At 42.6% G+C, this 288,358-nt stretch overlaps 3 protein-coding genes and 1 long non-coding RNA gene across 6 annotated transcripts; 1 reads left to right on the forward strand and 3 right to left on the reverse strand.

The window, feature by feature from the left end:
* The first annotated feature begins 5,109 nt into the window (after positions 1–5,109).
* ADAMTS18 (ADAM metallopeptidase with thrombospondin type 1 motif 18) lies at positions 5,110–157,926 on the forward strand. Its single transcript, XM_081217380.1, has 21 exons — positions 5,110–5,652; positions 73,939–74,221; positions 76,411–76,604; positions 76,870–76,953; positions 78,492–78,651; positions 82,560–82,665; positions 86,248–86,385; positions 88,411–88,564; positions 93,568–93,663; positions 97,664–97,812; positions 104,578–104,750; positions 108,789–108,919; positions 109,733–109,856; positions 110,591–110,835; positions 129,931–130,072; positions 132,719–132,845; positions 136,303–136,507; positions 138,866–139,051; positions 144,896–145,108; positions 150,711–150,858; positions 157,794–157,926. The coding sequence occupies exons 1-21, from the start codon at positions 5,221–5,223 to the stop codon at positions 157,907–157,909; spliced, it is 3,606 nt and encodes a 1,201-aa protein (XP_081073506.1). The 5' UTR covers positions 5,110–5,220; the 3' UTR covers positions 157,910–157,926.
* Positions 146,261–150,801, reverse strand: LOC308606466. The gene is made up of 3 exons (XR_014013831.1): positions 150,722–150,801; positions 149,902–149,968; positions 146,261–146,610 (listed from the first exon to the last, which is right to left on the reverse strand). It is a non-coding gene; the product is annotated as an uncharacterized lncRNA (long non-coding RNA).
* An 82,225-nt stretch (positions 157,927–240,151) lies between the features above and the next one.
* Positions 240,152–245,637, reverse strand: SYCE1L (synaptonemal complex central element protein 1 like; the record flags this gene model as incomplete). Its single annotated transcript, XM_081215993.1, has 11 exons — positions 240,152–240,285; positions 240,473–240,551; positions 240,765–240,852; positions 240,939–241,008; positions 241,860–241,923; positions 242,166–242,249; positions 243,432–243,486; positions 243,758–243,805; positions 244,380–244,454; positions 244,646–244,705; positions 245,454–245,637. The coding sequence occupies 11 exons, from the start codon at positions 245,635–245,637 to the stop codon at positions 240,214–240,216; spliced, it is 879 nt and encodes a 292-aa protein (XP_081072119.1). The 3' UTR covers positions 240,152–240,213.
* A 5,453-nt stretch (positions 245,638–251,090) lies between these two features.
* On the reverse strand, positions 251,091–261,448 carry MON1B (MON1 homolog B, secretory trafficking associated). Of its 3 annotated transcripts, XM_081215463.1 has the most exons (7): positions 260,699–260,889; positions 260,325–260,482; positions 258,141–258,461; positions 256,783–257,602; positions 256,274–256,421; positions 255,214–255,276; positions 253,042–253,127 (listed from the first exon to the last, which is right to left on the reverse strand). In XM_081215463.1, exons 2-6 carry the CDS (start codon positions 260,470–260,472, stop codon positions 255,235–255,237), a joined length of 1,479 nt encoding a protein of 492 aa, XP_081071589.1. In that variant the 5' UTR covers positions 260,473–260,482; positions 260,699–260,889; the 3' UTR covers positions 253,042–253,127; positions 255,214–255,234. The 3 variants fall into 3 exon arrangements, with proteins under 3 accessions (XP_081071588.1, XP_081071587.1, XP_081071589.1); XM_081215462.1 differs by lacking the exons at positions 255,214–255,276; positions 260,699–260,889 and adding an exon at positions 260,896–261,448 and having other exon boundaries at positions 251,091–253,127; XM_081215461.1 differs by lacking the exon at positions 255,214–255,276 and having other exon boundaries at positions 251,091–253,127.
* Positions 261,449–288,358: the final 26,910 nt, after the last annotated feature.

Below are 288,358 nucleotides of genomic sequence, written 5' to 3' on the forward strand. Positions count from 1 at the left end.
TGACTTCATGCAAAGGTGTCTCACTGGAGAGATGCAGATCAGGGACATGGTTTCATTGGGCCAGTGTGGGCACACCATGTACCCCTCCAGCTTCCTTTAGAAGCATAAAGCACTGAAGTTACCTGTGTCAGAATCACCCGCAGCTGCTTGCTACAAACGCATATTTGGGCCCATCACCAAATCTACTGAATCAGAATGTCCATGGCTGGTGGCCCAGGCATCTGTATTTTAAGCCGGCACCCTGGGTGATTTTGATGCACATTCAAGTGTGACATAAGATGGATAAGTAAAAGAAATTCCGGGTATCATCTGTTCTTATTTTTAAAGCCCACTTATAAAGGGCTCAGAAGAACATTCACTTAATCCTTGGGATATCCTTTTGCTATGTTGTGCTTAACTCCTGTTTTACAGATTATAAAATGGAGGCCACAAGAGCTTAAACAGATTACGTCACGAAACCCATGTGATTTGTTTAACCTAGATTTTCTCACTGTGAGGCCTTTCCAAACAGAAGCTGTGCCACCTTCTCTACTTTTCTAGCCCCAGCTTTAGATCTTCACTGATGCATCCAGTGAAACAGACTCTTCACACACACACACACACACCTTAAATCTAAGTTTCTTACATGCTTCACCCACAGCCTACAAGGTCCTGTTGACCTGGCCATCTGCTATTTGTCTCTCCCTCTGGCCTGTAGGCCTTCCATCATGGCAGGTACGTTTCCTACTTCAAGACCTTCGCTTACACTGTGCTGTGTCTCCGGACATGCAAGACCTCACTCCTTTCTTTCTTTATAAAACTGACCCACTCTCTTTGGTCCTTTTTGAAATGTCAGCTCCTAACAGACATCTTACAGTTACACACCCACTCTTAGATCCCCTCCAATTAAATTAGATTCTGCTGTTATTCTTTCTAATTTAGGACCCCATTCTTTTCCTGTAGAGTATTTGTGATCATTTTGGTTCTGGTATTGTCGAGTTATCCCTTGAGGGTCTTTTCCATTAGCCTGTGAGGAGAATATATTTTGTTCATCGCTGCAAACAGTGGGGATCAAAAGATCAAATAAATGTGGTGTGTAAATCAGCAGGCACACAGCAGAGGGGATGCGCATTCATGGTGACGGCAGCAGTGTTATGTTACGGCTCATTTCTGCAGGTTGCGGGGTCTGGGGCAGGATTCAGTCTTGAGGAGTTGGAAACGCGGTCACTTGAAGAGGTGAGGCCACCGCCGGCCAGCCTGGGTTTTCACACGCTGCAGCCGGTGGCAAGGCTCTTGCTTCCAGCCCTCCAGGCCGCCTGAGATTTGCGAGTTACCGGGATTACTTTTTGGGTAGCGAGGTACTCTGGAGCCCAGCCCAGCCCAGCCCAGTTTCCTCAACCTTATCAAGGGGTTAATAAGGCCCACCTTTGCAAGGAGAGGGTCCGAGGTGAGCGAGATAAAGCAGAGGAGGACAGCTGGAGGTACTGAGAGCGCTAAATACCTGGGCTGTCTCGCCAGGAGACTTGTAAAACAGAAGTCTGCACCGGCAGCGAGAGAAGCCGCGCCACTCACCTGAGCTGCCGCCTTGCTCGGCTCATCCCTCCGTGCGCTTCAGTGACGTTTTCCCAGCCTGGCCCAGGGCGCTCCCCTCCCTCCCTCGGCGGTCGCTCCCTCCCTCCCCCTTCCTCTCCCCCAGCCTCCCCTCCCCGTGCGCCCCCTCCCTCGGAGCGGGAGCGGGGAATCCCACGCCCTTGCACCAGCCCGGGGGCTCGGACGGGCCCGGGAGCCGCTGGTCGCCAATCACCGTGCGGTGGAGAGGCGGGCGCTCGGCTCCGGCGCGCTGGGGGAGCCAGCTGGCTCTGCTGGCCCCGGGAGCCTCAGACTCTCACACCCGACACAGAAAGACGCACGGACGGGAGGGCAGGCGCGAACAGAGTCCGCCGGCCGTCTGCGCTCGGAGGCGCGCGCCAGCCCTGGCCCGGGGCTCCCCCGTGCCGCCTCCGGGAGCCGCAGGCGGCGCTGTGCAGACCGGCGCCGGCGGGAGGGAGGGCGCGCGGGCGGCCGGAGCTGGGGAGGCCCGGCGCGCCCGGCCCGCGATGTGAGCGGCGGCGGCTCCCACCTGGCGCCGCACCTGGAGCGCCGCGCTCCGGGGCGGCGGGGAGGATGTGCGCCGCCCGCAGCCGCCGCGCCCGCACCTGACCATGGAGTGCGCCCTCCTGCTCGCGTGCGCCCTCCCCGCCGCCCGCTCGGGCCCGCCGTGGGGGCCGGCGGGACGGGGGCGCGTGGCTAAGGCAGGTGCCCGGCGGGGAGGCGTCGATGGCGGGTGGCCGGGGACCCCAGCCCCGCCGCGCCCCTCACGCACGGTGTCACCTTTTCTCTTGCAGGCGCTCCAGCTCTGCTGCCTTTGCTGTGCGTCGGTCGCCGCAGCCTTAGCCAGTGACAGCCGAGGCGGCGGCGGCAGCGGATTAAACCACGGTTCGTATTCGCCCCCCCCGCCCCCCCACAGGAGAGCCTCTCTAGGCACTTTGTCCCTTCCTTCCCCCCAAAGAGAGAAAGGGCAGACGAGGCCACCCCTCCCCCCCACGTGGCAGGTGTGCGCGCGTCCTGGAAGCGGTTCCTGTTTGGAGAGGGGGATGTGGCCCGGACTCTGAACTTATCGGAAGAATCAGTGCCTCAAGCTGCAAGTCACATAAATGAGAAAACAATACTTTCCCTCGTTCACAAACGGCTGGTTTAAAAAAAAAAATTCCGTGCTGCGGTGAGAAATTAGAAAGTGAGTGGATATTGACCAGGTAGCTGATATCAAAGGGCACCTTCCTCATCTGCTTCCTCTTCCGGGAAAGGACATGCCTCCTTCTTCCCCCATCTTCCCTCCCCCCACTTCACTCCTGTCCCCTTTCTCCCTTTCCTTCCTTCTTTCTCCCTTTTCTCTTCCCTCGTATCATTGATTCCCAAAGATGACTTTTAGAGAGAGGAAAGCAGGTAGCCTCTGGCAGGGGGGGGGCGCGGGGGGGGTTGCTTTATCTCCTTTGAAGTTCCCTCGCTTCAGACTTCCAGAACACTCTTTACTTCTGTCATTTATTAACTTCTCCCTGGCACCTGGAAGGAAAATCCTTGTTCCATTGTTCCCATCAGCTCCTGGAGAACAGCTGATTCCTGATCCAAGGTTTCTATAGCAAGACCTTGATGTCTAGCTGGGGTTTTATCATTTTTTAGTCTTGCGGGGTTATCTCCTCTCAGGGGACCAGGGATCATACTGGGGAGAGGGGGGATGGCAGAGTCATGGAGAAAGGCTGTGCCGCCAGGGAGTGGGTGAGTGAGGGGACAGGGGAGAGCCAGGAATTTGCCCTTGAGACATTCACCTTTTGTCCAACCAGAAAAGCTGGCTGCAGTTTCTAAAACAACCCCTCATTGTTTCATCAGGGCCAAATGGCTGGAGGTCCCCTTCACTCCAGCTACCACCTGTAAGGACCTCATCTTTAGGTAGCCCCTGAGCCGATTCATCAGATCACTCACTACAGGGGCTCTGACGGCCCCTCTTCCCATCAGGGACTGAATATTACCATCAGCTGCTCGTTCATTCTCCCCTTGGAAACAAACTAGTAGCAGGTGTCTGGGTGGGGGGCTTTGCAGGCTGATTCTGCAGACCGCTGGCTGGTTAAGGCTTCTGCGTGTTCTCCCAGCTAAGAGCAGGCAGAGTTTCAGATGGCTTTGGTCAAGGAGGTAAGAATCAGCTTATAGAGACTGTGTCTGAGCACATGTCAGGGATGTTTTTCACAATTAGGTTTTAATATGGGCGAGGGAGAAGGTGGTTTGTCCCTAGGAAAAAGCTGTATTTAATCAAAAGCCACATACCAGGAAAACAGCATAGTAGCAATTTTTAAGAGAAGAGAAATCATGTATATCCTGCTCAGTTTTTTTAAGGTTCAGAGAAAAACATTTTTTTCAATTGCTTTTTAATATGCATGTCAATTAGATAGTATTTCTAGTTAAAGGAGTGAAGAAGAAAATGGGGAGGACGGCAAGAACATTGTAAGAATGAATTTCTCAAGCAATGTGAGTAACAGATGGTTCGTACACAGAACATAGTTGAAAATTATTGTCATATTGGGATTTTTTTTTCTAATGTAGGACCAATTAGAGTATCACTCGTTGATCCCTGCTAGCTACAGGGCTTCTGTTCATTCCTTAGCTTTTTTCTTTCTTTTCTCTTCTTGTTTTTTTTTTCTTTTTCCTTTTTTCCGGTTGTTGACTATTTTGGGAAAAGGGAAATTCCTCTTGCTTTTCCTCCAGTAACCAAGGACCCAAGTGACTCAAACATGCCTCTTGGTTACTCAGAATCTTTCTAAACACGGTCCAAATTAGTTTCCCGTTCTGTGCCTAGAAAGTTGAAATACAGAGCGTTTTTTAATGGGCAGAGGGCATATTCCAAATCATCTTGTGGGATGATACTTTTCAGTTTCAATGTCGTGTGATAGAAAACAGTTTGCTGGCCTCGTTTTTTTCAAGCAGCAAATTGTTTAACTTCTCTTCTCTGGGACAAGCAGTAATTAGCGCTGCTCTAGGGAGCAACAGTGAAGGTATTTTTAAACACGTCTTTCCAGGTGTCCCCTGATCTGACACGCCCCCACCAACATGTCTGAGCAATTTTCAGCAACGGACTGTAGTGGGAAGTTCTGACAATTTCGAGGCATTTTTATGTATCCACTCTATTTTACGCTTACAATTAAATGGAATTGTCCCAGGGAAAGCTCCTTTGTAAAACGTTGAGTGATACAAGTGCTGGAGTTTTATTATCACATATAATTAATATGGGAAACATAAAACTACAGTTACTTGTTAATTACCTGAGACTTCATCTCAAGTTACTCAGTGCTGTGAGTTACATTTGAAATTTAAACTCTGTCCCCCCCACCCCAGTGCTCCCAATGTAGTTTAAACACAAAGGTATCATCTTGGAAAAAAGTGTTCCTTTCTTGGCTTTGTGGTTTTTATAGTTATTAATACTGTCTCCCCCAAATCAACTTTTATGTATGGATGACGCTATGACTAATACATAAAAAGTCCACCTCTCTCTGCAGACCATGAGAGTTGTGGCATTTTCCATGAAACATTCTTGACGTTCAACAAGACGGTGCTTGACTCTTAGTTTCTGTAGGAATTGCTGTGGCAGAGCTAATTGTCAAGATCACAGAATTCTCCTTGTCATGAGCTGCTCTGAATTATATGTAGTTGAGGTGCATGGCAACAGAACAAGTATCTTTCAGCTGTGTGTTGCTCTTTGCCAGCCTTTTGGAAAGGGACCCTCGGGCACTGTGGGCTGTGGGTGCTGACGGCGAAACCTTTCCCATTGCAGATTACGTCTTTGTCACGCCGGTAGAAGTGGACTCGGGCGGGTCCTATGTTTCACACGACATCGTGCACAGCGGCAGGAGAAAGCGGTCGGCGCAGAGTGCCAGCAGCTCCCTGCATTACCGACTTTCAGCATTTGGACAGGAGCTACACTTAGAACTTAAGCCCTCGGCGATCTTGAGCAGTCACTTTATCGTCCAGGTACTTGGAAAAGATGGTGCTTCAGAGACTCGGGAACCCGTGGTGCCAAGATGTTTCTATCAGGGATTTATCAGAAACGACAGCTTGTCCTCCGTCGCTGTGTCTACATGTGCCGGCTTGGTAAGCACCCCCTGCTCCCTCTTGCCTGTGTTTTGTGTAACTGGAATGAACAGATGTCTGCAATCCTAAGTACTCTTGCAGCCAGCTCCACACATTCACACTGTCAGCTTTGATACGTATAATATTCTCAATTGAATTAATCTAATCTGCTCCCAGAAAAAGAAAATCTATCGAAAAGAACTTTAATTACCATTTAGAACGTTCTTTTGATGTTTAATGGTCTGGGCCTCTTCATTTTCCATGTTTGAGATGATCCCCCAAGGAAATTAATTTGATGGATGCCATTCGCTTTGGAAAGTCTTGAGAGACCAGGCTTTATATAAATCTAACAAGCTGCGTGCCTCTACAGTGCTTTGAAACAGGGAAAACTGTGTTTAATGCAAAAGTGCATTCACTGCCCTGGGAAGCCCAACCTTCCCTGTGGAAGGGAGGCCTCTTGTTTTCTTTCAACTAATCTGTTCATGTTGTCCTGCTCGCATAAGGCGTCCTTTTTGAGTGTGTTGTGGTGTGTTCAGGGGCTGGTGGGATTAAGTGTGGCATCCGGGAAGGCAGGACACTTAACGCTTGTCCCAAATGTTTTTATTTCCTCTTGTGTAATCCTCAACTCTTGGGCTCGAGACCAAGAATATTGGTATAAATGATGCTTGTCTCAGGATTCAGTCATCTGTGAGACAATAAATGGTGATCTGGGTTGATTTCATCTTGTGTTGCAATTGAGAAGTGTCTGTAATGACAGAAGAGTTTGTGTGTGTTGAGACACACCATGGTCATGCTATGGTGTGGCTAGAAGAAGGAAAATGTGAGAAAGCCCAGCTGAGGATGTAGTTAGTGTAAAGTACATGATACATCATGACTGAGCAAGAGGGAGGGGCTTAGGTGCTGGTGAATGAAGACTCCCATGTTCTTGGCTAGCTGAAACTTTATTATTTAACTTTTTTGTTTTCATATTGTGACTTGACACGTCGTTAAAATCTTTTATCACAACCAGAGTTACGATATTTTTTCGTATGGTCTTTAAACTATAGAGCGAAGCAAAGATTTAACAATTCCCGGCTAAGCTGGATCTGTTTAAATGAACAATATGGCTTACTAGTGACCTATATATTCTAAGATAGTTACACACACCTAGGCAGCCCGCACACACGTGAATATATCTTGTTTTTGTTGTTTGGTTGGTTTGGTTGTCATAAGTCTCCTGCTCGTTTGGGAGCATCCTCCTCTTTTCCCTCTCTTCTGTCTATTCCAGTATCCTTATGTCTTCAGAAGGAGGTTAGGCCCTCCATCACAGTGGCTTAAACTATCCCATTCCAGATAACCCAGTGGTTAAGAGTAGTCTGTCTGGGCTTCCCTGGTGACGCATTGGTTGAGAGTCCGCCTGCCGATGCAGGGGACACGCGTTCGTGCCTTGGTCCGGGAGGATCCCACATGCCGCGGAGCGGCTGGGCCCGTGAGCCATGGCCGCTGAGCCTGCGCGTCCGGAGCCTGTGCTGCGCGATGGGAGAGGCCACAACAGTGAGAGGCCCGCGTACCGCAAAAAAAAAAAAAAAAGTAGTCTGTCCAAGTTCATCTTTCATACCAGCCCTTACCAGTAGGACCTTGGGCAAGTTATGAATCTCTCTGTGTCGTAGTGTCTCTCTCTCTACAATGGGAATAACAAGGGGGTTTACAGCACCGTGGGGATAAAGTGACTTCTTACATGGAAAGTGCTACAGCAGCTCTTGGAAGGAGCTTATCTCCCCGTGGTTAATGCGCTCAATATTCCACTTTCTGTGAGTGATAGGAAATCTGACCAATTATCCCATATTCATAGATGTTAGGTTGTTTCTCCTAAGAAGGAGATTCACTTTTGAACAGGGAATGACCACTTAACACATAGAATGAGGCAAGTTAAAAAGTTCCATCTTTGGGCTGAAGGTGAAAGAAGTCATTGGCAACCACATCTGCCCGTGTATAAGGCCGATATAATTTTTTTTCTTTGCATACCAATCTGATTTTTGTTTGTTTTTATCTTTTTAATTCAATTTTTATTTTATATTGGACTGTAGTTGATTTACAATGTTGTGTTAGTTTCAGGGGTACAGCAAAGTGACTGAGTTATACATATACATATATGCATTCTTTTTCAGATTCTTTTCCCATATAGGTTATTACTGAATATTGAGTAAAGTTCCCTGTGCTATACAGTAGGTCCTTGTTGATTACCTATTTTATATATAGCAGTGTGTATATGTTAACCCCAAACTCCTAATTTATCCCTCCCTCCCACCTTTCCACTTTGGTAACCATAAGTTTGTTTTCAAAGTCTGTGAGTCTGTTTCTTTTTTGTAAATAAGTTCATTTGTATCCTTTTTTTTAGATTCCACATATAAGCAAAATCATATATTTGTCTTTCTCTGTCTGACTTACTTCACTTAGCATGATCATCTCTAGGGCCATCCATGTTGCTGCAAAGGGCATTTCATTCTTTTTTAATAAGGCTGTTATAAATTGAAATCATGAAACTCACAATCTGTTCCTACTTTTCAACAAGCCAGCCACATATACTTAATTAACTTTAGTTCTGTAGGCCTCAGTTTCCTCTCCTGAGCCATGTGAAACTATTTCTAAGACCACGGCCATCTCCAGGCATCTGACTCCAATTATCCAATTGTTTGGGCCCATGGGGCATGGGGTAGGGAGAGGATCAAGCTTATCCCCCTTGCATTACCCACCTCCCCAAGTCCCTGCCGAACAACAGCAAAATACAGACACAGCCATCCTCAATCAAACAATAGGAAAAGTAAAACAAGAGGACAAAATCACGAATGAGAAGCTGAGACACTGCTCTGTATTAATGTCTGTAACTTCTACTGAAGTATAATGTATATACAGAAAAGTGCAAAAATGTATATACAGAAAAATGCAAAAATCGTGGAGTACAGCCTAATGAATTTTTACAAAGTTCACATCGCTGTAACCAACAACCAGATCAAACAGGACATTACCAGTGTCCCAGAAGACCCCTACCGCACATCCCCTTCCAGTCACTGTCCACCAGAAGTAACCACTATCCTAATTTGTAACATAGCTTAAGTTCGCCTATTTAAAATTTTTTTACCTAAGAGAGGGTCATACAATAAATCCTCTGTATGAATATTCTACATTGTTTCCATCTAATTGTTGGTGGCATTTAAATTGTTTCCAGTTTGGGGCTGTTAGGAGGAGTAATACTAAACATTCTCATCTATGTCTTTTGGTCAGCTTATGGACACATTCTGTTGGAAACATACCAAAGACTGAAGTTGCTGGGTCATAGGTTAATATATATGTTCTCCCTAAAGCAAAATAGCGGTCAGTGTGGTCAGTGTTCGTTTGTTGGTTTTGCAGCTAGCCCTTACACAGGCAGCATTCACCCTAAGCAGGGAGAGTGGCACCACCCAGTGCCTTCCCCAGGAACTGCACTTACCACTATTTTCCTAGGTTCTGCCAAACAGCTTTTCAGAGCGGTTGCACTCATTTACACGGCCATCAGCAGTGTATAAGAGTTCCAGTTGCTCCACATTCTCATCAACACTTGCTGTTGTCTGTCTTTTCCATTTTTGCCACTCCCATTGATGATGTGAAGCAATATCACACAATAGGTTTAGTTTGCATTGTTCTGATGGTTAATGAAGTTGAGTATCCTTTCTTATGCCTGCTGGCCACTTATATACCCTCTTTTGTGATATCATATATGGACAAGAAGTATTATACGGGTTTTCCCTGTTATCTGAACGTAGAGTGTTCCTATGAAATCTTTTGTAAGCCAAAATTACAAAAGCAAAGAAGCAATTACCTTAGGACACATCTTGGCAATGAATGCACAAAATAAATTGACATAAAGCACAAGTGCTCACATAGTTCAGAGCTACAGTGGCTTGATGCAGAGATTCTTAGTGCAGTTCCTGGGGAAGGAGCTGGGTGGTGCCACTCTCCCTGCTGAGGGTGAGGCTGCCTGTATAAGGGTTAGGTGCAGAACCAGCAAACAAACACTGACCACACTGATCGCTATTTTGCTTTGGGTTTTTTTTTTTTCCCATAAAAACGAAAATCCTCTTTGTATTTCTTTTGGTTAGCAAAAAACAGGTGCTAATTGGGTTTTTCGTAAAAGCAAAGTGACACAAAGCAAACTTGTGAAAGTGGAGGACTCCTGTAAATGTTTTCAGCCCAAATTGTGGTGCTTTTTCCTTTCTTTGTGAATAGAAACAAGACTTCTGAGCAAAAACACCTTTGCCAACTTAGCATCTTTGATATCATGGCTTTGCATCTCTAACAGTGCGTTGACCTGCATATGAAACACTATTGAATAGCAATAGTGAACCCTGGGAAATCACTTGAGGCTCCACATTGAGGAATCACTTCTCTAGGCCCATTGAGAGATGGGGATGGAGGGAAATAATCACTCCAGGAGGAAGAATTTTTCCTTCTAGCTACCCAGAACCCATGAACACTGCTCACCTTCTTTGGTCAAACAGGGGGTTCCTAAAGTGAATTAGCAAGTGCTGTAATGCATTCAGATTAGTGTATGATTCAAGGGTTCAGGAGATGGGCAGGTCTCTAACATGCTTGGTGGATGGGCAGGTCTCTTACACGCTTATCAAAGTTCACAAGCCAGAAGAGATAAACGACTCTTCTTCCACGAATACAGAAACTGACATGAGGTGAAGGAAACTGAGATGAATCTTCTTCCACCTGAAGTGTCTGCATTGGTGTTTCACCAAGAGGGCGTCTGGCAACTGGCGTCAGAGTGACTTTCAAGGTTCTAGCAATTTCCTAGTGTGCATCAGTGTGTATTAAAAAAATGATAAGTCCCCTTTAGATAATAGAGTACTGACAGGAAAGCTAACCATTATCTTGACTTGCTAGGGAAACCCCAAGAGCAAGTGAGAAAGGGTGGAGGGGTTCTAATAGTGAAATATATTTGCATACATACATATTCCAGTTAGAATTTCTCCAGCAGGGAATTTAATAACTCAGAATTAAACTGTACTCAAAATAGTCTCTTAAAATGTACCCCCCCACACACTATGGGTCTCATTTTATTCAGGAGTTAAGTAGGCAGTTATTTACTTGGAATAATCCATCAAACAGGAGTTGCAAACTTCCATGAGTGAATCCTGGCTACTGTTATATCTGGAGGGGGTGTTTTTTAAAATTTTTATTGGAGTACAGTTGCTTTACAATGTTATGTTAGCTTCTACTGCACAGCAAGATGAATCAGCCATACTTACACATATATCCCATCCCTTTTGGATTTCCCTCCAATTTAGGACACCACAGTGCATTAAGTAGAGTTCCCTGTGCTATACTGTATGTTCCCATCAGTTGTCTATTTTATACATAGTATCAATAGTGTATATGTGTCAATCCCAATCTCCCAATTCCACACCTCTTCTTTCCCCCTTGGTATCTGTATGTTTGTTCTCTACGTCTGTGTCTCTATTTCTGCTTGGCAAATAAGGTCATCTATAAGATTTTTCTAGGTTCCACATATATACTAATATACATTTGTTTTTCTCTTTCTGACTTACTTCACTCTGTATGACAGTCTCTAGATCCATCCACGTCTCTACACATGACCCAATTTCATTCCTTTTTATGGCCGAGTAATATTCCATCGTATATATGCACCACATCTTCTTTATCCATTCCTCTGTTGATGGACATTTAGGTTGCCTCCATGCCCTGGATATTGTAAATAGTGCTGCTATGAACATTGGGGTTGCATGTGTCTTTTTGAATTATGGTTTCCTCTGGGTATATGCCCAGTAGTGGGATTGCTGGGTCGTATGGTAGTTCTATTTTTAGTTTTTTAAGGAACCTCCATACTGTTCTCCATAGTGGCTGTATCAATGTACATTCCCACCAACAGTGTAGGAGGGTTCCCTTTTCTCCACACCCTCTCCAGCATTTATTGTTTGTAGATTTTTTGAAGATGGCCATGCTGACCAGTGTGAGGTGATACCTCATTGTAGTTTTGATGTGCATTTCTCTAATGATTAGTGATGCTGAGCATCTTTTCATGTGCTTCTTGGCCATCTGTATGTCTTCTCTGGAGAAATGTTGTTTAGATCTTCTGCCCATTTTTGGATTGGGTTGTTTGCTTTTTTGATATTGAGCTGCATGAGCTGCTTGTATATTTTGGAGATTAACCCTCTGTCAGTTGCTTTGTTTGCAAATATTTTCTCCCATTCTGAGGGTTGTCTTTTCATCTTGCTTATGGTATCCTTTGCTGTGCAAAAGCTTTTAAGTTTTTAAAATTTTGAATGCCTTTCAACAGTAACAAGCTCTCTCCAGCTCACCACTGCCCCCTGTGTCTGGCTGCCTTACATACACCCTGTGAAGGTTATCTAGGTTTGCAGAACTTTGTCCCAGAGTCTCAGGGTTGCAGATGAGCCCAATCTAATCACTGTCTGCCATGCACGTTCTTTTGACCATATCCAGCTTCTCCTTGACCACCATGTTGATGAAACTGTCATTACATCCAGGAAGCCTATGCCATTGTCAGGAGACCCTTCATCTTGATGTTGAACTACATTCAACCTGCCTTCTTATGACTTTCACCTGTATTTCTTAATTTCGTTTTCTGGGATGCTAGGACAAACCTGTGTCTTTCTTCCTACATAGGAGATCTCAAAGACCCTTTTGCCCCCAATTTTTCTACCTCGGCATTCCTTTTTCAGGAAGACGGTAATTTTCAGAGTGTGGTCAGCTGGATTAGCTTAACTTGAGGTGTTGAAAATGTCAATGTCTTTACATACAACAGAAGGTCAGGGAGGCTGGGCCCAGGAGTATGTATTTTTAATTCTCCAAGTGATTCTAATACATATTAACATTAGAGAACCATTGGATTAAGACATTGGACATATAGGCAAGTTTTTTTCTTAATTGCTGTTGGTTTGACAGACTGAGCCCATTTCTGCAACTTAGTAGAAATGTCACATTTGGAGAACTGACCGGAAAGATACACTGAATGACTCTGTCATTCAACTATTGATGGGCTTCTGTTATATCAGGCAGTGTTCAGGGCACAGGGTGGAAAAAGCTGCAAGCAAGGTGGATGCTGTATTCTGTGTCACTGGATTTCATTCTAAGGAAGAAATGGAGTGGTGATATTAGACCCAGAAATGCTATTTTATTTTGAACCAGGCTGTGATTCAGCAGAGCCCTGGAACAAAGGGTTCATGGAGTATGGTTTTAGGTTAGGATGTTAACAACTCAGAAATGTCCTACGTTAAAGACATTTGCTTAACTCTGTTTAAAAAGTTTCCCTAACTTATTTGACTGTGGAAACTTTTTTTTCAAGGAACCTCTCTTCATAGTCTGGTAGTGACAAGAAAATCACCAAAGCACTAATTCCCAAAAGAGGTACTATAATATTATATATTGATTTCTAACTAAGAGGTATTCCAGCCATAAAAGGGTTTTATGACCCTATAAGTGGTATCATGGTCATATATTCCAATAAAATTCGGGCAACTCTTATTAAGCAAATGTCTTTGCTCTAATACATTTCTCACCTTTTAATGTGCTAATGTGCATTGTGAAGCTCCAAGAGGCGGAATTTTGATACTAATTTGACTACTTCCCCATCCCGTCTTTTAAGCCATGCTTCCATCCACAACTTGCCCAGGGTTCCATGGTTCACCATGAAAGAACAATTCTTAGGTCTGAGATTATTTGTACTTTATTGGTACCCGATGAATCCAGTTACCGCGTACGTCTTCCAGTTGGGAAAATGCACCTCTTGCTTAAATTCTGGACACTCAGCTCCAATGTGAAGATCAAGCCAAGAGGCATGCAAAAATGCCACCCGTATAGCATTTCTGCCCAGATCTGTGATACGTGGGTACTTTACCTCTGATTAATCACTTCAGCAGGGGGCCCAGCTGGCGGGAGTGGTAGAAAGCTGTGCTGTTCCTTTGGCATCTTCTGTCCAGACTCTGATTAGGATCCAGCCTCAGCATCACATCAGGGGCTCAGAGTGGAATACGTATCACGAAATCCCTCCAGCCTTGACTGCCAATGCACTGTCCAATTTTGTCACTTGGTTTTCCTTCCTTTGCTTTTGCTTTGTCTGCAACAATTAAACCATAAGTGGTGTTTCTCTTCCATGGCTGGCTGCCCTAATGTCCCCATTGTCTCTTTCTTAGTGGTGGCCTTTTTGGACTATGACGGCAGGGACCCCTTCTCCGGAGAGCCTAGGTCCCTGAAAGGAGCTTTGGAAGCAGTTGGTTTCAATAGGCAGTAGGGGAACACTTTGATCTCCTTTTTTTTCAGAAGTATTTTATGACTCAGAAAGCTCAGCCATTGAGTTGTCTGTTGCTGGTCGCCGGCTGCCCGGTAGTCTTTAGAAAGATTTCCATTCATAAAAGGGCTGAAGTTAAATGACCTTAGTCCAGACAGGGCAGAATGAAAGCAGGCTCTTCTGCTTTGTGGGGCCTCGTTAACCAGCAGAGGTTTGCTGCGTGACACACACCCCCTTGGAACTTTTTGGTCACTTGAGAGGATCACGTGAGGTTAAGGATTAGACTGGGTTCTATTTACAAGTTTTTGGACACAGGCTGACCCAAATCAGAGATGTTTTCTTAGGTTATGCCTTGTTTCATCAAGGGTAAAAAGATTTTTTTTTCCTCTTTCCTGTATGCTCCTTTCAGACAGGATGTGTGAAGATGATTATTTGCTCATAACAACACTTTTAGCAAAATGCCAGTCTTTTTCTTAAAAAAATTGCCAAAGTGTTCTGATGATGGGATTTATGATGTACACTAAAGTGGAAATGCCTTTGAACTTAGCTTTCAGTCTCCAATCCTAAGTTTTGTTTTTAATCATGAAAGACTCTTTTTAAAAACAATTACAAAGAAAAATCTAAAATATCAAGATTCATCATTTTGGCAACTGTGTGTAAAGTATCTTGTGAGTTTTATAGATATTTTGACTGTGTCGTGTTTCCTGAGTACCAGTGTCTCTCTAGAAAAATTCAGTTCTCTGAAGACTAGGAAGCGTGTTGTATATTGAACTCGTTCTTTGTGTTATTTTGATATTTAAAACAAATGTAAAGTTCTTTCATCCTAATAAAGCATATCTAGGTTTCATTGAACAAAAAGCAAACAAAAAAACCCACCAAGGTTCTTGCCAGGGGGCGGGACCCCAAGGCTGATTTGAAGGGTGCTCTCATGGGAGGGTGAAAGGCTGTTCCTTCCTCCCCATGCTCTCTGCCTGTTAGAGGATGGCCACTGAAGCATCCGTCTCCCCAAGGGCCACAATTGTGAGTCTTGGGCTCTGCGCCTCAGTTTCCTCATCTGTAAAGAGATGAGAAATGGGCAGTGGTAACTCGCTCTCTCAGGATTGTGACGAGCTGTGAATGAACTCTATCCTCAATTATTCTTTTCATTGTTGTTTGTTTTTGTATTGAGTTATAGTTGGTATACAATATTATAAAGTTACAGATGTTCAATATAGTGATCCACGATTTTTAAGGGTCATACTCCGTTTATAATTATTATAAAATATTGGCTATATTCCCCATATTATACAATATATCCTTGTAGCTTATTTTATATGTAATAGTTTGTACCTCTTACTCTCCTACCCTTATATTGCCCCTCCTCCTTTTCTCTCCCCACTGGTAACCACTAGTTTGTTCTCTATATCTGTGCGAGTTTACTTCGTTTCGTTATATTCACTAGTTTGTTGTAGTTTTGAGATTCCCTGTGTAAGTGATACCATACAGTATTTGTCCTTCTCTGTCTGACTGACTTCACTTAGCATAATACCCTCCAAGTCCATCCATGTTGCTGCAAATGGCACAATTTCATTCTTTTTCAGTAGTATTCCATTGTGTGTGTGTGTGTGTGGAGATACACACACACACATCTTCTTTATCCATTCATCTGTTGATGTACATTTAGGTTGCTTCCGTGTCTTGGCAATTGTAAATCATGCTGCTATGAGCACTGGGGGTGCATGTATCTTTTTGCATTACTGTTGTTGCTTTCAGATATAGACCCAGGAGTGGAATTGCTGTGTCATATGGTAGTTCCTTGATTATTCTTGACTTTGGTCTCTGAGAGGGTCTAGGAAGGAAATGGTAATTGAAGCTCCTGCCCTGGAGCCTTTTCAAGCTCGTCAGAACAGGAAATGAGCCCTTGGATGTTGGCAATCATCCTGGTGAGAGTCCTGGGGGTTTTGTGGGGGAAGGTAACTACTACTTGATCAACTATGAAGACATAAAATGAGAGGAAGATAAAGAATCAAAGAGGAAGGAGCAAAGAAATCGATAAAGATGGGGATCAAGGCACATAAGATAAAGCAGGGCAGTGTAATGGCTTTGAACTCAGACTCTGAAACCCCAACTGTGGCCTTTACTGTGTGACCCAGGTCAAATTATTTACCCTCTCTGGGCTTAATTTCTTCCCTGGCCAGATGAAGATAATGGTAGTTCCTCCCTCAGGTTTATGGATGCTTAATTGAAACAAAAATGGTCCGTGAACAATGCTAAAAAACAGTGCCTGGCACATAGTAATAATACTGATAGTGTGGTAACATATCAAGTAGTAATTGGTATTATTGTAGCAGAATTGGCTAATGCCAATCCACCTTACTACCCACAGACAGTAAAGTTTTAGTCTAGATATTAATAAGTTTATATTGATTGAGCATGTATTGAATTATTAAAACTGGCACTGTGGAGAGGAAGATTCAGCTAAGACACAGATGAGGCCTTAATGGTATTTAACCACCAGTCGGCATATTGCTATTCAAGGTCTAATGTAGCAATTTTTTTTTCCCATGCGCTTGAAAAAGACTTGGGCACTTTGGAGGGGAAAAAAACTACATATATTTAGGCTCCGCCTCTGAACATTCAGTAGGTACTATGTAGAGCCTGTGTGTCCACTTGAATAAAGGAAAGAAAAGCTTCGCAGAGGGTTCCGGGGGCACTGGGGACTGTGAATCGTTGTCCTAAAGAAGTCTGCAAAGAACCTTCTCCGGGGAGATAGAAGACTAGTGGAACATGCTTTTGGAGAATTGTTTTTGCTTTTGGAATGCATCACACCTTGTAAGTGTGGTCATCGATGCTCTGACTGGCATTAGGCAGTGTGTGTACTAAGGGGGGCAGGTAGGGGTGGCTAATGTGAATCCAAATGTACAGATGGTTCTTGTTTCTATATTATAGGACTTCTCAGTGACAAGTATTAGAACAACTCCACCTTGAACTTGGTTAAGCATAAGAAAATATATTTTTTGGCCCTGGGATAAACTTTCTTCACTCTCTCTCTCTGTCTCTCCCCCTCCCCCTCCGCCTCCCCTCCCTCCCTCCCCTCCCCCTCCCCTCCCCCTCCCCTCCCCCTCCCTCTCCTCCCACCCCCTTCCTCCTCGTTCCTTCTTCCCCTCCCCCACCTTGTACTAGATGACTAGCTTTCAGCAAGGCTGGACCCAAGCCACCCAATGACATAATCACTGCCCCCTTTCTATCAGTCTTTCAGCTCTTTTTGCTCTTCCATCTTGCCCTCCTGCGTGCAGGACCACCCGAATTCCAGACGTGATTCAGACGTTTCACTGGGTGCCTGGTACCTCGTGTGACTTACGGAGCAGTAACTCCGCAGTTGTAACCTATATCCTGCGTGAGAACAAGTGGGTGGGGCTCTGGGCTGCATTTGCTCTCCCACCTGTCAGTAAGCCTCAGAGGGCCACAGTCAAACCATCTGTGTGTCCAAACAAGACTAAATCGTATTTTGGTTTCTGTATTGGCATGTGAATTAACGCACAGAAGGAGGTCTGGGATCATGCACCGCAAGCCAAGAGCTCCACAGTTACCTCTCAGTTTGAAGCTCTTTTTGAAACCAGAGTTGATTCTTTCTGTTGTGTGTGTGCCCTTAGAATGTACATAAATGTGTTAGCCAGTACTCTTTCTGAAGCACTTTTTTTTGGTGGAAAAGAAGTGCTTAAAAATAATGTGTATCTTGGAGTTCCTTATCACGACATAAGCATCTGTCTTATTATTTTAACTGCTGTATATGTAATCATTCCCTTCAGATTAATATATTTGTTTCCAGTTTTTTTTTTTTTTTTTTTTTGCTGTTGCTGAAAGAGCATGCATATATATGGGTCTTCTTTGTGTGTGTGGCAGGGGGTGTTATTTTTTTAACATCTTTATTGGAGTATAATTGCTTTACAATGTCGTGTTAGTTTCTGCTGTACAACAGAGTGAATCAGCTGTATGTATACATATATCCCCATATCCCCTCCCTCTTGAGCCTCCCTCCCACCCTCCCTTTCCCACCCCTCTAGGTCATCACAAAGTATTGAGCTGATCTCCCTGTATATGCATCTTCTTAGTTGCATGCAATTCTGTATTTTATGAGAGAGACAGACAGAAAGACCTACTTTGTGAAAAGCTGAGATGCCAAACACATATGGGATATAAGCTATGGCCGGAGATTGACTTGCTGATACTGACATTATCCACCCAATATCACTATCACCTTGGTTGTGTAACATGCAAAGTTACTGAGAACTCACTTCATTCTTTGTTTTCCATGAGCCTAAGACAGTGGCTTAGAAAACCAGTTCTCTCCAGTGGAGCATGTGTGCTGGTAAAATTGCATGGTTTCCCACCATCAACAATAAACAATTTAAGAGAAAACAGTACTGATTAATTCCTGAAGTCCAAGTATAAACAGGCCTAATGTTAACAGTGCACATGAAGGCTCTCATGACCCAAAATATTTGCCTGGGTTTCCTGCACATCTCTGTCCACAAACCCAGGAGTTCCTCCTCAGTTAGATCAAGTTATTCCCATGGAAGCGCGTTCCCACGGTTTTTTCTATCCAGTTACGGGGCCCCGTACACTCAAATACCATAATACAAGTCTGGTGAGAGTGTTCTGTCTGGACTGCATGCTCACCTCTCCTGAAGGGATGCCTTTGATGTATGGAAGGATTTCATGTTCAGCTGAATTCTTTTGATTGCTTATTCATGCCACTGAGCTTTGAAATATCTTATCTGCCCTTATTACCACCGCAAGTCAAGGGGGCATGCTTTCTAATATAAATTATAAAGTGCACATCACTAATTTACTAGAAGCCAGCTATGTGCACACCCTTCTTTAGAACCGGCACTTGAAAGGGATTGAGATAAGCTAGTCAAAGGAGATTATCTCTCTCATTATTTACTGAGTTCTCCCACAGCAGAGTGCTGTTCGAGTGTCTGTGGGTCCATTCTGTGACTTTACAATTCCTCAACTCCCTTTCATATTTTACTTTGTCACTTCGAGGAGGCGAATGAAGAGTTACCCCATATGAATTTCTCTGTCGATAAATAATGAACACAATTTTTATTTCTACCTTGATGGTCGAGTTGAGGTCTGTTATAGGCAGCACAGAGATGTGGCTGAAAGAAAACATTACTGAAATGCGTTCTCCCTCTTTAAATATGCTAATGTATTTTCCTAAGGCTTAGTCTTATCTCAGGGTTTGACAGTCATTGTTTTCCTGTAAAAGGCACTGAAGTAAGATGAATTCCAGTCCCTTTAAAAGGTTCCTTTTGTGCAGAAAGCACATGCTAATTTCTGTTTAATATTATATATTTAGCACTGTCATTTATGATAAAATAATATCTAGATCAGTGAGTCTCAGCATATAGAGCTTTAAAAAAATGTAGATGCCCAGAGCCTACCCCAGGCCAATGAAAGCAGAATAGCTGAGGAGGAGGCCCAGGTATGTGTGTTTTTAAAAGACTCCCCAGTTGATTCTAGTGTGCAGTCACGTTTGAGGACCGCTGCTCTAGATAAATGTCCTCGGGGGCTTTAGAGTTGCTGACACCTTAGAAATGCCTTGTGCAGCAATTTAAGAAGGCAGGGTGGTACGTTAAAATGCATGGGATTTCAGAAGTTCATCTCTTTCACTTAAGAGTTACATGATCTTGGTGAAATTATTCTTTTTAAAGACATTTTATTTTTAATTAATTAATTTATTTTTGGCTGCGTTGGCTCTTTCTTGCTGCTCGTGGGCTTTTCTCTAGTTGCAGCGAGCGGGGACTACTCTTTATTGTGGTGCGCCGGCTTCTCATCGTGGTGGCTTCTCTTATTGTGGAGCACAGGCTCTCAGTGTGCGGGCTTCAGTAGTTGTGGCATGTAGGCTCAGTAGTTGTGGCACATGGGCTTAGTTGCTCCGTGGCATGTGGGATCTTCCCGGACCAGGGCTCAAACCCATGTCCCCTGCATTGGCGGGCAGATTCTTAACCGCTTCACCACCAGGGAAGTCCAGACATTTTATTTTGAAATAGTTTTAGACTCACAAACAGTTGCAAAGATAATATAGAGAGTTCCCATGTATCCTTCACCCAGCTTTGGGACATTATCAAATTATCTGAGAATCTAGTTTCCCTGACTGTAAAGCAGAGATAAAATAATAATAATAATAAAAAAAACCCTTCAAAGTGAAACCGTACACCTAAGGTTGGGACTTGAACCCAGCCAAAACCGACACTGGGACTTGAACCCACTGTCTTTTCATTGAGATCACACACCTGGTCTCAGGACTTAATGAAGCTCCCGTTCTTTCTCTAATTGCAGAAAGGATTCAGTGAGAAAAAGTCATGGGTAAGAAGTGGATTTATTTAGAGAGATACACTTTCCATAGACAGAATGTTGTCCCTCTCAAAAGGCGAGAACGGCCCTGGGAGAAACACACTCCACAGACAGAGTGTGAGCCATCTGAGAAGGCGAGAGTCCCCGAAATATGGATTGGTTAGTTTTTATGGGCTGGGTACTTTCATAGGCTAATGAGTGGGAGGATTATTCCAACTATCTTGAAGAAGAGGCAGAGATTTCCAGGAATTGGGCCACGCCCACTTTCTGGCCTTTTATGGTCAGCCTCGGAACTGTCATGGCGCCTGTGGGTGTGACCTTTAGCATATGCTAATGTATTACAATGAGCACATAATGAGGCTCAACTGGAAGTCGAAACTTCTGCCATCTTGAGCCTAGCTGGTTCTAACCAGTTTATGTTGTATCCTCAAGGGCTATGTCATGCTTTTAGAGGTTGTGCCCCGCCCCCTTCCCTCCTGTTTCAAAAGGGTTACCATGAGAATTAAATGAGATAATGATAACATATAAAAATTGTGGGAGTAGAATTCTAAATTGTCCCCCAAGCTTCCCAGCCCCTGGTATATGCACACCTTCTCCGAGTGATTCGATCAACTGCTAATTTAGGTGCTGCTGGGAAAGGATTTTGCAGATGTAACGAAGGCTTCAAATCACTTGACCTTAAGACAGGAAGATTATCCAGGTAGGTTTGACCTATTCTGTGATCACACAGAATCAGGAAAGGCAGAGAGGTTCGTAGCTAGGGGGATTTGACAGGTGAAAAATTCTCCATTGCTGGCTTTGGAGGTGGAGGGGGCCACGTGGCAAGGAATGCAGGTGGCCTCTAGCTGATGGCCAGCAAGGAAATGGGGCCTTGGTCCTGTAACTAGAAGGGACTGAACTGTGCCAACCATCTGAATGAACTTGAAAGTGGATTCTTTCCCAGAGAAAGGAATGCAGCCTGGCTCAGGCAGAAACCCTGAGCAGAGAAGCTAGTCACACTGTGCCCAGACTTCTGACTTGCAGAACTGTGAGCTAATAAATAGGGGTTATTTTTAAGCTGCTAACTATGTGGTAATTTGTTCTGTAGCAATAAAAAACAAATGCAGAAAACGTCTAGAGTGCTTACTCTGTAGCTGGCTCAAGCACACGGTCCCTTCCCTTTGCAGAGTCACGGTCATCTGAGGTCATCCATCGGCCCCTGACGCTGCCTCGTGGGGCAAGTAGGACAGTAGGTCCAAGGAGAAGCAGCAAGCCTGCTTCGATTTCACTGTTTACAACTGCGTAGGAAATTGGGATCTGTAGCCCGCGGTTTCTCAGGGCACCATGGACACCACTGAGGCGGGGGGAGGGGAGTTTGCTGTGCATGGTAGGATTCTTAGCAGCACCCCAGGCCTCTCCCCACTGGATGCCGGTAACACCCCCTGGCTGTGTCCAAAAATGTTTGCCGACATGGCCAGGTGTTCCCTGGGGACATCATTGTCCCCAGCTGAGAACAACTGATACAACACAATCACAAACTGGCCTCTTTAATAGAATGCATTTACGTAAGTTTATTCTTTTTCAGTGTATAGTTGTTGATCTCAGTGCCATTAAGAATAATGATTTTAGGTACTTCACCTGCTTTTGAGGAATTTAGCCCAGGAGATCGAGACGAACGGTGTCTGGGGGCTGGCAGGTGGATTGGGCGGCAGCAGGAGAACCGTCTGGAAGTATATAGACAGATGTGTATTGGCGTTTGAATTTCACAGTATGCCAACCCAGCCTGCTGAAAATAACTGGGTCTCTGAAGGCACGGGGATATATTTATAAGAAAACGGACTCTTGTATTCTTACGCGGGAGGGAGTCTGACCATGTGGATGTAGGTTAGAAATGTGGATTCCATTTCTGGATTTGCAGCTGAGCTTAGAAAAGAGTTAAATATCCTGTGTGTTCTCTTGATCTAGAGGACTGGGGTCAGTGGGCAGTTCTGGGGATGGAGGGAGAATGTCCTGTATGTTTTGTGATTGTGTGTTCAACCCTAGGAGCCTTGTAAAGGTGTATTAGATTTTTGTATCTACTGCATGGAGTTGGGCAATTTATTATACCTTAACTTCTTAGTACTTGGAGAGGCGAGGTACCTGGAGGTGTTTGGAGAGGTAGGAGCTCTGTTTTGATTGGAGTGCTAGGTAAGAAACCTAATTCCTATGACCTCATAGTCATAGACTCACCAGCTGACCTGATCATTGCATCTATTTCTGTCATCCCTTCTTTGAATAGACCCTTCATCTAAGAGTGAGGAGTACATTGGTCCTATGTAATTTGCAACATTCTTTAAATTACTCAACCTCTTTATGAATATACCAGGGAAGCAAAGTCAAGGTCCCTTTGGGGCTTGTATTCTTAGTTCTCAGTAACGAATTGCTGACATTTCTTCTTTCTTTTCTCTCTATTCCTTCCTCTTTCCCACCCATCTACTCATCTTCTAACCCAAAACATTTATTCCCAGCTTACTATGTGCCTCAGTCCTATCACAGACTATGGAAATACAAAAATGATAATATGGTTCTTAAATTTTAGGATATTCCAATGTGAGAGTGGGGAGTATTGTTGACAGGAATATAAACACATAAGGACAGTGTAACAAAATTAATATAATTGCTAAGGTGTGTTTAAAGAACCATGAGAGCACAGATAAAGTGATGAGACTAATTCTTAATTCGATGGGCAGGCAATTTAAATGATCCCATTAGCCCATGAGGATATATAAATACCAGGTGATCTTATGCACATGACTGTGTAAACTTCATTGCTCACAGGTCAGTTCAGTACCCGATTCCAGCCACTTCTTATCACCTTCCCTGTCACCACTGTGATCGAAGCCACTCTAATCTGGATTCCCACCGCAGCTTCCAATCTGATGATTCTCTTACGTTGTGTCCCTATGAGGTGTTTTTCTCAAGTAGCCACATGATTTCACCTTCCTCTTCTCCACCAGCTAATGGCTTTCCATTACCCATAGTATATAATCCAGATTTCTTACCATGGTCTACAAGGCCCTGTGTGATCTGGCTCCTTTGGCCTGAAGTCCTATATCTTCTCCCATCGTAAACTCCACTCCAGCCCTTCTGATATCTGGGGAAGGAGCAAAGTGCAGTCACAGGAGTGGGGGCCTTTGAACATCCCCAGAGCCCCCCACTCCTGTGATTGCACTTTGCTCTTCCCCCAGATATTCACCTGGTTTCTTCTGACACTTCTTGGCACTTCAGTTCTCTGTGCAAATGTCATCATTGCAGAAAGTTCCCCCCTGACACCTGGTTACTCTCCCTCCCCTGATCTTACTTTATTTTTATTCCTACTCTTTACACATACTACCTGACTGACTTGTTTATTACCTTGCATATGCTGCCTTACGCTCTTAAATATCTGCTCCTTGAAGACTGGAGCTTTGTCTCTGCTGTTCCACAGCTGTGTCTCCAGTGGCTAGAATAATCCCTGGCCACTAGTAGACACTGGATAAACATTTGTTATGTGAATATATGTAATTAATATGCTGGTAATTTAGAAACAGATACATCATTTCTATGTTTGGCATACATCAGGAATTGGATATTTCTTATGCACGCATGCATTCATTGGAAAAACTCATCAGTTGTGTAGCTTTTATATGCAGGTTAGATAATGGAGACTGAGAGAGAGCAGTGGCCACCTATAATTTTCTGTCTGCCCAGCATCTGTTTCCCCAGTCTTCTGGTAAAAACATTGAAGTTTTCCTTGAGGACCTACCTTCCTTACCTGTGCCTTGGAATTGGGTGGAGGTGACTTGTTTTCCATAGTGACCAGTCAGAACATCAGCTATCCTTGACTTCAGTGATTGGTTCAGGGGTGAACATGTAACAGGATCAGAGCCAATAAAATCAATTCTGGGACACCTGGGGGAAGAAGATGGGGTGGAATGTAAGTCCAGAGTTGCAGCCATCTTGTCACCTGATAGTAAAATCATCACAGCCTTGATGTCCAGTTATGCCTGAAATTAAAGTGTGTTGGCCTTTTCATTTGTATGAACCATAAACCCTCACCCCATTTTTTGGATTAATCTAGTTTAACTTTTTTCCCTTTGAAATGAAAGTCCTAACTGTGGTAGGGATGAACAAGTTCTGCACACTTTCTATGAAGAGCTCCTAGACTCCCAGAGAAAATAAGCTTAAGGCAGCCAGGCATTCAGCATGGAGTAGCCGACAGGTAAATGCAATGGGCAGCTTGCCTACGCATTTCATTATCAGCATTTCTTGGGTGTGATGCCCACTGCACAGAGTCTGACTGCCTCTAGAATTGTCAGTATTTGTTCTTTACGGTGCATCTTGGATGCATCGTCTAGCTTGTTGATTCACTATTTTATCTGTCAGTTGTCTTTTTACCACACACCTCTCTGTGTCCACCAACCATGACTGCACAAGGGTTTCAAACAGCCAGTACAAGTGAGCACGTTGTATACCTGTCAGTGAGCAGTTGGAGGGAGATGTAGCCTCCATGGTTGGCTTAGAGGATGACTTCACACTCTGAAACCACTTTTCATTGATTTCTTGGGACGATGACATGTGGAACGTTGTTGTAAAGCAGGAATGCTTATTGATGCATTACGTGGTTCAGCGTTCATACGCCGTTCATTTGTGTCTTGGAAGATGTTTATTTTAATCAATCTAACTTTAGTCTGCAGGATTTTTTTTTTTGAAATGATGATAACAGAAGTGGTTTTGTTGATCCCATGAATTCTTCTATTTCTTTTTTATGATGCATAGAATTCCATCTCCTCTTTGCTCTGGCACAGTGCTGTTCGATAGAATATAATGCGAGCCAATGTGTGTAATTTCAAATTTTCTAGTAGTCATGTTAAAAAGAAAGTTAAAAAAATGGGTGAGATTTGTGTTGGTATTCTATTTGATTTAATCCAGTATATCAAAAATGTTATTTCAAAATATAATCAATACCAAAATTATTAATGAGATATTTTACACACAAGTCCTCAAAATCCAATGTGCATTTTACAATTACTGTGCATTCATTTCAGACCAGCTACATTTCAAGAGCCTGGTAACAGCTACTGTATTGGACCGGATAGGTCTATTCATCTCCTATCTTGAAGTTTCCTAACATGGACAGCAAAAGCAAACAGGCAGGAAAGATTCCCTTTTCATTGACTAGTTGGCTAAAATTCCAAACAGTATTTGTAGAACAGCTCCAGTTTTTATTTAGATACTCTCTGGTGTGGACATGTCGATAACTTTGACTCAGAGACGCCTCACCATTACGTAGTTACGTAGAGAATTGTGCAATCTGATGGCGACAATCAGATTTAAAGTACAGATGCTGAATTAAATATTTCTCTTGAAGATAAGTGAAAGATACTATGTTTTGAAAATTTTCAGAATATACACATGTATTTTCTTCTAATTATACTTGGTCCAAACCTGCTAGTTTAATTAACGTTTGCTCTTTTTTGAATGGAAACCTCTTTATTTCTTCTCATCTTTCTAGTTTGTTTTCATTATAACTTTCTTAGCTATACTAACTAACATATTTAGAAGCCAAAGTAAAATTGGCTTTAAAAGATTCATGGTCAGGACATTAAAAGTTAGTGTTACATTTCTTATTAGGTTCCCCCTCTTACAGAGGGTTCCGTGGCACATCCAGATCAGTGACGATTCAAAAACCCATTGTATCTGATTTAGAATCATATTTAATGTATCATAAAATGTAGTTACCCCATTGTATTTCTGCTCCAGTGGATATCTGAGCCCATTTCTGGCGGCATGACTCCCTGAAGCCAGCGGCTCCCACAGAGAGGTGGGAGCTGTCAGCAGAGGGAAGGGTTTATGCAGGCCCTGGCCCAGCAGTGGCTTCTCCAGCTGCAGAGTTCAAGCTGCCTGACCCTGGTACTGAGGGTCTAGCCCTTGCTGAGTCCTGCCTGCCTTAGGCCAGAAAAGTAATTAATATATACTATGTTAATACATTTAATATATATAATATATTTAATATATAGTATATTTAATACATATAATATATTTAATATGTATTATAACATTGTGTGTATGTATGTTTATATATGTACATGGGTATGTGTGTATGTATATATATGGAATTGACCCTTGCATTATTATATATATGTAAGGAATTGGCTGATGCATTATTATATATAACTAAGGGACTGACTCATGCAGTATTGTATATATGTAAGGAATTGACTCATGCATGATAAGGGCTCGGAAGTCAAGATTTGGCAGTTAGGCAGCTGAGACCTCAGGGAGCCCATGGGGTGAATTCCAGACTGAGTCTGAAAGCAGAAAACTGATGTCCAGCTCAAAGACAGGCAGGGAGAGAGAGCAGGCCCTCCCTTGCTCAGCCTGCAAGAATTGACTGAGGCCTACCCACACTGGGAAGGGCCTTCTGCTTTCCTCAGTCTCCTATAACTCACACCTTCATGTCCTCTAGAAGCACCCTGGCAAACCCACCCAGAATCACATTTCACCAGCTGTCTGGGACCCCGTGGCCGAAGTTGGCACAGAAAATTCACCATCACGGGGTCTCTTCACTGTCCTTTGGCAAAGTTGACTTTACACCCCTTCTTCTCATAACATACACAAGCTGTGCTTTTACTCTTAGTAATGTGATGATTTCAGTAACGGCCGTCTCCTGGGCTAGATGGCAAGTGTCCCTGAGAGTGTGAACTCTGCCTTAAAAATCTGCTTTCTCGTCATTGTATCTCAAGGATCTGTTACAGTGCCCGGCACTCACTCTTTCTTCAAATATATATATTCAAGTATAAACATATACAAATGTTTTTCTGCATTCATGATAGAGTAATATAATCAAATAATATTTTAAGTATTAAAAATATATCCAGGGGCTTCCCTGGTGGCACAGTGGTTAAGAATCCACCTGCCAATGCAGGGAACACGGGTTCGAGCTCTGGTCCGGAAAGATCACACATGCCGCAGAGCAGCTAAGCCCATGTGCCACAACTACCGAGCAGGCACTCTGGAGCCTGCTAGCTACAACTGCTGAGACCTCGTGCCACAGCTACTGAAGCCCACGTGCCTAGAGCCCGTGCTCCGCAGCAAGAGAAGCCACCGCAATGAGAAGCCCACACACCGCAAGGAAGAGTAGCCCCCACTCGCCACAACTAGAGAAATCCCGCGTGCAGCAACGAAGACCCAATGCAGCCAAAAATAAATAAATAAAATTAATTAATATAAAAAATATATATATATCCAAATGACTTCACTCACTTATCAAATATGTATTGAGTGCCAACCAGGTCCACCCAGGAGGTGTTCAGGAAGCAGTATAGCCTCGCGGTCCTAAAAGGGGACATTAGTATTAGACTGATTGTAGTGTGAATCTGAGGACACCACATGTGAGCTGAGCAACCTTAGCTCCACTGTGCTTCTCATTTTCCTAATTAACAACCTGTGGAGAAGGTCACCTATTTCTTAACGGTTGTGTTGTCTTACCTTCTTCATGCAGAACACATCTCAGGATGCACTGGAGAGGGCAGGCATCTATCTCCTAATCGTTGAATGTGTAATTTTTGAGTGCCCCCTGTCTGCCAGGATACATTCTGGGTACTGGAGATAGAGCAGTGACTAGAGAGAAGTCCCTGCCTTCATGGGACAGTAAACAAACGAGTGAACACATCGTATGTCAGAAGGTCAAAGTGCTATAGAGTGGGTAAGGCAGGTGGGGAACGCTGGCAGGATGGAAGGCTGGAGAAGGAGGCGTTTGTTCTTCCCTATCGGGTGGTCAAGAAAGGTCTCACTGATGAACTGAAAACTGCACGGAGACCCAAGGATGTGAAGGAGCCAGTGGTGACCGTGCTGGAGAAGAGAACCCCATGAGAAGAGGCGGTGAGTGCACGTGCCTTGGGGTGAATGGGAATAGGTGGTGTGTTTCAGGAGCCCCCGATACTCAGCGGACATCTTCCATCACCATAAATCATTGCTACCACACTCTTCTCTCCTGCTCACCACCTAAAATGGGTAGGCAGTGGGTATTTATGCCTCAGTGACACTTTGCAGGAAAATAGGGGTTTCAGCTGGAATAAGAGGGCCAATTTGAAGTGAGGGTCTTCTAGAAGTTCTAGGTAAACAGGGAGTGTCTGAAAGGCCAGAATATTCTCTTGCTGGCCACACTCTGAGGTATGAGGGCAATAAGGAAGGTTTTGGAAAGGTTGACTATGCTGGACACATCCTGTTGCCATATTAACTGGGAGGAAGAGGATGCTCTCAGCTTCCTGTACTCAGTCCTGGGTTTGGTTCTAGCTAATTCCTGAAGACAAGCCTCCAGTGTTTGAGTTGCTCTTCCAACTTGCTAATGTGCGGTTTTTTTCTTCACCCTCTAAATAGGGGTTAAAGTAAGGGGAAAGGTCATTGGCCACCTGCTGAGATGGTCTGGGAGCCCAGAGACTTGTTTCTAGGCTCAGGACTCTTATTACCTACTCTATGACCTTGTGCAAATCATTTCCCTTCTCTGAGCCTGGCTTTCCTCACCTCAAACTGGAGAGATGAGATTAGAGAAGCATTTCTCAAACTTCAGTTTACTTGCATAGGCATTATTTGCTGTACTTGTTAGGAATTGAAATTTCTAGGCCCTACTTCAGATCTGTTAGAATCTCTGAGACTGGGGTCCTTGGCGTCTGCACTTTCAATAATTCTCATGCTCACCACATTTTGAGAATCGGTGAAATGAAAAAATGATACCCTGGGGCTGGAATATACAGCATGTTTGACTGTAGTTAATAATATAGGGCTTCCCTGATGGCACAGTGGTTGAGAGTCTGCCTGCCGATGCAGGGCACACAGGTTCGTGTCCTGGTCCAGGAAGATCCCACATGCCACTGAGTGGCTGGGCCCGTGAGCCATGGCCGCTGAGCCTGCGCGTCCGGAGCCAGTGCTCCACAACGGGAGAGGCTGTAGCAGTGAGAGGCCCGCGTACCGCAAAAAAAAAAAAAGAAAGAAAAATATATATATATATATATTTATATATATATATATTTTTATATATATCATATGTATGAATGTTGCTAAGAGTAAATCTTAAAAGATCTCATCACAAAAGAAAAAATGTAACTGTGTGCGGTGATGGAGGTTAACTAGATTTATTGTGGTGATGATTTTGCAATATATACATAAATCATGTCGTATACCTGAAACTAATATAATGTTATACGTCACGTTTCAGTTTAGAAAAATGTTGCCTGGCTCACACATTTGGGAAAAAATTCTAATTCCTTAGAGGAAATATCTTTTTCACACTTGGGGTTGGGATCAATCAGTGGGTCATGAATCAATTTAGTTATTATGATGAACGTTAGTAAGAGGAAATATTACAGAGGAGTGTAAACATAGGGTAGAGTAGACAATACTAGATTAAATGGTGTCTAGGAAGGGTAGTTTATGACATTTTGCAGTGTGGGTGTGTATGTGTGCATTCACTGAGTCAGGTTATAAAATGTGTGGGTGTGTATGCTAATTTTTTAGATATGATGTTTAGTCAAAATGGTTTAAAAGACACTGTTATAGAGCATCCATATTTAATGGCTGTGATGTGGTCTGTGTCATTGTCCCTCAGGAAAGTGGTATTGTGTGAGCCACTAAGGTCCAACCCAGACAAACACTGAGAGTTGTGCTATGGTGAAATTAACAGGAACTATGGAGTCATTGAACAAATGTCTTTTCTAGCACTGATAGGTCTTAAAGATTACGTACAGCTCTATACACTTATGCCATTTTTCCACCTTCACTCCCAAAGTGCAAGTAAGATTTCCATTAGGTCGTTGAACAGAAGTGGAGCATTCTTCCTCTCCTGGTAGCAAATGCTTGCCTTTCTTAGCCCAGCTTTTAGCTGAGCTCAGATTCAAGACAAGGCTTGTTTGACCAAGTAAGACCCGTCGGTGCGCTTTGCCGTAAATGCCATAAACGTGTTGATTTAAGGGTTTCAGTGTATACTGTAGGTCATCAAGCCCCAAACAGAGCACACAGCTTTTGATCTGAGGATTCAGTTCTCCATTGTAAATCTGTCAGCCTCGGCTGTTGAGTCAGCTACTGAGGGCAGAATGTCTGTGGGGCTATTTATCCTGTCATATCAGCTTAGGTGAACAGTTTTTTGTTACTCTCTGTGGAATAAGCCAGTCCCCGTTAACTGTTCCTTGTGACTCCAGCATAGCTCTTATCTCCACTTTCTGCTGTTGCCTGTGTCAGTAGGACAGGGCTTCAGGCGATGTAGCTTTAGTCTCGAGTTTTTGCCTAAATGTTGCCATTCAATTTACAAGGTGATTCTGAAATCCTGCATACCACTTCTCTCCTTTAGAGGACGTTTCTATTTCTGCTTTACAAAAAAATCGAAATAGCGTAACTTAGACGCACGAATAATGAATATGTAGTTCACTTAAATTTTGTGAAGTGGCCGCGCATGTAACTGCCTACTAGATGGAATTAGAGGATCACCAGCATCCCCGAAGCCCCTCTTATGTGTCCCTTCATTACGTAATTGCCTCACTGTTTAAAAACAATCGTTATCATGACTTCTATGACAGAAGATTCCTTTTGTGTGTTTTTGAACTTTGTTTAAACAGTCTACGGAATGTTCTTATTTGACTAGGTTACTTTGTTCAGCCACGTATTGTGATAGCCACCCATCTTGTTGTACACAGGTGTAGTTGATTCACTTTCATTGCTCAAAGTATGCCATTACATTAATTGCCACACTTTATTCTATTGTTGATGGACATTTGGGTTGTTTCTGGCTTTGGGCTATACAAATAAGGCCGCTGTCAGTATTTTTTTGCAGGTCTTATTGTTCAAAGATGTAGCCATTTCTGCTGGGTATCTAGAAATGGAATCTCTGGGTCATAAAGCGTGTGCAAATTCAGTTTCACTAGAAGCTGTCCATTTCTGAAGTGGGTTTACCAATTGACATTCCTGTAAGCTGTATATGAGTTTCACTTGTTCCTCATCTTTGCCAGCACTTGGTGTTTGTTTGCTTGTTTGTTTTTTCCCCTTTTTTCATTTTAACAAAGCTGGAGTGTGTGGAGTATATCATACTGTGATTTTGCATTTCCCTGATGACTGAAGAGTTTATGGACCTGTGGATAACTTCTTTTATCCAGTGTCTCAGTTGGGATTTTTTTTTTTTGTGCCATTTTTCAATTGGTTTATCTGGAGATGAGATCTCTTTTGGATAAATGTATTTTCTTCCACCCTCTGGCACATCTTTTTACCCCATTAATAGTTTCTTTTGATAAATAACATTCTTAATTTTAATGTCTCCCAATTGAGCAGTCTTTGGCATCCTCTGTTAAAACCCTTTCCTATATCCGAGATCATAAAGATGTTTTCCAATGTAAAATTCTAGAAGCTTTATTTACCTTCACACTTAGTCTATACTTGGAATTTATTTTTATGAATGGAATGAGGGGTGGGACAAGATACCTCTTCCCCCAATTGGATATCCAGCTGATATAGCACCATTCATTTCAAAGATGATTGTTTTAAGAGTACTGCACTGCAGTGGTATCTTTCTTGTGAATCACGTGAAAGCATATGTGTTGTTCTGTTTCTGATTTCTCCATTTTATTCTATTTTTTAAGTCTTTCTTCAATACCACACTTTATTAGTTACTGTAGCTTTCTAACCTGTCTTGATATCTAGTAGTGTAAGTCCTACATCTTTGTACTTCAAGATTGGCTTGGCTATGTTGGATTGTCTGCGTTTTTGTATGCAGTTTAGGATCAGTTTGCCAATTCCCATTAGAATGCTGCTGGGATATTTACTTGGATTACTTTGAGTTTATAGGTTAATCTTTACAGTATTACTTTTCAGTGCATAAATATGGTATATCTCATTTGTTTAACTCTTCAAGTTCTTTCAGTAATGGTTTGTAATTTTCATTATAGAGGTCTTGTGTTGTTAGATTATTTTTCTTGACCAATGTTTTCAATGCTGCTTGAAATGAAATATTTGTACTTATTTCATTTTCTAAGCTTTTGCTACTGATAAGTAGAGTGAAATTGATTTTTGCGTATAGAGTTTTATCTAGAAATCCTTCACGTCTCAATTTGAGAAATTTACTTATAAATCTTTTGATTTCTCTATATAAAACCGTGTCTTTGAGTGACAGTTTCTCCCAATCTTTTTGAATTTACTATTATTATTATCATCATTATTTTATTATTATTTTGCCTCTTGCAAAGTCAAGGACCTTATGTACGATGAAGTATAGAAGTGATAATATTAAACATCTTTGTTTCAGTCCTGATATTGGGGGGCAATATTTTTACTCTTTCACCATTTAGCATGATGTTAGCTGTAGATTTCTTTGTTGATATACTTCATCAGATTGATAATGTTCCCTTTATTTGTAGTTTGCTAATAAATTTTATTTAAAACATTTTTAGCATCTGTTGAGATCATATGATTCTTCTACTTTTTTCAGTAAATATTGATATATTGATTTTTTTCAAATGTTAAGCCAACCTTGCCTTCCTGGAATAAACTTTACTTGGCCATGATGTACTATCACTTTCAATCATTGCTGAATGTGATCTGAAAACATTTGTTTAGGTTTTCCCATGGATGTTTGTGAGAAAAATTAGCCTGTAATTTTATTTTCTTATTACATCCTTGTCAGGTTTGGGTAACGAAGTTAGGCTGGTTTCATAAAATGAATTGAAAAAAATTTTTTTCCTACTGCTTTCCTTGGGTTTAATTTGCTGTTCCTTTCTCTTTTTTTAGTGTGGAGTCTTAGATCATTGCTTTTCAACCTTTTTCCTTTTCTAATATATGCCTTTAAAACTCAACATTTCCACATAAGCACTACTTTAGCTATGTATAACAAATTTTAATATGTTAAATCTTTATTGTCATTTATTAAAAATATTTTATAATTTCCCTTTGGATATCTTTTTCAATCAAGGATTATTTTGAAGTTAATTGATTAATTTGAAGACATTTGGAGGCATTCCAGTTCTTTTTGTTTTTGATTTCTGGTTTAGTTTCACAGCGATTTTAGAATATCCATCCACTTTTCCACTCTGAAATTTATTGAGTCTTGCATTATGGTCTGGGATGTGGCCATTTTTAGGTTCAAGATAAATGTTCCATATGTACTTGGAAGGAATGTGAACCTACTCATTGTGTGTACAGTGTTTTATGCATCAATTTTGTCAAGTATATTAACTGTGCTAGTCAGATCATTTTTGCCATTACTGATTTTTCTGGCTTCTTGACCTTTCAACTTTTGAGGGATGTACATTAATTTAAGTCTCTCAATATGATTGTGAAGGTATCTATTTTTTTGTTAGTTTCATAAAATTAGCTTTATCTATTTTGAATTTCTGGTATGAGCTAATACAGATTTAAAATTTTTATCTCTTCCTGGTCAATTAAACCCTTTTAAGGTATGAAATGTCTCTTTTTATCTATAGTAATGCTTCTTGCCTTAAAGTCTACTTTGATTAGTACAGCAACAGTTGTATTTTGTTTGATGTTTTTGTGGTCTTTGTTCCATCCATTCACTTTCTACTTTTTTGCCCTTAGTTTTAAGGTGAGATATTAACCGATTAATTAATTTTTTAAAATTAATTAATTTATTTTTGGCTGAGTTGGGTCTTCATTGCTGCACGCAGGCTTTCTCTAGTTGTGGTGAGCAGGGGCTACTCTTCGTTGTGGTGTGCGGGCTTCTCATTGCGGTGGCTTCTCTTGTTGCAGAGCACGGGCTCCAGACCTGCGGGCTGCAGTAGTTGCAGCACGCAGGCTCAGTAGTTGTGACACATGGGCTTAGTTGCTCTGTGGCATGTGGGATCTTCCCGGACCAGGGATCGAACCCGTGTCCCTTGCATTGGCAGGTGGATTCTCAACCACTGGGCCACAAGGGAAGCTCCTGATTAATTAATTTTTAATTGAAGTAAAATTGACTTACAATATTATATTGGTTTCAGATATATAATATAGTGATTTGATATTTTTATACATTACAAAATGATCACCATGATAAGTGTAGTTACCATATGTCACCATACTGTTAATATATTATTGGCTATATTCTCTATGCTGTACATTTCATCCTGCATGATATTTATTTTATAACTGGAAGTTTGTATCTCTTAATCTAAGATGAGTCATTTATAAACAGCGCATAGTGAAGTTTTTAAAATCCATTCTGACGTTCTTTGCATTTTAAATGGAGTATTTTGTTCATATATTCCTAATATAATTACCTGTATATTTGGTATTAAATTTACTAGCTATTTGTTTTCATATTGTCCCACATTCTCTGCTTTGTTTTTTCTCCTTTCTTGCCTTATTTTGGATTAATCATTATTATTATTATTTTTTTTTGCTGTACGCGGGCCTCTCACTGTTGTGGCCGCCTCCCCCATTGCGGACGCACAGGCCCAGCGGCCATGGCTCACGGGCCCAGCCTCTCCGCGGCATGTGGGATCTTCCCAGACCGGGGCACGAACCCGTATCCCCTGCATCGGCAGGCGGACTCTCAACCACTGCGCCACCAGGGAAGCCCTAATCATTATTTTTATCTCTACTGTTCTATTTTCCCTCTTTCAGCTTATTATATGTGAATTATTTTTTAATTTTTATAACGATTATCCTAAAGATTTCGACATCTATCTTTGTTTTGTTAGAGCCTAACATAAATGAATACCTTTACTACTTCTGTTATATTATAGTAAACTTAGAACACTTGAAATCCATCTGCCCTCAGCTAGGTTATTATTGTCAAGTATTTTAACTTTATATATACTTTAAATTCAACAAGATATTATCACTATTGCTTATACCATTAATATTCACTTAGATTTACCCACATTTACCCATTTCACTTTGTAATTCATTCTCTCTTTTATTTCCATTCTTCCATCTTGGAATGAATATGTGTGTGTGTGTGCATTTGTGTTGTAAGTGTGTGTATTCATTCATCTATGTCGTGCTGAAGAAATCTCATTAATATTTATTTTAGTATACATCTGATGGTGACAAATAATTCTCTCAGTGTTCATTTGACTGGAAATGATTTTTGATTTTTCTGTCTCCAGTGGGTTTAGAATTCCAGGTTGGCCTTTATTTTCCTTCAGCTCTTTAGAGATGTTAATCCATTATCTCCTGGCTTCCATTGTTTCTGTCAAGGCAACTACTGTCATTCTTACTCTTGCTTTTCTTAAGGTAATATATAGCTTAAATTTTTTTTATTCTGCTTTTAAAATATTTTTTTACACCTTTGGTTTGCAGCAGTATTACTATGATGCGCCCAGATATCTTTTTCTTTTTTATTTCAACTTCTTGTTCCTTATAATGCTTCTTGGATATGTGGCTTGAAGTCATTTTCAGTTCTGGAAAGTTCTTGATCATTATCTTTTCACATGTTTTATGTTATGTTGTCTCACCTCCTCTTCTGAGACTCCAACTGCATATGTATTACACATAGATTTTCATAAAATATACCATACCATGTATATTAAATATTTTCTACTTACCTGTTTTCCAAAATGTTAATCCTCAGCTGTATCTGAATCTTTTAAAAATCCATCTGAGTTCTTAATTTGAATTATAACTTCTAAAATTTGATTTTTAAAATAAATTTTGGTTTTCTAGTGAAATTTTCTCACTTGCTACTTATTATTATTATTTTTTGAACATGTTCACCACCACAGTTACTTTAATGTCTGTGGCTAATAACACCAATATTTGCATCACTTGTGGATCTTTTTCTAGGTTCTGGGGTTCCCCCACACGCCCCCACATCCTGCTTCTTGTTATGCCTTATAATTTTAATTAAATGGTGAATGTTATGTATGGAAAAAATGTAGAGATGCTAGTTCAGCCTTCAGCTTCTTGACACAGTTAGGTGAGGGTATATCCGTTTAATTCAAACAACAGTTTTGAGGCTGAACTGCAGTCTTTTTAAAGTCAACTCTACTTCCAGTATTCCCCTGTACCTAGCATGTTCACCTCCAGGTGTCTCAACTGAAGACTGAGAGATGTTTACCAGTTTTCTTCTTCCACGATGATTAATGAGCTCAATCTTCTCAATCTCTTACCAAGGCCTTAGTTTAACTCCCTCAAACTTTGAGTTGTCACTTTCTGTTTGGCTTCTCTGAATCATCACCATGTATGAGTTAGCAAATTCCGCAAAGAGAAAAGCATTTCAGACTATTGTGTTCACTTCTTTGTGCTCTTCTCTATGGAATGTTGGCACTTCAAGTCCTAGATATTTTGATAGACCCAAACACAAGTTTCAGTCCTCCTAGTTTCTTGACTCAGCAGAAAATTAGGCTGAGGTTTCTGTTTCTTACCATCTGCTTTAAATTAGTCTTTTTAGCCTCTTCATTGGATGTCTTGAGGGGAAAATAATGTAGAACGCACAGATCACTTAACAGCCTTTTCCTTCCCTTTGGGTTCTTTACCCTTTTGGTCCTGGGTACCTTTATAGTTATTTAAAATCCTACAATAGATTTTGGGGGAAGGTAGACATCTTATAAAGCTTATCTACTTGTTCTTAATGGAAAGGACAGTGTACTACAAGATAATCTCAATTTATGTCTTCATTGTTTTACTATTGAATTATTGAGGGCACTGTAGAAAAGAGAGAAAAGTAAAATTTGAGAATGATGAGAACAGCCAACGTACACTCCTATTGTACACCTATTTGGTGGCTGGCTTTATGGGGAACTGAGGGACAAAGAAACCACACAGGTATTGAAAAGAGGAGTAATTATTTTGCATGTAACGCTACTTTTTAAATGAAGAGTTATACTTAAGGTAGTGGAACATTTCATTTCCTTATCAGCATTCCTTCTGTACATAGCTAGTAATTTTTAAAGTGTTTTTCTTGGTCCAGGGTCTGAGATTTTAAGCACTATACTGTACTATATTTCAATGTATAATAATGGTTTTTCCTTATTTTTAATATGTTCTAAGTGCTTTACTTAATTATTCATTTAAGTCTTATAATAACTGTGTTACAGAGATTTCATTATTATCGCCATTTTACAGGAGAAGAAATGAAGTATTAGGTGTTAGGAACTGAATGTTTGTGTCTCCCTCCATTCCCAAATTCAGATGGTGAAGCCCTAACTCCCTAAGTGATTGTGTTTGGAGATAGGAAGTAATAAAGGTTAAATGAAGTCATAAGAGTAGGGCCCTAATCTGATTGAAACGGTGCCCTTATACAAAGAGGAAGAGACACCAGAGCTCTTTCTCTACCATGCCGAGGACAAGGCAAAAAGGTGATTGTCTGCAAGCCAGGAAGAGCGCTCTCACCAGGACCTGAATTGGCTGACACCTTGATCTCAGACTTCCAGCCTCCAAAACTGTGAAAAGATTAATTTCTGTTGCTGAAGCAACCCAGTCTGTTATTTTGTTATGGCAGCCTTAGCTGACTAATGTAAGAGGTTAATCACTTAAAGCCTCTCATGTGTTGAGGCAGAGGAATAATTTTTGTAGGAGTAATACTGTTTTCTTGTTAATAACACACTGGATGAGTTAATTTCCTAAGCAGTATACTTGAACATTAAGTGGAGTTGAAACCTGATTATAGCCTGTCTGCTCGGTTGAGAGCATTAAAATGTATCTGTTCTGTTGATGATTGAAATCAGGGCTGCACTGGACGATGGATTGGACATTGCAAGATGTTCTCCCACATGGGTTGGAGAGGTGCTGAAGATATTGAAAAGAATTCCATTGTTTCAGTTTGATTTTCATTCAGGATTGAAAAGTTTTGGATGCATTTTTCCAAGAGCTGCTTGTCTGGACATGAATTTCGGTCCACTTAGCTGTCAACACACCACTGGGGTGCCCAGATTTTCTCTCCCACTCCCGGCACAGGGGTGGCCAAATGCTGCTTCAAGACAAAGTCTTAAACTAAGTCTCTCTTTTGCATTCTCCTTGTCTGGATTTCAATGTCACTTTTAGTCAGAGCTGATCTGCCCAAAATCAGTTGGAATTTTTTCCTCACCAGTGGCTCAGACAATTAACAGCACTGCTAAAAAACATATTTCTGGAGGCTCTGGCCTTGCCTTTCATTAAGATTTTGTTCAAACATCCTTTTCATCAAGAAATCTCTGATGCTCCCACACTGAGTTAAGGACTCAAGCTTTGTGCTTTTGGGGCTTACCTTGGTCATCATGCTGCATGGCAATTACCTGTTTACTTAGCCGTCTCCCTGACAGGTAACTCTTTAAGGAAAAAGACCAGATTAAAATCTTTGCAGTCTTAGAACCTGGCATAGAATCAGTCACATTAGATGCAAAGGATCACAGAGTGAACTGGGTAAGAAATACATAGAAAAGTAGATGGACAGAATGACCTGAATTGAGCTCTGAGAGTTTATAGCTTTTCATTATACAAACAGAACACACAGAAAACCCCAGCATTATTAGCTGCCCCATCTCCATGTATTTGAGAGTCAAATCATGATGACTGTTGTTTCCCAAATTGAATTTTTTTTTTAGAGTGAGTGAGTATTTTTTTTATTTTTATTTTTTTAACAACTTTATTGCAATATAATAGCTTTACAATGGTGTGTTAGTTTCTGCTTTATAACCAAGTGAATCAGTTATACCTATACATATATCCCCATATCTCTTCCCTCTTGCATCTCCCTCCCTCCCCACCCAAATTGAATTTTAAACGATAGTTAGCCTTGGAGTTTACTGTAAATTTTCTATGGTTTTGTTTCTTCTCTTCTCATAATTATGTTGCTGTTATTGGTTCAGTTATTAACTTAGAAGCCCTGGATCCATATAATATAGTCGGACAGAATTGAGGTTCACCCTCAAAATCCATTTTCTCTCAAACGTAAGTTTTTCGTGGCCCTGAGACCTTCTCCTCCCAACCTCTGTTCTTGTCCCTCTGAGAAGCACCTCCTTCTCCCTGGTCACAGGCATCCATTGTCTCATGGAGCTTTATGATGGTTGTAGTAGGAATGCAGAGCTCAGTTCAAGCTCTTGATTCCTTCCTTCATAGCCCTTTGCCCTTCTACTTCCTTCTCCTCGTCCTGCAAGGAGACCGTCTTAGAGGCCAAGACTTTCAAGTCACAAGAACCAGCATCTGAAGCATTTTCAGAGGTTGTACCCTGAAGAAACCTTGCTCCACATCTAACTCCAGTTCTCCTTCAGACCTCTCTTCCAAGTCACACTCTTAGGAAAGCCCTCTTTCCAAACTAGATTCGTTCAAGTCCCTTTGTTTTACTTCTTTACACCTCCCTGTCTCTTCCTTCCACAATTGTGATCTCCATTTGTAATTAGTATACTCTTCATCGTGTGAGTCTTTGGTTATTGTTTCTCTCTTCTGCCAGACCTCAAGGACTGTGAGGCAGGACTGCGTTTTGCTCATGTTATCTGGCACATACAAGTACCCCACATATATATTTTGAATGCAACAATTACTCCGTGTCCTGTAATAGATAATAAACTGGCTGGGATGTGAAGATCGTTTAGACATTGTTCAGAGGACGTGCTCAGATGGCAAAAGGCTGTATTCCAGGCAAAGGGATCCAGATATCCAGAAGCAAAAGGACTTCTAGCCATATTGGTCCCCAAGACCTCCTAACCCCCTTTCCCAGCCTCATATATCATATGCAGTGTGGTGTAGTGGGTTGAAAGCATAGGTTCTGAACCTAGACAATCTTAAGTTCAAATCTCGTCTCTGCTACTTAGGATTGTGACATTGGAAAAATGGCTTGAATCTTCATTTCTTTATATCCTGCCTCCAAATACGGATAAAATATTCCTTCTGTCTAGATATCATTATGTGGATTAAATGATGTGACTCAAAGAAAGCATACTCAATAAATGCTTGCTAGGGCTCTTCTGGTGGCACAGTGGTTGAGAGTCTGCCTGCCGATGCATGGGACACGGGTTCTTGCCCCGGTCCGGGAGGGTCCCACATGCCACGGAGCGGCTGGGCCCGTGAGCCATGGCCCCTGAGCCTGCGCGTCCAGAGCCTGCGCTCCGCAACGGGAGAGGCCACAACAGTGAGAGGCCTGCATACCGCAAAAAAATAATAATAATAATAAAATAAATAAATAAATGCTTGCTTTATTATTCCCAGTAATATCAAATCTTAGCCCAGGGATAAAGTCTCTCCAGACTTGTGTTTACTGTACACCTCTTAATGGTATCAACACCTCTTAATGATAAATTCCTCTACTTTCCTCTCTTTATCTATGTGATTTTGGCCAAGGTACTCAGCCTCTTGGTGCATCATTTGTCTTAACTATAAAGTTGACATTATTATTATCAATCTCATAGTTGTATTGAGCATGAAATTGAGTTAATGCATGTAGAGAGGTTTAAACAGTGCTTGACACATAGTAAGCAGTTAAGATATTAGCTTCCTTTGTTATAACTTATAGTAATTATTAATAACATATCACCATGTGACTTTTGTCCAGTGATTGCTTCATGTGTATTTGATAGAGATTGTGTTTTTATGGCATTGTGGGGCATTTTCCATGAGGAAGCCAGATGCAGAGGTAAAGAATTCAGGGCATTCAACCATGGCTGGAGCTCTTGGTCTTGGGCCAGGCATTTCTTAAAACTGCAGAGAGTTAGGATAATTTTGTAAGAATAAGAACTGGAAAGTTAAAGCTTTGTTTTTTGGGGGGCCAGCAGTGCTAATCCAGCCTTCCTTTCTTTGTTTCATAAAAATGTATTTTCTATCTAGTCTTTAGACTAATGATCCATGTTGATCAAATGCAGATTCATATATCAAGGGGATGAGAAGGCACAAAAACATTCTTCCACTTAAGGTTGATTTTTAAAGTTGTTTACATTCTGCTTAAAGCTGGGACTTAAAACTTACTCTCAGAGTTTAAAGCCCATCAGGAACCGCAGCCAGCACTCAAAAGTGGGCTCCGTTCTCTGCTTCCCATGCTCGGACGCACCAGGTTGCACTCGGGGTTGTGGGAGCCTGGAAGAGCCCCCTCTGTGCTAGAATCTCTCTTTAGAAAGGTGCTCGCAGGACTATCAGGGTAATGAACCCTGCTATCCCCTGCAGCTGCCTTCAGGAAGAGGACAAGAGTGATCAGAGGTGGAGGGGCAGATATCTCCCAGTAGAATAGCCCTCTCTTTGGGTGGGAAGCAAGTGTTGGGTCATATTTTGTGCTGTAACAGGAAACTTAGGAAATTGAATATTTCATTAAATAACTAAAGTTCTTTTCTACCTGTGTTTTTCCAACTGTTCTAGAAGGATACAGAGCTTGTGAATTCTAGTGTCTGATGAGGACAATATAACACAGTGATTAAGGGTCTGGAACCAGAACAGGTGCAAACCCCAGTTCCACCATTTGGTGGCAAATGACTTAAATGCTCTGTGCCTCAGTTTCCACAACTCTAAAGCAGAGTCAGGGACCTCCCTGGCAGTCCAGTTGTTAAGACGCCACGCTCCCAACGCAGGGGGCACAGGTTCGATCCCTAGTCAGGGAACTAGGATCCTGCGTGCCACGCGGCGCAGCCAGGAAAAGAAACAAAAAAAAAACTAGAGCAGAGTCAGTAATATCACCTACTTCAAAGGACTGATGAATTCATTTAAGTAAAACTCTGGTAATGGCACCTAGAACATAGTAAACATATTAGCTCTGATTATCTTGCATTATTCTGCCTTGACTCTGTCTTAATTTGGTCTCTTTTAAAGCAGAACCTGAGGCAAGGATTTGGGTGCAGGTAGTTTATGTGGTGGGTGATCCCAGGAACCAGAAGTGAGACAGAAGGGAGAAGGCAGTAAGGAAGGAAAAACGATAGTATTAGGGTGCTTTCTAGAGGATTCTTCTGGGGATACAGTGAGCTCCATTCAGCCAAGATATCTTGAGAAGCACAGGAATGCTTCCAGGAATTCTCCCTGGAGGATGACGTTTATTGAGTCCCATCCCCCATTAGTTGAGGGTTACCCTGATGGTCTTAACTCAGTCTCTCCTCAACGCTGGGCTGGAGGATGAGTGGACTTCGGCATTGAAGAAAGCTACGGGGCAGACATGCAAAGATACACAGTGGTTTGAGGTGGGATGTGGCCAACTGGATGTAAACCTGAGCTCACTCTGAACTGTCCATTGCAGTGGGGCTGAAATCAGAGGGGGCTCAAGGGGATGTGATGTGAGGCCCCAGAGGGGTCTTCTATGAGGTCCTGAATCAGAGGGCGAGTTTCTCCATTGTGTGGTGTCAGAAATTCCATTTTCAATTTTAGTAGCTTACTTGAGAGATCTGACTACAGGCATTGATTCACTGTAACCAGTGCCACTGTACACTTCTTAGTACCAGAAAATCTTTCTGTTTATTGTAAAGAGATATATACCTGGCCAGGTATTTGTATAAGCCACTGTTTTCTTAGAAGTAGGCCGCTATAAATTTTTAGATTGTAGATAGCAAAGTTATCTGTAATTATATATGTGACAGAATTACTTAGGATGATTACAGTTGTTGTAGTAATTATTAGTAGTAGTAATAGTAGTAGTAGTAGTAATTAAGTCATGGTTGAATGCTGAATAGTAACTATAGACACGTATTATGTATTGAGTGCTTGGTATCACCCAGGCACTATGCTCTGTATCTGGCAGTATTAACCTACTTGCAGCCCAAGACAACTCTAGGAAATGTATAGGCACAGACTTGTGGTTGCCAAGCGGGGAGGAGGAGTGGGGGAGGGATGGTTTGGGAGTTTGGGGTCAGCAGAGGCAAACTATTATACGTAGAATGGATGAACAACAAGGTCCTACTGTAGAGCACAGGGAACTATATTCAATATCCTGTGACAAACCATAATGGAAAAGAATGTGAAAAAGAATATATATATGGATAACTGAGTCACTTTGTTGTACAGAAGAAATTAACACAACATTGTAGATCAACTATACTTCAATAAAATTTTTTTAAAAAACTTGTGACCAAAGCTATTACATCCTCTTCGTTGCTAAAGCTGGCACATTCCTCTCAGCCCTTAGATTATCCAGCCTTTCCAAAAGGTTTGGCAATTTTGGCCATGGCTTTCTGGAAACCCTCCATTGCCTTGGATTATGTGACTATGGACTCAATATGTGCCAATACACGTTGCTTTTTAAGATACATTATTCCAAATCTAATACTATTATTTCCACCAGTAAAGAAGAAAAAAATAGCTTTCAAATCTGTTTGGGACACGGGAAACATGTTTTAGACATAGTTTTAAGGCATTGATTAGATCTTGGTTTCTCAGCCTCTGCATGATTGATATTTTGTGCCGTGGAGGGTAGAGAGCTGTCCTGTGCATCACAGGATGTTTAGCTGTATCCCTGGCCATCCCCCTAGATACTAGTAACACCCCCTCCCCCTGGGTTTCCTGGTATTGATTTGACTGCTTCTTCCTAGTTTCTTACCCTTATCATTGTTTATATCAGGTGTCCCAAATTTCACATCCTGGGCCCAGGCAGGATAAGCAAGTATATAAAGCATTATCAGTGCACCAATGCATGGAGGGGAGGGCACAGGGGACCTGTGGCAAAGAGGGGCTGGGCCTCAGCTAAAGAGGGAGCTACTTGTCACCTCCAGGTTCTCAGGAATGTGGCCCAGTGTTGCCAGCTTCCTTAAGTTTCCCAGACAAGCCATGCATCTGGATAGTGTGTGAAATCTTCCCGTGTTTAATGCGGCCAACTTATTCTGTGTTATCAGTGTGTAGCCACCTCTGCCTTCAATATCAGAATTTCCTGGGGATTTAAAAAAAATAGGCTCTGTTGTGACTTCCCTGGTGGTCCAGTGGTGAGGACTCCACATTTCCACTGCGGGGGACACGGGTTCAATCCCTGGTTGGGGAACTAAGATCCCACATGCCATGCAGCATGGCCAAAAATAATGATAATAATCTCTGTTTTCTTCTCATGCTCTGTATAGTGGCAAACTTACCCAGTTTCTTGGAGTCAATTTACATATACATATATATATTTTTTTCTTTTTTGATGCAGACCATTTTTTAAAGTCTTTACTGAATTTGCCACAATATTGCTTCTGTTTTATGTTTTGGTTTTTTGGTTGCGAGGGCTGTGGGATCTTAGCTCCCTGACCAGGGATCGAACCCTCAGCCCCTGCATTGGAAGCTGAAATCTTAACCACTGGACCGCCAGAGAAGTCCCTCTTGGAGTCAATTAACATCAATAAACTAATGACTGCAAATTCTACAAGGTCTGTATGCCTAGCCAAGATGATTCCATTCAGCTTGTCAAACAAAAGGGCGCTCTTCGGAATGGAGTTAATTGTGCATTTCTGTGAATGTATTAGCTGCTGGGTGATGGTGTGGATGAAAATGATGACGGAGAAGAAGATTAATATGATGTATTAATATTCTAGCCACAGCATTTGATAAGTCTGACATCCTCTTATATTTGTACTTAGGAATATTAGGGAAATGAGGATCCTGCCCTCCTTCATATATATATATATATATATATATATATATATATATATGAAGTTACATATATACACTTATATAGGAATAGATAAAAGTTCCTTCTTTCCACATGGTTGATTTTTCTTCTTTCCCATGTCCAAAACAGATTTGAAAATGACTTTTTCATCTTTACTGGTGGAAATAGTAGCATTAGACTTGGTATAATGTGAGTACCCTGAACAGCAACGTAGATTGGCACAGGCTTAGCAGACAAAGCTGGGGTATCCTTTAATATGAAACTCTCTGAACACAATCATGTTTTTGGAATTCACCTGGTCTCTGACTTTGGTTTACAAAAGGAACCAATCCCCGTTTCTGACACGCTTTCTCGGAATCCAGACTTGCCCTGTGTGCTGGAATTTAGAACCTGCTCTTTGCAGGTTTTCTCTTGACCTGTTGCCTTACCTTCAACATTCGTTTCTCCATTAAGATCTTTACCTTTGAATAGTTCCTGCGGTTTTGGTCGAAAATGATTTTTCAACCTTGTGATTCTGATAACAACTTCCTTCAAAAATTACACTAATCATGTGAAACTGGTCCATAACCCATATGGCATCTGGAAATAGTTATTTTTAAATGACTTTTTGCTGAAGTATAGTCATAGTTTTGTAGAGAGGCGGTGATCTGTTTTTAATTTGCAGCAGTTTGAAACCATATTGATACTTTTTTATTTTTCTGCTGATATTTCAAATTTCCCTTTACGGCAAACACAGTAAGTCGATTAACCTCTTGGCTTCCCTTGCTGTCAAGTGGCAAAGCTTTATTTACCCAATGGGGATGTCTGGAGATTAAAAATTCTTTGATTCTGTGTAAAACTTGGATGGAACGTGTTGGAGAGTTCTAAATTGTTATGGTTTAGTGCTCGAGCTTGGTAGTCCAATGGCTAGTGAAAAGCCTGGCTTCCCCTATCAGCTGGGTGGCCCTGGGCAAGTCGCTAAACTTTTTCTGAGGCTCGGTTTTCTCATCTACAAAATATTAATGGTATTTTTCCCACCCGACAGTGCTGTTAGAAGAACTAAATGAGACTAAGCACCTTGGCACCCTGCCCAGCTTGTAGTGATAAGTGCTTCATACACATTAGAAAGAACTACTACTGGGCCTGGTACCTGTAGTTGCAGTGGTAGGAATAATAATTCTGTCCATCACATTTCTCTAGAGTGGATCTAAACATACCTAAAGGCTTTCCCAATTCTGATTTCTCCAGCGTCCTATTGGTTCATTCCATCCTTTCATTAATTTTATTAACTCCTACTCGCTGTCAGGGCCTTTAGGAGATGCTAGAGATGGAATGATTGCCTTTTAAAAGGTAGCTTCCTGCCCTTGTGGACTGCATAGCTTATAACCTTGTCAGAGTGTCTATGTCCATTCAAGAATCCTAGAGCCATGCAATTGCAACTTTGGTAAGTGCTTCAAAAGAAAGGTGCCTGATGCAGTGAAGGAATGCTTGACTCAAAGGGGTTAAGAGGAGGCATGTGCCTATGACTTTCTGCTCATTGAGAGCCCAGACCCACCCAAGTGGGAGGACCATGGGTTTGTAACTTATGTGCAGGTGGTCATGTTATCTTACAGCTTGGCTGCCCACCCAAGTGTGAGGAGGACTGAGTTGTTTCACCTGTGGAGCTTATAAAAGCACAGATGCTAAAGGACCATCCCAGATTTGATGAATCCCAGTTTATCATGGTGTGGCCTGTGCAGTGATATTTATCCCAAGCTCTCCAGATGATTCCAAGGCATATTGCCTTAGAGCATCAGCTTTCTAAAGGCAGTGACTACATTTTTGTGTGTTTGGACCCTTAAGCCACAGATCTCTATTATATTACCAATTCCCAAAAGACAAGATTGGTTTTCAGTGAAAAGAGAAGAATAAGAAATATATATGCATTATTTTAAGTGTGTGTGTGTGTGTGTATCTGTGTGTACCTATTCTTTGTCACCCATTGGTGATAAAGTGTCCTAATTTTTATTTTATGAAATGATGTTGCTATAAGATGGTAGTTTGGGGAATAAAGGCAGAAATTACATGTAAATATTAATCAGCTACAGTTTCTATTTCCAGTCCAAGAATTCCCAAAGTCTAACAACTCCTTGCTTTTCATGCTACGTATTTTCTTGAAAATTTCCTTGTAAATCATACTTTGGGTGGAAACATTTTTTCAGCAGAAGAATTTTTATTTTTTAATGAAGTGTAATTGACATATAGCATGTTAGTTTCAGGTGTACAACATAATGATTTGTTATTAGTAGCTATTGTAAAACGTTCACCATGTAAGTCTAATTAACATCTATCCCCACACATAGTTAACAAATGTTTTTCTTGTGATGAAGACTTTTAAGATTTACTCTTATCAACTTTCAAATGCAATGTAGCGTTATTGACTATAGTTGCCATGCTGTAGGTTACATCCCCATGATTTATCTATTTTATAACTAGAATTTGTACCTTTTGACCCCTTCATCCATTTCGCCCACCCCCTGCCAACCATCAATCTGTTCTCTGTATTTATGAGCTTGGTTGTTTTTGTTTTTTCTTCCAGATTCCACATATAAGTGAGATTATATTTGTCTCCCTCTGTCTTATTTCACTTAGCATAATGTCCTCAAGGTCCATCCATGTTGTTGCAAATGGCAGGATCTCATTCTTTTTTATGGCTGAGTAGTATTCCAGTGTGTGTGTGTGTGTGCGTGCGTGTGTGCGCGCGCGTGCATTTCTTACATCTTCTTTATTCATCTGTCAGTGAACATTTAGGTTGCTTCTATATCTTGGCTATTGTAAATAATGCTGTAATGAACACAGGGGTGTGTGTATCTTTTCAAATTAGTGTTTTTATTTTCTTCGGATAAATACTCAGAAGTGGAAATGCTGGATCATCTGGCATTTCTATTTTTAATTTTTTGAGGAGCCTCCATACCATTTTCCATAGTGGCTGCACCAATTTATATTCCCACCAACAGTGCACAAGGGTTCCCTTTTCTCCACATCCTCGCCAAAATTTGTTATTTTTCATCTTGATAATAACGGGATGTTATTTTATTCTTATTCATAAGGTAAATCAAATGCAGTTTATCTTAATCTCCAGCAGATCATTTTTCCTCCTCCTTTCTGTTTATTAAGGTATTTAAAAATTTTGATCAGTTCTTTTGACACAAATTTCTAATGCCTATGTTACATTTGCTTTCTCCTAAAACTTTCTTCTTGAAATAACACTAATGACTAACATTTTTGTCTGTACCAGGTATTGAACAAATATCAAATTCTCATATCAGCCCCCAAATAAAGCTATTATTTTCTCATTTTTTAGATGAGACCACTTAAACTCAGAGAGATTAAACAGCCTCTTAGCTAGTGAAAAATGTCACTTAGCTAGTGACCGGGACTTAAAACTAGGTTTAAATAACTCCTTGCCTATTCTATGATGGTGGGCTGTCTCCACATACAAAGCAATGAATAGTCTGTAAACAAACACTTAAATTCATAGGGCCCTATATGTGAAGTGAAAAAGCTCTCAGAAGTGAGATCAGTTTCCTTCCCACCCACACTCCACCCAAATGACTGCTAAAGTTGTATTTTTAATGTACAGTGATATCAAGTTTAATGGATACTGGGGGATAAATCTTTATACAAAGCTTTATACAAAGCTGATGGACTTGAAAAAACAAAATCATGTCAATCTTGTGAAACCCTGTTAATTTGAATCAAATATCTTGGCAACAGTAATCCCACTGCGCTACGTGCAGGGTTCATAGCCAGAACCAAATGCAGTGATGCAAACCTGGCCTAAATGAATCCGACTAGACGGATATGTCTCCATGTGTGGCTTACATTTGCCAGAGATACTTGAAGAAAGAATGGATCTGGAGTGAGAGTCATATGAGAAGCCACTGGACCATAACAGGCTGGGCTCATGGAGGGTTTAGTTAGGCTGCTTTATATCGTAGCTTAGGGTTTAGACAACTGTCCACTGGGCTATGCATGATCTCAGTACGAGCTGCCTGGCCCCTGCTGGCTCAGACCTACCCCGTTCTTCGTTTTGAATGGACTGCACTTCCCCAAGCAGCCTTTCATTTTGAGACCCCTGCATTAAGCCCGTGGAGACTGTGCTGAACCAGGTGACTGGCTTGAAAGTGTGCACATTGGGTTCTAAGCACAGCTTGGCTTCTCTCTAACCTCACAAGCCACACCCTCCTCTGGACATCCGTTTTCACCTCCATGGTGACCAGACGGTGACTAGGACCGCTTTCAGTTTTAAAGTTAAATAGTATCCTTAAAAGTACAGCTGACTTTTGATGAAGTTGTGATCAGCACATTACTCCTTTTCTGGTACCCACTGATTTCTTACTGTGGGTCCTTTTCCTTCTTTAATGACTGCCTTTCCCTGCTCTTTTAGGTACATTCAGCTCTCCATACTGTCTGAAAATTCCCCCTGCCAGCCCACTCATCAATCAGCATAGAAAAAGATTTGATAGTTACCATTTATGCTTTCTAATTTAATGCCTCATTAAACTTAATCATAAGTGAAATACACCATTCCTATTACATCTTTTAGCACTTAATGATATTTTGCACAAGGATCTGCCATCTAGGATGTAAATTCCATAAAGACGGAGGCACTCGTTCATGGAACAAATATTTTTCATGCCAGGAGCTGGCTAGGCACTGGGAATACAGCAGTGAGTCAGTAGAAGTGCCTGCCCTACTGGAGCCTAAACTCAGTGGGAGGAAATGGACCCCAAGCAAACACATTTATAATTATCAGAAGGTAAAATGTTAGGAAGGAAAGTAAAGGCAGAGGATGGGCATGGGGAGGGGTGGGGTGGGAAGTTCATACAGGGTGGTCAGGGAAGGTCTTGCTGAAATTGACGTGAGCAGGAAGGAAACGAGGGTGCGAGCCAAGTTGGGGAGAGTGTTTTTGGCAAAATAAACAGGACTAACAAAGGCCCTACACAGGAACATTATACTTGGTGTATTTCAGGATCAGCTGTCAGGCCAGTATAGCAGGTGCTCAGTTAGTGAAGGACAAGCATTACAAAATAAAGTCAAAGAAGAATGGGTGAGTTCAGATCATGAAAATCATGAAATTAACATGACACCGCCCGGGTAGGCCATGATGACCACTTTGACTTTTGCTCTGAGCTGGACAGGAGCCGCCCAAGAGTTTTGAGCAGAGAAGGGAAATGATAACCCTTGACCTGGATTATCTCCTTTCCCATAACATTACCAGTTGTGCCCAGCATGTAGTATGTGCTCAGCAATTTGATTAAATGATTCTCATTAGTTTTGTTCAATTTCCTGTACCATGACTGGGTATCCTCCATATGGAAGGGACTGCTTTTCTGGTACTGAAGTTTCCGTGAACATAGGTAGTCAATGGAATTATTTTCTTAGTTAATAGCAGTGTGAATTACATTTTTCAAAGCCAAGGCACATTGTCCAATTCACCAAGCCACCTTCTCCCCCCTTGGCTGGCCCTTGCTTGAAGAAAACAATACCTTTTCTTTCCGTTCAACTTGAAACCAAATACAGTTGTCATAGTTTTTGTTACTGTTTTCAGATGTTATCGTTCGCATTAATTCTAACCCCAGCAGATTATAGGTTGTTCATAAGGCTCTTTGCAGGTATTAAAAGGGAAATCGGTAGAATCTTCACTGATGCCCCCTCTTCCCCCTTCCCCTGGTTGTGGGTATTGATACTTTATCAGGAACACCCAAAGAAGGACTTGTTATTTGATGTGCCTAGGTCCCAGCTTGTTTGCAGCAAGCCTTTTCTAGTTTTCTCTAAGATGGAGGAAACATAAAGGGTTGGTTTCTAATCCTGCCACTTTTCTCTTCCAAATGCACGTATGCAGTGGCATTTAATTTATGCATATAGGTAGATAGAGATTCCTGTCTTTAGAAGTAGCCTGACATCTTTTAGGTTAAAAAGGAAAGCAAAATATAAGTGCGTGGGATCATGGACCATCTACTGGATAATGTTGATGTAAGGATGGCAGTGTAGTGTGTCCAGTACAACTTTCTGCGCTGTCCAAGGTGGTAGCCGCTACTGCATGTGGTTAGTGAGCACTTAAAATGCGGCTGGTGTGACTGAGGAACTGCACTTCTGTTTCATGTTAATGAATTAAATAGTTACATGTGGCTCGTGGCTCCTGTATTGAGCAGAATAGATTTGGTGGGTTGTAGGAGTTGTCTACAGGAAGTCAGCAGGGCGGGGTGACTCTTTAAAAATTGAGACCAAAGGTTCTTTTTACCTTTGATCTACCCAGTTGCCTGCAAAAGAGATCCGAGTACCTTCCTTAACTACCCATTCCCAATTATTAAACCCTTGTAAGTCTACATTCTTTTTTTTTTTTTAAACTTGCCTGCGCTTTTCCGTCTTTACCACCATGACTTAATTTCCGTTGCCATTTTCTCTTGCAAAACCCCAGGCAGTAGCCTCTGCTGGATTTCTTAATCTCAATTCTTAACTTCGTTTTGATCCATCCTCCACATTGCAAGCACATTAACTCTCCTCAGGATTAAATCCCCAATTAATCTTCATGTTTTGAAGGATAAAGCTCACAGTCCTTAGCTTTAATGAGCTGAATGGCTTTTTCTCTTCACAAGTTGTAAAATTCTGGCCATTTCTGTGTCAGCTGAATGTAAGTTTTCCTAAGGATGTTATTTTTATTTGGAATCACGTGTGGGTACACATTATCTTTTTCGTATTTGGGGACTTTAAAACATCTGCCACTTTCCACTTCCAAAACCATATGCGTGCCAGTGCACAGGACCATTCTGTGCTTGATGTATCCAGTAGCTGCAGGCAACGGAGCCTCTCTCTCTTTCTTTCACCTTTGCTCCCTCCCCTGGCTATCCTCCTCTGCCCCCTACCACCACCTTGTTCACCTGGCCTCCCTCAAGATTAAAGACTAAGCTTAGATAGCCCTTCTTCTAAGAAGCCTTTCTAAGAATTTGTTGGGTGTCCTTCCAGTGGTCTCCCAAGCTCCTTGGGATGATGGGGGCGGAGCAGAAGGAGACTGTCTTGGGATGTCTGTTTAGCTGCTGGTCTCCTGGTCAGTATCAGAGCACCTGAGGCAGGGGCCGGAACTGTTTCGTTGCTTATCTCCAGGGCCTAAGTTAGCATCTAGCCCACTGTAAATACTCAATATTTGTTGAATGAATTCATCTGACAGTCACATGCTGTCATGTGGGGAGTTTTCCAGACCCCAGCCTCCCCCGCCCCACACCCCATAAAAGTAACAAACAAAAGAAAACCCAACTCCTCATGTAGACTGGAATCCTATATACATTTTGTGGAGCTAGCTAATACAATGTTTGGGATACTTTCGTTTTTACTTATTATTGAATCACATCCTGGGTTCTCCAGGTAATGACTACTTAGGTGACTGCCGACAGTGTCATTAGTGGCTGCTACAAAAGCATCGTTTGGACACTATTCATCCAATCAACGAATACTTACACATAATCTGCCATGTGCCAGACACTTTCTTTTATTGAAGTGTAGTTGCTGTACCATATTATATGTTACAGGTGTGTAATACAGTGATGTGTAACTTTTAAAGGTTATACTCCATTTATAGTTATTGTAAAATATTGGCTATATTCCCTGTGTTATACCATATATCCTTGTAGCTTATTTTTTACCTAATAGTTTGTAGCTCTTACACCCCTACCCCTATCTTGCCCCTCCCTACTTCCCTCTCCCCACTGGTAACCACTAGTTTTTCTCTATATCTTTGAGTCTGCTTCTTTGTTATATTCACTCGTTTGTTGTATTTCTTAGATTCCCCATGTAAGTGATAGCATGCAGTATTTGTCTTTCTCTGTCTGACTTAGCATAATGTCCTCCAAGTCTATCCATGTTGCTGCAAATGGCAAAATTTCATTCTTCTTTATGGCCGTGTAGCAGTCCATGGTATATATGTACCACATCTTCTTGATCCATTCATCTGTTGATGGACGCTTAGGTTGCTTTCATACATCAGACACTAGTCTTGATGCTGGTAAGCTTAAGGATGAAAAACGGGCCAAAAACATACAAGGTCCCTCCTCTCTGCTACCCCACATGCTAGAAGGAAAGATAAACAGCCAGTCTGTCGGGAAACACGATACTTTTAGGCAGTGAAGTAGCAACTGAAGTAGGCCAGCCAGGCACTCACTGTGTGTCAGTCACTATTCTAATATTATACTAGAATATTAATATATTATTAATGCTAATGTTAATATTAATTACCTATAATAATTATTAATGATTAATATCTTTGCTCAGAGAAAGTCTATATCCGTCATTTGTCCTCAGGAGACTGAGGCACAAGCAGTCAAACAGCTCAGCCTACGTCACAGGTCTTACAAGTAGTGGAGCCAGAACTGAAACCCAGACTTTTGGTTCTGGTCTGTGGCACAACCGCAACGCTGCCTGCAGTGAGGACATACGAGGGGTGTTTTTGATTAGATGGTCAGGAAGAACTTCCTGAGAAGGCGAATCCAGAGTTTCAGAGAGCAGGGCTTACAGCATTCCTAGTGGGGAAAGCCCGGAATAGGTCTGGCACATTGAGAGAACCACAGAAAGACCCGGCTGCTTTAATACTTCTTTAGAGGGGAGTGTGGGAGGTTGGTGGGGGCGGGCGAGTGTAGTGGTGAGAGAGAAAGTCAGAAAGAATATAAGAGCAGGGCTTCCCTGGTGGCGCAGTGGTTGAGAATCCGCCTGCCAGTGCAGGGGACACGGGTTCGAGCCCTGGTCCGGCAAGATCCCACATGCCGCAGAGCAACTAAGCCCGTGCGCCACAACTACTGAGCCTGTGCTCTAGAGCCCGCGAGCCACAACTAGTGAGCCTGCGTGCCACAACTACTGAAGCCTGCACGTCACAACTACTGAGCCTGCGCTCTTGAGCCTGCGAGCCACAACTAGTGAGCCCACATGCCACAACTACTGAAACCTATGTGCCAAGCCTATGTGCCCCAACTACTGAAGCCCACATGCCACAACTACTGAAGCCCACATGACTAGAGCCCATGCTCCACAACAAGAGAAGCCACCACAATGAGAAGCCTGGGCACCACAATGAAGCGTAGCGCCCACTTGCCGCAACTAGAGAAAGCCGGCGCGCAGCAACGAAGACCCAGCACAGCCAAAAATAAAACAAATAAGATAAATAAATTAAAAAAAAAAAAGAATATAAGAGCAGGCGCCATCTTTCTCACTCAAGCTCTGTAGATGAGTCCACAGCACCCAAGTGAAGGCAGCAGCCATCAGGTAAATAAAGAAACTGCTGGAGAGCAAAGTTATAATGCTACTCATAGTCTTGGTTGTTGATAGATCAATGGAAAGATGTTAGCTGTAATCTCAGTTCACGTTATCTTAGCTATGGTTGGAGAATCAAATAAAACTTTTTTTGGCAGACGTTAAAGAACTCAGCATCCTGCTACTGATTTTCTCAGCGTGATCATGGTAAACCACTGATATGCAGTCTGTAATCTCTGATTAAAGGAGAGTTGTGACAGCAGGAGTAGTTCACTGTAAACTGCTTTACATGAAAATAAAAGACTGGGTTGTGGAGTAAATTGCAGTGTGTGAAGCATGAGCAGTGAGTTACGATAGAGCCGTCTTCGTGCCTACACTCTTAAACAGTGCATTTTGAGATAGCTTCCAAGAACCTAGTTACCTGGTTGGTTGGTTGGTTTTAATTTTATTGAAGTGTAGTTGATTTACAATGTTGTATTCATTTTTGCTGTACAGCAAAGTGACTCAGTTATGCATATATATATACAGTCTTTTTCATATTCTTTTCCACTGGTTTATTACAGGATGTTGAATATAGTTTCCCATGCTATACAGTAGGACCTTGTTTGTTTATCCATTCTATATATAATAGTTTGCATCTCCTAATCTAGTTATCCGTTTTTATCCGTAATCTGGAAGCCTGTACATACTTGGTTTATTGAAATGCAGCTTATCTTAGTTCAAGAGTGGCCTAAGCCATCTGACATTCTGAATAACTTTGTAAACTGATCCATGGCCCATGACAGACTAATCTGTAACTACTAGCATTAGATGGAAGTGACCCAACATGTGGTAAGAAAACCTCTTCCTGTCTTCCTGCTACTCTGTGCTTGTAACAGGAAGGGAACTTGCATGGAGGTTGCATAAGCCAAGGAAATCTGTGAGAGTGTGAGGAAAAACTTGGAAATCATGGCGTACGCGCAGGTAATCCCTCAGTTATATGTTAATGAGTTAACAAAATATGCGTTTGCCTTACATCCTATGTCATTTTTGTCTTTCTGAAGCTGAATCTGGATGGAGGGTATTCACTTCCTTGAAGGCAAACAGTCCTTTGCTATTTTTGCCCCCAGGCTCCCTCCTCCACGCCCAGCATCTGTTTAGAGTAGAAATTTGGATGCTACAGAAGGCAAGTTTGGTTCACAGAGCAGAAATGTTTACCCAACTGCAGGCTTCTGTAGTTTGTTTCCTGCACGAAGGTACCGAGTATTTGCAAACACACAGACCTCACAGGGTAAATAAACTAGGCTTCTCTTCCAGCCTTCTAAGAAAGCTGTGTTTATCTACCTGCCTCATGAATGTCTGTCACCAAGCAGTGTGCTTTCCAGGGGTTTCCTAATGTCATCCCAAGCAATGCTGAAAATTAGAATTCTCTTATTGTCATTTTACGGACGAGGAAGCTCAGACTAAGGTAGGTCATGCAAGGTTGCAAAGATTTTATGTGTTGGGTGAGAACTTGAATCTAAGTCCAGACTCAGAATCCCAGCTCTTTTTCTTTTTGCTCAGTATAGACTCTTTATAATCAGGTATATTCCTCAGTTATTAGGTTTTTGTGCGACAGGTTTTGGGAGTTAGCCTTGTCCTAGGTGATCTGGCAGGGTGTGAAAGAAGGATAAAGAACTGCCTTGGAAAATAAGACGTGACTCTTATACAAGCCACGCATCACATGCAGGTTGAATTAGGGCAGAGGTCACAAAGGCAGATGTCCGCAAGAACCAGACTAGTAGTGTCGTGAGGGACATGGGACAGTGGGGAGTGGTGAGGACTGTGATAAACTGGAAAGTATCCTATATCCTTGCGGGGCAGCCACTCCTTAGCAGGTGCCCAATACACATTAGAATTTCTGACTTCCTTGAATAATTGGATGAAATGACAATATTGGGTTCAAATTCCTACATGGGAGAAAACGTTAACACAGAGTTGAACAGCAAAGCCTACTGAGGAGGAGTTATGTCAACAGGATGGTGGAGTAGAAGTTTCCAGTGCTTGTCCCCTCATAGAACATCCATCCATGCATGGAAATATCTTCACAAAAGTGAACCTAGATGAATTAAAGACTTAAAAATAAGACCAGAAACTGTAAAACTACTAGAAGAGAATACAGGTAAAATGCTTCTTGACGTTGGCCTGGGCCATGAATTTTTGTATGTGACCCCAGAAGTGCAGGCAGAAAAGGCAAAAACGGACAAATGAGTGGTTGAGAGTCTGTCTGCCGATGCAGGGGACACGGGTTCGTGCCCCGGTCCGGGAAGATCCCACATGCCGCAGAGCAGCTGGGCCCATGAGCCATGGCCGCTGAGCCTGCATGTCTGGAGCCTGTGCTCTGCAACGGGAGAGGCCACAACAGTGAGAGGCCTGCGTACCACAAAAAAAAAAAAAAAAAAAAAAAAAAAAAAAAAACGGACAAATGAAATTGCAACAAATTAAAAAGCTTCTGTACGGCCAAGGAAACAATGGAAAAAGTGAAGAGACAATTCACAGAATGAAAGAAAATATCTGTACAACGTACATCTGATAATTGGTTAATATCCAAAATAGGTAAGGAACTCACCTCAATAGCAAGAAAACAAATATCCTGATGAAAAAATGGGCAAAGGACCTGAATAGACATTTCTCAAAAGAAGACATACAAATGGCCAACAGGGCTATGAAAAAAATGCTCAACATCACCAATCAAGGAAATGCAACTCAAAACAACAATGAGGTACCACCTCACACCTGTTAGGATGGATATTATCAAAAAGACGAGAGTTAACAAGTGTTGGCAAGGATGTGGAGAAAAAGAACACTGTGGATGGGAATGTGCCATCACTAAGGAAAACAATATGGAATTCTTTCAAAAAACAAAACAGAGCTACCATATGATCCAGTAATTCCACTTCTGGGTAGATATCTGAAGGAAATGAAAACGAGGATCTCAAAGAGATGTCTACACTCCCATGTTTATTGCAGCAGTGTTCACAATAGCCAAGATGTGGGATCAACTGAAGTGCCCATCACGGGATGAGTGGATAAAGAAAATACACACACACACGTGCGCATGCAATGGAATATTACTCCGCCATAAAAAGGAAGGAAATCCCGTCATTTGCAACCACATAGATAAACCTGGAGGACACTATGCTAAATGAAATAAGCCAGACACAGAAGGACAAACACCGTATGATGTCACTTATATGTGGAATCTAAAAAAGTCACACGCATAGAATTGGAGAACAGAACGGTGGTTGCCAGGGACAGGAGGGGAAATGCAAAGATCTTGGTCACAGGGTACTCAGGCAAGATGAATAAGTTCTGGGGACCTAATGTACAGCATGGTGACTATAGTTAATAATACTGGATTGTAAACTTAACATTTGCTAAGAGAGTAAATCTTAAGTGTTCTCAGCACATACACAAAATATATGGGAACTCTGTGACATGATGGGTATGTTAGCTAGCTTGACTTTGGTAATCATCTCACAGTGTATTTGTATATCAAAACATCGTGTTGTACATCTTAAAGATATACAATTTTTATTTGTCAATTATACCTCAGTAAAGCCGGGGGAAAAGAATCCTGCTGAGGGCCAGGTTGGGCCTGGAGGCATCAGTTTGTAGTCTCTGTTCTAGAAGATTGGTCTTCACACCCTAGGCGTTCAGACTCTAGAAGGGCTGAGTTGAGTACACGTGTCTTCATCTTTAAGCTGGGTGTTCAGCTGGGTTGAAGATTGGACCTCAGGGCTCTAAAAGGGGTCTGCTATTAGGCGACACAAACAATGAATAACGTTCCTTGCTATGTGTGTACCACGCTCTCAAGCGAGTTTGCTATCCTGTGAGGAAATTGTATTTGGCATCACAGTAGGTTACCTGCGTGTCATACCAACTGATAAAAAGAATAGAGTGTCAGATGTGGAAGGGCCCTTAAATCATCAAGTCCAATGTCTTCATTAAGTATACGAGAAACTAAACCATCTGCTGCTTGTCAGTTGTGAGACGTTGGGTACCTCCTTTGTTCTCCCTTGATCCCATTTCCTTTCTCTGTAAAATCAGGGGGATGAAATACACAATTGCTAACACCCCATAATCCTGTGATTGTTTTCCTTGGTTTTACCTTAAGGCAGGGGGTGAGGAGGGAAAGGAGAAGATAAATAACTGAGGAAAATTGGGACCAGGCGTTTCCAATATGGTGTCTCTGGCTCCCACACCCCACCCCTGGGAAAACTTGGGAAGTCCAGTCAATCATCCCGCCTCTGTGTGGCTGCCCAATGGGATGCCACCACGTGGCGGACGTCATCACGTCACTAACAGCTGGTTACTGGCATGGCTTCCAGCTCCAGCTGTCTTTTTAACAAATGAATGTTGTCAGTTCCAAGGGAGGTGGGGAAAGGTGGGGTGGAGAGTTTGACATAAACCATCACCACTACAGAAACAAGTAAAAACATGTGTCTTCCTGATGCTGTGCCTCAGCAGACAGCCGCCTTGAGAATGGAGGAGCATCACTTATTCCAGAAACGGTTGCTCCACTATCTTGTAAATACAGCAGACACTATTTATACAGCTCCAGCTGAATCATAAGACTCATGTCAGGTCTTCGTTGTAGGGAAATCACTATGTTCAGCAAACATGTATGAAGCACCCACTACATAAATACTCTCCAAACTCAGAAACCAAAGAAATTTGGATAGTGAGAATTTAAATAGCAAGTCATACCAATAATGTATTAATTATTTTCAGATAGTGAGCAGTTAGGATTTTGATAGCCAGGGATACTAACCTTATATGAAGTATTCATCTTAATTGACACAGAGTTTAGGTGTCACTACTTGAATACCTCTAGCTAATAATATTTAGGCTCTTTTAAAAAAGAAACCTGAAGCCACAGATGTTGCATAGTAAGAACTGACAAACTAGATGTCAGTTAATATATGCTCATTATGTAATTTTCTTTTCTTCTCTAAATTTTTGGCGTATTTCCCAATAATGCCGGGCAGAATACAAAGTGTCTAATCAGTTTATCTGTCACCGTTAACAGGAGGCAGAGGGTCCCAGCAGCTTGGGTCCAACCAGTTTTCTATTCCATAGATCGACTCTTAGGGCTTTTCCCTTCAAAACCTTCAGTTGTCCCTCACTGAACAAGAGTTAGACTATTATCCTCAAGAGGTGGTGTGCCCTGACTTTGCACTCCCACAGCATTTTGTGTATTCCCTCATTCATTGCAGGATGGTGGAGAAGCCTACTCCAGAGGCAGGCAAATCAGATGAATCAGGAAAAAGGTACAGTATGTCTGATTAGTTGGTTATATGTTTGTCTCCTGTTGTAGAAGCATCCTTAAGTGCAGGCTCCCGTGTCCTTTTGTCTCCCTTTGTACCGAGCATGTTTCCTTGTTCCTAGCTCATTAATTGATTCCACAAATATTTACAGAGCATCTACCATGTGCCTAAACGCCGACCGTATGAAAATGAGCAAGAGAGAGACAAGCCCTAGGCTTTAGGGAGCTAACAGGAGTAACAGACAGTAAACACATAAGCAAACAGCTTACACAATGGACCATCAAGTAGGGATAAGGGCTGTACAGGAAAATAAAGCTGATTGAGATGGAGAGTGACGAGGTCTGCTTTATTTTTATAGGATGGTTCAAAGAGGTCGCCTTTGGGCAGAAATCTAAATGAAGTGAAGTAGTTGGGAAAAAGAACGTTCTAGACACACAAAACAGCAATCACCAAGTTCCTTGCATGGGTTGGCTGTCCTGTTAATGGAACAGCAATGGAGCCAACGTACCTGGAGTTCAGTAAAAGAGGGTAGAAGATGGATCCACATCTCTTGTTCTGGCACTTATCTTGTGATAATACAGCATGAATGTGACCTGTTCAAAGTGATGCTTTAGAAAAGTAATTTCGAAGCAGAAGAGGGTGGGGACTGCCAACAGAGAGATGAGATAGGAGGTCACTGCTTTATTCTCCACCTGGGGTGACACAGGACTAAGCTGGAGTGAGAACACAGAAGGACAGAGTCTGGAGCTCAGAGGTCCCTCGTACATCGATGTTGTCAGCACTGCGAATTGCATAGTTCTGCGTTCTGTAGGACACGGTTTGAAGAAGATGGGATAGTGAGATTGGGAGCCCAAATTTAGATTCTGAAATTGACATTAAAAAACGCAACTTGGATATTAGTTCTGAACATCTCCTCCCAGACATTTAGCACACCCCGTCCACCGTCTTCCAGAGGATGCTGACATGACATGTGACGGAGGAGGACTGTTATTAGCAGACACAGCACCAAAGCCTCCAATGATCTGGGGGAAAGGCGGGCTGCATGGGCCCATGGGAAGTTTGTGGCACATCTGGTTTCTATTAAATGCAGACATGCTAGCTGTCTCTCCTTGGTCACTCACAATTAACCAACAGCCGATACAGCCGTCACGTGTTTTCCAAATGACATCTTTCCTTAAGCTCCCTTTGAAATGATCTGATTCTTGAGAGAGAGCTGGAGCAGAGGATCATGTGACCCAAAGCTGTCAGATGGCTCCTACCTTCGTCTTCCCTAGATGAGAAAATCTTCATGACCGCACTGCTTGTAAGGGTCATGTAGCTTTGACGTCTGTCTTTCTTGTTGATTGTCAAGGTATAGCTAGCTGTCTGAGGGGCTGGGAAGATAGGCTTTCTCTTCCTTATTGCTCTGTGTAGATCTCTCCCAAAGACGTACGAGTTGCCTATGACGTCCAGGGTGTGACATAGCTGTTGCAAAGCCAAAGAGCCCAACACTGCTCGGAAAGTACTTACAGGGCACTAGAAGAGAGCAAACCAGAGCATTGCAGGGTGTAATTAGAGCTAGATCAGGCCTGTTCAGCACCCTCTCTTTGGGGTGAAAATGGAGAGGAGAAGCCAAAAGGATGAGTCTCTGATTTTAGTGCCACTTGCCTCCAGCTTCCAGCCTCCATTTCTGGAAGGTCTGAGTTTGTGGCTATCTCTCTGTGTCCTTCAGGTCCCTCTGGAATGGAAGTAAAAGGTCATTGACAGGAAGTTAGGACCTAGGTCAAGCGTGCCTGGAAGTGTTGTGTTCTTAAGAGTCAGTTGTTTGTGCTGCTACCCTACTCCCTGCAGAAACTTATATCCTTTCTGGAATCTTTCTTTTCCTTTTTTATCTAGCTTTACTGAGGTATAATTGACAAATAGAAATGTAAGCATCCACTGAAAAAAAATTGCACAACCTAAAAGTTGAGAATTATGTTTTATTTGGTGGACAAAACTGAGGATTTAAGCCCGGGACACAGCATCTCAGATCGCTCTGAGATTGTCCCAAAGAGGTCACGGAGGAGCCTGGGTATATAGGAGTTTTTGCAACAAAGACCAGGTAGACGGAACATCGGAAGATGACTATTAATTAAAGAAAACCAGACATCTTGAGTTAAGGAATTTAGCGCTTCTCTATGTATGGGAAGATGCAAGTGTCTGGGCTCCTTGAAATCTTCCCTTTGATGTGCACCTCGGCTCTCTGGGGCTAGCATCCTGTGCTTTTTCATCAAGTCTCCTCAGGGGGTATCACTGGGGGTGGCTACAGTGGCTGACTGCTTGATGGCGGGGGTCCTGTTTCCATCCTGAGTTTCCTCAGGGCTCACCATGGGGTTGGCTGTCACGTGATGGCTGGATGGCTTGCAGCATCCTTTGTTTACTGATAGGGCAGGCAACATTTTTCATTCACATAAGATATTTAAAACGTGCAGTGTCATGACTTGTATATACACTCAAAGGATTCCCCTCATTGAATTAATACATTCATCACTGCACATATTTACCTGTGTGTGTGTGTGTGTGAACATCTAAGTTCTGCCCTCCTAGCAAATATCAATGACAGTGTTTCTGGAACTTTTCTTGACTCCTAGTAGGATGTGTGTTTAAGAGTGAGGGAAGGCTGTGGACTCAGACAGCCCTGGAACACCGAGAGGTAAATACAAGTACCCATCAAATAGAACTGCTCTAGGGGCCAGATGAGATTTTGCAGGTAGAATGCTTTGCACAGAGTCTGGTACATAGGAAATCATGAACTGTTCCTCCAGATGGAGCAGTAAAGGAAGGTGGAGAGAGAAGGAGAGAGACTCCCCAGCACCTACAGATCATGATTAAACCACTTGGATTAATTTATAAATGTGGAACCATAGATTGTGACTGCTTATACAAACTGAGTGCATTTTTGAGCATTTAATGTTTTTGAAATTACTACTAAAATTTATACAGCTAGGCCAGGGTAAATATGTCAACCATTTTGATATTAATACATCGTTTAAAAAAGTTTCTTAGAGGTATTTGCCCTTCTGAGAATGGGCACAGGGATGGAGTTGGACAGAATTGGCATACACCCCTCATCCCCATGTTGAGTTGTGAACCACTGTATTCTGGTCTCATGAGATTTGGACTGTCGAAGTCATTAAGTGTTTATTTCACTAGGTTGTTAATTTGCCAAATAAAAAAGTTTCATCAGATTTGGTTACTGTAAGTGAGAGAAAAAGATAATTTATTTTGAGCCTACTGGAGTATTTGAAGAAGTAGCCAATCCCTGGCTAGGAAAGAAAAAAAAAAACAGGCATTTCTAAGAGCTCCTGCAGCAAGATTTTTGGACCTTTTTTCAAATCCATGATTATCAGTGTGATTCAGAAAGCCACAGGGACTGAGAGTGCATGGAGGCTCTACCTGCCTGGCTGAGGTCAGGGGTCACCTGGGTAAATCATCTTTGCCCAGTGATGCAGCTGCGTGTACCACAGGCATAGTGCTCAGGGAGCATCTCTTGAATGGCTTGGACTGATCTGCTCAGGTGTTCACTGGGAGGAGGTGGGCCCTTACCTGTCCCATCTGAACAGATGGCCAGTTTGTAACGTGAGAACACTCGTCCACAGTTATGGTGCATTCTACCCTATACTCCAGAATGTCTGCTTTGCTTTTTTTTCTTTTTTCTCCCAGCAGCAACCATCCATCTAGTCTTTAAGGCTGATCAAAAGCATCCTTTTCTCCATGACGTTGTCTCTTTTCAAGGAGGGCAGGTGGGTAAGAGGTTGGGTTTTCCGAAGGCACTAAGCATAGACTTAATTTAACTAAAGAACATTGTGGAGGAGAAGTTGATGGGCACAGAAAGCATCATGCAGCGGAACAGTCCGTGATTTAATTTCCCATCTCTCTTTCCCATCTCCATCAAGACCACCCACCAAATCAAAACTAAAACCTAGAATTCCAGCAATTCTCCAAGGTAGAAAAATTCATGATTTCACCTCTGTCTTTAAATACCTTCAGTTATGTTTGCAAGAATTTCATTAATATGTCTCTTTTCAGGTCTTAAAGCCTTGTTCAGTCCTTTCACTGTTTTTCTCAATAACAGAACACTGATGCCACTTCCCAGAATCTCAGGTCCAATTGAAGGGGGAAATTTTAATGCACCTGTTAGAACAGGGCCCGGCTTCTCTGCTCTGTTCCCGCAAATAATCAAATATAATAATTATAACAACAGTAAACACATTTGGAGTGTTTTCTTGCCAAGAGCTGTTCTCAGCACTTTAAAAGTATTAACTCACTTAATTCTCTAAAAACCCGATAAGGGAAGTGCTATTATTATTGTCGTTTTACAAATCAGGGACTTGAAAAATGAGAGGTTTGTTCTTGAGAGGTATGTAAACTTCCTCAGGAGATGAGAGAAAAGCTGAAAGGGGCACTTAACCATCACAGGATTGAAAATACATTGTGGCTCTTATTAGCTTCATACCCCCTCCTCTCTCACCAGGCTGTGAGGAATTTGGGGATATTGATGGTATCTGATAAAATTTTTATGGACTGGGCTTTACAGTTTTTTTTTTGTTTTTTTTTTACTTCTTTATTGGAGTATAATTGCTTTACAATGGTGTGTTAGTTTCTGCTTTATAACAAAGTGAATCAGTTATGCATATACATATGTTCCCATATCCCTTCCCTCTTGCGTCTCCCTCCCTCCCACCCTCCCTATCCCACCCCTCCAGGCGGTCACAAAGCACCAAGCTGATCTCCCTGTGCTATGCGGCTGCTTCCCACTATCTACCTTATGTTTGGTAGTGTATATATGTCTATGCCACTCTCTCACTTTGTCACAGCTTACCCTTCCCCCTCCCCATATCCTCAAGTCCATTCTCTAGTAGGTCTGTGTCTTTATTCCTGTCTTACCCCTAGGTTCTTCATGACATTTTTTTCCTTAAATTCCATATATATGTGTTAACATACGGTATTTGTCTTTGTCTTTCTGACTTATTTCACTCTGTATGACAGACTCTAGGTCCATCCACCTCATTACAAATAGCTCAATTTCATTTCTTTTTATGGCTGAGTAATATTCCATTGTATATATGTGCCATATCTTCTTTATCCATTCATCCGATGTTGGACACTTAGGTTGTTTCCATGTCCTGGCTATTGTAAATAGAGCTGCAATGAACATTTTGGTACATGACTCTTTTTGAATTATGGTTTTCTCAGGGTATATGGCCAGTAGTGGGATTGCTGGGTCATATGGTAGTTCTATTTGTAGTTTTTTAAGGAACCTCCATACTGTTCTCCATAGTGACTGTACCAATTCACATTCCCACCAGCAGTTCAAGAGGGTTCCCTTTTCTCCACACCCTCTCCAGCATTTATTGTTTGTACAGTATTTTGAAGAAAGATTACCATGTATATGACTCTGGAAAACATAAATTCCCTTCTAAGTCGTATTTGTAGAGTGAGTCCCATTGATGTTCATATTAACATCAATGAATGGATGAGAAATGCTAGATTTTTGTTGACATACATATTTTTGGTTTTTTTCTCCCAGCATATGAGATTTTTTTTCCCCTTTGACGGTAATAGGGAATCCTGAACACACATTCTTTTTTCAAAGTGTGTGTCCACGTATAAGGGCCTGTTGTCTGTTGTTCCAGCTCTGCATGTGTAGATGCATATGGCAAAAAAATTCTATTTCAGTTTCTTAGGATTACATACTTTATAGAGAACTGAGGATGTTTTCAGGGTCCACATGCTCTTGGCAAAATTTTATCAGATTTTGTCTCTTCTCTGATCATGGGGCTGGAAATGGTTCCACATGTTTTTCACCTGGAACCTGTTTTGTTTGTTTGCTTTTTAATATACTCTCAAGTCCCTAATTTTCTTTTAAGAGTCATTATGGCTCTATTTTTTATGTTAGCATTTACTGAGCAATGCACAGCTAAGCACAGTACCTGATAAATATTCATTTATTTAACCAATGAGAAACCCCCAAAGTAGGGATACTTTTATTTCCATTTCACAGATGGGAAAAAGAAGGGGAATAAAAGCAAACAGAAGTTCAGAATGCTTAAGCCCAGCTGCCAAGCAGCAGAGCTTAAATTTTACCTCTAAACTCTTCCATTTTTATATTGAGTGCTTCCCTTAATGCATTGTCCTTGTACCATTCCATTTTACCTTGATAATATTTGTTACTTCTTCACAAAATCCTAAAATATTCTATTGCCGATGGTTTTCCTCAATTAAAGTCTTTCTCAGACTTTTCCTTACTTCCTGGTCTTTCATTTCTCTGATGCTTTCTTTTTCTCCTTCCCGAACCCCTGGACGGTGGAATTTTGTTTCATACTGGTGACATTTCTTAAGCTTTTCACTTATTCTGAACTGAGATTTCTCCTTTGGAGTGTCCTCATATATATTGGACAACAAATCACTTATTATTTAGTACTATTATTTAGACAAAAGAGTGGGGTTTTGTTTTGTTTTTTTAAGAATGGGATGTCCTCACCTCTCCCGCCCCACTGGGAGTTAAAGTAGTTGTTTATTTTTTTTCCTGCCAGTTTTATTGAGATATAATTGACATACAGAACTGCCTAAGTTTAAAGTATAAACCATAATGGTTCGACTTAATACGTCATGAAATGATTACCACAGTAAGTTTAGTGAACATCTGTCATCTCATATAGATACAAAATTAAAGAAATAGAAAAAGATTTTTCCTTTGTGATGAGAACTCTTCAGATTTACTCTCAACAATTTTCATATATAACATACAGCAGTGTTAATTATATTTATATGTTGTACATTACATCCCTGGTACCTATCTATCTTCTAACTGGAAGTTTGTACCTTTTGACTGCCTTCATCCAATTATTCCACCCCCCAACCCCTTGCCTCTGGTGACCACTCATTGGATCTCTTTCTTTATGAATTTGTTTTTGAAGTAAAATGGACCTACAACACTATGTTAGTTCCTGGGGCACAACAGCGATTCAGTATTTCTATACATTTCAAAATGATCACAGTAAGACTAGTTATCATCCCTCACCATACAAGGGTATTACATAATTACTGACTATATATTCCCCAGACTGTACTTTTCATACCCACAAGTCATTTATTTAGTAACTGGAAGAAGTCTGTGCCTCTTAATAGCCCTCACATAGTTCTCTCCCTCTGCACTTGGCAACCACCTGTCCTCTGTATTTGTGACTCTGTTTCTCTTTTATTATGTTTGTTCATTTGTTTTTCAGATTTCACATATAAGTGAGACCATACAGTGTTTGTCTCTCTCTAGCTGACTTATCTCATTTAGCATAATACCCTCTAGGTCTATTCATGTTGTTGTAAAAGAAAGTGATGTCTTCAATGAAGTCACAGTATTTTTATGTTGCTGTAGTTGGAGATACGTTAAAAATTTTTAAAGTGAAAAATAATTTGATTATTGATAACCATAAATATATGTCTTTGCCATTACTTCTCCAGCCAGCCTCATGGGGGCTACTTTGTTGTTCTGTCAGTTAGTCCTTTCTAAAAATAGAAATAGATTAATGATACTGCCTGTGGAGTTCTTTTTTAATTATTATTTCATTTGAAGTTCTGCTTCATTTTTTTTTTTTTTAAGCCCTGCCTTCCCTGGCTCTTAGCCTCATTCTCCCATCTTCAAAGGCAACAATGTTGCATCTCTCTGTGCCTTTACTCAGTAGTCAGGACTTCCTCTGACCACAGCCAAGAAATGTTCTCTCTGATTTTTTAAAATTTATTTATTTATTTATTTATTTATTTATTTAGGTCTGTGATGGGTCTTCGTTTCTGTGCGAGGGCTTTCTCTAGTTGTGGCAAGCGGGGGCCACTCTTCATTGCAGTGTGCAGGCCTCTCACTATTGCGGCCTCTCTTGTTGCGGAGCACAGGCTCCAGACGCGCAGGCTCAGTAGTTGTGGCTCACGGGCTTAGTTGCTCCGCGGCATGTGGGATCTTCCCAGACCAGGGCTCGAACCTGTGTCCCCTACATTAGCAGGCAGATTCTCAAGCACTGCACCACCAGGGAAGCCCCTGTTTCATTTTTAACAAACCTCATTAACCCATTAAGTCTTTGGTTTTTGATTATTTAATGTGTTTAAGTGTTGGGATACAAGTCACGTAACACACAGACCCGGCCTTCAGGGAGCTTGTCTTGTCCTAATTTTCACTGATCTTTAAGGCTGTTCACTCCTAACTTTTTAAAAAAAATTTTGCCTTCATTCCAGCACTTAATTCATCAACTGTTTCTAGAATCTGCAGTCTCCATTTTTCTGTTAAATCTAAAGCCTTTGGTAGAGTTCAAATATGACCTATAGGGAGGGAGTTTTAAATGGAAATTGAGGGAAATTTCTTGAAGTCTGATTTGTACCTGACCTGAGTCCTTTGAGAAAAATTTAGGCCATTGAAATCTAAAGTAGGAAACAACTGCTAACAAATAAAACATATTCTCTTACAGTATCTCCTTTTTAAAAGTATAAAATGGAAAAAATCTGACCAAGAGTCAATAATATATTCAGATCAGATTTTATCCACTGAATTTTTAAACTTAGCAGCTGAACTACAGGACTGAATTTCTAGGTATTCAAATTGGAAGAGATTGAACCATATTGATTGGAAGAGATTGAACCATATTGATGGAAAAGATTGAACACGTGGGAACAATATTCAGTCCAGAAGGGGAGCTGGGAGCAGCTGTCAGCTTAATGCACCCACATCTCCATGGACCTGGGGCCTTTCCTGTCCTTCTAGCCTAGGGGACGCCTAAGGATGTCCTCATGCTGCAGCCTCTGCTGAGTGGACCTCTAGGTCTCCACCAGCCTCCTCTGCCTGGCCAGCTTCTCCTGTCCTCAGTTCTGAGCTGTCCACCTCATAGTTCTTTCTAGGTTCCCCCTGCATGAACCAGGAAAGGGCTTCTGGGCTCTGTGAAAATACCTGTCCTCAAAAAAACTTCCGAAAACAAACTTATGGTTACCGAAGGGGAAAGGGGGTGGGGGAGGGATAAATTAGGAGTTTGGGATTAGCAGATACACACTACTATATATAAAATAGATAAACAACAAGGTCCTACTATATAGCCCAGGGAACTATATTTAATATGCTATAATAAACCATAATAGAAAAGAACATGGTAAGAATATGTATGTACATATATATGAATATGTGTGTGTGTATATATATATATAACTGAATCACTTTGCTGTATACCTGAAGCACTGTAAATCAACTATATTTCAATTTAAAAAAATTTTTTCCTAAAAACCTTCCAAAATCAGTCTCCCCTCTCCCCTCACTCTTTCTGTTATTTTCTCTCCTAGAACCCTGCTTCTTTTCCTTCATACTTGACACAAAGGAATATTTCCTACCCAGTTGTGATCATTACTTGTTTCATCCCTGCTTCTCCCATTTAGTTGGAAGCCCATGGGACCACAGATCCATCTTGTCTTCCAAGCCACATTTTGTCAGAATGTCACCTGTGTTGTCACTCAAAATGCTTCATACATTCTACAGTTAAACAGATGGCTCCTTTTAGAGGTACTGGGTTTATATTTTTAAACTATAAAATGTATTTTTGGTTAGACTCCACTGTTCTCCATCAAACCAAACCCCCCAAAAGAATATTTTTCTTCCTTAATATCCAGCCCTGTAAAATGCTGGTTTTGCTAAAGAATTATTCTGAAGTTTTGTCCTTGTTGTCCTAAACTGGAATATAGAGGGTTGTTTGGGCCCCGTGTGTTGTCCCAATATAAGATGCCAATTTTTTTTTTTATCGCTCTCTTAATGCAGAAGTTGTCACTCTGCATTTGAGTTGCCTACAGTTCTCCAGAAATAACGAGAACAGAGAAAGCTTCTAAACCGGTTAGTCCAGTTAAGGCAGTTGAGTGGCTTAAGCCTTTGATATGAGTTTAACCAAGTTAGGAAGTTAGCGAGACTGCAGAGCTTTCATGGATAATTCCCTATCCCCCCCCCCCCTTTAACTGTTCACTCTGTCTGCTGGGGATTGTAAATGGGGTCTTTTGTCTTCCCGCAGCTTGGCGAGGTGAGGGCACTGGGAGGCCGGGCTTAGATGTGAGGGCCCTGATCAGGGAAGGGGGGCCTGAATCCTACCTGGGCTCCCAGCAGAGAGTCGCTCACAGGGTGGCTGTGAGGTTTAACTAAGGTATTACAGGGAGGGCTCCTGCCTTCACACACTGTTACCCCAAAACTGGATTCGCCTCTTGGTGGGTGTCCAGCCAATAGACACAACCAAGCGAAGGGGGTATCACTACTTTCAGCAAGTGAGGAGAGCACTGGGGGTCCTTCCCAAAGCAGCCATCTCCCTGAACAGCACAATTGGGGAAGCTTGAAGCTCAGGGTACATGCGTATTCATGAAGGGGCTTGACAGAGAAGAACTCAGCACAGAATTGGGGGCCAAGGTCGACAGAGTGCAAGCCTTAGTTGATTGAAGTCAGGCAGGTCAACGTCATCCTTCCATCCTCCACCTGACTTGAGGTCTTAGTTCCTGCAGAACTCAAAGACAAAACTTACGTATATCCCTTGAGGAGGGTCTAGGACTCTGCTTTATCACTGCACTGTTATTTGACTGCCTTTCCTCTGTTTCTGCATTCCTTTGTTCCCTTAAGATCATTGGCTACTGAAACCTGTTCAAGGGCAAGCATGGGGGCCAGGCTTAGATCACAAAATGGCTTCGGCCAAAATGGCTTCTCTTACGTCAAGAAAGCCATGCCTGGTTCTCTTTCTCCAGGGACCCCATAACCGATCTGCTTCCAAAATCTGTAATATAGAAAGAGTTCAAGGTTTTTATGAATTTGAACATGTCGCCTCCCAGTTCTGGTTTCCCTGCCTGGAAAGGGAGGAGAGTGCTGGCATGCCCACCCTCAGCATCCCCTCCACTCTGAGATTCTTCAGTTCACTTATTCCACAAATGTATGTAGGATAATAGCCAATTATTTATTGGTTGGTGATGTGTGGCATACACCAGGGATGCCAGCGTACAACTGGACGTTTAAACTGGACATCAGAGGTGGTGGGAAGTTTGCATTTTCTTTGTTTCCTTCACTGAAGTAGGACACACAGCAAATAAACTGTGGCCTGAAATACGGGAAGTAGAGAGGGTAGTTTTCAACAGCACCCTGAGTCCTGTCTCTCTGGGAAGATGGTATTGAATCTAAGACAAAGCAAAGAGCATCAGAAGGCCAAGCAAGTGAGTCTGTGGAGGAAGAAGATGGCAGGGAAAAAGAAAAGTGTGTGCGAACTCGGTTAAGAGTTTGTAGGCAAGGAATAAAGACACAGACGTAGAGAATGGACTTGAGGACACGGGGAGGGGGAAGGGGAAGCTGGGACGAAGTGAGAGAGTGGCATGAACATACATACACTACCAAATGTAAAATAGATAGCTAGTGGGAAGCAGTCGCATAGCACAGGGAGATCAGCTGGGTGCTTTGTGACCACCTAGAGGGGTGGGATGGGGGGGTGGGAGGGAGACGCAAGAGGGAGGAGATATGGGGATATATGCATATGTATAGCTGATTCACTTTGTTAAACAGCAGAAACTAACCCACCGTTGTAAAGCAATTATACTCCAATAAAGATGTTAAGGAAAAAAAAAATGTGTAGGCAAGGAAAGGAATTTTCCCTTTACCCTTTTAGGTTCTTGGCTGAGACCACGCCCCCAACTGTAATAAAGGAGAGATTAACCGGAGAAAACAAATAGATGTTTAATAACAAGTATACCTCCTGTGTGCATGGGAGATGCCCAGGCAAGCTGAATAACTCCCCCATAAGGCCCAAGCCATCCCCCGCCCCCTTAAATACCATCTCCAGCTAAAGACAATAGAAAGGTTGGGGTAGGGGGTGACAGTTATGGGAGCCTATCAGGCAAAGCCCAGTAAACAAGGGTGTGGCTGTTACGCAGATTTAAGGCAGAAACTTCTCAGTTGATGAGAATTTCTAGAGTTTTAGTCAACCTCTCCTTCCTGGTAAAAGAGGGAGGCCCCCGACACCTGGACTTTTCCCTTATAAAAGTAAACGATCTGGGGCTTCCCTGGTGGCGCAGTGGTTAAGAATCCGTCTGCCAATGCAGGGGACACGGGTTTGATCCCTGTTCCCGGAATATCACACATGCCGCGGAGCAGCTAAGCCCGTGCGCCACAGCTGCTGAGCCTGTGTGCCACAAGTACTGAAGCCTGTGCGCCTAGAGCCCGTGCTCCGCAACAAAAGAAGCCACCGCAGCGAGAAGCCCGCGCACCACAGCCAAGAGTAGCCCCCGCTCGCCGCAACTAGAGGAAGCCTGCGCACAGCAACAAAGACCCAACGCAGCCAAAGAAAAAGAGAAAGTCAAAGACGTGTCCTATTCAGGATGGTATGAAGGAGAGGGGACAGACACAGCTGCCAGGCTCCAAAGGAAGCAGGTGGTGGAGAGATTCGTGGGCCAGGAAAAGGGATTCCGATTTGAGATGAATACCAGGGCGCGTGAAGTGAGTTGATTCATGTTGGCCGAGGACACTGGCCAATGTCAGGAGACCATATTGGAGAAGATGGGGGATTTGGAAGATTCAATAGAAAGTGTCCAAATGAAGGATGAAAGTATCTGCCAGCCTGGCACTGGGCTGGTGGGGGGGACGGGCTGCTCTGAGATACAGCCTAAGGTGTGGTGGGTGGGCAGGATTTCTGGGATCGTGAGATTTTACTTCTTTAAAGTTTTGTTGCCAGTTGATTCTCCCATCCTCTCTATGACAGCAGGAAGGTGAACTGCTTCATAACTTTGTATCTCTTTGTGCCAGTGCCTAGAACAGGGCTGTGAATTAGATGCTCAGTGTGTTTGCTGAACGAAGGAAAGCATCATGCTGGTGCTGCAGACCATAAGACAGTCTTTGTTTTTTTGTTTGTTTGTTTTGTTTTGTTTTGGCTTGGTTTTGGGGGGGTTTTTTTGGCCACACCACGAGGCATGCAGGGTCTTAGTTCCCCGAACAGGGATTGAACCCGCGACCCCTGCAGTAGAAGCGCGACGTCTTAACTACTGGACCGCCAGAGAAGTCCTCATAAGACAGTCTTTAAGAAGGCAGCCGACTTCTGAAGTGGAAGGAAAATCAGGACCGTATCACACATTCTGGGACTCCTTTTAGGAGTGAGAAACTGAATCATGACAGAGGGTTAAAATAAGGTCTGGGGACAGCCCCTCTGATGCCACCCATCCACCCCACACACGCCTCTGTGTTCCCTTGGTAACCTGCCCTCACCCTGTCACCCCCTTACATCCTTGAATATTTATGTGTCTGGCTCCCCAGTAAACTGCATGCTGTGTGTGCGTATTTCCTGCACAGGTATGTGCTCGCAGTTACCTGAATGCCTGGCACCTCGCTGGTGCTCAGTGAATGTGGGTTGATTCACTCACTCATTATTGTCAGTCATCCAAACTGCTGGGATTGAGAGTGTTTAAAGGGCTTCTGCAATGGTTATTTTATCTCCCCTTGAAAGGCGGTCAGGGCAGGAAGAATTCTCCCCATTTTGCACATGAAGAAGGTGGGACCTGAAGCACTGGGTCACAAACTCTGTACTTTGGTGTAATCCTTGGAGCAGTTAAAAGAATTTGTGAGACATGAGTCACAAGAGATTCGGTTTTTAATGGTATGGGATTCTGTCTGGGAGTGAGTGACACGTGTGTGTGTGTGTGTGTGTGTGTGTGTGTGTGTATTTAGATCAGCAGGCATTTCCTATGTTCAGCAAAGTTTAAGAATTGCTGGCCTGTGTCAGTGCTTTGTAAACGTTAACGGGCAGATACATCACCCGGGATCTACGTAAAATGTAGATTCTGAGTCCGCAGGTCTGGGGAGAGACCTAAGAGTCTGCATTTCTAACCAGACCCCCCCACCTCCTGCTGAGGCTGGAGCTGCGGGTCCACAGACTACACTTTCCATAGCAGCGCCTGGAGATGAGGGAAATTCTGAGCCAGATGCAGAGAAGAGAGAGCGCGAAGCATGCAGGGAAAAAGGCAGGGGTGTACTGTGGCCGAAATATCAGGTACAAAGATAGACGTATTGTGCCGTGAACTTGAAAGTGACGTCGTGATCGGATGGGCTCGCCCCAGTCCCCTCTTTCTTCTCAATTTAGCAGATATGTCTCTTCGTGATGGTACAACCCATTGGATTCCCCAGACCTCTACTTGGAGATAAGTGATAATCACTCACTTTGCAATCCGTGCTACTTCTTTTGTCGAGCGCTTATGAAATCAAGATGGAATGTCTTTGTTTTTACTGTCTACACTGTAAGCTCTTTCAGGGTGGGGCTGTTTTTCAATTCATCACTCTGTCCTGTGTTTACCACAGTGTCTGCCAGGTCCTAGATGTGGAGACTCCCAGGATGTCACATGGCTTAGCCCTTGAGTCCCAGACATCAAGACTGGCAGCCTAGAATTGTAATTAACAGTACTGCCCCAGCAGGTGGAGAATTCTGGGTGCCAGTACTAGCTTTCCTACTTACTACCTTAACCAAAGTTTTCTCATCTGTAAAATGGGGGTAATAACAGTTGCCACTGCTCATGGTGCAGATAAAACGACATGATACACACCAAGCATTTAGCACAGTACCTGCACATGGGAAGAAGCTGATAAACAGTTGCTGAAAATCAACACATCAAGAAAGGGATGCGTGGTATCCTTAATGTGTTCTTTGTGTTTGGCTTTTTAGTCAGGTCTCATAAGGACACGAAAAAATGAATTCCTCATCTCGCCATTACCTCAGCTCCTGGCCCAGGAACACAACTACAGCTCCCCTGCAGGCCACCATCCTCACGTGCTATACAAAAGGACGGCCGAGGAGAAGGTCCAGCGTTGCCATGGCTACCTGAGCTCCAGCGGGAACTCTGCTGGTCACCCCCCAAGTCGCACTCCCCACACATCCTGGAGTCCAGAAAGAAAACATCACCATGGAAGGTTGCAAAAGCAGCATTTTTGTGGACGACGCAAGAAATGTATGTAAGGAAACTTTTTCTTGTTCTGTTCCTCTCTGGGCCCTCGACAGGTTTCCCCAAGTGCCATTGGGTGTGCTGACTTTGCAGGTTAAAATTGGGCTACACTAAGCCCCCACTGAAATTAATCTTGGAGATGAACCAGAAATCATCCCTGTCAGACAAAAACTGGGTGATCATGTTTTCTAAGTTAAACTGGAAAGATTTATGTTCCTCTTTTAACATCTTTTACTTTTTAGTCGAAGGTCCCAATATTATTTTAGTTTCTGTACCCGTGAGAAAAGGACCCAGTCTTCCAAATGATGAAGGAAATCAGAGGTGAATTCCCAGGTGCGGTTGGGTGTTCCTTTTGAGGATTTGAGAGAAAGACTTCCCAGTTAACAAGATTACTGGCACCTGATTGGAGGTGGCGATGAAACACAAGGACCCTTGGACTTGGTTTGTGACCCGGGCCCAACCGTCTGCATTTTTCAGACCAGCAGTGTCCAATAGAAATATAACACCTGCCCCAAATGTAATTTTACATTTTTTAAATGCCACATTAAAAAATGTTTAAATGGATAATTAATATTAATAATATATTTAACACAATATATACAAAATATCTCAACATGTCATCAATATAACCAATGAAAACAAATTAAAATGAAGTATTTTATATTCTTTTTTCATATTAAGTTATGGAAATCTATTTATTTAACACTTCGAGAACAATTTCAAATCAGACAATAAATTCTCACCAGAAATACTTAATCTGTATCTCGATTTCATAAAATTTAAAGTTCAAGTTTAAAAGTAGACTTACATAGTCAGACTGTTCCAAATATGCTTAAGGTTTTCAATAGCTGAAACAAATATTACTTTTTAAGTGTAAAATAAAATTCATAAAAATGAAATAAAATTAAAAATTTGGTTCCTTCAGTGGCACCAGCCCCATTTCAAAGTCTCAGGAGCCATGAGCAGCACGTGACTAGCCAGTTGGACAGAGCAGCCAGGTGATATCCATGGAGAAGAGGAAGTGGTATCCCTGCCATGCTGATCGGGAGCAAAATGCAAGACACTTTCTACCATTTTAATTGGTTTTGGGGATTTGGGTGTAACTGAAATATCCTTTTTAAAGAACATCTGTTTGGCATGAATTTATAATAGTAGTGGTATTAATTAATGATAGTAATGATATTTATAGTGGCAATGATGTCTTTGATATGAGATGCAAAAGCTAATCTTTAGAGCAGCCTTATGGTTGGATATTATACTCTTTTCATTGATGAGGAAATTGAAACTCAGAGTCATTTATCAAAATGGCCTACTTGAGGTTTTAAATCTAACTCTCAATGATTTGATTTTTTAATTTCTCTCTGGAGAACATTGACTTCACTATAATGACTATACCAGTTGTTAAAGTATTAAAATATATCTCTATTAGTAGTACATACTGTCCTGAGCTTTTCAAATGCGTTTTCCTTCCCAGCAACCCTTGGATCTGTCACAGTCCATTAACTAAAGGGGTCGTGCTTAATTCAACAGGTACTTCCAGGTCTCTGCTCAGAGACTGTGGCCAATATCCATGCCTGCACCTTATCTATTACAAAGTATTAATTTTAAATATCACTTCTGACTATGCTGTCTCCCCAGCAACTAAATTAATATCAGATCAAAGAGCTCTTATTGACCACTTATTTTGTGCTACATCAAAGTTTGTGTTGATGAAACAAGAACATGGGCAGTGTTCTACAGGATACATATTTCTAAATTTTATTTAGAAAATAATATACAAAGTGTGATAATGAATTCAGAAGCAAAGGATAATGTCTTGTTTCTGCAGTTTCTTAGCAATAAAATAAAATGAGCATTTCCTTCCCACAATACTGATTTTTCTTGACCCGCTCTTCCAACTAGAATTGTAGCTTGTTTTCTTTGACTCTTTAGAAGAACATTTTTGAGTTACTGAATCCATTTGTCTGTCCATCCATCCATCCCTCCATCCCTCCATCCAACCTTCTTTTGAAAGAATCTCTCTTGACCATAAATTAGGTCCATAGCCCCAGAACAGGTACCAGTGGCATCATTTATCAGGAGACGAGTGAAGTGTTGGTTACATGGTCTCTCTCCTCCCCTTGTTTAGATTTCTGTCTGTCTCCCCTGGATGATCTCTGCTGATAGCCCTCCAAATGCTCTTATGTTCCTTGTAGATGCCCCTAAGCCTCCCACAGAGGATACCTATCTCATGTTTGATGAATACGGGAGCGCAGGGCGGCCCAGAAGATCAGCTGGAAAGTCACAAAAAGGCCTAAATGTGGAAACCCTTGTGGTAGCAGATAAGAAAATGGTGGAAAAGCATGGCAAGGCCAATGTCACCACGTACATTCTCACAGTCATGAACATGGTAAGGGAGACTGTCAGGACCCCAACCCCCTGTCTCTCTAAGATAGCTAAAAATCATGGAATTCCCTCGCGTGGGTTGAATAGCAGGTGTAGCCACATGATTTTATTGAAAAAAATTAAATTTGGAGGGAATTGGCTTCATACATACATGTATTTGGTAAAATCAAAACATACATGCTTATATGTATGTCTGATCTCCCCTGGCAGTTTTGGAAATTTTCAAATTTTGTTTCTTTTACTTGTTTGATTTCAATTTGTTCCAACAGGTTTCCAGCCTCTTTAAAGATGGGACCATTGGAAGTGATATAAACATTGTTGTAGTCAGCCTCATTCTTCTGGAACAAGAACCTGTAAGTGCCAAACTTCATTTACTTCGTCATTCATCCTGCCATTCAGGATACGCTTATTGAACACCTACTGTGTGCCAACCCATGTCATTGTCATTAGAAATTCAAATTTGAAAATTTCAAATTACCCTCAAGGAAAGTACAATCTAATAGGGTTGTGCATTTAAATACTAAAACATCACAAAATAATGATTTATATATAAACATACAAAATATATATGCAATATATATTTTTCAATATACAGTGATATCCAATATGATTAAATGTGCATATATAATATGAATACAAAAGTAAAATATAGATACTATGTTATATAAATATTATGGAAGCTTCACAAGGAAAGTGCATTTGGTAAGAGATTTAAAAGTGAGCTGGATTTTGCAAGTTGGAGATGCTGGGTAGGTACAAAGGGTATTTGAAAATACACTGAAAATAAGTCATCTGAAAATTCTGGTGGTAAACCTACAGTCTCCCAAAACCAACCACCTTAGGTACTACAGAAACTAAACAAGGAATATTTAACTGCCCTTGACTTGCTTACAGTGAGGTGCAAGACAGAACATATAATAAAGTGTTAAGTTGCATGGCACCTACTGCTTTGTAGTGTTTTGATGTTGAAACTGTATTTTCTGAGGTGGGGATTACCAATACAACTATTTTTAAGTCCCCTGAGGCTTTTCCTCTCCATCTGTAACTCCAGTAATGAATGGACAAAGCAGAGAGTCAGAGACCAGACAAAAAATGAACCTAACTGCCCAGGTCTATAGCGCTACAGAGGTTAACAACGTATCCAATTATTCTTAGAATTTTGGAAGGGCAGAAAAGGTGTGTGTTGTTTGGGAGACCCTTCTGTCTAACTTACTACTCACACTTTGCTCAAGGACTCAAAGTCAGCAACGTCCTAATTCACTGATAATTAAAGATTTTGCCTAAAACCCCTCAATTCGACCCAAGTCAGTAGTTCTGAGAAAACATTTTGATTAAAATTATTTGAAGACTAGGTCCTTTCTTACTCTTTAGGATATTGTGGCTAATTGTTTCTTCATCCATTCATTGAGCTTTCATTTTTATCGATTGATGGATTGTAACCTATGATGTGCCGAGCCCTTGGCTGGAAATTTTGACATAGGGGTAAATAAGCTATGGTCAGTACCGTCCTCATGCTTTGTTGAAGAAGCCATGGAGCTTTATCCCCATTAATTAATCATTATGTTCTAAAAGTAATAACAGTTCTATAAAGACGGTACCAGCATGAGATGAACAAAGGTGTTTCTAACTGATGCCAGTTTATTTGTTGTAGAAACACAGTTGGTCATAAAGCACACTACTGAAACTCTGTAGTAACTATCAATACTGTGAGCATTTACCCAAAATATTTTTAGTTTTTTTTTTTTAACACCAGCCTTAGCTCAAATGTTTTCCACTGCTGACCCTTCCCCCAGAAACAAGGTGCTTCTGTGTTTGCCTGTACCAGTGGAATGATGCAACATTCTCATCTCTGTGACAAGTTCACACTTTAATTTGTATGGGTTTCCCATAGGGAGGATTATTGATCAACCATCATGCAGACCAGTCTCTGAATAGTTTTTGTCAGTGGCAGTCTGCCCTCATTGGAAAGAATGGCAAGAGGCATGACCACGCCATCCTACTCACGGGATTTGATATCTGTTCCTGGAAGAACGAACCATGTGATACTCTAGGTATGATATGAGCAAATGCTTCATGCTCACCCATGTTAGCTAAAAATACAGTCTGGAAACTTTCTATTGAGTGGGTGGCCCTTAGGATCCTTAATAAGGAGACTTAATCTGCAAATTGTGGAGTATCTTCATTGTACCCACTGCCTAATATTGTTCTTTTTAACTGAACTCAGTGTGGAATGGGGACCCCTTTACTTTATTCCTGTTGTGTTTTTCTTTATTAAACCTTTTGATGATCCTTCAGGCATGAGATAAATTGTCATTTAACTACACACATTGTAGGTTATTCCATAAGCATCTTGACTGCAGAACTGGATAGCTGAAAAGAACTTGACTGGTCTCCATGGCATTCAACTATGCCCCTAGATAGCACGCTTCTTTTAGAAAGTTACTTGAACTTTGCAGGACTCAGCTCTTCCATATTTGTACAAGACAGTGAATAAGGACTCTATCTTTCACATCTATATTATATTTTCTAGTATAGTCTGTTACACACAGTAGGAATTCAACAATTTTTTAAAATGAATTGATGCTCATCTAGATCGGGGTGGGCAAATGTTTTCTGCAAAGGGCAAGACAGTAAATATGTTAGGCTTTGCGTGTGTCATACAAGCTCTGTTGAAACTACTCACTTCAGCTCTATTAGTAAAAAAGACAGTATGTAAACAAGTGAGCATGGCTGCGTTCCAATAAAACTTCCTTTACTGAAACAGGCAGTGGGAGCCATATTTTTCAGACACAACTGATAGTCCAGATGGATGGTAAAAATGTGGGGGTACTGAGAAAAGTTTACATGATTTACTCCCATTTTTTCCTCAAAATATATTTTTCCTTGAAGTGCTTTATAATCATTCATAATATATTAAAGATAAAAGTAGATTAGACTTTTATGGGCTTCCCTGGTGGCACAGTGGTTAAGAATCCACCTGCCAACACAAGGGACACGGGTTCGAACCCTGGTCCGGGAAGATCCCACATGCCGCGGAGCAATGAGGCCCATGCGCCACAACTACTGAGCCTGTGCTCTAGAGCCCATGAGCCACGACAACTGAGGCAGGGAGCCACAACTACTGAAGCCCGAGTGCCTAGAACCCATGCTCCACAACAAGAGAAGCCACTGCAATGAGAAGCCCGCGCACCACAACAAAGAGTAGCCTTCACTCGCCACAACTAGAGAAAGCCTGCGCACAGTAACGAAGACCCAATGCAGTCAAAAATAAACTCAAAATGGATTAAAGACCTAAATGTAAGGCCAGGCACTATCAAACTCTTAGAGGAAAACATAGGCAGAACACTTTATGACATAAATCACAGCAAGATCCTTTTGGACCCACCTCCTAGAGAAATGGAAATAAAAACAAAGATAAACAAATGGGACCTAATGAAACTTAAAAGCTTCTGCACAGCAAAGGAAACCATAAACAAGACAAAAAGACAACCCTCAGAATGGGAGAAAATATTTGCAAATGAAGCAACTGACAAAGGATTAATCTCCAAAATTTACAAGCAGCTCATGCAGCTCAATATCAAAAAAACAAACAACCCAATCCAAAAATGGGCAGAAGACCTAAATAGACATTTCTCCAAAGAAGATATACAGATTACCAACAAACACATGAAAGAATGTTCAACATCATTAATCATTAGAGAAATGCAAATCAAAACTACAATGAGATATCATCTCACGCCAGTCAGAATGGCCATCATCAAAAAATCTACAAACAATAAATGCTGGAGAGGGTGTGGAGAGAAGGGAACCCTCTTGTACTGTTGGTGGGCATGTGAATTGATACAGCCACTATGGAGAACAGTATGGAGGTTCCTTAAAAAACTACAAATAGAACTACCATACGACCCAGCAATCCCACTACTGGGCATATACCCTGAGAAAACCAGAATTCAAAGAGTTGTGTACCAAAATGTTCATTGCAGCTCTATTTACAATAGCCAGGACATGGAAGCAACCTAAATGTCCATCGACAGATGAATGGATAAAGAAGATGTGGCACATATATACAATGGAATATTACTCAGCCACAAAAAGAAACGAAATTGAGTTATTTGTAGTGAGGTGGATGGACCTAGAATCTGTCATACAGAGTGAAGTAAGTCAGAAAGAGAAAGACAAATACCGTATGCTAACACATATATATGGAATCTAAGAAAAAAAAAAAAAGGTCATCATGAAGAACCTAGGGGTAAGACAGGAATAAAGACACAGACCTACTAGAGAATGGACTTGAGGATATGGGGAGGGGGAAGGGTAAGCTGTGACAAAGTGAGAGAGTGACATGGACATATATACACTACCAAATGTAAAATAGATAGCTAGTGGGAAGCAGCCGCATAGCACAGGGAGATCATCTCGGTGGTTTGTGACCACCTAGAGGGGCGGGATAGGGAGGGTGGGAGGGAGGGAGGGAAGAGATATGGGAACATATGTATATGTATAACTGATTCACTTTGTTATAAAGCAGAAACTAACACACCATTGTAAAGCAATTATACTACAATAAAGATGTTAAAAAAATTCTCTGTAATGCCTGTATTATATCCTATAAAATAAGTTTATTTTAATAGTTCACCATTAATCACAGTCTTCAAAACACGATGCATGACTGAGAATCAACCGTTTGGGGTATTGTTCCATAGGTTGGGTTTTTATGATGGGGGTGGTATACATTCAGTCATATTCTGAGCTTGGAATTTGCAAAGTGACATTTGATAGCCCAGTGCATTGTTGCTATTTTGAAGAGGGATTCTGAGAAGAAGTAGTTTTATTAGTCAGAGACCAAAATATACGGAAAGGCTTGGAGAAACAAGTACAGTTATGTTAGGACATAACCCTAACAACTGGTCTATAAGTCACGTATTTAAGGCAGCATGTCCTAATGCAAAGAACATGGGTGTTGACTTTGAATATGTCTGCACTTAAATCCTGAGTCTAGAATTTATGACTGTGAGATCTTGCGCAAATTAATTCACCTTTCTGAGCCTCAGTTTCTAATATATAATTATACACACGTAGATGTATACGAGGCATATAGGACAGTGTATGGTATTTAACTGCCATTTATTTAGCGTTGATGATGATGGTGCCATCCACGATGTTTGCCTCTACATTAGGTTTACCAGATGACCTCACTTACATCATGGCAGCAAGGTGGATGCAGTCAATTCACAAGCATATATTTCATACTCCTGGGTACATATCCTTGTTCTACTAGTTATGAAGACCCACACTTGGGAAGAAAGACATTCAACACTATAATGTAGTTCAAGATAAACTCGAGAACAGGCTGGAATGATTTTATAACTGCTCTTGGAAGGAGGTAGTTTTGGGGAAGAGGAACATTTATCACATTATAATGAATAGGAGAAAAATAAAGTTAATCTGCTAACACTCTTTAGGCCTTTCCATGTTACCTGCTTTAGAAAAAAATGAGGATACGTCTCTTAGAAAATATACCTTGTTTTCTCTTAGAAAATACACCTTGAGCTTTGATGCTAATACTACCGTTAAGTGACTATTTTACATTGGTTTAGCTATCATTTTAGCAATTGTTCTGACCCAAATAATGAGCTTAGATCAGGCATATAAATATCCTGTGACTTGCTATCCTTCCTATATATAAAATGGGAACTACAATACTCATACTGCCTTCATACAGTTGTTAGGAGGGTCAGTTGATGACAATATCTTTTAAAAGCAAGAGAGTATTAAGTCCTACTCTTATCTATTTAGAGAGGGCAGAGAGGCGTATACCTTTAGTGTTTTTCTACCAAAAAAAGAAAATACATTAATCCTTTGAACTAAAACTGTGCAGAACATTTTGAGGGCATCAGAAATGATCAGGTATCTGTGTGTGTTCCTTTTGAATTTGGGTTTGAAATTGCTCTTTCAACAGGGTTTGCCCCCATCAGTGGCATGTGCAGTAAGTACCGAAGTTGTACCATCAATGAGGACACGGGACTTGGCCTGGCCTTCACCATCGCTCACGAGTCAGGGCACAAGTAAGCGACCCCTTGATATACCACTTTCTATGAAAACCAGTTGGGTGATTCATTGACATTCCTCTAATGATTATTATTGAACTGGGTAGAATAAATAGGATAAATCTTGTATAAAGCTTAGAATAGTACTTGACTAGAAGAAGGGCTCAATCAAAGGCCAGTCATTGTTGAGGCTTTTGTTAAAGAACATTTGATAGCTACTCAGTGTTACATTGTGTGCATAAATGGACTGCGAGTTATCTAATGGATCCTCTGGTCATTTAGGCATGTGTTTATTTTCTTCCAAGTTTTGCGGCAGTAAAGCTACTTTTAGTTCATTATACTACAGAAATAATCATGGGGACATGTCAATTCCTAGAATGTAATGACATGTTAATTGTTTAAAAACTTTTGTGTATGCTGTATGTGTATGCTGGATATTCTTTTCCTCGGTGTCATTGCATGTCCTTAATATTCTTTTAATTTAATTCTTTTGTGAGAATAGGGTTAGAAAGGAGGAATAAGAAATCTAAGAGTAATGAGATGAATGTATTTTATGAAGCATATAACCTGGTAAACATACAGTTCTACAGAGAATTTTCAAACATTATTTAAGCAGTAGCATCTATATTGGAATAAGCACACTGCTTCACAAAATGACTGTTTCAGAGGGTGTATGAGTTTAGGAGTGTATGTGTGTGTGTCTTGTATTCAGCATTTATATTGAATGCTCATTTTCAGAGCATTAGTTAATTTCTGACTTAAAAATAAAAGCAAACATGATCTATTTCGCAACTATAATTTATATTTTGGTATTTTGGTATTAGTGTGTCTTGTGAGCTATTTATTATCTTCAGAAAATTTGAATCTTGACCATTACTGTTATCCAACAGTCACCCAGCATTTTATATCTATGCACAACTGCTTTCATAGCAAGATATGAATGAACCAATTTTATTGGAACAGTGGTGCAAAAATGCCCATTAGGCACAAGGTCCCTTTGATAAGTGCAGAAAATAAAATATCTAAATTTGTTTCACCAGCATGAGGTCCACATGAACCAGTCTCTCACCTTTAAAAAAGTATTGGCCTTTAGGGACTTCCCTGGTGGCACAGTGGTTGGTAATCCACCTGCCAATGCAGGGGACACGGGTTCGATCCCTGGTCCGGGAAGATCCCACGTGCCGCGGAGCAACTAAGCCCGTGTGTCACAACTACTGAGCTTGCGCTCTAGAGTCCGCGAGCCACAACTACTGAACCCACGTGCCACAACTACCGAAACCCACGCACCTAGAGCCCATGCTCCACAACAAGAGAAGCCCGCACACCACAACAAAGAGTAGCACTCGCTCGCCACGACTAGAGAAAGCCTGCGCACAGTAACGAAGACCCAATGCAGTCAAAAATAAATGAATTAAAAATAAATAAATTTTTAAAAAAACGTATTGGCCTTTAAAAAATGTAATCATCTTTGGTCGTGAGTTAAAGTTACCAAAATCAAAATCCAACACGTTAGTAAGGAAAACCAAAGACATTCTCCAGGTGGGGTGAGGAGAGTCCAGAGGTAGGAGGAAGAACAGATATAGTGGAAAGTACATAGTCAAATTCTAAGTAACCTGGCCTAACAGACTTAAATTGTGAAACAGACAATTCATGAGATTTTGACAAGGCTTTTGACATGTGCTAAAGAAAACGCATGTTATCTTCTAAAAGGGTGTTCAATCAAAGTAAATTAGAAAATTAAGAAATTTCAAGTTCAAAATTCAATTCAAACTTGGTTTTCTTTTGTCTGTAAAACTACAGTGAAATGCTGATTTAAAGACCTTCTCCTCTTAGAGTAATGGCTTTGATCTCTCCCCATCTTATCCCCATCTCTGTGATTCTTACCCTTTCCTGTGGTGCTTTACATGTAAATTTCCTTCTGCTTTTAACTTTCACAAATATATTTAGAAAGAGTGTCTCCCAAACAAACCCCCTTAGTTTCCTGGTTAGGTACAACGATGAACTGAACTGGGCAAAGTGGAGGATGGGAAAATGCTTTCCCCGAGTGTGTTTTGAGGTTAATTAATACCTATGTGTGAATCCGTCACCTCTAAAGCCCTGGGGTACTCACTGATAGGACCACAGTATACCGCCATCTTGCCATTCCTTGCCTGATAAATTGGGAGGAATGATGGGAAAATAGCTAGTTTGCAGACATGGGTCACAATAGGATCATATCTATGGTTATAATATGGTTGTTTATTTGGAATAGGCTACCTTCGAAGGATGGCTATATGGATAAATTATTATATCAAAGTAGCATGCTTATTTCCACAGAAATCCTACCTGCCTCTTAAAAAATATGTTCTTAAGAGACACATTTTACTCCTCTAAATAATTAGGCTAAGAACAATCTAAATCAATGATAAATTGGTATCCCTCCATTCTCTACCTCCAGAGAAAAGTCAGAAAAAGCTTTTTTGGGTACTGAATTTTTTGGAGTTGACCTAAGAAGCTTATTTCCCCATCCTCTTCCAGTTTAATATGGCCTGAAGTAAGCTCTGTCTTTGTGGTGTGTGTATTCTATGTGCATATAAACTTTAATGTCACATTTATGCTACCAGTTAGGAGATTTGGGAGTCATTGAGGTGTAATGTATATGATTTCTAGGTAAACCACCTAAAATTATTTTTACTCTGTTATTGCTAGAACCTTCTTTGGTGAAATAGGCCAAATTAAAGTCTTCTCAAAAAATGCATTCAAAAGAAGTCCATCATGCACCTTCAGTAGATGGATTCAACAATTAATTTTCAAAGCTGTTTATGACTGTAGGTAGGGGAATTTAATTATATAAAGAGTCTGTGATTTCAGCAATAAAGTGATCATCATTAGAAGTTTATATGTCACACTAATGCATGAAGAGTCAATAAACAAATATAATCAGGGCTTCCCTGGTGGCGCAGTGGTTGAGAGCCCGCCTGCCGATGCAGGGGACGCGGGTTCGTGCCCCAGTCCGGGAGGGTCCTGCATGCCGCGGAGCGGCTGGGCCCGTGAGCCATGGCCGCTGAGCCTGCGCGTCCGGGGCCTGTGCTCCGCAACGGGAGAGGCCACAGCAGTGAGAGGCCCGCGTACCGCAAAAAAAAAAAATATATATATATATATATAGATAGATATAGATATAGATATAGATGTATATATATAATCAGCTTCTGTCTGTACTTAACTCCTACTCATTCTGAAATTTCTTACCACAGTTCCATACGGGTGACAAGAAAAATATTTTTGCTGTTTGGAATAAAAGAATTTGACTGTCTCATCATTTTAGTTTAACTTGGAAATCTTGACCAAAAGTTTCTTGCCCTTAAAATCTGTAGCACGTATATCCTTCTTTGATTTTGTGGCCAAGATATAATATTAAAAAGCCCTTAGCATTCTTTAGAATTTTCTACATGAATTTTACAACAATAGATAGTACCTCGTTTTGTCTTTCCCTTTTCTTACAATGTCTATGACTGTCCCTCACTTGGGTTCCCTGATTCTCAATACATCTTTTTCTTCCTCTGCTTATAGTTTGGGAAATGGGTTCCCAGAAGGCTTTCTGTTTTCTTCTTTCTGTTTTAGTTTCGGCATGGTTCACGATGGGGAAGGCAACCCCTGCAGGAAAGCGGAAGGCAACATCATGTCTCCCACGCTGACCGGAAACAATGGGGTGTTCTCATGGTCCTCGTGCAGCCGGCAGTATCTGAAGAAATTCCTCAGGTAAGACAGGCCAGAGCCAGGGGCGTTCCCAGGTTTGGAGTAGTGACCGTGAACGGTGCTCAACAGACATGAAAACAAATACTTGGTGGATTGATGACGATGATATTGTCATGATTATTGTTGAAGAAATACAGTGAAGGTCTAATATTGTGCTAAATGCTCCTCATATATTGCCCCATTCAATCCTCACATCATCCTATTATTATCCTCATTCTAGAGTTGAGGAAACTGAGTCTTAGGGAGGTTAATTGTGCTTAAGGGTCTATAGCTGGTAAGTTGTCAACATAAGACTCACACTTAGGTCTGTTATGACTCCATGGTCTGTGCTTAGAACTCTCTCTCCTCTATGATGTCCAGAGGTTGCTGGATGTATTGCCTTTTTACTGTAACTAATTATTTTAATCTAATCAACTCAGTCATAAGAGTATTAAAAGCACTAAAATGGTGTGCTTGTGTTACACTGAATGGAGCCTTGTGTTGATTGGCTCTTTTGTTTGAAATGGCCATGAGCTAGCTCTGTCCAAGAGACATCCAAAGGGCATGATGATAACTCTGTAAAGTCCCTTCAATAACTCAAAACTCCTAGATTTCATTAGTAAAATGGGAGTTAGGAAGGTAGCACTATTTGATTCATAGTAAATGATGAACACAAACTTGAAACTCTTCGACATTTCCTTTGATTTCCTTAAATATATTTGACCATTTTACAACACTAGAGTTGTGGTTAAACATACATGTATTGTATCATTTTATATGTATGTAGATATAGCTTGTTAATCTAGGTTGACTCGCAAGAACACTCAGGTTCTTATCGCATCTCCCTTTGACCAGATATTAGGGAAACTAACCAAGTTTCTTTGAGAATTATTATTCCCCTGGTGCTTTTTTGTTTGAACCTGTGCCAGTGCATATTATTTGCAGATGTTTACAGAATTAGCCATACACACAGGCAAGGCTGATTCAGTGGAAGGGTGTCTAACCAAATGATGCCCCAAAGGATAGTAAAAAATTGACATGCCTCTCGCTATGTGACTTTCTCACATAGAAGATTTTCTAATTCATTTTAAATTTATGATCCGGGGCCTGAAGTTATCTCTTCTATTTCATGTGAGAATGGAATCAGTAAATATTATAAATCAAGGTCAATTTAGTATAGATTGAACTTCCATCATTTTTATGATGTAGTTAAATGCTTTTTTGTGTATAATAATAATAACAGCAACAGAAGCTAACTTTGAATGCTTCCTACACTGTGGTGAGCATGTTACATTGTCTCGCTTGATGTGTTAACAACTCTTATCGAAGTCAAATTATGTCAGTAATGAGATGTATAAGAGTTGATCTTGATTGCATGGTTGACTAGGACCCCCATCTGTCTGACTCCAAAATCACACGTAACCACCGTACTGTTTTACCTCTCAGTGACATCCTAGTTTAATTACTTAAGTAAGTGGAGATAAGGTGCTTTCTATGAAAATCCATCCCATTAAGACTGATTTTTTTTTCTCAATGCATCCTTTGTCCTGATTCCCTGATTTGTTTCAAAATCTTTTTCGTTTTTTGCTCATAAAGATTGAGGTAAAATACATCTTTGACCACTGCCCCATTGTCTGTAAAAAATACAGCGTGACTTTCAACTCTGTGAAGACAAGTAACTGTCTCTAACTAGTTTATTTTGTAACTTCAATACTCACCACAGAGTAGGCACTCAGACAAATTTGTCGAATATTGTTGAATGAGACTATTGGGGAAAGTTTTCAAATATACTGACTTCTCCCATCTCCTAGTAGGTCAAGCCTCACAAGTTGGATGGCTATAACTTCCAGTACCATGTGCAACACTTTGCAGTTGTGTAAATTTCATCTTCTTAGACGGGACAGGAATCACTCTTTTAACTTTAAGCATGTACCTATTTCTTTGCCATGTTACATTTTTCTTCACATGAATGCATTCAGAGGTATGGTGTTTTGTGTGGCCAGATCACAGATAGACATGGTAACTAATAAGGACGTGTTATCACTGCAGTACACCTCAGGCTGGGTGTCTGGTGGATGAGCCCAAACAAACAGGACAGTATAAATATCCGGACCAACTACCAGGACAGATTTATGATGCTGACACACAGTGCAAGTGGCAATTTGGAGCAAAAGCCAAGTTATGCAGCCTTGGTTTTGTGAAGGTATGTTTGCTTGTGATTTCAAACTTACATTAAGATTCTATCGTGTGTCTGTGTATCTACCAGAAGTATAAACATTTGGTTTGCTAAGGCCAAGGGTTAGAGTCTGGGTTATCTCTAAAATGTCATCTGTTTGGCGTGATAATTAAGTGGCAATTTTACTGTCAGTGAATTATCCAGGCTTATCCCCTATAGACCGTGCCTGGTTTAAATACCATCTGACTGCGTCCTTGAAAGAAAATTCCTCCTCTGTAGACAAAGATTTTATCACAAGTAGTAAATCTAGATACAGTAGCTTTTACCTACTGCTCGTAACTGTTTTTGTTATCATTCTTTCATATTCCCTTTTAATGTAATTCATATAAGATCATCACCACCTCAGAAGACATACATATGTCTTTTACAGTAATATGAACATGATCATTGGTAGCTAACTTTTTTGTATGTGTCTTGAGTAATCGTAACACTTTTTTTGTATGTATGTTGAGTAATCTTTTGTTTTTTTGAGAATCAAGGTGTATCTTGAGTAATCTTAACACAATTTTTGTGTCATCTTTCATTCAGGAAAGACTTACATGTTTTGTAAATAAGTTGATTTGAATCATTTCTTTTAGATTCTCTGCATATAAGCGATATCATATGATATTTGTCTTTCTCTGTCTGACTTACTTCACTTAGTATGATAGTCTCCAGATCCATTCATGTTGCCACAAATGGCATTATTTCATTCTTTATTATGGCTGAATAATATTCCATTGTGTATATATAGCACATCTTCTTTATCCATTCATCTTTGCTCTACACCTGAAAGTAACACAACATTGTTAATCAACTATACTCCAATATAAAATTAAAAGTGAAAAAAAAAGAAAGACTTACCTTTCTGTGAAAAAGATATATGGGAAAACGCAAAAGTCCAGGACGTAGAAATGGGAGAAGCATGGTTCCAGCTGGTTGACAACTACATCACTGACCATCTCAACATCCCTAAAAAGTAGAATCATTTTTAAGTTGGTTAATTCCTAGTATCCAAAGAGAAACGTGGACATTCTAGGTATCTGGATACATGGAAATTTTGGAGATTTATAGCTCCTCTTCCCCTCTCTATTCCTATTCCTTCTCCTCCTCCTTTCTTCTCCCTCCTCCTTTTTCTCCACCACCATCACCACTACCATTACCACCCTCGTCAGCAACCCCACTGCCATCGCGATCACCATGACTACTGTCCTCCGTCACCACCATCCACCATCACCCCCAGCAATTGCTAAGTGAGCCTCTGCTCACATAAGGCATTCCACTTAGAGACTTAGTTTACTTTTCCTCAATCTTCACAAAAGCCTTTTGAAGTGAGAATTATCACCCACTTTTTAAGTGGAGCTCAGAGAATGTATTCCATTTGCCCAGAGCCACAAAAAAAAAGCTTCCTTGGTGGAAGCTAAACAAATTGCATCACCCACATGGATGTTAAGCTTCCTCCTCTTCATTTGTTAACACCAGTGTTTCCTAAACGTCAGCATTAACATTCAGTCCTTAACAATTACCTTTATTAGTTGTGCCATATCTCTGTATTATTTTTCACTTGTTGCTTTTCTATGAATCAACTCATTTAAAAAAAAATAAAAGTCCAGTCCTAAGAAATAATAACCACCAAATCGCCAGTTTGATATAGGATTGCATATTTTTCTAGTGCAATTTAAATGCATAACCATTAGGAAAGTTTATGCATACACTATCCACATTTTTTGGTGTATCCTCCATGGTATGTGGATCTTAATTTGGCAAACGCCTAGTGAGCTGGAGAAGGCTGAACACGGGACAGATTTGGGGGGACAGCTGGGGAATTTTGTTTTGGACATATTAAGTTTGAGATGCTTGATAGAGTTTGATATGCAAGGACCATTACCATTTTGAGTATGTCACGCTTCCCCAGAAGGGGCATCCAATCTTCAGAATACAGCAGGAGAAGGTAGCCAACCAGGGACAGAACAGAACAACATACGGCATTGAGACTCTTTCCTTAAAGAGTCACATCCCGGCAACATGAGACCTTTGGAGTCTCCGTGGTTATTCTCCTTTCCCTTAAATTATGACTTAAGTCTAGGGAATTATATAGATAAGGAAAAGTTAGATGAATAGGCTGGGGAAAAAAGAGGGAAGGATAAGCCAAAAAGTGCAAACTCTCCTTTCTGTTTACTTTGAAAGGAAGCCTTCTCAGAGGGCTCTCGGGTCGTCAGAGCATGTCGTTGGCTCTAATTACGTTTGACTTCTGTACTTCACCGCAGAAGAAATAACATGTTCATACAGCCTGTCGTATTTCACTCTGGAATCCCTGTGCTTTTGTGTTTTGCTTTATTTTCCTGGTCTTCTCCAGCTGCCCCCTTTCCTTAGCCCTGTGGCTTGGCGTTGGCTGTGGAATGAGGGGGTCTCCTTTGCTTTGGTCCACCCTGGGGTCATTTTGGCGGCTGCCGCATAGGCTCCGGGTGTGGGTTATGGCTTTCCCCTGGCTGTAAGAGGGAAAACAATTTAATTCTGAAAGCCTTTCGAACTGCGGCTTTGTTTCAATGGTTACCTCCCTTACCTCCATTTTGATGTAGATTGTCCTTTTCCCGGCTTAACTTGTCCCCCCATGACCCAATAGGGGAGCACACGGAGATAATGAACCTCATTCATTTTGTTGGAAGGCTGCCTTAGGCTTTCTACTAATGTCAGTAGCAGTTCCATTTCCATGGGAAATGTTTCCATATTGTGTCTTCTGAGCTGTATTGAGCTTTGGATATAGTATGTGTGGTGCCTCTCTGGGGCCGCTGCTGGTGGTGGTGTTTCCAAGCAGTGTCCTAGAGGTCCTTCCCTTCTCTTTTTGGGAGAAGAATTTTACGGTCCGTAAGACCAGGCTCACTGCCTGTATCTCTCGTTTCCTTGTGTTTTCTTTTCTCAGTCCCGTGGAACACTTTTTTTGTGAAATATTTCTAAGTATGTTCTTGCCATATTTTCTAACCATGAAATGGCTATTAACTGGAATGCTTGGAGAATCAGGTGCCTGCCTGGTTCATTGGATTTTCAGGAGTACAACACGTGACCACGTGTTGTACACGTGTTTTGTATCCTCGCTCATCGCTACTGTTTTCCCCAAAATAGATGTGTTCACTTTCTACCTTAGTCAATAGAATGTGGTGAACAAACTGGAATGACTTTGGCGATTCATGATTTTGACATTCCATTAATGATGTCATTCTGAAAAGCAACTCCACCTTTTGAGCTGGAAGAAATCTGGTTCAGTCCCCTTCCTTTATTTTTTTATTTCTTTTATTTTTGGCTGCGTTGGGTCTTCATTGCTGTGCCCAGGCTTTCTCTAGTTGTGGCGAGCGGGGACTATTCTTCTTTGAGGTGCGCAGGTTTCTCATTGCGGTGGCTTCTCTTGTTGCGGAGCACGGGCCCTAGGCGCGTGGGCTCAGTAGTTGTGGCATGGGGGCTCAGTAGTTGTGACTTGCGGGCTGTAGAGCACAGGCTCAGTAGTTGTGGCGCACAGGCTTAGTTGCTCCGCAGCATGTGGCATCTTCCTAGAGCAGGGTTCGGGCAGGCAGATTCTCAACCACTGTGCCACCAAGGAAGTACCCCCCCTCCTTTATAGATAGGCAGCCAAGGCCTGGAGAAGTTGAGAGCTTTCTAGCATCCATTGATGGCACATCCAGGTCCAGAGCAATGGTCAAGGATCCAGACTCTGAAATCAGGACAGTTTGAGTCCTGCCTTTGCCACTTACCAGCTGGGAGACTTTACAGCTTGAAACTGTCAGCATCTTGCTCAGTTTCCTCATCTCAATGAGTTTATAAGAGGAATTACTGTTCACCACTAAATGGTGTTAACGACAGTATTTATTTCCTATGCCTGCTGTAATAAATTTCCACAAACGTAGTGACTTAAAACAACTCAGATTTATTTTCTTGCAGTTCTGGAGGTAGACATCTGAAATGCATCACACTGGGCTAAAATCAAGTGTTGGTGAGGTCGTGTTCCTTCTGGAAGCTCTAGAAGAGAGGCCATTCTCTTGCCTTCTCCAGCTTCCCAAAGTGGCTGGCGTTCTTGGGTCACGGCCTCTTCCTCCATCTTCAAAATCAGCAACACCTCCCTGAGTCCTCCCCCTGCTGCCATCTCTCTGGTTCTCTTCTGTCTTCCTCTTCCCTGTTTAAGGACCCTTGTGATTACCTTGGGCCCATCTGGAAAATCTAAGCACTTCCCCATCTCAAGGTCAACGGATTAGCAACATTAATTTTATCTATATCTTTAATTCTCCTTTGCTGTATAACCTAATATAGTCACAGGTTCCAAGAATTAGGCCATGGTTGTTTTGGGGGCCATCATTCTGCCTACTACAATCCAGCATGAGAGTTAAATTATTTCATAGGCCTAGTGTAAGAATTAAATTGTCCAAATGCTTGAAAATTATTATAAAGGTGAAGAAGGAATGATGATGATCATTTACACCATTTATCCTTGAGAACAACCCTGTTGAGGCATGTGCTAATTTTATCACTTATTCACAGGTGAGAAAACTGCAGTTTAAAGGGCTTCTATAGCATGCCCATAGGTCCTGCAACCGGGAAATGCAGGACAAGGATTTGAATCAGACATGCATTATTCCAGTCTTGGTCTGTTCTGCTTAAATGATGATGATGATGATGGTGATGGTGATGGTGGTGATGATGATGGTAGTGATGATGGTTAGAAACCAGATCTCTTAGTTAAAAGGCAAATAGTCTCCAAATTAACTATTGTTACCTCCCAGTCATTACTAAACACACATGACTATATGGGTAGTGTAGAAATTTCCTGCTTACATATTTGCTAGGACATATTACTGGTTACCTTGCTACTACTAACTTCACTTGACTCTACTTTCTGGATAATGTCCCATTTTGGCCACCTGAAAATAGAATGTTTTATACAACAGGTTTGAATATTTTTGTTTTTATTGTATCATCACCCTTGCCATCTCTTTCTTTACTTTCAGGACATTTGCAAATCACTTTGGTGCCACCGAGTGGGCCACAGGTGTGAGACCAAGTTCATGCCTGCTGCGGAAGGGACCGTTTGTGGCTTGAGTATGGTAAACTGCATACTTGTTAGTTTTTAGTTCTAGAGACTCAGTACAGTGTAGAACCCAAACTATTTGTACTGTGACATCAGACTGGAATGCTTTGGCTTCATCTGTTTTCTGACTTTGCTTTCAATTAACCAGCATTCTTTAGCAGCTATTCTAAAACTCAATGCGAATATAACCAAGTTGGCTCCATCTTTTCAGAAGGTTTCTTTCCTTTTGCCTTTGTTTTCCATTTTTAGATGGAGGCTTGGGTTCAAATGTTTCTAGTTCAACGAGCTGGAGCGTTTCATTGTTTACTGTTTGCTTTTTAAACTTGATTCAGTGTAGACAAGCCTTGGGAAGCAGATCTTTCCTTTAGTAGCAAAGGAAGGACTGTGCCTCCATACAAAGCCTGTGTGATGCACCTCACAGGACCAATCACTGAGCTACTGACATGCCCGATAGCAGCATCCTGTCCCTTATAGCAACGTATCTTGCAGGGCAAGCTGCATCTCCATCTAGGTTGTACAGAAAGTCTTTTCGCTTGCAATATCTTCAACCCTAAGAACCATTTCTATTATGGAAGATTATGGGAGATTTCTGTGCTTTGAAGGAAGGACTCTCATATATGAGTTTCTATTTTTCTTCCCCTTTCCCAGTAGAGTCTGGAGGGAAAGATACACTTGAGGTCCCAGTAAAATGATCCAGATTTGAAGCATAACTTTGAAATACCATGACAGAGAAGCTGTGAACAATGAGAGAGCTGGAGATATTGCAGGTTTTTCGGTCTCTGCCATTGGCTCTCTTGAGACAGCCAAGCCTGTAGAAAAGAATTGGCCACTTAAATTGAATTCAATTCCATCATAATTTCTTGACCACTAGATATCGGTGAAATATCTACAGAGATAAATAAAACTCCATTTTATCTCTTCAAACATTTACAGTCCAGTGGGGGAACCTGCACAGAAGCCAATAACTTTGGTTCTTTTTAAACACATCTTCTTGAAGTGCGTAGCTGCTATCGAAGCTCAAGTGAATAAGAAGTGAATCCTGCTTGGAAATAGGGGTGCAATTAAAATAAACTACGATGACTGGGTGCCCCAAGATGGCTGTTGGAATTTGAATTTGAAGTTCTTCAGTTGGGTGAAAGAGAGACTTTTTCAAAGAGACCAGCAATAAAGACAAAGACACAGACACACGAAATAAATGAATATTCAGAAGATGCTCTCTGATATTTGTTAAGGCATTTCTTCAATACCTCTAAAAAGATTTTATTTTTTAACTCTTTATTTTAAAGAAGATAAACATTAAAAAAATTGAAGCATCATATGCGATTTTTAATCAGATGTTCTGGTCTTAGGAAATCTCAGTAAGGATTCTCAATGAAAATGTGCAGAAGGGTGTTTTAGCTGTGGTGATACAAAACAATGAATTAATTGAATATGTAAGTACTGCTCACATCATTTTTATTTTTGGAGTGTCAAAGTTTCAAACTTGCAACTTGAGTATTAGTGGGCATTCTTTCATTAAGAAAGCAACAGCATTAAACATGAGAGGGATGTACGAGAAAAGATTTATATAGTGAATGAGGAAAGTAAGTGATAAATGGCATAGATCAAAGGTCTGTTATGTAAATACACCCAGGATCTAGTTCGACAGGGGCTAAACTGCTTCTGGATTAGACTTAAGTTAATATAGCATGAGATTAATCAAGCCAGAAATTAGAAAATAGATGTCCCTAGACCACTGCCCCCATCTCACTATTTTGAAACACCAGACTATGGTTATATAATAAACTGCGGAAAAGCCCTTACCTGTAAGGTCACCCTCAGTTGAGAGCATTCTGGTAACTTCCACCCAGCTTCACTCCAGTATAATTACACTGCGCTCATAGATATGGTTCTTGGAGTCTTCTTTCCCTAGGGGATGTAATTGGCTATTCATTAAACTGTAAACTCCATGAGGCCAGGGCCATGTCTTGTAGAGTAGCAGTCACCCTATGTTTTGTTTCTTTCATTGTAACTGAAACCCACCTGAATCCTCCCTGCCCCCTTCTCGCTGGTCCTTCAGTGGTATTTGTGCCACGAATACTGGGAAACATGTGAGGATATGAAAGTCTCATACTTCTATCTAGGTTATGTGTACGAGGAAAGAAAGGTTTGTGCTTGCTGTCTATTATAAAAGGTATTTGCCCAAGTCATGGCCATTTAATTTGAAATTAGAAGCAGTGATAGAGGTATATATGAATAGATCCATATAACTATATATGTATATATCTTACATATTACGTTTTATATGTAATAAACATGCAGATCGTGCATGTATGTTTGTATATTCCTATGTATTCCTGATTTCTCTACTGATTAAAAACGCCAGAGGAGACAAATCTCTGAGCAGCTTAACTTGATACTAGGATGAATGCTGAAATAAAAGAAAGGCAAATTAATTGAAGGATTGGAACAGATTTCAAAATCATATTTCTAAAAAATAAAAAAAATTCGACTTAAGATGCATTGGTCAGTCATTTGCCTCCGAGGTGAGTAGTAAATATGTCCTTAGGCTACTGAGTTTAAATCCGGTCTCAGCTAGTTGTGTAGCTAGTTGGGTAGTTTGAGCAAGTTAGTATTTCTTTGCTAAATTTCTCTCACTCAGAAAATAGTTATTAACTGTGACGTGCTTTGTGAAGGTTATTTTAGATACTGCATATGAAGTTTTCCCTCATCTTGCCCCCAGCACCATTGTGCACACAGAGAAGCAACTTAATAAAGTGTAGCTGCTGTTGTTGTTATTATTGGCTCTTGTTGTTATTTTGTCCCAGCCACTGAGCTCAGCGCCTGAGAGACGCAGCCATTCTTGGTGGGGAAGATTCAGGTTCGTGCTTATGGTTGACAAAATCCTCAAATGACCCATTGCTTCCCCCGTCAAAGTTCTCAACAACATTATATGATTTCATGCAAACTCTGAAGTAGCAATTAATCCAGGGAAAAGAAAAATGGAAAACAGAAGAATTCATCAGCACATGGCAAGAAACTGAAGGAAGGAAGCCATCTCTTGACCTAGTCAAAGCGCACTAGCAACCAAGCCTCACAACAAACCGCCACGAAGCCAAGTGTATCACGGGGGAAAAGTGGAGATTTGAACGTGAAACCAACTCCCCGTAATTCTGTAACCGATCCCCACTCCTCGGCAGAACCTGGCACGATCCAAACCCCAACCCTTTGGATCTAATTGCAGAGGCTTTTAGGCAAGTGTGCAATTATGCTCTAAGTCATGCAGAACTTGCTCGTAATAAAAGCGCCGCAGGGGGAAAAAGGAAAGCACTCCCAGCGGTGAGTGCAACCCCAGAGGACAGAGGTGACCCACAGAACTGGACTGGATGACAAAGAAAAACTCAAATGGAAAGGTCAGCACAGAAAACAGCTCTCGGACTGAGCAGATCACCAGCACATGAGAGACCCAGAGCTGATTCAGAAAAGACACTCAGTTCAAAGTCATCAGAGGGTCTGACACAGGGACCTTTCATACAGAAGGGCAAAGGTGTCATCTAAAAGCACAATTTGTGTAGCCTGAAAGCTACTCGGTTTCAACAGAAATGCTCTATAGGGATGATTTGAAATAAAAACGTATGCATACTTATATCTGTCTTTCGGATGTGATAATCATGATAAATTCTGTGTTCATATCTGAAAAACTGATTCTCCTGGAAGAAAAAATGAGCCCAAGGGTTCTCTGAGCCCCATTGTTTCCAAATATCAAGGGAGGCTCGCCTTCGTGTCTGCGCTGCCTCCGTAGGCGGTAGGGTAGATCCTTATCTGAACATGTCACCTGGCCAGCTCACAAAGCCTGTCCTGTCATACTCAGCCTTTTGGTGACAAATGCCCCTTCTCCCTAGATGTCAGCCTTTCAAAATGCACGTGGCGAAGGCAGGGTACCAGTGTGTATGCACAGCTAGCGAAAGGGATGCTATCAAGGCATCTCTGCGTGCTTTCCCCAGGTGGTCTCTGAAAGTCACACATTCTTTTCACAGTGGTGTCGGCAAGGCCAGTGTGTCAAGTTTGGGGAACACGGGCCTCGGCCCATCCACGGCCAGTGGTCCACCTGGTCGAAGTGGTCAGAGTGTTCCCGAACGTGTGGTGGAGGCGTGAAGTATCAGGAGAGACACTGCAATAACCCCAAGTAAGGCTCTGACACAAAGTCAGTATTTGTAAGGCATGAACCTTCAGCCTGTTACATATTGCATCTTTGTCTGTCTTGTTTATACCTGTTTTTAAGTGTAGTTTTCTTCCATCTGCTTAATAGCAATCAATGAATGAGGGTTTTACTGCTTATATATAAAGGGTGTATGCACTGGGGGAGGTATGACGGGCAGAAACCTCAAAACAGCAAAGGAGTTATTCTCTGTGTGACTCTGCTATCAGGGACTCCAGTAATGGTGTGAATTACTTTCTGCATCTAAATTAGAGCTGCATGCGTGGGGTGTTGTAGAACAGAGAAGCTTGGCTGGTAGACGTGTGTGTGTGTGTGTGTGTGTGTGTGTGTGTGTGTGTGTGTGTGTGTGTGTGTGTGTGTGTGTGTGTGTGTGTGTGTGTGTGTGTGTGTGTGTGTGTGTGTGTGTGTTTGCAAACTGATGAACTGGAGAAAGTTTGCTGATTTTTGCCTTACAGGAATGTACATCAGCATGTGTTGACAGATCAGCCTGACTTTTCAAGAGAAACCAGAAATCCGAAAAACTGTTGTGTGAAACTTCCCAATTTTTAAAATATTGACAACAAATTCAATTTTCTTTAGAAAAATAAAATGCTGGGAGGACTAATCCAAACATCCCTGGGTTGAGATTGGCTTGTGGGCACCATCTGATCTGGTGGTCCTGGGAGTCTGAGCTGCCCTCTGTGCTCTGTGAAATGAAGGTGGTTTTAGGTTCCTTTTATCTGCTCTAATCTGCATGTGAAACAAGTGTGAGATGCACAGTTCCTGACTGGAGTGGTGATGTCCAAAGAGCTCAGAACTTGGGGATGGAACGATACGACTCCACATCCTGGGTCTCTCACTTGTGGCTTTGGGAAGGTCGCTTGAACTTGGAGGTTGGGTTATGTATAAAATGCAGATGACAGCGCCCACCTCACATGGTTTGGGGGAATTAGAGATTGTGTCTGTAGAATTCCCAGCACACTGGGGAGCATCCATTGGGCATTTGGCAAAAGGTTCTGGGGTCCGTGTGGTTTTCATCATCCTCATCCTAAACTCGCCAGGAACATGGGTAACAGAGGGTCAGTCCTCAGAAACAGCGGGCAGAGGCCTTCCTGATGAAATTGGACTTTGGAGAAGGCTATGGGGATGAGAAGAAACTGATGGGACCCTGAAAAACTAGTGGATTTAATTTTACCACACGATTCGGTTGGTGGCATAGCATGGAGGTTGAGAACAGAGACTCTCAAGCCCAGGAACCTAAGTGAGCCTCCTGGTCCACCCCTTCCTTGCTAGGCGGCCTTGGACGGCTAACTCTCCCTGCTCTGGGTCCCTCATTTGTAAAAAAGGGATAATGATGGGACCTACCTCAACTGAGCTGGTACCTGTAAAGGGCTTTTCAAATTGCCTGGCACATGGCAAGCATTGCATAAATGTTTGGTGGATTGCAAACTTTTTTTTTTTAAGATGTTGAGGGTAGGAGTTTATTAATTAATTTATTTATTTTTGCTGTGTTGGGTCTTCGTTTCTGTGCGAGGGCTTTCTCTAGTTGTGGCAAGCGGGGGCCACTCTTCATCGCGGTGCGCGGGCCTCTCACTATCGCAGCCTCTCTTTTTGCGGAACACAGGCTCCAGACGCGCAGGCTCAGTAGTTGTGGCTCACGGGCCTAGCTGCTCCGCGGCATGTGGGATCTTCCCAGACCAGGGCTCGAACCCGTGTCCCCTACATTAGCAGGCAGATTCTCAACCACTGCGCCACCAGGGAAGCCCTGGTGGATTGCAAATTTAAATAAATAATGAAATTAGAGCAAAAGGAAATTTTTGAAAAGACAAATTGTACTTCATCTGAGCCGGGTCAAGAGGCCAGTTTGTTCCAAAATGTAAGGGAGGGTTTGGAGATGCTTTGACCATGGTTTGTTAGGTGCTTGCAATATCTCAGGCTGATCTAGGATCGCTCAGCTTTGGCACTCTTAACATTTTAGGCTGAAAATTTTTTGTTTGGGGGGTTTGTCCTGTATGTGGCAGGGCGTTTAGTAGCAATCCTGACCTCTACCCACTTGATGCCAGTAGGATGAGTCCCCCTGCCCCCAACCTCCAAGTTATGGCAATGAAAGTATCTCCAGACTTGGCCAAGCATCCTGTAGGGGGCAAAGTCGTTCCCAGTTGAGATGCTCTGCGCCTATGAGACCCAATAACTAGGTCTCGTGGTAGGGAGGCTTGTGATCCGTTTGCAGTTTATACCAGATTATTAAAAACACCCTCCTCATACTTTGAATGTAGCCCGTGTCTTGGATAGAATTGTTAAAATCATTGTATTACTTTTCATTTTTGCAGCATATTTCATGGATCTGGTTCTCATACATCGCAACATTTTACAATCTCGCTACTTTCCCAAGAAAGAAAGAGATTACCTAATTTAATAACTCTGCTGGTGAAGTGTATGAATGACGCCCCTGAGATTTAAATTAAAACCTCTCGTATCTGTGGGATTGAGAACACTCATTATAATAGGGCATTGTTCGTGGAAATAGCATACGGTAACTTTAGAGATGCCTATAAAAGAATTAATCACTGGAGTAGTTCCACTTGGTGCAGTTTTATCATTTTAAACAAGATTAAGGCTAATCAGGATTCTGTTTAATTATGCACGAAGTCACAAAACAAGTAAATGATTGGCTGCTTCGAGACAATTGAATCAGTTCTCCGCTCTTATTTCACATTGTTGTCGTAAAGCTGTTTTTTTCTCCCTCTTTCAAGTTACTTATTTCTCGCTTGCTTCAGTTTAAACACTTGGTCTGTTCAGATCAGCCTAACCATTTCATTTTTTCCCATGAAAAGCAATGTGAGCATTTCATTGCACAGTAATGATGGTTTTCTCAGAACATCGTTTGTTTCATAAAAAATGAATCATGTCTGGTTGGGTCATGGATTTATCCAACTTTTCAGCTTCAAAAGAATTGAAAGGTTATCTGGTTCTGGAATGGCGAGTACCTGGCACCTATGGTCCGTCTTCTTTGTCCCATGTCTGTGACAGACCTTTTTAATTGATCAAAGCCCCCTCTTTTCTGCTGTTCCCCACTGTGCCTCAGGAGCCTTCTCAAAAGACTTCTCCAGGCGTTTGCTCCCAATCAGGTTAGAACAGATACGTGAGTTGAAGCCTGTTGTTTCATCTGGTGATTCTGCAAATGGGTAGCCAGGGGAGACAGAGGGGCCCATTCAGAGGAGCAGCTCTTGCTCGGGTCACCGAGCTGGACATGGTAGAGTCAGACCAAGATCCCACTGTCTTCATCCTTACAGCGAACATTTTTTCTGGGTCCCTGGAAGAGGGCCTCGTGAGATGCCTATACACTCTGTTCGAGAAAATTAATAGTGAAAATTCAAATAGTAAAATGCAAATAGTGATAAGTAAATGTGCTAAGGCATTCTAGAACTCTCCTAAAACATGAGTCAACTTGAGAAAGAATATCATACCACTAGAGTTACAGTGCCAGGATAATCATTGAATCATATCTCTGGCCCATTTTTCAACCAGTAAATTCCGGGCTGAGCTGATTATCAGAATCACCAAGTGTGCTTTAAAAAACACTGACTTCGGGCTTCCCTGGTGGCGCAGTGGTTGAGAGTCCGCCTGCCGATGCAGGGGACACGGGTTCGTGCCCCGGTCTGGGAAGATCCCACATGCCGCGGAGCAGCTGGGCCCGTGAGCCATGGCTGTTGAGCCTGTGCGTCCGGAGCCTGTGCTCCGCAACGGGAGAGGCCACAACAGTGAGAGGCCCATGTAACGCAAAAAAAAAAAAAAAAAAAAAAAAAAAAAAAAAAACACTGACTTCTTGATATTCCTCATCATGTATTTTTATTGAGAAAGCCTTCAGAGGGCCCAGGAATATTATTTATGTATATGTATCTGTGTGTGTATGTAAATCACGTATATGTAAATATATGTATGTATAAATATATATGTGTGTATATGTGTATACGTATGTGATATATATATATATATATATATATATTTTTTTTTTTTTTTAAACAGAGCTTCCCAACCGATATTAATGATCAGCCAGTCAGCCAACAATAACCATTTGTAGTCAGGACTTGGTAAATTATGCAGAAGCAAATATGGGTATACTTTATAGTAGCTTAATACAAAGAAAAAATCAGGTGCCTAGATATTTGTTTTCTGTTGTTTTTTTTTAATGATAGCTCATTGTACGAAGGGACATCATGGTAGAATTTTCTGTTAATTTATCTTAATACTCATGTTCAAAGCTGCAGAAAAAAATGTATCTGTAATTGAGGATTTGATGGCAAAGTCCAAATTTTTTCCAGTCATTAAAAGTAGAAAGCACTGTAAAATAGGTACAATTTATTTGTGCTAGCTAGGCTGTGGACTCTGCCCTAAATTCTTTACCAACATTCTCTCAGATGATCATCACAGCTGTCCTCATTTTACAGATTAGGTGGTTAACGAAAATTGCCTAAAGTTAAGCTGGGCAAGAGCAGAGACTGTTTCAGTTCAGGTCTGCTTCACTGTCCAAGGCCAGTTCCCTAACCACTGGACACCACTGTCTCCCTCTTGGTCTTCTCATGCCCCACCCCTCTAGCCTAACTCAGTTAAATACATGCCGGGCAGAGCAGGACCAGCAGCCAGGAGAGCCCAAAGGGATGAGGTTGAGCTCTGTTCTGTCTCTTTCTAGACATGTGACCTTCACTGAGCACATTTTGGTAGCTCTATTAGCTGTTTCTCACTTCATCTATAAAATGAGGGGATGGCTATATGAGTTTTGAGGTCTTTCCCATGTTACAGTTTCTGAGTTGAAGAAGCCACACATGGTCCTCTTTCACTTTATTGAATCTGAGTAGTCTAAACGAAGCTTAAACTCTCCGACAAGAAAGGCTTACACTGAGAAAATTTTAATTATGACTTATAAAGATGACCAGGAAAGAGTAAGGCTCTCTTATGGCACTTTAAGGTTTTCCTAAATGCTTTTCAGATAATGATTTAAGAAGTCTTCAGGGATTTAATCTAGCACAATGACTGCTGAATGTTTTAGTAGTTGTTCCAGAATGTTTTGAAATAGCTTAAAAATCTCATTCTGGCGCTGTGACACTTCCCGTTTCTGTTGAATCCATTTTAGCATAGGAGAATTTGATAAAATATGCTGAAGCAAATCCAGGGGTGTTTTATAGCATTCTTGTGCTTCCTAAAGAGACAAGGAATTTTAATCACAGAAATTTATTAACTTGGAGCCTTCTTTCATGTTACATGTTTGCCTTGAGCTTTTGTACGAGGTGATCCATAGTTGGGATTTAGCCTTAGGAGAAAACTACAAAAATGGAAATGAAAAGAAGCAATTGCTTTGTGCCAGGAGTAAGCTGGGTAAGATGTCACTGGTAACTTTCAGCGTGGTTGACGTTTTATTTTGCTTTCTGGTTTTTGCAGTCTGCGTAGCAAGATCTTAAAGAGCTTGCATTAGATCATAATTATTTATGTTCTAATGGGATTCCCTACTCTGGAAATCCATTTCCCATTGTGCTTGGCAGGAAAGGAGCAGGCCACCTGCAACGTTAAAAAGCGATTATGCAGGGCTTCCCTGGTGGCGCAGTGGTTGAGAGTCCGCCTGCCGATGCAGGGGACACGGGTTCGTGCCCCGGTCCGGGAAGATCCCACATGCCGCAGAGCCATGGCCGCTGAGCCTGCGCGTCCGGAGCCTGTGCTCTGCAAGGGGAGAGGCCACAACAGTGAGAGGCCCGCCTACCGCAAAAAAAAAAAAAAAGCGATTATGCAGATGAAAACAAGGACATGTTTTGCCCCCAGAGTTTAGAATCAATTAGAATAAAGCACACGTGAGTCTGACGGTCATCAAACTCTCAGCTCAGTGACTGACAAAGCTGGATTGGAAAGTATGGCACGTAATATCCTCAGTGTCCTGACTGACCTTCTACGTCAGGGGTCCCCAGCCCCCGGGCTGCGGACTGGTACCGGTCCACAGCCTGTTAGGAATCGGGCCGCACAGCAGGAGCTGAGTGGCGGGCGAGGGAGTGAAGCTTCATCTGCCGCTCCCCGTGGCTCGCATTGCCTCCTGAACCATTCCCTGCCGTCCGCCCCCCACCCCGGTTCCTGGAAGAATTGTCTTCCACAAAACTGGTGCCAAAAAGGTTGGGGACCACTGTTCTACATCACAGCAGGTGCATGGCAAGTTGTAGGAAGATTACGGGAGTGGTCAGAGATGGGAGACAAGCTGGGGAGGAGTTGGGTCTGCGTTGAAAGAGCTTTGATGCCAACATGTGGGGCGTGTGTGTTTGCATGTGTAGCACACAAGCACACATCTACATTAACAAGAACATTTAGGTGTGTTTACAGATTTCCCTAACGCATGAGGTGATAGGATGAGTGTCAAGAATATGCCTCCATCAGTCTTTATGGAAATCGCCAGAATGTAAAAATTGGCTCAGAGGTGGCAAGTAAGTTTGGTCTAACATGGCAATTGATGAGCAGTGGTAGTGGCTACCCAAGGGCTCTGTTGAGAAAAGAAAGCAAAGAAAAAGAAAAATCCTTGATTGATTAGTTACGTCTGCCATGGGTATAAGAAGGGTTGGGACATAAGGGTAGTAGACTACGTATTTCCATTTGTGTAATGGACCGTATGCACTGCGTACACTGTGACCATGATCATCTTGATTGTCCCTCCTTATATTACTGCCTGTGACTAATAGCCTTTTGGTTGCTAGTATTAAAGATCTTGAATTTTCTTTTTAGGCCTCAGTATGGTGGCAAGTTCTGTCATGGCTCTAGCCGCATATATCAGCTGTGCAATATTAACCCTTGTAATGAAAATAGCTTGGATTTTCGAGCCCAGCAGTGTGCAGAATATAACAGCAAACCTTTCCGTGGATGGTTCTACCAGTGGAAACCCTATACGAAAGTGGAAGGTAATTTGGTCTCTACGAACCTCAAACAAATATGTCTCTATGTGAACAGTAACGTGAATGAACAACACAGAAGAAATTGCTGCCTGTGTAAAAAAGTTTCCATGTTTACCTTTCATTCCCCAGACCCGTCCTGGCCCAGTTTTTCATTCACTGCTTTAGGTTTTGTTTATTTTTCCACACTTTTTTTTTTCCACAAGACACCCCTTTCCTCCCACATGTATAAGTCGAAGAGTTCATGTGTTTGGAATGTACTTACGTTTCTAAACTTACCTTTGACATTTCAGCAATTAAGTCTCCCAGGGATGTTAATTGAAATTGGTATGAATTGTCCAGACCAAAAACTCATGAAACCATATATGCCCCATAGAGACACCATACTCGGTACCTGAGGTGGTAGATGATTACAAGCATGGAAAGGCCTATTTGCAGAGTGTACACACACACACGCATCATGAATAAAAAATGTCTCTATATTAAGTTCTTCGTACTTATTATACCTTAAAGTAATGGCTTGTATTTGATCTTTTATGTTGATTTGATTTGATTTGGGCTCAGCATCAAAATTTATTTTAGACCATCTGTACAAAGTACAAGTACCAAATTTAACATACTTTGTGTTACCTGTGCAGAATAAGCTGTCACCATTCTGGTTGTTTCCTTTTCATTTTTTTCCATTCACTTGCTTTATCAAAACTCATCCACTCTTCCTTTGGAAAAGGGATTAACGTGAATCCCAATTGTACATATGCAGAATGGGGAGAGACCAAATTTAATGGTAATTCATGGGAAATAAGATGGAGGGCTGCTTCTGTGCGAAAGCTCAGAATGAACCTATATAATCAGTGACCAAAAAGAAGCTAATGTAATCAGAGACATCGTTATAACAAGTAACATCTCCAAATCAAAGGGGATGGTACTACAGCTTTGCTCAACACCAGCCCAGCCGTTGCAGGAGTGTGAATCTAGTTCTGGGTCCAAAAGCTGCTTGTCTAAAAGCACAAATTGGGACTGACATTAAAATTCTGAAATCTGTGTCTTAGGAGAAAGCAGTGAGGGACTGACAGATGTTGACTGTAGGAGAGAAACTAGTTACCTTCAAAAATTCAAAGAGGGATTGAACAGAGGGAGATTTCAATTTATTGGAAATTGCTTCTGAAAACAGAATTAATTCACCTGCTCAGAAATTCCTATGGTTCCTATGGCCGTGTCCTCAGAGAGACCTTCCTTCCTGTCATTTTCTGAATCCTTTGCCCTGCTTTATTCTTCATTGCTCTTGGTGCGAGAATTGATACTGTATTGGCATTTATTCATTATCTTTCTCCCCACAAGAATTATTAGGTTCCCCAGGGTTGAAGCCTTTGTCCGCTTTGAGTATGCTTGTATCTCTCTCATCTAAGAACAGCGCTTGGAACATATTTATAACTTCTGGAACAAATGAATAAATAAATATCAACTGTCCTTAATGGAAGCGTGTCCCATCCTGAGCAGTGAATGCTCTATCACTAGAGACATTCTATCAGGAACTAAGAAATTACCTAGGAAGGGTGCCATGCAGCAGGTTCCCATGGACACTTAGGATAGCTGCAGTTTCTGTCAGTTCTGACACTTGAAGACTTATTTTCTCTTGGCTGTATTCGCCCCTAATTCCATGTTTCTCATCTATGGTTCTTTCTCCAAGACTCTCTTGTCCTTCCTTTGCTTTGTCTTCTTGGATAATCCTTGGTCTTTCCCACGTCTTCCTTTAAATATAGTGTGCACAGAATCTGTGGTTATCATCCTTTAGATAAGTTGTGGGTTGAATACATAAAGAGAAAGTGAAGCAGCTAAACTTTGTGACTTATAAAATGGTTTTTGATTTCACATGTCTTTCACTCATATTATTGCAGTTTTTACCAGGTAGGGAGCCCGGCATTTCATTCATTCACTCAACAGATGATGACTGAGTACTTACTGCCTGGGAGACACTCTGCTAGATACAGAGGCGAGTACATTGAATAAAACAGAGACCCCAGGAACTTCCCTGGCGGTCCAGTGGTTTAGACTCTGCGCTTCCACTGCAGGGGGCATGGGTTCTATCCCTGGTCAGGGAACTAAGATCCCACATGCCGCTTGGCCAAAAAATAACAATAAAGAATAAAAAACAGACACCCCAGCCTTAGGGTCGCACATCCTAGAGTGGGAGACAGAAAAGTTAAGGCCTTCTAATCCTTCCCTCTTCTCCTTTTGATACTTATTTAAAATCGAAAAGACTGACCATGATTTGAAGGTCTGTGCCATTCATGCAGTTTGGGAAAAATCAGGGGAAGAATTTATTCATAAACGTAGACAGTCTTTGTCTTCCAGTGATGAGTTTCCTTCTTGTTTCTGTTTTTTTGTTTTTGTTTGCTTGTTTTTTTTTTTTTTTTTTGCGGTAACGGGCCTCTCACTGTTGTGGCCTCTCCCGTTGCGGAGCACACGCTCCGGACGCACAGGCTCAGCAGCCATGGCTCACGGGCCCAGCCGCTCCGCGGCATGTGGGATCCTCCCGGACCGGGGCACAAACCCGTGTCCCTGCATCGGCAGGCAGACTCTCAACCACTGTGCCACCAGGGAAGCCCCTTGTTTCTTTTTTTTTAATTGAAGTATAGTTGATTTACAATGTTGTGTTAGTTTCAGGTGTACAGGAAAGTGATTCAGTTGTGTGTGTGTGTGTGTGTGTGTATACATATATATATTCTTTTTCAGACTCTTTTCCATTACAGGTTATTACAGGATATTGAGTATAGTTCTCTGTGCTATGGAGTAGGACCTTGTTGTTTATCTGTTTATATATAGTAGTGTGTATCTGTTAATCCCAAACTCTTAATTTACCACCCGCCCCAGCTTCTTTGTTTCTTTCTAATAGACTAGTTCCTAAACTTTCCCAGGAACCTGTCCTGGAAAAACTGAACTTTCTAGAACTTGTTAATTCCTGGGAATGAGGGAGAAAAAAGAGGGTAACATGTCTTCCAGCTCCCTAATCTCACATGCACAGGGTAGGGGGCGTGAGATAAAACTTCTATTAGAAAGAATTCCTAGGTGAGAAAAAAAATGCAATCCATCCACATGGCTGCATATTTGGACCATAATAATTTCACTGCCTTCATATTTTTGACTTTGTCTTTTATTGAGAGGTTTTATGAAGCAGAACCGTTTGCAGGCTGTTTACACATTTGTTGTAAAACTGTTATCAGGGATATCACAGAGTCGCACATCAGGTCTCATGGGAGAAACGTCATCTGGAATTCCTGGCCAAAAAAGAACTCTTTCTATTGGAGAAATAAGCACAATAACTCCTCTCTGAAAACAAGTGCTCTATAGAAATAATACTTCTTTGTTTTTGCCTGTGATACCAGAAACTTCTCAGGGACTTAATGATCAATAAAAATTACATTTTTTTAGCCTTAATGTTTAGTTTGTTTGCTTCCTCCTCCTTTTAATGATATGCTTCTTTTCTATATGTTTTATAAACATTATTGACCATATGCCTTTTTTCCAAAGTGCCTAGAATTTTCCCTCTTAACAGACTGAATAAAAATGTAAAATAATCCGTGTCCTAAATCACAGTCAGCAGACTATGACCTGTGGGCCAAATCTGGCCCGTTTTTTAAAAATAACATTTTACTGGGACACAGCAATAGTCCTTCATTTACATATTGTTAATGGCTGACCTCAGGGCCTATAAAGCCTTAAATATCTACTGTCCAAGGAGGGTAGTGACACAACCCACCAATCACGTGTATTATGGCTCTTACTCAGGATTAGAAAAATAAAATTCTCATGTATCAATGTTAAAGAAGACTTTATATGGATTACTAAAAGGGATTTATATTTTTAAAAGCCACACACATCTGCCCTCGGGCACACCCTTGCACACACACCCTGCCAGAAAACTGTGTAACATCTTCCGTCTTGATCATAATAGCTTTCTAATTAAATTTAACTCATCTTTTCGGTACTCGTGTGATTTTCCTATGATTTCCTCTTGACCATGACCTCTTTTGATCTCTTTGCTTCTAGAGGAAGACCGATGTAAGCTGTACTGCAAGGCTGAGAACTTTGAATTCTTTTTTGCCATGTCCAGCAAGGTGAAAGACGGAACTCCTTGCTCCCCACACAAAAATGATGTTTGCATTGATGGGATGTGTGAAGTAAGAGAACATTTCTGCTTCGGGGTGTATGGTCACGCTTGTGTTGCCTCCTACCAAATGCATAGCATGAGAAGTGTTCCAAGAGATTCTTGGGTCTGGATAAAAGCAGGTGGTGTAGCAGAAGAGGGTAACATTTTCAAGTTGGATGTGAGTTTTATCTCCAAATTCCCTCTTAATTTCTGCGTGACCCCCGTCCAGTGTTTTGAGTTTCCTTTTCACCCTTTCCACCTGTGGAGATGATGATATATCCTACTTTACACAGTAGTTGTAAAAATTCAATTAGAATGTAAATAATAGTAGTAGTAGACTTTTCTTTCGTGTTCACTCAGTATTTTCACTATGTGATTAGAGCCTCATAAGTGTGTTTGGAAATAGCACTTCTGTTTATTTCAGATTAGTTTTTCTTTTTCTTCCGGTATCCACTTTCTCTTTTGTCTTAATTTGATTGTGAGCTCTGTGATCTTTTAAGGGTTGTGTGTGTGTTCGTGGTGGGGAAGGGGGTGGGGTCCCAGCATTTTTATGTTTCACTGGTAGAGCTGGCCTGAATAAATTCCCCTCCCATTAGGAGCAATGGTGACGTTTCATTCCAGTTTTACAGATGTCTGTAAGTTATGGAACTTACCTAATCTTACATCCAGTCATGACAGAGGAAGGATTTGAATGCCTAGTCAAACTTGAGACTTTGCTTTTAACCATAAAGCTGCCTTACCTTCCTAATGTTCAGTAAATATGGAAAACCATGTACCTCTTGGTTATTCTAAGCTACTGGCTTCTCTAATCTTTGACTTTTCTCCCTTTTTTTTTTGGTTACAGCCGGTGGGATGCGATCATGAACTTGGCTCTAAAGCAGTTTCAGATGCCTGTGGTGTTTGCAAAGGTGACAATTCAACTTGCAAGTTTTATAAAGGCCTGTACCTCAACCAGCACAAAGCGAATGGTAAGTGATGCTGCAAAATCAGTGCTGTCGTTGGTGGGGACACACCCTCTGCTGCTGAACAAACTTAAGTCACGCTAAGTACGCTTGAGCCTTTTACGAACTCACCTGACACACAGTAGATGATGGCTTTTGATGCTTATGCCAGAGCAAGGGAGGATTGGTGGGTTTTTCGTGTGAGCAGTTTCATCAATACATACATCCCAGAGGGGTGTTCAACAAATGCCTTTCTGCTTAGCAATTTCAATATTCTGACCAGGCTGCCCTATGCCTCACGTGCATTTGTTAAACAAAGAATGTATTATGGAACTTAGATGGTCCACACTTACAATGTTAGATGAATGTTTGAAGCAATTCACTCACTATCTTGAGTAGAATTGAACTCTGAGCCCTGTCTTCTGCACACCACTGTTGAGAATAGGTGGCTCCCAGTTTTTTCCAGGTAGATTAAAAATAAAAAGCATCCTTGAGTTGTGTGGCCTTTGTGGTTCTGGAAAAGCGAAGAGTGTTTTCCGTCCGCACACGTGTGCTTGGGAAAAGTCCGTCCATTTTCTCTCTCTGGTGTTCCTACCGCTTGGAAGATGAAATAACTGACTGTTTTCACTTTCATAAGAGTAGAAATGAATGTCAGCTGATGATCAAACACCCCACTCTGTAAAAGTGGCCACTACCTGTCTCTGAGCCCATCTCCAATGCACGATGTGGATGTCAGAGATATTCTGTTCTTTTCCACTTAGAATATTATCCGGTTGTCACCATCCCACGGGGCGCCCGCAGCATCGAGGTCCAGGAGCTTCAGATGTCCTCCAGTTACCTCGCCGTCCGAAGCCTCAGTCACAAGTATTACCTCACGGGGGGCTGGAGCATCGACTGGCCAGGGGAGTTCGCCTTCGCGGGGACGGTGTTTGAGTACCAGCGCACCTTCAACCACCCGGAACGCCTGTCGGCGCTGGGACCCACCAATGAGACCCTGGTCTTTGAAGTAAGTAAAGCCCCTTCTCTTTATTCAGTTCTCAGTGCCTGTTGCGGAATTTATAGTGATGACCCCGATTTGAGCTAGCTTAAAAAAATCCTAGTTCAAATTTGTTTCCTAATAGGCTAAATCTCAAAGTGCAAAGGGGAAGAGACAGCAACTCCATGTGGGGGAAGAGGGCAGGGATCCAATGGGTCCCGGAGGGAATGTGTTGATGTTCACATGCAGATGCCAACCTTTCACGGGTACACTTGGCTGTTCTGACTGCTGAGGAATATACAAGGAATCGTCTTTACATGATTCCACTTTGTCTGTGTCTGCTGTTGGGATCATCCATTGTGGCTGTTCATCACACAGATCCACTGGCCTAGGAGGCAGAGTGGTGTAACAGAAAGCACACTTGCTTGATGTCAAGAAAGTTTTAGTCATAGCACACCACCGTACTTTTGTAAGCTATCATTTCTTTAGAGGTGAGAAAAGAAAAAAAATAAGTGGGTAATGATGTGGATAATAAAAACAGCCACCATGTCTGCAAATGACTCTGTAACGCAATTATCATTTGCGTTACATTATCATTTGGGTACATTTTCTTTGGTCCTCGTCACATCTCTGGGTTTGCTTTTTCCAGTTTGTAAAATGGGGCGGATCGTGCGCTTTCAGAGGCACGTGATTTGCTTGAGGTTGTGTAGAAGTCGTGGCCACCATGTACTGAGGACTCATATGACCAGGCACTCCTGTTAGTCACGTGGAGTTTCAATTTCTCACTTGCAATATTGGGATAGAAAACCTACCTTCAGTGACTTGCCAGAAAAATAAGCAATGAAGTGTGAAGAAATGTTAAAAGATTTGCCTAACTCACATAGCTAGGAAAAAAGCAGAGTTGGAGTCCAAATCTTTTCCATCTACAAGTATGATATCTACTCTCAGTCCAGTCATACTGCTATGCTCTTCTGGAATCAAGGAAATATAAGCTTAATTCAACTATTATTATTATTGTTATTATTTAAGGTACTAGTCTTAAACATTTAATAAGGAAGATGAATAAAAAAAGATAGTTTAAAAGTATGACTACATATAACGTTTTTCCCCCTTGAAGGGACCTATTTTATTTTATTTTAATTTTTGCTATGAAATACATTTTTTTTTTTTTTTTGGCTATGTTGGGTCTTCGTTGCTGCATGCGGGCTTTCTCTATTTGCAGCGAGCAGGGGCTACTCTTCATTGTGCTGTGCGGGCTTCTCATTGTGGTGGCTTCTCTTGTTGTGGAGCACGGGCTCTAGGTGTATGGGCTTCAGTAGTTGCAGCACACGGGCTCAGTAGTTGTGGCACGCAGGCCCTAGAGTGCACAGGCTTCCGTAGTTGCGTTGTGCGGGCTCTAGGGTGCGTGGGCTTCAGTAGTTGTGTTGCGTGGGCTCAGTAGCTGTGGCTTGTGGGCTCTAGAGCTCAGGCTCAGTAGTTGTGGCGCACGGGCTTAGTTGCTCCACCACATGTGGGATCTTCCCCGACCAGGGATAGAGCCCGTGTCCCTTGCATTGGCAGGCGGATTCTTAACCACTGCGTTTTTTTTTTTTCAAATTTTTATTTTATATTAGAGTATATTTGATTAACGATGTTGTGTTAGTTTCAGGTGTACAGCAAAATGATTCGGTTATACATATACATGTATCTATTCTTTTTCAAATTCTTTTCCCATTTAGGTTAATACAGAGTATTGAGCAGAGTTCCCTGTGCTATACAGTAGGTCTTTGTTGGTTATCTATTTTAAATATAAGTGTGTACATGTCAATCCCAAACTACCAATCTATCTCTTCCCCCCACCCTTCCTCCTGGCAACCATAAGTTCATTCTCTAAGACTGTGAGTCTATTTCTGTTTTGTAAATAAGTTCATTTGCATCTTTTTTTTTTAGATTCTCCATATAAGCGATATCAGATGATATTTGTTTTTGTCTGTCTGACTTACTCCACTTAGTATGATAATCTCTAGGTCCATCCATGTTGCTGCAAATGGCATTATTTCATTCTTTTTAATGGCTGAGTAATATTCCGTTGTATATAGACTAAACATAACTTTGGATTCTAGGTTAGATATTGTACCTATCGTAAGGTTAAGAGTACAGACTTGTAATTAGCTATGTAACTTGGACAAGTATCTTCACCTCTGTGCCACTTAATGTCCACATTTGTAAAAATGGGCAAACAATATCAGCTAACTGTCAGTGCTAGCATAAGAAGAATTTAAGATAACTTCAGTGCTTACAGAGTGCTTGGCACATAATGTTTCTAACTGTTACCAAACTTCTGCCTTCTGAGCATATAACAGATATATTTTTTAAAAACCTAAACCTCAGACCATGATGAGCAAACTGGCAACCACAGGGCAAATTCCAGCTCCCAGATCTTCATAATTTTTAAAAAATGGATCAGAGGTTTAATATCAGGTGATTTCTTATAAAAATATAGATTTTGACATCTTTTACAAAAAAGGAACTTCTGGTCCCAGTAGATATTTGAGTTTGCAACCCTGGCCCTAGGCCTTGACCATGAGTTAATTTCCCATTATCTTGTGAACTTGAGATACTAGGTCCTGTCATCTCTGTGTGATAGAAGGTCCCGCAAAGATTTCACAATTGAGAGCAGCTGTCTTTAGGAAATATTCTTCCAACCCTCTGAGGTCTTTTTTTTTTATATATTGGAGTATAGTTGATTTACAATGTTGTGTTAGTTTCAGGTGTACAGCAAAGTGATTCAATTATACATATACATGTATCTATTCTTTTTCAGATTGTTTACCCATATAGGTTATTACAGAGTACTGAGTAGAGTTCCTTGTGCTATACAGTAGGTCCTTGTTGGTTATCTACTTTATATATAGTAGTGTGTGTGTGTGTTAATCCCAAGCTCCTAATTTGTGTGTGTGTGTGTTTACATATTTATTTTTTTAACATCTTTATTGGAGTATAATTTCTTGACAATGGTGTGTTAGTTTCTGCTTTATAACAAAGTGAATCAGCTATACATATACATATATCCCCATATCTCCCCCCTCTTGCGTCTCCCTCTCACCCTCCCTATCCCACCCCTCAAGGTGGACACAAAACACCACCAAGCTCCTAATTTATCCCTCCCTGCCACATTTCCCCTTTGGTAACCGTAAGTTTGTTTTCTAAATCTGCATGATTGTTTTATAAATAAGTTCATTTGTATAATTTTTTAAAAATTAGATTCCCCATATGAGTGATATCATATGATATTTGTCTTTCTCTGTCTGACTTACTTCACGTAGTATGATAATCTCTAGGTCCATCCATGTTGCTGCAAATAGCATTATTTCATTCATTTTTATGGCTGAATAGTATTCCATTGTATATATGTACCACATCTTCTTTATCCATTCCTCTGTTGATGGACATTTAGGTTGCTTCCATGTCTTGGCTGTTGTAAATAGTGCTGCAATGAATATTGGGGGTCCATGTGTCTTTTCGAACCATGGTTTTCTCTGGATAAATGTCCAGGAGTGGGATTGCTGGATCATATGGTAGTTGTATTTTTAGTTTTTTAAGGAACCTCCATACTGTTCTCCATAGTGGCTGCACCAATTTACATTCCCACCAACAGTGTAGGAGGGTTCCCTGTTCTCCACAGCCTCTCCAGCATTTATTGTTTGTAGACTTTTCGATGATGGCCATTCTGACCAGTGCGAGCTGATACCTCATTGTAGTTTTGATTTGCATTTCTCCCATAATTCGTGATGTTGAGCATCTTTTCAGCCATCTGTATGTCTTCTCTGGAGAAATGTCTATTTAGATCATCTGCCCATTTTTTGATTGGGTTGTTTCTTTTATTTCAGAAGATGAGATTAGGAACAGCAAATCAAATTGGACTATTGTTAGGGTAGTTTGGAGCTCAACAATGAATCAAGGCCCTAAAATCACCCTGTAATTACACCTAAGGCATAGGAATTGAACTTGCTGGTTAAAGATTTTGAGACTTTTTATTCAGTCCTAATTTTTTAGGTGGATATGTTTATTTCTTTTCTATCAAGCATTTGAGCAGCAAACATCTCTTCCATTTCTTTAGAAAAGGTATATTTTCTTTAGAGAGGTATATTTAGCTTGCAAGTGTTTAGTTTTAGAGCAACATGGTTTCATTAGTTTTGCCACGAGGCCTTTGATCCATCTCTAAGCAGATGTATACAAACCAAGTTCTGTGGCTAGAAAATTACCAAATTGGAAGGTGGGTGTCTCTCAGGGCTTCTGCCCCGGGCAACCAGAACTAAGTCCAAATGATTCCTCATAAGAAATATGTGTTTTACTACTTGATAACAAGCAGCCATTTTTTGTTGTTGCTGTTTCTCTGTCCAGTTTTCTTCATAATCACAAAGCCATTCCAGTAGGTTTTCACAGTTCTGTTTGTAATTTAAGGTTTGCTGTTAAACATACCTTACCTGCGGGAAAACCACAGCAAAGAATGAGACAAGAAGTGATGGAAAGTGCAAAGCAGGATCACAGAGTTCCTTCTGACTTTCATCTTTAGAACCTGAATGTCCCCTGTCATTGTCTGTGTTGATCAAATTGACCAGATAATGGCCACATTGTCACCGAACGCTGTGCCAGCCTGAAGCTGAGAATTTTTATTTGGGCTTTGCTTAATTGAAGCATAACTCTTATCTCACTCATCTCCATTATTTAGTGCTGATTAAAACTACATCTTTGGACTGTTGACCAGGTCCAAACATTTTCCTGATGATTAGGAGCTATTTTTGAGAAATGGAAGGGTGGCCTCAATTGGTGATGGAGCTCTGCAAAATCGGTCAGGTTCGTCATCAATTTTCTTACAAGTACAGGGAATTCTCAGGCGGTCCAGTGGTTAGGACTCCTCTTTCTCTCTGCCGAGGGCCTGGGTTCAATCCCTGGTCGGGGAACTAAGATCCCACAAGCGTGGGGCACGGCCAGAAAACAAACAAAAACAGCTGTATTGTCCTTGCAAATACAGACAGCTCCTCGGGAGAAAAAAACAAACACATAAACAATCAAAATGTAAGGATAAATTGTTGGAGAGATCTAGTAAAATTATAAAAACATAAAGTCTTCCCCAGGTTCAACTGGATATGTACGGTTTTATAAAATAATTTTCCCTACTATATAAATAGGGTAAAAACTATAATAAGATCTCTATAAATACAAAATTGTAGTTTCACCACAATGCAGTAAGGTCACATTTGCTTAGCTATTGTTTTTACAAAGTCTTACTTTATGTATACATTCTACTTACAGATTCCATGAAAGCTTCAATTGATGTCCTAAGAATGTGACTTGTCTGAAAATATTCCAGAGGGAAACATGTATGATTAATTGGTCATGCCTTGCTTGTATTTTTTAAAGGAGTTATGGTTTCATTCAAAACTTGCAACTATTTTAGGAGATTTTTAAAAATCCAATCCAGTAACCTCGTATTATGTCTATTTTATCTTTTCAAAGAATTTGGGCTAATGGCTTTAATATTTAAATTGTACTTTATTGCTCTCAGGAGAACATCATCAAATTTCAGGTTGGTTTTTAACGCATGCTCATGCCTTTCCAAAATCAAGAGAACACAGTGACTTTAAAAACTGAAAATCACAATAAGCGATAAATTACATTTTCCAAAACTAGGCTATATATCAACATCCAAGTAATCCATGGCCTTCTTCTTTAAAGGAAGTTAAATAAAGTTCATATGCCTTTCCATGCAACTATGAATTGAACCAAAATGAATACTTTTGGAGCCAAAAATATGTTCAGTCCAATACGAAATGTTGAATGTTTTTCACAATCCTGTGGGATGATAAAAGTGGGAACCTACCAACATGGAAAGTGCTGTTCTATCCACAGAAAGTATAAGTCTGTGAAAGAAAGCACTTTCTCTCTTGGCCGCTTAAAATGACTGCACGTTCACTGAGCTCGTATTATCGTGTAAAGTTCAGCAGAAGGGTGTGTTTGTCAGAACACATGAGGATGGCAGTGTAAGGATAATGTCCCTTTTTATATCTCATTCACTTATTTTAATCAGATCCTCCCAATATCTTAGCTAAGTCTTATCTTCAACTACTTTGGCATGTGTTGATTTAGGTAGCTACCTTCAAAGCAGTATTCCTCTGTTTATTTTCTCTTGACGTCTGATAAAAGAAAACTGGACTTTGGTTGAGTGCCCATTTGTGCCCAGCCCTATATAGACATTGGAGATGCACCAATGGTTAAGACATAAATCACGTCACCAAATCATTATAGTCTCAGGTCTTTAAGAAATGTAAAGAGCGAGTTTTGATAGGTTGATCCCATTCTTTTTGGAAGCAACGTGGGTTTGAACAGGGAACATCTCTATAAATAGTTGGTGATACAGGTCACTCAGATACTACTCTGTCACTTTGCATGAGTCACTTAAACTATCTGAGGCCCAGTCTTCTCATTTGGGAAATGATTTCCCCAGACTAAACTAATATCTCCTACCTTGTCCTGTGACACTGTCTTGAAGCACTTCTAAGCACCTGAAACCCTATATTGCTGAAAGAAGACTTAACTCCTCTTTGTAGATTCCACAATTGGCATAGTATCTGGAACATCATGGTCACTCAAAAACAAAAATTTACTGAATGAATGACATCCAATGATAAAATTCATTCATTCATTTAAAGAGTAGAAGGACTTCCCTGGTGGCACAGTGGATAAGACTCCGCGTTCACAATGTAGGGGGCCCAGGTTTGATCCCTGGTCAGGGAACTAGATCCCATGTGCATGCCACAACTAAGAGTTTGCGTGCCACAGCTAAGGAGCCCACAAGCCACAACTGAGGAGCCCACCTCCTGCAACTAAGACCTGGTGCAACCAAATAAATAAATAAATAAATATTAAAAATAAAATAAATAAATAGTAGAATCTTCTTTCCAAGTTGAAAAATCATACATGGAGACAATAAATGAAGTGCAAGGAGACTTTCTCTGACCAAAGTCAAGCGTGACAGGGCCCGGAGGCCAGCCTCTCCTCCCCATATCTGCCTTTCTGTCCCAAACCACAGTCGTCATCTGAAGTTCTCTGAAAGGCTTAGACTTCTGCGGTACACATTTTAAAAACCACTGGATTTCGTCATCTCTTAGGACTAGTCCTAGAATTGTCCAGTTGAAAGTTAAGTACAGTAAAGGGCATTTACATATTGAAATTTGATCTCCTCAGTTGCATTTGAGGAATCGATCTGCTTTCTAAAAGGCTTGCCTTTCCCAAAGTGAATAATTTACACAATAAGAACTTGCTGACCAGTTAGCTCACAGTTGACTTACCTTAATCTGGGAGAACAGCAACGTGCCCTCCCAGGGTGGTGGGCTTAACAGATCTTTTCACTTATTTCTGGGTGTTTTCTAGTGCAAGGCAGGGGTAATGCAGTCCTGGGACAGACAGACTGCTGTCAGTTAACCTCAAGAAATAAGTGCATGGCCTGACACAAAAGTGTCTTCTGCTTCTGGTTATTTTTAATGTCAAAACTTCACAGAATGTCTTCATAGGGAAGCTCAGTTTAAATGGGAAACAGATTTTCACTTTTATCACCAAGTCATGTGCCTGCCCGATTTTCAAATACAGTCTCTGTTACAAACCTTCATTCTTCTCGGAACCCGGATTCTACATGGTCCAACATTAGCAACAGGTGGATGTCAATTTAGACTGAGCTGGCCCCTTAATTTCCTCAGTGGCCAAGAGGAAATTCCTAAGGGTAATCAAGGATTTATATGATTGTCTGAGGTCTTAAATTTTTAGGCATTATTTAAGTCCATCAATCAACTTTTTATTTTGAAGTACAGACATACATATACATGTAAATGACTTGGAGAAATGGAGCTAATGTTCATGACCCTGTATCATATTTCTGCATTGCCCAGGGGAAAATGACTCACACACGTGCACACCCCAGCACAAAAAGAAATCAATATTGATTTGGCAACCATATACTTTCTGAGATCACTACAGACACAGTTATTATAAACTAGATAATTTCCACATCTTTCTTTATTTCAGCTTATCCACTACAACATGAGTCTGGCATAGAGTCTAAGGAATTTCTCATTGAACTAGTGCACTCATTAGTCATCTGAAAGATTTAAAAGTCAGCTTATATTTCAATAGTCTTCAGGATACTATGCGTAGACCTACCGTATTTATTTTACTGGGTTTGGGAACACAAGAAAAACTAAATCTTCTGCACATAGCTAAATTTGTGTGTGTGTGCACGTGTGTGTGTGTGTGTGTGTCTTGTACAAGGCATTAAATTTTGAAGTGGTAGAAATGTGAAAACTGAAGTTCAGAGTTGAAATTTACACATGCCTTCGTTGAAAAATAATCATTTAATCTGAAGTAGACGTCTATATGCTGGGCGTTTTGAGTATGGCTGAAAATTTAATGTTTTTCTGTCTTGAGATTGAGCTATAGGTAACGTAAGGTCACTGGTTCTGTCGTTTGTATAACTGCAATGCCAAAGGCCCTTTTAAGATATACTTTTAGGGAGCCTTGGCAGTGAGGATGAAAAACACAAAAATTCTCTTTTTTTTTCATGACTAGTGAAGGTGTCCACTTAGAGATGATACATTCTTTAGAAGTGACTGAAGATCAGCTTTTTTGCTAGCTGATGCACCCTCTCACACTCTCTCTCTCCCTCCCCCCTTCTCCCCACCTCCCCCTTCCCCCTCTCGTGTCCCTCCCCCCTTTTCTTCTTCCTCTCCTTTATTCTCTTTCTCTGTCTCTCTCTGTCTCTGTTTCTCTATCTGTCTCTCTCTCACACACAACAGTGAATGAGTCATATTCTCCATCAAACTGTCATGCAGTTGGAGGGTAGGTGAGGAAATTCATCATGAGTGTTTCATTTATAAAGTAACTTCATCTCCGTCTGATAAACAGTGGGTCAGGACGACATGATAACACAGGTTGCTAGTCTAGGACCGAAATATGATCCCCTGTGTTTTTACAGCATTCCTTTTTTTTTTAAAAAAAAAGTCTTAAAAATGAAAGCCCTCCTTTATGTTAAGGAGTTTTTTTCTCTCTCTGTTAAGAGGCAAAAGGGGATGTTTAACTCTTTGAAAACGCTTTCCCAGTTAATCGTGTACCAGGAGAGAGTCCTGCAGCTGACAAATACAGCAGCCTTTGTAATGACAGTAAGTGAGAAATAGGTTAACCACAGGCCAGTTTCAAGGCAGAAAAAGACATCTAAAGAAAATTACTATAATAAACAACTTCCTCCGCTCTTTGGCAAAAGGAGATGATGGGGTGGCGGGGGACCAGGTGGACAGGCCCATTGATCACTAAGTTGACAGCGGGCAAGCATCACTGACAGAGACTTACCTTCTCAGCCAGCTCCTTCCTCGTGACCCTGCTGTCTGCATCCCCCGCCCCCCGCAAGGGGAAGGGGCTGAAATGAGTAAAGATGTGCCTCACAATAAAATCAGTGTAAGGGAAAGGAGATTATCCAAGGAGCGGGGATGGAGTGAAGACACAGAACCCAGAAGAGGCAAAGAAGTAATGGAGAATAAATTCAGAACAGATGGTAGGAAACTCCAGACTCCAGAGGACGATGCAGATGTGCTTTCATGATGCCACATCATTTGTCTAGAGATTGCCATTTGCTATTTGAAGTGCAGGCCTCCAGTTAATTCATGGCAAATACTTCTGTGACAAGTCGGAGAACACTATTTCTCTTCACTAAACTCTGAGGAATGTTGATGAGTTGAATTAGAACTGTAGTCGGGGTTCAATGTGTCAGCCCACACCTTTGAAGCTGCCTCACAGATGTACTTCCAAGGCCCCGATCGGGGTCTTTGTGTTGCTGTGTCTTGTCAAATCCAACTCACTCACACCTAATAGCAGTGGTGATACCTGGTCATGTTTTTTCAGGCTTTGAAGCAAACACGAAGGCAAGGACAACTGGCTGATTTTTTCACATCACGAGGCTTCCAAAAAATCACAGGATTATACAAAAACAGGCATTCACACTACAAAACTATCCCTCCACTGACTTAGCCAACACGTAACGTACGGTGAAATTCATCATTTATCGGAAGGGGTCAATCTATAAAGTAGGTTGTATTTCAGCGCTTAAAACAATGGTGAAATCCAACAGTTCTATAAATGCAGGGGAAAATGGATTGAGGAGATTAAACATCATGTATCCTTAAGTCAGATATTAGCGTGTTCAAGAAACATTTTCAGGTTGGAACCCGATAGCACGATGTAAATGTTATAGCGTGCTCTTGGATCCCGGTGAGAACGTCTTTTCAACAGTTCATCCAGTTTTTAGAACTTTAAATTAGAATCCTAGATGTGACATTTCAGAGCTGGAGATGCAGTGTCCCAAGAGTTAAGATGTCCAGTTTGGGAGTCAGACAGTATCAGAGACGTGAGTTCCCAGTGTTGCTACTTACTAGCTACGTGGCCTTGTGTATTGGTGCATTCATCTACAGTACTAAGATATTAACAGCACTGTGCCTTCCTCCTAGTATTGTTATCAGCTTTTTTTTTTTTCAATATTTATTTATTTGGTTGCCTCAGGTCTTCGTTGGGGCAGGCGGGCTCCCTAGTTGCGGCTCGCCGGCTCCTTAGTTGCGGCATGCATGTGGGACCTAGTTCCTGGACTAGGGATCAAACCCGGGCCCCCTGCTTTGGCAGTGCAGAGTCTTATCCACTGTGCCACCAGGGAAGTCCCGAGTTTTATTATCAGCTTTAAATGAGATAATGCTTGTACAGTGCTTTGCCTGGCATAACACACTAAGTATTGCTGCTGTTATTTTTTTAAAGCGATCAAGTACATTACTGAAGACAAGAAACAAGCTTCCAAGCATGCACTAAATAAAAAGTCGGTCTTCAGAACCTATGCATAACTCTCTAGTTTCCATGGGAGAATTAGGACAACTTCCTTAAAAGGAAAAATGGGCCTTAAGTAATGAAACAAAAATGAAGCTGATTGAAGGCATTTATAGTTTGCACATTAAAAATTAAAAGTGGGAGTGACAGAAAGCAAGCTGTTTACCCAGGATTGTTCAATGTGTCCTTTGTTTTGACTTCGTGCGCCCCAAGCGGAACCTGCATCCCCCTTTCTTCAGAGGGCAGTTGGTAGAGTCCAGCCCCCCCGTCTGTGGTTTTCCAACTTAAGAAGCTGTAAATTTTATAGCTCCGCACCCTGCGGTCAGAGCTGCTGAGTGCTGTGTCTGAAGTCAGGTGGTTGGTGTGTTAAAGGTAGACACTGAACAGTTCTACTGAGGACCTGGAAGCATTTAAGGAGGTTGCTTGCCAACTGTAAGTTAGAGACCCAGTGCCAGTTGGCTGCAAAATCCTCTGGACTAAGTCCAGTTAAGTAGACTGAATTGCTGGCAGTCTTTCCAAACTTGTGCGTTTCACAGCTGGGCTATACAGTCCGACGCGCAGCATGGGGCGTTATTGTGATGTTGTGCTACGATGGGGGGTGGGGGAGGGTTGTGGCATCCATGTGACCTGGAGGGCCTTTGTGTTCTCCACTAGTGCTGAAAAAAGTTATTGACTGCGCTTGACAGGGTCACTGAAAATATTTCTAAATAGATGTGAGTGATGGGAATTAGCATTTTCAGATGATGTATTGTTTCAGATGTGTTCGTTCCTCGGCATCCACAGAGGCAGTTAGAATCTTAGCTGTGCGGTTATCACACATCGTCCCACGGTCCTGCTGCTTCTGAGCTTCGGGTGGGTCACACTGTCTGTGGTCAAGGTGACGGTCATGGTCACACTGAGGTACTTAGGTGTAGCCAAGCCTGCCAAATGAGTGGGTGTCATCTCCACTTAGAGGAGTGGGCAAAGTCTTTGTTAGACGACAGGACCCTTTAGAATTTGGAACATTTTTAATTGTGTCTCAAAACTGATGCAGGTGAGAAAACCTCAGCCTTAAGGTTGGGCAGAGGTGGCTTCATGGACGTGGAACCCGCAAAGTCACAGGGGACCTTGGACCCAGAAGTGCCTTATGTTTGGTTTACTGTTCTGTTGTCACCAGCTTGAAATCCTTAATCTTTTTTTTTTTTTTTTTTGTGGTACGTGGGCCTCTCTCTCTTGTGGCCTCTCCCGTTGCGGAGCACAGGCTCCGGACGTGCAGGCTCAGCGGCCATGGCTCACGGGCCCAGCCGCTCTGTGACATGTGGGATCCTCCCAGACTGGGGCACGAACCCGTGTCCCCTGCATCGGCAGGCGGACTCTCAACCACTGCACCACCAGGGAAGCCCCTTAATCATTTTTTTTAAACGAGGGGCCTTGCATTTCCATTTTCCTCTGGGCCTCGCAAATTATGTAGCCATTCCTGAGGGTGGGATTGACTTTTTTTTTTTTTTTTAAACAAAGTCCAGCCTTTCTTCAGAATGGGGTAAAGAAGGGACGTAGAGATTCTTTCAGCCAGACAATCAGTCTATTTCCAAAGGATTGGCTATTGCAAGCATCAGACAGTAAAAGATAAGACAACTGCTGTGTATTCCATTCTTGGTTACTTTGTTCCTCATACAGGAATAGAAAAAGGGCAGAGAATGCCTAAATTATCATAGAGAAGCAAATAATGTAATTGGCAAATACTCATCTTTTATGTATTTGATCTTGGTGTCTATTTGTTTAAATAATTACTTTCTTTAAGAAGGCTTTATGAGCTGATGTTAAAGTAAATTCTAAAGTCAGCTTTCTGCTGGTTTATACAAATATTGTCCTTCAGCCTACGTGATTACACATAGAACTCTCCTGTGACCTTACAGATACACAGACATTATAGTGAAGCCGTGAGTCATTTGATTTCTTTTAAAGTTGAGAGTCTTATTCATTTGTGCATTCAATGAATGCATTAATATGTCCAACAAAAAAATATAAACAATATGTCCTGTAGGCCATTGGCTATAGAACTATACTAGTAATATGACAATAACCAGCTACGACATATGTTATGAGTTAGTCATTTAAAGTTGCATAATTTTGTGCACATTTACAGTAAATCGTGGGAGTTATTTCTCTTCTTGACGTGGCTGCATAAGTAAGCTTCTTTTATTACCTTGATAGTATGAAATGGAGTAGTTGCCTTCTTGCTATTAACTACTTTTAGCTCAGACGTTTTACTTTTCAGAGGATCTTTACATATTTTTGCTTCACCTAAGGGAAGGAATGTGGGAAACTCAACATAAAAGTTTGCCCTTGGGCTTCCCTGGTGGCGCAGTGGTTGAGAGTCCATGTGCCGATGCAGGGGACACGGGTTCGTGCCCCGGTCCGGGAAGATCCCACATGCCGCAGAGCGGCTGGGCCCGTGAGCCATGGCCGCTGAGCCTGCGCGTCCGGAGCCTGTGCTCCGCAATGGGAGAGGCCACAACAGTGAGAGGCCCATGTACCGCAAAAAAAAAAAAAAAAAAAAAAAGTTTGTCCTTTTGTGGGGAATAGAAATCCTCAAAGAACACAAATTCTTTTGTGGCTTCTTGGTGGGAATCATCACCAAAATACTTCATTAATTAAGTAACAGCTACACAGTTTCCTTAGGTAGTCACATGATCCCCTTCCCCCAAGTTCACAGTAACATTTGATTTCCCTTGGCAGGTTATATGGCACTTTGTTTTTAACCTCTTAAGTAACCATATTATTTTTAAGTGTGGATGTGTCCATCTCCTCCGCTAGAGACTATGGCTTCTCCTCATCCCTAGAGAGCCATGATCGTAGACATCCAAAGAGATGATGGCGGTTTAGACCAAGGAAGCAGCAGTAGCCATAGATAAAGTGAGACGTGGTCAGATTTGAGTAATATTGGAAGTAAAGATAACACCATTTCTTGGTCGATTAGGTGTGGGGTGTGAGGAAAAGAGAGGGGATCAACTTTCTATTTTAGCCTGAACAATTAGGAGTATTGGGTTGCCATTTTGTGAGGCTGGGAAGAACAGCCTTTCAGAGAACAGGGAGGAAAATCCCGAGTTCATTGTTAGACTTTGTTATACCTTTTAAACATTCAAGTAGAGATGCTCAATAGACAGTTACCTATGTGAACGTGGAGGTCAGAGGATGGGCTTCATTTCCAGCTGTCCCATAGGGTAGCCACTGCTCACATGTGGTTCTTTAAGTTTAGATTTCAATTAAATTAAACATAACGTTTTATCCTTCAATCACAATGTATACTAGTGCTCAAGAGCCACATGTGGCTTGTGGCTGCCATATGGAACAACACAGGTTTAGAGTATAATACTTGTCATCATTGCAGAAAGTTCTACTGGAAAGCGCTGGTATAGAGTTACGAATTTGGGAGTGGTCAACCTGTAGATTGCACTTAAACTACAGGACTGGGTGAGATCACCTAGAGGGGTGAGTATAGACAAACAAGAGGTCGAGAGGTTGGCAGTCAATTTGACACTGAATCATCAGGAAATAAGCATTCAGCAAAAGAAACTAGGAATGAAGGTTGGTCGGTAAGTAAGGGAGGAAAAGAGCTGAAATGATGGGTTTCTAATGGCGAAAACAGGAGGAAGTGATCAGCTATGTCCAGTGCTTGTGATTGGCTGAGTAAGACAAAGCCGTTGACTGTTGGAAATGACAAGGTGCCCTTGAAAGAGAGGTTTCAGTGATGTGGTGGGGGAGGGAAGCCTGAGAAAGAGGGACCATGGGAGAATGAGGAATATGTGGAGATCCAAAGTCAAGATAACTCTTAGAGGGATTTTTGCTATAAAGGGAAACAGTGAATGTGAGCCGGAAGTGTATGTAGAGATGAGATCATTTTTTTTCCTCTTGAGATGAGGGATATAATAGCATGTTCATGTGCTTCTCGAATGATCCAATAGACAGGGACATTTCAATAAGGTTCAAGAGAGAGGGGACGACACTAGCAGTGATGCCCTCAAGTAGGTGAGGGAAGACGGGATCCAGGGCAATAGTGGACAACCCGGCTGAGCATCCTGGGAGGAGCCAGGACAGGACAGCCTGGGTAACAGAAGGCGAGGAGGAATGTGTGGGTCCAGATGCAGAAACACATTCGATGGGAGAGATTGCCTACGTTCTCTTCTTGACGGTAGCATCCATGATATTTTATGGATTGCTTTACTGGAAGCCTAGGGAAACTTGACATCTTGGTTGTTTTTGTTTGTTTAATAGTGATGACACTTTGACCTTCACAGTCCTTTTTTTTCCTCCCTCTCTTTTTTTTTTTTTTTTTTTTTTTTTGCGGTACGTGGGCCTCTCACTGCTGTGGCCTCCCCCGTTGCGGAGCACAGGCTCCGGACACACAGGCTCAGCGGCCATGGCTCACAGGCCCAGCCGCTCCGCAGCACGCGGGATCCTCCCAGACCGGGGCACGAACCCGTGTCCCCTGCATCGGCAGGCGGACTCTCAACCACTGCGCCACCAGGGAAGCCCTCTCCCTCTCTTAAATGCATCCTGCTATTCACAGCAACATCTTAAAATTTTTACAGTGAAACCACATGCCAGGTATGGCCTAGGTTCTAGAATCTGTCTAAAAGGTAAAAGTAGAATATATTTCAAATGCTCATTGAAAATGTGCTAAACCACCTTCAATCACCAGAACGTAAGTCCTTGACATTCAAAAGGCAAGAACTAAAGTTATTTTTTATTTTCTTTGCATTTCCACTGGGGATCCCTCTCCCCTGCGGGAGTGGAAGTCAGGATCTAGTCTGAATGTGGGGTGGGGTGGTACTAGGAAGCAGAGCCAAGTGAGTGGATTTCTGTCTCTATCACGCTTGCCCTTGAACTTGTCTATCTTCTGTGCATGCGTGATGCAACTCCATTGTATTGTAATATCATCCTGATCTTGAGCCTTAGCTCACTATAACTCTGATACATTTCACCTGTATTTTACTGCCATGCTTGCACACGTGGTGTGCTGCGTTATTTTCTTCCCTATAAGATCTCTGCATTACTACTGCGTAAAGAAAATAGCAACCAAAAGTGTTACATTTGAGATATCACTTTAAGTCAAGGAGAAATTGAGTTGAAATATCCATGAGCATCAGTATTACCTTCTGAATGTGAAATTCCTCTCAAAATTCTAGCTTGATTGTGAACAAAGCTCTAAAGTGTCTCTGTTCACATAATATCACATGAAGACATTAACAAAAACACTGCAAAACATCTCAAATAAGGAAAGCATTCTATTTATTCAGAATATATGAAATGTTATAACATAACTGAACACATGATTCCAAGAACAGTTTGTATCACTTAGCTGCAAAAATAAAAGCAAAGACTAGAAAGATCCTCGGAATTCAAAGACTCCTAAGACCTTGGTTTTTTTTTTTTTTTTTTTTTTTTTTTTTTTTTCTTTTTTTTTTGCGGTATGCGGGCCTCTCACTGTTGTGGCCTCTCCCGTTGCGGAGCACAGGCTCCGGACGCGCAGGCCCAGCGGCCATGGCTCACGGGCCCAGCCGCTCCGCAGCATATGGGATCCTCCCGGACCAGGGCACGAACCCGTATCCCCTGCATCGGCAGGCGGACTCTCAACCACTGCGCCACCAGGGAGGCCCCAAGACCTTGGTTTTGAGAAGGTTTTCATTGGTGACTAATGAGAATTAGGCATTTGTTGATTTTAATGGTACAACCTGTTGTGTTTTGTTTGCTTTTTGTTTTGGATGGGGGTAAGGGAAACAAAGACCCATCTATTAACAATTTGGTTGTTTCTGGGAGCCACCGGGATTTGTTTTGTTGGATGACAAATGGTGACTACACCATGGAATCTTCAGAGCAAGCCATAATACTTCTGGAGACATTTAAGCTAATAGCAGAGTGGGAACCATTTTGTAGTATCCTAAGGAGCGGTCTGGTGTAAGGAGGTCCTTGAACTAATGCCACCCACCCAACTTTAATTGAGGTGGGATCCCACCAGACAGAGACAGAGACAGGAGTTCCTTTTTTTTTTTTTTTTTTCTTTTGCGGTACGTGGGCCTCTCACTGTTGTGGCCTCTCCCGCTGCGGAGCACAGGCTGCAGACGCGCAGGCTCAGCGGCCATGGCTCACAGGCCCAGCCGCTCCGAGGCATGTGGAAACCTTCTGGACCGGGGCACGAACCCGCATCCCCTGCATCGGCAGGTGGACTCCCAACCACTGCGCCACCAGGGAAGCCCAGGAGTTCCTATTTTTAACTGGAAACCTGCTTTGCTTCTTGGCCATGAATGCCCAGTTCTGGTGGTAACACACGTTTTTCACAAGACACGGGTTGGGAGAAAACCAGCTGTTTGTATTCATGCTTTGAGCTTGAAAGAAAAAACAAAGAGAAGTAGTTAAGAAAAGAGAGGATCAGGGCTTCCCTGGTGGCGCAGTGGTTGAGAGTCCACCTGCCGATGCAGGGGACACAGGTTCGTGCCCCGGTCCAGGAAGATCCCACATGCTGCGGAGCGGCTGGGCCCTTGAGCCATGGCCAATGGGCCTGTGCTTCCGGAGCCTGTGCTCCGCAATGGGAGAGGCCACAACAGTGAGAGGCCTGTGTATCGCAAAAAAAAAAAAAAAAAAAAAAAAAAGGGCTTCCCTGGTGGCGCAGTGGTTGAGAGTCCGCCTGCCGATGCAGGGGACACGGGTTCGTGCCCCAGTCCGGGAAGATCCCACATGCCGCGGAGCGGCTGGGCCCGTGAGCCATGGCTGCTGAGCCTGCGCGTCCGGAGCCTGTGCTTCGCAACGGGAGAGACCACAACAATGAGAGGCCCACATACCGCAAAAAAAAAAAAAAAAAAACGAAAAGAGAGGATCAGAAAGGGAGGCAAATAATGTGTTTGCCTACACCAAAAACCAGGTGATATCCAGACATAGAAAACAAACTTATGGTTACCAAAGGGGAAAGGGGTGGGGGGGAGGGATAAATCAGGAGCTTGGGATGAACAGATACACACGACCATATATAACATAGATGAACAACGAGGCCCTACTGTAGAGCACAGGGCACTCTATTCAGTATCTTGTAATAACCTATAATGGAAAAGAATCTGAAAAAGAATATATATACATAACACACATATGCACGCACACACACATATATACACACACACACATATACCAGAATCACTTTGCTACACCTGAAAGTAACACAACATTGTAAATCAACTATACTCCAAGAAAAAAAATTAAAAGGTGATATCTTACAGTCTTTAGGCACATTTTGCTGGAGGGCCTAAATTCTATTTTCATCTCATTCACCGGTCACCTGTGTGATCTTGCACAAGTTCATTCTTCTCAGTTTTTCTTTTTTTTTTGATGAAAAAATAGACACCTGCATTATAGAGTTGTTAGAGGACTCTTGAAATAATGCATAGAAAAAGCCCGGCAGAGTGACTGACACCTGGGAAGTGCCAGTAAATGACGGCTCTTATTTTAGTAGTCAGACCTGATAATATCAGATTTATCCCAAGCCCTTGCCCTTTTGAGGTCAAATCCATTCCAGTATATATATTACCAACCACGACGTCTGATCATATTTCTTTTTGTCGTATGTGCTCATCCTGGTACACAGTTAACAGACACCTTACTCTTTGGGCAAATTCTCTTTGGAAATCCTATTGGGAATCTGCCTGGATTCTAAGGTTGATGATAGGGATTCTAAGGGGGGTATTCTAAGGTTTTCTGAGTGCTTTCCTTGTGTCTAGCACCTACTGGCATCCAGGAGAGGGATTGTAAGTTGTGGGCCAGGATAAATCATAAAAATCTGTATACGCTGATTCAATTTCAACCGTTATCTGTGGAGCACCAGTATGTGTTAGTATCATGCTAGGCTTTCAAGTTTAAAGTGAAGGTTGAGACCTCATAGTATAACCTCTCCTTCAACGTAAGGTAAAAATCTATTTTCTTGCCTTATTCATTGGATATGCCTAGAACTGAGGGTTGTGGGCTTATAGCAAATGTCCTGTTTCCCTACTGTCTTTCTAAATCACAGTTCTGATGCTCTAGAGGTACACATTTTAAAGTGTCATGGGCAAACTTTAAATCAACATAAAACATACTTGGGAACAATGATGTGAACCAGCTTTGAGGTCAAAATGGCATGCAAATATCTCTAAAATGTTCAGTGAGATTTCTGGAATTCCGGGGTCTGACCTGTATCTTGATCTCTGATTTGTATCTTACACTGTCCAGATTCTGATGCAAGGCAAAAATCCGGGGATATCTTGGAAGTATGCACTTCCCCAGGTCGTGAATGGAACTCAGCCAGCCTCAGAAAGACACAGCCACACCTGGAGCACAGTGCAGTCAGATTGCTCCTTCTCCTGTGGTGGAGGTAGTTGATTTCCTCACCGTCTTCCATGTCTCTCCTCAAACAGGGTCTTTCACTGGTTTGCAGGGTAGAAACAGAGACATAGATGTAGAGCACAGACATGGACACCAAGGGGGCAATAGTGGCGGGTAGGGGGTCGGTGGTGGGATGAATTGGGAGATTGGGATTGACATATATACACTAATATGTGTAAAATAGATAACTAATAAGAACCTGCCGTATAAAAAAATTAAATTCAGAAATTCAAAAAAACATTACAGCAACAGAAAAAAGAATGAAATTATGTTCTTCTGCTTCAAAGTCATCCATGGCTCCTCTCTGCACCTGGATGAAACCCACACTCCTCGTTGTGGCTCACTGGACCCCGCATGGTCTGGCCCCCGCCTGCCACCTCAGTTTCCCTTTGTAGAACCCCGCCACCTGCCCTGTTTTCAAAAAAACAAAAAACAAAAAAAAAACAGGTTCTTTCACTCCAGATGTCTTTCCATTGTATGGTTTAAATAAGCAACAAAAGAACTATCTTTATGAGAACTGTCACTGTAAGAAAAAAAATATATATATATTATTTGTACTCTTCGGGGATTTTCCTACATAGAAAGGAACCCACTCACACAAATCTCAAGTCAGCCACAACCAGGACTCAAAAGTTACGCATCTGAAACTTACAAGGGAGGGAAATATAAAATATGTGTCCATTTCTTGTAAGGATTGAGTCATTGATGGATTTTGCAGCTCACAGCTTCGTGTCTTTCTGTCCTGACTTTTCTGTTGTTGTCAGCCTCCCAGTGGGACTCAGAGAAGGTAGGGGCAAGACAGTGAAAACACACGCAAGGCAGACTTAAGACAGCGATCTGACCCGTGGAAGCAGTGGCATTCCGCAGGGAAATGGATTAAATCCGAGAAATAGCCCTTGTAAGGAAGGGAAGAACAGCCATCCTCTCAGTGCGTAGACGGGATGCATTTTATTTAGGTCCCAAATATCACATATTGGCTGGTAAGTCAATCTGTGTCACACCTGCCCTTTGGGAAGAAGAATGAGTCCATAAATGAGTCCATGAAACCAAAGCATGAAGGTTGGTCCCTTACTTCCTCATGCTCAGAGCACCTGGTGACAGCGGGTCTCCCCACTGTGTCCATCCCACTGAGCCAAATGGGGCATCTTGGGACCAGAGACAGAGCAGAAATACAGAAAGGGAAGAAATTCTGTCTTCAGCTGCCCACGCTAGGTAACAAAATATGAGGAAATACTTCTTTTTAAAAATATATATGAAATAATTAAAAGGGAATATATTTTTCATTAATACACATTTTAAAAGCCATATGCTATAAAGAAAATAATCTCCCATAATCTTTTAATCAGCAATAGGCAATGTTAATACTTTGGTCTATATCGTATTCTTTTTCTTAAGCAAACATAAAAACAGATGTGTTTCACATACTCAAGACACATGCCACACATGTATCATTTTATGTTCTTTTTGTTCTTTTTTTAATGGAACAGAAACCATAATCTTTATGCTGTTTTTCACGTAGTCTTTGAGCATGAGCAGTTGTTCATGGATCAAATGCTCTTTGAGATCATTTGCAATAAGTTCCTGGTATTCCAGAGAGAGCACAGGTTCCTTGGGAAAGAGAGAGATTCAATCCATTTTCCATTTACAGGGAATAAATACAACCAAGGGGAGGATACTGGACAAGTGCATTATGGGATTCTCCTTTGCCTTGAGTTAGCAACACCTTCGTGTGACTCACAGACCATAACAAGTCGGAAGTCTAAGAGAAGACAAGTCCAAATGAATACATTCTCCAGAAGCAGACTCTTAACTTTAGGGAGTCCCAATATTTTGATCAGTTCCTCCTGAAAGTAAACCCCCTTCAACCTAATCATTCTAGCGGGAGTGACTTTCCACTGTTGCTCAGATTCCATTTTAAGGAAAAGTCCATGTGAATAAAGACAATGGAAAGAAGAGACAGCGTTCCTATGTGGGGAGCTGACAAATACAGTTAATCACACACAAAATAAAGTGTATCTTGATGAGAGGCCCTGAAATGAATATTGAAAACAAGGCAGTGGGATGAACAGACAGAAACAAAAAACCAGAGTCCTTGCGGACAAGTATGAACACATATTTCAGTGAGTTCAACTTTTTGTTTATATATGCACATACTCTCAGGCAAGTGTAGAAGATGCTTCATAAAAAAGCAAAATCTTAGAGTTTCCACACATAATTCCCCCAGGATTTTTCTTTGCACAACATTTTCCATTAGATATGTGCAGTGTGAGTTAAAGCTTGTGGGATACTTCCCTCAAACAGATATTGCCCTGTTTTCAAAATTGTTTTCAGTTTCAAAATATTGCCCTGCCTTTATTACTATATCGTTCTAGAATCCATGGCAGTCCTGAAAACTAAGATGCTACATGTTAAAAAGTATTAAAATATGAAAACTATTATCTTAGGGGCGGCGTGGCATGAGGGTGGAATTCACATGAGTTGTAGATTTTATCAGAAGGAAGTGTTTTCATACAATATTTAGGTTCTGTATCTTCAGTAAAATATCAGAACCCTGGTAAACCCGAAGCTAAACTTGGAAACTAAGTGGAATTGGTTATCTGCAGTTTTCACTTTGTAACTTCTGATGTCTTATTAGGTTACATAAGTGTCAAGGCCATTTGCTTACGGGATCAAAACACTCAAGTCAATTCCTCATTCTGCAATGCAAGAGCCAAGCCAGCAACTGAACCCAAAATGTGCAATGCCTTCTCCTGCCCTGCCTAGTAAGTCATCTGGAAATGTCTTTCTGGTTGCATCTGTACTTGTGTGCCTTTATTGTTGATAGGAGATGGTTGAAGCCACTGTCGATGCCTCTGATCAAAAGTGATTCAAAGATAGATAGAATACCCCCCGCCGCACCCCCCCCCAAAAAAAGGCAATATAAGAAAGGAGACAAGAGTTGCAGTTAAAATATATAACTTGAAAAACACAGATTTGCTTCAGACACTCAGACTCTGGCTATGCCAACATAACCTTGGGGTAAAAAAAGGCATAAAGGCATCTTTTTTCAACCGTTTCATAGAGACCCCTCTTCTCTGAACTAAAACAGATATTTAAATAACACAGAATCCTACGTTAGTTAAATTTCTATGTGGTTGTATGCTTAACTTTTATAGAGTCATCCAAGAATTTAAAAATCATATTACTCTGCAACCCATGAAAGCCCAAATGCAAATTACACAGTAGCAAGACACAAAGTTAAAAGGAAGGGTGTAGGGCCCAAGTGGTAACCCCATTTTTGATGAAGAGTCACGGTGGGGAGCTCAGTGGGTTTGCTTTTGGATGGACTTTAGCCACACTACTATTTGAACGCTAATTTTAACTAATGTTCCCGGCCAAATGGAGTCTCTTCTTGTTTGATTTAGCTTCTGCCAAATGTATTTATATAGAGTTGACAGGGTTTCTTCTACAGCACTGTTGTGTTCCCTGCTGTTTCCGATCATCTTAATAAGTAGTGTTTGCTTTGTGGTGATGCGATTATATTGCACAATCTTTTTATATACATACCTTTTTTTTTTCCTTGTAAATAGTGTATTTGTCATAATCGTTTGGGGCTTCAGCTCCCCACCAATCCCCTAGGCCCAATTGTCAACTCAGTTTTTCCCTTAGAGTTTGGAACCAGCTGTATCCTGAACACAAAAAGGAGAAAGACATGTGGGGGACTTCCATGGAATTTTCTCCCTTGCTAAGAAATGTCTGGCTCTAAAAATATCCCGTGGCTCTAGGACGTGATAACCAGACAGTGTTACCGATCCTTGTGAAATAATCTCTCCCTTAGGTGGGGTGTGTGTGCGCACGCGCATGTGTGTGCGCACATGTGTGTGGACGTTTAGGTGCTTGTAGGGATTGTCAGTACTCTTGAATGGCAAGCTAATATTTTCTTATTTTAAGCCTCCTTTCCATCATTGTTTATCTCCACCAAGAAAAGAAAGGAACCCCATTCGTATGTACATCCATGAAAAGGGAGAGAGAGCGTTGGTCATGCTTAACTCCCAGAACTTTCCTGATGGCTCCACGTAGAAATGATATTCGGTGCAGTAACAAGTTTGCTGGCTCTTTAAAAGTAGAACAGCCCCTGCAGTGACTCTACAGAGTTGGAGTGAAATGGGCAGTATCTTTTGCTTCTTTTCCCTTTTATGCCACCCTATTTTTTTTGGGGGGGGGGTGCCTCGCAGTGAGAGGCATGCAGGATCTTAGTTCCCTGACCGGGGATCAAACCTGCGAAGTCTTAACCACTGGACTTCCACGGAATTCCCTGCAACCCTATTATTTATCTCAGTATTTCCTGTTGAATAATGGGACCTTTTAGGGACTATTCTTCCACAGAGATATACTAGAAATAAGGCCTTAGACTATTAGAGTTCTAAGGACAAAGGAGTTCATCTGATCTAACTCCATTATTTTCCCATGTAATGACCATGTTATGTGCCCTACGGTACGCCAGGTCCTCAGCTGAGGGCTGGAAGATGGAGATGAATAGCTTTTAGTTCCTGCCAGCAATGAACCCACCACCGAATGGAAGAGGTGGATGTGTAAACAGATAATTGAGATGCAGTGAGATATGTGCTATAAAAATGATAAATATAAAAAAGCAGTAAGAGGACTTCCCTGGTGGTCCAGCGGTTAGGACTCTGCGCAAGGCATGAGACACGGCCAAAAAAAAGGCAATAAGGGAGAAAATGGAAAGCGGAGGAATCAGGTCTGTGAGGTCGGCGTTGATTAAAACTAATAATTTCATGATAATATATATCTTTTCTTTGCATCTTACTGTAAGATAAAATGATTATACACATATAAGGAATTCTTTTATTTGGTATCATCTCTCTTTAACTAAGATAACATGGAGTATGCAATGTTTTAGAATACTTAGAATCGTAGAACTCATGTACTAAATTCTTTGGACTAACAGAAAGGTCTTTAACCTCACACCTCAGGCTTGTGGGGGGCAGGGGAAACCAGAGCCAAAATCATAGGACTAGGAAGATGCAGAAATGCAGAGGTGTTACAAAAACACATTTGGTCTCAGTGATGTTTTTATGCTTTCAAATGATACTTAGAATATTTGTAAACCTAGAGCAGTTTTAGACATTGACGCTTTGAAACGTATCATGATCCTATCTGGTGGATCTTTTTTTTTTTTTTTTTTTTTTGCGGTACGCGGGTGTCTCACTGCCGTGGCCTCTCCCGTTGCGGAGCACAGGCTCCGGACGCGCAGGCCCAGCGGCCATGGCTCACGGGCCCAGCCGCTCCGCGGCATGTGGGATCCTCCCGGACCGGGGCACGAACCCGCGTCCCCTGCATCGGCAGGCGGACTCTCACCACTGCGCCACCAGGGAAGCCCTGGTGGATCTTTTTAATGCTAGGCCTTCAAATCAGAGAATTTCAGTTAATCACAGGCAGTTGTTGACAAGGATTCTTGGTTACAGTTGATCATTCTTCAGTGTACACCAAGTCTCAAACAGCTGTGAAAAACAAAAAAGTGACCTGGCAATCTTTAAATAAAGAACTCGAGATTATATCTCTAACCCATCAGTAAAGTTTAAGGCTAACCAGAAAAAGTAGTTGGAGGAACCACCTACTTAGAAATATTCTTTGTAAGACCCTCTCTGAATGCACCCCTCTCTTTCAGATGCTCGCACGCACACACGCACACACACACACACACACACACCCCTCTCTCTCCCCATCACTGACCCCTTGTTTCATTGGTCTCATTATTGTACTTTTATTAACTTCTTTGTAGCAATTATCAGAAAGTATCTTCTTTGTTTGTTCACATAGCCACCTCTTCCATAGGCTTCTTAATGGGAAAAGCATTACTTCATTCATTTTTTCCAACCCTAATGCCTAGGAGATCCCATGGCACAGGGTTTAAGATCCCAATTGGCTGAATGAATGAATCGCTCACATTTCCAAATGGCACCTGTTTCTTTGCCTGCAGAGGACAGGAACGTATTTTTCCCTAGAATTATGTGGTGATTAAATGTGATTCCCTACAAATGGACCACGTTCACATAGGCTTGAAAATCTATAAAAGCAGAATCAGTATGAATTGGCCATATTGGTTCTACAGTTGACCTGAGGCTTTCATCAGGTGGTTAATCTTTCACAGTAACTGCTTTGGAATTGATGATCCATAGTCTTAGCTTCACCAGAAGTAATTTTGTCTTTCACTGAAAGCTGGAAGCCAGGCGAATGGAGCGTGTGCAGCAGGTCATGTGCGGGGGGCCAGCAGAGCCGGAAGGTCCAGTGTGTCCAGAAGAAGCCCTTCCAAAAGGAGGAAGCGGTAGTGCATTCTCTCTGCCCAGTGAGCACACCCACTCAGGTTCAAGTCTGCAACAGTCATGCCTGCCCTCCAGAATGGAGCCCTGGGCCCTGGTCTCAGGTAAGTGGGAAAGGCTTGGAGTCATTGGTCTCGTTCCCCATGGAAAAGGAAGGTGACAAAAATATGGGTGGTATCCTTTTTCCCCTAAGAGTGTCTCAGCTGTTGATACCTTTGTGGGAATCACACGGACTTAATGTGAAATGGGGCATTTTAATTAGCATTTGGAGTGATGCTTATGCAGCCGGAAGTGAGACCCCCCCCCCACCCTGTACCACAGCTTAGAATACTTCAAAGTCTAATCTCCTAAAAAATTAGAATATGGAGGCCATTTAGGCCAGACTAGTGAGTGTTGGAGGATTGGCAGATGAAACTGGCTACTGAATTCTCCAAAGCAAAAGGAAAATAGCAAGAACTAGGCATAGAAAGGGTATTTAACTCTTGCTTCAAGGGCGAGAGGTGCGGTTATTAGACTGCAGAGAGGAGTTGGGCGTGAAGTTGGCTCTTGCCATGAACTCCCAATGAAAGGTACAAACTCATGAAGTTGGAAGAGCCCTAGAACTGCCTGACATTCACAACTCAGAGGGTCTCAGCTGGAGGCAGTTTGCCCCCCAGGGGAATTTGGCCGTGGAGACATTTTGATCGTCACAGCTCTGGAGGATGGTGCTACTGGCATCTGGCTGGTAGAGGGAAACACCCTACAATGCACAGGGCATTGTAAAAAATGTCTGCCCCCCCCCAAATTATCTGGTCCAAAATGTGCCAAGAACCCTGGTACACAGCATCCTTGCAGGTAAGAGCCCAGCCTCTGCCAAACCATGGATGGCAAGCCAGTTTTAGGGATTAATGCAAAGAAAATGCAGAGGTTTCATCACCTGAACTATGAAGCCAGGTAGGAGCCCCTGACCACATTTCTACCGAGTTTCTGCATAGGGTGCGTTACATCCTGGAGAGTATTGATTTCGGATGAAGTTTAGCCTTGCACCCTCACACCCCCTTTTATTTGACAACTAAAACCAAATATGTCCTTTTGAGAACTTAATACGAAAGGGGTCCTTCAGAACTGTGATAGCAACCGGTTCTTCCATTAGAGACCATGGCTCTGGAAACCATTTGGGAAGCAATTTATGCTGGAAAAAAATCGCGATAAATAAGAATTCTATTGAATAAGAATTTAACTACTTGGATGTTATGAACATGAATGAGAGATGTTTAGGGGTGCAGAGCCCTGGTCTGATATCAGACGAATTTGCCCATCTCCACAACTTGGCAGACGGTCGATTCATCTTGGTCAAGGTACCTGAGCTCTGTGACTCTCAGACACCTCCTTTGTAAAATGGGATAATAGCAATTATCTCATGGGCTGGTTAGAGGGTCATGTGATATAGGCCCTGGTATACACTGAGGTATATCATCATGCACAGAAGGCATTAAATAAATGTTCTCTGCTGCGGTTTGCAGAGAGATGATTATTATGATATCATCCTGTCTCCATCTCCCTTAGAAATATGAAGAATGAGAATTCCCATTGGTCCCCTGAGCAGGCTTGGAACGGTGCCCCAGATGTTTGCAAACTCACAAAGAGTCAAGACAAATGGGACCACATCTCGTGCGGCCCTTCTGAGAGGCGAACAAGAAGACTGTAAAGGCCAGGGAGGGGACACGTCCCTTGAGGGCACACCCCAGCCTGGGGCCAAAGTCTTCTAAGTGATCTTGGCAACTTTTGAACTACAAATCTGAAATCCAGGAGATTATTTGCCGCCTTACATATTTCACAGTTCTTGTGAAGGTCAGGACAGTACGAGTAGAAGAGTATGGGCCCACCGTGCATAGTTACTCCCAAATACTTGATGAGTGTTGACTTAATTTTTCCCCAAGAGTTAGCACAATGCCCCGCCCAGAAACAGCAGATGTTAGGGGCAAGAATTGGACACTCCCACCCCATTTTTATAAATGTCATGGTCTGTTGCCGTCCCTATTGTACATATTATACTTTGCTATTATCCTCCTTGTGCAAAGCACCGACAGTCCTCTCTCACCAATGCCCAGACTGACTGCCTCGTGCCAGAGAGAGATACAGTTACATCAATGAGTAGGCCCTGTACCATTTTCCAAATTGTTGTCATGTGTGCTGTGCACAGAGTCCCTCCCTTCTCCATTAAGAATAAACCTTGTCTTCAGACCTGGGGCAACACAGCAACCCCTGGGCATTCAGAATGTTGAAAGGGAACACTAATCTGTACTTAGAGGCTCTGGATGGAGGAAAGATTTATTCTGCTGGCTGCAAGGGATTTGATTGGGCATTTGGTTCTAGTGCTTAAAAATTGCTTTGTAAACCCTTCATTAATGCATTCACCTGGAATTCACCTGGAAGACAGTCTTTTGAGACTAGCATGTACATGCCTTTTTTTAAATCTCAAGTGTTCTAAGACCTGTGGACGAGGGGTGAGGAAACGTGAAGTCCTGTGTAAAAGTTCTGCCACAGTGGAGGACGTCCCTGAGAGCTTGTGTGCCAGCAGCCCGAGACCAGAATCGCAGGAGGGCTGCGTCCTAGGACGATGTCCCAAGAACAGTCGGCTCCAGTGGGTCGTCTCTTCGTGGAGTGAGGTATGAGTTTAGATGTAGTTCTGCGTTTTATTGGGAATGCTCAGCTCATCCCCCAGCATCCAAACACTCAATGCTCCTTTCTGTTCCATACATGTATACCAAGTGGCTGCTTATTATTCATTCTTCCCTGCTGATTTCTTCCTCACATATTAAAAAAGCACGCATCACACTGATTGGGCAATGCCTGGGCCGTCGAGGTACCAAACCGCATAAAACATGTGTATAAAAATACAGGTGGGACTTCCCTGGTAGCGCAGTGGTTGGGAACCCACCTGCCAGTGCAGGGGAGGCGGGTTCGAGCCCTGGTCCGGGAAGATCCCGCGTGCCGCGGAGCAACTAAGCCCGTGCGCCACAACTACCGAGCCTGTGCTCTAGAGCCTGCGAGCCACAACTAGAGAAAGCCCACACACAGCAATGAAGACCCAACACAGCCAAAAATAAATAATTTAAATTAAAAAAAAATACAGGTAAGGTAAGCAGAGTGCTGTGGTAGAGGTCTGTGATTCCACGGGAGAGCCTGAGGTCCACCCAACCCCCGCGTCAGGAGGAAACCTTGGCAGAAGAGACTTTCCAGGGAGTGTGAGCCTGAGGGATGGGCAGGAATCAGGCAAAGACAGGGCCAGGGCTGTTCAGACAGAGGGTGCACCCTATGCAAGGGAGAGACCGGAGAATATAGCGCAGTCAGGGCGGAACTGGGCAGGGGGTCGGGGTGGAAGCTGGAGGTTTCATCAGGCACAGATCGTGAGGGCCGGGGGTGGCGGGCTACAAATATATCCTATAAAGGTTGGGGAGCTATTTAAAATTTTAAATAAAGCAGTGGAACAATCAGGTTTTCATCTCACACAGAGGGGAACCCAAAGCCAGAGGCAGGGAAGGCGCTTGCCTGGATATTGCAGTGATGAAAATGGAAGATGAAAGTTTTCCAGGGATGGCAGGAAGCAGGGTCTTTGAGAGTTCCTAAGGAGGCCAGCTGGTACCTTCAGGCATATGTTGGGTAGGGGAGAGGGAAGATTTAAAGATGCCTCCCAGACTTCTAGCTTGGGAAAATCCTTTGAGTTCACAGGCATAGGAAACATGAGAAAAGACGCCAAACCAGAAGTGTACATCAGTAATATATAAGGCGAGGTCTCTGCTCCTATGGCGTCCACTGTCTGGTGAGCAAGACAGATGCCAAGAAAGAGAAAAGGTCACTAGTGGGGATGGTGAGGTCCAGTAGTGGAGGGGCTTCTATCCCAGCAGCTCTGGGTCTTTTCCATCAATGCCCTTTGATTCTATGTAGATGACAAGTATAGAGCAACACGTCCGCCTCTCTCCTCCTCGCTCATTTTCTTTAAGAGACATTATAACCTAATGGCTAAAGGCATGGGCTTGAATCAGACTTAGCCCATTAAAAAGCAGCCTTCAGTGATTACTACAGGTGTGACCTTGGGCTATGCCTCACTTTCCTCCTTGGCACCTTGGAGCCAACACTTGTACCTCCCTCCCTCATAGAGCTGCTGTAAGTATAACCTCAGTGTTCTCCTTCATTATGTATTTATTTTATCTTTATTGAAGTAGAGTTGATTTACAGTGTTGTGCTAATTTCTGCTGTACAGCAAAGTGACTCAGTTATACACATGTATACATTTTTTTCTATATTCTTTTCCATTATGGTTTATCCCTGGAGATTGGATATAGTTCCCTGTACTATACAGCAGGACCCTGTAGTTTATCCATTCTAAATGTAATAATTTGCATGTACTAACCCCAAACTCCCAATCCATCCCTCTCCCTCCACCCCTCTGTTTTGGCAGCCACAAGTTTGTTCTCTATGTCTGTGTGTCTGTTTCTGTTTCATAGATATGTTCATTTGTGTCGTATCTTAGATTCCACATACAAGTGATATCATATGGTACTTGTCTTTCTCTTTCTGACTTATTTCACTTAGTATGGTAATCTCTAGATCCATCCATGTTGCTGCAAATGGCATAATTTCATTCTTTTTCACGGCTGAGTAATATTCCATTCATATATGTACCACATTTTCTTTATCCATTCATCTGTCAGTGGACATTTAGGTTGCTTCCATGTCTTGGCTATTGTGAATAGTACTGCTATGAACATAGGGGTGCATGTATCATTCTGAATTAAAGTTTTTTGTCTGGTTATATGCTGGATCATGTGGCAATTCTATTTTTAGTTTTCTGAGGGACCTCCATACGGTTTTCCACAGTGCCTGCACCAACTTACATTCCCACCAACAGTGCAGGAGGGTTCCCTTTTCTCCACACCCTCTCCAGCATTTGTTCTTTGTAGACTTTTTAATAACGGCCGTCTGACCAGTGTGAGGTGGTACCTTACTGTAGTTTTGATTTGCATTTCCCTAATAATCAGCGATGTTGAGCATCTCTTCACGTGCCTATTGGCCATTTGTACGTCTTCTTTGGAGAAATGTTTATTTAGGTCTTCTGCCCATTTTTCAATTGGTTTGTTTTTTCTGTTGCTAAGTTGTATGAGCTGTTTGTATATTTTGGAGATTAAGCCCTTGTTGGTTGCATCATTTGCAAAAGTTTTCTCCTGTTCCACAGGTTGTCTTTTCAGTTTTTTTATGGTTTCCTTTGCTGTGAAAAACCTTGTAAGTTTGATTAGGTCCCATTTGTTTATTTTTGTTTTTATTTCTATTGCCTTGGGAAGCTGACCTAAGAAAACACTGGTATGATTTATGTCCGAGAATGTGTTGCCTATGCTCTCTTCTAGGAGTTTTACAGTGTCATGTTTTACGTTTAAGTCTTTAAGGCATTTTTCATTTCTCGTTTATTTGGGTTCTCTTTTTCTTCTTGGTGAGTCTGGTCAGAGGTTTGTCAATCTTGTTTACCCTTTCAAAGAACCAGCTCTTGATTTTACTGATTTTTTTCTACTGTTTTTTGATCTGTTTTATTTCCTCTGATCTGTATTGTTTCCTTCCTTCTGCTGCCTTTAGGTTTGTTCACTCTCCTTTTTCTAATTATTTCAGGTAGTCGGTTAAGTTGTTTGAGATTTTTCTTGTTTTGAGGAAGGCATGTATTTCTAGGAACTTCCCTGTAAGAACTGATTGTGCTGCATCCCATAGATTGTGTATGGTTGAGCTTTCATTTCATTTGTTTCAAGGTATTTTTTAGTTTCTTTTTTGATTTCCTTGTTGACCCACTGGTTTTTCTAGTAGCACATCGTTTAGTCTCCATGTAATCGGTTTTTTTCTTATTTCTTTTCCTATGGTTGATTTCTAGTTTCATGCCATTGTGGTCAGAGAAGATGCTTGAAATAATTTCTGTACTCTTAAATGTGTTGAGGTTAGTTTTGTGCCCTAGTATGTGGTCAGTCCTAGAGAATGTTCCATGTGCACTTGAAAAGAATGTGTATTCTGTTTGGTTTTTTTTTTTGGATGTAATGTCCCGGAAATATCAATTAAGTTTAACTGTTCTATTGTATCATTTAGGATCTCTGTTGTCTATTGATTTTCTGTCTAGAAGCTATGTCCATTGATGTGAGTGGGGTGTTCAAGGGAGAGATTGACAGGAATACAATAATAGTTGGAGACTTTATGTCTGTTAGTATTTGTTTTATGTCTGTTAGTATTGGTTTTATGTATTTTGGTGCTCCTATATTAGGTGCATATATGTCAAGGAGTGTAAAATCCTCTTCTTGTATTGATCCTCCTATTATATAGTGTCCTTCTTTAAAACAGAGGCCATAAAGAAAAAGTCTATTTTGTCTGATACAAGTATTGTGACTCCTGCTTTCCTGTCATTTCTGTTTGTATGAAGTATCCTCTTCCATCCCCTCATTTTCAATCTATTTGTGTCCTTTGCCCTAAGGTGGGTCTCTTGTATTTTAATCCGGTCTGCCACTCTATGTCTTTTGATGGGAGCATTCAGTCCATTGACATTTAAGGTAATTATTGATACATACGTATTTATTGCCATTTTAAACCTTGTTTTCCAGTTAATTCTGTTTCTTCTTTGTTCCATTCTTTTTCTTTTTGTGGTTTAATGATTTCCTTTTATTTTATGCTTGTTTTCTTCCCTTTGGTTTTTGTGAATCTATTGTACATTTTTGATTTGTGGTTGCCGTTTTTCAAGTATGTTAACCCCTTCCTGTATCTGCTTGCTCTAGACTGATAGTCAAATAGGCTCAAACACATTCTAAAAAAAAAAAAAAAACTACATTTTCTTACTGTTTCCCCACATTTTATGATTTTAATCTCCTTTTTTTACATCTTCATGTTTATCCTTTTGCTGTTCCTTGTGTTTAGCATTGCTTTCACAGATAGGTTTTTTTTTTCCTTTTGATCTCTATATTGAATTATTTAAGTGGTTTACTTTCCATTTGTGATTTCCTCCTTCCTATATCTTCCTTTCTGTTTAGAAAAGACCTTTCAGTATTTCTTTTAGGATAGGTTTAGTACTGCTGTATTCTTTTAGTTTTTGCTTGTCTGAGAAATTCTTTCTCTCCCCTTCTATTCGAAATGGTAATCTTGCTGGGTAGAGTAACCTAGGTTGCAGACTTTCCCCTCCAGGACTTTGCTGCCGGAGAGTGCACTCACAGAGAAAGAAGCTCCTATGGCAGTCTTGCCCCACTCCTAGCACACCCCTCCCCCCAACAATAGTGCCTTGCCTCTCTAATGGGCCCAGGCTTCTTTCTGTACTCCCTCAGCTGGGGCATACCATGCCCTAGCCCCCTCCGGGTATCTCCAAGCAACCAACCCCAGTCCTCTCCCTGGGTCTGACCTCCAAATCCTGAGCCTCAGCACCCAGCCTGCCTCAGCGGAGGAGCATCTCAGGCTAGGGGGTGCCGGGCAGTGGTGCCAACCCTCCATGCAGGTCTCTCTCCTCTTTGCCCTCTACAAACTGGTTCCTGTGCTCCTCCAAGGCTCCAAAGCTTCCCCTCTGTCCTGGTTGACCTCCCTGCCCATGAGGGGACTTCCCAGGGCGCAGAAAGCTTTCCCCTTGCACAGTTTCCTCCCAGGGGCACAGATCCTGTCCCAATTCCTTTCTCTCTTTTTTTTCCTCTTTTCTTTTGTCCTACCCAGTTATGTGGAGATTTTCTTACCCTTTTGAAAGTCTGAGGTCTTCTGCCAGGGCTCAGTAGATGTTCTGTGAGAATCATTCCACATGCAGGTGGATTTTTGATGTATTTGTGGCAGAAGGTGAGCTCCACATCCTGGTGTCCCAGCATCTTGATCCTATCCCTGTCCTTCATTATTTATGATGGTTACACTGATGCCAGTTCTTACTGATTTATTCAGTTCATCAAGGCTTCGTACAGTATTCCATAATACTGTTTAAAACAAAAACAGGTTTTCTCATACTCTTCCTCAGCCTCCATCCTTCTCTCTGTTTTTCCTGCCATACCACAGCTGCAGGTTGTATCTCAGCCAAGACAGAGGCAGGGTAACAATGAAGGGAAGTTACGTGTGATCTGATGGTTCTTCCCCTCCCCTGCCTCTAACCCCAGTCTCCCTGCTCTGCTTCCGTGGCACACCGACCCCTGACTCCCTGATCACATCCCCTGCCAATCTTGTCGTTCTCTCTGACTTTGTCTCACTCCCTCCACGTGGCACCTCGTGGTCCTGCTGGGCAGGGCCTCATTTTGTTTTATGGTACTGATGAATTCTGTGACCTTGGGAAAGGGACTCCGATTCTCTGGCCTCTATAGCATGAGGGACTGGGTGCAGTGCTTTCGGGATCCTGCTGTGGTGTGGTTGACCTGCTGCAGTCCCATCCCTCTGATTACACGTGGATGGTGCATCCTTAGGTCAGAACGCATCTGCTCAGCAGACTTCAACAGTGGAGCCTGCACACTGACGCCTCTTCTCTTGGCCCCTAGTGTTCCGCTAGCTGTGGTTTGGGGGTAAGGAAGAGGGAAATGAAATGCAGCGAGAAGGCCTTCCAGGGCAAGCTGATAACCTTCCCTGAGCGACGGTGCCGCAATATTAAGAAACCAAACCTGGACTTGGAAGAAACCTGCAACCGAGGGGCGTGTCCAGCCCGTCCAGTGTACAGTATGGCAGCTGGGTGGTATTCATCGCCATGGCAGCAGGTGAGCACAAACAGATTGAGGGGGTTTACGTTTAGGAGAGAGTCAAAAAAAGGAGGTAGTTTACAACTGCTGCTGTTACAGACCTGTCCAAACAACCTGAGCTCCTTGGCCAGCTCCACTGCCCATGTGGCCCTGGGCAGATTCCATCATCTGTGAGCCTCCATTTTCACCTCTAGAAAATTGAGATGATAATATCTTGCAGAGCTTGGTTTTTTTTTTCTTTTTTAATGAGTAAATAATATAAAGTCCTTAGTCCCAGGGCCGTCACATCGTGCTGATGTTCAAACCATCATGAGAGTCTTCTGTATTTTAGAAATGCTGCTTCGAGGCTTGATGCACTTGGTTTTTATGTCATGTTTCTGAATAATATAATAGCTAACATTTGTCAAACCCTGTCTATGCTACAGACTATACACGCATCCTCTATTCCCTCCCTTCATCCTGGAAACAGTCTTATCAGTGGGTATTATTGTCCCTATTTTGAGGCAGGTAAAGCTCAGTGACTTCAGCAATTCAGCCAAAGACACCCAGCGTTTAAACTCAGATGTTAGAGACACCCTTTTCCTCAAAAGACTTGGAAGCAACTTTAGACACACTGCTTTGGGCTAGGATTGGTATGGGATGCTAAGTCTTAGAGAATAATATGCCCTCAGGAATCCAAAGCTGTGTTTTGGTCCATGCGTTGTTAACAACCAATGGGAGTCACATAGCTCTTCAGAGACCCCACTGGCTTGAGAGGTGCTACGCACCTCATCGTGCAACACAGGAGCCAGGTAGGTTTGGGTATGTATTTGGGAGGCTCTGGGAACTAAAACAAACATGGTGGAAAGATCAGGAAATTAGCATGATTGCATGTCTCTAATTGACTAGGCTCGTACTAGGTGCTATGCCTATTGCTATGAATTCCTTTTCAAAACTTTTATCATTATTTTACTCTTTTAACACATTTGGAAATTGATTCATGTAAAATCATTTAGATCAGGGATCAGCGAATAATTGCCAGTGGGCAAATCATCTCACCCAGCTGCTGCCTGAATAAACTTTTATTAGCACACAGCCATGCTCATTTGTTTGTGGTGTTCATGGCTGCTTCAGTGCTACAAAGGCAAAGTTGAGTAACTGCAACAAAAATCGTATGGCCCATAAAGCCTAAAATGTTTACTACTGTGAGAGGAGAGTCCCCCAGGTGACAGAGTAGGAGTTCACCCCCTCTCATGGGCACAGCAAAATAACAACTATTTACAGAACGACAATTGACGACAAAGACCGGAACCTACCAGGAAAGATCTTCTGCAACTAAAGATGTAAAGGAGGAGCCACAGTGAGATGGGTAGGAGAGGCGGAGTCGCAGTATACCCCCAGGTGGGTGATTCACAAATGGGAGAATAGTTACAGTTGCAGAGCTTGTCCCCAGGGAGCGAGGGATCTGCACCAGGAAGAGGAGCCTTCAGAACATTTGGCCTTGGAGGCCAGTGGAGCTTACTTTCAGGAGTTCCGGAGCACTGTGGGAAATAGAGACACCGCTCTTAAAGGGTGCACACAGAATCTCATGTGCTCTGAGACCTAGGGCATAAGCAATGCTTAGAAAGGAGCCTGGGTCAGACCTACCTGCTGATCTTGGAGAGTCTCCTGGCGAAGAAGGAAGCAACTGGAACAAACCCTGGATACAGACACTGGCCTCAGGCATTGGGGGAGCTCATTCTACCACATGGACACTAGTGCTGGCAAGTGCCATTTTGTAACCTCCCTCTAGCTGATTAGCCGAGGGATCCAGCCCTGCCTACCAGCCTTAAAGGCACCAGTACTGGGACACCTCAGGCCAAGCAATTTAACTGGGTGCAGATACTGCCCTACCCACCAGCAAAGAGGCTGCCTTAAGACGCCCTGGGCCCAAGCCCAGCCTCCCAGTGAGCCTGCTCTAGCCTCAGAACCAGCCTCACCCACCAGCAGGTGGACAGCAGCCTCAGGACAACTGCAGCCATGGCAGGACCCAGCCCACCCACCAGCAGGCCAACACCAGCTCTGAGATACCTTGGCTGCCAGCTGCCCTGGGATCCAGCCCAACTCATCAGTAGGCCAACACAAGCTGTGAGACATGCCAGACCCACAGCAGCTGTGTTAGAAAATGGCTTTACCCACCAATATTTAGACACAACCGCTGGGACCACTGGACTCTGCAGCCAGACCCCAGGACCTGACTTTGCCTGCCACTGGGCTGGCACCAGCCCCAGGACCTGGCTGAATGCACCAGTAGGTGGGCATCAGCCCTGGGATCTCCTGGACCCTGACCCTGCTCACCAGAAAGCCAGCACTAACTCCAGGGTTCTGCAGCCAGCCACCTTGTGACACAGCCTCACCCACCAGTGGTCAGCAGCCTCTGCACAAGACAGGGCAATAAAAGGAATCCAAATTGGAAAAGAAGAAGTAAAACTGTCACTGTTTGTAGATGACATTATACTATACATAGAAAATCCTAAAGATACACCACCAAAAAAACTACCACAGCTCATCAATGGATTTGGTAAAGCTGTAGGACACAAAATTAATATACAGAAATCTGTTAAATTTCCATACACTAATAACAACCTGTCAGAGAAATTAATCCCATTTACAATTACATCAAAAAGAATAAAATACCTAGGAATAAACCTACCCAAGGAGGTAAAAGACCTGTACTCATAAAACTATAAGACACTGATCAAAGAAATTGAAGAGGTCATAAACAGATGGAAAGATATACTGTGTTTGTGGATTGGAAGGATATAATTAATATTGTTAAAATGATCATACTACCCAAGGCAATCTACATATTCAGTGCAATTCCTATCAAAATACCAATAGCATTTTTCACAGAACTGGAACAAATAATCTTAAAATTTGTTTGGAAACACAAAAGACCCTAAATAGCCAAAACAGTCTTGAGAAAGAAGAACAGAACTGGAGGTATCATGCTCCCTGACTTCAGACTATACTAAAAAACTATGGTAATCTAAACAGTATGATACTGGCACAAAAACAGACACATGGATTAATGGGACTGAATAGAGAGCCCAGAATTAAACCCATGCACTTAAGGTCAATTAATCTACAATGAAGGAGGCAAGAATATACAGTGGAGAAAATAGTCTCTTCAATTAGTGGTACAGGGAAACCTGTACCACTGCATGTAAAAGAATGAAATTAGTACATTTTCTCATACCATATACAAAAATAAACTCAAAATGGATTAAAGACCTAAATGTAAGACCAGAAACCATAAAACTCCTAGAAGAAAACGTAGGCAGAACATTCTTTTACATAAATTGTAGCAATGTGTTTGTGGGTCTGCCTCCTCAGGCAAAGGAAACTAAAGCAAAAATAAACACGTGGGATCTAATTAAACTTAAAAACTTTTCACATCAAAGGAAACCATAGACAAAATGAAATGACAACCTACTGACTGGGAGGAAATATTTGCAAATGATGTGACTAATAAGGGGATAATATCAAAAACATATAAACAACTTATACAAATCAGTATCAGAAAACAAAACAACCCAATCAAAAATGGGCAGACAAACTGAATAAACATTTTTCCAAAGAGGACATGCAGATGGCCAAAGAGTACATGAAAAGATGCTCAACATCACCGATCGTCAGAGAAATGCAAGTCAAAACCACAGTGAGGGGCCTTCCCTGGTGGCACAGTGGTTAAGAATCCGCCTGCCAATGCAGGGGACACGGGTTCGAGCCCTGGTCCGGGAAGATCCCACATGCCGCAGAGCAACTGAGCCCATGCGCCACAACTACTGAGCCTGCGCTCTAGAGCCCATGCGCCACAACAAGAGAAGCCACCACGATGAGAAACCCACACTGAAGAGTAGCCCCCGCTCACCCAGCAACTAGAGAAAGCCCGCCCGCACACAGCAACGAAGACCCAACACAGCCAAAAATAAATAAAGTTATATTTTTTTAAAAAACACAGTGAGATGTTCCCTGACACCTCTTAGTATGGCTATCATCAAAAAGAACACAAATAACAAATGTTGGCGAGGATGTGGAGAAAAGGGAACCCCTATACACTGTTGGTGGGAATGTAAATTGGTGCAGACACTGTGGAAAACAGTATGGACATTCCTCAAAAAACTAAAAATAGAACTACCATATGACCCAGCAGTTCAACTCCTGAGTATGTATCCAAAGAAAATGAAAACACTAATTCAAAAAGATACATGCACCCTAATTTTCATAACAGCATTATTTACAATAACCAAGATATGAAAACAAACTAAGTACCTATCAACAGATGAGTGGATAAAGAAGATGTGGTACATGTATATAATGGACTACTACTCAGCCATAAAAAAGAAGGAAATAATGCCATTTGCAGCAACATCAGTGGACCAGGAAGGTATTATGCTTAGTGAAATAAGTCAGATAGAGAAGGACAAATCCTGTTTGTTATCACTTATATGTGGAATGTAAAAAATACAGAGAACAAACCAGTAACAGAGTGGGAGGGGCATTAAAAGGTACAAACTACTGTATATATAATAAGCTACAATGACATATTTTACAGCACATGGGATATAACCAATATTTTATAATAACTATAAATGGAATATAATCTACAAAAATTTTGAATCACTCTGTTGTACACCTGAGACTAATATAATATTGTAAATCAAATAAAAATATTTACTTTCTTGCTCTTTACAAACAGAGTTTGCCAACTTCTGGTTTAAATGGTTTGATAACACTAATACAGCTATATTTGAATTTGGGGCTAATTCCAAAACTCATACTCTTTTTACCTCAACGTATTTTTTCCTCTCAAATGCCAATCCATATAGTGATGCTTGTCCAAGATGAAGTCCTCACCTGTCCACAATAAAATAAGAAAAATAATAAGGATAATGTAGTGAATTTTTGAAAAGCAAAATACATATAAAAATCTATTTAAAGGGCTATCTTTTCCCCTGATAATATTTTCTTGTTTTCCAGGCACAGATATCTTTATATGTGTGCCTGGAAAAAAATAACTTGACAGTCCTTATTAGTCTTTTTTTTTTTTTTTTAACTTTAGTTGGACAGTGAAATAATTGACTTCTAGGAAGCACCATATCCACCATGCTAACTCAGAATTCAGCTGGGCACAGAGGGCATAATTCCAAAGCTGTCTCGGAGAGTTATTTCTTTCGCTGTCCAAGTTTTGAACTATCCCCTCCACTATCGTATCTGCAGAGATTGCCTGGAATTCTTTAAATACTGTGATGAATTGCCTAGATGTGTCTCTATTTGTTTCTGCATTCTTACAGCAGCTTCTATATTTCTGGAAGCTCTCTTCTTTATGAGTCACTTAACCGGGAGACACACACTGTTGGGGGAGATAGATAGCATTTGCTTAAGAGCCTTTTAATCAGATCACATGGCTCCCATGTGTTACAAGAGACTCAGTGGACCACGAGCACATTGTGCCTGGCTCTGGACAATCCCTGTTTTATGGACAGGCATCTTGGCAATGTCATGAAGCCTGGGGATTCCTTTTATCTGATGTCACCGACATCAGACAGGACACCATCCCGATTGTTCCTGACTCCTTCCTCTTTTCCCTTTTCTGCAGTGCACGGTGACCTGTGGAGGAGGGGTCCAGACCCGATCAGTCCACTGTGTTCATCAGGGCCGGCCTTCCTCAAGTTGTCCGCTCCGGCAGAAGCCTCCAGTGCTGCGAGCCTGTAATACAAACTTCTGTCCAGCTCCTGGAAAGAGAGGTAAAGGACCCCACGTGCCAGTCAGTTTTACTGCTCTTTGGAATATTTTTCAAAAGCCTACCATATTTGATTGCACAGCTTATGCATTGCACAACTCTAGGGGGTGCCATGCACATCAAAGTCTATGTGAAGAGCACTCCTGAGAGGTGTACAGGGCACAAGTCCAGGAACGTTCCTGCTCAGAATGATCTTGTTTGCATGGGTATGCAAGGAACATTTAATTCTACAATTAATGGCATTTTAGCCGTTAATTTTTACTTTGAAAGGATGAAATGGCAATGCTGCAAGGCCCGTTTCTTAAACTAAATTTAAATTGAAAAAAGTAACCACCATGTGCCAGAGCCATAAAAAAGAATGAAATAATGCCATTTGCAGCAACCTGGATGGACCTAGAGCTCATCATGATAATTAAGTCAGACAGAGAAAGAGGAGTATCATATGATATCACTTATATGTGGAATCTAAAAAAAGAAATGATACAAATGAACTTATTTACGAAACAGAAACAGTCTCACAGACTTCGAAAACAAACTTACGGTTACCAAAGGGGAAACATGGGGAGGGAGGGATAAATTTGGAGTTTTGGATTAACATATACACACTACTATATGTAAAAGAGATAACCAGTAAGGACCTACTGCATAGCACAGGGAACTATACTCAGTATTCTGTAATATCCTACATGGGAAAAGAATCTGAAAAAGAATGGATACATGTATATGTATAACTGAATCACTTTGTACACCTGAAACTAACACAACATAGTAAATCAAGTATACTGCAATATCAAATAAAAATTACATTTAAAAAAAGAAAGAAAAAAGAAGTTGAACAAAGTAACCACCGTATGCCAGAGATTCCACGGGAACGCAAGCGTGAACAAGAATTGCCCTCTAGGAACTTACCTTTTAATTGAGGCGACAGATAAATTACAGTTGCAGTGAATATGCATTATCCTAGCACTACACCTTGAATGGTTTTTTTTTTGGTTCAAGTTAGGTCATATGACGTACAGTGAGTGCTGATGGAAAAATGGGAAGTTCACTTGTCTGAGTGAACCATATTGTTCTTCACTAGCCCATCGTATTTTAAAGTAATCTGACAAACACCAGGAAATATTTCTTCAGCCTAATCAGATTTCCTTGTGCCCAAGAATCATTTTCCATCGTGTACCTGCTGAGTTTTCTCTTTATCCAATCACAGCTTTTTGAAAACTGTCCAATCTCTTACCCCAGGTTTTCCAATTTGCAGTGAATCAGGTTCAGGCCTGTTACTCACTTCGTCTTCACTGTCCGTACCACTTCCCATCTCTAAATTGATGTTGTTGTTTATCTCCTTCTTATAGCCTTAGCTCCAGGCATCAATTTTCTCTCCTCTGCTCTTTCTCTTTTCTTATCTGAGGTTTGCACAAGATAAGAAAACCAATAATATAGCAGTTGTTCAGAGCCAGATCACCTCTAAGGCAATGTCAGAATCCTACAAACCTGCAGCCTTTCTCAGCAGAAAGCTTATAGGGGAAGAAGCAAGTGGTCATATACTCCCAGACTGACGACTCCTTTCCTCACCATCGGTGATTTTTCACTTTCACCCTTTAGTCAGTTGGCCACAGATGAACCCACACATACAAAGGCTCAGCCTGGAAAGGCCACAAATAAAGGGCATGCCCCCTCAGTACTTTCAGAAAGGCCAAAGGCCAGGCAGGGGCCAATCCTGAAAATACTCAAGAGCACGTATTTCCTGGGCAGGACTGTGAGGTGGGGAGAGTCAAGAGGCATGCTAGGGGCAAGGTGGGGGGGAGGCTATTGATGTTTATGATTTTGTGCACCCATCACCACACATGGCACACAGGAGGTGCTCAACACGTGTTAAATGAACAAATACAGGAGTGTATAAATAAAAGACTGTGTGTTAAGTACTATTGTTTTACCTTTAGCACTCTTCTAGGGATAAAAGAACATGGCAGGGTCTTGTTCTTAAGCCACAGGGAGCTCAGTGTCTCAAAAGAGGAGAAAGACACCACAGCAAATAAAACAGGTAGAACATCCCTAGCGTTGTGACGGCAGTGAGCTCTAGCTGGTTTGCAGGGATGGTGCGAAGTGAAAAAGGAGGAAAAGGCTTCCTAGAAGAGGGACTTCTCTCCATGCCTCTTGACTGAGTCAGGTCTCCTTTTAGAAAGAGGAGTCAAATGCGAAGGCAAATATGAAGGACACAAGCCCAGGTGTTTCTCCCGGGCCAAAAATGGGGGCTATAGTCTTACTAAGTTGGAGATTTCCTCTCAGTTCTCCCATTCCCATCCCCAAGGTAAGGAGGGTGGCATGCACACACTACTGCCCAGAAGTCTTCCTTCTTATGTTGCTGGCTGGATGCCCACTGGGGAAGTGATTTGAGTGTATTTTCGGCCCTGAGTTTTCAGGAGCTGTGAGTGGGCAGTAAGCATTCCCGCGGGGATACAGGGAAGAGGTTTCAGTTCTCTGAATCTTCTCTGAGACCCCTGTGGGGGGCTGCATACTCTGCTAGGCACTGTGAGAGTTTCAGAGATACAGTCTTGTCCTCAAGGAACTGGCAGTCAGCTGGAAGTTTTGAGGCATTGCAGTAACTCATACTGGACCCCAGAGCAGATGTTTCCTCCATCCTGTCTTCCAGGACAGCCAAGCAGGTGTGACATCCCTCACACTCCCCGCCATGCTGGCAGCCGGTCTAGGGCATTCACCTCATACCATCATCACTGTGGGATGCTTTACCTGGATGTATTCATTGGATCTCCACTTTGGGGACCAACCCTATGACTTGGTATTACACATATTTTATGTGTAAGCCTTATTCAGAAAAGAGCGAAGCCCTGGGCTGTAACCCCCAGACACTTGCTGGTCACACTGCCCTGTAACTGGTAGCAGTCTGGAAGATGCCTGGACTGCAGACTAGTGAGATGAAGTTGGAGGTGACTAGACACACAATACTAACAAGCTACTCCCCATGGAAGTCCTCACGTCTTCAAGTCGGGAGGGGGATGCATGGGCAGCACTGTACAATGAAAGGAGTGAGGACTCTGGATTCATAAAAATGGATTGATATAAAATAGATAGCTAGTGGGAAGCAGCCACATAGCAAAGGGAGATCAGCTCGGTGCTCTGTGACCACCTAGAGGGGTGGGATAGGGAGGGAGGGAGACGCAAGAGGGAAGAGATATGGGAACATATGTATATGTATAACTGATTCACTTTGTTATAAAGCAGAAACTAACACACCATTTTAAAGCAATTATACTCCAATGAAGATGTTAAAAAGAAAGAAAAGGTTAAAAAAAAAAAAAGAATAAATAAATAAATAAATAAATAATGTTGGTGAATCTAAAATAAGAATCTGGATTATTAAAGTTACAAATCTTTGGTCTTTATACCTTTAATAAAACATGCATCTATTAATAATAATGGGAAAAAATGGATTTGAGTCCACGTTGTGCCACTTACTGTGTGGACATGGACCAGGTTTTAAACTTTCTGAACTATTTATAAAATGGAGAAATAATGCTTACCTTAAAAGGTTACTGAGAGTTAAATAAGGTAATTAAGTTCTTTATACTTACCTATTCAGTGCTTACTGGGAACCAGGGACTGTTCTGATGTCTGACTGTAGATAGAGCAGGGAACAAAATGGGCAGTTTCACCTTCATACCTGGAAACAGACAACCAACCAACCAATTAATGTACAATGTTATATGACAAAGTAGCAGAGAATAAAACTGAAGAAGGGTGTATGACAAGAGAATAATTGGGGTTGAAGAGGTGGTGCGAAAAGCAGTTTAGATAGAACAGTCAGGCAAGGCCACTTTGATGATGCGCTATTTAAACAGAGACCTAAAGATGACCTAAAGGAAGGTGAGCTATGTATGCATCTAGAAGGAGAGTGTTCCTGGCAGAGGGAACAGCAAATGTAAAGGCCCTGAGGCAGGAATATGTAAATCTGATCAAGGCAGGACAGCAAGACACCTGGAGTAGGATGAATACAGTGAAGGGGGGTCAAGCCATGAGCTAAAAGTGGTCCTGGAGGCCCTGTACGTTACTGTAAGGACCTCAGATAAAACTCTTGAGTTAGACGGAAGGCAACAGAGAACTTAGAGCAGAAGTCCAGGTGGATCTGACTTGGAGGCTCACTGGCACTTATACTGAGAAGAGGGCAAGGGACCTAGAAGAGAACGAGGACTTGTCTGCTCTTTGCAGAAGGCAGCTCCGACGGTCCGGCGAGGGGACGAGTTACCACTGGGGCGGTCGCAGGTGTGGGAGTGGCTGGAGGCTGAGTGCATTTTGAAGATGAAGCCAGAAATATTTGTCAGTTGTTTGCATGTAAGATGTGAAGCTCACTCTAGGGTCGTCCTTAATAGTGTAAATAAAATACCTGACTCATACAAGAAGCTCGAATAACAAGCTACTAGTAATGATCGTGGTAACTATAACCCAGCACAGCACTTATACTGATAGCATAGTAAGACCCCTCATGTCTGCTTGGGGACTTAGGTTTAGCTTATAGCACAAGCTGCAGGTACCTGTCAAAATTCCATTCTTATCTCGAGAGGGGTAAGTGATGATAAACAGTGCAGTTAGGACCATGCTTTTAGTGGTCTGTTTTTATCCTCCAGTATTTCCACTGCATCAAGAAGATAATCTCTACAATCTAAATAGAAACTGATCCAGACATACATTCTGATTGACTAGGGTACATGCTAATGGGGTATAAGACACTGTACAAGTATATATTAAAAAATAATTGAACTTGAAGATGTATAAATAGACACATAGGCAAAGTATTCATCTCATGTCTAGCTTCTACCTCTAACAATACATCCTAAACCAGTCTCCTGGTGCCCTACCTCCACTCCTATAGAGGTCCCCATTTCAGTAAACATGACCCCATTCTTCTAGATGCTCAGGTCAAAATCCTAGAGTCATTCTTGATTCTTCTTCTTCTCTCATACCCTTTACCAACCTTTCAGTAAATCCTTTAGACTCTACCTCCAAAATATATCCAGGACTTATTGGAAAGAAAATAACAACTCCATTTCATCCTTACACCCAAGTTGACACTTAGTATTAGTTTCAGTTGGTTGTTTCAGCCATGAGAGGTACAGGGAATTTATTTTTTCAACAAATACTTTTTGAGTAGCTACTCAGAAGACACTAGATGTTGAGAACAAAGCAGTGAAAATAAGTAGATAAAATCGCTGCTCAAGGATCTTGCACTCTAGAGAGGACCCAGATAGTTAGTAAACATAATATGATAAATGCCAGTAAATCCAGTGTAGAAAAATAAAGCAAGGGAGGGAATAGTTTGTCCTTCCTGGGAGGCCAAGGGGCTTGCTGTTTTTATAGGGTGGTCAGAGAAGGCCTTACTGATCGGTGACCTCTGAGCAAAGACCTAAGGGAAATGAAGGGGAGGTGTCTCAGGTGTCTTAGGGGAACCAGATCCTAGGGCCTCGTCAGTCATCGTAAGGACCATACCTTTCACTCTGGGTGGATGGGATCCAGTGGCAGAGTTAGGGGCAGAGACATGACATGAATGGATTTCTGTGTTAAAAGGATCCCTAGAGCTACTATGAGACAGAGGTGAAGTGCGTGTGTAAAAGGGAGTTTTAGGCAGAGGAACCAAGTCTTAAGGAAGGGAAGAAGGAACTGTAGGCAGTTCTGAATCGCAGGAAGACAGGATACAAATTGGGAGCAGCAGGAAAAACAGAAGAGCGGCAACCTTTCACGACATGTCTAAAGGCACACAGGGGAGCCACTGAAGGGTGAATTCGGAAGGGACGTGATCAGGTGCCTGTGGGCAGAGTGTGGTTTTGGGTGAGTTGAGGGTGACTTAAGGCTTTCATAGAGAAAAAAATTCCAGCTATGAATGAGAGTATAGGGTAGACCCTAAATATTTCTGAAGTCAAAAATCCTTGGGCTTCCCTGGTGGCGCAGTGGTTGAGAGTCTGCCTGCCGATGCAGGGGACACGGGTTCATGCCCCAGTCTGGGAAGATCCCACATGCCGCGGAGCAGCTGGGCCCGTGAGCCATGGCTGCTGAGCCTGCGCATCCAGAGCCTGTGCCCCGCAACGGGAGAGGCCACAACAGTGAGAGGCCTGGTACCGCAAAAAAAAAAAAAAAAAAAAAAAAAAAAAATCCTTTAGAATCCAGTAGAATGACTGAACCCTAACTCCTAAAACATGCATTTATGTTTACATAAAGAAAAATTTACATACAACTTCATGTGCTTTCTGTATCTCCTGAGGCCCTTTTGGGTAAAACCCTTTGATGCCCAATGTTCTGCTTCCAATAGATAATCACGTCTGTTATCTTAAAGAACTAAAGAAGTTTGAAAAGATTGGTGCTGACTTAAATTCACTTATTTGCAAATTGGCCATGAGATTTTATTTAAACCTACACAGAATGTGACAGCTAGGCCTTAAACCCAGGTTTCCTGACTCCCAATATATTAGGTTCATTGCTCCCCAAAGTAACATGCCTGGATTAGCAGCAGCAACCCTGGGGTGCTTGTTAGAAATAAAAAATCTCAGTCTTCACCCCAGACCTTCTGAAGCAGAACCAGTGGTTGAACAACATCCTCAGGGTATCCCTAATGCACTGTTCTAGGATACGTCCCTTGGAGGCAAAACGGTAGTCCCCGGGTTATTTGGGAGGGTCTGACGTTAATCTCAGGCTGGATATGACTTTTTTCAAACACCCACTTTCCCCCCACCTGTTTACATTTTGTTAATGGTTATAGTCCCTTTAGGTGTCTTAATCCTGCTTTCCCCACCCTCCCACCAAAGTCCTAATGTATAATGTAAGAACCACTCAGGGGCACAAGGCAAGTCGACCCCAAGTCTTTGTTCTCTAGGCCCTGACCTTAAGAAAAAGGCTAAGAACCTATCCTAACGTGCTGCATGTCTTCTCTCACCTTAGAGGATCCATCCTGTGTAGATTTCTTCGGCTGGTGTCATCTTGTTCCTCAGCATGGTGTCTGCAACCACAAATTTTATGGCAAACAGTGCTGCAAGTCATGCACAAGGAAGAGCTGATCTTGACACCCTTCCAGCCCGGAAGGGCCAGGGTCTTACCTCCCAACCTCCAGAGAGACCAGCCACATTCCCATCGAAAGCTGAACACTGCACACCACATGTGAGCTGACCGCGGTGTTGGAGGGGCCCGCTCTCAAGTACAGACAGGCTCCTTTTTCAGTTCCCCAATGCACATGGTACTCAGAAGCACTTGAAAATGGGAAGCGATGACAAATCTGATTTACAAAAACATAAAACAAAAAGAGAACAGCTTTGATTTGCACTGTTACACGCAAGAAGTGATGACTTACAATGAGATAGAACAAATTGTGACAAAGTGAGACGCTTGTTAACTTTGGGACAGACCCCCCCCCACCACCGTGAACCTCAGAGGGTTCCATGACCAACACGCCAGTTTTGAAAAGGCCCTTTAAGACTTCAAGTCAAAGACTGAGACTTGGAGCAATCAAATGTGGACGGAACACACTGCCTAACTTCCTTGGAGCTCACAGTTTGACCCAACTGTGGACACCCCAAACCAGAAGTTATACAAACGCCAAATGGTGCTCGTGATTGTGCTTGCTGCTGGACTAGCAAGCTTCATGTCCTGTTTATTTGGTGTGTGTGTGTGTGTGTGTGTGTGTGTGTGTGTGTGTGTGTGTGTGTTGTTTTTTTATTATTTTGTTTAAAGTATATTCTACTTATAGAGAGTCTCCAAGACTAAAATTCACAACTTGAAAAGGAATATTCTGAAAACAGGGCAACATGAACTAGTTAAGATCACCACTTAATTGAAATTCACACTCTGAAAAAAAGGAAAAAAAAAAAAAAAAAAAAAACACTGTTGCCCTACACACTCTACCAACCTCATAATTTTTGGTGCTAATCGAACAAGTACTCAGGAGCCTCAAGTCTGCTCTTTGGGCATCACAATTGGTGAGATGTTCATTTCTGGTAAAAACCTAAGAGGAGCTAAACAGCAAAACAGCCCTGTTTTGAAGGAGAGGAAAACATCATTTATAATGCTCCCTACGTATTATCAGAGATGCTTGGAAAATTAAAGGCCGCTTGTGGTTTTTTTTCCTACCAACTGACATGTTTAAATTTGCCCTAGGATTTAGTTAACAAGAAAAACGTCACAGTAGCAATAGAAAAATCCATCTGTCTTCTTGCTATGTGAATATTAATAAATCATAATATGCCAAGACCCGTCAACGAATAAGAGTGTTTTATAATCTTTCAGATCATATTTTCAGGGTTCAGAAGCCAGCTGTTGGTAGGCACTAATGAGCTTAAAATTGTGCTCAACTGGAAAAATACCACAGTATTTTGCCAAAACCAAAGTAACTTACAAGACTGTGTCCTTCTGTAATGTTTTGAGATGTGGTTATTAAGGGCATATTTATATAATTCTACTCTATTCCTCAATGTCTTTGATGAATGTAACCCAATTTCACTGCTTTAAAAAGTCTCAATTCAAACAGGGATTTGCCAGCTCAGCACAACCAACCAGACAGTGGTCTGTTACATTTAGAGCATCCTTTGCTCCTTTCTAATTAGAATCATGCTTTCTCAGATCTCAGAGAAATAATGATTAGAATATTCTCTCAATCTCCTTGGCTTGGCCGAGAATAATGGCCATGTTATCATTAAATATATATATATATATATATATAGTGCCACATCACCACCCCCTTGCCCTCTGAAAAACTGCAAGTTGTTTCTTTATATAATTATCATTATTTTATGGAGAATTAATTTATTAATTAATAGCCTATTCTTATGTGTTCTCACTTGCTTCGCTAAGTGATATTAATTCTGAGGAAAAATGTTGACTAAATAAACATGGGTTATAGAGAAAAGTCAAAATATATGTGTAATATTTAATTATTTTATAAGTTTTATAATAAAGTGTTCTGTTTGTCTTTGAAACTTGTTAAGTTCTTGAATAAATTAGTGAGAAGCCAGTGATTACCAAGGTGATATAAGTGTATAAATGTTGATTAAGAATCTCAGAGTAATTTCTCCAAAAGTTGAGAAAAGGTTGGGGGTAAGATATTAATTAATCATTTTTCTTGTCTGTGTATGAGAAAATGACAAACCATCAAATGCTGGGATGAAATACATGATGACATTTACCATCTTACGGAGATACTGAATTATTTTTTTTCTACTCTTAATAGTCATGTAATCATTTATTTATGGAAATCATCCAAGTTAGATAAACCATAAATGTAGTTGCATCTCTTTTTTTTTTCTACTTGAAAATCTTTTTGCAGAAAGAGAGGGAAGGGAAAGGAGGAGGGAAAGAAAAAAAAAACTAAGTAATAAATTAAAAAGCAAATTGCTCTCAGGTTTTTGAAATTTTGAATCTTCAGACCAGAGAAAAATAAAACTATCTGGGCAAAGTAAGTCCAAATGACCTGAATAAACAGTATTTTTTCCTACATGTGTGAGATATATATATATATATATATATATATATATATATATATACACACACACACACACACACACACACATATATATATACACATATATATATGTATAAAACTTATGCATGCTATTTTTAAAATATATTTAAGAGGATTTTTAAGTGAATTATTGCTATTTGGCAGACATAAAAATTATGGTTAATAATGAAAAATGGAATAGATGGCAGATAAGTTACCTTTCTACTACCTTTTGTTAATAAAATATTATTAATAAAAGCAACCATATGTTATCTTATTTAATCCTCACAACAGCCTAGTTAGGAAGATACTGTTATCTTCCCTTTGCAGATGGGGACTCTGAGATTCACAGAGATCACACATTTGGCCCAAGGGCACATGGTCATTGAGTGATGGGTCAGGACTCAAATCCAGGTCTGTCAGACTTAAAAGGTTATTATTTTGTCACTGTGCTGCATCACCCTGGGAAAGATTTTTAAAAAGAGAGAGACAGAGAAAGAAAAACAGAAGTCCATCTAAGCCTTAGAATTCTGTTATGGCCCCTGAGACACACGTGAAGAGGATTTGACAATAAATGATTTAACAATGAAGAATTATGGGGAGAGCTGGGATGACTTAAGGTGGGGAATTGGAGATGGGAGGCAATACATTCCCACTTAGCCTGTCTTTTCAATAAAGGATGCTTAAAGACTTGTTGGGACTTCCCTGGCGGTCCAGTGGTTAAGACTCCGTGCTTCTACTGCAGGGGGCGCAGGTTCAAACCCTGGTCGGGGAACTAAGATCCCGCATGCCGTGCGGAGCGGCCAAAAAAAAGATACCTAAAGACTTGTTGCATAAGTCTTCATTCTTTAATAACTGTTTCCCTCTGGGATGGTAGTGTTTCCTGGGCAACAGGACCTCAGTGTTGGGAGCCTGCAATGCCAAGTCCATTAGGATGGAGAGAGAGAGTGAGGAACAGTGCTCTTGGCATGGATTCTATATGCCAACTGTGGGGAAGGATTCTGTCACAGTGTGCATCATGCAAGAGACAGTTTATGGAATTAACTGCATAGAACCCATTATTGCAAAACGTAATACATTGATAGAAAAGGCCACTTACGTATGTCCTATATGGGTTTATTTTGGAAACTAAAAATTTGTGTGCAGATTCCATGTATCGCCTGCCTTATCTTTCCCATAAGACCTTAAGTCCTCAATTCCTCTGTGGTCGCCACGGATGCTGAGGCTCTGAACACCTCATCAATCACCCCTGTATCTGGGTGATTTTTACCTTCGTCCTCCGCAGGAGGAAGTGACTCTTGAGCTGCTGTCATTCATTTACTATAATCCTGAGTTTCCCTGTAAGCACAAAACACCGCTCCTAAATGTGTTATTTAAATTTATTTAATTAAAAGTGATGTGATCTAAAGAAAATACTGTTTAAAAAGTAAACTTTGTATAACTCCTGTAAATGGAAAATGTATATTATTTCCCATAAATGAAGACAAATAAAAGCCCACGGAATAGTATTAACATTTAAATTTATTTTAATTAAAAATAAAATATAGTCACTATGACTGGCTCACAGAATTCATATCTAAGAAAAATTTCTCACTGAGAGTAAGTGACTGTTCCTAGTTCCTCAGGAATATCCAATGTAGCATCATTAAGCTTAAGATAAAACTTTCTCTGTCAATAAGATTATTTAGGTCTTGAATCCCAACTCATATTTGTACATAGAAAAGGCAGATTATATCCATTTAACTGTGCCTATGCTGATAGAATTGGACATTGAGAATCATACTTGACTTTTGTTCAACAAATTTTTTTGCACAAAGAAGACATTAGGAGAAATATCCAGAACGTATTTTTCTAAATGTATCCAGTTATTTGTTAGTTTCTGCAAAACAATGGCAAACTGCCTTACCCAGTGCACACAACCAGCATCCGCTTTGAACACTATGAAGAGATACTTGCAAAATATTTCTAAGTGTTTTCCTAAACTCTGTTTCGTAATGGACACAGCTGAGTTCATAACCGGGCCATTCAATAACGAAAAACAATTTATACAATTGTTGGTTGGTAAAATGGACAAGTGATGTTCATGGATTGTTCCCAGCATGCTAACTGGGATGAGAAAGAGGCACCAAGGTCTAGGAAAAGGAAATCCTGTAGGCCATTTGTCCCCAACCCCCCTGTTTCCTTATTCCCCTCTTCTCTTCTTCCTTCCATCGCCTTGGCATCCTGATTTAGGCTGCCTCTGCCTCATACAGGTTAGGACATCACCTGCTGTTGTACCAGAACGCCCATACGCCATGTTGGAAAGCACTACTCTAAATGAACACTTGGTACGCCTGAATCCTCCATCCCCGTGGCTAACAGACTTAACTAAAACTGGTGTGCAGTACAAAGAGTAGCCCTTTCTCTGTGTTAACAATCAGAGCCCTGGAGGAAATGGCCTTTCAAGGTGAACCAGGGCCAGGAGCTTTCCTGCCAGAGACAAGGCCCAGACCTGTTTCTCTCTCTGACTTCTCCTCTCTCTTCTTTCATGTGGCCGGAACACAGGAAGGCTGGGGCAGCCCCCCACTTGGCAGAAGGTCTAGGTAATCTACCATTCTTGCAGATTTCCATTTCATATACCAAGGGGCATAGTACCTCCCATATCTTGGAAAGAGGGTCCTCTCTCCCCTGCCCCATCCCCTTTGAAAGCCAAGTTGTATCTAGAATAAGTCTCAGGACAATAATTTCTAAATCATGAGCTACATTACCATCACCTAAGGATATTTTACATAGAACTTCCCAGGCCTCATTCCAGAAATTTAATTAAGTAACCTGGGGGTAAGACTTGGGCATTTACATTTTAAAAGGCATTCAGGTTGGACTTCCCTGGTGGTGCAGTGGTTAAGAATCTGCCTGCCAATGCAGGGGACACGGGTTCGAGCCCTGGTCCGGGAAAATCCCACGTGCTGCGGAGCAGCTAAGCCTGTGCACTACAACTACTGAGCCTGCGTTCTGGAGCCCGTGAGCCACAACTACTGAAGCCTGCATGCCTAGAGCCCGTGCTCCGCAACGAGAAGTCACCACAGTGAGAAGCCCACACAGCACAATGAAGGGTAGCCCCTGCTCGCCGCAACTAGAGAAAGCCCGTGCACAGCAACGAAGACCCAACGCAGCCATAAATTAACTAATTATTAATATTTTTAAAAAGGCATTCAGGTTTCTTTGAGGAACAGCTAGGTTTGGAACCACTGGTCTAGGGCAAATAAAAAAAGTGCCTTGGGTCTGTCTCCCTTATGCAGGCAAGGGAGTCCCCTAGGTACCACGCCCTGCAGTGCAGCTCTGCAGTGGTCTGGGCCAAACTCAGCTGAGAATGAAGGGCCTTCGGCCTATTCTCATTCTTTGCATGTATGTTTCACCTGGAAAACTCTTGTGACGGTACATCGTGTGTCAAGAAAAGGATTTGCAGGCAGGGACCACCTGCTCACCTTTTTCTCTCTCCTCATTTCCAAACATGTCAGTAGCCTACAGAGGGGTTTGGCGGGCAGTGGAACAGTATTGAGGGAAATTAGCCATTTCCCTCAGTCAAGCAGTCCCATGCAAGAGCTAGTGTACTGTCATTTATTTTCTTAAAAATGGTGGGGGAGGGGCTTCCCTGGTGGCGCAGTGGTTGAGAGTCCGCCTGCCGATGCAGGGGACGCGGGTTCGTGCCCCGGTCCGGGAGGATCCCACATGCTGCGGAGCGGCTGGGCCCGTGAGCCATGGCCGCTGAGCCTGCGCGTCCGGAGCCTGTGCTCCGCAACGGGAGAGGCCACAACAGTGAGAGGCCCGCGTACCGCAAAAAAAAAAAAAAAAAAAAAAAAAATGGTGGGGGAGGGAGGGCCTACCATAGAGAAGCCAGTGAAATCCCCATCGGAAAGTGTCTTTTGGCAAATCACTCCCAGCGCTCTTGTGTGTGTGTGAAGAAACACACAATGCATGAAAACAGCTGCACTCCTGAGATCCAGAGTCAAGGTGGAATGAAGGCTTCCGTCCTGTTTCCTGCCGGGTCATTAGGTGCCAAGAGGTGAATCCATCAGTTTTAGGCATGAGGCCAACTGTCACTTCCTTACAAACGGCACAAAAAGCATTGGCTGACTCGACTGAGTGAAAGTGGTAACTGCAGCTTCTGTCCAACAGAAGACAAAAGAAACAGCATCTGTCATAATACAGGGAAGAGCTGCTAGGAGGATGGTTTGGGGCCATGCTAAAGAATAAACAGCTTAAGTCCATGGTTTGTGCTTGTCTGGGCCTCTTATTTTTCTTGTGTAAAGGCTAATTTTATTAATTTATGGGTTTTTATTTTTAAGACTGGTTCCAGGTATTTAAAATGAACATGTCTGGCTATTTATATATCCGCATCACTTTAAAGCAATAAAAGAGTTATTGTTATTGTATACAGTGAATTTCTGCCTTTGTTATGATACCCACATTACCCAGAGCTTTTATTACATGCAGATAAGTCGGCAGACTTCACATTTTTGTGGAAGTTAGTATTTGTTTTCACACTAAAATCTCTCTGACATAAAATCACACGTACTCTCTTGTAGTTCGCTCTACCTAAACTAACATTTTTTCCTGCATTTTTGCTATCTAAAACATATTCATCCTTCAACAAGCGTTTATTGAGCAGCTACTACAATGCGAGATCCAAGCATAGAAACAGATCTTGTTCCTGATCCAAAGGGACAGATTCTTAAAAATATGAGACGCTCATCCACACAGAAATCAGGCAATGGTCTAAGGTCATATAGTCCTAAGATTTTTTTAAATTCCTCACTTTTACATTCACCCCACTCAGCATTTGAAAATGCTTGTTTTCAGCCTGTATCATTGTCACTATCACATAATGCAAATCAGGATCATGCAGATGTAGAAGGGGGGGGTCCCCTTCTAAAATAATAAAATCACCCAATTATAATTAAGCAGAGTGGCCCACTTGCAAATTAATGTATAAAAATTATGAACTGGAAGAGAATTTAGTTATCATTTCATTCTCTCTCCCTCACAAATGTAGAAACTGAGACCCAAATATTTGAGGGCCTTTCCTAAAATTACCCAGTGAGTTAATGGTAAGTCCAAGAGTAAAATCAGATACAATAATTTTTATACAAGTATTCTTTTCACTGTATTATAAAATATTTGATTTTTCACTTGATAAGTAAATGCTTTTATTGACAATTACTCTGGAGACTTCAGAGAATTTTAATGAGTAGTGAGTTTCAAATAGAAACCTAGTAAGAAAAACTGCTGAGTTCATATGATATCTATGGTATTTAAGTTCCCCTTCCTCAAAAGAAATACTCTGGGACCATAAGAAGCATAAAGATGTTGTCATACTTCCTCTCTGCAGGGCAAAGGGGACTTCATGAAAGAACAAATTTTTTTTTTTTTTTGCGGTACACGGGCCTCTCACTGTTGTGGCCTCTCCCGTTGCGGAGCACAGGCTCCGGACGCACAGGCTCAGTGGCCATGGCTCACGGGCACAGCCGCTCCGCGGCATGTGGGATCTTCCCAGGCCGGGGCACGAACCCGTGTCCCCTGCATCGGCAGGCGGACTCTCAACCACTGCGCCACCAGGGAAGCCCAAGAACAGATTTTTTTAAATATCTGACCCACTTCCTTTCCAAAAGGCTGGTGTTTTCAGGGAACTGAACTACTGCTTTGCTTTGAGCCATGAATTAGTAAGGATGTTGAAGGTGACAAAACTTTGTAAATATACTAAAATACATTGGATTGGACACTTTAAATGGGCGATTTTATGGCATGTAGATTATACCTCTTTATTGAGATATAAAATTCTGTTTAAATAAGAATATGGTTGAAATGAGGACTGTCTTTGCTCACGGCTAAGATCACATAGGAACTTTGCTGTGTAGCACTAATTCTTCCTGTACTGTTCACACCCCATTTACTTGGTTCAAGAGTGCCCCAAACCAATTCTATTTACAGAAGGGGCAACTTCATTCATCTATTTGCTATTTCACTCAACCAGACAAGGGTAACGTTCAGCCACTGTCCTTGGTACTGAAGATATAATTAGAATGTAAGGTCCATGAGGGTAGGGGATTTTTCTATCTTGTTTAGTATGGTATTGTCATTACCTACCATTTCTTGAATGGATGATACACAGGGGAACAAGACAGACATAGTCTCTGCCTCTTCAAACTTGTAGTCTAGGTGTTAGGGATTCAGAAAATTAAATAGCGTTTTTACTATAGAATTGAAATCATCTATGAAAGAGAACTCTGCGGGGCCAGAAAAAAGAGCACTAAATCCTATTGTTTCTAAAGTTCTTTTTTGTGATTATTTCACTTGATGGCTGAGATGAAAAGCTCAATGTTAGCACTTGTTTTAAACATTTTCTAAATGGATTCCCTTATACTCTTTCAAAAAGGAGAAACATTCACAGTATCAATATTTAGGACACAGATAGGAAGCATGTTTTGACCCAAATGTTATCATGAATCAATTATGTTTCAAATGGCCACATATGCTAAGTTAAAAGAGTAGTTGGATTTACTGTATTTGATCTGTTAATAAACATAGAACAATTGAAGCAATCATAGTTAAACCCTCCTGCCCCTGCTTGGATTGTATGAGGAAATTAAGCAGCTTGGAAGTCAACCCTTCATTTTTATTGGGATGTCACTGAAGAATAAGGACCTGTCAGGAGCTAGTTTGTTTCTGCTGGACAAGAGTAAGGCGGGAAGCATTTTTAAAGTTCTGAAATCTGGTTGTAGAAAACAGTTGGGAGGATAGGGGCTACCCTTGGCATTATGCCTTACTCATTCAATCTACTCTTTAAGAGTTTGGCAGGGGCAGCTACATCTGGCATTTCTAGCCACCTCCATCCCCCCAAAATTATGATAAGGTTGGAGTTGGAGAGGGTGGAAGGAAGAAAAAACTAATTTGATCTTACTCCCTTCTTCCTATCCCACACATTAAAAGAGAAAAAGAAGTATACCTGAGGGAAGGTGTTTTGGACCCAGTATTCTTTAATATCATGTGCATTCTATGAAACGGATTTTTTTAATGCTTTAAGAGTGATTTGATGAAATGTGAACGTTTCATTTATTTTCATAAAATTTTCCTAGGACCTACTTGGAAAACCAAAAATAACAATGTAATAAGATACTAGAGTGGGAACAGCAGGGAGAGGTAATGATGATGTGATGATGATAATAATAATAGCTAACATTAATGCACATCTGCTATGTGTAAGGAATGTACTTGGTATTTTCCATATATTAACCTCAATTTCCGTAGTTATCTGAATCTTAAAACAACAATGTAAAATAATTATTATTAACTCCCCTAGTTTTTCATAAGAAATAAGGCTCACAGACGTTTTATACAATGGCATTAGATTCATGGTGACACTATTATGTTGATTAAGAGCAAGAAATTTGCATCTACACAAACCTCAAATTCATATCCTGAATTCCCTCTGAGAACCCACCTCGTTAGTGGCAATATCACTTCATTTCTTTGATTCTTAATTTCATCATCTAGGAACAGACACTGAATAATTTATTCAACAAAAGTTAGCACCACTTGTGCTGGATACTGCAAGGTTAAGGAAAAATAGACAGAGTTCTGCCCTCTTTGGGTTTATATTCATGGGTGAATACAGCTATTAACCAAGGTATCGGGACTTCCCTGGTGGCGCAGTAGTTAAGAATCCGCCTGCCAATGCAGGAGACATGGGTTCCAGCCCTGGTCCGGGAAGATCCCACATGGTGCAGAGCCACTAAGCCCATGCGCCACAACTACTGAGCCTGCGCTCTAGAGCTCGAGAACCACAACTACTGAAGCTCATGCGCTCTAGGGGCCCACCAGCCGCAACTACTGAGCCTGCGTTCTAGAGCCCGTGAGCCACAGCTACTGAAGTTCATAAGCTCTAGGGGCCCACCTACCACAACTACTGAGCCTGAGTGCTGAAACTACTGAAGCCCGTGAGCCTAGAGCCTGTGCTCTGCAACAAGAGAAGCCACCACAACGAGAAACCCTCACACTGCAACGAAGAGTGGCTTCTGCTCGCCGTAGCTAGAGAAAAAGCCCACACTCAGCAACGAAGACCCAACGCAGCAAAACAAAAAATTTTTTAAATAAGTTAATTAACCAAGGCATCTCATAGACAAACATAAAATTACAACCATGATAAGCACTAAGCAGAACAAGCATATAGTTGTCGCAGAAACTACATGGTATTCTAGCCATATGTGCTTGGAACCCTTAATCAATTTCTTGCACACCAGTCTGTGGTGTGATTTTACTCCCAAAGCCAGCACCTGCATTTATTTTTCTTAAGATCATGCTCTCACTGCCAGCACCCACTTTGCCTGCAAGCACAGAAAACCACTGGAAATTTATTCCCTGACTCAACCCTGCACAAACCCTCAACCCATATATCATTCATTCATTGTTGACTAACCTAGTCAGCAGTAACTACAGTGACTAGAATTGTTTGAATGCTCAGTAAGGTACTGTTCACTAAATGGGAGGTCCTGACCCATTGTAATACTGAACAAATGGTACCTATAAAAATGACAATCAAGAAAAAGAAGACAGACTCGTGAAGAAGGCAACAGATGCTCTTGCAACAGCAAAGGAGATTTAAAGGGTAAAAGAAGAGTTTTGTGATTTTGAAGCTTTCCAGGAAACAACTTGAGAAGCAGGTTTATTCATGGCCAAGATTTCTTGAGGCCCTGGATCATCTGACCCTCAGCTGACAGCGTCCTGGCACAGGTGCACGGCTGAGGATCTCAAAAGTCTGAGAGCTGGCAGCCTGGGAATGGCCACCTGCCCAACTCCTCCTTTTCCCAGAGTGGGAGGAAGTTGGTTCCTGTGTGATTATTAATTAAATCCTGACTGGGTGGGCACTTTTAACGTCTTTTGCAAGGGGAGCCTTGCTAGCAAGATCTCATAACTGAACTGCAGCCAGCCTCAGTCAAGGAGCAGGAAACCACCTTTGGCTGGGGCCAGAGCACTTGTTCTCCATCCAAATTTACTCACCCAGGTAGAGGTCGGAGTTGGAGGTCAGCCTGCGATTCTCAATGGATCAATTGTTTCCACCCATCTCCCCTCTGCAAGGTCCGGAAGACATGAAATAGGATTGGGGGGAAGATTAATGTGTTTCTGTACCATATTGTCTATCTGGAAGGCACACTCTGGGTATTGTTCCTAGCACAAAGCGTCTTTCAGAGTTACCCTGTAAAAAAACTGCTTTTCAGAAGATTATGTTTGGGAGTTAGGTGTCTCGGTATCCCCAGGACAAAGTGGCAGGGTGATTGAGCAGTGATCTAGATAATCTTATCAACTCAGATAATTCAGATGTTGGTTTTACTGCCTTCAAATGCAGTAGCCAGATAATCATCACCAGCTAGTTCAATTCCTTTCTAAAGCCTTTACTGCTGCACAGAGAAAAGTGGGCTGATAATTAGCAAACCCCAATCATGTGCCAGATATTGTCCTATGCTCTGTTTCTGCATTCTCTCCTTTAATTCTCACATCAAATCCCTTATTATCATTTCCTCCCTTTTAAGGATGAGGAAGCTGAGGTTCGATAAAGGTAAATAATTCTCTTAAGATCACAGAGCAAAACATGATATTGCTGGGTTTAGAATACAAGTCTGTCTCAGGTAGTAAAATCTTTCGACTTAGGAAAGAGAGGAGCTAATTAAAAAAAAACAAAAAACAACAAGCCAATAATAAGATTTGTTTAAAAATTGCCCTGTGACTTCCACTTACATGATGATGGTTTAAGTCTTCTAGAGACCAAGTCTCAATCAAAAAAACTTTGGATAAAATAGGAACAGCACTAGCCTAACAATCTTGAGTAAACATAAACAGGCACATTGTTGAAGGGACAAGTGTGGAGAAGCAAATAGCAAACAAGTTTCTTTTCTTTTCCTTTCTTTCCTTTCCTTTCCATGAGGAAGCTCAGATATTAGCCTTAATTTTTAAAAGGGCTATAAATCAGCTATTTCAAATATTTCAAAAATGAAAGAAAATCACGCCTGAAGAAGTAAACAAAAGTGTAAGAGTGGTGGTAAATTATGAGAACAATGGTCCAAGTAGAGAATGTCAATAAAGAGGTTGAAATTATTAAACAAACAAACAAAAAAAGAAACAAAAATTCTGGAGTTTAAAAAGTCCACTAACTGAAACAAAAAATAATTTACTAGAGGGGCTAAGAAACAAGTTTGAAAGGCAAAAGGAAGAAGCAGCAAACCTGAACACAAACCAGTTGAGATTATTATGGTTTTGTGATACAATTTGAAATCAGAAACTGATGACTCCAGCTTTGCTCTTTTTTATCAAGATTGGTTTGGCTCTTTTGGGTTTTTTGTGGTTCCATATGACTATTAGGATTTTTTTTTCTATTTCTGTGGGAAAAAAATTCCATTGGAGTTTGGATAGGGATTGCAATGAATCTATAGATCACTTTGGGTAGCATAGACATTTTTAACAATATTAATTATTCAAATCCATGAACATGGGATATCTTTCTATTTGTGTCTTCAAGTTCTTTGATCAATTTCTTACAGTTTTCAGTACATAGATATTTTAACTCCTCGGTTAAATTTATTCCAAAGTATTGTATTACTTTTGATGCCATTGTGAATATAGAATTGTTTTTTAAATTTCTTTTTCTGGTAGTTTGTTGATAGTAGAGAAGCACAACTAACTTGACCTGGTGAGGAGAGATCAAGGTGGCAAAGGAGGGGGACCCTAAGCTCACTTCCCCACACAAACACATCAAAAATACACCTACACATGGAGTAACTGTCACTGAAAACAAACAAGACTGACAAGGCCAAGACTAAAAACTGGTTTTACCTGACTTGCAGTCCCAACATGCTTTCTAAGAGCTCTGTTGCCTCTCAAAAATAATCAATTCAGCCCAATTCTCAACAACAAGTAATGGAACCTGATATTCTAGTGACTGAGGATCCTGAAGCCATGAGTTTCATTACTTAAAGAAAGAGATCTTAATATTTGCTGTCTCTCTTCCCTGAATTGATTAGCAGATATTACTAAGTGCATTAATGACTAAGTGCATTGCTATGGTGCACTGAAAAGAAGACCACATTGGAAGCCAGAAAATCTGGGGTTTAGGTTTTATTCTGCATTAATTCTCTGCATGAACTTCATTTATTCTCATACCCTTCTTGAACCCAGGATATCATGCGATCTTGTGATTCTCAACCCTGAATGCACATTACAGCAATGTGGAGAGAATGTAAAAAAGATTATGCCCATGCCTCACCTCCAGAGATTCTGATTCCACTGATTTGGGATAGAGCTGAAAGTTCCCCAGGTTATTTTTATATTCAGCAGGACTTGGAACCATTGATCCAATTCCAACAACATTGTAGATGAGACATTTAAGGGCTCTTCCAAGCCCTTGAATCTTCCATAATTTTACGGTGGTTTCCAGTCTCTGGAAATCTAAGAATGACTTCAGCCTATTGTGTAAGTGGCCCAAAAGTGCAATTGCTGAAGAAATTTATTTATCTGCCCTGCGTGGGCTCAAAAAGCAAAGATTGAAAACATCTGTGCTGAGCTATTAGTTGCCTCAGTGACATGGGACACAACGAGGATGGGGGAAGATGGTCCTCAGGGAACTTGTTGGAAAACTCAAATCAAACCTGTTTAGATGTAGGTCACTGTTGCTATGATGCTAGTAGCAAACATCCTGCCTACACTCTGTTGGTGGGTTTGGTACAACAGGCAGTAGAGTTCTCTGGCTCCACAATTACCTACTTTCCTTCTCGCCCGAGAACATCTGAAAACTCACACTGATATTGGCCTAACTCTTGACAATAGAACTACTCAAACCACTTTTGGTTGGTGAAGGTCACAGAGGAATGAGACAGGGGCATAAATGAGCCCTGCTCTACTGAGAAAAAAAATACAGCTTAAATTCAAGATTGAATTTGAAAAGTTAGTGTTCTCTCTCTGTCCTCTTTCCAATTCCCTAGATTCCCTACTCCTAAAAGGAAGTCAGTTTTACTGTTGAATTTTTTAAAAATAGATCTTTATTGGAGTATAATTGCTTCTCAGTACCGTATTAGTTTGTGTTGCACAACAAAGCGAATCACCATATGCATACGCATGTCCCCATATCCCCTTCCTCTTGAGCCTCCCTTCCATCCTCCATATCCTACCTCTCTAAGTCATTGCAAAGCACTGAGCCAATCTCCCTATGTTATGCTGCTGTTTCCCACCAGCCAAGTATCTTACATTTGGTAGTGTATATATGTTGATGCTACTCTCACTTGGCCCCAGCTTCACCCTCCCACCCCATGTCATCAAGTCCATTCTCTATGTCTACCTCTTTATTCCTGCCTGCAACTAGGTTCATCAGTACCACTTTTTTTTTTTTTTTTTAGATTCCATGTATACGTGTTAGCATATGGTATTTGTTTTTCTCTTTCTGACCTACTTCACTCTGTATGACAGACTCTAGGTCCATCCACCTCACTACAAATAACTCAATTTCGTTTCTTTTTATGGCTGAGTAATATTCCATTGTATATATGTGCCACATCTTCTTTATCCATTCATCTGTCGATGGACACTTAGGTTGCTTCCATGTCCTCACTATTGTAAATAGTGCTGCAGTGAACACTGTGGCACATGTCTCTTTTTGAATTATGGCTTTCTCATGGTATATGTCCAGTAGTGGGATTGCTGGGTCATATGCTAGTTCTATTTTTAGTTTTTTAAGGAACCTCCATACTCTTTTCCATAGTGGCTGTATCAATTTACATTCCCACCAACAGTGTAGGAGGGTTCCCTTTTCACCTCACCCTTTCCAGCATTTATTGTTTCTAGTTCTTTTGATAATGGCCATTCTGACTGGCGTGAGGTGATACCTCATTGTAGTTTTCATTTGCATTTCTCTAATAATGTTGAGCACCTTTTCATGTGCCTCTTGGCCATCTGCATGTCTTCCTCGGTGAAATGTCTATTTAGGTCTTCTGCCCATTTTTTAACTGGATTGTTTGTTTTTTTTGATATTGAGCTCCATAAGCTGTTTGTATATTTTGGAGACTAATCCTTTGTCTGTTGTTTCATTTGCAAATATTTTCTCCCATTCTGAGGGTTGTTTTTTTGTCTTGTTTATGGTTTCCTTAGCTATACAAAAGCTTTTAAGTTTAATTAAGTCCCATTTGTTTATTTTTGTTTTTATTTCTGTTACTCTAGGAGGTGGGTCAAAAAGATCTTCTGTGGTTTATATCAAAGAGTGTTTTTCCTGTATTTCCCTCTAATAGTTTTATAATGTCTGACCTTACATTTAGGTCTTCAATCCATTTTGAGCTTATTTTTATGTATGGTGTTAGGGAGTGTTCCAATTTCATTCTTTTACGTGTAGCTGTCCCATTTTCCCAGCACCACTTATTGAAGAGGCTGTCTTTTCTCCATTGTATATTCTTGCCTCCTTTGTCATAAAGTAGGTGCCCATATGTCATGGGTTTATCTCTGGGCATTGTATCCTGTACCATTGATCTATATTTCTGTTTTTGTGCCAGTACCATACTGTCTTGATTACTGTAGCTTTGTAGTAGAGTCTGAAGTCAGGGAGCCTGATTCCTCCAGCTCCATTTTTCTTTCTCAAGATTGCTTTGGCTATTCGGGGCCTTTTGTGTTTCCATACAAATTGTGAAATTTTTTGTTCTAGTTCTGTGGAAAATGCCATTGGCAATTTGATAGGGATTGCACTGAATCTGTAGATTGCTTTGGGTAGTATAGTCATTTTCACAATATTGATGCTTCCAATCCAAGAACATGATATATCTCTCCATCTGTTGGTATCATCTTTCATTTCTTTCATCAGTGTCTTATACTTTTCTGAGTACATGTCTTTTGTCTCCCTAGGTAGGTTATTCCTAGGTATTTTATTGTTTTTGTTGCAGTGGTAACTGGGAGTGATTCCTTAATTTCTCTTTCTGATTTTTCATTGTTGGTGTATAGGAATGCCAGAGATTTCTGTGTATGAATTTTGTATCCTGCACCTTACCAAATTCATTGATTAGTTCTTGTAGTTTGCTGGTGGCATCTTTAGGATTTTCTTTGTATAGTATAATGTCATCGGCAAACAGTGACAGTTTTACTTGTTCTTTTCCAATCTGTATTCCTTTTATTTCTTTTTCTTCTCTGATTTCTGTGGCTAGGACTTCCAAAACTATGTTGAATAAGAGTGGTGAGAGTGGACATCCTTGTGTTGTTCCTGATCTTAGTGGAAATGCTTTCAGTTTTTCACCATTGAGTATGATGCTTGCTGTGGGTTTGTCATATATGGCCTTTATTATGTTGAGGTAGGTTCCCTGTATGCCCATTTTCTGGAAAGTTTCTATCATAAATGGGTGTTGAATTTTGTGAAAAGCTTTTTCTGCATCTATTGAGGTGATCATATGGTTTTTATTCCTTAATTTGTTAATATGGTGCATCACATTGATTGATTTGCATATCCTGAAGAATCCTTCCATCCCTGGGGTAAATCCCACTTGATCATGGTGTATGAGCCTTTTAATGTGCTGTTGGATTCTGTTTGCTAGTATTCTATTCAGGAATTTTGCATCTATGTTCATCAGTGATATTGATCTATAATTTTTTTGTGTGATATCTTTTTCTGGTTTTGGTATCAGGGTGATGGTGGTTTTATAGAATGAATTTGGGAGTGTTTCCCCCTCTGCGATTTTTTGGAGGATTTGAAGAAGGATAAGTGTCAGCTCTTCTCTAAATGTTTGATAGAATTTGCCTGTGAAGCCATCTGGTCCTGGACTTTTGTTTGTTGGAAGAGTTTTAATTATGATTTCAATTTCATTACTTGTGATGGGTTTGTTTATATTTTCTAATTCTTCCTGGTTCAGTCTTGAAAAATTGTACCTTTCCAAGAATTTGTCCATTTCTTTGTGGTTGTCCATCTTATTGGCATACAGTTGTTTGTAGTAGTCTCTTATAATCCTTTGTATTTCTGCAGTGTCCATTGTGATTTCTCGTTTTTCATTTCTAATTTTATTGATTTGTGTCCTCTCCCTTTGAGGTCTCTCATGAGGTTTCAGGAAAGATGTTCGGCAGTTCTCAGTAATCTGAATGCTGGCCTGGGGAATTTGCTTCCAAGATGTCTCACTTACATGGTTCTGGGCAGGGGACCTCACCTGGGAGCCCAGCAGGCTTCCTGGGCTTGAGTGGGCAGAGCAAACACCCTCCTCTTCTCTCTTTTCCTGCTCCTCTGGTCTGGGGTCAGGGGGCCCCCTCCCACCTGCCTCTCCTGATCTCCCCAGCCTCAGGGGCGCCGATCTTGTCTGGCCTCCACTTCTCCTCCCCCCTTTTTCCCCCTATGTCCTACTGGTTCACTCTGGGGCTCCTCCTGTCTCCTTGGAGGTTAGAGTCCCCCACCAGTGGCCAGTAGGCACCCTAGTTGTGGGGAGATGCTAACTCCACATCTTCCAACACCACCATCTTAAATCTGCCTCTATTGTTGAATACTGATCTTCAGTACTTAGCCTCTGCCATTGTATTTATTTTTCTTTCTCCAGAGAAAAACCACCCCACTCTGGGAGTTAGGATTCTATATCAAGTAAAGAGAATATTGGAGCTCAGACAGGTGAGTGGGGCCTCCTCCAAGCTTTCTCTTTCTTTTTTTTTTTTTTAAGAGTTCTTTTCTACCTATGCCTGGCACCAAATGCCTGAGTTTTCTCTTAATATTTTGGAGTTAATATATGCTTTAATGAGTTAATATCTCATTCAATTTAATTCACTCTGTTTCTTTTCTTTAAGGTGACTTATGGGGATGAAATTAGAGAATTTGGATTATGAAATGGATAAAAGAATAAAAACCAAATCTACTCAAGAGATTTAATTCCCTTTTTATCAAGGTTAGTTAACCCTCTTTTCTAGTTAAAATGTGTGTGAAAATGCGTGTGAAAAATATGTGTTAAAATCAGGCCTCAATGTTTCCAATTTGCAAAAGGAGAAATTTGGACAACATAACTTTAAAGCCTTTTCCCTGCTGTAACAGTTAATTTCCATTTTGTTTCAACTTTTCCCTACAGAAAGTTGTTTCTTATTAAAATTATACTTAGGTTTAGGGTTTAAGTAAAAAAATAACACTTGGTGCCTTTTACTTTGCCTTAGGTAGTATTTTGTACTTTAATTCATTTGTATTAATTTTGGCCCCTGAAAGTAGGTTAGAGATGATAAGATGAAGAAAATGATACTAATTCATTGACATGTTCCATAAATACCTGTTATTTGCCAAAACTTAACTCAATATTAGAAACACTAGATAAGATATGGCTCTTTCTTTTACATACATCTTGGCCTCATCTTTTATATATCTCTTAGTGGAGAGATAAAACTGTACTTTACAATAAAACGCATCTTTTTATAAGAGATAAGGTAGCAGTATGTACAAAGTGCTTTGGGAAAACAGAAAAGAAAAATTTTAGTTCTGTTTAATGGATTCAGAGAAGATTTCACAAATGGGATGGGATTTGAGATGCTTCTAGAAGGATGGCTAGAAGAGTAATAGGTAGAGAAGAGGCAAGGGAAATCAAAGCAAAAGGAACAGCATGCTCAGAGTTATGAGTGTGGCAGCCAGCCTCCAAGAAAGCCCCCAGTGATCTCTGTCACCTGGTATTCATGCCCTTCTGCAGTCCCTTCTTGTACTGAAGGAAAAAAAAAAAGCCAACCTGTGTAACCTATAAAATATTGCCAAAATGACTGTGTGTGTTTCCAAGGCTAGGCCATATAGAATATTTTCTTGTCTGTCTTTGTCCCTCTCGGAGTTCACACTCTGAGGGAAGTCCATCACCATGTTGTAATGATGCTCAAGCAGCACCATGGAGGTGACCCCATGAAGAAGACCTGAGGCCTCCTGACAACAACCAGAACCATGTAAGTGAGCCATCTTGGAAGCAGATTCCCCAGCCCAGCATTCAGATTACTGAGACCTGCCTAACATCTTTCCTGAAACCTCATGAGATACCTCAAACCAGAACCACACAGCTGACCACTTCTAAATTCCTGTGAGATAATACATGTTTATTAGTGAAAACCACTAAATTTGGGGGTAATTTGTTACACTGTAATGTGTAGTTAATATAGGTGGCATCCAAGTTTATGTCATGCTCTGAGATAAGAGGGGGACTGGTAAGGGATAGGGTCCAGAAGGAAAGGGGATGATCAGATTGGAAAGATTTTGTAGTCAGGGTGGACCATAGAGAGCTGTAAGAGGGGATTGTTGTTGACTTTAGCAAAAAATTGATGCAACTGGATTTGAGAGTTAGAAGGTAAATACCTAGACACCAGAGCATGATCTGAAGAAAGGTGTTGGCAGATATGATATTAGCCTTGAATTACAGTGATTTTTTTTTCCTACTGGATTGTCTGTGTCTACCTTTATGAGAGGCTACCTTTCAGAGGAGTTGCAAGAGAATTTATGGATTCCCACCTCCTTCCCTCTTCAAGACTCTTATCTACAGCCTACTTAACTGATAACCTTCCTACATCTGCTTGATTATCTCCAGGGATGGGAAGCTCACCACCAGCTGAGCCAGCCACCAACATGTTGATTTGAAGAGCTCTATGACTCCCTATAATTCTAATGGACTACTGGACTGGGTGTTAGGCTTGTCTCTCCCACTAAACAACTGGTCACCTTGGGACTAGAATTTTTAAGATCAGTGAAGACTTGGATGGGGTTCAAGACTCTAGGGCCTGCCACTAGTCTGCTCATTCTTTTGAGATGAGCTCAAACAGATCAGTAATAAAGTAATGATTCTGAGCTCTAACCCCAGAGGTACTCATTAACTCTAGGTTGGGGTCTGAGAAGTAGAGTGATTGAAACTTTACCATTACTACCATTTCTAGACCTGGCTTTACCAAACTGAGCAAAGGAATCATCTGAGGGAAAGCTGAACCCAACTCACTCTCTCTAGTTGATATCTTATTCTGCAGCTATTTTAAAGCACTGGATTGAAAGAAGAGGTTTTGCGTTGATTTGTAGTTTTCTGAATACTCCAGAGAGTTCACACTGTAATAGATCATGTGCCATCTCACTCTGATGGCCCTCCTGTGGCCACAGAAAAACGTGGTGGGAAGGTTGCAGTCCTAGGATGTCTGTGATGAAGATGAGGTCATGGTTAATCAAGGCTTGGCTCAGACCAAGCCCTGGTAGAGGAAGCATGAGAAGCATTCCAGCTTGTATAAATCCCTTGCCTTTCCAGCCCAGGGTTACAACACTTGGCGACCATGAGAGGCCCGTTAAGTGATTTGGATGTCCATACAGTTGCTTAATCAGTAGGTTCAATCATGTGGAGTTCTAATAACTTTTAATCATTCAGTATATTATACAATCCCTGTAGGTCCTGCCAAGACACAGTTTCAAGAGAGAGGAAATAAAGTAATGGAAGCAAGATTGTGAATGAGCAGGTCACCTTTTCTCTTGTTTTACATAGGAGCTTAAACTCAAGTGTCGTATTTATGTTGGTATTGTGTTAATGTTGGTCATCCAGTTGATTTATGAAACTTTATTTCACGATATGTAATAGGAGGCCCCTTAAATTTCGGAAGTGTAGTGTAGTAAAAAAAAAAAAAAAAGGGGGGGGGGCTTTAAAGTCAGAATGACCCACTTGCAAATTATGGCTTTGTTGGGACATCTAGATTCAATATGGCAGGGAGTACAGTTAGCTGAGAACTTTCAGCTGCACTACCCTCATTACTCACATCAGCCTTTGAGCAGTGGGGATACTGGAGGATGACCATTTCTGCTCAACGTGGGACATCCCTAATGAGCAATCATTGCTCTGGAGCTCCCTGTTGAATTGGCCCACACTTTGTCAAAGCCCCTGCCCCATCCCCCAGCCCTAAACACACACACACACACACACACACACACACACACACACACACACACAATGAGCCACTAGAACTACTAATTCCATCTCAGTGTCTCCTTCCCAAAGGATCCAACTAACAGGGTAAGTTACTTAAACTCTCTGAGATTCCATCTTTTCCTCTTTCAAATTACATTGTTACCATATACATCATCAGAATTTGAAAGAGGTTAAATGAGGTACAATATGTAAAATATCTTGGCTCATAACAGACCAAGATTTTTTTCCTTCACCCAACTCACTAGAAAGACCTTTTCCACCACCGGTGTGTAAAAATGAGATAGCTTCTTCACTTCCATTCACCAACTATGATATGTCTAGAATAGCATTAACCACCCTAAAGGGGATGGGATGCTGGAAACATACAATTGTAGAAGAAGCACAGGTCTGTGAGCATCTTGGGGGTGGGGACTTCGGGTTTCCTAAGTGCTATGACAAATGTAAATACAGGGTGTGAGAGGGGAGCACAGAGAAGGAAAATCTATCCCGAAACATCAAGAAAAACTACCTGGGGAGAAAACACTCAATTTGAGTCTGGAAGAATGAGTACACAGTCACCAAGCAAAAGAGGAAGGTTGTTGCCAGAAGAGGGGCCAGCCTTTGCCAAGTCTCCAAGACACCAGAGAACAAGTTCAAGACAAAGTCAAGATGTTCCACAGATATCACAGAGCAAACTGGGGAAGAAGGAAGAGGGTCCCAGCAGAGCTGCCCCATGAGAGGTTCATGGCAGGGATTATGTACCCCACTGCCCAGAAAAGGAAGCTGAGTAGGGCCAGGAGGGGTTAAATGCCTGGTCCACGACCACAGGGTAGTAAAGTCACTGAGCCACCCAGAGACAGCCCAGGTCTTTGATGCTCCTCCACCTGCAATTGTATGAATATCTCCCCATTGGAAGTTCCTGGGGGGATCCAGACAAGCCCCAATGAGGTCTTAATTAGCTGATCACCTATGGAGCAAGGAGAGGGGGCACAAAATCAACACTTCAGGCCTTTTCTGGGGAGAGGATCTCTGTGCTCAGTGGTTCAGGGAATTTGAGCTCCTTGAAAGCACAGTTTTAGAGAAACAGAAGCCAGTGTGCACATTCACAGGATTCAGTCCCCCCCGAATCAATTATGCTTAAGTGATGTCAAGAGCCTGACAGAGCCACAAAAGAAGGAACAATCTTTAACCTCAAAATTGAAGCTGATCCTCGTGCCTTAACCTAAGCCTTTGTGTCTGGCCCTCCTTGCAAGCCCAGGTCTGGTTCTCATTGCTTTTGTGGATTTAAGTAAAATCCTTCACATAACTTAATTTAGGGTTTGCATTAGTATTTCTTTTGCTATAATACAAAAAAAAGGAAAAAAACACCCAAATACCTACAATCCAGGCCATTGATCTAGTGGACACAGGCTGTCCTAATAGAGCATTTTCCCCAAGAATGAAGAAGACACCGTACAGGCAATGGCATGAAGTGGGTGAAGTACAGCCCCTTTTAGAAAAGCCAGAGGAATGACCTATATAGGAAAAGAATCTAAAAAAGAGTGGATATATGTATATGTATAACTGATTCACTTTGCTGTATACCTGAAACTAACACAACATTGTAAATCAACTATACTCCAATAAAAATTTTAAAATTAAAAAGAAAACTTTTTTTTAATTAAAGAGCCAGAGGGACTTGAACTGTTCCCATCCCCTGCTGTTGCTTATTGGTGCGGGGAGGCTAATGCAAACCATACAGATCAGATGGCTACTACAGCAGGCTGCAGGAACAAACTGAGACTGCTGGACCAAAAAGCTGCCTTCAGATGTCATATCTCTAGAAGAAACCGCATCTCATGTTGGGCAAGAACACAGAGACCAATCTAGCTCAGCTCCCTCCACCTTCTACGTGGAGAAATGCAGGATTTGACTGGACAGGTGACTTGCTCCAAATCAAGGTCAAGTTCATGGCACAGGCAGAAATGGAATCCGAACTTTCTGGTTTCCAGACCATCACTCTGATTTGGCTCAGCTACTCAGAAGGCAATGAAAGGCTCTGGGTCCAAGCTTTTCTTTCCATTTGGGTGAGAAAACTGGGACACAATTTGAAAGAAAAGGTTGCCCAGGGAACAGTGAAAAAAAAATTTTAAATAAAAACCAAACAGTTTTGGCAGCAATAGAAAGTTGTGAAATGCTTTTTTAGATTTTTCACATTCTCATCGTCTTTGTGCACACAGATGGGTGTGTATTTTACCCATGCAGCTCTGTGTAAATATAGACTTGTCAGTTGTCCATGCCACATGGTCTGGGATTGACAGATGTGACCTGTATCAACAAGGAGAGCATCCTGACTTACACCTGATGCTGCAACTACAGAAAGAAACATCAAACGTAGGTGATGTTGGCAGAGGGAAAAGATTGTCAAAGTTGAAAAGGCTCTTAGGAGATTACCCAGTTCAGCATGTCCCAAAGAATAATCCACGGGAAAGTAATTTGCTTTTATAAAGGGAAAAAGTCCGGTGATCAAATGGCTTTGGGAAACTTCAGTTTAAACCCAATCAAACAGGTTTCTTTATTATCGGACTCCTTCACTGCAGGGTCTTTACTATGGTAATGTGTACTGAGGATTTCTAGGAGAGGAATCTAAGATACAAACTCCCCCAAACTTATATGCCCACCGAATCCCTTTTCATTCTAAGGACAATCTCATGAGACTAATGTTTCTTGGAAAATGACCTTTCAATGTTGACCTTTTCCAATATCTTAATTTTACAGATAAGAAGAAAAGAGTCTGAGAGAAAAAGTGACTTTGAATAGGTCACATTAATCATCAATGGCAGTCAGGACTCAAACCTAAACCTTCAGACAATAACCAGAGAGACCAAATCCCTCTCTTGCTGCTGTATCCCTAACGTGTTTCTAATAGAGTTTTCAATAAGTAGTAAAACAGCAACTAATCAATAAGAGTTAAGCGTTTTACCTATATTATCTTATATGGTCTTGAACAAGATCTTAAGGGATAGATACTCATATTACCAGTTTTACAGATAAGGACATTGAAACATAATATATTGGCCATTTGACCTCAGGCAAGTAGTAGTACACAGAAAGTGAGTGAATGACTGAATGATACAGGATAAGATACATTTTACTACAGGTATAAATGACTACCCCAGATATTTCCCCAAAAAGAGGAAGCCACGGGGACAAAGGGAGAAATAATAAAGGAATTATGGTTTTCCTGTGACCATGGCAGAGATCCCTCTCTCAAACTTGAGCTGAAGACCGCAACCCGGATCCAACAGCTCCATAATTCAGTCCCATGTCCAACACAGTTTGTGCACAGACCAGAGAGACGATGTAGGTCTTGCAGTATAACCTCATTTCTGAGCCTCCCACATCAAAGCCTGAGAGGTCCCATCCTGGCCATAAGGAAGGCATTAGCCCAGCCTTCCCACACTTGCATTGTCTCTTGAGAGTTGCTCAAGTCTTTTCTACCACCACAGAAATCGCATCTCTTGGGATTTCAAATTGTTTCCCATCCTTGCACTTAATTCTGTGCTCCTGTGTCACAACAGAAAAACCTTACAACTTAAAGCTAGAATTCCTAAGATTGGACCCTGGCTCTGGACCAGGGTCACATGCTATGTGACCCTGGACAAATCATCTGAGGGATAAGAGAATCACTACTATCATCATCATCATCTAAGTGCCTATTATTGACTTTCCCTATCATTATCAGCTTTAAGCTTCACAGAAAACCATTGGGACAGCTGTTATAATTGCCCACACTTTCTAAACAAGGAAATGTGGCACAGAGAAACTAAACTAGTTCTTCAGTTTATGATTTGGGCAGAGAGCAGGGCTAGAGTTTGAACACAGATAGTCTGGGTCCACTGCTTATTAACCACCTGGCAAAATAAGCACTTTTGACTTGCAGGTACTGTATGTTGTGAGTGTGTAACGTGAATGAATCCTGCTGTCACAAGCCTAGGAGGTAGGTATTATCATCCCCATTATAAACATGAGGAGACTGAGTATCAAAGAGATGTTTAAATCTCAACGTCATGCTTGCAGCAAATGACCGGTAGATACAGAATCGGGGCTCAGAGCTGTGTGTCTGCAAGACCCAAGCTTTTGCATCCATGATACTGATGTTCACAATTTCCTTGCTTACACATGAAGGTAATAATAATACCCCTCCTCTCAATGACTGTAGCGAAGATCATGGTATGTGAAAGCTCACGTGAACTGTATGCCCGAGGATGGCTGCCTGTTCTCATCTTTGTCTATACAAACCAACAATGAGGAATCTCTCTGGCAGGCTGCCATTTGCTGACTCTGGGTTCATGTGTTGGCTGGATGTTAGATTCACTCACCTAATTTTTTTTAGGGCCTTTTAAAACATATGAGGTAATTTGTCTTTGTTGGTTAAAAAAAAAAAAAAAAAAGATTTAGTGATGAATTCACCCAGCAGCATAATTAACCCCAGGCCTGTCTGTCCCTGAGGGAATCCTTCCTATCTTAGCAAAACACAGGCAACCCAGGGCCCAGGGGCACATCATTTCTAGCTAACCTAACACAAAATGCTTTGAGTCAACAGGTTTTTATTCCTGCCACCTCTAAAAGCCTCCACTTCTCCCCAAAGCAAAACAAAGGAATAGTTTTTGCCAGCATTAAGGCTGACCAAACAACATAAATGCCACCTGATAACTATTAAGAACGGCTGGATTCTTGGTTTGTATTTCGAAAGATGCTCCTTCGGGTTGAAAGGAACAACGGGGGATGTTTAGGAAGCGGAAGACACTTGTTACGCCTGCCACTGCTTCTAGAACGTGTCTCTACTTGATTTTCAAAAGGCTTTCTCAGCATATAGGCTACGTGGTTGCCAGCCCACCTCAAGATGACAGAAGGATTTGCTCAAAAGAGAGAGTTGGCGTTTTAATTTTAAATCATGCTTTGTTCCTGCCCACAGAGCAACCAAAAATGTGAGGAAATGCTTGCAATCCATCCGCAGTGGTTTAGATCATCTGGCTATCGTATGACCTTCGGTGATCTGATTCATCCCTCTCTCGGCTTTGCCAAAAAGTTGCTTGCTCTTCAGTTCTTCCTCTCACTGGCTATTCAGCAATAAATGTTTTCTCCCTACCAATTCAAGATAAATGGGGGGGGTGAGGGGGAATCCTGTGGAGATCCAACTGTCAGCAGGTGTGTGTCAGTTTAGATGGCTTCTGCCCTCACGTGCTGAAGTCCACGTGCTTTCCTAATGGTCCTCAGACTCACTGGTTTGTGTCCACGAGGAAACCCAATGGAGTTTTTGCAGCCAGCTAAGAAAACAGCATTTCTCCTCTACCCCTAGTGAAGTAACGTGACCAAAACAAGCAGGACTCACAGAAATGATCGAACTAGGAGACACAGCAAGTCCTAGTAATTAAGGTTCCAACCAAATCGATAGGAATGAAATAATTCTGAGGCTGCTTCATGCAGGGTCTGTGAAATGACACTTCAGATGTACAAAAACAAGACTTATGGTCTAAATCTCCTTATGTAAATGTTATCTTGCTGAGCTCCTACCTTGATCATACAGGGCCCTTCATGATCTTAATGCTTCTCCAAATAGGATCAATATTTATGGATCACTCCATAGGCACCCCAGTGCATTGTGGGACACTGCTGGGAGGTGAGGATGCTTTTCTCCTGCTGTGTCTTTTCCTGCAATCACTCCCCTGACTCTGATACCCAACCCTGTGAACTTCTCCAAACAGTCCAGCCATGCTCTCCAGCCTCCCCCTGCTATGCTGTGCTCTCTTCTGTTCTGCTTAATAAAATCTTATCATTGGGCTTCCCTGGTGGCACAGTGGTTGAGAGTCCACCTGCCGATGCAGGGGACGCGGGTTCGTGCCCCGCTCCGGGAGGATCCCACATGCCGCAGAGCGGCTGGGCCCGTGAGCCATGGCCGCTGAGCCTGCGTGTCTGGAGCTTGTGCTCCGCAATGGGAGAGGCCACAGCAGTGAGAGGCCTGCGTACCGCAAAAAAAAAAAAAAAAAAATCTTATCGTTAAAGACGGAGCTCAAACTTCACATTTCAGGATTCACCTTTAATCTACTCTACATTGGGTTTTCTCAGCATGATACTGGTCAGTTGAAAAACATGATCACAGTATTTTGCAATGCCTCCCAACAAAAATAGGATTCTAGTTACTCATTCTTTAGCCTTAAATTTGCTTTGACAAATACAATGTGGTGGAAGTGACACTATGTGAATTCTACAACCCAGTTCCCAAGATGCCTTGAAATGTCCTCATTTGCTCTTTGGAAATGCTGGCCTGAGCCCACAATATTAAAAAATTCAGGGGCTTCCCTGGTGGCACAGTGGTTGGGAGTGCGCCTGCTGATGCAGGGGACACGGGTTCATGCCCCGGTCCAGGAAGATCCCACATGCCGCGGAGTGGCTGGGCCTGTGAGCCATGGCCGCTGAGCCTGCGTGTCCGGAGCCTGTGCTCCGCAACGGGAGAGACCACAACAGTGAGAGGCCCGTGTACCGCAAAAAAAAAAAAAAAAAAAAAATTCAGTCGTTCCTACTGGAGAATATAAAGCCACGTGGAGAAGATCCAGAGTGCCCCCAGAGAATGCTAACACCAAACGCCACCAACCCACCCAGGCTGAGCTAACAGGTGACAGCAGCCCCATGACGGATCCCAGAGAAGCCAAGAGAAGAACCACCCAGCTGAGCCCAGCCCCAACGGCAGAACCATGAGCAAACAAATAGTCATGGCTTCAAGACAAAACATTTTGGGCTTCCCTGGTGGCACAGTGGTTAAGAGTCCGCCTGCCAATGCAGGGGACATGGGTTCGAGCCCCAGTCCGGGAAGATCCCACATGCCACGGAATAACTAAGCCCGTGTGTCACAGCCGCTGAGCCTGTGCTCTAGAGCCTGTGAGCCGTGACTGCTGACCCCATGTGCTGCAACTGCTGAAGCCCCCATGCCAAGGGCCTGTGCTCCACAACAAGAGAAGCCACCACAGTGAGAGGCCCATGCACCGCAACAAAGAGTAGCCTCCGCTCGCCACAACTAGAGAAAGCCCGCGTGCAGCAATGAAGACCCAACGCAGCCAAAAAAAAAAAAAAAAAGACACAACATTTTGAGGTGGTCTGCTGGATAGCAGTAGATAACAGATGAAATAAGACATTTTTCTAGGTGTTTTAGAAAGGTTCACATACATATAGGAAGTCACAGGAACCTTTGTTTTGGGGAAGGTGGGTTATTTTCATGGGAAATTTCTCTCTTTCTCCCATTCTCTTTCTCCAACTAGCTCCTATTTGCTATTCAGGTCTCTAATTAGACAACCTTTCTGTGGGGATTCTTCAACTCCCCTGAGATGGGATCAGGTGCTTCTCTGCCAGGCTCCCTAGCACTCTGTTCTTTCTCCTATTATAGTACATTTCACACCCTTATGGTTGTAATACCTGTTTTCCCAACCGACTGAAGGCTCAACAAAGCAAGCACAGAGCCTGCCTCAGCCGTTATCATGCTCCCAGCTTTGGTTTAGCACATGCCATGCGTGGGAAGAATTTTCTGCTTGTGTGTCTCATCCGTCCATCAAGTGTTTACTGATGCCCTCACCAGGTCACCTATTCCACTGCAGGACAGTAGTATGTGTGCCAGTGTTTTCCTTTAAATGAGATACACTCTGCCTCTATTTCTACTTGCTGTTTATAGGCTTACATCTGATCACTGAGAGCTCCCAAAACATCCCCTGCATGTTTACATATTTGAATACAGGTGCTATGCTCTCCCCTTAAACATCTCTTCTTCAGCCTACAGACTAAGAAATAGCTGAGGGCCCTGGAGAGGTATGGCCCAGAGTAGGATCTGACCATCCAGTCTCTCTTCTCTTGACAATTTTCCTCTTGCCAAAATGTTACAACAAGAACTTGATACCACCAGGAGTGGTCTGACCAAGGCAGAGTAGAGGAAAATTACCACATCTACTGTTTAAAACGTCATTCTTTTATTAATGCCATGTTAGGCTCATATCGATTTACTGGATGAATGCATTGTGAAGATCATAACAGCCTTGCCATGGTCAGTAGCCTACATGAAAAAGACATTTGGGTCGGTGTTCATTCACATCTCACCTTAACTGGAGAATATGCAGTTGATTTTACTGATTAACATTTAGGACACAAGCAGAGCAATTTTCATTTAGCCTTGCCTTAACATTTGTATAGCAGTTGGGCTTTTCAGATGCTCCTGTGATCACAGAAAACTGTGCATTATGCAACGTTCCTGGGAATTCACATGAAGCAGAAGCCCACATTACATTCCACTGAACTAGAACTTGCCTTTGGTAGAAAAGTCTCTATTTAGCGCTTGACAGAAGTCTTTGTTTAATTCAACTGCATTCTATTTGGAAAAGGGAACAATCACAAGTGACACTAAATTCCTTTCAGGGAATTGAATATTTCTTGTTGTCCCCATGTTGCAGGGGAAACTGTAGAAAGAACAGTGTTTGCAATCAGGTAAATTTGGGATTGAACCTCTTTTCCACCACTAGGTAGTTTATGACAATGCAGAAGTGACTAAGAAACAACACTGAGAATCAGCTGCCCAAAGTTTAAAGGGGGGGATACAGTTACTTCTCTCACAGAATTAAACTGTATATATGTCTAAAACCTCATTGGATACATACATTCACCGCACAGAAGCACGCAGAGAGCCCTAGCTCCTTATTTGCTGTTGTTTCCTACTGGATACAACTTCGGTCCATCTGGTGCCCTGGTTGACCTGGGAGTCTAATAAATTCTGCCACTGAAACAGGTATTTAATGTAGAACACTTCCCGTGACTGCCGAAGTGTGAAAGAGTAGGTAAAGAAGAAATGACAGCTGCCTCTGAACCTTGAGATTTGGTAGCTCACTGGCCCTGTGTCAGCTTGGAGATTGAGTGTGTGTGTGTGTGTGTGTGTGAGAGAGAGAGAGAGAGAGAGATAGTCACACCTATGCGGACAGCCACAGGACCCTCTCTGTGAATAGGTGTAGGGTGGAGACTTGGGGAGGACTGTTCCCTACAAGGAGGTGCTCTGAACCAGCCCCCTCTGACCAGCAGTGAGAACGTAGCGCCCTCTAGCGTTCCTTGAACACATTCCACGGTGCTGTGAGTCAGCAGCCGCTGCTTGGCGCATCTCTAGGTAGATGCTGCCATCTCCTGGTTAGAGTTACATTTTGCAACCTTCAAATGTTCAAAGTTCTAAGCCGGAAGCTACAGGGGCTGGGCGTTTCTCACCTGAAGCCCCAAAGTCGGCTTGTGGAAGGCATGAAAACACGAAGGAGAAGCGAGCTGGCTGTCAGCAGAGCCCGTAATTACCGCAAAACATGCTCTGGGTCCATCTTCCCCTACACATATCTCTGCCATTGCACTTTGCAAACTGGCTTGTGCTCCTAGCTTTGCTTCTGGTCTTTGAAGACCCTGGATGAGGCATGATTCTGAAGCATCAATGTTATATGAAGATTTTGTTGTTGTTGTTGTTGTTTGGGGTGGGAATTAAGCGATTTTACACGTTTAAAAGTAAATTTGAAAAGTTCTTCATACACTGAAACATGTGGTCCAAAATACTGGTAGATAGCCTAAACATAGCAGTTATTTTTCACTTAATAACTCCCTTTCTAACCCTGCCCCTCAACACAACACACCCCAAACAGGCCTGTTATGTTCACCTCCCCAGAATTGCACACATCTGTGACTGCACACTCATCAGCTACTGCCTAAACTGTTTGATTACCTCTGGTGATGGAGCTCTCACTACTCAAAGTGGATGCTGATTCTACTGTTGGACATTATTTGTTAGCAAGTCCTCATCTGTCTGGCTCCTTTTTCGTGTGACCCACGTTGAGAAGTACAAAGAGGATTTCACTATCCATGTTCATCAGAATTAATATTCTTAGGTTCTTCAGCCTCAGCTCTCATGATACAGATTTCAAAATCTTTATCATACTTCTCCTATTTATTTGGATATGCTTTATTTTGTTAATATCCCTCTCAAACTGAGTTTATCAGAGTTTTACAAAATGCCTTGATCAGCAGGACCATGATCTTCTTGTTCTGTACACCAGAGCTGTATCAATGCATTTAAAGAAGCATACATGTGGTTTGAAAAGGTTAATAAACATTTTTATACAATGTCATCCAGCCCTCTTTCATAGAAACTTCTACTAAATTTTCTATATACTGACCCTGGCCTTTCAGCCAGAATATAAAGTATTCACATTTATGCCATGACAAGATTGGTTCTGGCTTCTGTTTTCAGAGTTTCCATCTACTCATCTTCCTCTTTGATTATGAGAGTTTAAAGGCTATGGTTTCTGTTTATCATCCCTGAAGTATGGGAAATGCTGATTTTCAGGCATGTCTACACTGGTCATAACCGTGTAGAACCCACTCATTCTATTTTAAATATTTCTTTAAGTAAACTAATTTTTTTTACTTAAATGTACTTAAAAAGAATCTTTTTATTACTATCATACTTGAAAACCTAGCACCATTTGTCTTTAGAAGGAAAGTGCAAAAATAAATTGAGGAAAAACTAAACAAATATTAAGTTCTAGAAAAACATAGTTGCTTGTCAAAGGCTTTATTGAAAGAGGAGGGGGAATTAGACATTTTAGAGATGTATTTTAGGCATTTTAAACCAAAGTAAGGGTTTTTTTTTTAATTTTTACTGGACTATAGTTGATTTACAATGTTGTGTTATTTTCAGGTGTACAGCAAAGTGAATCAGTCATATATATACCTATATCCACTCCTTTTTAGATTCTTTTCCCATATGAGTCATTACACAGTATTGAGTAGAGTTCCCTCTGCTATACAGTAGGTCCTTATTAGTTATCTATTTTATATATAGTAGTGTGTATATGTCAATCCCAATCTCCTAATTTAACCCTCCTGCCCCTTACCCCCTGGTAACCATTAGTTTGTTTTCTACATCTGTAACTCTATTTCTGTTTTGTAGCTAAGTTCATTTGTACCCTTTTTTTAGATTCCACATATAAGTGATATCGTATGATATTTGTCTTTCTCTGTCTGACTTACTTCACTCAGTATGATAATCTCTAGGTCCATCCATGTTGCTGCAGATGGTATTATTTCATTCTTTTTTTACGGCTGAGTAATATTCCATTGTATATACATACCACATCTTCTAAAAATATGAAACACTTCACAAATTTGCATGTCATCCTTGTGCGGGGGCCATGCTAATCTTCTCTGTATCGTTCCAATTTTAGTATATGTGCTGCTGAAGCAAGCACCAAAGTAAAGTAAGTTTTTAATGTATTTAACTATTCTGAACAATTCTGAGCAATGAATAACACTCCACCATGTGATTCAAAGTTATTAAATGGGTCACCTGGACCACATGGATGACAGGTGATATGAGTCCCACACTTTGGTGAAACACTGACCTCAGCCATGGATAAAGAGTGTTGCATTCTGACCTATAAGGGAAAAGAATCTGGATCACTGTGCTGTATACCTGAAACTTACATGATATTGTAAATCAACTATACTTCAATTAAAAATTTAAAAATAAATAAATAAAGGAACTACCCAAAACGTCAAAAAAAGAAAAAAGGAGTATTACATTCTGACAGACATACTTAGCATTCAAAGCTTCAATTCAGGGTGAATAAACAGAACTGCTTATCATTCCCATTCATATATAGACTGCATATCATGAAATAGTGATCCCCTTAATAAGGAAGGGAGGTAAATTGACACTACCTTATTTCATCCTTACAGTAACTTTATTTAAATCTCTATCTCAAACAAACAAACAAACAAACACCTCTATCTCAATCTCTACTTACAGATATGGTAATTGGAAATTAGGAAAATATTTTTTCCTGGGTCACGTTTTTAGTTGTGAGGATCTCAGGCTTGGACCTAAAATTTTCTGCCTTCAAAGGCTGCCATTTTTATTATTATTATCGTTGCTGTTATTATCATTATTATTAAGTCTACGACAAGAAGAGACATGAAAAAGTACAAGACTTCAGAAGCTCTTCCTTGTGGTACTTCACTAGTTCTCAGACTTGGTGGGCAGGTAGTTTATGAATGCTGATATAGATGTCCCCCTTTTTCCTACACTGGAGGAAAAAGTGGCCCAAAATGAAGTGACTGATGAAAGGTTGTAAGAGAAAATACGAATTAAAAATAAGAGGCTCAGTTCTTCCTGTTGAAAATAAGGGAAGAGGCTTCACCTCCCTCTTCTTTCAGCATCTACTTTAGAAAACTTGTTGGCTCTATCTCTGTTTCTTTGAAATGCATATAAATCTTACTAAAAGCTAAATAAGCCTCTTACCACCTTTATGACCCAGGAGTGTCCTTCTCAAGGACCTAGGAACCATCTCTTTGAAATGTCATCATTAAGGAAGACAGCACCTCTATCTCACATTTTCTGTGAGAGGGTCAGAGCCTGATTTGGCAGGTGCCTTGTTCCAAAATGACCTACTGTCATTTGACTTTTCCTTTGGATAAATCATACTAGCTAACACATATGGTCACTCCAATTACCAAATGAATTTAGGATAACCTATGTGGGACAAATGGTGCTGTCAAGCCTGCTGTTTGAGGATGAGTCATTGTTTATCCGCTTTCGGTCTGTTCTTTAGTGGAGTGCCTGTGATGTGCATCACATTCTAGTTTAATGCTTATTCAGTAATAAAGCTGTCTTCTTCCTCTTCTACTTTGTGCAGAGAGGTTTTGTGGGTTGGCAGAAGATCTTGTCTTAGTAATCTTTCCCCAGCATGGTCACACAATGAACCAGGACTGAGTGAGTTAGAAAAGGAAACACCTGATTCCTGGCTGGATACTCTTTCCATTGGCCCCGCTTCCTCCTAACAGTGAAGGGGAGCAAAACATACCACCTCAAAACATGCCTCTTTGCATACTGATTGTTTTCAGCTGGTTATTTTTAAGAAAGAGCAGACATAGTGAAACTGAGCAGGAACGAGTGGGGCTCCTGGGCACAGAAGCATTTCTGTATCCCTCGTTTCTTGTTTGTACAGAATGGGCTTCAGCTTCCATGTCCTTCCCTGAGTTCCAAGGGGCAGGTTCAAACAGTCGCTAATCAGGGAAGGGAGGAGATGCAGAGACAAGGGAGGAGCAGTCAAGAAACAATAGTGCAGCCTTGGGGCAGGGTCCTGGTCCTGCCTCAAGGGATACACATAACAATATCTTTGAGCTCTTCTACAGAACTAATACCCCAACAAATGGAAGATGTTAACTAGCTGATGAAGCATTCTTCATTCCAGAGAAGGTCACAGTTTGATAACATTGAGAACCACAGAAGCTCATCCGGAGACCATCTGAGGCCAGATTAAAGGAGTGCAGGCCCTGAACACACCCTGACCCTTATCAACAACCCCACTCTTGAACCATTGCTATAAAACTCCTCACCAAATCCTCTCGGGTTGAGACACACAGTTTTTGAGGGCACAAGCCTACTGTGTCCCCCTTTGCCTGGCAAAGCAATAAAGCTATTCTTTTCTACTTCACCCAAAACTCTGTCTCCGAGATTTGATATGGCACCAGTGCAAAGAAGCTGAGTTTTGGCGTCCATAGAAGATGCTCTGAAAGCTTATCCTTTCATAAGAGACATTGACATTTATAAGGGACATCTCTATTTGTAAAAGTTAGAGACCCCTCTCTGTACCAAGAAGAGAAGGCTGACTCTAAAGCTCCAGAAACTCTTATCAGTGGAGAAGGCAATGACTTAAATCTGCACAACTTCACCTTTGTTTACCGTGCTTTTCCTGGTCCCCTCCAATAACTGGCCTCCCCCTCCCCCAACATCTTTTGTCTTTAGCTGGAGATGGTATTTAAGGCCGTGACTTGGGCCATTTAGAGGAGTTACTCAGTTTATCTCCCATGTATACAGGAGGTATATATGTTATTAAACTTCTCCTTATTTTTCTCCTGTTAATCTGTCTTTTATTGCAGGGGGTGTCTCAGCCAAGAACCTCCAAGGGTAGAGGAAAAAAGATCCTTCCTGCCCCACAAATGCGCACTGTTTTATGTTTGCTACTGTTAACTGTGTAAGTCTTCTCCTTCAAGTGAGTCTGTAAGTTCCTTGAGAGCAGAACGTGTGACTAAAACACTTTCTGTTATTTTCCCAGTGACTAATAATGTGCCAGGGATGTGGCAGTCTTAACAAATGCAAGTTGAATCACTGAACTTGAAAGAATTAAGTCAAATGGATTGTGATCTTTACTCACTACCAGACTGTAAAAACAACAAGCTCAAAAGAAGTTGCGTATGCTAAGCTCCACATCACCAAACTAAGACTTAATTACAGTTTTGGCTCTCCCAGAAATGGACTCTTAAACCAGTCAATCAGGAATCACCTGATAAGCACTAGTTAGGTAACGTCCTGATAGACCCCTACTACCCCCCAAAGGAAACTGACTTTGTGATAACCAGCTCTTCTGTCTAGTGTAACCTCCTTGTTCCCATTCCCTTCTGCCTATAAAAGTCTTTCATTTCATACAGCTCCCCGGAGTTCCTTTCTATCTGCTGGATTGGATGCTACCTGACTCAAGAATCATTAAATAAAGCCAATAAGATTTTTAAATGTATTCAGTTGAATTTTTTTTAAACAGTTTAGTGGCATTGATGGGATCTGGAGACTTCTGACAGCTTTAAGGACAAGAAGAAATGCAGGCATTGGTACCTATGAATCTTTTGAGCTCTGTTTTTTTTTGCTGTCTCCAAGGGCCGTGGGTAAGTTCCTCTTAGAACTAAGCTCTGCTGTCTGTGTGTTGAGCTCCTGATCGAACTGGCATTGCGGTCCACGGTTAAGGAGTCAGTCTAGACTGACAGGTGGCTCTAACACAGCATGAGTCCTTAGCCACTGGTTAGTGTGTGATCCTAGTCCAGGGCTTCGGCTGGCAGACAGTTCCAGCCAGAATCTGAGTCCCCAGCCTTTGGTTGGCCCACAGTCCCCATTTGTTGGGTTCTGCTCGTTTAGTCCGTAGTTCCACTTTGGGAACTATCGGTAGTGAGCACCTAAGGCCTTCTCTTGGCCAGTCCACAATACCATCTCCTGGGCTATGGCTGGTGTGCACAATTCTGTTTCCTTGTTAACTGTTGATTTCTATTGATGGGTACATGAGGTAAAGGAATAATAAATCTATTGGTAGTGGGAATCTTGGAAGCCAAAGCCACAAAATTGGTGGGCATGGATCGAGCCCATGAAAATGATTATAGCACTTGCCACCAAACTCTAAGCCTCCTGTGCTAGAATAAGTCGGTCATGGAATAGGTTGGATTGACAGTAGGTTGTTGGCAAACCTCATGAAAATTTCCATGCCATGAGGCACAGTGTAAAACACCACACAATCACCAACTCAGTGGCACATTTCACTTGGGTACTAATTTGTCTTAGGAGAGACTTAAGTCTTAGCTAAAGAAACAGGGTCCTCAAGTTTCAAAGAATTGAGCATGCCAGTGTCTGGCACAACTGCTTCTTTTATATCTAAGAACTGTGGTCCTTGAAGCTGTAGGTATTTATAAAAATGGCAAAATCTTACTGAGAAAACCTAGGATTATAATTAACGTTATAGGGAATGTTCTCACTAGACCAGATCTTTCATCTAAAAAGGACACTTGAGAGGAATGGCTGCCAAATCAAACAAACAATATGGGATACCTACTTTAACTGGCAGGCAGAAAGCTCCAAAAGCCTTCCATACTCCAAAGTAGCTTCATTGAAAGATTCACTGCAAAAGGCTAATAAAAAACTGAAGACACAAGAGGTACCCACAACAAAAGACTCAGACTTACATGACTCCTGCTACACTCCTCTATCCTCCTTTACCTGAATATTCAGAGTCTACGAATCCTCTATCTGAATTGCTTTGCCACTCTGAAGAAACTACAAGACCATAAACAAAAGTCCAAGTCAGTGGCCTAACTAAGTGGCCAAGTTAGTGGCCTAACAGACAAGCCCATACCTACCCTCCCATATGAGCTGCTCAGAGTTTATGGGACTCCAAGGGATTCCCTGGTAAACTGTTACCAGAGGGGAAAATAAAATTAAAATTCATGGAAAACCTTGCCAAATTCTGGAAGGTATCAGAGCTATAGTCTACTTTAAACCCCACTCAATCTGGAGCCTGCAGATGTGATCCTGGGAAAACCTGCAGAAGAACCTGATAGGAACTTTTTAAAAAGTCTTCTCTCCTAAGCTAAATGTATACAAAGGAAAAACAAACAAACAACAACAACAACAAATATTCCAAAGACAAAGCTCTAAATCTATAACATGGCAATCATTTGATTTCCATCTTAGCTGAAGATCCTCTCGCTGATATAAAGAAGCAACTTAAAGATAAATAGAATGGGAAGGACGGGGAGCTTTTGAACTCAACCAGGTTGCAACCCGATTCTTTGAGGAATTAAAAACAACTCTCCTTGTCTTACAAACTGAGTCTTTGCAATAACTGAAGTGCAGCTCTGAAAGCAATTCAATGCCCACCTATCCTGTTACCAATCCCCAAACCTCCCCTATTCATCTCAAAGGCTTGTAGACATTGTAAAAATTCTGGCCTTAGGGGGGAAAGGTCCTTCTTGGAGGAACTTGCGTTCTTTCTCTGTGCCTTTGAGTTGTAAATGTTCTACCAAGTTTCTCCAAGCACTCTTATCTAGGGCATCTCTTTGAAATGCAAACTTCAGGAAGGTAATTCTTATCAGAAGGGTAAAAAAGGGGGGGGGAAGGCTATTTGGAAATTAAGCAAGTGAAAAATCTTAAGTTTCTGTTCCACATGTATCAGTAAAAAGCTTTAGCCATCTGAGCAGATAACTCATTCCCTCTGCCAGAAACCATTTAGAACCAACTTTTTTTTCAGAGGCCATGGCTCACGTGTCCAGCCGCTCCGCGGCATGTGGGATCCTCCCGGACCAGGGCACGAACCCGTGTCCCCTGCGTCGGCAGGCGGACTCTCAACCACTGCGCCACCAGGGAAGCCCGGCTTTTGCATTATTGTACCTGTCTCATGGCTAAAATTTTAAAAGAAAAGCTATAAGATATCTGTTTTCATTTGTCTGTGTGTTTATGTATGTATGTTATAAAATCTGTGATTTTTTTTGTACCTCTGGATGGCATTACTAAAATTAATTTGTAAAGAACTCCATTTAATTGGCTGAAAGACAAACAAGTGTTTATAAAAAAATCAAGTATACCCTCAGAAATATAGAAACTAACCCAAATGTTTTGGAAGTTCACATGATCTAGGATAATCTTCAGTAAATAAAAGCTAGTTTGTTGATTGAATTAAAACATGCATGTCTTTAGAATTATCAGCATTAAATATAATACTTTTATTCTACCTAGGTTTACTAAAAGTCAAATAAGTGGAACTGAAATGGAGCAAGACGCTGTGAGGCCCTCCCTGGTACAGATCTTTTCTACGTGCCCTGTTTCTTATTTGCAGGAAAAAGGCTTCAGCCTCCTTGTCCTTCCCCAGTTCCAAAGGGCAGATTCAGACAGTTGCTAATCAGGGAAGGGAGGGAATGCAGAAACAAGGGAAGAGCAGTCAAGAAACAATAGTGCAGCCTTGGGGTAGGGTCCTGGTTCCTCCTCAAGGAATATACGTAACAATATCTTTGAGTTCTTCTGCAGGAACTAAGGCTCCCCACTCTGGTGGAGGATGGTAACTTCAGGCTGAGCCCAAAATTCCTGGATCACCACCCTGTTACCTCACCACCAACCAATCATAAGCAAGTCACACACCCTGCAGCCCTCGCCCCAAATTTTGCCTATAAAAACTTCTCCCCCAAAACTAGAGAGTTTGGGTTTTTTGAGCACAAGCCACCCATTCCCATTGCTGGGCACTGCAATAGACATTTCTCTGCTCCAAACTCTGATGTTTCAGTTGTTCGGCCTCACTGTGCATCGGGCACACAAACTTGCGTTTGGTAACAGAACCTAGCAGAACCCTGCAGGGCTCCACACATACAAAAGCCCCTCTACGTCCCCTACCTCTTATTTGTAGAAAACCTGAAGATCTCCCAGGTCTCTCAGAGTCACAAAACAGCAGACATGAGCAGTTAATGATTAGGACAATAGATTGACAGACTCAGGGTCTGATGCACATTCCTGAGTTGTTTTACAGATAGTATAACTACTACCAGAGGAAAAAAGCTAACTGTATGATGACCAGACCATAGCCATGACATGAGCTGCTTCATCTTGAGCAGTACTGAATCTATGGCTAGCACAATTCCAAGAACTGGCCTCAAAAGAATGGGATTAACATGAGTGCTTATAATAATCTATATCTTCGTGAGCAACAAGATAATTGCAGCTTGCTCTGCCCATATATGTAAGCAGGCAACTAACATTATCAGCAAAGAGATGCTACACAGTCATATCTACATCTTCCACTCTGAGAATATGGTGTCCTATGTCATCAAGAAAAAGTTACAGAAGATGGGCTTCCCTGGTGGCACAGTGGTTGAGAGTCCGCCTGCCGATGCAGGGGACACAGGTTCGTGCCCCGGTCCGGGAAGATCCCACATGCCGCGGAGCGGCTGGGCCCGTGAGCCATGGCCGCTGAGCCTGCGCGTCCAGAGCCTGTGCTCCGCAACGGGAGAGGCCACAACAGTGAGAGGCCCAGGTACCGCAAAAAAAAAAGTTACAGAAGGTGTAACTTTGTCCCTAATCCCACAGAAATGGAATGATGTTTCACAGCGGGAAACTGAAAAGCAGTTCTTCTGCCCCCTTCCGGTTTGCCAATTTCTGTTTCCCTCTAACCTTAAAAGAACCTAATTATAGGAATGAGATTACTAGGCAGTTTAACCTAACTCCTGCCTTATGCTTTCCTGAATGCACACCATGCCTTGCCTGACCTGTTCATTCTTTTCCTAAATAAAAGGAAGAATGAAGAATTAAGTAGTTAAAGAATGTCTAGCTCTCTACCCCCAACAGCCCCCTTAATAGTCTTGCAGGCAGACCACACAGGCAAGATAACATCTGAAGAGTCAGCCAGCCACAGAGAATGATGCAGAATCCAACCTCCTGCCTTGACAATTCACTGAGAATTCTTTCCCCTTTAAAAATTGTCATGGCAGAGCAGGATCTTCAGAGTTGGTCTCAGGATATGCGTCCACATTCTCCTCAGACTGCCGATTAAAGCAGCTTTTCTTTTTACTGACACTTGCTTCTCAATTACTGGCTTTTGAGCAGTGAGCAGCCAAACCTGGGTTTGGTAATGTAAGTTCATGTTAGCTCTGTTACAAACTTTGTCAGCAAGAAAGATAGCTTAAGATGATGGTTAGCTGTTTAATGTCTCATAAAAATTCAATGGCTAATATAAACATAATTGTTAAGAACAAGTGAATCAAAGAGATGTAAGATAAAAGTTTATAAATTAACAGTTCAACAATAATTTTGCTTCATAGTATGTCTACTTAAAAATAGTTTCCAAAAAAATTTGGTAACTTGAAACCTTAAGGTTACACTGAGATAAATGATGGACATTCACTGAATATCTAGACCATTTCCAAATAAGATAAAATACTAAAGCATTAATTACTGAGCATAGGTTTATCCCCTTTGGGCCTCCTTTTACAGAAAAACTAAAGGTATTTGGGATTATTAGAAAAGACACTGAAAAATTGTTTTGTGCCACACTTAAAAATTTACTCTGAGAATGATAGATTTCTAGAAATCATGAAATATTTTTATAAATATTCCAATCTGCGGAATGCTAGTGTAACAGTCCACAGTAGCTTACTTCCTAGTTTTAACTAGGAATTACGGATTCTAAAAAATTCTAATTAATATTTGTCATTAAAACTACTTAGAAATAATAAAGGTAAAATGAAACAACTGTGTATGAAAAGTAGATAAGGAAAGTAAAATGACTGATTGTTCCAGAATAAGAAAGAGGAAAAAAAACCTTAAAGAAATCAGGAAAGCTTCACAGAGGCAGTGACATCTCAGCTGAGATCTGAACAACTATAGAAGACAATGAGGTAAGAAACTGGGAGAACATAGTCCACTCAGAGCCAGAAATATACACAGAGGATAGAGAGTGTTGAGTAGCTAACAAGGTAAATCCATGCTGTAAGGTTTAGAATGTAAAGGGGAAGAGAAAATGGGGAGAAATGAGCATGGAGAATTAAGCAGAGGCCCTTGTGAACCACTGGAAACCAGGTAAAACCACATTTAAAAACTCCATCTCAGAATCAAAGAGTATTCTGAATTTTAGCATTCATCGGACATTCTTGACAGCAACCAAAGATTGTTGCCTGTAATTATTATAACCATGGTGCAACTTCTCTCTGAAGTTAAAAAATAATAATAATAGGGTTGGGCTTCCCTGGTGGCACAGTGATTAAGAATCCACCTGCCAATGCAGGGGACACGGGTTCGAGCCCTGGTCCAGGAAGAGTACACATGCCGCGGAACAGCTAAGCCCCTGCACCACAACTACTGAACCTGAGCTCGAGAGCTTGTGAGCCACAACTACTGAGCCCGCGTGCCACAACTACTGAAGCCTGTGCGCCACAACTACTGAGCCTGCGTGCCACAACTACTGAAGCCTATGTGTCTAGAGCCCGAGCTCCACAACAAGAGAAGCCACCGCAATGAGAAGCCCGTGCACCGCAAAGAAGAGTAGCCCCCGCTCACAACTAGAGAAGGCCCGCACGCAACAACAAAGACCCAATGCAGCCAAAAATATATATATATATATATTTAAAATAAATAAATACAATAAAAATAATAGGGTTTATGTGAAAAATAAGTTTCCCCCTATCTACACAACCTTGTTGCCAGAATACTAACAAAAATAAATTTTTTCTGAGGAGATAAGTTTTTAACGTCAAACCAGGCAGGCAGTCAGGCAAATGCTGCCACGGCGGAAGGCAACAGTTGTTTGGAAATGCTGCAAACCTCCTGCTTAGAGCAGGGATGGCAGATGCTGACACCATGCAGGTGAAATGCTATCTCTCAGGTGCCCCAAGAGGCAGTGCAAGATGCCACAGGCAAGGGCTGCACAGGGCTGACTTCGGCAAGAGTCATTCAAACCTAAATTGAAAAGATGCAAGGGACGATATTCCTTTCTTCTCTGCTCATTCTTATCTTTTCTACGTGATACCTGGAATCCCTGTAGCCATCACGCAACACAGGAAGGGAGGCTGTGTGTAAAAGCACAAGACAGAGGAGAGACACGGGAAGCACCAAAGTCCTAGAAGACGTCGTGAGGGCGGCACCACCCAGCCTGAAGCCGGCCACCCCTCCGACAATCGTTACGGTAGAAAACAACCTTCTCACTGCATTGGGCGTTACTGTAGTGAGGATATTGTCTTACCTACAGCCCAAATCATCCCAACTGACAAAGGAAATCCACGATAACCTTAGTGAATGGAGTTGCAGAGAAGCAGCCCAGGGGGCCGTGTGCCAATACCTGGTCCAGGCCACTGAGAAATTATCTGATTACATGTGTCATGTGCTTCTAACTTCTGCAAGTCAGAGATGGAGACAGAGATAGACAAACAGACAGACACAGACATACACACACATGCACAGAGCTACCACGATGTTTTGAGTGAGAATAAATATATGATCAACATAGGTGAAACCCAGCTAGTAGAACAGAATTCCTCTTCTCTAATTTTTTAAAATATTTATAAATAAGTAAATATGTATGAAGTGTGTATTAAATTCTACTTAATTTTAAAGGGTATACCTTACCCATGTCCTTAGTGTTTCAACGTGAGGTTTTACGGAATAGGAGGAAAGGTCACAAACCATTCACACCTTATTACAGTAAGGAGAAAATCCCATCCCTTTACACTGCACACCACAGTGCATCCCAGTTCTCGTTCTTTGGAAGGATCACATAATCATCTCTGTGCTGCTGTAACTGCATCCCTTCTCTGTGGGGCACAGGGTGGCAAATGAAGCCAGACCAAGCCTATCTGTGTGAATTAGCAAGTAAAGTAGGTTCTCTGTTTTCAGAGAAATCTGAGAGAAGACCTATTTATTTCACAATCCTTCTTTCCTCCTTCTAGATCCTAAATGTTACATATATATGTAATGATTTAGGGAAATGGAATAGCTGTAGATATTATACTGGAAAAGAGTATAATCTTTAAAGTACAGAGTTTTCTTTCAAGTGGTTGCTTTTGTTTTGGATGACAGGAAGAATAAAAACATGAGGATGGAGTAAGGTAAAGGTTTTTTGCTGAGAATCTGATGAAAATCAGAAAAGAGCACAGCTCTCATTTCCACCATCCATTCCCTGAAAGTGCCAACAGTGAACTGTCCAATTATTTTGGAGGCAATAATGTCAGTTAGATGATACAAGTCCAAGAAGAGAAAGAATACAACATGGTTTTTGTTCTATAAAATTAATTGTCATGCTATCACTACAAATAGTAACTCTGGAGCACCCACCCCGTTGAGGAATATATTTTTTGCAAAGAACTTTCTTTTCTACGGACTTTAAGGATTATGTAGTACAACCATCCTTTAATTTTCCTGTATACTCTACAGCGTATTCTCTAAATGGTTATTTACCTTACACCAAACAAAAGGAATTACAGGAGTGAAAAGAAAACCTGCTGTCTCTAAGCCTGGCTTCTAAAAAGAATCTCATCCAACAGTGATGACTCATGCTGTACTTTCAGAGATGACTGCTCTTTGATGGAAATGTTAATTTTTACTTCTATGCCAGTGGCATTTTTAATAATTTTAGTACTGATATGATACTTAAATCTCAAGTGATGACAGATCCCACTCAGGTTGACCTTACAAGATGGCTCCCCAAGAGTTTGAAATTACAAAAAAAGGAAAAAAATAGTGACTAATCCTTGCATAGTGTTTTAAATTTACAAACCATTTTCTCAAGCAATTTACTCATCAAGGAAACCTAATTAAAAGAAGACAGTGCAGCCCAGAAAGGTAGATTTCTTAGTGGTCAAGTTGTAATTCAAATGCCATGTTCAGAACTCAAGTACTGGAAATTCCCTGGTGGTCCAGTGGTTAGGACTCGGTGCTTTCACTGCTGTGGGTCCAGGGTTCAATCCCTGGTCTGGGAACCAAGATCCCACAAGCCACACGGTGTGGCCAAAAAAAAAAAAAAAAAAAAGAACTCAAGTACTGGCCACTTCCCAGTGCAAAATCCTGGTTCTCATGGCACGGACATTGGAATGTCACCGAAAATAAATGTTTCCATTGTATAACGTCTCACAGACAAACCATAAGATTAAATTACATTCAACTTCAGAAACAAGCTAAGCGATTTATTGTTTCTTCTCTCTGAATTGTGCTTTCATGTATGATTTCTAAGTGCTTGGGTGGGAAACTGTGGGATTTGAAGAGCCCAGAGGAAAATGGGATTCTTGGTAACTTAGGTGAAACAAACCTTAGTTACCGCCCCCTCTATGGACTCCCACGGCAGGGGGCTGAGTTAGTAAAACAGCTGTTCTCTTCATACCTTGATTTGGTTGCTTTGCTTATGTATTTATTTGCTGCTTAAATCTGCAGCAAATAAATACATATGCAATACATACTATTATCTGCTGAACCTGTGGCCACTAAAACGAGGATTCTGATCACCCTGTTATATGTGAAAGTTCTTTGTATACAAAACCTGCCTTTAAAAAAAAGTGGTGATACAACATGGCCAGGTTGAGTTAGTGCCTTGAAAATCTCAATCATTTGGTGCTGGGGTGTCCCAAAGAATTATATTTACCTCAGATGATTGTGGTTTTCATTGGTTTATTTGTGCTGGCTTTGGTAGGAATGAAACTGAGCAGAACCCTGTGGGGCTCCTAGGCATAAAATTCTTTCTGTGTCCCCCATTTCTTATTTTCAGGGAATGGGCTTCAGCCTCCATGACCTTCCCTGAATTTCAAAGGGCAGGTTCAAACAGTTGGTAATCAGGGAAGCGAGGGGATGAGGAGACAAGGGAGGAACAGTCAAGAAACAATAGTGCAGCCTTGGGGCAGGGTCCTGGTTCCCCCTCAAGGGATATAAATAATATCTTCGAGCTGCTTTGCAGATACTGAAACGCCCACCAGCTGGGAGGAGTTAACTGTATGCTGCCCACAAGCATGTAGACCACAGACCAACTGGAACCAGAAGGTTGATGATTCTGACTCCCACTTACCTCACCAGTGACCAATCAGAAGAATGTCCATGAGCTGATCACCCCTCCTCTTTGAACCATTACTACAAAACTCCTCACTACCACCTCCAGGTTGGGACACACAGTTTTGAGGGCATTAGCCCACTGTGGCCCCCTTTGCCTGGCAAAGCAATAAAGCTATTCTTTTCTACTTAACCAAAAACTCTGCTTCCAAGATTCAATTCAGCATCGGGGTACAGAGCTGAATTTCGGCTACAGGAGGGGGCAAGAAATGATGCATATTTATTGTATCTTTACTTGAACGATAGTAGCATACTAGATACACATTTAAGAATTTTTAAATGTTTGATGAAATTTGTAATCCAAAAGAATTTAGGATACTAAAGTATTGGGTGGGCCAAAAGGTTCATTTGGTTTTTTCCGTAAGGTGGCTCTAGTAGCACTTAGTTGTCTTTAACTTCATTTGAAACAATTTTGTTAGATTGTATGTGACAGCCGTCATATCAGCATGCATTTTTAAAAAGACATAAAAATTGGTTAATTTTTGTGTAGACATTTTAATATTGAAGATGGAAGGAAGAAAAGCAACATTTTCAGCATATTATGCTCTATTATTGGAAGAAAGGTAAAAAAGCAACTGAAACACACAAAAAGATTTGTGCAGTGTATGGAGAAGGTATTGTGACTGATCAAATGTGACAAAAGTGGTTTGTAAAGTTTCATGCTTGAGATTTCTCGCTGGACGATGCTCCACAGTCAGGTAGACCAGCTGAAGTTGATAGCGATCAAATCAAAAAATAATTGAGAACAATCAACATTATACCACGTGGGAGATAGCTGGTATACTCAAAATATCCAAATCGAGCGTTGAAAATCATTTGCACCAGCTTGGTTATGTTAATCGCTTTGATGTTTGAGTTCCACATAAGTTAAGCGAAAAAAACCTTCTTGACCGTATTTCCACATGCGATTCTCTACTGAAATGTAATGAAAACGTTCCGTTTTTAAAACAAATTGTGACGGGTGATGAAAAGTGGATACTATACAACAATGTGGAATGGAAGAGATCGTGGGGCAAGCGAAATGAACCACCGCCAGCCACACCAAAGGCTGGTGTTCATCCAAAGAAGGTGATGTTGTGTATATGGTGGGATTGGAAGAGGGTCCTTTATCATGAGCTCCTTCCAGAAAACCAAATGATTAATTCCAACAAGTACTGCTCCCAACTAGACCAACTGAAATCGGAACTCAACGATAAGCATCCAGAATTAGTCAACAGAAAATGCATGATCTTCCATCAGGATAACGCAAGACCACATGTTTCTTTGGTAACCAGGCAAAAACTATTGTAGTTTGGCTGGGAAGTTCTGCTTCATCTGTCTTATTCACCAGACATTGCACCTTCGGATTTCCAGTTATTTCGGTCTTTACAAAATTCTCTTAATGGAAAAAATTTCAATTCCCTGGAAGACTGTAAAAGGCACCTGGAAAAGTTGTTTGCTCAAAAAGATAAAAAGTTTTGGGAAGATGGAATTATGAAGTTGCCTGAAAAATGTCAGGATGTAGTGGAACAAAAGGGTGAATATGCTGTTCAATTAAGTTCTTGGTGAAAATGAAAAATGTGTCTTTTATTTTTACTTAAAAAACCCAAGGCACTTTTTGGCCCGCCCAATAGATCTTGCAGAGACTTAATGATTGATATTTGCAATGAACAAATAGCTGCCAGATATGAAGTAAATAGACCCTCTCTCCATATGTATGTATATACATACACATATATATACACAAACATACACATAAACACACATATAGTGTGTAAATCAAAATTTTTGAAAATTTACTTCTTACAGTTAGGATGTAGTAATTTCATTGTAAAACCCTACATTTTTAAGAACTATATCTAGATAAAGGATGCAAGTGTCATAGGAAACCAGAAGAGTAGGCTTCTCATTGAAATATACAGCTCTATTCAAAAGCAATTCAGACATTATTTTTATCTGTCTCTGTAGGGTATTTTTAAATATTTTAAAATGCATGGGAATAATGAGCATTCAGAAGAATTACCTCTTTGGCAATGAAAACTACATTGAGAGGTTTTAGAGCCTTTGCAAACTGCCACTCAAGCGTATTATTTATGAACTCTTTGCTCTTTAAAATTGAGAACAAAGCAATTAACTACAATTTTACACCTTCAGAAAGACTAAGAACATGGTCTGCCATCTATTGTAAATTCCAGAGTGTATTTCACTCAAATTTATATTTCCATTGTGTGGAAATTTTCCTCTTATTCAAAAGACAGTTCAAAAGTGAATCTTCTATTTTGTTCACTGAAAAGGGGCAATACATATCAATTTTGTTCCTAAGAAAATAAGCTTAATAGGCCCCATTGTAAAAATAATTGCGAGCCCAGTATTTAAGAACATGATACACACAGGCAGACCCTAACAAGCAGGACGTACACTCCTTGGTTTGTTCACTGAATATGGTGATCAGAGTTTAGGAACCATGTGCCTTGAGAAGTCTGCACACTAGCGAGTGAGCACAAGCACTTCCTGTGGGTCCGACACTGTGCTCGGGGCTCCACAGAAATCCCTTAATCCCCACGGAGGTCACGCTGCGCTCCATCCTGCTAACCTCGTGTGCACTTGAATCGGGGGGTCAGGGAGGGTCAGCAACGAACTCACAGGTACAGGTGGGAAGGCAAGGATTTGAGCCCAGGGAGTCCGAGCAGAACGGGAGCATCTCCCTCTGTGTACGCTACACTCCCCCTAACACAAGTAGGAATCAGGTGCTGAGCTCCACCAGACCGATGGCACGACACCAATAACCAACCCAACACGCCTTCCACCCAGACAGAGCAACAGGACGTTCCTTTGGAGGCCAACAATCAAAGGAACACAGTGACTCAATTTTCACACTCCAGAGCCTCTCAAAGAAGGAACTAGAATTGAACTTCTACCCCTGTTCTTCAGATCTCAGTACCGTCATCTCTTTCTTCCTATACCTGCTGCCGGGGTTAGGCCCCTGTTGCCTCCTCCTAAACTATTAGATTGGATTCCAGTACCATCTTTCCTCCTTCAACCTCCTGCTCAGCTTAATTTTTCAAACAGTGGTTTCGCTCATGACTGCTCCACCGCTCAAGAGACCTTTCAGGGGCTGCTCGTGACGAGATGACAAAACACAGACAAGCTGGTCTCCTGTGCCCTGCTTCCCAGCTGTGCTCTCAACGAGCCCTTCCTGTTCCCGCCAAGAAGGAGCCACCAATTCAACAGCTTCCACCTAATCCCCTTCCCCAACCTCACCTCCAGGGCTCTCAACCATCACTTACTAGGATCCCACTGTGCTGAGTGGCCTGTGGTGGGCACTTGGATAAACGCACATATAAACCCTACTTGGATATTTAGCAGCCAAGTGAACCATGCACGTATGTCACTAAAATAAAATGACTCAGAAGGATGAGGAGAACTTTGGAGATTTGGTCTCATTCAGTTAGGAATTGGGTATTTAGTCAACTCATCCATTTAGTCATCTCATCAATCGAATTAAATTAACATACTTGGTGTGAAAATCGTGCTGGGTTTCAGACAGGGGAGATTAGGGTCATGAGGCTGACTTTCAAGAAGAGAGTAAGGCATAGAGATTTCCCCCTCTATTCTGCCTTCATTTCTGCATTTATTTTATTAACTTTTTTAAATTTGGGGGGGATACACAGTTTTGAGGGCATGAGCCCACTGTGGCCCCCTTTCCCTGGCAAATAAAAGTATTCTTTTCTACTTACCCCAGAAAAAAATTTTTTTTGAAATCTGCCACAATATATTTTCTCATTTTCCCACTCTTGGTCACCCAGTTGTCCTGGTCTAGAAGAATTTTTTTTCTCACTCTCTGCCTAGTCAAAATATATACTACTACTACTCTACTAACCTATCAAATCTCAGCATGTGGCCCCTGTCACCATCAATGGCCGTCCCTTCTGTGAGGTCCAGTAGCTCTCATTGTTCCCCTCAGTCCACATTTCTGTCCCTATCGGGTATCTGGGGAAGCAATGTGCTTCCTTCATCATCAGATCACACTTAATATATCTGTAATCTTGTCAGAGCCTAGGTCAGGGGCCTAAACATGTTTTGTTCACTGAATATTTTCCCCTCAAAATTCTCCTGTGTCATGTTATTTGTATTTTCTTTTTTAAAAAATAACTTATCTTTCATTTGCTTTCTGTTTATCCTTTTTAAAAAATCTTTTCCAACTGCCTTTCCAATGCCAAGTGCTTTAAACGACATGTTAAGCTTGTTTCCTCATCTGTAGACTGGAGATAATATTATTACCTAAAATACAAAGTTATTAGGGGAACCAAATGAAACAATGCATGAAAAATTTAGCACCTGGCAGTAGCAACTGAATAATTGGTGGAGAAGCTTAGACTGTAGCCTGAGAATGCAAAAGGAAACATATTCCTGCCCTGAAGGATATGCTGTGTCATGCGACAGGGAAATATGTAGACAGAAAATAACAAGAAAACATGCAGAATGTTATTGGAGAGATGACATAGAGATGAGAGCAGTCTTCCCATTCAGGATACACTGAAGTTGGATGTTTCACAAAAGCAGAGAATGTGGACTGAAGCATCTGAAGTTGTTTCTTGTCTACTCTTGCCAGGACAAGTCAGTGAATGACCTGGTACAGACTGAAAAAAGTTTGAGGTTCACGTCACAGTGTAAATCATACTGAATTAGATGATCACACGTCGTGACTTTGTTAAATGCAGCTGTTCTTCGTATGCCCATATATTGAGACGAGCTAACGCAGGAGGAAAACTGATACACGGACGGCAGCCAATCCTCCCTGCAGAACAGAAGCCAGCGGGCTGCCCCGCGTTGAAACGGGCCCAGGCATTTACCACAGGGGGACTGATCACTGTGCAGGACCACTTCTGTTTGCAAGAAAATGCACGAGTGACCACCAACAGCAAATGATCCTGCCTTCCCACTTCCCTTTCGTTTTCCTACATGTAAAAATAATTGAACAGGTGCCAATAAGTTAGAGAAATGATTGTCATCCAGTTTCAGAGAAGGAAAAAAAAGATTTGTTCTGATTTGTCATTGTAATGATTTGTTTTAAAGTAATTTTATTTTGAAATAGCGAATATAGCTGTACAAGTGAGTGCCTGGCTTTCTGCAGGCTGCTGGCTGGAGGTGACTGCAGGTCATGGGGGCCCACGGGCCCTGGAAGCCTCCTGCAGATCTTTCCATGGGGCTTCTCTAAATGGCCACTCTGTTCATCAGGTTCACAGGGGGAGTCTGTAGCTCCAGTCAGATATGACAGAGTCTTATGTAACCTAATATAATCACAGGAATGCCAGCCCATCATGTTTGCTGTGTTCTACTGGAAAGAATATCGTCACAGGCTCTCCTACACTCAAGGAGTGGGGATTTCACAAAGGCATGAAGTTGGGAATTACTGGGGATCACTTTAGGGTCTGTCTTCTACATTAAGTTATGTGAGTAACTTCTAAAAAATGCATTTGTATCCATTATCTCAATACTTAAAGGGTTGGAAGAAATAACTGATAAGCTGGACTTTCTTAAAGTTAAAAATGTCTGCTCTGTGACAATGTCAAAAGAATGAGAGGACAAGCCACAGACTAGAAGAAAATATTTATCAAAGATACAGCTGATAAAAGACTGTTATCCAAACTGCACAAAGAACTCTTAAAACTTAATGACAATGTGTTTTATAAAATGGGCCAAAGACCGTAACAGACAACTCACCAAAGAAGACATACAGATGGCCAATAAGCATATAAAAAGATGTTCCACATTATATGTAATCAGGGAAATGCAAACTACAAGAACAACAAAATACAGCTACACATCTATTATAATGGTGAAAATCCAGAACATTGACAACAGCAGATGCTAGTGAGGATTGAAGCAACAGGAACGCTCATTCATCGCTAATGGGAGTATAAACTGGTACAGCCACTTAGGAAGACAGTTTGGCAGCTTCTTACAAAACTGAACATACACTTACAATCCAATCCATCCATCACACTTTTTGGTCTTCCCCCAAAGGAGTTGAAAACTTAAGACCACACAAAAACCTGCACATGGATGTTTATAGCAGCTTTATCCATCATGGTCAAGACTTGCAAATAACCAAGATGTCCTTCAGTAGATGTGGATAAATAAACTGTGTCTAGACAACAGAACATTGTTCAGCACTAAACAAAATGTGACATATCAAGAGTCTTAAGTGAAAGAAGCCAATCTGAGAATGCTACATACTGTATGATTCCAACAATATGGCATTCTGGCGAGGGCAAAACTATGGAGACAGCAGAGACATCACTGGTTGTAGGAGTTGGGGGTGGGGAAAGGATGCAGAGGCAGAGCACAGAGGGTTATCAGGGCAGTGAGAATACTCTGTATGATACCATGATGACAGAAACATGTCCTCATACACCTGTCCAAATCCACAGACTGTACAACACCAAGAAGGAACCTTCATGTAAATTAGGTATTTGGAGAATTAGGATGTGTCAATACAGGCTCATCAGTTAAGACAAATATACCATCTAATGGGTGGATGTTGATAATGGTGAAGGCTATGCATGCATGGGGGTGGAGGTATATGGAAAATCTCTGTACCTTCCCCTCAGTTTTGCTGTGAACCTTAAACTCTCAGAAGATAATGTCTTTTTAAAAATTAAAGGATTGATCAAGACTTACGCAGAATAATATCTCAAGCCTCCATTTCACTGTGACTCTGTACAAATGTTAAGTTCTTAAATCAGATATCCTCATGACAAGGAGTTTTTAAATGTAATAAAAACTAAAGGGCTTCCCTGGTGGCGCAGTGGTTAAGAGTCTGCCTGCCGATGCAGGGGACACAGGTTCGTGCCCCGGTCCGGGAAGATCCCACATGCCGCAGAGCGGCTGGGCCCATGGGCCGTGGCCACTGAGCCTGCACGTCCGGAACCTGTGCTCCGCAACGAGAGAGGCCACAACAATGAGAGGTCCGCGTACCGCAAAAAAAGAAAAAAAAAAAAACTAAAGATAAAATTTTAAAAATTAAGTCTCCTGATTATGTTTACATGTTTATCTACGAATTTTGCATTGAAGAATCAACACTTTCATGAACATTTTTTTCTAATTTGCTTCTGGAGACCAAAATAAAAGTCATATATAATAAACAAAATAGAATCATAGCCTTTTATATGGAATGGAGCTAGCTGCTGAAAATTAAATCTTAACCTGCAGCCAACATATTGATATTTGAATGCCAGGGACTAACTTGAGAAGGGAATAAGTCAACAGTACACTGAATAGCTGCAAATTAATATTTTTAGAAGTTCTTTAAACATAATTTGAGTTCTATAAAAAAATTATATATTTAGAACTAAAATTTTAAAAGACATTATTCTAGGTGTTGGGAAAAGTGTTAGTTATCTACTGATGATGCTTAACAAAATTACCCCGAAACCCAGCAGCTTAATACAAAAACCATTCACCAACAGTTTCTGAGGATGAGAATCCAGAAGCACTTTAGCTGGTGATTCTGGCTCAGGGTCTCCCATGGGGTTGCCCTCAAGATGGCGGCCAGGACTCGCTCGTCTGAAGGTTTCACTGGGGTTCCGGGATCTCCTACAAAGACCACTCAGGTGACTACTGGCTGCAGGCCTCAGTTCCTCACTGTGCAGGCCGCTCCATAGGGCTACTCATCACATGGCAGCTGACTTTGCCTTGAGTAAGCGACCCAAGAGGGAGCAAGCAAACAACCAAGCCAGAAGCAGCAGTCTATGACCTCACCTCAGAAGCTGCTTTCCATCCTGTCTTCTGTATCATGTTTACCCGGAGACCAACCCTGGTGCAACGTGGGAGTGAACTACACAAGAGCGCGAATCACAGGGAACCTGGCTCCCACAGTAAAACAAACATAAATGAGCCATATCAGGATACATATTTTTATCTTACTAGGTGGGTTATTTCGGATAATAACCAAGTCACTTGGTGCCAAGCAGGATGCACCAAGTAAGTGAGCAAGCTGGAGAATACCGGCTTGTGTCCAAACAAACCATGAGTCGGCGGCATCGCCCTGCTCTCCCGAGGATGTGCGCGTGCGCGCCTCCCCTCCGCTCACCGCATTCCTCCACGGGGACCTCCTTTCCCGACCTGCACAATAACGCCCACTCTTCAAGTTTCACTTCAAGTTTCACTTCAAGTTCTGCCGCTTCTGTAATTGTGTGCATCCTCCCTCCCAACTAAATGTTGTCACTTTCCGTTCTGAATTCCCTCCGCAGATGTTTTTTTAAATAAATTTATTTATTTTTATTTGTTTATTTTTGTCTGCACTGGGTCTTCGTTGCTGCGCGCAGGCTTTCTCTAGTTGCGGCGAGTGGGGGCTACTCTTCGTTGCAGTGCGCGGGCTTCTCAATGCGGTGGCTTCTCTTGTTGCAGAGCACGGGCTCTAGGCGCACGTGCTTCAGTAGTTGTGGCACGTGGGCTCAGTAGTTGTGGCTTACAGGCTCTAGAGCACAGGCTCAGTAGTCGTGGCACATGGGCTTAGTAGCTCTACAGCATGTGGGATCTTCCTGGACCAGGGCTCGAACCCGTGTCCCCTGCATTGGCAGGCAAATTCTTAACCACTGTGCTACCAGGGAAGCCCTGCAGATGTTTTTAATTTCTGTAGCACCAACTACAGCTCTTTTTCCTGCATTGTAGTTACTAATGTAAATACTTCTTTCTACTGATACAGTTTCACTATTTGAAAGGCAGTATCTTATTGTATGTCCTGAATAGAAATTATTTTTAAAATAGTGAATCACTGCGTGAAGGGGGATATGGTAGACAGCACTCTGTCGAAAGAACTCAAAAGGAGGGAAGAGCCCGGGGGTTGGAAGACATGAAAAGGCAACTCATAAAGAGAAAAATACATTTTGAGATTGAAAGTAGGGCAGACAAATCATTATAAAAAATGCTTTAGGTGACAACTCTACCCACAATATTGACTTATCCTGCATGCTTTTCCCCCCAGCTACTGTAGTAAAGGAAATGCTCCACATAATTGGGGACATTTTTGGTCCAGCTCTTAATTTTAACATTCTTGACACATATATGGGTTACCGCATCTCATGATATTTTAAGTTTCTACTCATTTCCATCTTCTTTAGGAAGTATAGACAACCAAACTGGAAAACGGTTCCATCTCCATTACATTATCCATTCCTGAATCCTGCTTGTTATACAGTGTGTTTTGTCACCTTTTACCGTGATACATCAATACATCCAGGATTTACTTTTCAATCCATTGATGCTTAACAGAATCATGTCAAAGATTAAACATGAATTGAGTTCTAAATCTGCTTCGACCACTTAACCTTAGTGTATGTCATTTCAAAGTCATTATCATTTCCCTCAGCATGTCAGCCCTATCACAATGCTTGTACTTTTCCACTGGATGGTCTGAGATCATTTGTTTTCAGGATTAAAGTAGGTATAAAGTAGTTAATATATTATTCGATAATTTGTGTTTGTTCCATAATTTATATTGAGTAACAGAATACCAATTAGTAAAGAAATGGAATTAAAATACTGAACTATTTTTGATCTGTACTCTGAACACCTTATATGATTTAAAAGGCCCTAAACGATCCAAACTACATCTTCCCTGACTTCAGTTCTGTCTCCTTCTCAGCACACTGGCTCCCTGCTCCCTTTCTCAAATATGCTCAATTTTGTCCATCTTCAGACTTCTGCTCATGTTATTTCCTTTCCCTAGAGTGGTATCACCAAATTTTCACAGGGTGAACTGGTCATATCTATCGTTGAGTCTGGATTTAAATACTAATTCCTTGAGGGACTTTCATAACCTTTATTTCTGAATAGGAGCCCAACTAAATGATTCTCTATCATAGCACTCATCAACTATAATTGTATTATAATACAGAATTTAAATTTTTACTTGTCCACTTGTTTATTGATTCCCTCCCAGATTAAATTTTGAGTTCCCAGGGGTCATGTTGTTTTTTTTGATTTGCCAACTTATAACCAAGCATAATACAGTGCCTGAGACATGGAGGGCATTCAGAAATATTTCTGAATGAATGAACATCTCAATCAAACCCAATCTTTTACTACTAATCCTTTATAAAATTTCACCCTACGTCCTTGATTTCCTTGAGTAAACATTTTTAACTCAGTTTTACGGAGTTTTTGTGTTACCATTCACCCAAATGATCAGCCTGTCTAAAGCACATTTTAGGAAATGAAGTCAAGCCATGCCCAGGATGGGACTCACCATGGTCACCTGCAGTGGACGTGCAGGGCAATAACACACCATCATTGAGTCTAATGTGGTAGAGAGCCACCACACAGAAATAAAGCAATTTCCTGAAACTGAAAAGAGCACTAAAAATCTCTTTTAAAGAAAAGAGAGCGAAAATGCCAGCTAAACATCTATTCCAATAGATGCTTGCACTGCAGAAGGCTGGAGAAATTTCTTTTTTTTTTTATTAAACCATATGGGAAAGGCTGAAAAGAACTGCATTTGGTCTGGAAGTTGCACAGCTATTCAGCAAAGAGTGATGGGACCAGGCTAAGTGGCCTCGTTTTTCGGTCCTCTCATTGTCACTGTGTACCTCTCCACTCTCCACTATCACACTCCCAGCACAGGAACTCGTCTTTACATTGTCTTCAGAGGCCTACATTTGTGATGATCATTTGCCTGCACACACACACAGTCGTTGTTGTGCATTTACAGTGGAAACCACCGGACGATGGTTATTCCTGTTTCTTCTCGCCAATACAATGTAAACTTCTAGGAGAAGCTGATTAGATATTGTCAAATGCCTTAATAACTAAGTCTAAAAATTCTTCTGGTTATATAAGTGTTAGTCCAAAAGTTTTATTTTCAGAAATATATATTTCTATATAACATTCTTATAAATATAGGAAAGAAATCCAGGCATTTTGGCATCACTAATATTCTTTAAAAAGAAGTTCTGGAAAAATGAATACATACATACATATATACATACACACACACACACATGTACTTACATACTTACAAAACTTCCTGGTCTGATAAACTTTGTTTCAACCTAAGAATTCTACTCTTTATTTTCTTCAACCAGAGAAAAATCAGAAATCAAACTAATGATAACAGCTGATTACATTTATGACCTGTCTTCTAGGTTCAGAGAGTAAGTATCTGCTATTTAGAGCTCATGAATCTTAACAAAAAATAATGGTGTGGGGACTTCCCTGGTGGCGCCACGGTTAAGAATCCGCCTGCCAATGCAGGGGACACAGGTTGGATCCCTGGTCCAAGAAGATCCCACGTGCCGCGGAGCAACTAAGCCCGTGCACCACAACTACTGAGCCTGCGTGCCGCAACTACTGAGCCTGTGGGCCTAGAGCTGGTGCTCTACAACAAAGACAAGCCACCGCAATGAGAAGCCCGTGCACCGCAATGAAGAGTAGCCCCTGCTTGTCACAGCTAGAGAAAGCCCGCGTGCAGCAGCAAAGACCAAACACAGCCAAAAATAAATAAATAAATTTATGAGAAAATAACTTATAAAAAAAAAATGGGGGGCTTCCCTGGTGGCACAGTGGTTGAGAATCTGCCTGCTAATGCAGGGGACACGGGTTCGAGCCCTGGGCTGGGAGGATCCCACATGCCGCGGAGCAACTAGGCCCGTGAGCCACAACTACTGAGCCTGCGCATCTGGAGCCTGTGCTCCACAACAAGAGAGGCCGCGATAGTGAGAGGCCCGCGCACTGCGATGAAGAGTGGCCACCACTTGCCACAACTAGAGAAAGCCCTCGCACAGAAATGAAGACCCAACACAGCAAAAATAAATAAATTAATTAATAAACTCCTACCCCCAACATCTTCTTTAAAAAAAAAAAAAAAGGTGTGTAATACCCAGAAGAGCATTTCATTTGAATCTTGTATAAATATATAATACCTGAAATAAATCTGGACATAAGTGCAATTATAATAAGGAAACCCTATCTGAGAGAATTGTGGGAATTCAAAAATTTATTTTGAATTTAATAAATATTGGTTCCTATTTATGTCACACTTGTGTTTAAAAGTAATATTAATGTATTTGTATTATTAATAGACTCTTTTCTTTGTTCCTGTGATGATCCAGGGAACATAAAATCTGATATCCCCAAAACTGAGTATATTAACAGATGAACTGTGCAATCCTAATGTTACAAATTCAAGAAGTAAATATGCATCTTGCATTCAATTTTTACATAACCAGGCCTAGACAGAGGTACCCATCATGCTGACAGTCTGACATTCCTTAATCCTGGCACATAGAATAATATGAGTAAATACAATTTCAGACAACCCTACCAGCCACAGGCAGACTGTGATTTATGGGATGTGAATCACTCTCCCACAGTGACTAATATGAGAAGCCAAAGGAAGCCAAATTCCACTCCAGGGTCTCAACTAAAAGCTGGCTCACAGGTTTATCTCTAATTATTTACCTGATGCTTTGTGTGATGCCTATCCAAGTGGTCTACAGGGGAAATTTTAGGGCTTTTCTATTGGATGTTTAAAACTTGTATTTTCCCAATAAAGAAAAGAATAATCCCCAATTTTTCCCATTGGTGCTTATACATATAATTTGTAAGTGTGGTGACTTGGTATTCTCCAAAGAAAGTGCATTGACATTCATCCTAGCATTACACTGTGGAAAAAGCACTGAATCTAAAGTCAGTGAACTAGAATTCCTATTTTACCCCTAACCAAGTTTTCTGGCCACAGACAAGCCATTTCTCTGAATCTCAGCTTTCTTTCTCTCTAAAATGTAAAGCTAAAATATGACCATCTGAAAAAAAAAAAGTATACCACTTGAACAGATTGAGATAACCTAAAGATTTCAATAATGTACCCTAAACAATCCTTAAAATAACTAATATACTGACATTGGAGATAACACGGGATAAAGAAATACACAATCCAGAAGAAGTTACAAAAAGAAGGAAAAAATAACAAATACTAGATGAGACTAATTTATAAAAAAAGAAAAAAGAACAAGATGGTGAATTTAAATCCAAGCATAAAAATAATCTCATTAAATGTAAATAGTCTAAACATGTTATTGAAGACAGACTATCAGATTGGACAAAAAAGCAAGACCCAACTTTAGGGTGCCTACAAGGAATTCACACTAAATACTGAGATACAAATAATTTAAAATGAAAAGTATGGAAAAAGATATCAAGGTAGATTTTAGAGAAAAGAATATACCAATGAAAAAGAGGGTCATTTTATAAAGATAAAGAGTTACAATGAAAAATTCACCAAAAGCACACAACCCTAAACCTTGATCCTACTAATAACAGAGCTGGAAAATGCATGAATATAAAAGTAATAGAACCGCAAAGGAATTGGTAAACCCACCACTGCAGTCAAATATTTAAACCATGGGTTAACTCCATTTCACCTGACTTCACTAATCAAGGTCATTTTAAGACTTGCAGGTCCTTCAAGCAGCAAGTAGCCTCAACAATAAAATGTTTCCCCAAGTTGTTTTCCAGGAACTTGGAGTCAGCTGCATCTAGTTGAAGCTGAGCTGGTTGAGACTGGATAGGACCTCTGACCCTTCAACTGGACACGCGCAACTGTCCTCTTAGTGACCTTAGAGGACGGAAAACTCCACCCTCAAAACAGAGGCCTGTAGCCTAGCTGCATCTGCGCAGAACCACGACTGCCACACCTTTTTCTCATCACCTTTCCTCACTCACCTCACACCTCAGACTGCCCAGCTTCTCTATTCTTTATCCTATAAATACCCCAAGCCCCTTGCCTTCAGGGCGGCAGATTTGAGATTTGCTCTCCTGTCTCCCCACTTGGCTGTCTCGCGAATGAACCCCCTCTTTGCTGCAAACCCCTGCATCTCAGGTTTACACAAAATGAACCTGGTTCAGTAACATAAACACTCCTCTCTCAATAATACATAGAAAAAGTACACAGAAAAACCAAGAAAGATATAAAAGACTCAAACAACATTATTAACCAACTTGACTTAATTGACATTTATAGAACCTTGCACCAAAAATAGCATGATATACATTGTCTCAAATGCACGTCTATAGAGAGAATTCTATGAAATCCACCAAAAAGCTCTTAAAACTCTAAGTTTAGTAAGCCGATACAAGATCAATATACAAAAAATAAATTATATTTCTGTCTCTAGGAACTAACAATTTGACATTGAAATTCATAAAAATATTTGTAATATCAGGCTTCCCTGGTGGCACAGTGGTTAAGAATCTGCCTGCCAGTGCAGGGGACACGGGTTCGAGTCCTGGTCCGGGAAGATCCCACATGCCATGGAGCAACTAAGCCCGTGCGCCACAACTACTGAGCCTGTGCTCTGGAGCCCACGAGCCACAACTATTGAAGCCCACATGCCTAGAGCCCATGGTCCACAACAAGAGAAGCCACCGTAATGAGAAGCTTGCACATAGCAACGAAGATGCAACAGCGCCAAAAATTTAAAAATAAATTAAAAAAAAGAATATTTGTAATATCAAAAATATGTAACACTTAGGGATAAAGCTGGCACAGATGTCATTAGTCATCAAGGAAGAAGCAGGAAGAGTAAGTGCAAAGGCCCTGAGGCAAGAGCATTGTCAGCCTCCATGAGGTAATTGGAGCTGAGTGGACAGAGGCAGAGAGGTTAGAAAAGGAGTCCAGGAGGCAGGAAGGAACTGGATGCTGCAGGGTCCTCGAGGCCTTGGTAAGTACTTTAGGTTTTATTCTTAGTCATTGTTTTTCTAAGTGGTCGCGTGTCCCTTTGCAAAAAATGGAGCATTTTGCTGATAATAATTTTCTCCAAATGCTAGCTGTTGACATCCTCCTGCTAAGGATGTCCCAGACTACAAATTCATAAGGACTTTATTTTGCTTCTTCCCCCATCTCCAGCTCCACTCCCAATCCCAGTCCTTCAGCTATATGTGTACGCATGCTTTTGTATGTGTAGGATGGCTCCTGACAGCTGTATTGCTGAAAGAGCTTTCTGATAAGCTCCTTCCTGAAGCTGCATGCTCTGTGGAAAGAATGTGTTCCCTACAACTTATCATGAAACCTAACTGCACTGTTATTGGTTAAAAAACTTTGAACGAGTTACTTAATTTCCCTACATCCCATCTTCACAATGTGTCAGACCAGGGAGTGCTACAAACAGCTTCCCTTGTTGTCATGGAGATGAAAGGAGGGTGAGGCACAGATTCTGACTTGAGCTTCAGAATAACCAACAACAGATCAACATTAATGGCTGTCACTGTGAGGAATATACTTAGAATATTAGTAAAATATTTACTTTTTAAAAATTTTAATTTGACATTGTTTAACTTCCTTCTAGAATCCTAAAAAATTTTTGACTTTGATTTGTGGAATCAAATAAATTTAATTTGATTTTGTACGGAATACTAGTTTTTTTCATTTGTTATGTCCTACGTCAATTAAGGCCATTAAAAATGTGTATATGACATGTTAAAGTAGGCAAATTTTGCATTTTATCTCATTTGAGCGTATTTATCTTTTCAAATACACATGCTTCAGCACATCCCTGCATTTACAACACCATCATCACAAATAAGATTAACAATTTTTTCCTAATATTACCTAGTACCAGTCCATATGGAGATTTGCCAACTGACCCAATGGGTCTGTTAAAACTGGCTATGAATTGTTTAGCTGTGGGAAAAAGCCTTCAAATATTAATAACATTAAGTTATGGATATGGGATTTGGGAATTGGAGCTATTTTGTTTTCATTTCTAATGCAGTTTTAGCCAATCACACATTCTCCATTTGTTTGGAAAAGTGAGTGAGAGTTAACTTTAGAATAATTTTGCAACCCTTCGTTAGAAACGAGAGACTCTAACCGCTCAGTCCATGGGTCTCACATGAGCATGTGCATCACATAAGGCACTAAACACACAGGTGGCTGGGCCACACACACCCCCAAGCCCTTCTGGTTCTGTGAGGAGGAGGGGGAACAGGAAACATGTATTTCTAACAAGTCACCAGGCAATTCTGATGTTGCCACTCAGGGGTCACACTTGAAGAACTACTACACTGGATTATTATGTTTTCACAACTCTTTTTTTTTTTTTTTTTTTTTTGCCACCATGCGTCTTGTGGGATCTTAGTTCCCCGACCAGGGATTGAACCCGGGCCCAGGGCAGTGAAAGTGTGGAGTCCTAACCACTGGACCGCCAGGGAATTCCCCATGTTTTCACAACTCTTACGCATAATTTTAGCTATCCTAATTGATGTACCTGATCACCTAAGCTGGTCAAACAGGGTATTTAACTTTCTTTCTTACAAACTAATTTTTTAGGACCTACTGTGCGCAAGCCGAATGCCATGTTAACACCAGAAGCAAGAGTTGTGGGTCATGAGATGTTTCCCAACATTTCTCTGAAGCACTGCGACTACCCTGAGCACAAAAAGTCCATGTGAAAGCAGCCCTTTATCCACGGGTGAACGACATTCTGGGGGCACAAGGCCGGACCACGCTCTCACCAAATCAGTTTGGCTGGGCCGCTCTGCGTGCACACACATACACCTTCTGTTGAGCTAATCGGTCCTGAGGGAGCAATCTGGACCGCCCGGGATTTCACTGCTTCTTGATGTAGTGATGAGAACCACTGCTATTCCGTTGTGAAGGGGAAATTTGGAAAGGTCAAAACTCACCCCCAGGCCCAGGGCACCTAATGGGCTTGCTCTGAAGAGGCTCTGGGGAGAATTTATTTGACTCGGCAATGTTTCCCTCCAAGCAGATGCAAACGAGCCTGCCTTTGTTGAAAAAAGGCTATGAGACCCAGCCACGCGCTGCAGCTTGTGAGGGGTCAGAGGGCGGAGCCAGGGCAGGTGGGACCACTGTCACTCTCTCCCCCCCCCCACCCCGTGTGTCACACCCGTGTGCTCCCTCCAACACACCCGATGACGCCACTCTCTCTTCTCAAAGCCGGACACTGATTAACTATCGCCATCGCCCATCAGGCTTCATGCCGCAGGCCTGCCTGCCCCTCCTCTGCCGCTGACCCTGTTCAACCAGCGACCGCCTCTCAGCCCAGGTCGTCAGAGGAAGCTGCGGCTGCCTTGAGAAAGAATCTGATCAGATATGGTAATTAGGAAAAGAGGAGTGGAGGCGGCTAGTTAAATCCATGGAGGATATAAAGCCAGGTTGGGAACACAGGGTGACTCAGAGAATGAGCAATGGAAGCCCCTGCTTACGTCTTTATGGACGAACGCGTATAAACCTGCGTTTGCTGCTCAGTAAAGCTCTGGACCCTAAATGGCCTCCTATGTAAGTTAACTGGCCCTGCAACAAACTACCCCCAATCTTAGTGGGCGAAGGGGGTAAATAGCAGTCGTTTGTTAATCCCCATGCGCCCAGGGGGCAGTGGAAGTCCTGCTGATCTGGGTGAGGCTTGCCTGCTGAGCTGCTCACGTGTCTGTAGAACCTGGCTTGTTGGCTGGAAGCCCGCGGATGGAGGCTGGCCTGGGCTGGGATGAATGAGCTCTCCCGCAGGTTCCCTCCAAACCCCCACCAGGGAACCCTCTCACGGTGATCACAGATGAGACAGCGCTGAAGTGCAGGCATCTAACGTGCTATTGTCCTATTGGCTAAAGCAAGTCGTCTGAGGCCACAATCACCGTGGGAGGGCACGGAGGAAAGGTCTGGGTCCAGGACCAGAGATGAACTCAATCTACCATACCTGATTTTTGTTTGTTTAATTGTAGGGACTTGGGAAATTATGAAAGGTATAAAATTCACCAGATTTCACCATCTAGAGAAAACATATCCTGCTATATTTCTTCCTTGGCTTTTTTTCTATGATTATATGCGATTCCATTTACAAAACAAGAATCATAAGATACATACAATTTGCATCCTACTTTTCTCGGTTATTATACTACACCCATTTTCACAAGTTTGTTCTTAAGCTCCATCATTTTTTTTAAGCCTGCATAACATTCTGACTTGCTGTTAAGCTCTATTAATTTAAACATTTGCAAGTTACGGATGCATTATTATAAAAAAAAATTGCCTCCTGAGGGCAGTGGATTTAACTGAATATTAACTGGCCAATTATTCTTAAGTTTCTCAAGGTCTGTAGCCAAAATGCATCCCACAATGTCTGTTCAACTTTTCATGACCAATCATGAATGCACTGCACCCTCTACAACCCTGAGTATTTTCTTATTAAATAATTTTAATAAGAATAATAACTGCAGCTTCCTCCAGGACCGTAGTCAGGAGTCAAATAGTTAATCCATATGAAGTCACAGAACAGCATTAGAGAAGTGTTAAAAAAAATGGTAATGAAGTTATTACTCCTACTATAGTAATTGGAATATATTTGATTATTCATGATTAAGTTTAATTTCTCATTTTTATCTTCTTTTGTGAATCATTTCTTCACTTTCCTTTCCCCTTTTTTCAATTTGTTATTTTCTGTCACCTTTGTTTTGTTATTTCTTTGCTTCCCCTATGAGTTTCTATTTTCACTGCCTATTTTATATTTTAAAAATACCAAATTTAAAGTTCCCTCATAAAATTCTTTCAAGAATTACACCATATGAAACAAATAGACTTACTAGTTTCTGTGTTGCCAGGTTTCCACAATAACACCCAGTAAAACAGAGAAACAAGTTTCTGAAGACAGAGACAAGTCTGCAAACAGCCTCAATACTTTTAAATGTGTCCATGTTCTCGTGTTTCCTGTCAATAACTGGAATTTCTCTTTCCCACAATTTCCAGCGATGAAATTTAACCAGGTAGATGGGACGATGTTCTCACCCAGGACTCTCAGCTTTCTATATTGTGTGCTCCTGTGCTGGCGCCGTCAGGAATGGGTGGCTTCTCCTGGATTGTTGATAAGCAATGATTGTTTCGTCCATCAAGTAATGACACAAAGGCTTCCCTGGTGGCGCAGTGGTTGAGAGTCCGCCTGCTGATGCAGGGGACACGGGTTCGTGCCCCAGTCCGGGAAGATCCCACATGCCGCGGAGCGGCTGGGCCCGTGAGCCATGGCTGCTGGGCCTGCGCATCCAGAGCCTGTGCTCCGCAACGGGAGAGGCCACAGCAGTGAGAGGCCCGCGTACCGCAAAAAAAAAAAAAAAAAAAAAAAAAAAAGACAAAACGATAGAATTACTCTACATGTGGAAGATAACTGTCTTCTCTCCTTACTGTGTTTTATTGGAATCAATTAAATTGATATAAAAATACATCCCTGCAGCCTCTTGTGTGCGTTTCAGACTCAAACATTCATTATTGCTCCCCCAGTGTAATAGCCTAGATGTTAATTTTAGAGAGCTGAAATGGCAAGTCATAGATTTTTAAATCATTGAGTCATTTTTAATTAATGTCTATTTGTTTCCATTTTGAAGCTCAGCTGAAATACTCAGTAAGGACCTTGAAAGTACAGGCCACAGCAGTAGTTCTATGAATTTGTATTGGCTGTAAATTATTTGTGGAATCTTTATAATTTTTTAATGTAAAATATTCTGTTAAATTGGCCTCTGCTTAAATTGGTCTGTTAAATGAGTCATCCCACAGATGACTAAAGTTACACCTCCCTTTGAGTTGTCTGTGAAGAAGAAGCTACTACACTTGGAAATATCATTTCTTCTGTTTTCCTTGCTTCAGATAAAACTTTTTCCCGGTTTTGTTTGTTTCTATCACGACCATCCTGATGTCTTGCTGGTGTTTTGTAGGGTTGCTATCACCAGAGAGTTTGTTGATTTTCTTTCTTCAAAGTATCTGTCCGTGTTTTTGCTGTTCTTTCTTGACTATTTTTAGTGTATACTAAAATTCTCTATTGATTCAAAAGTTAAAAATGCATAATTTGATTTAATTCCTCATTTCTGAGATTTGGGATGTAACAAACACTGGATAGTATTAAAACAGCATAATATTATGACTTAGAATTGTTGAACCTCAAAGTCTACAGTGTACATATGTTTTAGGATCTCTGAGGAGGATGGATGGTAATACTTCACTATCCCTAAATAAGCTTTTGAATATTGACTTACAATCACCAAGGGTTTTGAAGAGAAACTTGCTGAGACTTATCTCTTTAAAATATTTCTAATAAAAATCATTTACCATCTGCTTTAATAGTCTTTAACAATGCCTACAGCAGCCATATGGATTTGAAGACAGGCTTACATTTGTAAAAAAATCTAGTTCTGAAATTGCAAACCAATTTGAAAGTGGAAGGAATTTAGCCAGTGATAGGAAACAAGACAAAAGTCAAGCAACCAACTAACTTTTATAATTAGTACTCATTCAAAGCTCTTAACCACACTTTTTGATAGGTAAATCAGTATTATTTATACATTACACATGAAGGTATAAGCAGGTCTTTACAGGAAACCACCCTCATCAGGAAGCCCCTTTTCTTGTCACTTCAGCAAAGCTATATTGTATCTCACTTTTAAGCCCGGCACCGCCATGCTCTCTTATCTCCGACCCAAGCACACCTTTCAAATCTTTTAATCACACAGTACCTTACCTAACTTGTCGGTTCTTTCCATAGATCAAAAAAGTAGAAATGAAGAATAAGTAATTAACAGATGACCAGATCTCTTCCCTAGTTTCCCCTTCAGTAATCTGCTGAACAAACTGTGTGATCAAACTGTGTGAACAGGATCACATCTAGAGGAAGATCACAAGAAGCTGAGAAGCCTGCATACAGTGGGGGATGGCAACGACTCTGACCCCCATCTCAATGATTAACTGAGATTACTTCTGTTTCCCTTTCAAAATTTTCATGGCTGAGCAGAATCTTCGGGGGTGGTTTTGGGGGGGAAGCTGAGTCCACCATCTCCCCAGATGGTTGGCATTCTGATTAAAGGCGCCTTTCCTTTCTACCCTTTGAGAGTACTGATTTTGTTAGCGGCGAGCAGTGGGAACCCACATTTGATAACAAAGAAATCTAGGCATAGAATTTTGTAAGATTGGTTTATAATAGTCATATTTCCAGTTAGGCAAAGAGCCAGAATTTGAACTAAAAACCTTCCTGAGCCTCGCTTGGCTCTTTTCCTAAGATTTTTTTGCCATCTGTAGGGGGTTCACTACTGTGCTCCCCAAATCCAGAACATCTGAATGTGACCTTATTTGGAAATAGGGTCGTTGCAGATTTGATTAGTTAAGGATTAAAGTAAGATCATGCTGAATCTGAGTGGGTTCTAAATCCAGTGAGAGTGTCCTTAGAAGAAGAGAAAAGGACACACAGAGGCACAGGGAAGAGGACGATGGAGATGGAGACTGCAGTGATGTGTCCACAAACCAAGACACTCCAAGGATTTGTTACAACCGCCAGAAGCGAGGAGAAAAGCACGAGAGAGTTTCCCTCAGGGCCTCCTGAGGACACTAACCCTGCTAACACCTTGATTTCAGACCTCCAGCCTCCAGAACTACGAATGAAGACATTTCTCTTGCTTTAAGACACCCAGCTTGTGTTAGTTTGTCACATCAGCCCTAGGAAGCTAGTACACCATCACTTATAGGAAACAAATTTTATTTCCTAATATAATCCACTTTCTTCACAAAGCCAAATGCCTTTTCATTCCAGTGTCTCTTGAAACATGTCATGTAGACTTTTCCAGAGTGAATCTGAAAGTTGTGAGGAATCAGAATCATTTATAGTGCTTAGATTAGCTGTAAATGGAAAGTAGTGATTAATTTCCATTTGAAATTAGCTAATGTTATGGTTGGTTTTATTTGAAGTATGGAGGCTCCTTCTAAAATCCTCTCCAGACCTCAGTTTATCTTCTTATATTTTTATTCAAAATAATTTAATTACATTCACTGAGGGTGAAAAATCATGTTTATATCCATTTAGTTGATTACTGTTGGATGGAACAACTGAAAAATCATTCACTGCCTTTTTAACAAACCCAACCCCAGAAGTGATTTATATTGTTTCACTTATTTCTGACTCTCTGAACCTGACACAACAAAATCATGAACAGAAACTTTTCTAGGGCTAAGAAAGAGAAAAATCACATTACATTATTTGGAGTGTTTAAATACTGTGAATGCAGTGAGACTTGCCAACGGACCACAGCACTCCATCTCTTAAATGTTTTCTTTTTCAGATTGAGCCTGTCCCTCTTTCCGGAAATCATGCAGCCATTATACTCTAGAGGATGGAATGTATTCCCTGCAATTTTCTCATCTTTTTACCTCACCTCTCCAATCTCACTCATCTTTTCCTTTTTATTTAAAATCCTATCAAGATTACTTTTTCCTGAAACTCATTTTTGGCAAAAATCTAGGACTTAACTCTACAGATAAGTAACAATTAAGACTAGATTATAGCCCAAGCTTAATATTTAGAATCAGTTCATTATTAATAGCACTTACATGCAATACCATTTCTTTCATGACTACTTCATTGTGCTTGGAATTGAGAGAATGAATATACAAATGGACAACGGCCAGAACACATATGAAAGTAGAACTCACCCAAATCTGCAGCAACTACAGTCTTCAAGACACCAACCCATGATACCTAAAATCTATAGCAACCCATCCAGGAAGCCAAACAGCAATTCCTTTAGCAGCTGTCCCAAAACGACCAGGACTTGATTAACAACTGACAGGTTCCCTAACTCTTGCACTTACTTCCCACTTAGGACCAACAGGAGACAGCCTTTACCAAGCAACAGGAGAACACGCCTCCTAACCAACCACAAGGATGCCCTTCTTGCAGTTCAGCCAATCACAGCTTCCCCACCCAACAGCCTCCAATCAGGGCACATCTGACGCCTTTTTTTTTGCTTGGCACTGTAAAGCTTTCTTCTCCCCTGCCTGCCTTTGAGTCTCTGAAAAAAGCAAGTGATGGTGGCAGACACCCTTTCTATAGTAAATGCTGCATAAACAGCTTCTGCTTATTCTCATTTGGGTGGTCTTCACTGATTCCCACAGAGGAGTGAGAATGTTCCTGCTCCACCGGCACTTGATAAGGAGATTTCAGTGTGACTCTTTCCTAAGCAGAAACACAGATTCGGCTATTGTTATTTTCAGTGGCTGATTCTTCTCTGTAACGTGAGCTTATGCAATCATTTGTCCTGTTTTCCAACACATACTTTGTACTCATAATCCAATTTTATAAATATGTATACAGAGGCAACTGATTCCCCTGATGTGTTATTTAACACACGTGATTTATTTTGTTAGGTAATCTCTCATAACACTTGCTTATATTTTTATTTCTACTCTTCCATGTGGGTTCCCACTTATCAATGTCAGCATGTTATAAACTGAACTGAAATTACCTAAGGATTTTTATTTTTAGCTTGTGCCATGTTCACAAGGACAACTGGGAGATTTGCCAATGATCCTCTGTTGTCTGTGTTCAGATGCCTTATAATACACAAACCAAGGCGCAATTTTTTTTTTTTTTGTGGTACGTGGGCCTCTCACTGCTGTGGCCTCTCCCGTTGCGGAGCACAGGATCCGGATGCGCAGGCTCAGCAGCCATGGCTCACAGGCCCAGCCGCTCCGCAGCATGTGGGATCTTCCCAGACCGGGGCACGAACCCGTGTCCCCTGCATTGGCAGGCGTCCGCCTGCACCACCAGGGAAGCCCTCAAATATTTAAAAAAAAATTTTTCTAAAGATAAGAGTGCTAATGTTTTAAGGGGAGATGTAATTCCCAGGGGAGAGAGCGGGGAGGGAGGGAGGGGGGGAGGGAGGGAGGGAATATCTGGAAGCAGAGATGAAGTCATGCATTACTCAGGTGGCCACTGCTTCCCAAAGAGAAACAGCTGGTGGGCCAGCCACACAGGACATCTCTGGACTGTGTATAGCATGAGAGAACAAAGAGAGGTCAAGTATCTCCAGCTCCCTGTCACCTCCTGTCTCTCACTAGTCAAAGTCCGGCCCACTAGGCGTTAACTCCTCATTGCCAGCTTGCATCACCCAAGCGTTTCAGACATTCACAGGTGAAGCAACACGGCACGCTCTGGAACACGGCACTTCATTCTTGCCCAGAAGCTGTGGGAGGAATCAGAGCCTCAGGGGGTCCATCAGGTCGGGGCTGCCTGGAGCTTGTGTGTCTCCATCCAGTGGTGACACAAGAGTCCTTCCAGATGCCAGCACTCACCCAGGGGGGAGGACGAGAAAGCCTGTGCTATTAGATGATGGGGCAGTGGCCATGGTTTGGAGATGGCAGCAAAGGCTGGGACTCGCTCCATAAACAAGGAGCCAAAAGCCCAAGACCCAGTGACGCCAAGAGAAATGTGACCCACACAGGTTTAACCTGGGAAGACTCTGACAAACGAAGTGTCAACACAATAAAGCTCTGAAGTAAATAAATTCTCCTAAAAGGGGAAACAGAAAGCTATAGGATGCCAGAATGTATGTTACTGGAATATACAGCCACCTGCCCTTCCAACAGAGTGAGCAGAATGCAATCATACTAATGGATTCCCATTTAATAATGGGAATCCTCAAACACCTTGTCTTCAGCTGGTGTGAGTTTAGAGAAGCAACAGTGAAAATAATCTACCCCGAGATTAAGGATGAATTTAGGCTGACCAAGACAAAATATAAAGAGGACATAGACATTTTTAATGTCTGAAAATAGTTATTTTGAGGGAAAAGATCACTATTGCCTTTGATGTATAAACATAGTCCTACACCCATAACAAGTATAGAGCATTCATTCAAGGAAATGCCAAGCTAAATGAGATGTCACAATGTTTTCAACTGTTTAATTGCATAGGAAAATACTAATATTTATATTTTAATGTGTATTTGTTTCACAAGAACTTAGCTATGAATGAATTAAGTCCTGGGGCACATGTGGTCTTGTAAGACTATCGTCAGCAAAAGTGGTCCTTTTTAAGCATGTTAATAAGAGGACATTAAAGCTAATACATGTGGGATATGCAAATATTTGGATACTCGATTCCTTTTCCCTCTATTTCTCTAATCCCTGTAACATGCAGCACAGGAACGAGCTCCTCGTTTGTGTTCAATAAAGCTTCAGATATGAGAGGGCACCGCTGCCACCTCTGTTCTCCTCCCCAACTGCCCAGGCAGGGGCCCTGCTCTCACCCCTTCATGGGCACCTTCTCCAAACTACACCACTTACTAGTAAAAGAGTTCCAGAGACAAGACTGCTAGTCAGTCAAGAGCAGCCTTGTGCCTGTTAAATCCCCAGCTGGGGGCCTGCACGGACTAATGACTGATTTCATCTGCAACACGATGTCATGGAAACCACAGTGAACTTGGAGTTAAAAGATGTGGTTTCAATGCTGAGTAAGATACTTTCAGCCCTCTGATGTCGGGAACATAGTTTTACCTAAGCATCAGTTTCCTCACTCAAACAAGGGAATTCTAACATCTAGTTAGAATATAGAGCCGATGGTTGTAACAAACCCCAAACAGGAGAAGCTGAAAGAAGGTAGAAGTGATTTCCCCTGTGCCTCATAGTAGGCTCCTGAGACATCCACACCTGACATGGCAACTCCACGGGGCCAGGAACTCGGGCTCTTTTCTTGTTCTCCCATCACTGATGATGTAGCTCTGTCTGCGGGGTGAAAGGAGGCCCATAATCACACCGGCTGGGGTCACATCCTAGCTGACAAGGGGGGAACCGGAGTGGAACACAGACCTCTCTCTTCTAAGGGCACAAGCAGTGCTGCGCTGGGGATGGTCAGAACCAGCCTATGAGAGCCAGTTGTCTACTTTTCAGGAACTACAGGAGCTGGTTGTTAAACACAGCCTTTGTTAAAAAGTATAGAAATTCACAAATTATGTAAAAAAACAAGGGCAGCAGATGCTCAGATCTCAACCCTTCCTAATTACAGCACTACATTTCACTGTCACCCCTGTTTTGTGGTTATTTACTTGTAGTGTCTCTGTGTGGGCACACTGCATCACCATGTGCTGCTGCAGGCCTGCAGAGAGTAAAGAGCCTTCATGTTGCAGCTTGAAATCCATCATGTCAGTGTGTTTACACTACAGAAATCGGCAAAGACTGCAATTCAGACCTTAATTTATTGTTCTGTTGATTATCTAAGACCAGGAGCTAGCAAACCACCCAGAACCTGTTTTGGTTTCGTCCTTAAACTAAGAGTGATTTTTTTTTTTAAACATTGTAAAGTACAGGAGGAAGGAAGAAAAAGAGGGAGAGAGAAAGAGCAAAAGCATGAAAGCAAGCAAGAAAGCAAGAAATAAAACATTTGATGGAAGCAGGCTGTATGTGGCTGCAAAGCCTTAAATATTTACCAGCAGGGCTTTTGCAAGAAATGTTCCTGAACCTGATGGAGAAAATATTAAAAATGCAAATGAAACTGAGAAGCCTCCTTGCTGGCTGTTGCCCTCAGGGGATGGAAGCAGCCTCATTCCTTGTCATGTGGCCCCTCGAGATTCTAAGACAGTGAGAAAGAACATCCCTTGTGTTGAATCCCTCTCAGGCTTTGACTCTTTCACCAGGAAGCACCCAGTGCCTTCGAGGTGCTCATCTGAATAGCTCAGGGGATAAGCTCCCTCCCTGGAAGTCAGCTGTGCCACATCCCACACTCTCACCACCACGGGAAGGCCCCGCCCCGCATTTGTCTCTATAGTTACAGGTCCCGCCCCCAATCAAGAGGATGGATTCCACATGGCCTTGGATCACTGGCGCATCCTAGAAGTCCTCCTACTACAAGGGGAACCTCATCGTTGGTGCCACGTCTGCCTCTTTTATTTACATTATTATTTTGAGAATTTAATGAGATCATGGATACATAAAAGCACTTTATTAAAATAGAAAGTCTGTAGTGTTAAAAAGTGTTCTGTAAAAAGTGACAAGTGCCGTGAAGTCTAAAGTTATTCTTCCTGACCTCTCCTCTTCCTCAAATTCATGTATCTGAATGTTTGATAACAGAGCTCCTTTCCACTTCCTACCTCAGAATCCAGGATGCAGGTACATCTCTGACCCTGCTCTGGTTCTGTAACTTCTTCCAAGTCCCCCTGAAGAGCTTACTGAACATGAGGAATACAAGACCCCTTCATGGTCAATCTAGCAGGTTCACTGTTTACTGAATAATCCTTCCTTTGGTAATGAGAACTCAAGATATTCCACTCTTCCTTCCCTGGCCCTCCCCCTCCCCCTCTTCTTCCTCCCACTTTTTTTTTCCTTTTATTTATTTCACTAACACGTTAGGAAAGTGTATAAAAAGGCTTCTAGAGTTTAGCAATAAGAAGTTAGCTCGCACCTCTAGTTAGCTCAGAGACACTGCTGCATTGGCCAGAGGCCAAAAGATACAGTTTTTAAGTTCATCTTTATAACGTACATCTGCTGCCCACCGTATCTATTCATAAGCTAGTCCTAAATTTTCTAAGGAAATAAGGAGGCAAATGTAACAGATTCTCCCCCAAGAGAGGCCCAGCCTTTCAGTGAGATGCTTTTATGCGCCCAGGCACACAAGGATCTTTGAGGCTTCTTTTCAACAGGAGTTACAACATTTGATTTGAGCTTCTTTTTAACTGAAAGCAGTATTTTCAGTATTGATGGTTAACAAGAACTTACTTCAGGTGCAGAAATAAAGCAAAAACCAACCAGCTGTATTTCTCACAAGGTCTGTAGAAACACTGGGAACCCACGCACACACGGAGGTCATGTAAACAAAAGTTGCATCTGCCATTTCAAGTGCCCACGATGTCACCTCCACCCCATCTTTTTAACAAAGATAAAGATAATGCCCCCAGCCTTTGTTAAAAACAAGACAGCGGGGCCCAAAATACAGTAGCTTATCCTAAGCCTCACATCACCCAACCGAGACAGTTTCAGTTCTCCCAGAAATCGAATCTTAAATAAGTCAACCAGAAATCCCCTGATTGGCGCTAGTCAGGTAATCTGCCTGACGGGCCCCTGCCATCCCCTAAAGGAAAGTAACTTTGCAATAACCAACCTGCTTTTTTGACTAATAAAACTTCCTTGTTCTCACTCCCTTCTGCCTATAAAATTCTTGCATTTTGTACAGCTTCTTGGAGCTTCTTTCCATCTGCTACACTGGATGCTGATTCCAATCAACTTTTGCTCTTAAAATTTTTTAACATGCCTCGATTTATCTTTTAAATAAAGAGGCGTCGGAGAGGGAACCTAAGGAGACCCCCTCCCCCGACAGCCCTCAGGAGGACTGAGCAACCCGGGAAGGTACCTGCGGACTCCCTGGAGCTGGCTGTTTTCTCGCTGCCTCTGGAGGTGCTGGGCAAGTCCTCTCGGTCCTGGATCCCGGACCCGCAGCTCTTGCCTCAGGAGCTTTCCGACCATCTGAGCATTTATTTTTCTGGCCTGGGTCCGGAAACCTGCTGGAGGCTGATTGGTCTGACGTAGAAAGGCTCACGCCTGGGGTCAGAGTGGATCTGACTTGGCCGGGGCGGAGCCAGTATGAGGCCTCAGGTGAAAAAAATTGTGTTTTAAACCTGAACTAGCAGGTTAAACTTATCAAAGATAATCTTGAATTAGAGAGGCCATAGTGAAGAACTTTCAACTTTGGTAAGCTTATCCATTTACAAGATGCCCTAGAAAAAGAAGTCTCAGCCAAGGACTCACTATAAAGGGGAGAAGAAAAATTACTCTTCCTCCTCTCTAGAGCCTGCAGACGGCATCCTGGGAAAGCTAGCAGAAGCTGGCAAAGAGTGAGACTTTTTACCAGTCACTTCTCCCAGGTCTCTACCTGTGGTGCCTGGTTGAGAGAGGAAGGTACAATTTTACATTGTCCTTTTCTTTGCAAATTCAGACTCTTATTAATTTGGTTCTGGGGATCCACCGTGGTTTTTTATTTTTGTTTTTGTTTTTTTTCTTTTTTGGCCACGCCGCGAAGCTTGTAGGATCTTAGTTCCCCGACCAGGGACTGAACCCAGGCCCTGCAGTGGAAGCGCTTAGTCCTAACCACCGGACCACCAGGAATTCCCTGTTTTTCCTTAATTGAAGTTTAACTGACATACATTATATTAGTTTCAGGTGTAGGACATAATGAGCCCACATTTGCATAATTGTGAAATGATCACCACAGTCTAGTTACCATCTGTCACAATACAAAGTTACAAATTATTTTTCTTGTGATGAGAACTTTTAAGATTTACCTTCTTAGTGACTTTCAAATTTGCAATACAGTATTACTAACTATAGTCACCATGCTGATGACTAGATATTTAGTTACATCCCCATGACTTATTTAATTTTAAAACTGGAAATTTGTACCTCTTTATCCCCTTCACTGGTTTTGCCCACCCCCCTTCCAACCCCCGTCCTCTTTGGCTATCATAATCTATTCTCTGTATATATGATTTCTTATTTGTTTGTTTTGTTTTTTAAATTCCACATAAAAGTGAAATTCTACAGTATTTTTCTTTCTTAGATTTATTTCACTTAGCAAAATATCAAGATCCATCCATGTTGTCACAAATGGCAAGAGTTCATTCTTTTTTATGGCTGAGTAGTAGTCCATTGTGTGTGTGTGTGTGTGTGTGTGTGTGTGTGTGTGTCTGTGTCTGTGTGTATCTCACATCTTCTTTTCCATACATCTATTGATGGACACTTAGGTTGTCTCCACATCTTGGCTATTGTGAATAATACTGCAATGAACATAGGTGGGCATATATCCTTTCAAATCAGTGTTTCATTTACTTCAGATAAATATCCAGAAGTGGAATTACTGGATCATATGGTAGTTCTTTTTTTTTTTTGCAGTACGCGGGCCTCTCTGTTGTGGCCTCTCCCGTTGCGGAGCACAGGCTCCGGACGCACAGGTTCAGCGGCCATGGCTCACGGGCCCAGCCACTCCGCGGCATGTGGGATCTTCTCGGACCGGGGCACAAACCTGTGTCCCCTGCATCGGCAGGCAGACTCTCAACCACTGCGCCACCAGGGAAGCCCCTGGTAGTTCTATTTTTAATTTCTTTAGGAACCTCCATACTGTTTCCATAGTGGCCGCACAAATTTACATTCCTACCTAGGCTCCCTTTTCTCCACATTCTCACCAAAACTTATTATTTCTTTTCCTTTTGTGATAACCATTCTGACAGGTGTGAGGTCATATATCATTGTGGTCTTGATTTATGTCTCCCTGATGATTAGTGATGTTGAGCATCATTTCATGTGCCTGTTGGCCATCTGAATGTCTTGTTTGAAAAAATGTCTATTCAGATACTCTGCCCATTTTTTAATTGGATTGTTTTTGAGTTTTATGAGCTCTTTACCTATTTTGGATATTAACCCCTTACCAGATACATGATTTACAAATATCTTCTCCCATTCAGTAGGTTGCCTTTTTATGTTGTTGATGGTTTCCTTCACTGTGCAGAATCTCTTTAGCTTGATGTAGTTGCATTCATTTATGTTTGCTTTTGCTGCCACTGCCTTTGGAGTCAGATCCAAAAAAATACCACAAAGAGCAATGTAAAGAAGCTTACTCCCTATGTTTTCTTCTAGGAGTTTTATGGTTTCTGGTATTACATTCACGCCTTTAATCCTTTGTTTTTCTTTTTTTGGCTGCGTTGGGTCTTTGTTGCTGCATGTGGGCTTTCTCTAGTTGTGGTGAGCGGGGGCTTCTCTTCATTGCAGTGCACGGGCTTCTCATTGTGGTGGCTTCTCTGGTTGTGGAGCTTGGGCTCTAGGCGCAGGCTCAGTAGTTGTGTCTTGCGGGCTCTAGAGCGCAGGCTCAGTAGTTGTGGCACATGGGCTTAGTTGCTACGTGGCATGTGGGATCTTCCCGGACCAGGGCTCGAACCCTCTCCCCTGTGTTGGCAGGTGGATTCTTAACCACTGTGCCACCAGGGATGCCCTTTAATCCATTTTGAGTTAATTTTTGTGTATGGTGTAAGATAGTAGTCCAGTTTCTCTCTTTTGTATGTGTCTGTCCAGTTTTCCCAACACAATTTACTAATGAGACTGTCTCTTCCCCATTGTTTTGATATATTCTTGCCTCCTTTGTCATAAACTAATTGACCATATATGCTTGGGTCTACTTCTGGACTGTTTATTTTATTCCATTGATCTATGTGTCTGTTTTTATGCTAGTCTCATGATGACTGTGGCTTTGTAATATAGTTTGAAACCAGGAAGCATGATGCCTCCAGCATTGTTCTTCTTTCTCAGTATTGCTTTGGCCATTCAAGATATTTTGAGGTTCCATACAAATTTTAGGATTATTTGTTCTATTTCTGTGAAAATGCCACCAAGATTTTTATGGAGATTGCACCATTTTTACAATATTAATTTTTCTAATCTATTTATGTCTTCTTCAGTTTCTTTCATCAATGTCTTACAGTTTTCAGTGTACAGATCTTTCACCACCTTGGTTTATTCCTATGTATTTTATTCTTTTTGATGCAATTGTAAATGAGATTTTCTTGATTTCTTTTTCTGATAGTTTATTGTTAGTATATAATAACACAATGGGTTTTTAAAAATTTATTTCACTTATTTATTTTTTATTTTTGGCTGCACTGGGTCTTCGTTGCTGTGTGCGGGCTTTCTCTAGTTGCGGCGAGCGGGGGCTACTCTTCATTGCGGTGCGTGGGCTTCTCATTGCGGTGGCTTCTCTTGTTGTGGAGCACGGGCTCTAGGCACATGGGTTTCAGTAGCTGTGGCACGTGTGTTCAGTAGTTGTGGCTTAGTTGCTCCACAGTGCGGGATCTTCCCGGACCAGGGCTCAGACTCATGTCCCCTGCATTGGCAAGCGGATTCTTAACCACTGCACCACCAGGGAAGTCCCCACAACAGGTTTTTATATACCGATTTTTTTAACACCTCAACTTTACTAAATATGTTTATTAGTTCTAACAGTTTTCTGGTGGAGTCTTCAGGGTTTTCCATATACAAAATCATGCTGTTCACAGTGACAGTTTTACCTCTTCCTTTCCAATTTCAATGCTTTTTATTTCTTTTTTCTGACTAATTGCTCTAGCTAAGATTTCCAATACTGTGTTGAATAAAAGTGTCTAGAGTAGGCATCCTTGTCTTGTTCCTGATCTTAAGGGAAAAGCTTTCAGCTTTTTTTTCATCATTGAATATAATTTTAGTTGTTGGCTTGTCATAAATGGCCTTTATTATATTGAGATACCTTCCATCTATACCCACTCTGTTGAGAGTTTTTTTTTAATAGTAAATGGATGTTGAATTTTGTCAAATGCTTTTTCTGCATCTATTGATATGATCATATGATTTTTATCCTTCATTTTGTTAACACCCATTGGTTGTTGAATCTTTCTCTCCCAGAACAGCTTTTGCTTTTTTGTCTGTCTCATTTTGTGTCCTGAGAACTTAGCTTTGGAACCATCAGGTTGGGTGTCCCAAAATGTGGCCAGAAAGAAAAGCAGGTTGCACTCTATTGGCAACTAGAGTTCTACTGATTGTTGCCAGCTTTCAAGGCAACTGTCTACATCTTTCTCTCTCAGCTGTCTTTTGGGAATGGTTTGGGTCTTGGGAGGGTAGTATCTTTTGCACCCTCCTTGGGAGTATTTCTTGTATCTGAAGGGGAGCGGGCTTTGCCACCCCAAAATATGCCACTTACACATGAGGATTATTTTTTGAGCTCTTGATTATTTTTGAGCTCCTGAACCCAGCAGATTCAGGAAAAGCCCTTTACCTTCCCTTCCACTGCCTAATTTACATTGGAAAGAAGGCCCATACCAGGAAGAAAACTATTATCAGAGATATCATTTTGAAACAGGAGGGAAGGCAGCAGGGCACAACCTTTAAAAGAATGACATAGCTGTTGAGGATATGATATAAACTGTTTAGAACCAACTAGGTCCAAGGTGGTGGAAGATTTGATGTCCAGTGGACCTTAAGCCTCATTATAAGCTCATTGTAATACATTAGCATATGCTAAATGACACACCCACAGGTGCCATGACCATTCCGAGAGGCTGACCATAAAAGGGCAAAAAGTGGTTGGTGGCCCAATTCCTGGAAATCCCCGCTCTTTCCCCAAAATCATTGGAATAAACCTCCTACTTGTTAGCCATGAAATTATCCAGACCACAAAAACTAACCACCCCATATTTCGGGGCCACTCTCGCCTTTTGAGACAGACTGCTTTCTGTCTATGGAATGTGTATCTCTCTAAACAAATCTACTTCTTACCTATCACTTTGCCTCTCACTGAATTCTTTCTGCGATGAGACATAGGAACTTGAGTTTCTGGCTTCCGTGGTGGCGCAGTGGTTGAGAGTACGCCTGCCGATGCAGGGGACATGGGTTCGTGCCCTGGTCCGGGAAGATCCCACGTGCCGCGGAGCGGCTGGGCCCGTGAGCCATGGCCGCTGAGCCTGCGTGTCCGGAGCCTGTGCTCCGCAACAGGAGAAGCCACAACAGTGAGAGGCCCGCGTACCGCAAAAGAAAAAAAAAAAAAAAAAAAAGGACTTGAGCTTCATTAAGTCCTGAGACCAGGTGTGCGATTTCAATTAAAAGACAGTGGGTTCGAGTCCCAGTTCATGGGTTCAAGACCCAACCTGAGTTTTGGTCTGGTTTGAGTCACACCTGAGGTGTGTGGTTTCAATTTCACCTAAGAAACTTATGTGCCTAACCAGGCAATCTTTGTTTTCTGAACATCTCCTCTGCCTTCCTGTGAATGACCTTCCTCCCCTTGGTATCATCAGACCCCCTAACCCTTTCCTTAGCTCAGGTATTATATAGGATGTCGTTACTTGGCTGTCTTTTGAGCCTTCATATCTTTAGAGGGCTCCATAAATGTTTGTTTCTCCTGTTAATCTCTCATATCAATTTAATTATTAGACCAGCCAAAGAACTTAGAAGGGAAGAAGGCGGAAAATTTTCCACCCCTACACATCCAAGTGGTTGTTCAATACTGCCAGGAATATTTACTCTTTTTCTCGGCTGAAGCCTGACAAGATATTCGAAAGGATTCTTTTTAAAAGTAGCTCTATGGTCAGGAGTTGGCCAAGTTGGAAACTGATATTCAGAACCTGGTAAGAACTTATTTTTTTAGGCTTTCTCCTTTAACCTAAAATAAAACTATGTACCCACAGGGGGGAAAAACATTCTGAAGCCTTTGTGGAAGGATTTACTAAAACATTCCAAAGACACATAGCTCTAAATCTAGAACATAGGAATCTTTTGATTTCCATCTTAGTGGAAAATCTTCTCCCTGATATAAAGAAGCAAATTGAGGATAATGTAGCTGGGTGAGTGGGTCAACCTCCATATTATTCAGGTGGGCCCCAATCTTTTGAGGAATTAAAAAATGTACTTGTCTTACAAATCTGGTCTTTACAAGACCAGACATGTGGCTCTAGAAACAATTCAAAGCGCACCTATTGTTTTTACCAAGCCCCAAACATTCCCTATTCATCTCGAAAGGCTTGCAGATATTTGTAAAACCTCTGAATTTAGGAAACAAGAGCCCTTGGTGGCAGAACTTGCTTTCTTTCCCAGTGCCTTTTGAGATGTGAGTATTCTACAAGCTGGGTCGGGTCAGTCTCCACTTTCAGAGAGTTCAGTCTGGGAGGGGCAGTCCCGTGCACCAGCCATCTCCTTGTGTATCACACTGTATTCACATGAGAAGGAGGAGATTCAGGTTCCCTCAGAGGAGGTTTTGGAAGGAGTGAGGAGTTGGCCAGGTTTATAATAAGTTCTGTGCAGTTGGTGGCACCATTTTGCAAATTTGGTAACTGAGTTTTGGAGACATTAAACAATTTGCCTGAGGTCACTCAGTAAGCAGGGAAGCCAGGATTTGAATCTTAGGAGGAAAGTGATGTCAATGGAATATCCAGGCTGTCTCCATTTGTGTGACACAGAGAACATTTAAGTTCCCTAAAGATCCCTGAACGGTGGTCTAAGGCATGCAGGCAGTGTCAGTGGGCAGGGGATCAGGACCCAGGCCTGGGGTCAGCTGGACCTGGTGTGAGCCACGGTACAGGGATTAAAGCCTTCTGGGCCTTGTCTGTGGACTTGGGATAATAATGGCAACAACAGTGAGACCCAACATTTATCCTGGGCTTACTGTATACTTTCACTGCCTCAGTTTTCCTCATCTCTAGATTGGGAATAACAAGAATAGTAATGAGAATAATAAATGATAGGTGGCATTTATTGAATATTTTTTGCATGAAACTCTCTAAGAGAAATACAGACCCTGGTGTTCCTCATCTGTAGCCTGGGAATAATAATAATAGTAATAATAATAATAAATGATATGAATGATTTATTAAATACTTAATGGATTATAGGCCCCCATTCTAAGTGATTCATGCATCTGAGTTTCCTTCACAGATGGATTGGGAATAATAATAAATCATCATAGTAATTAGTGATAGATAACATTTTACTGAGTGTTTACTATATGCCAGGTCCTGTCCTGAGAAGAACAGACTAGACAGACAAGGGCCACCTTGCCTGGGTCCCCAGGAAGTCTCTCATATTGTTAAGGCAATCACTGCCTGAAACCACCTGTCCTGGCCAGGCCCAAGAGTACCACTTGCAGGAGTTATCTTACAACAGGAGGTCCTGGTAAGGAATGCAGAACTAACAAGCTACCACCAACCAGAAGAATTCAGGAAAGGTCAAAAGGAGACCAGGAAGGACCCTCAGTCAGAATGATTGGCCAGAGACAACCCGGAAACTAACCCCATCACCATAAAACCTGAGACTGCGAGCCACGTGGCGGAGCAGCCCTCCTCGGTTCCCTTACGCTGCTGCGCTGCACCCGGGCGTCCCTTCCCAATAAAGTGTCTTGCTCTGTCAGCACATGTGTCTCCTCGGACAATGCACGTCTTAGTGTCGGACAGGAGCCCGCTCTCGGGCCCTGGAAGGCGTCCCCCTTCCAGTGCCAGCACTCCATCCCGTGCCTCGTCACCTCGCTCGGCTCCACCACACTGGCCTCCTCCAGATGCTCCTCGCACTGGACAAACTCAGTCCCCTCCACAGCCCTTGCGGGCGCCATCCCCTCTGCCCAGCGCCCCTTCGCCCAGACACCTACGGGCTCACTCCCTCGCCTCACCCCTCACCTCCCTGCTCAGGCACCACTACCTCAGTGACATCCTCCCTGACCCTGCTACTTAAAATCCGGGGCCTACAGTAGTGCCTGGTACACAAGCAGACATTCAGCAAATGCTTGTTTAACCCACACGTGCTTAGCAGGTGGCAAGGTGCCCTTTGGAACTGGGTCCCCCAGGCTAGCCTCCTGAGCAGCTGACATCCTTAACAGCCCTGCAGTCCGAGGAGACTGGGGTAAGGGCACCCCAGATGACGACACAGCAGGGCAAAGGCCCTGAGATGACAAGGTGCTTGGAGAAGGGTGGAAAATCAGCTGTGTGGCTTGAAGCAAACCTGTGAGGGTGTGAGAGGCGAGGCCAGGTAGGCGGGCAGATCCGAGGGAGTCTGTGGGTAATGCAGGGACTCTGGGAGGCTGGGATTTTACTCTGAACCACAGGAGACTGACAGGACCTGCAGCGGGTTTTTAACACGTCCCTTCTAGCCCTTACTGGTAAAACAGACGGTTCAGGAACCCGAGATGAGGCCGTGGAGATGGAGTGGTCTTGACACCCACCCACTTATTGAGCTGTCGGGGGCGTTTACTGAGCTCCCGCGGCCTGAGCCGACCAAGGGACTGGTGGGCGGAGTCCGGCGAGGCCCCGCCCAGACTTCCTGAACCACTCCCCTTTCTCCCTGAGAGAGGAAGGGGACGACCCCCACCCCCAACGACTCCTGTGGCACAGACTCAGCCGGGGAGTTGGAGGATGGTCCGCAAACGTCGCCTTTATTTCCGGGCGGGCCTTGAAGGAAGGTGGGGCCGGGTGGGCCCTACTGGCCTAGGGGGGCGTCAGGGCCAGCTCCGCCGGCGGCGCCAGGTCGTCGCCCTCGCTGGGGAGCTGGGGGCCGGCCTGCGGGGGCTGGGAGTCAGGCTTTGGGGCCCTGGCGCCCGCCCACGCTGGCCCGCGCTGCCCTTTCCCTGTCCCCACCGCCCCGAGGACGCCCTGCACCCGCACACCCCCCTCTCAGAGAGGCTCCGGATCCCAGATCCCGCCCGCTGTGTCTCGACCCGTCTGGCCTCCGTCCCGGGCTCTCTACCTCTCCGGCCCGGTCCTCTGGGGTGGTCTGGGTCTGGACGGGGACTTGCCCCCCGAGTTTCTCCAGCTCCGCCTTCAGCCTGCGGAGAAGGGTCAGAGGAGAGGGGGAAGAGAGAGGGAGTGTGGAGGGGGCACAGGGAGGAAGCGACTGACACACTGAGCCCTGAAGACTGCAAAGAAGCCCCGGAGGGAGGAGAGCCCAGCCCGCGGAGGCCCCGCCCTTCTGGGAGGGGCAGAAGGGGAGGTGTTGGCGGGGCGGACCTCGGCCCCCTGCTCCTCCTTTCCCCTCTTACCTGTCTTTTTCTGCCGGGGCGCTCTGGACCTCGGGCGGCGAGCGCAGCCGCCGCTCCACCGTCTCCAGCTTGGCCCGCGTCTGCCTCTCTGCGGGTGGGCGGGGCGTCATGGGCGGGACCGGGAGCTCCCGCCGGCCGCCCCGGCTCCGACCCCACCCCGCGCAGGAGTCCCACCTTCGGTGAGCAGCTGCTCCTTGCTGCTCTGCAGGGCACGGATCTCCCAGGCCAGTCGCTGCTTCAGCATCTGTGAAGAGAGAGAGGAGCCCTGTCCGTCCAGCTGTCCTCCTGGCCCCTCCTCCTTCGCGCCTCTCGGAAAGTCCTTACTTGAATTAGGGCGTTCATTCATTCATTCATTCATTCAGCTCTCCGTTAATTCAGTGTGCAGCTTCTGCTGTGGCCGGGCGCTGGCAGAGATGCTCTCCCCCTCAATCACTCCCCATGTCCCCGTGTACCTTAAACCTCATCTCTTCCCACTGTCTCATCCCCCAGCCCCACTGTTTGCTCTTCCTCAAATACCCCAGGCACAGTTCAGCCTCCCAGGGGACACTGGCACTCAGATACCCACATGGCTTCCTCACTTACTTCCCTCGTGTCTGTGTTCAGATGACACCTGCTCAGAGAGGACTTCCCCACTGGCGTTACATGATCTACTTATTTTCTTGTTTAGAGTCTGGGTATGCATCTCCTTGCTCCTAACCAACTTGGGGACAGCAAAGACTTGGCCCCTTTGGAATGCTGCTGGACACATCCAGAGACATTGGTTGAACGAGGGAATGCCCTGACCATGTCTGGTTCAGAGTTCCCATTTGCCACTGCAAGATAAGCACTCTAGGCAAGCAGGAGGGAAGCAAGATCAGCAATGGCTACTGCAACACTCTGGGCAATGGATGCTGGGTGTGGCAGTGGGGGATGATGAGAGGTGGTTGGGTTTAAGGTAGAAGCTGAAGGACTGAGTTGAGGTGGTGAGAGGAAGAAAGGAGTCAAGGACTACCCCTCGGCATTGGGCCTGAGCAGTAGATGGACCCTGGGCTGATCAGCAGAGACGCTGAAGCTAGGGGAGGAGTGGATTTGTTTGAGGCAATGATAATGGCTCACGTGGAATTCCCAGGGGTCCTTGTGCTGGCCTGTCAAATCCTCCAGACGTTCTTCCACGTGCAACCTAGGGGCCAACATCCAGGAATGAGAAAACACGTGCTAGGACACCCAGCCTGGCCCAGTCCGGGGGTTTCTCATTCATAGGCCTTCAGATCTTTGCCTGGTGCTCCCTTGCTAGGAGCCCCTTTATGGGCTTTTTCCTCCAAGCCTTGCTTCCAACAGCACCACTTCCAACAAACTCTCCCTCATGCAAGCCCCACTCCCATTTCCCACACCGCGCCACCCCAGGCCCTAGACCCAGGGTACCCCGGCTTCCTCTGTCCTTGACTCTCTGTGATCTGAGAGTTATGGATAGAAATTTGTTCCATGTGCTCCACCAACATGTACTTCCTGGGAAAGGAAAGAGAACCCTCAGTTATATTCTCTGAAAGAGCCACCACTCCTTCCAGCAGGAGAGGGGCTGGGAGTCCACATTCTCCCTTTCTCTGAGCAAATGTGAACCTTTATAGGCCTCTCTTGACACTAGCACCCTGTCCATTCTGTCCCCCATCAAACCATGCCTTCCCAAGAAACCTTTGTGAAGGGTACAGTAGTTTAGTTTCATAAATTATAAAGTCCTAGATTGAGGCCTGGATCTGCTATTCCACTGTGATCTTGGACAAGTTAGTTAACCTCTCTGGGTCTGTTTCCTCATATGTAAAATGGTGGTACTGTCATTGTGAGAATTAGTTGATAAATGAACATAAACTGCTCATCAGACAGTGGTAGGTGTGGTGCGCTTAAGCATATATACACTTTAACCGTCATCAAGTTTTACCACATGATTAAAATCATGACGTGCCAGCATTTGAGACCTCTGGTCACAAGAATGTAAAGGTTCAAAGGATGGAGAGATAGCTGGATAGATGGCTGGGTGGACAGTGAACTGGATGGGTGAATGGTGGGCTGGAGAGATGATGTCTGGTTAGAGACACGATGAGTGGAGGGACGATGGATGGATGGAGAAATAAAGGAAAGATGGTCAGAAGGATGGATAGCTGTCTGGATGGATGGTTGGGTAAAGAAATGAACGGTTAACTGGATGATTGGGAAGGTGGAGAGAAGATGAATGAATGATTGGATGGGTAAAAGATGATTAGATGGAAGGCTGGAGAGATAATGGCTGTCTGTCTGGATGAAGAGTTGGACAGTTGGATAGATGTATGGATGGATGAGTGGGACAGTGGGTGGATGGGTGGGCAGATGGACGGCTGGGTCAATGGGTGGCTGGGGTCATAAATGAGTAGACAGATAAACAAATGAATGGATGGCAGAAGAGCTGGCTAACCAATAGGGGAAGACTTAGAATAATACCAATGGGTGAAATTTGATAAGGAAACTCGCAATGAATGATTAAATGAGTTCATTTTACCACCACTTAATGATGAGCAGGGGTGTCTCTTGTCTAGCCACTCGATTTTATAGAAAGGGAAAGTGAGGAGTGTGTGCCCAAGATTTATTTTCCCTAGCTCTTGCCCGCTCCTCCCTCAGGCTGGGGAAAAAGGCGGGGAAGAGCTGGGCACGACCTCTTACCTCTGAGCCTCACTTTCCTTCCTTTGGCAGGGCAGCTGGAGGGTCCTCAGTGCCTCTGTGGGAGGGGGGGACCAAGGGGCTTTGTGAGAGCTCTTGAGAAGTCAGGGTTGGGTAGAAGCAAGGGGCCTCGCATCGTGCTGGGCATTGGAGGGCACTGAGGGACTTCAGTGCTTACTCTGAGTCAGATGGCAGCCAAGGGAGAGATCTGAGCAGAGAGGGGAGCACCCTGACTCAGGAGTCAGGGGGGTTCCTCTGGCTGGCTGAGAACTTCAGGCATTTGTGGGGTGACGGGGTAGAAGAAGGAGGACGAAGCAGCTGGTAAATACCTTGCTTTTTGCTCAAAACCTCCTCCAGGTGCACTTTCTCTCCATTCACTGCAAAACACAATGACACTGAGTCTCCAGGGGCCTCACCCTGGGCCCCGACTGCAACTTCATGCAAAGGGAAGGCCCAAGGTCACACAGAAGACATGATACAGCCTCAGGGGAGGAGAGGTATCTCCTCACCAACCGTGCACCCATCTCCCGCTGGGGACCATCCTGGTGCAGCTTTTCCCGCTCGGGGCACACACTCCCTGTAAGTGCCGAAGGGGTGAAAAGCTGCAGGGCTCCCTTGTGTAGGATGCCTATGGTTTATACTGAGGGTAGAGATGATGAGAAATACAAAAGTACACCATGTCAAGTAGAAATAAAGGCTGTGAAGAAATCAATCAAGCAGGGGAGAGAAGGTGGTGTTCTATTTTTAGAGGGGGCCATCAAGGTAGACCTGTTGGGGTGAAGTTTCAGCTGAGAGCTGAAAGGTGACTCAAGATAGCACGAGGCAATGTGGATTATGTAGGACGAGAGCCTCTCAGGAGGAGGGAACAGCCCTTGCGAAGACCCTGAGGTGTGCACAGGAATGTCAGCACTGGTCATGAGATCTCTGGGTCCCTCTTCTGGTCCCACTTACAGGAGTCCAGGTCCCTATGCAGGGCCTCCCAGAGAGCTTGGGCTTCTCCCAGTTCCTCGCTGGATTTCTTCTTTGCTGGGTCAAAAAAGGGAAGAAGACACGGTGTGAGTGCAGCCACTAGCCTTGCTATTCTCTCACAGACCATGACACTGCACACTCATCTTCAGACAACCTGGAGGGGCCTGGATCTCATAGATGAGGAAGTGGAGGCTTTCAAAGCCCAGGTCCCTCTTGGGCAGCTGGCCGTCTTAAGTTCCGGAGCTTACCTTGCTGAAGCTCATTAATCCGGTTAATCAGGTCTTTGACCTGTGGCTCCAGGGTTCCCTCTGCAGAAGGAAAGAAAGATTGAGCCAGAGAAGGCAGATGCCTGGCTGTCTAAGGCAGAAGGAGGGGGGCGGGTGTTGCCACTGTGTCTCTGCTGCTATGGATCAGCATTTATTGAGTGTGCGCTGTGTCCCAGGCTCTGCAAGAAACCCTTGCAGGGCTTGCATTCTGGGTGGGAGAGATGGACACTAAACAAAGATTCATGATGTCAATGCTGGTGGCAGGAAACGCCAGGAAAGGAAATAAAGTGAAGCAAGGTGCCTCTTGAGATGTGGAGAGGCCCCGAATGAGGTGAAGGAAGACAGCCCTGCAGCTCTGTGGGGTGGGGAGTGTGGAGTGGAGGACATGCCAGACAGAAGGACAATGAGTGCAAAGCCCCCACAGTGGGGCTGAGTGAGGCGCATGCCCAAAATATATGGCCAAGCGGTCTGCTGTGGCTCATGGGGCTCTAGTGAGCTAGGGGGGAGTAGCTGGAGGCCAAGTGGGGAAGTGGGAGTGGCAGATCGCCCAGGGCCTCCTGGGACGTGGTAGAGGCTTCTACATGGAAATCTGAATGCGGTGGGAGACAAGGGAGACTCCCCCCTGCCCCCCCATGAAAAGGCTGGCGGGGTGGGTTGTCGCTTCTGTCCACCTGGACTCTGGTGCTGACCTCATATGAGATATGGGGAAAATGCCACTTTTCATTGTGACAGCTATCAAGTTCTCCAATGACAGGGAGATCAACTGTCTCTTTAGGGCGTCATCGCTAACTGCTCACAGTCCAAATTTCAGTGCTCCGTAAGGGGAAGCCCTCCTCGTCCCTCTCCGGCTTCAAGGTTGGAAGCACAGAGTCAAGATAAAAATCTGCCCAACCGTCGCTGGGTCTCACTACCAGCCTATGAGACACTCTGGAGTTAAGTTCAAGTTCTGGATTTCCAGAGGCCACCAGCTTCATCTCCTGTGACTTCCAGGAGACTGAGTGCTCTCCGAGGTGCTGATTATGATACAAATCCCTGGGGTCCTTGTTTTACTGGAGACAGGCAGAGTCACTGCATTTTCAATCACGCAATTCCTCTACCTAAGTTTAGTCTAGGCAGCAGCTCCAATGTACTTTTGCATGTGGCCACAGAGTCAGGGGAAGGGGAGACTCCCCTTTATTTGGAACAGACCAGTGGATTGTAGTATTTTAAGCTGCTGATGGACTGGGGGGGATCCAACCTCAAACACAGCCAGAACTCTGCCCCAGCTCTGTTGTGGGTACAGGATGCTGGCTGGCTCCCAGTCTCCCATCAACAAGCAAAGCAAGGTGCAAAGCTGTTTGCATTGCCATTTGTATATAAAAAAGGAGGGCAAAGAATGTATTTTTTTTAATGTCTAGAAAAATACCTAAGAATTTAAAAATAGTTGCTGCTGGCCTATGGGTCAGGGAAATGGATGGCTGGGGTGTGTGTGAGTGTGAGTGTGTGTGTGTGTGTGTGCATGTGTGCGTGTGTGTATGTGTGTGCATGCATATGAGTGTTGGAGGGTAGGGTTTTCCATCCCTTTATACTTCTTGAATTTTGAAGTTGTGTTTTTGGTTTAAAGAATTAAATTGTATAAGAGGGAGAAAGTGCAATGGGATAATTTTCCAAGGTTGTGAGTTGAGAGGGTGGGTTTGAACCACATCTTCCTGACTCAAAACCTCAGGCTAAGCCTCAGACACGAGGAGACACATGACCTTTCTGCAGCTTCTTCACCATTTCCAGCAACTCTTCAGTCTTCTTTGAAGACTTGGTCTGACCTGTGGAGATGAAAATCAGAATTACAGCATCCAGTGACAGTGAGAGGGGACTGAGGAAAGGTCCAAGCTAATCTGGGCAGGGAGGAAGAAAGCCTCACTGGGTTCTGAAGACACCCCTGGGCTGAACCAAAGACAGGCTGAGGGACAGCTTTCCAGCCAGAGCAGGGTCCCTGCAGGACCCCTGTCCTTTTTTTTTTTTTGGCTGCACCACACGGTTTGTGGAATTTTAGTTCCTTGACCAGGGATTGAACCCAGGCCCTTGGCAGTGAAAGCATGGAGTCCTAACCACTGGACCACCAAGGAACTCCCAGGACCCCGTCTTGTGTCTCTAGGGTTGATGGTGTGTGCTAGATGAATCCCCTAATGGCCATTTCTTCCTGAGAGGTCAAAGAACACCACAGACATCCCTTTAATGAAATTCAGGTGTGAGAGAAGGGGATGCACCTTTGCTGCTACTGCTGTTCAAAATCAGTATGAAGTTTTAAGCAATGCAGTAGGACAGGACAATTTCATATGAATTTCTTTAAAATCATTATAGGCCACAATTTGCAAATTCTTAGAGAACTGATGGGTCTAGGAAATGGTTTACTAATGGCTGCTAACATCCACGAAAGCCAACTGAATATTATAAGCCTCCTGATGGAAGAACATAACACCACCTGTGAAGGATTCTGCTCCCCTCAATCCCAACCGGAAAAAACAAACAAACAAAAAAGGAATCTTCAACCTTTGTCACTTTTGCCAACGGGATAGGCAAAAACAGCATTTCATTTCAAACTTTCTGGTAGTAAATATTAAAAACGTACTTGGGCTTCCCTGGTGGCGCAGTGGTTGAGAGTCCGCCTGCCGATGCAGGGGATACGGGTTCGTGCCCCAGTCCGGTAAGATCCCACATGCCGCAGAGCGGCTGGGCCCGTGAGCCATGGCCACTGAGCCTGCGCGTCCGGAGCCTGTGCTCCGCAACGGGAGAGGCCACAACAGTGAGAGGCCCGCATACTGCAAGAAAAAAAAAAAAAAAAAAAAGTACTCAACTCCTCTGGATCAGAAATTCCACCTCTAGACATTTTAAGGAAATAAGTAAGGATGATGGGCAAGATTGTTCCATTGTTCATAATCTTAAAAGACGGAAGCAACTTAAAGGTATCTTAGTTGACTACGGTACATTCAGAGGATAAAATTCTTTGCAGCCATTAAAACTCATGATGTAAATCAGGGGTTCTTGGGAATTTCCTGGAGGTCCAGTGGTTAGGACTCAGCACTCTCAATGCCGGGACCTGGGTTTGATCCCTGATCAGGAAACTAAGATCCCACGAGCCTCGGGGGGGGGGGGGGAACAGGGCTTCTTGACCTAAGCTTATTAAATTTTGTTGAAATGTTTGGTGGTATGTTCACTTGCTTTACATCTTTTTGTCTTGTCTGAGATCTTTTACAGATTGGTATGTATTAATTTAATTGTGCATAAATCTCATTGCTTTTCTCTGGTATCATTGGTTGGTATGTCTCCTGTGGAGACTTTTATGTTCTTTAAATATTCTTAATATTTGGAATGAAACAAAAACAATTAAATCTACTTTAATAACGAAGGGAGATATTTGTGATTACTTGTTTTGTTTTTAATATTATGAAAATTTCCAAAGGCACACGAAAGTAGAGAGGATACCATGATGAACTCCAGTTTACTCATTGTCCAGATCTGACAATCATTAATATTTGCTTCAGCCGAAGAAAACGTATTTGCTTCAGCTATGTTTTTCTTGTGCTAAAGTATTTTCAAGCAAGCCCCAGACTTCATGACATTTCATCCCTAGATACTTCACTGAGTCTCAACTAAAATAAAAGAAAGTCTCAACTACTAGAAGACATTTTCTTAGATGACTCCAATCCTATAATCACACCGACAAGATTAGCAATCATCACTAATCATCGGATCATTTATATCACAAAATGCCCACAACGTATGTGGTTTCCCCTGATTGTCCCCATATGCCTTTCACAGCTGGCTTGTTGAACGATTTCTGTGAAAGCTCCATCTGTGTTTTTCCTCTCCACTGCATTTATTTTTTTATTGCAGTATAGTTGATTTACAACGTTGTATTAGTTTCAGGTGTGCAGCAAAGTGAATCAGTTATACATATACATATATCCACTGTTTTTTTTTTAAAGATTTTTTTCCCATATAGGCCATTACAGAGTATAGAATAGAGTTTCCTGTGCTATATAGCAGGTTCTTATTAGTTATCTATTTTATATATAGTAGTGTGTATATGTCAACCCCAATCTCCCAGTTTATCTCTCCTCCCACCCTTATCCCCTGGTAACCATAAGTTTGTTTTCTACATCCATGACTCTACTTCTGTTTTGTAAATTTGTACCCATTTGTACCCTTTTTTTAAGATTCCACATAAAAGCAACATCATATAATATTTGTCTTTCTGTGTCTGACTTACTTCACTCAGTATCACAATCTCTAGGTCCATCCCTGTTGCTGCAAATGGCATTATTTTGTCCTTTTTTATGGCTGAGTAATATTCCATTTTATATATGTACCACATCTTCTTTATCCATTCTTCTGTTGATGGACATTTAGGTTGCTTCCATGTCCTAGCTATTGTAAATAGTGAACATTGGGGCACATGTATCTTTTAGAATTATGGTTTTCTCTGGTATATGCCCTCAGAATGGGAGAAAATATTTGTAAATGAAACAACTGACAAGGGATTAATCTCCAAAATATACAAACAGCTCATGCAGCTCAATATATATATATATAAAAAACACAATCAAAAATGGGCAGAAGATCTAAATAGACATTTCTCCAAAGAAGCCATACAGATGGCCAAAAAGTACACAAAAAGATGCTCAACATCACTATTAGAGAAATGCAAATCAAAACTATAATGAGGTATCACCTCGCACCAGTCAGAATGACCGTCATCCAAAAATCTACAAACAATAAATGCTGGAGAGGGTGTGGAGAAAAGGGAACCCTCCTATACTGTTGACGGGAATGTAAATTGGTATAGCCACTAAGGAGAACAGTACGGAGGTTCCTTAAAAAACTAAAAAAAGAACTACCATATGATCCTCTGCGCTGCATTCCTAGTCACCCAGTAAGATCATAGGTGATCAGTAAATCTTTCAAATAGTCCAGCTAACATCTTGACAAAAGTTTAAAAAAATCAATGTGACAAAACAAAACAGGCTATAGAGCATGAACCCCTTTGAAACACTTTATTTTGAAATAATTTCAGATGTATTGAATACATAAAAGTTGTAGAAATAGGCCACAGGGCTATTTGCCCTTGTATCAGATTTCCCATTTGTGAGCATTACTGCACATAAATTGCAGGCATCATGACCCATTATTTCTTAATATTCCAGTATATATTTCCTATTTATAAGGGGACTCTACCAGGTAACTGCAGTATAACCATCAAAACAGAGACATTAATATTGACCAATATTAATGTATGATCCTCAGATGCCATTCAGCATTTTCCCTCTTATATTTTAATATTATTTAGCACTACTTACATTTTCCTTTTTAAAAAATTACAAAAACGCTTCCACCTCTACACAGCCCCCAAAATCCAAGTCCCTTGTTGAGAGTCACCAGTTAGGCCTTTAGCCTTCAGACATTTTTCTAAGCAGCACACATAGGGCTGTAGTTGAACTGCTTCTTTTTTAATCTCAACTTGCTTTTCTCTCATAAGAATATGATCTCTTTTGAAGCTCACTCCCTGTTAATGAATCACCATCTTCTCCTTTTAAAATTAATTTTAATTAAATTAAATTGGAATTTATTTTTTCCTGCCTCTTAAGAAAAAATGTCTACTCTACAGGCATTCCATAATGCATGGATATGCCTAAATTTAGTCATTTCCGTGACTGCTCCTGTGTTTTGCTTCCATCAGCAACATTCCAATGACCCTGCTTGGTCCACACATCTGTGTATTCTAAGATTACCAAGCATGGTGACTGAAGATATGAAAATACCAGATATACTTTTCCAAAGCCAATTTTGATGGGTTAGAAATCGTAACTTGATATGCTTTTCAACTTTCTCCATTGCTGGCAAAGTTGATCATAACTTCTTTTTTAAAAAAAATTTGATAATAGTCCTTTTTTTTTTAAGCACAGTGGCAGCTATACTAAGTGCTTAATAAGGAAGATTTATTGGCATCTGCCTTATTTCTTGTTGAAAGCTTGCACTCAATGTGAGGCCAAAATCTAAGAGAGCTCTCAGTGTTAGTTATTTCATTATTCATGCAGTAAAAAAATTACTGAGCACCTACTATATGCCAAGCAGGCATTGTTTCAGGTGCTGGGGAAACGGCAGTAAATGGTCTGTTCTCATGAAGTTCACATCCTAAGACAGACAATATACAAGTGCATAATTATTGTCATCTGCATAGATATATCTGAAAAGATGGAATCCAATGTGTTCATTAATATGATGGTTTAAAGAGTATGTAGGAAAGGTGGTCAGAGATAAATAAAAGGAGGGCCAAGAGTCGAAACAGTTGATACAGAGTGATGGGCATTCATCATGCTATTTTCTGTGCTTCGGTACATTTTGAAAATTTCTAGAATTAAAAAAAATGCTAGTGGCTAACAGGGAATCATGGTCTTGGGAGATTTTCTTCTTTTGGCTAGACCTAAATTTCCAACTCCCTCTAGGAAAATTTTATCTTTCCTCTCACTGGGGTGTGGGGTGTCAATATCAACAAAATGCCCTGGAGAATTTTCTCCAAAGAAGCCGTCTGTGGGAGTGGCCATTCACAATTAAGATTTAAGAGTCCATGCAAAGTGGTATATGGGCTCGGTGTGAAATGATGAAATTGGGGAATTACTGTTAATTTTCTTAGCTATGGCAGCAGTTGAGTGGGTTCTGTGAGACCATCCACCCCTCTTTTGTTTGAAGAGATGCATACTGAAGTATTTAGTCTATTGTTTACTTTAAAATACGTAAGCAATATAGCCAATAACGTTGACAACAATTAATCGAGCTGCTGAGAATATACACGTTATTTATCTGCACTTTGTTGAAGAGCATTTTTTGTTTTTATAAAAGGCTTACAATTTTTCTTCTTTAAGTACTGATGTCAATATTTCATTATTGTAAGGGGACGAAGCCTCCCTCCCTTCTACCCTGGCCGCCAGATGCCCACTTGCCCTCACTACCTTCAGCCTCCTCAAGGACCTCCGGCGGCGCCACTTCCGAAGGCTCCAGCTTCGCCGCCATTTTCCAACGCACGCACGACTGGCGCGCCTGCGCTTGGGACGATGATTGGTTTAAAGAAAAACAAAATCGCGCGAGGGCGGAGAGGCTGTGCAGAGCGCACGCGTCCAGTGCGTGTCTGTGCGTCAGTTGACCAGGGTGAGGAGCGATGGGCTTTCAGCTCCCGGGAGGGGACAGCCCAGAGTCCCCGAGCGACAGTTGGCCCGCACGCGTGCACCACGAAGCCTGCAACTCCAGGTTAGAGAAAAGAAGGGCAAAACTAGGGTCTTGGTCATTGGCGAGTGAGTGCTGCGTGCACGCATGGAAATTACAGGCAGGTCTCGCTATCTCCCTCTCTAGGATGCCTGTGTTGTGCAAGTCTGGGACAAATGTCCATGCGTTGAGTCCCTTTTCGTTCACGAATCCTCACTTAACAGCCTATGAGAGGTTAGGTATCTCCATTTCACGAGTGAGTAGAATGAGCCGTGGAAGGTAAGTGGATCTACGTAAAAATTCTGGATCTCAGCCACCATGTGAAGTCAGGTGCTTTGCCCCGGGTTACACAGACAGGTAGACGCTGGAGGCCATCTTCTCATTAATATTAGCAGCAGCCAACACTGATGGGGGTCATTTTTGACTGGGTAAAGATGAAGTACATGAAGCACAAAGGAATGTCCTTATGGGGATCGGTTTTACGCTTTTTAAGTGCAGTTTTTTTCTTTCAAATATCTTCAGGCCGTTTCTGGGCACAGGCTGGTCCTGCATTCCAATTCCAGAACCCCCGTGGGCCACCCAAGGAGACCTTGGCCAGCCCTGGACCCTCAGGGCTGAGATCCCATGGGGGAGGCAGACCCCTGATGCAGGACAGAGGGTGTGGTGCCCAGGGTTGGAGGAGACGGTCCCTGACAGAGGCTGGAACATCATCCAAGTGAAGGAGGTGTGGCAGGGGAGGGGAAGAGGGAGTCCTAAGGACTTTCCCAGAGGTGGAGGGGCCGGAGGGGGCTGGGGAAGCAGCCTGCTCACCTGTGTGTAGTCACACTGCCACCCGTCTCTCATGTGTGGGCAGCCCCCCAGATCTTGCTCCACTGCCCGGGGAGACAGGGACCAGCCACAGACACCACCACCAGCAACCTGCCCCCTCTCGCCCCACCCCGGCCCATTTCCAGGGTGGAGACAGTAAGTAAAAGCCAAAGGTGGTGGTTCCCCACACGGCCCAGGCTGAGAGCTCCGCCTCTCAAGGTCCAGTAAACAGGCCGTTATGGGAAGCCTGGTCCGTGGAGGCAGCTGGGGCTGCTGGGGGCGTGGAGTACTTGGGTGGGTAACGAATAAAGAGACGATCCTCCTCTTTCTTCACCCAACGCAGGAGTTTGGTCACTACGAGGATGGCACCTGCCTTGGTCACCAGGGGGCTGAGGCAGGTGTACAGCTCAAATTTGGAGGTCACCTGGGGGTTTGAGAGGAGACAGGGTCAGCTGGGCCGGAGCTGGCCATGCCCGGTGCTGTCCACCCCACCCTAGCCCCATACCTGTCCCGTTTGGAAGGTGCACCTGGCAGCAGCTCCTCCTTGGTGCTGCCTGGTCACTGGGCTAAAGCGGGTAAGCTGATGCTATTGTATCATGAGTGGGCCAAGGGGTCAGCGAGATCTAGTGGCTTCCACTGGGTGATGCTGGCTCTGTGTGTGTGTATGTACACTCTCTGGACCTCAGTGCACTCATCTGTGCACTGGCGACGACAACAATGCTTCACATTTAATGAGCAGTGGTTGTATACAAAGTCCTGGTCTAAGCTCCACACACCTGTTTCTATCATCTGTAGCGCCTGGGCATAATAGGAGGATTAACGCAATTTAATCTTCATACCAAACCTGAGAGGCTTAACCTGACCAGGTCACCAGCACCTTTCCACATCACCTCTCTCTGCTCTCCCCCTCGCTCTCTCTGTTCCAGCCACTCTAGCCTCTCCTTGCTGTTCCTCAAACATAACCAGGCTCAGCCTCACCTTATGGCGTTTGCACAGTCCTTTCCCTCTGCCAGGTGTACTGTTCCTGGAGACACCACACGACCTGTGACCTCCCCTTCCACGTGGATGTCATTTCCTGACCACCCGCTTTAAAATCCTGGGCCTACCAGATCTTGTTTTTGAAATACCATCCTCCACTGAAAGGTACAAGGGCTCATTGGACGGATGGCCAATTTCAGGACTGGCACAGAGAAAGTACAAAATGAGCTTGGAATATCTTGTGCCAGAAAGTAAGAAGGGCTTAAGCAGTCATGCAGACTTGTCAAAAAGATACAGGGGCCAGTCTGGCTAAATCATGGCTCCTGCTGGCTAACTCAGAGACAGTTTAAGCACAAAAATAAATGAAAGGAAAAGATTTTAGCCCACTGAATTCAAGAAAATTCCATAATATAAAATTTAAAATTCAACAAATAAATAGGAGCAGGGAAAGTTCTTCCATACAGTAGAATCTCAACCAATAAATGAAGTTATGATGGAGTTGGAAAAGTAACCATCTGGTAAATACCAGAGAAACAACTGTCAAAGGCAAAAATCATTAATGGATATTAAAATTAGTGGAACAAAAACAAACAAACAAAATTAGTGGATGAAAATATGGTGAAAAAGAGAACACTGACATAATCACCACAAGGTATTTACTAATTACAAAGGGCAAAACCCCCTAACTTTAAAGTGGAGAAACCTGGCAGATACCACCTTAATAAAGTGATAGAAGTTAACATCATCAATGGGACACAGTGACATTGTGGTCCTCCTGATATGAAGCAGAAAAGGACACATCACTTCTGTGATATACGTGCCCAAAATGCATGACCTCAATTTAGTCTTGATAAAATATTAGAAAAACCCAAGTTGAGGGACATTCTACAAACTAACTGGCTGGTACTTTCTAAAAGTGCCCAAGTCATAAAAGAAAAAAAAAAAAGAGTGAGGAAATGTTCCAGAATGAACGAGACTAGGGAGACACAATAAATAAATCTAGTATGTGATTCTGGACTGGATTCTGGACCAGTTAAAGGACATTAGTGGGACAAGTGGTGAGTCTGAGTGAAGTCTGTGGATAAGATGTGATTGTACTGATGTTAATTCCCTGATTTAATGAGTTCCTGTGGTTATGTTAACATCTGGAGAAACTATGTGAAGGACCTATTTAAAGTAACTTTTTGCAACTTCTCTGTAAGTCTAAAATTGCTTGAAAATGAAAGCTAAGGAAAATTTTTTAATTAAATAAAATTCTCAGCCTAGAACAATGCCTGATACATAACAGGCATGCAAATAAATGATTTAATAAATATGCACTAAATTGCAGAATCTAGGGGAAAGTGCCATTTCCAGTGGAGTCACATGACCAAACTCCCTGAAGCTGACCTCGAAGAGACCCATAGGAAGTGAGGACAGGAGCCCTGAAGAGACCCCAGGGAAGGATACCCCAGGTGGAAGGCACAGCAGGGGAGCAAGCCTGTAGTGTTCAAGAGTGCTGGGAACTCATGGAGTCAAAGCTCAACTGGTACCTGCAGACACGTGGGCGGGGCTCATGGGACATCGGCGAGCACAGTGATGGTGGATAACGTGGCCTGTTGGAAGTCAAAGACACGCTACTGGTGGCTAACCAGTAGACACTCTACTGTAGACTGGTGGTTTGTCTACAGGTGTCAATGCATGTGTCTAAGAAGAAGAAGACTTAATTTCTGTTTTATGTGAAGAACAAATTCAGATTTGGCACTTTTGTGTTTTAAGTGCCTAAGAATGGAAAGAGATAACTAAAGAGTATTTAAGAAATTTAAGATCATGAACTGGGAGAGTCCTAGGCATAACTGCTAAGAATCTTGGAAACAGAAAAAGAAGTTGAGTGTCTGTCGTGCAGTTTCCTTAAGCTACAATGAACACCATCTTCTCTCTGGAAGAAGACAGAAACTAGGAGCAACTGTGCATGGTAACTTTCACTGAATTCTTCTAAGAATATTTACCTTGTTTACAACTGGATTCATTTATTCCTTCTAGTATTGACTGGAACACTCCAGTCAGATACAGGAATTTTTTGTGTAAGTGTAAGTTCAAAAATTTCCACATGATGGCGGAAGATCCTAATATCTGGAAACACGTTACTGAACGAAATTCGGAAAACTTTGTATTTCAATTTTACCTGAAATAGTATGCATCTTTTCATATTTCCGCTAGTCATTTTCACACTTGTATCGTCTGATAGAGACAGTTATTGCTACTTAGAACATTTTAAATGTTTTCAGTAATTTTAAAATTTTAAAAATAAATTTGTTTTTCCAGAAAAAAACCCCCCAAAACCACCAGACTCTCTACTGGTTGTTTCTCTGGTATTTACCAGATGGTTACTGTTGACCGAGGGGGCGGTCAACACAATGACGGAACTAAAGATTCTGGACTCTGCAGCTGCTGGGTTTCACGGACACACGCAGTGGCCAGGACACTTCTGGAGGCAAAACCGCAGCCCAGGCGAAGGCGTGGTGCCCTTGAAGGGGGCTGTCACAGCTGGAGGGGGGAAAGAAGGCTTGAAGTGGGGCCATTAACTCCTTCAGAGCCCCCCACTCAACTCACCCAGGCCAGCAGCGTCTCCTTCTCAGCCACGTGGTAAATGAGGCGCAGGGGCCGGGAGGTGTTATGGAGGCGCGCGTGCAGGCGGTGGTACAGGTCGGACAGGCGCTGTCGCTCCTCCTCTCTGCTGTATGGGGCCTCCAGCTCGGGGCTGCAGTGATGGACGGGGGTGGGGGACAAGGTCAGTCTCGGGCTTTCTTGGCTGGCCTATCTCCCCTCAGTCTAGGGAGTTCAGTTAGGAGCTGAGCCTCCCCCATTAGACTGGAGGCTTCTCAGGGCCTAAGCTCCCCATCAAACTCGGGGATTCCTTGAGTCCTGGGGCCCTCCGCTCCATCGGAGCAGGGGATTTCTCGAGGTTGGTGGCTAAGCCTCCCGCATCGGGCAGGCCCATTCTATTGCATCTCTCTAGGGCATGGCTGGCTCTCTCTCCAGACTCATGTCTATGAGTTGCCGAGCCTTCCAGTTAGATAAGCCCTCCCACCGGGCCACTTGCCCGCAGGGTAGGGGCCCACCTGGTAAACTGGGGCAGCTGGCGGTGATGGTCGGGGATGTCCAGCGGCTTATAGAGGAAGTGCCGGAGGCCGGTCGCCTCCACAGCCTGCACACTGTAGGCCGAGGCACTGGCCGATGGAGTGTTGGAGAAGCTGGCAGCCTCCCTGAGGGTGCGCATGGCCCCAAGGGAGTGCATGCCGTCCTCGACCAGGCGCCGGCAGGTGGCCATGTCGTGGAAGGCCTCGGGGTCGGTGCCGAGCAGCAGCAGGCAGACAGGCATGGCGTCCAGGCGGGCCACGTAGGCGTAAAAGAAACCATCGGGATTGAAGCGGGGCAGGCACACAGGCGCCCAGGCCTCGCCCGCCGCAAAGGCCGGTGCCCCCACCCAGTCCAGCAGCAACTGCAGGTCGGCTGGGTCGAGCCGGCACTCGGCCAGCACAGTCCGCTCCTGGGCTGCTGTCACCAGGCGACCGCCCACCGACAGCACCGAGAGGGCCAGGCCAGGCGCCGTGCAACGTCGGAGCAGCGCACCCAGCGCATCCCGCAGCGGGCGAGCGAGAGGCACGCAGCGCACGGCGCCCAGCAGCAGGGCCCCCGGGTCCCGCTCCACACTGTCCAGAAGCCGGTCTAGAGTGCGCTCCGAGCCGGCCAGCAGGCGGCGGAGGTCGTAGTTCTGCTTGCGCGCGAAGATGCGGGCCACGCTGGCGCGCGTCAGGGTGCTCACGATCTGTGCGTGCACGGCCATAAGCTCCCCCCGCAGCTGTGCTGCTGACTGAGGAGTCCTTGACACGGCCACCAGCAGCAGTGGGCCCTGCTGCAGGAACACCAGCTTGTGGTCCTCTGGGGGAGGGAAGGGGCAGGGGGTAGAGATGCGTCAGTGGTGACAAGACGGGGTCAGGCGGGGCTCTTCCACCCTTCCCCGGAAGGCATACACTCCTGGTCCAAGCCCACACGGTCACTCTAGGGACACAGCACTAAGGTCAGGACAAACTGGGGGAGTTTGGACATATGCAGAGACATGATGGGATGGTCAAGGAATCAGGCACACAGCATGGAGTGAGGAAGATGCGGCAAGGACTAAGCTAGAAAGACACCAACTCGGCCCAACAGCCCCCAAACCCACCCTCTTAGGCAAGAAGGAAATATCCAGCCAGTTACCTAGATCCCAGTGAGTTAACCACTCAGAACCCAGCAGGGCCAACAGACAGACAGACCCCTTGGACAGACAGACGCCTGGCCAGCCTCCACACACACTGACTCACTCCTAACTAGCTGGATAGTCTCCCAGGCAGCCAGCCAGACAGAAAGACCTACTGCCAGACAGACGGCCATAGTCCCAGTCACCGTCACCTGTTCTGCCTCCTGCCCCTTTGCTCACCAGCATAGATGGCGCGAATGGCATCTCCTGCACTCTGCACAAAGGACACGAGAGCTGTCATCACACCCATGGTAGTTGACAATGCCTCCACACTACCATACCGCGAGTAGATGGGCTTGCCAGCCTCACTCAGCACAAACACGTGCTTCCGCTTCCTGCGCCAGTCCTCGTCACTGGGGTCCCCGCCCTGGCCCCCTGAGCCACTCTCAGGGCCACCCACGGGACTGTTCTCAGAGGCTGCCGGACCCCAGAGCCCGTAGGTGCATGATGGAGCCTCGGACTGGAGCAGCAGGCCGGGTGGCTGGTCCTTGGCCTCGGATCCTGAAAGGGAGCCCCTGGTGAGTCATCTGCCTGTGGACTCCCAATAACCCCATGTGCCCGCAGACCCACCAAATCCCTACCAGCCCTGCAGTGACCCCCTGCTGCTGACACAGACCTCCAGGTGTCTCCTCTGCCCCTCAATGACATCCACTAACACTTAGGTTTCAACGATTCCCCTAAAACTCCAATAATCCCATCTCACTGTCATTACTGAACCCTTTATATCCCTACAGACTAATCATTCCCCTTTCAATAACTGCCATTCCCAAGTCTTCAAAGCACTCCACTGCCTCTGAATGATTATCAATATCTTCATCTTCAATGATTCCCCCATTAATCTCTGACCCCTCTTTTATTTTCCTGGTATCTACTCACCCCTCAATAGCTACCATTATATCTATTAACATCTGTGTCTTTGAATGTGCCCCTCACTACCCTAACCCCTTATTTATTCTCACTGATGTCCACTGATTCTAATGACCCCATTGACTCTCCCAGTCTTGGTGATGATCATTAATCCAAATTCTGCCATGATTATCCCTAACATCTGGATCTTTAGGACTCCCCTCACCCCCTATTCATTCCCACTGCTGTTCACTAACATTCCAATGACCCCACATTAACGTCACTAATACCTGGGTCTTCAATGACTGCCCCGACCCACAATTTAATCTACTCCATATCCACTGCATTCCCAAGAATGACCACCATTAACCTCCACTAACATCCAAGACTTCCAGTGACCTCCACTGACTCCCCTGACTTTTATTCTCATTGATGTGACTCCCCTTTATTCTCACTGATATCCACTCCCCTCCCTACAATAACCACCATAACATCCACTAACACACAGGACTTTAATGACCTCTATTGCCCTTCGCCATGACCATCATTAACATTCACCAATGAAATCCACAATTTCATTGCCCTCTACTGACTACCCTCCCATTTATTTTAGTTGATGTCCACTGATCCCCAGTGACAACCAGTGTTATCTACTGGCAAACTATGTATCAATACTTTCCTCATAAAATCCCAATGACCTCATATTCCCTCATTTTCTCATTGACAGTCCCCAAGTACCTACTCCCAATACTTGCCAACAAGTTCTCAAAGACGCCCCCCCCCCAATTACTGATTTTCAGTGATGTGTACTGATCCTTCCCAATGACCCCATTAATATCCACTAATTCCAAAGTGGTCAATGAGCACTCATTCTGCAATGACTTCCGCTGATCCTCCACTCTATACCTTTACACATACACCAGAGTCTTCAAAGATCTTCCTACTGGTTCTCTAACTCTCCAGATAATTTCATTGATGTCCATTGTCTCCTCATCAATGATCATCATTAACGTCCACTAAGATCTGGTTCCTTAAAGACTTCCTCCAACAACTACCATCAACTCCTCAATGATGTAAATACTCTGAGCGCCCACTGGCCCCCACTGATCCCCTTTCCCACTTCAATGATTTAAAGACCCCAAAGGGGTCAAAGGGGGGACTGACTTCTAAATAGTCCCCCTTTGACCCTATTAACTTTTTTTGGGTCATTCACTGACCTTAACATCCTCAATCCCTAGTGCCCCTCTCTAACCCCAACGGATCCCTTTCTGATTCTTCAATTACCTAAATTCATACCAGCTCCCCAATGAACATCCATTGACACCCACTGATTTCATTTTCACTCCTCAATGATTTAAACTACAACGTGAGTACACAATGACTTCCCACTGACCCAAGCTATGGTTTAAACTACTTCCCCGAGTCCCAAAAGACTCCCCTCTGGTCCCCCATGGACCTCCCCCAACAGTAACACCCCCTAGGGATTCCTTCCAAGACCCCAGTGAAGGGAATGCATACCTGTTTTCTCCACGCTCGCATCTCCAGTACCGGGTAGGTCCCTGCAAATCCCTCCACCGTCTCTAGCCTCCTCACTGGGGAACCGCATCTCCTCCAAGTCCTCCGCGTCCCCAGGGGCTGGGGCAGCAGTGCCTCCTCCGGCCTCCATCTGCACATCCCTGTGGGGGAGGGGAATGGAGAGTGACCCGCAGCAAAAGAAACTTCTTAAAAGCTGTTACTGAACCTGGCCCCCTTGTACACACTCCTGGGGCTCGTTTCCCCTCGCGTTTCAACAGGATGAGACATTCAAAAACACGACCACATACTTGCAACCTCCAACACTTTACGAAAAGGGAGGCTCTACCGAGCCTCTGGAAATAAAGATATATAAACACCTGTTTTAACTCCGTATCTCAATTGGCCAGGTACCATTACTTCCCGCAGCCGCGGAAGAATCACACTTCCGGGTGTGGCTGCTCTCTTGCCACACTTCCGGGTGCGACGCGGCTCTGAAGACACTTCCGGTTGCGGACTTTATTCGCTCGCTGGGCGCCGGACCCCTCTCTCCCGCCGCCCACTTGTGTTCCCTCACCGTAGAGAAGGCGCGCGCCACTGCCGGGTCTACGTCGGATGTGGCCCGGAACCCAGAGCCCCTTCTACCCTCGTTCCCACCGCACCCGCACCAGCGGCTAACGGGCGAGTCCGGGCCACTTCTCGTACCCAAGGTTGCCGGCGTGAGGGGGGCGCGGCTCACGTTCAGCCAATCCGGAGTACGGAGGGCGGCACTGCCTCTTTTATGGCCCAATCAAGCGAAGCCGGTCCCCTCCGACCGTTCCGCCCGCATTCTGTGAGCTTCGTATCTCCACCAATACTGTGCGTCGGATTGCTATTGCAACCGCCGATCCCTTGACTGACATCTCTCTGGACCCAATCGAAGGTTCGAGCCTATTCCTCTCTTAACTGGAGGAGGTTCGCAGCCTAGGTCATGATAGATGCCCGTGCCTGGTCTATAGACGTGCTCGCCAGAATTGAGGCAACTTCACCCTCCTTTATCCACCAGGAAAGGCAGGGGCGTGAGGGTGGAGTGGAGTCTTGACAAGAGAGAAAATGATTGACGGACAGTCGCCCCTTCCAATCAGAGTGCCGTGCGCAGGCTGGACAGCCTATGGGACTCAGCTTCTAAGGCGAGAGGCGGGCCTCTCAGATGTAGGAAGTATTCGTGGGTGTCTGGGTATTCAGGCAGGCGAAGGGCTTAGCGGCCTCTGGAAAAAAGGCAAGCGCGAGCCGTGGACATGCTCATGGCGCAGAGGGGTGAGTCTGCAAAGGCAATGTGTAGGCTGACCAGGGCCTGCCCAGACCGGCAAAAGGCCGAGCTGACCTCACTTCCGAAGATAGGGCTCTGTGGGCGGAGCCATGCAGATTAGGAGCCCAGGCCTAACTGGGGTGCTTGTGGGCGAGGCTTTGGGAGCCTTCTGAGACCTCATTGGTTGAGGAAAATGCCCCTCCGGTCTCTGAGCGCCACCACTGGCTGGACGAGGGTAGGGCAAGATGCCCGCCGCTGGGATCCGCCCCCTGGAGGGTGTCTAAACTAGCTTAGAGGAGTGCGCGGTCCTGATGATCCGATCTTCTTTTCCTGGGCTGCATCAGGCGGTCCTAGCCGACAAATTTAGTGTGAGGGTGAGCGCAGATGAGGACAGGCCTGCTCTGGATTCTCCTTCTTTGCTCTGAATGTCTCTGCCCGCGACTCCTTGTCTCTGAGCCTCTTTCTCTCTCTGTGTCTGGATGTCTCTTTGCGTCTGAATCTCTGTCTCTCTTCCGATGTTTATGTCTCCGTGTGTCCTCCTTCCTTATCCCTTCAGCTCTTTTTATGTCTTTTTCTCCAGGTCTTTGTCTTTCTTAGTCGTTCTTCAGTTTTCTCTCCTCCAATATCTCCCTTTCTCTCTCTTCCTCTGTGTCTCTCACTTTGCTCTCGCTTGATCTCTGGCTTCCCACTCTTTCCCCTTTGGTCAGCCGAATGGAGCTCAGTGAGGCAAAGTCCCTGAGGACCAGCCTAGTTGGAACCCCGACCTCCACTGCCCACAGGATTCCCATTTACGTTGAGGAATCTTAGGAGAAGTTGACTCTCATTGTTACCGAGTCCAAGCTCGTTCTGCTCGCCGCATGACAGGCTAATAAATCAAGAGAGGAGGTGTTGGGGCAAGGAATAACAACTTTATTTGGAAAGCTGGGAGTCTGAGAAGATGGCAGACTAGGGTCCTAGAGAACCGTCTTGCAGGGGGTCTGGATGCGAGTTTCTTTTCTTTTTTAAAAAAATTTATTTATTTTTGGCTGAGTTGGGTCTTTGTTGCTGCGCACGGGCTTTCTCTAGTTGTGGCGAGCGGGGGCTACTTTTCCTTGCGGTGCTTGGGCTTCTCATTGCAGTGGCTTCTCTTGTTGTGGAGCATGGGCTCTAGGCGTGCGGGCTTCAGTAGTTGAGGCTCACGGGCTCTAGAGCGCAGGCTCAGTAGTTGTGGTGCATGGGCTTAGTTGCTCTGCGGCATGTGGGATCTTCCCAGACCAGTGCTTGAACCCGTGTCCCCTGCATTGGCAGGCGGATTCTTAACCACTGCGCCACCAGGGAAGCCCTGGATACTAGTTTCTTTTATAGAACAGAGAGGGGGCAAGTGAGGAGGTAAAGTAAAAAGCCCATACGTTTTGCAAATATCTTCTGGTTTCACCAAACTCAAGGAGGGGATATGTTAATTTCTTCTTTCCTGCAGTCATTCACAGGTGGCTTGGGTCAGGACGTTTCCCTGTGAGCTGAACAAAGGTATTTTAGTTTAACATTCAGGCTGAGGGGGCAGGGTTACTTGAGACGGGCCATTATGTATGCTTCATGCTATAGGCAACATCCTTTTAGTGATTAACTTGTAACAAAAGCAAAAGAAATCAAAGGTTAACGTAAAAGAAACAGATCTAATATGGAGTCAGATTTGTTATTCTCTATTACAATTCCCCACTGTCAATGTCCATTCCACAATCTTATGGGAAAAGGGGCAATGACCCCTCTGGCTACTTCCTGCTAAATAGGGGTGATGTGGGTGATTGTAGAATGGAATTGATCAGCCTTGGGCTGATAAGAATATTCTATTCTAGTCTAAGAATAGTCCTTAGAATCTTTGGTAGATAGGACAATTCTCAATTATTTGAACCTGATGAAATCCCTCAGTCCTTCTGTTTTCTAATTTGTAATTGGACTTGGGGGTTTTGGTTCCAGTTGCTATACATATCTATTAATTTTAACTTTCTGACTGTGTCATAATTACACTAGATTGCTGTGTTGTTCAGTTGAACAAGATTAAACAAGTAGGTTGACCCACCCTTCTCCAGTTATAATGAAATTGCAATCTCAATATTTATCTTTTTTGAAGAGCAATCTTAAGTCTTCTAAGGGTTCACAAACCCATTGCTCTTAGGCCTTTCGGGAGTTGGGCCACTTTCTGATGACAGTGGTGCTGCTTTAATCTGAGTGTGATAAATCCATGGCTTTTCTTCAGCTAACTTGACAGATGAGTGCATGGTAAGTAATACCACATGTGGTCCTGTCCACCTTGCAGTCAGCTGAGCTTCAGGCCCTTGTTCTCTCCAGGTTTTAAGGAAGACTCAGTCTCTGGGTCAGAAAGGATGTAAGGCTACTTCAGTTGGATAGGCAGACCTGTGGCAGGGAAACTCATGAAGAGAGGTCAGTATAGTGCCCAAAATTTTAACCTAATTAGCAGCAGCTAGATCTTTCAGATCGTTTACAGATTCCCTGGTCCAGGTGGACACCTGTGATGGCCTACCATAAAATATTTCAAAGGGGCTTAATTTAAGCCTGCTTCTGGGAGCCACTCTGATCCATAGCAGGGCAGTTGGCAGAGCCTTATCCCCAGTTAAATTATTCTCTTGACCTATTTTAGCAGTGCTTCTTTTTAATGTATGATTCATTTTCTCATTTCTTCCTGTTGATTGTGGTCCCAGGATGAATGTAACTGCCCATTAATTTGTAGTGCTTTAGACGTCTATTTGTTGGATTATGCTAGAGACAAAAGCAAGCCTGTTATCACTTTGAAGGGTGCTAGGCCGTCCAAACCCGGGGATAATTTCCTTAAGGAGGGCTTGAACCACTTCAGAGACTTTTCCTGTCCTGGTGGGTTATGCTTCAGCCCATCCTGAAAAACTGTTCACAAACACTAGCAGATATCTGAAATTTCCTGCAGCTCAAGACGTTTGAATCAACTTTATTTGCCTGTCATCAGTGGGGCATGTCCCTCTGTGTTGAGTCCCCATCTGGGGAGGCCTGACAGCAGTCTTTGGATTATTTTTAGCCCAAATCATGCAATTCTGAGTGACTCACTGGATGGTTTTGTGTAGGTTAGGCCCCATTATATACTTTTGAATCCATCGTAAGGTGGCATCTCTCCCGTGATGGGCACTATTATGAATGTGCTACAGCACAGTGTCCAGGAGTATCTCAGGAATCAAAACAAATCCTTGTGCACTACATTTCCAGCCAGGTGATGTGTGGTCAAGAGTGAAACCCCACTCTTCGGCCCTCTCCTTGTCCTTTTCTGAATACACTGCCTGGTATTTTGACAAGTCAATCTGTGGGAGAAGTGATCCTATCATGGCTTGATTTTTGCCTTCTTTGCTCCCTTCTTTGAAGCTTGGTCAGCTAACCAGTTGCCCTCTATATATGAGTTTCACCCTTTTGGTGGCCTGGGCAGTGCATTATGGACAATTGGGAGGGCTTATGGACTGCTTCTAACAGTGAAACCACTAGGTGGCATTTCGGGGGGCTCCAAGGAGCTCCGGTTCTTTATGTCTCAGCACAGAAAGAATGAAGCGAGAGGCAAAGTGATAGATAAGAAGTGATTTATTAGAATAGGACACTTGTGAGGCTTACAAGTGGGTGGGTGAGAGGGTGCTGCACCCTGAGAACTCAGTGGGCTACAGTTTTATAATCAGAGGAAAAGTGGTGGGGGGAGAAGGCCACCTTCTTCCTCATTCTTGAGTAGACGTCACAGTTCCATTATCAGGTCATCCTCCAGGTTGGGCAGGAGAGTTTTCTTGTCCCTACATGGTCAAGCCAGGACTGTCATGGCGCTACGGAAAAATGATTTCAGCTCTCGGTGCAATGAGGGTCTTTCACTTTGAAATGTCACCCTTCCATAAATTATTGTTTTTTATGTGTGCAGAGAGCACGTCCTAGGGGTCATTAACTTACTGAGCTCACTGGGCAGGATATGGGTCTCATGCCACCATTGTTTTATTGTTTTGGGGCATGTCTCATGCTTCTGTTCCATGGTTTTATTGCTCAGCAAGCCTGCTTGGTTTTGTGGTTAAGCAAACCTGCTTTCTTGAGTGATCATTAACTAACAGGGGTCTCCCACCCCTTTTTCTTTACCTACAATACCCTAGTGGGATTAACTATTTAATTACTTTGTCCCTTTACTCTGTCTCTATCAATAGCGACAGGATTTCAGAAGAATGTTTTATGTCTTTATTGTTCGAAATGAGGAGCCCCTTTTCCTTCCAGATCGCCCCGTGAGCATGCGCCACGGAGAACACATAGCAAAGAGTCTGTGTATATAGTTACTCCCTTGCCTTCAGTGGGAGTAGGGCTCTTGTCAGTGCAATGATTTCCACCTTCTGAGCTGAGCTCCCTGCGGGGCAGGGCTTTTGCTTCAACAATCTTTTTAAGGTTTACCACCACATGCCCAGCGTGTTGGTCCATGCAGCCGCTTCCATCGGTGAACAGTTCCATATCTGGCTCAGCTGAGGGTTGGTCCGTTAAGTCTGGTCTGCTAGAGTACACTAGCTCAATGAAGTGTAGGCAGTTGTGCTCTGGGGATTGTGCAGCATCAATTGGGAGCAATGTGGCTGGATTTAGGGCTGAAGTGGGCTGAAGTGACCTGAATTCTTGCATTGGAATTGTCTAAGAGAATGGCTTGGTACTTTCCCATTCTCCCAGAACTCAGCCAATAGCCCCCTTTTTGTTCCAGTAAAGAAAGGACATGGCGAGGGACATACACAGTGGTGGGTTGCCCCAGGGTAAACTTCTCAGCTTCCTGAAGTTTGTCACATGTAGTGGCTACAGCTCGAAGGCAAGGTGGCCATTCCTTAACAGTCTCTTCTAGTTGTTTTGAGAAGTAGGCAGTGGGTGGGGGGATATTCCCCAGAGCTTGAATTAACACCCCAAGACTTATGCCTTGTCTTTCATGGACATACAATTTGAAAGGTTTCTTTCAGCCTGGCAATCCCAAAGTCGGGGCTGAGACTAACTTTGTTTTTATTGTTTCAAAGGCTGTTTGGCACTCTTTAGTCCAAGTAAAGGGTTCAAGATCATGTCCCTTTAAAGCCTCATAGAGGGGTTTTCCTGTGGGATCCAAATCTGAGAGAACCCTGCCATTCCCAGGAACCCTCTCAGTTGCCTGTGGGTCTTGGGTATTCCCAAGCCTGCAATTGCCTGTTTTCTATCAGGCAAAAGATCCCGCTGTCCTTGGGAGAGGAAAGAGCCCAGATAGGTGACTTGCTTACATATCTGGGCCTCTTTCTGGGAGACCTTATATCCACAATTGGCCAAATAGTTCAGGGTTCTGATGGTATTTTATAGACATTTATCATATGTAGGACTTGCTATGAGCAAATTGTCCACATATTGGAGTTAGAGTCCTTCATCCAATATTAAGTTTCTGAGGTCCCTAGCCAACATTTCCCCAAACAAAGTAGTATTACCGAATGAATCAGGTCCTGCTGCTTGCCGCTTACAAAATCAATACTCACAAATGTCAGTAGAAAGAAAAGGTGCCTTTAATCAGAATGCCAGCAATCTGGGAAGATGGTGGCCTCAGCCCAAAACCACCTCCAAAGATTCTGCTCAGGCATCAAAGTTTTGAAAGGGAAACAGAGAAGGAATCTCAGTTAATCATTGAGATGAGCGCCACCCCCCACTGTGTGCAGGCTTGTCGATTCCTCCTGATCGTCCTCTAGACATTATCTTGTTCACAGAGTTTGCTCACACAGTTTGTTCCAGAGATTACTGAAAGGGAAGCTAGGGAAGAGATCTGGTCATCTGTTAATTACTTATTCTTCATTGTTACTGCTTTGATCTATGGAAAGAACCGACAAGTTAGGTAAGGTATTGTGTGATTAAAAGATTTGAAAGGTGTGCTTGAGTCAGATATGAGTAGAGCATGGGGCTGCTTGGTTTAAAAGTTAGTTACAATATAGCCTTGCTAAAGTGACAAGGAAAGGGGCTTCCTGCTGAGGGCGGTTTCCTGCAAAGATCAGCTTACGGTAGGGGAATTCTTAAATCCTTGCGGCAGGACAATCCAATACTGTTGGACTACCTGTGTTTCTGGGTCCTGCCACGTAAAAGCAAATAGCTGCTGTGATTCTTCTGCAATAGGAATGCAGAAAAAAGCATCTTTCAAGTCCCAAACCAAGAACCAGCCGTCCTCTCCAGCAATAGTTGTGAGCACAGTGTATGGATTAGGTACCACAGGGTGCAAAGCTTGGACTATTTCATGAATAGGCCTCAAGTCTTGGACAAAGCACTATTCTGCTGAGTTTGGCTTTGACCGGGAGAATAGGGGTGTTGTTCAGGGACTTGCAAGGTTTAATCAGTCCTGTTTTCAAAACCTTTTCGAGAATTGGCTGATTTCCCTTTTGGGCCTTTGTTTTAGATGAGGTGTCCCAGCATTCTTTTTTTTTTTTTTTTTTTTTTTTTTTTTTGCGGTACGCGGGCCTCTCACTGTTGTGGCCTCTCCCGTTGCGGAGCACAGGCTCCGGACGCACCGGCTCAGCGGCCATGGCTCACGGGCCCAGCCGCTCCGCGGCATGTGGGATCTTCCCGGACCAGGGCACGAACCCGCGTCCCCTGCATCGGCAGGCGGACTCTCAACCACTGCGCCACCAGGGAAGCCCCCAGCATTCCTGTATAATGGGATTCATGTTGGCCATGCGTTTTGGGCTTTCCCTCGGGTGCTGTCAGCCCACACTTCTGGCCTTACGTTTTCGTCGACTTCAGGGGGAAAAGAGCTGTGTCTCCTTTTCTGGGGTTTCCACGAGCCCCATCTGTAGGCTCAAAGCATACTCTAGTGGGTCCCTGCTGTCAAGCTATTCTGTCAAAAAGGTAACTTGAGCTTTTAATGTACAACGGAGGTCCTGTCCCAAAAGAGGGATTGGACACTCTGGCATATATAAGAAAATGTGTTTCAGGGTGAGGTCCCCTAGTTGACATTCTAGAGGTTGTAAGAACGAACGATTTTGTACTTCTCCAGAGACTCCCATGACCAGGATGGCTTGAGATGTTTTCTGTGCCACCTTGGTGTTTACCACAGAATATGTTGCACCCATGTTTATTAGAACGTCAATCAACTTGTTCTGCACTGTCAAAGTTGCCCGGGACTCCTGTGGGGAGATTGGAATTTGATGCCTCGAGTTCAAGGGAGCCCCCGGGCCTTTTCATTTATCATGAGCTTTCCACTCTTTCTACCATACAAGAGAGCCTCCCTGCTTCCTTTGATCGTTTTTGTTCCTATGTTTTAGCCTAGGGCAATCTTTCTTCCAGTGCCCTTCCTCCTTACAGTAAGCGCATTGTTCTTTCCCCAGTGGTGGCTTACCTCTCTTTGGGTTACTCACCTTCTGGGAATCCAGTGCAGCTGCCAGAAAAGTGGTGTTCTGTTTTGCATCTTCTTTCTTATGTCGTCATTCCCTGTTGTTGAACATGTTAAAAGCAACACCTACCAATTGAGAAGGGTCCACTCCAAATGCACCATCTAACTTTTGTAATTTTCTTCTTACATCTGGGGCGCTTTGCCCAATGAAGGTCGTATTTGCCCTCCTTATATTCTCAGGGGCCTCAGGATCTGCATCCCTGTAGCGCCTATGAGCTTGATAAATTCTATAAACTCTGATGGATTCTCATTGGGTTTTTGTTCTATCTCCTGAATTTTGTTTAAGCTGTTTTGCCTAGGTACCCCCTTTGAAGACCCGCCACACTTTCTATTGATATAATGCTCTAGGTGTGGCATACGTCCATTTTTAGGATCCCCATTAGGTTCAGCAATAGGACTGCCAGATTTACTTCTGGAGCTTCACCTGGATCCGCTAGATGGAGCTGTTGTGCTTCCTCTCTAGCCTTGTCAACAACCGTCCTCCTTTCATCCCCAGTAAGCATCCTATTCATGAGTGTGAATGTGCGCCCAAGTGGGATGTTGAGTGGCAAGGACAGATATAAAAAGTTCAGTCATGCAGAGGGGGTCCTCTCGGTAAGCAGGGTTATGGTCTTTCCAGTTAAGCAAATATGAAGTTGAGAATGGATTGTGCATCCATAGAAACCTAGCTGGTTGGCCATCTGCATTAAAGCCTTCTATGGGATATCAGCACAAGGGAAATTTCTCAGCTCCGGAAGTGGCTCCAGGTCCAAACTGAGTGCGCTGTTGGGTTTTAAATAGTGATACCAAACCAGGTCTCCGTGCCCCAGCGGTTAACATAGAAACGTCTACTTGATCCCCATAAGTAGGGGAAACAGGAGGCGGTAAAAGGGGTGAATATATTGGCGGCATGGGGACGGTCGGCACAGCTGCTGGTACAGTCGTCTCTGCCGGTGGGGGAAGCGGATAGGCTAGAGTTGCGGGGTAAGTTTTTTTTTTTTTTGCCGTACGCGGGCCTCTCACTGCTGTGGCCTCTCCCGCTGCGGAGCACAGGCTCCGGACGCGCAGGCTCAGCGGCCATGGCTCACGGGCCCAGCCGCTCCGCGGCATGTGGGATCCTCCCGGACCGGGGCACGAACCGGAGTCCCCTGCATCGGCAGGTGGACCCTCAAGCACTGCGCCACCAGGGAAGTCCCGGGGTAATTTTGACATAACATGTCCCCGCTCTCATTTCCTCTCTCTCCCTCTTGTAGAACAGATTTTCCCTTGGGTTTCCTTTCAGACCGAGGCACCATAAGGCGTTAGCCCTCTGACTCCTTTTCCTCCTGATGTAATAGTATAAATGCTTCAGTGTGTAGGATCTTGTCAGTTTCCCCTGCTCTTTCACAAAACAGTTCTAACTGCAAGATCGTATAATAATTGAGTTATTCAGGGGCCATCGCTCTTCTGATCCTGACATATATTGTGGCCACACACTATTACAATAGAATATCATCGCTTTCTTAGTTCTAGGCTTGTTATCGAGTCCAAGCTCATTCTCCTTGCCGCATGACAGGCCAGTAAATCGGGAGCGAATGTGCTGGGGCATGGAATGACCACTTTGTCTGGAATGCCGGGAGTCCGAGAAAATGGCGGACCAGTGTCCTAGAGAAGCATCTTACTAGGGTCTGGATGCTAGTTTCTTTTAGAGAACACATAAAGGGGGAGGTGAGGAAGTAAAATAAAAAGGCCATGAGTTGTTGCAAACATCTCCTGGCTTCATCCAGACTCCCAGAGGGGATGTGTTAATTTCTTGTTGACTGCAGCCGTTCACAGGTGGGCTGGGTCAGGATGTTTCCTGTGAGCTGAACAAAGGTATTTTAGTTTAACGTTCAGACATGGGGCTGGGGGTGCGGCAGGGCTCTCAGAGAAGACAGGCCATTATGTATATTTTAAGCTATAGGCAACATTCCTTTAGTGATTATCTTGTAGTAAAAATAGAAAACAAAAGTTAAAATAAAAGAAAGATGTACTAGGAAACCAGATTAGTTCTTCCCCGTTACAGGTCCTGATATAAGGCGGGGCACGTTACAGAAAGTCAGACTTTTGACATAAAGCCAGGCTCTTGACGAAAAGCAGGGTTAGGAAAGTTAAACCAGGATAAGACGGGTAAAGCCAGATCACCTGACGAAAAGCCTGAAAACCTGAGGTCGCTCCAGACAGGAGAAATGCCGTAAAGCAGGGTCAGGTGAGATAAAGCAAAGTCCGCTGATGTAAAGCCTGGAAGTGCCGTAAAGCATTGTCAAGTGACATAAAACAGGGTAAGGTGACGTAAAGCCTGGGAAATTAATGTAAACAAAGCCTGGTAGTGCCGTAAAGCATTGTCAACTGACGTAGAGCAGGGTAAAGTGTCATAAAGCAGGGTCAGGTGACGTAAACGCCGGGAAACTGAGGTAAAGTCTGCGGACCCTTGTGTTTAGTTCCAGTTACGTTACAAAAGCTGGGCACATGACGTTCAGCCCGAGGACCAGACATAAAGAGGGAACGTGAAATAAAGCTGTGGCACCAGCTATAAAGCCGGGAACCTGAGGTAAGGCTGGGCACGTGACGTACAGCCGGGGCACGTGACCTAAAGCCGAAGGATAAACGTCAGGAAGGAAACATCCTGGATTTCATCCTAGGGGTCTGGCTCCATTCTCTTTGATGCTGTGCCTTGTGGAAACTTGTCACAAGCCTGTAGTGTCTGTGCGTCATCCACATTATATTGACATAGTAGTGGTGGTGGTGGTCAGCAAGGTTACTGATAATACACACTTCATGAGTTCAGCGTTAGGCAGGTATATCCTTCCATGTTTCCTCCTACTTGTAGCCCCGGAACCCTTCACCCCCCACCCCGCCCCTCACCCCAGTCTCCTGTAGCTGCGGGAGCCGGGTGGGTCTCAGGCCTCCAACAGGTCCTGTTGAAAGAACAAGACTCTGGCCCTTCATCCCACAGAAACTCCTGTGTCCCATTTCATTCCTTTTCTCGCCGTAGATGACCAAAAGCTTCGGGAGGACATTTGCTGTCTTCTAATTAGCTACGCCATTGATTCTGCTTGAGACCAGCCATGAGGCTGGAGTCCCAAGCAAAGATTGCCTCATGTGGGCTTCGTGACCCACGCCAGTCTCCTTGCCCCCCACGATTCCCTGTAGCTGGGTCTCAGACATGGACCTGGCCACACAGAGCCTCTCACGTAAGGTCTTCTGCCCTCTGAGTTGTCTCCAGGACACTGCTGCAGAACGAGGAGTCCTAGAGGATTCTTTACCTGCCTCAGCGTCCTCTGAGCTTCTGGAACTGACCCTTGTGAACCACACTGTGTCCTTTTATGGAGCTATCTGGACACATCGTTCTGGCTTTAATGTTGTACCGTGTGTTCCCTCAAAGTTATCTGTATAACAGGTTATCTGAGTCACAATATTTGCCCTATGGATTCCTGGATGGTGCAGCGTTTTGAGCAAAACCAGGTTTCCTGGTACACAACAGGTGGGATGAAACGGCACCACAAGCAGCTGAGCCTGCAGCTCCAGGACTATGGCTTGTTTTCCCTCCATGTTCCCTCCTGCTTCTCCGTGTTCCTTGTTCTCTGCTTTTTCTTCTCCTTCGCTGCCTTCACTCACTGACCCTGCTCTCCCTCCTCCTCCCCAATGCCTGTCCCTGTTCCCAACTCCTTTACCACGTTCCCTGATCCCTCTCTCCCTACTTTCTGATCCCGATGCTGTTCTCTGTGGGATCTGGTCTCTGTTTTTTCTCCCCGTTCTCTTCCCGCTCACTCTCAGCCTGTCTCCATCTCTCTGCTCCGTGGCTTCACGAAGACTCCGTTTCCTCTTCTCAAATATTTGATTCACTTCTCTTCTCTAATTGGGGTAGACTGCCGTAATGGAGAGCCGACGGGGACCGACTTTGCTGTACTTTGAACTCTGTAGATAGATTTCAAAACAGACATGGGTTGCTGCTTTCCTGAATTCCTGTCCCATGAAAAAGCCCCATTTGCATGAAAACATTGGGTTCAATCCACTTGTTGGTGACCGGCTCCTGATGCCCTCTCTGCTCACTATCAATGAAACTACATAAATAAGAGCCTCTGCCTTTCACTACACCTCACGCAGTTGGTTAGTTGTCTTAATCTCTAAGCTCGTAAATCTCCCCAAGCCTGGCAATGTTCCCAACCACCTTAAGACTACCAGGCTCACCAGTCATTCCAAACACACCATTCTTTTTTTTTTTTTCTTTCTTTCTTTTTTTTCGGTACGCGGGCCTCTCACTGTTGTGGCCTCTCCCGTTGCGGAGCACAGGCTCCGGATGCGCAGGCTCAGCGGCCATGGCTCACGGGCCCAGCCGCTCCGCAGCATGTGGGATCCTCCCGGACCGGGGCACGAAGCCGTGTACCCTGTATCGGCAGGCGGACTCTCAACTACTGCGCCACCAGGGAATCCCCCAAACACACCATTCTTGCTAATCCCATCACCCCTCCTCCAAGCCCTCAAAGCTCACTAAGCACATGAATTCTTATCTGCACGTGGGCACTTGTTTTGTTTTGTAACAATTCACAGAGTTGTACACTTATGATGTTCACACATCAGTATAATAGAATAAATAAGTATACCCAAATTGTCATCTCCTCTATGCCTCTTCATTCTGTGTACTTTGCTATTTGAATTCTTCCTCACCTGCAAGTCACACTCCTGGCGCTGTTTTTTCCTCAATCACCAGTATAGTCTGCGTCTTTACCCCACTGAGAGTATAAAACCTGAAGCTAGAGAGGGTGCTAGATCCAGTGTGTTTTGGGGGTAAGAAAACTTCCTTCATCTTGTGAACCTCTCTTAAAGATCATGGAAGCCATGAGTCATCTGGGATAGGGAGACAGGGAGAACATCTGGCCTGTTTGGAGGGTTGAGTATTACATTTGACTGGTAGATCCCACAAGGTCTTAGACATGCACAGGAGATGGTCTTGAGATGTGGGTGTAGTTTAAAGAGTAGGGTCGTGCCTCATGGATGCCATTGGCAGCTTGACCCTTTTTCTCTGATGAGCCTGTAAGCCTGGCTCCCAGTCCAAGGCAGGGACAGGGCTATGGCTCATGGGGTAATGGACAGGTCTGTGGAAAAGGGCATGGTGCGTGGGGAGAGGTTCCTGCGCTGCCTGTGACCTCCTATCTACAATCTGGTTTTCCTCTGAATCCCAGTGGCCCTATATCCCTCTTCCTGGTCTCCTGTTCTCAGAGGGTCTTTGGGGGACTACACGGCTCGAGGCAGGAGGCACTCACATTGGGAGTTCAGGCGTCATCATGGCAGACTAGATGAGCTAGTCAAGGCCCGTCCTGCCAAACCCTGTCTCCCCCACAATACCCTGGGGACTTTGAGAGGTCCAGAGCCGTGCCTGATCAAATGGATTTAATTGTGAAATGAGTCATCTCCTGCTGTGTACAGAGAAGATCTTGGAGAATGGTTATGACTTGGGGTCACAGTCCAAGAAGAGAGCCCTGGAGGAGAACACGGCCACCAGTGCCTGACCTGCCTGTGTCCTCTAGCCAAACACCTGCTTGGCCCTGGGCCTTGCCAGGACTGGGAAGGAGGTGATGGTCTGGTTACAGACCAGTGTGTGTCCAGAGTTTATGAAGGCATGGTGACTGCTTTCTGACCCGTAATTGCCCTCTCACTAAGTCCTTGATGTGCCCTGCACATTTCCTTGGTTGACTTGTGCTCTCCTATGATTGCTGCACGTAGGGTCTCCAGGAGTCAAGGAGACCTGAGACCTTTTAGGAAGTCAACAAGCTGTAGTGCAGGCCAGATGAGCTGGTTGAGGCCTCAAAGACTCAGATAAGAGGAAGCCTGCTTCTCTCCCCATCCCATAACGAGGCATGGACTGGCCTTAGTAATGGCTTGGGCATGGCCAGCCCTGTAGATTGGGGTGGGGGCCACGAGCATTGATTATTGACCTGTGCATCTCCTTTCACTTAGGGCCTGACATGTCTTGGACATTCTTAGGCTGAAGATGAAGCCATTAATGTTACATATAATTAGCCCAGTCTAGGACCTGGGAGCTTCATAACTGGCCTCAGATCTTTGTGTGACCTTCCACAAGATCTAGCCAGGGCCTTCCCAGGCCCTAATGTATGGCTCCATATAAATACTTGAGATCTCTGTTCCCTTCCATGAAATGGGATGATCCTAGTAATTTGCAAAAGGTAATACACCAGAGGTGTTTCACCCATATCTGGACCAGATCTAGATGATAAGATTCCGGATTTTTTAGCTTATATTTTAACGGGAATTTGGGAGTCCTTGGGAGGGGATGAGAGTATTTTGCCTGTAGAAGTGTTGTGAATTTTAGGTGCCAGAGGGTGAAATGTAGTAAATAGCCTCTAAGATATCCTTCGATTATTCCTGCCTCTTGTTGCTCATACTTGTGTGTAAACCCTTCCATCTGAGTGTGCACTCGATTTAATGACACAGTTCTGAGGCATAGAATGTTGCAGAGTAATGGGATGCCATTTGCTGATTAGGTTATAAAGACTGCATCTTCCTTCTTGGGCAAACTCTTGATCTCCCTTATCTCTCTTGCTTCTTCCTTCTCTAGGGGAAACCAGCTACCATGTCATGAGGCAGGTGAAGAGGCAAAAAACTGAGTTCTGCCAAGAGCCAAGTAAGTAACCTGAGAGGCATACCCTCCTACACTCGAGTCTTGAGATATCTGTGGTTCTGATTTTCATTTTGATCATAGTCTCACAAATCACCCTGGACCACAGTCACCAAAGCTGAAAAAAGAACCTTTTGAAACACTGGACTTAATTAAACTTTAAATTATGCTATTTGAAAGATGTTGTTAAAAGAATAAAAGCCAAGCCACAGATTAGGGGAAAATCACATAGCTAATAAAGGACTGTATCTTGAATACATAAAGAACTCTCAAATTTCAACAAGAATATGAATAACCAGATACAAAATTGGCAAAAAAATTGAACAACTACTTTACAAAAGAAGTTCTACAAATGATAAATAAGCATATAAAAAGGGCTGAACTGGGCTTCCCTGGTGGCACAGTGGTTGAGAGTCTGCCTGCCGATGCAGGGGACACGGGTTCGTGCTCCGGTCCGGGAAGATCGCACATGCTGCGGAGCGGCTGGGCCCATGAGTCATGGCCGCTGAGCCTGCGTGTCCGGAGCCTGTGCTCCGCAACGGGAGAGGCCACAACAGTGAGAGGCCCGCGTACCGCAAAAAAAAAAAAAAAAGGGCTGAACTAATTAGTCATTGGAGAACTGCAAATTAAAATCACAAAGAGATACCACTGCATACTTAATTAGACAGCCATGAGGATGGGTCTTCATCATGGAATTAGTGGCCTTATAAGAAGAGACCAGAGAGCTTGCTCGCTCTCCACCATGCGAGAATACAGTAAGAAGGCAGTGATCTGCAAACCAGGAAGTGGGCCCTCACCAGAAACCAAATCTGTCATCACCTTGGTTTTGGACTTCCCAGGCTGCAGAACTGTGAGAAATAAATGTCTGTTGTTTAAGCCACCCAGTCTATGCTATTTTATTATAGCCGCTTAAGCTGACTAAAACACTTCCATACTCTTCAGGCCCATGCCGCACTCCTATTTTTCATTACAGATGATCAAGGCAATTGAGAGAGTATTTGAGTTCATTTGTATAACTTCTAAGGAGGATAACTGTATTTACATCCAAAAGTGGACATCGCGGGAGAAGTTGAACTTCTCAGGAGGCACTTACCTTGGTTCCTCATCTAGGCTAAGTTGACCATTGTCCAGACTCCTACCCCTAACCCTTGGTATGTGTTCCTCAAAAGTGTACCCAACCCATCTTCCCAGGACAAAAGGTCCCACTCCCTGCACATTAGTCTTCATGAGCCTCCCAGGACTGACCAGCCATGTCCATTCTATACCTGCCCCAGGGTGCCCTGAGTCTCTGGAACAGACTATTTGTAAACCACAATGTGTTCTTGTCTGTGGATATCTACACACACTGAGGTGGCTCTATGACCTCTGTTTCCATGAGCCTTTCTGAATCACAAGAAATTAAAACTGAATATATGAAGCAGGAATTACTAGGGAAGATTTCTAGCTGGGAGTAGCAGCAAGGCAAACTATAGGTCTATGAGGGAGAATGCAACTATGCTATTTTAGACTGTGTCTTGGGCTTGTTGAATATTATATGACGTGATTCATTTTATTTATTTATTTATTATTTATTTATTTATTTTATGGTGTTGCATTTGCTTTTTTTCTTCCAGTCGTATTGAGATGTAATTGACATACAGCACTGTATAAGTTTAAGATGTACAGCATAATGATTTGACTTATATACATCATGAAATGATTACCACAATAACTTTAGCGAACATCCATCATTTTATATAGACAAAATTAAAGAAATAGAAAAAGATTTTTTTCCTTGTGATTAGAACTCTTAAGGTTTACTCTTGTAACAACTTTAATATATAACATATATATGAGCACTGTATATGATAGTGGTAATTATATTTGTTCATATCGTACGTTACATCCCAGGTACATATTTATCTTATAACTGGAAGTTTGTGCTTTTGACAGGCTTCTTCCAATATCCCCTTCCCCCAACGATTGCCTCAGGTAAACTGATCTCTCTTTCTATGAGTTTGTTTGTTTGTTTGTACATGGTTCCTTTGAAAATCTTCCATTTTAGTAAGTGATCAGTCTGTTTTGGTTTGGAACGCATATTCTGGCCTGCTTTTATGGGCTGTAGCTCAACTATGAATTTAGCTTTCAAAGCCTTTGCAGTGTGACTCTTGTCTCCCTCACGTGTGTGCTACCCAGAGGCCAATTCTGAAACCTGTTTGGTTTTCTGTATTGTAATTCACTTCTCAAACCTTCTTCTGTGTTGGTTGGTTATAGCCCCTTTCATACATACATTTCTTAAGGGTTTACCAGGGCATCAAATACAGATTTAGCGAATCCCTTTCTCCTGCTCCATCATTTCCATAAAGCTCCCCATACTCTCTAGCTGGGATAGAAAAACATGCCATCTTGTTATTGTAGGGAATCAGTGAGGATGTAGGAAAGGAATTTCAAGCTCTAGGCAACAAGATGAGAGCAGCCACACACACACTGAGGGAGAAGCAGACTACAGAATGAGTCCAGGGACGTCACTACACAGACAGATAAAAACCCATCAACTACAACCACCCACAAGGCAGCAACAGAATCTAAAGTTAGTATAATATACTATCTAAAATGCCAGTTTTTCAAGAATGCATGCAAAGAAGTAGGAAAGTGTGCCTTATACACAGGAAGAAAAAAATTTGTCAATAGAAATCTTCTCTGAGGGGGCTAAGATGTTGGACTTAGTAGAAAAGGACTTCAAAGCAGGTATTATCAATATGCTTTAAAAACTAAAGAATTAAAGAAAATACAATTACATGACTCATAAAATTGATAACATGAATAAATACATTGAAATCATACATATGAACTAGTAGGAATATCTGCAGTTAAATAAGTACAATAACTGGTATGGGTAATTCACTGGAGAGGTTCAACAGCAGATACGAGCTACCAGAAGGAAAAATCCGCAAAACTGAAGATAGATCAATACAGATTGTCCAACTGATGGACATGAAAGAATGTATTCAAAGAAAAATGAGAGAATCTTAAGAGACCCTTGGGAAACCATTAAACATACTACATTAAACATGCAATGCTAATCCCAGAGAGAGATGGAAGGAAGAAGGAAAGGAGGACGGGAGGGAGGGAGGAAGGGAGGGGTCAAAAAGAGACATTTAATGGCTGAAAGCTCAAGTTCGAGGGAAAAGTATTAATATGTGCATTTAAGAAGTTCAACAAATTCAGAACATGTTAAGCACAAAGATATTCACACCTAGATGCTGTGGATGACATACACCTAGCCTAGGCCACTGTTCTAAAGTGCTGCCCCTTTGGCGTTCTTGGCTGAGACACTCCACGGAGTTTCTGCAGGGCTCTCAAGCTCCTTAGGAGATAAATAGTCAACTGTATTTTATTTTCGTCTTTTGGGCATATCTGTGAGAGAAATACAGGCTGATGATGGGTTCACAAATCAATTGGAATCATTCTTCTTAGGTTACTTAATACAAGTCACCAACTCCACCTGCCCTAGACTCCTTTGCTTTATTTTGTTTATTCTTAGGAAGGGCCTTTTCACAATTTTGTTTTTACATTTTAACTTGTTAAATGAACTTTAATTTTGGAAATTTAGTATGGAGAGTTCCTTTCACCCAGTTTCCCCAGGGAAAGTACATAAAATACATGGTATGCAACCATTGTACATTCGTTAAAACTGTGACATTAACATTGGTACAATATTATGAGCTAAACTGTAAACTTTATTCATGTTTAATCAGTCTTGCCACCCATATCCTTTTTCACTTCCTTGGTCAAATTCTGGATAACAGATGACATTGACTCCTTAAGTGCCATTAGTCTTCTACAATATGTGGCAGTTTTCAATCTTTCCTAGCTTTTCATGACCTTGAGAGTTTTGAAGAGTACTAGTCAGGTATTTCATAGAATGTCCCTCATTGCTGTCTGTCTTGTGTTTTCTCTTGTTTAAATTTGGGTTACGGGTTTTCAAGAAGAATACCATAGAGGTGTATTCCCCTTCTCATTGTATCATGTCAGGTGATACATGATATCAGTATGGATCATCACTGGTGATATTCACCTTGATCACTTGGTTGAAGGTGTCTGTCAGGTTTCTCCCCTGTAAGGTTGCTAATTTTACCTTTCCATACTTTATTCTTTGGAAGTGAGTGAGTCATTAAGTCCAGTCTGCGCTCAAAGAAGGAAGTGAAGTCCTCTAGGGCAGTGGTCCCCAACCCCCAGGCTGTGGCCCTGTAGCGGGCTGCGGCCTGTTAGGAACCAGGCTGCACAGCAGGAGGTGAGCGACGGTCAAGGGAGCGAAGCTTCATCTGCTGCTCCCCATCGCTCCCCATCGCTAGCATTGCCGCCTGAACCATCGCTTGCATTACCACCTGATCTATTCCCCGCAACTCCTCATCTGTGGAAAAATTGTCTCCCACAGAACCGGGCCCTGGTGCCAAAAAGTTGTGGACCACTGCTCTAGGGGTATCTGCGTATGTTATTTGGAAAACTTTTGTAGGAAGGATTTGCCTCTTTTCCTCATTTATTTCTTTATTCAATCTTTAATTTATATCCATATAGTTATTGATATTTATTTTGTTCTTTTTGGGCATAATCCTATACTGTCACTATATATTTTGGGCAAATTATTCCAGCTTTAGCCATTGAGATCACTTTGAGATCAACTCTTGTTTCCTTTTGGGATATCTGTAACTCTTACGTATTTATTTTAAAATGGTGCTTTCTTCGTGGCCGTGGTCACCGAGGGGTGGAGCACATGGAGGAGAGGTGGGTTCAAGGGTTACAGACTTTCAGTTATAAGATAAATAAGTTCTGGGGATTGAGTGTACAGCGTGGTGCCATAGTTAATGATCCTGTGCTGTATACTTGAGACCTGCTAAGAGAGTATACTAAGGGTTCTCAGAGCACTGACATAATGTTTTAAAGAAAAGGCAACTATATGAGATGATAGACGTATGAATTTAGCTTGACTGTGGTCATCATTTCACAATGTATACATATATCAAACCATCATGTTAACTACTTTAAATATATACAGGTTTATCAATTATACCTCAGTAAAGCTGGAAAAATCTATACATCCTTGATTTGTGGCACAAGATGATGCCCTGGGATCATTCTGCATTGTCCTGGCTTCTGTCCTGGAATCAGCCATTTCTCCCTGGTGCTGCACTCTTTGTCACATTCTACCAAATATTTTCCTACCTCAGAGCCTTTCAAGGGCTTCCCACTAAGTCAATACCTATGAAAAGGTCATAATGTATCCCAGTGAGGGACACGTTGAGCCTGCTAGGAAAATAGAGACAATATCTCAGTATAATGACAGGACATAAATATCATGTACAGGCAAGAGCCATGGAGTGGATGTGGAACCAGACTCTGAAGTTGCTGGCCAGGTGGTATTGAAGATTCCATTTGTATCAGAACACCAAGGATACAGGATTTAACACCAAGGCAGGAACTGTTTTAGATGGTGTCAGCCTGTCTCTAGGATGGCTCCTAGCAATGTGTGATAACTAAAGTACTTGATGGAGAAAAACCAGAAATGCCATAGCAGACAGAAGAAATAGGTAACATAGACCCACAGAGGTAGGTGTGTTGGAGTGGATAAACTATGTAAGACCAGAAAAACTATCAGACAACTCAGTTCTTTAAGAGGGCCCATGAGATAACCATTTATATCATCAGTAAGTAATGCACTGGGGAGAAAGGCATCGGACTTATAGAAAGTTCTTTGGTGGCTCCCCTTGAAGCTCAGTACTGAAGATAGGAAATACTATTCAGATCTGAGATCGCTAATAGCATTGGAAATGGTAGGTAACCAAGAATATAGGTACTAGGTATAGGACTTAACCATCCAAAGCCTGGTGACACAATTATCTTCGTGAGCTACAAGGTGGGAATGGAAGACAAAGGGGCCTGAATGGCTGAAAGTCATCGAGATAAGTAATAGAAGAGAGTCCTCCTCAAGCAGAATAGATGGGCAGCCATCATGGTAGTTCTCAATCTGTACAATCAAATGAAGTAAAAGAGGGATGGGAGGCTCAGGGAAGCTGTCAAACTGAACACTTCCCCAGTCCTGAGCCACTGTCTTTACTGGGAACACACTAAATGCTGGAGAGGATTGGTCCACAGAAGGGAAGACCCTATAACACCACACAGTACACATTTTCCTGGTCCTCCAATGGGACTATGGACCTTTTGGTAACTATATGCTGGGACAAGGAGTCTAACTGAGCATTTCCATCACTGTTCGGCGCAGGTCTGAGTTCACATTGCTATCCGGAGAAACAAGTTCGATTGGGATCATAGGAGATCCAGGTAATTAATAGAGTCCTGGCCCAAATACAGCTCACTCTGAGTTGACCAGGTCCACATAAACTATGCTTACACTGGATCATTCCCAGGTGAAAACTTAGGATCCTCTCAGGTCTGTTCTGAGCACGTGCCTTGTCCTGGGCCTGTGCATAACCTTCTAACTTCCCTGTTTATGTGAGTGCTTTTGAATGCGTGATTTCCCAGAGAAACTCTTCTCAGATTTTGCTCTGAAGTTTTGCTCTCTGGCCTTAAGCAATCTATTGAATGCTTTGAAGGTAATATTTTTGCCCCAGGCATCTGTGGATAGTTAATAGGCCTTGTAGTGTTTCTGAGGAATGCCTGTTACTTTTCTGCTCTGTTGTCCTGTGCTGGCTTCCAAGTTAGATGAAACCGAGATGAGGAACTTTTATTAGTTTTATAGGTAGCCCCCAGACAGATCTGAACAGATATACAGTAATTTGAAAAAAGATCTACTCAGTTCCTTCCTGATCCAGGGAGCAGCGTTCCTTTCAGGGAATGCAGGTTGCTACTGCTTTAAAACTGCTGCTTGGCTGGGGAGAGGGGTGGAATAAGGGCAAATAAAATAACCACAAAACTTTCCTACAATTTTGAAGATTCATTTTTTTCTTGATTCAGCATTGGCTTGGTTGCTGTACATTGTTGATTGTTCTGGAGAGTTCTGATAAAATTGGTTCTGATATTTTCTGTTTTTTGATGTGACTGTGGGGAGACAAGAGCTTAGAGCTGCCATTTCGCTGACATTACTCCTCCAGATACTGGCTTTTAAATACCATTCTCTGATTTTAAAAAATATGGGGTTTGCAAATGGGTACAGGAGCCGACCTGAAATTGCTCCCAATAGGCAAATCTCGAACAATTTGAGCAAATACATAGATAATACTAGTACTGGATTATATAACCCAAGAAACTAAATATCCATGGGTCTATGATAATGTGAATGAATCACCGAATGCATAAATAGATGGGGGGAAAGGAGGTCGATCTTCCTTACAGAACAATTTGAATTGATTCCAATTACTTTCCCTTCCCTGGAGTGTAGGCTGGACTTCTGGCTCACTTCCAAATGTTAGGGTATGGAGGGAATTCCCTGGAAGTCCAGTGGTTAGGACTCTGCACTTTCACCGCTGAGGGTGCAGGTTCAATCCCTGTTTGGGGAACTGAGATCCCAAAAGCCTTGCGGTGCGGCCAAAAAAAAAAAAAGATAGGGTATGGAGAGGGAAAAGAAAAAGTGGCTTTACAGTGGAGAAGATGTGGTAGAAACCACCTTAACCAAATGATCACGATTAACGTCACCAGAGATACCATGGGCATATAATGTACTCCTGTTATGATTTCATGAGAAGGGTACTTGCTCATCGGAGATTTTTTCTCCCATAAAAAACATAACCCTAGTCTAATAATGAGAATACAGGAGACAGAAATCGAGGGGTATAGTACAAAATATGTGATCAATACTGTTTACATTTTCTAAGTTGCACAAAAAAGGACTAAGAAACTGCCGCAGATCAGGAGACAAAGGAAACATGGTGACTAAATGCTGTGATGTTCTGGATTAGATTCTGGCACAGAAAATGACATTAGTGGGGAAACCGGTGAAATCTGAACAGAGTCTGTCATTTAGTTAATAGTACTGTGCCCATATTAATTTTTCAGTTTTGACAAATATACCCTGGTTATGTAAGATATTCTCCTTAGGGCAAACTAGGTTAAGGCTGTAAACAATTCTGTGTACCATCTTAGAATCTTTTCTGCAAATCTAAATTTATTCTAAAGTCTAAAAGTGAATAGAACCAAAAAAATAGAGAATGTGCTGTCTTTGAAGGACTCTAGAAAAGTTTGGTGTTGTGAAATTATGTTAAAAGGAGACATATAATCAGTTCCCAAAATATGAACTGTTCAGACTCATATCTGCCGTATATCTTCTACAACTCTAACTTGTGTCTGCACCTTACTGTGTTGTCATAGTGTTGGCTGTGCTTTATTTAATTTTTGGAAACATGTTTTACTTAAAAGTAGTCAAACTTACTAACAATTTCCTGCATATTTTATGCCTTTTGTATCTTGAAGTCCTAAAGATATTCTCCTTTGTGTTATGATAAAATTTTTAAAGTTTTGTTCTTTGGGAGCTAGAATACCCTCCCTTCTCTTGCCCAATGATTCTTGGGTTCAGCAAATCATCTAGGGAAGGTTCAGGGCATGTCAGGTGGAGTTTGACTCCAGATCCCTCTGGATCTATTTCTTTGTCCAGGCTGTGTTTTGCTTTGGATGGAGTGAGAAGATGGCAGGAATTTTGGAATGAGAAGGGTTAGGGTCAGGCATGAGTTTGCTGGATGAATAAGAGATAAAAGGTAAATGAAGAATACAGAGGATCAAGGGGATTTTTCATCAGGATGGAGTTTGTCATCCTGAGATTTATTTTCATAAATTTTATTAATGCATATGTTACTTATAGAAGGTAAACAAAACTTAAGGGTACAACTCAATGAACTTTCACAAAATCACCCCAGCTTGTCCCCATTTCCCACATCAAGGAACCAAACATTATAACCCTACAGTGAAAGGACAGGCTGAAGTACTGCTTGGACTACTTCAAGTAGTTTAAATGAGCTGGAGGATTTTTTGCATTCTACGTAGATGTTAGTGGTCTGGATGGAAGGGTCATAGGATTAACAGTTGGATGAGCTGGTGGGGTCCTTGGGTGGAACGGTAGAGTTGTGTCCAGAAAAGTTATCATGTGTGCTGAGGAATTGTTGGGATTCAGGCTCTAAGTGGGCAGGTGTACATCAGGATTCTTCTTTGGAGGGGAAGGATTGGGTGCCACATCAACTTGGGTCCATTCACAGCCACCAGTCATGGAGGGCACACACTTGGAGTGCAAGGACTGGTTTCCTACCCATAAGCAGCAGCCTACATCCAATGACTGGTCTCGAAGGGATATAAAAGTCCACAGACAACCCATTACTGAAAATAGAAACCCCATTCTGTAAGCCCACACATCAATACTCACTACCCCACATATGTCCATCAGTGTCTCTATATACCACCGTCATCCACCCCAAAAGCCCTGTTACTTATCCCTCAAACCCAGTTCATACTCCACAGTTCCAGTGAGGTTTGTGGGCAAGGCCCCAGGTAGGCCAAGAAAGAAGAGAAGCATCAAGACCCTGCCATCTCTGCTCACGTAAAGACTATGGTCCTTCTCAAAAATGACCAGTAGATGGCAGAAAAATATATGATTTGGATATGTAGACATGAGCTCCAAAAATTATGGAGCTTTGACAGTCTAGAGTTTTTCTGAGGACACCAGCTCATCTGCCTGGTGAATACTGAGAATTACAGATCATTGTGATATCACCAAATTTTCCATCAAGACATTTTGTTCTCAGCCCACCACTTATAACACTGCCCACCCTACTTCTATGTCACTTGTCCAAATCTGTACTTGTCAGAAGAGTGTGTGGTTAATCTCACCTTTCTCTTCATTAAAACCCATTAGGAGGAAATAACCTACTTTTTTTTTAAGGAATTTAAAATTTTATTTATTTATTTTTTTGGTTGCGTTGGGTTTTCGTTTCTGTGCGTGGGTTTTCTCTAGTTGCGGCGAGCAGGGGCTACTCTTCGTTGCAGTGCGCGGGCTTCTCATTGTGGTGGCTTCTCCTGTTGTGGAGCCCAGGCTCTAGGTGCATGGGCTTCAGTAGTTGTGGCTCACGGGCTCTAGAGCACAGGCTCAGTAATTGTGGTGTGCAGGCTCAGTAGTTGTGGCTCACGGGCTTTGTTGCTCTGCAGCATGTGGGATCTTCCCAGGCCAGGGATTGTACCCATGTCCCCTGCATTGGCAGGCGGATTATTAACCACTACACCACTAGGGAAGTCCCTGTACTTTGAAAACTATTTTATAAAAGTCTTGAATGTGGTATTTCATGTTTCCTACTAGAGTTTTCTGCATTACAATAGAGATTTGGCAATCCGAAGTGATGAATGTGTAATAGAACGGTGTGTGAATGATTTTGGACAAGGAAAGAGTTCATGTGCTGTTGAAATTAACTTGGTGGAGGCAGCCCTATAATTTTAGTAATAACAATAAAAGCTGATATTTATTTAGCATTTACTATATGCTAGGCACTGTGTGAAGCATTTCATATTGGCACATTTAATTTTCACAATAACCTTAAGAAGTGATGGCTATTTAACGTTTTTTTTTTTTTTTTTTACTAAGAAGTACACTGATGCCCAGCGAGTTCAAGTAATTTGTTCAAGGTCCTACAATTAGAAAAATGCTCAGGACTTTTCCTTTTTATCTATTCATACTACATGCAGTTAACAATGTGGTGCTTGTTGTTAGCATTGCTGGAGCTTTATGAATTCAGGTGAAATGTTATTGTTCTCTTGACACTGTGACGCATGGGTTCAAATCTTCTCCTTCCTAGATCGAGGAAACAGTTTTAGCTGTGTTATCTTGAGTAAGTGTGACCGTAAATGAGTGCTTAAGAGAGCACCGTGACAGCATCCAGGCGGATGTTAGCAGAATATTTTCAACCAGGACTGTCTTGCTGGCCCCAGGTTACATGACGCCATGTTATGTTATGTTATGTTATGTTATGTTATGTTGTGTTATGTTATGTAATGTTATGTTATATTGTTATGTTATGTTATGTTATGTTGTGTTATGTTATGTTATATTGTTATGTTATGTTATGTTATGTTATGTTGTGTTATGTTATGTTATGTTATATTGTTATGTTATGTTATATTGTTATGTTATGTTATGTTATGTTGTGTTATGTTATGTTGTGTTATGTTATGTTATGTTATATTGTTATGTTATGTTATGTTATGTTATGTTGTATTATGTTATGTTATGTTGTGTTATGTTGTGTTATGTTATGTTATGTTGTGTTATGTTATGTTGTGTTATGTTACTTTTCAGGCCATGCTGTGTGGCATGTGGGATCTTAGTTCCCTGACCAGGGATGGAACCCGGGCCCCTTGCATTGGGAGCGTGGAGTCTTAACCACTGGACCGCCAGAGAAGTCCCATGACCCTCGTTTAGTATGATGGAGTGGTTAAATCACACATCCTAGCTGCCAAGGACCATCTTGAGCCTATCTTCTCCCTCCAGCACAGGCAGAACATCACTCAATTCTTCCAATCTGATGTGTTTCTCTGGTGGTCTAGTTTGATGCTCATGGACTTTGTGGAACAGCTCAGCCTCAGCGCCCCTGGGACTGAGTGAGTTTTGTCAGAGAGGTGTTGTGTTGTGCCACGGTCCTGTGCCTAGAAAACAGCCTCCTTACTCGCTGGCCCATCTCCTAACACTTGCTATAGTGGTTAGGATGCTGGGTTGAAAGTAAGAGAACCCAGCTCTCGTGAGCTCATTAGAAGGGAGGTAAGGGGGCTTCCCTGGTGGCACAGTGGTTGCGAGTCCGCCTGCTGATGCAGGGGACACGGGTTCGCGCCCCAGTCCAGGAAGATCCCACATGCCGTGGAGCAGCTGGGCCCGTGAGCAATGGCCGCTGAGCCTGCGCGTCCAGAGCTTGTGCTCCGCAAAGGGCGAGGCCACAACAGTGAGAGGCCCGCGTACCGCAAAAAAAAAAAAAAAAAAAAAAAGAGGTAAGGAATCAGAGCCTACCTCATGGCACATGGGATGGAAAGCAGCTGAACTTCAGGAGGGATGGAATCAGAAACTGGAAATCCTGAGATTTCTTTGTCTGCCCTCTGCCTATACCTCTCTCCAAACATCCTTATACCTCTCTCCACACCTCTCTCTATATCTTTGTTATTTACTTCTGAGCCCCCAGCTTTCCTTGTTTCTGAATGAAAATCCTAGCCACACAAAGCTCTCAAATTCCCATGTTTTGTGTTTAGCCACATAGGAAAATCTGCCTTGTTGGCCCCAATTCCAAGTTCCTCAGCAAATATCTGATGAGTTCAGTTCTGAGACTTGCCTTTTACCAGTCAGCTGTGGGTAGAGCAAGATCATGTGGTACACAGCTGGCTTCTGGGAGCCTGTCCCTACTGTGTGAGAGAGAGGGGCTCCAGGTGGAGTGCACAGATCCACAAGGCTACAACAGACAGAGAAGCGTCTCTCCATAGTTGTGCTTGGGTAGACCTTGCTCAGAACAGTAACAGGGTAGTGGATGGCGTATGCGGCCCCCTCTGGGGCATTCTCTTAGGCCCTGGTGGATGATTGCCATATGATCTCTCACTGCTGTGGCCTCTCCCTTTGCGGAGCACAGGCTCCGGACGCGCAGGCTCAGCGGCCATGGCTCACGGGCCCAGCCGCTCCGCGGCATGTGGGATCCTCCCGGACCGGGGCACGAACCCGTGTCCCCTGCATTGGCAGGCGGACTCTCAACCACTGTGCCACCGGGGAAGCCTCCCTGTTT

Source organism: Mesoplodon bidens (genome assembly GCF_964165515.1).
Source record: "Mesoplodon bidens genome assembly, chromosome: 18".
Lineage (NCBI taxonomy): Eukaryota > Metazoa > Chordata > Mammalia > Artiodactyla > Ziphiidae > Mesoplodon > Mesoplodon bidens.

What these genes read in the sequence shown, in the direction of transcription:
- ADAMTS18 (XM_081217380.1), top strand. Translation starts at nt 5,221, where the DNA reads ATGGCAACAGAACAAGTATCTTTCAGCTGTGTGTTGCTCTTTGCCAGC. An exon ending in TATCTGAAGAAATTCCTCAG is followed by an intron (nt 86,386 to 88,410) that starts GTAAGACAGGCC and finishes TTATCACTGCAG; the next exon opens with TACACCTCAGGCTGGGTGTC. An exon ending in TCCAGCTCCTGGAAAGAGAG is followed by an intron (nt 150,859 to 157,793) that starts GTAAAGGACCCC and finishes CTCTCACCTTAG; the next exon opens with AGGATCCATCCTGTGTAGAT.
- MON1B (XM_081215462.1), bottom strand. Translation starts at nt 260,472, where the DNA reads ATGGAGGCCGGAGGAGGCACTGCTGCCCCAGCCCCTGGGGACGCGGAG. An exon ending in CATTCGCGCCATCTATGCTG is followed by an intron (nt 257,603 to 258,140) that starts GTGAGCAAAGGG and finishes TCCCTCCCCCAG; the next exon opens with AGGACCACAAGCTGGTGTTC. An exon ending in CAGCTGCCCCAGTTTACCAG is followed by an intron (nt 256,422 to 256,782) that starts GTGGGCCCCTAC and finishes CCATCACTGCAG; the next exon opens with CCCCGAGCTGGAGGCCCCAT.